Genomic DNA, 288,358 nt, shown 5'->3' with positions numbered 1-288,358 from the left:
GAGGACTCATCTCCGGCGGGACGGGCCGTCCTATTCGTGACATGGCGCCTCTAGCCACGCGGCGAGTCTGGAATTTCTTCAGTTCAACCATCGTGGTACGAGTCCCTGCTGACCGACAAATAATAATCAAGAATTGGTCGAACGACAGCGAGAAACTTGGCACTTCGGCTGACGATGGTAAGGAGAAAACCTGTCAGACTGAAATCCCCGCCGGATTAGCCGAGCGGTCTTTGGCGCTGCAGTCATGGACTGTGCGGCTGATCCCGGCGGAGGTTCGAGTCCTCCCTCGGGCACAGGTGTGTGTGTTAGTCCTTAGGATAATTTAGATTCAGTAGTGTGTAAGCTTAGGGACTGATGACCTTCGCAGTTAAGTCCAATAAGATTTCACACACATTTTAAAAGTTGTTTGAAGACGTCACTGCAGCTCGGCTTACAAAATATTTGATGAGCAAAATCCGCGACGAATGCCTGTTTGCTCGTATTTTCCTTTCACTAATCCCTGCGAAAAATTTTCTGTTAGAGGTCGCTTAGTGTTCGAATATTGGTCTCGCATTGAGCTGGGTGGCCCTCTACATTTTCCCCTAAATCACTTACGACGAATACCAAGATGGTTCCTTTAGAAGGGCATGTGGTGTCACCGCCAGACACCACACTTGCTAGGTGGTAGCCTTTAAATCGGCCGCGGTCCGTTAATATACGTCGGACCCGCGTGTCGCCACTGTCAGTGATTGCAGACCGAGCGCCGCCACACGGCAGGTCTAGAGAGACGTCCTAGCACTCGCACCAGTTGTACAGCCGACTTTGCTAGCGATGCTACACTAACAATTACGCTCTCATTTGCCGAGACGATAGTTAGCATAGCCTTCAGCTACGTCATTTGCTGCGACTTAGCAAGGCGCCATTATCAATAGATATTTAAATTATAAAACATGTGCCGTCAAGAGCGATATTCTCCAATTATGGATTAAAGTTAAGTATCCCAAGATATTCGTACTTTATTTGCTACTATTACTTCCCTTAACTGTTCCAGACCTCACGCCAGTCTGCGTGAGCTTAAAAGCGTGCATTTCGGCCTCCTCCAGCAACACGGTGTTGGCTCTTCTGCCAACACTTCAGGGCACGACAGATTTGCTTTCCCATCTTCCCTCTAATCCGAGTTCGAGCGCTGTGTCTAATCACATCGTCGTCGGGCGAATATTAGCCCTAAAACGCCTGTTTTTGCGAAAGGTTCTCCGTGTAATATACTTCAGCACTCTGGTAGCACTGTCAATACTAGTAGAACCACACCGTTCCAAATACAACAGCAGTTGTCTTCATTCCTTTCCTCTTCTCAAGCTGAGAAGTAGCGAGAATATTCGACACCCGAGTAGTGCAACACTGTCGGAAGTCTTACCCAGATCTCCCTTACCTCCACCGCCAAACGCTGCAGAAGTTCGCCAAAATCGTAGTGTAGTCTTAACCGCCCAGGCAAATTTTCGAACAGTTGGAAATGTGCTTAGCTCTTGAAGCAGCTTTGTTGTTGCTGCCGGCCGAAGTGGCCGTGTGGTTAAAGACGCTGCAGTCTGGAACCGCAAGACCGCTACGGTCGCAGGTTCGAATCCTGCCTCGGGCATGGATGTTTGTGATGTCCTTAGGTTAGTTAGGTTTAACTAGTTCTAAGTTCTATGGGACTAATGACCTCAGCGAGTCCCATAGTGCTCAGAGCCATTTGAACCATTTTGATGTTGTTGTTGTGATCTTCAGTCCTGAGACTGGTTTGATGCAGCTCTCCATGCTACTCTATCCTGTGCAAGCTTCTTCATCTCCCAGTACCTACTGCAGCCTACATCCTTCTGAATCTGCTTAGTGTATTCATCTCTTGGTCTCCCTCTACGATTTTTACCCTCCACGCTGCCCTCCAGTACTAAATTGGTGATCCCTCGATGTCTCAGAACATGTCCTACCAACCGATCCCTTCTTCTAGTCAAGTTGTGCCACAAGCTCCTCTTCTCCCCAATTCTATTCAATACCTCCTCATTAGTTATGTGATCTACCCATCTAATCTTTAGCATTCTTCTGTAGCAGCACATTTCGAAAGCTTCTATTCTCTTCTTGTCTAAACTATTTATCGTCCACGTTTCACTTCCATACATGGCTACACTCCATACAAATACTTTCAAAAATGACTTCCTGACATTTAAATCTATACTCGATGTTAACAAATTTCTCTTCTTCAGAAACGCTTTCCTTCCCATTGCCAGTCTACATTTTATATCCTCTCTACTTCGACCATCATCAGTTATTTTGCTCCCCAAATAGCAAAACTCCTTTACTACTTAAGTGTCTCATTTCCTAATCTAATTCCCTCGGCATCACCCGACTTAATTCGACTACATTCCATTATCCTCGTTTTGCTTTTGTTGATGATCATCTTATACCCTCTTTTCAAGACACTGTCCATTCCGTTCAACTGCTCTTCCAAGTCCTTTGCTGTCTCTGACAGAATTACAATGTAATCGGCGAACCTCAACGTTTTTATTTCTTCTCCATGGATTTTAATACCTACTCCGAACTTTTCTTTTGTTTTCTTTATTGCTTGCTCAATATACAGATTGAATAACATCGGGGATAGGCTACAACCCTGTCTCACTCCCTTCCCAACCACTGCTTCCCTTTCATGTCCCTCGACTCTTATAACTGCTATCTGGTTTCTGTACAAATTGTAAATAGCCTTTCGCTCCCTATATTTTACCCCTGCCACCTTCAGAATTTGAAAGAGAGTATTCCAATTAACGTTGTCAAAAGCTTTCTCTGAGTCTACAAATGCTAGAAACGTAGGTTTGCCTTTCCTTAATCTTTCTTCTAAGATAAGTCGTAAGGTCAGTATTGCCTCACGTGTTCCAACATTTCTACGGAATCCAAATTGATCTTCCCCGAGGTTGGCTTCTATCAGTTTTTCCATTCGTCTGTAAAGACCGGAATGTAGCAGAAGACTAGTGTGAGAGAGTAGCTGGGGGAAGGCCGTGGGTGGCGCGTGTTGTCAGCAGGCGTGTAGCGCGTCGTCGTGGCTGCTTATCTGGGGCCGGCAGGTAGCGCTGGAGCGGGCTTTTATTTCACTTTGCTTCCCTCAGCCTGAGATGCCAGCCCCAGATGGGACGAGCCCCTGGAATCCCCGGTAAACACGCCGGCTTATCAGCGCAGGTATCGCGCCGACCTCGACACGGCCCGCGTCTGCCCCAGGTAGGCGACCGCGGCCGCTGCTGGAAGACCGCTCAGCAGCGCCAAAGTGGCCGGACCGCTGGAGGGCTTCACTGGACGCGGTCTCTGCACCCTCGCTTTGGTCCGTCCTTATCGAGCCAGGCGTAGGTGGACCTGCCGTGCTACTTGGGGTCCGAACCGTGATGCAATTTGGCTGCCACCTTTTCGTCGTTGTACCAGCTCATCACAGTAAAGCGTGTTCCAACACTAAGGCTTGCGGCTCGGGAGCGTTGCCATGGTCACAAACAACAAAAACGGACGCTGTACTAGGGATGCGAAAACTGACCAGTTAAAACCGATACCGGTATTTCAGTTCTGAATGACCTGTCATTTTGGGTATTTGTTTGGTCTCGGTGATAGCAGAATTTTTTTTTATTTTTTACTAATAACCGAGTAAAAAAACCGAAATTTCAGTTAGCTATAGCAGTACTGCTGAAAGTTTTCGTTTTAAAATAAACCTTTTAAAAAATAAAGAGGAGTAAGATTCATTCGTAAAATTTGCATTATTTTGAAAAAAAAGAAAAAGAAAAAAAAGAAATGAAATGATCGTGTGGCATTGTTGGCCGGGAGGCCCCATGCGGGGAAGTTCGGCCGCCGTATTGCAAGTCCTTTTTAGTTGACGCCACTTCGGGGACTTGCGAGTCAATGATGATGAAAGACACACAACACCCAGTCATCACGAGACAGACCTGTCCGCAGCTCGTGGTCGTGCGGTAGCGTTCTTGCTTCCCACGCCCGGGTTCCCGGGTTCGATTCCCGGCGGGGTCAGGGATTTTCTCTGCCTCGTGATGACTGGGTGTTGTGTGCTGTCCTTAGGTTAGTTAGGTTTAAGTAGTTCTAAGTTCCAGGGGACTGATGACCATGGATGTTAAGTCCCATAGTGCTCAGAGCCATTTGAACCATTTGAACGAGACAGACCCCGCCGGGAATCTAACCCGGGACCCCGTGCGCGGCAAGCGAGAACGCTACCGCAAGACCACGAGCTGCGGACATTATTTTGAAATATCACCTTATTATGGACACTGCGAAAAGTGATCAGTGCTGTGATAACAACAATGCCAACAAAAACGAGCAACAAACACATGGCATAACAATTGGTCGAGCATTGCTGAGACAATAATGTCCTCGTTGCCGAGCGCCGTGGCTTAAGGTACGCGTGTACGAGCAGTGTGCAGGATTTGCCCTCGCTCGGTCTGTACTGTAGTTTTTCGCTGTCTTCGCAGGGCATCCGGTATACTGCAGACTGGCACTAACAAGACACTGGAAATATTTTTACGCACTGCCGTACCAATGAAATACAATACTTCATTTGTTTTGAAAGATTAAAGATTTGTTTGCCATTTCTATGGTGTATTAAAAGAGGAAGAAAATTAACAGTAATAAATTGAAAATTTAACTCCAATTAATTCGTAATATACAGCAAATATAGAAAGTCCCTGATCTGCTGCCTGTCCCAACATAATATGCCTTTATCTGCTTGTAGCCCTCGAAAACGGACAAATTAACACAGTTCTTCAACCTTAGTTTTCATCCTTTACTGCTAACTATTTGTAATGGCCACATTATGGTATGATCCCCGATCACAAAATGATTTTTAAGCAGGTTTTAATAGATTAGAATCAAAAGGAGAATACTGGTGATTTTATGCATTATTCAACCATTTATCACTGGTACAGATAACGGGGAATTTATTTATATTTACCTACTGGATTTATTATTTTGTTTCTCTGTATTTTGAAACTGAGATGGTCGAAATTTTTCAATCTTTGTTCGATTTATAAGTTTATTGCAGGAAGTAATAGGAATAAAAATCGTTTACTTCAGAAACCGATTACTTTGAGCGGTATAACTGTCACGTTAAACCTGTTGGGAAAAAACCGGTATAACCGAAAACCGGTTGTTTCCGCGATAACCACCATCTATACGCTGTACAGATGATTGGGAAGACATGGTTCAAAAATGGTTCAAATGGCTCTGAGCACTATGGAACTTAACATCTGAGGTCATCAGTCCCCTAGAACTTAGAACTACTTAAACATAACCAACCTAAGGACATCACACACATCCATGCCCGAGGCACGATTCGAACTTGCGACCGTAGCTGTCGCGCGGTTGCAGAATGTAGCGCCTAGAATCGCTCGGCCTGGACAAGAAGAGAATAGGAGCTTTCGAAATGTGGTGCTACAGGAGAATGTGAAGATTAGATGGGTAGATCACATAACTAATGAGGATGTTTTTTTTTTTTTTTTTGGTCATCAGTCTACTGACTGGTATGATGCGGCCCGCCACGAATTCCTTTCCTGTGCTAACCTCTTCAACCTCTTCATCTCAGAGTAGCACTTGCAACCTGCGTCCTCAATTATTTGCTTGACGTATTCCAATCTCTGTCTTCCTCTGCAGTTTTTGCCCTCTACAGCTCCCTCTAGTACCATGGAAGTCATTCCCTCATGTCTTAGTAGATGTCCTATCATCCTGTCCCTTCTCCTTATCAGTGTTTTCCACATATTCCTTTCCTCTCCGATTCTGCGTAGAACCTCCTCATTCCTTACCTTATCAGTCCACCTAATTTTCAACATTCGTCTATAGCACCACATCTCAAATGCTTAGATTCTCTTCTGTTCCGGTTTTCCCACAGTTCATGTTTCACTACCATACAATGCAGTACTCCAGACGTACATCCTCAGAAATTTCTTCCTCAAATTACTGAGTAGAATTGGGGAGAAGAGAAATTTGTGGCACAACTTGACTAGAAGAAGGGATCGGTTGGTAGGACATGTTCTGAGGCATCAAGGGAACACCAATTTAGTATTGGAGGGCAGCTTGGAGGGTAAAAATCGTAGAAGGAGACCAAGAGATGAATACATTAAACACATTCAGAAGGATGTAGGTTGCAGTAGGTACTGGGAGATGAAGAAGCTTGCACAGGATGGAATAGCATGGAGAGCTGCATCAAACCACTCTCCGGACTGAAGACCACAACAACAGACCTCGAAATTACTGCTGGGGGAAATTCACTCGTGCTGATTTATAAAATGAGCATTCGCTTGGCGAATGAAATGAGGTTTTAGCATGCGTACTTTTCTCCAGAATGAGATTTTCACTCTGCAGCGGAGTGTGCGCTGATATGAAACTTCCTGGCAGATTAAAACTGTGTGCCAGACTGAGACTCAAACTCGGGACCTTTGCCTTCAGCGGCCAAGTGCTCTACCAACTGAGATACACAAGCACGACTCACACCCCGTCCTCACAGCTTTACTTCTGCCAATACCTCGTCTCCTGCCTTCCAAACTTTACAGAAGCTCTCCTGCGAACCACGCAGAACTAGCACTCCTAAAAAAAGAGGATAGCCGGTCGAAGTGGCCGAGCGTATCTAGGCGCTTCAGTCTGGAACCGCGCGACCGTTACAGTCGCAGGTTCGAATCCTGCCTCGGGCATGGATGTGTGTGATGTCCTTAGGTTGGTTACGTTTAAGTAGTTCTAAGTTCTAGAGGACTGATGACCTCAGAAGTTAAGTCCCATAGTGCTCAGAGCCATTTGAACCATTTTGAAAGAAACGATATTGCGGAGACATGGCTTAGCCACAGCCTTGGGGCGGTTGACAGAATGTAATTTTCACTCTGCAGCGGAGTGTGCGCTGATATGAAACTTCCTGGCAGATTAAAACTGTTGCCGGACTGAGACTCGAAGTCGGGACTTTTGCCTTTCGCAGGCAAGTGCTCTACCAACTGAGCTACCCAAGCACGACTCACGCCCCGTCCTCACAGCCTTACTTCTGCCAGTATCTCGCCTCCTACCTTCCAAACTTCATAGAAGCTCTCCTGCGAACCATGCAGAACTAACACTCCTGTGGCTTAGCCTTGGGGATCTTTCCAGAATGAGATTTTCAGTCTGCAGCGAAGTGTGCGCTGATATGAGTCGTGCTTGGGTAGCTCAGTTGGTAGAGCACTTGCCCACGAAAGGCAAAGGTCCCTAATTCGAGTCTCGGCCATGCACACAGTTTTAATCTGCCAGGAAGTTTCATGCTTGTGTGTGTGTGTGTGTGTGTGTGTGTGTGTGTGTGTGTGTGTGTGTGTTTGGGTGAGGGAGATAATAAAACGTAGAAGGAAATTTTTGTGGAATAGTAACTTTGCTATTGCTTTTTTTTCTGAAATTGTCTATGAAAGTTGTATTAAATACACGAATGTCAAAAGAAGGTGTTATGGGCAGCCTATGAGACAGCTACAGAATAAACAGAACGTTAATTTCATTCAGGAGTCCCCGAGAGCTTTCTGCTGCAGGAGACGCGAGACGCAGCCCTGACAAGCTAGGAGCGAAGTGTCCGGGGTCTGGGGTGCTGCCGACAGCCGGCAGCGAAGCCCGGCCTGTGACGTGGAGGCCGCGCCGCCCAGCGCATTACCGCGCCATTAGCATAATTGGAGATGCACGGGTGGATAGCGGCGCCGCCATTACCATAATTCACGGACAACTCGGCGCACAGATTTACGATTCGCCGCACTACGGTCGCCGCTGGAGCTGTCGCGGCCGCTGGAGTCGGCCTCATTTTGGCTGTCCGGAGTCGAAGCGGTGCGATTCCGTCCACGAGTGTCTAAGGCGTGGGACGATGAATGTCGTTCACCTGTCAAAGACTTGAAAACGATGTTTCCTGGTTCGTTCCGAAGGGCGTAGATGTGCACTGAGTGTAGTTTAAGCTACATTTACTGCGACAAAATTAGTTATCTGTAATGTCGGAGGTAATAGTGTGTTCGGGCGCCTTTCTGGAGTATATTAAACTGGTGAAAACTGACTGGAGGGTAGTGTACGTCGAAATTCGGAGCTCCCTTCGAGATCTTACAGCAGGGCGCTGGCCTACTCGTCACTGTTAACTTGGGCCACACCGTCGACATCAAGTGTGAGACGGGGTGGCTGACTTCGGGCTTAGCAAAAGACTGTCACGAACACGTACGGATTTCACAATCTTATCACCTCGCTCTCTTCTATAGGCGTACGAGCAGTGGCAGGCGCCTCTTTTCACAGTGAATTTACACCAGAATAGCGGCCGAAGGACGACCACGGCGGACTGGAAACCCAGCTCGTGCCTTGACGTCAGTCTACCGTGAGTCAGAACACGGTGGGAGTGTGATCATTATTCCTTACTTCTTTCTGAATGAATCGAATGCTGCCCATGCATAGTACCTCACTTCTCGCCGCAGCTAGTGACAGAAAAAAAGGTTCAAATGGCTCTGAGCACTATGGGACTTAACATCTGAGGTCATCAGTCCCCTAGAACGTAGAACTACTTAAACCTAACTAGCCTAAGGACATCACATACATCCATGCCCGAGGCAGGATTCGAACCTGCGACCGTAGCGGCCACGCGGTTCCAGACTGAAGCGCCTAGAACCGCTAGGCCACACCGGCCGGCAGTGACAGAACAGTGGTCTGTAGAGAACATGTTATCTGGTAACATGAGTCATCTTTCTGTCTAATATACAGCCAGAGCCGTGTTGATCTTAAACCTCATGAATCCAACTGGGAATTAAGCAAGCAAGAAGTAGCGTAACATCGGAGGAAATTCTGCAATGCTCAGGAGACACTTTTATGATGTAGAAATAGTCTTTGGTTGTGATTACAGGTACTTTGGATCATAATTGTTATACAACGGCTTATACAACGGCCGGCCAGTGTGGCCGTGCGGGTCTAGGCGCTTCAGTCTGGAACCGCGAGACCGCCACGGTCGCAAGTTTGAATCCTGCATCGGCCATGGATGTGTGTGATGTCCTTAGGTTAGTTAGGTTTAAGTAGTTCTACGTTCTACGGGGACTGATGACCTCAGCAGTTAAGTCCCATAGTGCTCAGAGCCATTTGACCCATTTGTTGTTACACTTTAATGGTATTAACAAACCAGTTGTCGATCGCGGAACTAGCAGCATGAGCCAGTCACCCAGAACGACGTTAAAAGCTTCGTCCAATTAAACTGGGCACGATGCCTGACGCCACGCAACATGTTAACAATTTTCTTGCTATTGTCTCGTCAGCGCCTAAAATTGACGGTAAATCCCTCGGTAGACCAAAGGCTTCCCTACTATCAGCATAGAAAACACACGGCGTTAAAATAAGGTGGACCAGAACCATTGTATTTCGACTGATCTTCATGCCACAAGGGCTAAGCGAGAATCAATGGGCGAGTGAAATCTTCCAATGATATTAATAATGGAAGTAACATCAAGAGCACTGTGTAGAAGCCGAATAATATCTATCTAGATCCGCTGGTAGCTGACACACACATGGCATAATTCTTGCCGTAGAAAATGGGTTGAACGTTGATGTCGGATTCAGCCACAACATTGTCGATCTGTTGTCATAGTAACCACATTTATTATTGATCCTCCTGGAGGTGATACACATATCAGAAATAAAGATTTCTTAAAGTATAAAATTAATAGTCATAGTATCGCGTTCCATCAGTTTTTCAGACATAACCGTAACATGTGATTCAACAATATGCTATTAAATTCAAGGCTCTTGCGTTCCAGACGACATAGCTGACACAGCAAGGTCGCAGTCAAAGATAAACTCACGTGTATAGACAAGAAATGTATCGTAGATGAATTTATGTCAGCACTTAGTACAAATATGCACAGCGATTCTAAGCTCAAAGAGAACTAATGACGATAATGATTGCAAAACGTGAACAATCATTTCTGTTGTGAATTGGCAAGACAGCCAACCCACTATGAGAGGAAGCCGAAACGCACGCCTTTTAGTTCACGCAGGCCGGCGTGAGGTCTGGAACAGATCAAGGAAATGAGACTAACAAAAAAAGGACGTAGCTGTGGAATACTTAACTTTAATCCATAAACGGTGAACGTAGCTCTTGTCTGTACATTATTTACAATATCAATAGTAACTGATAATGGCGCCTTGCTAGGTCGTAGCAAATGACGTAGCTGAAGGCTATGCTAACTATCGTCTCGGCAAATGAGAGCGTAATTTGTCAGTGAACCATCGCTAGCAAAGTCGGCTGTACAACTGGGCGAGTGCTAGGAAGTCTCTCTAGACCTGCCGTGTGGCGGCGCTCGGTCTGCAATCACTGACAGTGGCGACACGCGGGTCCGACGTATACTACCGGACCGCGGCCGATTTAAAGGCTACCACCTAGCAAGTGTGGTGTCTGGCGGTGACACCACAATTTCATACTTCCTGAAAAACATCATATTCGCCACAAATTATTTCTTTTCGCTATTGCAATTGTCGAGTAGTATACTGTAGAAATCTGTGCTTCTGCACGTGCCAAACTTCAAAACTCCTACCGAATGCACAGGTCTCATCGTCGTACATAAGCCTTGTAACAACGTTATCGTTAACACAAGTCCACTGTTCTTGTACACTGTTAACATGTCAACTGGGGCAGCAAACGAGTTGATAATGATGTCAAGGCCGAAACTGAAATAGTACAAATAAATAATTTCTACTGTCAATGGCGAATCTGCGGAGTTAAAAAAGTTGTTCAAGGCTGTGAACCCCAACCGTGAGAAGTTAATCAGTCATTTTATAGTTTCCCTCGAACTTTTTTGTTGTATGAGTAACGCAATGGAAGACTCCAGATGGAATGGGCAGACTCCTGATGGGTTTAGCCAGCGACAGATTGACCTGCCAGATAAGGCTACGTCTGAACATCCTGTAGGACTTGTATGTAGGCAGGATATCTATAATGCCTTACGAAGACTTCAACATGCTGTTCTAGGCTGCTGCCGCTCCGGTGGTTGTTTCCATGCAGAGGTACTGCTTGAAACGACAGAGGCAGCAAAATACCGAGCCGATCTAACACGGCAGAATTTTCAGTACTTGCTGACGGCGGTGGACGGCTTGCGAAAGCGCTGAGGCACGCCGGCCTTCAGCCTCACAACAGCGGTTGGGCAATCGATCAAGTTTCTGCCCTCCTCTTCGAAAACAGCCACATTTTCGTATATCTTCTGCAGCTATCTGCTAGGAAAGATTAAAGGTTGATAAAACCTGATCACGGGTACACGAAACTCTTCCCACGTTGCTTTTCACAGTCATCACTAAACTACTGCTTCTGCCTAAGACGTGCGATCTGCTATCCCTTTCCATATTAGATCAAGCAACTTTCGGCACAATGAAGAAAGTTTTCATACGGCCAGTCAGCCATTGCAAAGCATGGCACGTGATTTTATCTTCTCTTACAAGTAGGTGAATTCCATGGGCAAACCAAAATCCAAAATACCTTTCGCCGATTTTATGTTTGTAATCATAATATACCGTTTTATCTCTTTTACTGTCTCACTTACAGTATAACCCCATGGCTGTACATGGAAAGAAGTCTAATTAAAGATAGCAGCGACCAGTCTCTTACGAAATGTTTCTCTGTTCTCATGAACTAGTCTTTAAGCCTTTTCGAGTGGGCAACTTCTGCATGCCCCGCCCCAGCATACCTCGTCTAATTATGAGCCTAAAAATGAGACTCGTTGCAGCTAACTTTAGCTACATTTTATTGTTTTATTGCATTTTATCGAGCTTTACCTTCTCGCATATTTCTCAGTCGAAACCGCTGAAGTAGCATGCCAGTGACAATTAAGGATGTAATAAGTAAGTGTTACCGTCAACTTATGGGATCACATATAGGGGGTAATGGGTATAAGTGCAGATATTTCTATTTGTGATTGAGCACAGCGTACTGAACAACGTCGCATCAGTATTTACTTCGTTTGCAGACTAATAATTATAGCTATTTGGAGTAGTATGTTTTCAGGTTCGTTAGTACCTCGGAGTACATGTGGCTATAGAAAGCCTTTAATGCTCATAATCCCCAGGGCAGCATGTCAGGTGTCGAAGAATGACGCATGGACGTAAAACGATTAATCTATACTGACCGCGTGGAAAACATCACTTAACAAATTATGTGACGTGTTTGCGGGAAGACCGTTCGACAGTGAGAATAACCAACACATTGATTTACGTATACATTAAGGTACCACACATAAAAACATTTGCACGTATACCCATTGAAAAGCTTGTAAGTGTGTTGCAGGATAGGATGCGCTGAGAAACAACTTAAGAAAAAAATTCGATTCTTGCGCCATTTCCCAGTTAATTAGCACTGAAGTTAACCAATCAGGCCGTGCGCCCGCAAATTCAAGTGGCCTGTCAGATTCGGTTTCAGTTTTTCTCAGCCTTTGCCTTGGATTCCAGTCTTACTACCCCGTCCCATGCCCAATTTTTGTACTGCTCTACTGTTCGGTTTTAGGAAACCAAACGAAGAACACGTTTGGCGTCTTCGTCTCTGGCTGCCCGCTTTATTTTGCGCGTGCTACGACCTGATTAGCTAACCTCAGTGCTACTCAGCAATGAATCGAGTTTTTTTGCTTAAAATTTATTTCTCAGCACAACCTACCCTGCAACACCCTTACAACCTTCTCGGACTATTTCTGGCCACGCTTTATCAATGTTTCAACGAGAGTCAGGAAGTCAAGCTTTCCATGGATCCATGGTTCCTACAGCAGTTCCGTAAATGATTAGACACCAGTCACACTTTCAAATCACAAATTCTTGTCGCGAACAGAAGATTGGACTGAAAAGTGGAAAGAAGCAATTGAAAGAGGAGGAAGACAAGAAGGAAATGAAAAAGGAAGGCTGGTGGTGCTTAAGAAAGCGAGATAAGATCCACACTAAGAGACTGTTGCATCCATTTTCTAGAACTAATAATAATTATCCTTTCGGAGGCCATAAACAATTCGGTGCCATTCTTTCGTTTTCGTCTCGTTGAGAGACTCAAAGAGCATGAGTAACCGACTATCTTCATGAGGCAGAGCCGCTTACGTGAAAATTAGTGTTTGAAATAGCTATCACCTGTGTAGTTTTTTCGCACTTCCACTACTATTTCTACAGCTTACGTCAGATTCTCAGCTTGAAGTATACGAGTAACAGCTTCCTGAGAGCTAGGATACTCTGTCTCGACTGGTTTGGGAAGCTCGACCCATTAGAAGCTTTACACGAAACTGCACTCAGAGAGCCTCTGGAACGCCTGGACCCAAATTTCTAGCCGAATACCGGCCCGCAGACAAAGGAACTGGGACAATGGGAGCATCCAGTGGCACAAAACGAGAAGTGACAGTCTGTAGCGATTCATCCCCTGTCCTCTTCGTCACCCCGGAATGGGCAAAACAATATAACAGTATACGATGTTTTTAAATCTTTACCTCCACAACCCGAGCGAGAAGAGAGGAGAGAGTGTGTCGGTTCAGGTACTCACAGAGGTCCAGTGTGGGATGTAATTATCGTATGGCAGCGAAACTTAGTGGGGTATGCTAACGCTTTAACGCGGAACCGATTTACATTGACAAAAAAAAATTCTAATTTTGGCCAGCAGACGCAAATCTCGCGCTGTAAATCAACTAGTTGAAAACTTCAGTGATCATACTAAACAAATTGTGTAAGCGGCGGTTAATAATAAAATCAACATTATGCCTTCCTCACTTGTTTAACCTTTTCTGTCCATATCCCCCTCCTAATCAATACATACAGAAGCATTTCTACACGTCTTTCTTGCGTTCACAGCACCAGATTTGCACCTGATGGCCAAAATTGGAACTTTTTTTTTTCAGAGTATATCCACGTTAACGCATTTGGATATCTACCAAGTTTCGCTGCCATACGATGATTACAGATCACGCAGGACCTCTGTGATCGGCTGCACTGTAATTATAACCACCCGGCAGCTGAAGCGCGAGCGACTGAGCAACAAATGACGAATGAAAGATTGTACTGCAAATATCACGGAACAACCTACCTGTGGCAGCGTCACCACTGTTTTATACATCACAAATACGACTATAATTGCATTTACAGGCGAGAGCGCGAAATGCAGGGTATTCCAGCCGATTTGCGTTTATTACGTGATAGTAATTGCAAGAAGAACGGATTAGAAAGATTACACGTTTACAACCTGAAGTTACAGCACTTTCGCTTGTGCTACATACATCATAGATGAAGTATTTTAGCTAATAACTGTCTCCTTCTAGCCATTTATCTAAACGACTTTATTGCCTATCCTTTTTTACAATTTGCTGCAACTGATTGGCCATAATATTTTTGAGGCTGTAACCACTTCGCCCGAATACAATTGCGGCACCTAAAATTCTCTCGTTACAGTTTAACTTTTCTGCACTAATCTGAGAAGAGTTAATTCCTGGAGATGCTATTGTCTTTATTCAGCTAGCACAGAAATTTGGAAATTTCACTTACTACGAAAATTTGCGGCGTGGCCACAAATTCTCATTTCAGTAGTATTTGACTCCCAACATGTACGTCGTTCCGTTAAGTTTCGGCTAAAAATTCTATAATTATTTCGCCTGCAAAGGAAGGCATCTCATGAAGACTGCGACTGATAATAATTATAAACAAACAAAACAGTTAGCTACGTTAAAAAAAATGGTTCAAATGGCTCTGAGCACTATGCGACTTAACATCTGAGGTCATCAGTCGCCTAGAACTTAGAACTAATTAAACCTAACTAACCTAAGGACATCACACACATCCGTGCCCGAGGCAGGATTCGAACCTGCGACCGTAGCGGTCACGCGGTTCCAAACTGAAGCGCTAGAACCGCAAGGCCACACCGGCCGGCGGTTAGCTACGTCACTCACTTATTTATACTACTAGACGCATCATTATCTTCAGGTGAAGAATTACGTAGTTACACATTTAGTACTAACATCAAGAATGTAAAAACGTAATTCTTAAATACTGGAACGTGTAGTGACGTAATAAATAAGGTAGCGGTCACGCGGTTCCAAACTGAAGCGCTAGAACCGCAAGGCCACACCGGCCGGCGGTTAGCTACGTCACTCACTTATTTATACTACTAGACGCACCATTATCTTCAGGTGAAGAATTACGTAGTTACACATTTAGTACTAACATCAAGAATGTAAAAACGTAATTCTTAAATACTGGAACGTGTAGTGACGTAATAAATAAGGTAGTGCTTGAACTGCCTAGATCAAAATCTGCTATGATGACGGAAACCTAAATGAAACAGCTAATTATTTGCAGGAAAAACGAGTATTTCATATTTTTTAACTCGTCGATGGAACTCTCACATTCTTCTTACTTTAGACACATCGTAATGATTACGACTGAAGTTTATAGAGTTAATTTCAATGTTCGATGCTTTCTAGTTGTGTTTGCTCGTGCCAACACAACAACTTCTGCAAAATGTTAGTGTGCGACCTTATGTATCGTTATCTTTTGAGGAGTTTCCTGAGACTTTTACGACAGATACGGGGCCAACAAGTATTTCAAGAACACCATCGTTCTCACGACGGTATCAGCACTTCCTAGCACTGATCGACACAGAGTCATTTCCAAATACTCCTTAAAAAAATACAGTGTAATAGCTGCTTGCGAGCATGTGTAACGATATACTACAAAATTGCCCGCGGGGTCGGAACGTATGTTCCGGTCAGTAACGACTGGGGTGGCAGCTCTCCAGCTATTTTCGCCCACATCCCCCGGCTGGTGCGTTTCGGCCTGGAGGGACGTGACGGCCCACTTTGCGCAGCTCCGTGGCTCTATATTTCCTGCGTAGAGAGCCGGCGGCAGCGCGGTGGCCGCTATGTAGAACGCCGGCCCGGCAAACCGGTCCCAACCTGGACACCGCTACCAGCCGACACGTCATGTCATGCGCTGCCAGCCACCGAATACTCACACCAACCAGATTCATGCCACCATATATATAAAATTACTTCTGTGCTACTAATTCTGTTCACAACATATACCGCGGACATTATTCACATGTGCCGCTGAATGTACCTATACATATATATCACTGTACGACACATAGTTCAAGAACTATGACGTCATAAACAAGGGGCTTCGTGAAAAAATGCCGCATCGTGCACGAAGTTTTAATACGTTTATTTTTTATTACCAAGACTCTCCTACAGTCGAGTCAGCTTAAGGAAATCCTGGCAGCGTTTTTCACAGCTTTGAACTCCGAAACGCAAACGACTGTAAGCAAAAACATTAGCCGTCTATAAAACTACGAAGAGGCGTTGCCACGAAGAAGTTTACAAAATCCTGTTGAAGGCACGCGAAGCAGACGCTTCCACCGTACAGAATCTATGTTTCTTAATTTGAATACTATACTTATACATTTGTGTATTATGCATATTTCTTTGTACGGCTGTTTCATAATTGCAAAGGTGATTTCATGAGTACATGTTAATGACACTTTTCGATATTACACTACAAACACAATTCATTTTTTTGATTTAGTTTGTAATAGAAAATTGGCGAGATGAATATCCGGGCAAATCGGGATTTGTCAGCTAGTCAGTGAAAATGCACTTAAAGGCTTCTATGTTGCATCAAAAAGGATCTACCCCTAGACCTGTAACAACACTGAAGCAGTTAATAGACAGTTTCTACAGGCGGCTGATTTCGTAATACGTGCGTTCAGAAAAGAAAATTAACAGTGCCTTATACGACGAAACACTTTGTTGGAAAGAGAAGGAAGTAAAATCTACGACTGTAAACAGTTACACGTCTCAATACCATGTACAAAAAAGTGACTCTGAGCACTATGGGACTTAACATCTGAGGTCATCAGTCCCCTATAACTTAGAACTGCTTAAACCTAACTAACCTAAGGACATCACACACATCCATGCCCGAGGCAGGATTCGAACCTGCGACCATAGAGGTCGTACGGTTCCAGACTGAAGCGCCTAGAAGCGCTCGGCCACACGGGCCGGCAATACCATGTACAAATTACTTGTTTTGAATGACATGTGCGTATCACAACATTCGCAATAATAGCGCTTACGAGCCATGTCTCGTAGAGATAAAAGCATTGGACGCGAAATAATTTGCCAGCGGGTTTAAAAAGCCAGTCCAGCAATCCTCATTTAGGTCTACGAGGTTCCCCTAGATCAGCCACTCAAATGACGGATTGGTTACTACAAGAAGGACAAGGACGACTACGTATTGAGTCCTCCTCTAATGTGGTAGAACTTTGTCTCTAATTGCCTCGAAGTCAACGGCATGTTAATGAGTATCTTTTCTTCTCTAAACGCGTCCATCAAATGGGTATCGATTGTATAATTCAGTATTACGGAAGAACGTCAATATCGCATATTCCAACATTCCAATCACTGTTTGTCGAATTTACGAGAAACATCAGGTGCAACAGACAAACGATAATCTATGTGCGGTTTCTACCATCCAGCGTGGTACACCTCGACAAATTCAGTGACAAAGGAGCCACATATAGGAATGAGATTTTCACGTTCAACCCCCCCCCCCCCCTTTCTTCATCACAGAAATCGGTTTCACAACTGCGATAAACAACCACAAGCACTTACATGAAGCAGACATTCCCAGTTTCGCTGCCTCTCAGTTATTAAACTGAGGAAACATGTTTGCGATTTATGTTGCGATTTATGCTGCCCCAGATTCGACGAGACTTTACTATTGTATTTAGTGAGGCGAGTATTACCTAATCTGCCGTCTGCTATGTTCCTTTTGGCACACTCGTCACCGTGTCCATGAGTGGGGCCGCTTTACTGCGCCTCTGGTGCTATTTTTGGCCCAAGAATTTACGACCTTCGCCCCAAAAGGATTGCCACGGAATTACTGCAACCGCCGGAGCCGAAAGAGCAATTCTCGCAGGGCTCACAAAACGGAGAAGGTTCCGGGCAACGGGGTAGTAGGGCAGCTTCACTCGTGGCAGCGTAGGGGTCAGAGACGCGAAAATAAAAGTGTGCGTATACGGTCGTGTCCTTACACACTAACAGACAGCACAACCTTTCTTTCAGATTGTGTGAGGGTGTCCGACCACTATCACGACAAAAATCACGACGATAGAGATTTCCTTATCTAGCAGTTTCCTGTAAATCGGAGCCTCCCCGCCTCTATCTTCCTCTGAGCCGGTGAAGAAGTGCAGCATCGGGTGTACCATGTAACTAGTTATTTTCCAATGTGGCTGCCAGTTGTTTTCATACGCCACTCACCGATTTCTTCTGACGCGTGGTATTTCTTCTCCTATCTATTCGTTATTTAAGGATGGAAAACGTTCTTGTTGTTATGGTCTTCAGTCCAGAGACTGGTTTGATGCAACTCTCCATGCTACTCTATCCTTTGCAAGCTTCTTCATCTCCCAGAACCTACTGCAACTTACATCTTTCTGAATCTGCTTGGTGTATTCATCCCTTGGTCTCCCTCTACGATTTTTATCCTCCACGCTGCACCCCCAATGCTAAATTGGTGATCCCTTGATGCCTCAGAACATGTCCTACCAACCGATCCCTTCTTCTAGTCTCCGGCCGGAGTGGCCGTGCGGTTCTAGGCGTTACAGTCTGGAGCCGAGCGACCGCTACGGTCGCAGGTTCCAATCCTGCCTCGGGCATGGATGTGTGTGATGTCCTTAGGTTAGTTAGGTTTAATTAGTTCTAAGTTCTTGGCGACTGATGATCTCAGAAATTAAGTCGCATAGTGCTCAGAGCCATTTGAACCAACCATTCTTCTAGTCAAGCTGTGCCACAAACTCCTCTTTTCCCCAATTCTATTCAATACTTCATCACTAGTTATGTGATCTACCCATCTAATCTTCAGCATTATTCTGTAGCACCACATTTCGAAAGCTTCTATTCTCTTCTTGTCTAAACTAGGTATCGTCCGCGTTTCACTTCCATACATGGCTACACTCCATACAAATACTTTCAAAAATGACTTCCTGACATTTAAATCTATACTCGATGTTAACAAATTTCTCTTCTTCAGAAACGCTTTCCTTCCCATTGCCAGTCTACATTTTATATCCTCTCTACTTCGACCATCATCAGTTATTTTGCTCCCCAAATAGTAAAACTCCTTTACTACTTTAAGCGTCTCATTTCCTAATCTAATGCCCTCAGCATCACCCGATTTAATTCGACTACATTCCATTATCCTCGTTTTGCTTTTGTTGATGTTCATCTTATATCCTCCTTTCAAGACACTATCCATTCCATTCAACTGCTCTTCCGAGTCCTTTGCTGTCTCTGACAGATTTACAATGTCATCGGTGAACCTCAAAGTTTTTATTTCTTCTCCATGGATTTTAATTCCTACTCCGAATTTTTCTTTTGTTTCCTTTACTGCTTGCTCAGTATACAGATCGAATAACATCAGGGAGAGGCTAGAACCTTGTCTCACTCCCTTCCCAACCACTGCTTCCCTTTCGTGCCCCTCGACTCTTATAATTGCCATCTAGTTTTTGTACAAATTGTAAATAGCCTTTCGCTCCCTGTATTTTACCCCTGCCACCTTCAGAATTTGAAAGGGCTCAAGTCAACATTGTCAAAAGCTTTCGCTAAGTCTACAAATGATAGAAATGTAGGTTTGCCTTTCCTTAATCTAGCTTCTAAGATAAGTCGTAGGGCCAGTAACGACTTTTAAATGGAGCGACGCCTAAATGTAACAACGTGTTGCTGGAAGGCGTTGTTTAAAACGTCATTATGGGTGCAACAATGGAGCGACAGCAATCATCTCCATCGATCCGACTAACGTATTTTGTACGAAAATCATATTTTTTTTGAATAAATAAATAACTATGATGTCAAGAATCAAAAGCTCTGTCATCGTTTTCTGATACCCTCGCGTGAAAGGTAATCCCGAATACCATAGTTACTTCATACAGCTAAGTGTCGTCCTAGCTCTGGTGGCAAATCATGACGATACCGCGACTGTGGAGAAACTTAGTAGGGTAGAAAGAAACAAAAAGACTCCATTCTTACAAGACCTTCAAAGAATTTACAAGTTTCTTTTTACCACAAAGCAACATGTTCCGCATTAGTAGGGACTAGTTTTTCTATACGAAGCTTGATGGCCCTCGATATGCTGCGCATAGCCGACCCGTGCGTCGCCAGGTGCGTCTGGGATGCGGCGCGTCTTCGCAGGAACTCCCTGCGCCATCCGAGGCCAGTTCCCTGGAAGCCGCCTGGCTGTCACCACCTTCCACGAAGGCCTGCCCTGTCTCGCTTGCCGCGGGCAGTAACGGAGCTGACGTCACAATATCGTCTGCTGTAGGGTCTTTGTACTCCTTACCCAGCCACACACAAGTCTAAACAGGAAGGTTGACATCCGATTTATTTTGCCTACTGATACTCTGGAGTAGAGCGATCCATATCTACGTGCTCAGGCAGGCAGAAAGTGAGGCGGAGAAGGAGAGGGAGAGATAATAATTATGGAGCAATATACGAAGGAACAGTGTATCCACAATGAATTTTGTTTCTGCAGCAGAATGTGGAATGATCTGAAAGTTCACTGTTGATGAGAACTGTGTGACGAAATGGTACTCGAACCAACCACCTTGACCTTTCGCGGGCATTTGCTAGACGACTGAGCGAACGGCAGAACTTCCAGGTTCGAATCCCCATCAGACACATTTATCATCTTCCACTGTTTTCAAACAGTCAGTCCTAATGTAATCTTTAACTAACTATAGTACTCAAGTTGTCCGGCTAATTTCTACTGTCGTGCGTTGGACGAGCCGGCAGACACGTAGACGACGGTGGTCCGCGAGCAGAGCTGTGGCCGATCCACCCGTGCAGCTGCGGCGGTCACCGTCCGGACACTACAGGACAGAAGGGAAGAGAAGGGAAGAGAAGAGAAGCGAACAGCGATCAGCGACCCGCGCCGCCAAGGACGCGACGCCCACAGAAGAGCCAGCCAGCAGCCAGCTCTGGCCCGCGTGCTCCTCTTCCTTCTTCCGTCTCACTAACGCTGTGCCACCACCTTCGGCGCAGGTGTTCGCTTTGTGATTGCATTTGTACAAGTCCGTACGCTTCGCAGCGGAGGAAACGTAGTGCTCGAGCATAATTTTCTCACATTCTTGACAACTCGTCGGTGCTACGACGGAAGAGGTACGTCGAAATGGTTTCCAGTCCTTGGAATTTATTGACACGATCGTACGCGAGATTTATGTGGGAACATTATATACAAATGACCTAGTAGATAGTGTCGGAAGTTCCATGCACCTTTTCGCGGATGATGCTGTAGTATACAGAGAAGTTGCAGCATTAGAAAATTGCAGCGAAATGCAGGAAGATATGCAGCGGATAGGCACTTGGTGCAGGGAGTGGCAACTGACCCTTAACATAGACAAATGTAATGTATTGCGAATACATAGAAAGAAAGATCCTTTATTGTATGACTATATGATAGCAGAACAAACACTGGTAGCAGTTACTTCTGTAAAATATCTGGGAGTATGCGTACGGAACGATTTGAAGTGGAATGATCATATAAAATTAATTGTTGGTAAGGCGGGTGCCAGGTTGAGATTCATTGGGAGAGTCCTTACAAAATGTTGTCCATCAACAAAGGAGGTGGCTTACAAAACACTCGTTCGACCTATACTTGAGTACTGCTCATCAGTGTGGGATCCGTACCAGGTCGGGTTGACGGAGGAGATAGAAAAGATCCAAAGAAGAACGGCGCGTTTCGTCTCTGGGTTATTTGGTAAGCGTGATAGCTTTACGGAGATGTTTAGCAAACTCAAGTGGTAGACTCTGCAAGAGAGGCGCTCTGCATCGCGGTGTAGCTTGCTGTTCAGGTTTCCAGAGGGTGCTTTTCTGCATGAGGTATCGAATATATTGCTTCCCCCTACTTATACCTCCCGAGGAGATCACGAACATAAAATTAGAGAGATTCGAGCGCGCACGGAGGCTTTCCGGCAGTCGTTCTTCCCGCGAACCATACGCGACTGGAACAGGAAAGGGAGGTAATGAAGTGGCACCTAAAATGCCCTCCGCCACATACCGTTGGGTGGCTTGCGGAGTATAAATGTAGATGTAGATGTAGACAGAATTCAGCACGATGTTCCTCAGGAGGACATCCAATGACCCTGTCAATCAATGGCAAGCGAAGTTACTGCTTGTGTTAGGGCCACATATGGACCAACGCGTTAATGACTTACTCAATTTGTGTCTCTTTTTCGCTTGAATAAATCACCCAATTGCTTGACATTGTACTTATTTGTTTCTGTGTACATGTGCATCTACCGATTCCCATCCTATTCAGATAATTCCTTCGTGGTGCGTCGTTTTTTTCTGTCTTAGAACGTATAACATACCTCTTATGCATACGTAGTCCGCCCCCGGTAGCTGAGTGGTCAGCGTTATAGACTGTCAATCCTAAGGGCTCGGGTTCGATTCCCGGCTGGGTCGGAGTTTTTCTCCGCTCAGGGACTGGGTGTTGTGTTGTCCTACTATTACCACAAGAACCCTTTCATTAGCAACCTTGAGCCAAGCACAAAATCAGTTACCTCTCTATTGTATATCGTAAATAGTTTAGCAGGCTGGACATGGAGGTCTTAGTCTTAGTTTCTAGCTTTAACGTACCCTAATCTCCTCTAGTTAAGTTAGTTTTGGTTCAAATGGCTCTGAGCACTATGGGACTCAACTGCTGAGGTCATTAGTCCCCTAGAACTTAGAACTAGTTAAACCTAACTAACCTAAGGACATCACAAACATCCATGTACGAGGCAGGATTCGAACCTGCGACCCTAGCGGTCGCTCGGCTCCAGACTGCAGCGCCTTTAACCGCACGGCCACTTCGGCCGGCTAAGTTAGTTTTTAGGATGGTAGATGTTAAAGGCATGGTGAGCGATGGCCAGCGTCTTGAGGGTCATTCCAAGACCCGGTCTGCCGCCCGCAACCAGGTGACGGGCAATATTATACCTATCTCTTCCCTATTCAGTTCACTTCCTTCCTTCTTTCTAAATATTTAATTCCGTTTTGTTTATTAATATCTCACTTGATTTTGTATTAGTTATAAGTTTTTCTAATGCTGCACAAAAAAAATCAAATGGATGTAAACAAATAGAGCCCGCCTCCACGTGGGGGGGACACGGGCAACGGTGTGAGTGGGGACGGGAGCCGGTGTGGTGTTACTTTCAGTCACTGCGGACTCCGGACCCAGTCACAGCGGCTAAGTGGCAACATACGACCCACCATAAGAAATTAGACGGTGGGTCACAAAAAATAAGCAGCCAGTGAAAAAAAAGTGTCCTAATCATCATCATTTCATCGTCAAATCGAAAGACTTGCACCCGGCGAACGGTCTACCCGACGGGAGGCCCTAGTCACACGACATTAATATTTATGTATACGTAGGCCGCTACTTCAGCTAATAATAAACCACAAAAATGATAGTGTCGTGCTGAAGTTTGCAGGCGACAGATGTGTAGATGCAGAACTTCAGGCCAAACACGGGAGGCTAAATCCCAGTGGCGCGGCTCGCCGCTTTCAGAGCGTTGCGCTAGTCTAGTTGCAGTTGGCAGGGGGCTGGGGAGTGCAGACTGGCGCCTGGGAGCCGCTAGCAGTGGGGCGCGGAATCTGGAGCGCAGCGCCCACTCCACCGGGGCACCTGTCCGGCACAAACACACTCCGCCAACCCCCGAGGCGTCTTCCACCACCGAGCCCACTACCACCCCACCGCGACGCTGCAGTGCGCGTTCCGTGGCTAGCTGACAGCCTCGACCCCAGCTACGGAAAAAATACGGAGAACGTTCTCAAAGCGTTCTGTGGCAAAAGGATCGTCGTCCTGGGAAACTGTCCTCTTCGGTGGCTGCGCGGTCAGCGCGGCAGACAACTAACCGAAGTGGCCTGGTTTCGATTCTCGACTGGGTCGGAGATTTCCTCCGCTCGGGGACTGGTGTTGTTCTTACGTACGTATCATAACTGGCCAGAAAATCGTCTTCAATGCGCTGTAGTATCGTCTTTCCATTACTGAGATGGCTGAATGGACACGATCCGAAAGACAATAAACTGAAATTAAAAATAAATAAATAAAAAAGTGCTTGGAAAATATGGCTCTTTACATGTCCCGGTGATAATTTCAGAGACTTCCATTTTGTAGCAACGACTGTACATTATCGTATTTCATTTCACTCACACAGGTGAGCCATTGTTAGCCGATAGCTGATTTAGTTGGCTGTCACCGAACAGTTCCTAATCTGTGAAAGGGAAATAAATGCTGATACACCAGATTCGTGATGCAGGGAAACGAACTTCTGCGACAGCGTAGTACAGGGGGATATGAGTGTCGTAAAATTTAATTAACAAGAATAAAAGTATTAGTTCGAGAAACTTGTTTAGATCACGCCGGGAAACATGCCAATGTCCACTCTCCACACTCAGATAAGTGCCTATTATAAGAAGCCTTTCTGGTGAAGGGTGTTGTCTTACGATATTATCCTTAGCTTACTCACAGTGTATCTTTACAGGATGGCATGACCTTTTGGTTCGTCTTAAATTTATGTGAGGCTGTTTCGCAGCGCCGTCGAATAACGAAACAGACGTTAACGTGTCTTGTTAACAGTTTGGTCGGTGTCCAATCAGCGAGCGCTTGAGGAAGACAGCTAAATGAGGTTGTTAAAATATCGTGCAGAGAAACTGAAACTCATCCGGCAAACTGAAAACTTGTAATGTACCACCTAGCAATTTCAACAACGTCCTTATTATCAGAACAATCACAATGCGTACACATTTATATTGTATATACGTTCATTTGACTTCCATATTTAATATGAAGTTACAGTCTTTCTTCTCTTGCCTATTTACACACAGAGTTGTATGTAATGGAGAAAAGGATAAGAGCTGTCAAAGGGCCAGAACTAGGCATGCTGTTGTTGTAGGTTATTGTCGTCTTCACTCCAAAGACTTGTTTGATGCAGCTCTCCACGCAAGTTTATTCTGTGCAACCAACATCGAGCTGAGCCTGTTTACTGTATTCAAGCCCTGGTCATATTCTACAAGTCAACTGAACCCTTCTTTTATTCGAGCTGTGACATAAATTTCCTTTTCCCACAGTTCGATTCATTCCTCGTTATCATAAATTCGATGTACCCATGAAGTCTTCAGCGTTCTTCTGTAGCATTCTTTCAAAAGGATGAGATGATTCACGGTTAAAATGATTATAACAGTGATTTATAATGATACAAATGTTCATAAAATACATTCTCTTGTTGTCTGAAGTGTTTAACATCAACGTTTCATCTCCACACTACGCTACGATTTAAATAAATTTATATTCACATGTAATGATAAGGTGCCTGTTTGATGTCCATCTTACATGGCATTATACAAGGTGAATCGCTTGCTCCCCCCACAGATTTATGCAACCCACAACGCCTTCAAATACTGCGCGCAATATTTTCGGGAAATTTAATGTAGTTAAATTGTGTATGGAGATATATTTGCACTAGAGCCCATAGTTTTCGAATTATTCAAGAAAAAAAATATAAAAGTGACTTTCACAGTAGTTTTTCTTGAGTAACTCGATAACTGCAGCCTCCAATAAAAACGCATCTTATTCCAAAATTTAATTTCATTAAATTTATTACTAAAAGGTCCTGTTAGTTTAGTTTTCACGTACCGAGCGAGAGAACAGGAAAATCTCATCTGTGGCTTTTCGTGTCGTTGCGGGTTGCAAACAATCTATAGGTAGGCGCAGCTGAATCACCTTATGTAATACGAAAATGGATTGCAGCAGATCACGGAGAAAGCTTTCAGTCTCCGCGGGAATACTCCACGGAAGCTACGCAATAGGCGTGACACCACGGTTACCTCGACCGGCAAAGGAAATCACGTGAAGCCGTACTCAGTTAGTACCCGGAGGGCAGTACGCGACCCACGCAGCGTCTTCCCATGTTCAACAAAAGCGGCCGCAGATACTTGCTCGCTACCGTCCCGTGACCGGGCGCACTAGCTAACGGCCTGGTTGCGAACGCTCACTCGACGAGAGGAAACGGAAAATCTGGGCCACATTAGGGATATCTCTGGTACTCACCGACAAGTAGCGGCGACGGCGGCTGGAGCGGCTGACCTCGCCTCGCTGCAACACGCCTGCTGCGCTGGACGGCCTCTGAAACGGAAACACGCGTCTTCATCACACACCAGCTACATTCCTGGGGTGTCAAAGTTCAGACACTCTAAGAAAGCAACCTTGGGTTGTTCTCCGGTGTGTGTGTGTGTGTGTGTGTGTGTGTGTGTGTGTGTGTGTTCAAAAATAGTTCAAATGGCTCTGAGCACTATGGGACTTAACTTCTGAGGTCATCAGTCCCCTAGAACTTAGAACTACTTAAACCTAACTAACCTAAGAACATCACACACATCCATGCCCGAGGCAGGATTCGAACCTGCGACCGTAGCAGCAGCGCGGTTCCAGACTGAAGCGCCTAGAACCGCTCGGCCACTCCGGCCAGCTCTGTGTGTGTGTGTGTGTGTGTGTGTGTGTGTGTGTGTGTGTTTTTTGTAACTAAGTTATTAGTTCCATCAATACCATATTCCCATGACTATTTCTCTGTACAGGTATCAAGCCGTGAATATGCATGAATGAAACCAAAGTCTAGAAAAACTCCGAGGAGAAATAGAATAGCAAATTACTTTACGATTATAGCGAATGTTATACAGTTAATATTTGTTTTCATTCTTACTCAGTTGCCACATCAGTTATGTTCATGACGTAGGTTAGAGTAAATAAAGTCCCTCTCTTACCAAGATTGCTCATTATTGTATTCGACCAAACATTTTTCACTTATTGTCGTGTTACGCATCATAAATGGTTTTTATGTTTCCAATTTTTTTGGTGTGCCCTTAAGCTATTACGTAAACACTGTCTGAGCACAAGTTTTCAGTTAACTGTGCTCCGTAATTAGTTAATTCACTTGATATAAGCTTGACTGCTGCGCGCTACACTTCACATTGCTGCTGGGTTAACTGCAGTTAACGGTCGCATGAAAATAGGGGTAATGAAGCACTCCCTATTAAACTGCCGGCCGTTGTGGCCGAGTGGTTCTAGGCGCTTCAGTCCGGAACCGCACTGCTGCTACCGTCACAGGTTTGAATCCTGCTTCGGGCATGGATGTGTGTGATGTCCTTAGGTTAGTTAGGTTTAAGTAGTTCTAAGTCTAATACCATAGTGCTCAGAGCCATTTGATTTTTTTTTTAATTAATTTGGGAGAGAGGACCAAATAGCGAGGTCATCGGTACCTTCGGATTGTGGAAGGGTGGGGAAGGAAGACGGCCCTGTCCTTTCAAAGGAACCACCCCGGCATTTGCCAGAAGCGATTTAGGGAAATCGCGGAAAACCTAAATCAGGATCACCTGGTGCGGGTTTGAACCATCATCCTCGCGAATGCGAGTCCAGTGTCTAACTACTTCGCCGCCTCTCTCCATATAGTATGCCATCCATTGCGGCACAGTAACAGCGTATAACATCATAAAATTTAAATCTCCAGACGTGCGTTTCTCACACAATGTTCTTCTGTGCAAGTAAACATTATCAACTCACCAAAGATGTCACAGCATTCCGGAGAAGCAAATATCTCAACAATGTTAAATGTGAACATTTTATGTTAGACGTTGTTGCGGCCGTCATTAAACATCAGTCGCAGCTACTAGCACTTGTGATCACATTTATGTTACTCTTCGCCTATGCAATCAAATCACATATCTTTGGGGCTTTTACTAAACAGTGTTTACAAGACGGTGCGGCATGTTTCCCAAAAATCGAACATACAACGCATAAGCGCCTAAATAATTAGCATCACTTGATGTCTACATCTACATCCATACTCCGCAAGCCACCTGACGGTGTGTGGCGGAGGGTACTTTGACTACCTCTATCGGTTCCCCATTCTATTTCAGTCTCGTATTGTTCGCGGAAAGAAAGATAGTCGGTATGCCTCTGTGTGGGCTCTAATCTCTCTGATTTTATCCTCATGGCCTCTTCGCGAGATATACGTAGGAGGGAGCAATATACTGCTTGACTCCTCGGTAAAGGTATGTTCTCGAAACTTCAACAAAAGCCAGTACCGAGCTACTGAGCGTCTCTCCTGCAGAGTCTTTCACTGGAATTTATCTGTCATCTCCCCAACGCTTTCGCGATTACTAAATGATCCTGTAACGAAGCGCGCTGCTCTCCTTTGGATCTTCTCTATCTCTTCTATCAACCCTATTTGGTAAGGATCCCAAACTGGTGAGCAATATTCAAGCAGTGGGCGAACAAGTGTACCGTAACCTACTTCCTTTGTTTTCGGTTAGCATTTCCTTAGGATTCTTCCAGTGAATCTCAGTCTGGCATCTGCTTTACCGACTATCAACTTTATATGATCATTCCTTATTAAATCACTCCTAATGCCTACTGCCAGATAATTTGTGGAATTAACTGCTTCCAGTTGCTGACCTGCTATATTGTTGCTAAATGATAAAGGATCTTTCTTTCTATGTATTCGCATCACATTACACTTGTCTGCATTGAGATTCAATTGCCATTCTCTGCACCATGCGTCAATTCGTTGCAGATCCTCCTGCATTTCAGTACAATTTTTCATTGCTCTGATATACTACAGTATCATCCGCAAAAAGCCTCAGTCAACTTCCGATGTTATCCACAAGGTATATATGGGATTAGCCTCAGAAATGCGAAGTGTAAATAAAAATAAACTGTGACTGGTTGCAGTAAACAGAAGTTTCAATTCACCTGAATTATGTTCGCATCGTTGAGCTTAATTTTTTGATGACAGTAGGAAATTTCGCTATGAAATCACAGGCTGCCACAGTATGATCACTAACCGTTGAAGAACCAAACAGCCTAAAACAATTCTATTTATCGTCCAGCCCCATAGCAAACCAGTTTGGTTTGCCACAGTGGTCTCCCAGTAGGTGAGCTACGCTGCCCTCCCAGGTGTCTTAACAGCGCCGCAAGCAGCTTCACACGTTCGGCCCGCCGCCGAAGTCGGCAACAGCTAATTTGGAGTCGTATAAACAGTGGTTTAACACGTGGCAAAGGCCGAACTACACACTTTATTATTTCTGTTACCTGGACCAAGAATTACAGCGAACGGACTGCACCCACCGAGCCCCGACAACCCTGCATTAAAACCCTGCGCGTCGGCGAAAAAAAAAAAGGCAGCTAGTGGTCGATATTTTACAGCCTATCTTTTAGGCTAAAAGCCGGCGGCGGTTTCCATTTTTTGTGAGCGCGGGTGGCGGACATGGCGGCTCGGCCGGCCATTAGCAGCAGCGTCGGCGGTGGCGCCTCTCGCGGCCGGCCGATGCATTATTCATGGCGCGGCCCGAGAAGGTCGGGCATCACGGAATGCTCGCAGCGAACGATCGACCTGTGCGTCCGTGTCGATATCTTACGGCTGTGTCGACACTCTCATTACAGTTGACGGAACACGTCGCGGCGCACGCATGAATGGGCCGGGCGGGGGACTCTACAGGAGCAGATGGGATAAACTGACGTTCCACTCCTTACCTGGCAGGCGATCGACAAAGGACTTGTTTCTCATGGAGAATACGTTTCATTGTGCGTGACTAACTTTCAAACTGTTTGCTCCTACCTCTATGCCCCCGTCGGTATTTCGTAAATAAACGTTTACTTATTATTTGCCTCTATCCGCTGTCAAATAATCGTTTAGGAATTCCGTATTTGATTTACCACTAATAGGAACTTTTGTAATGCTGAGGCCGGTGCTATTAAAGTAGATTATTCTTTCCATACATGATTCTGCCCATATTGCTTGAAAATGACAGTAAGATTTTAACTGCGGTTATTTTTGTGTTGTGGTCTTCAGCTCGAAGACTGGTTTGATGCAACCTTCCAGGCTATTCTATGTTGTGCAATCTTCTTCATCTCAGTGTAACTAACGCAACCTACATCCTTCTGAGTCTGTTTACTGTATTCATCACATCGTCTCCGTCTAAGATTTTTACCTCCCCCTCCCCTGCCCCCACGCCCACACCTTCCACCAGTACTACAATTGTGATACCTTGATATATCAGAATGTGTCCTACCAGCCAATTCTGTCTTATAGGCAGGTTGCGCTACAAATTTCCTTTTTCCCCAGTTTTATTCAATACCTCTCCGTTAGTTACGCAGTCTACCCATCTAATCTTCAGTGTTCTTCAGTAGAACCACATTTCAAAAGCTTTTGTTCTCTTCTTGTCTAAAGTGAACTGTTTATCGTCCTGTTTTCACTTCCATACATGACTACACTCCATAAAAGTATGTTCAGAGAAAACTTCCTAACATTTTAAATCCATATCCGATATTAACAAGTTTCTCTTCTTCAGAAACGCTTTTCTCACCACCTTATCTCCTCTCTACTTCGGTCATCATGAGTTACTTTGTTGCCCAAATAACAAAACTCATCTACAACTATAAGTGTCTCGTTTCCTTATCTAATTACTGCGGCGTCAGCAGATTTAATTGCGTTACATTCCAGTATACTCGTTTTGCTTTTACTGATGTTCATCTTATACCCTTCTTTGAATACAGTGTCTACTCCATTAAATTGCTCTTCCAAGTCCTTGTCACGGACGAAGTTCTACTTGAATTTCTATTCCTACTCCAAATTTTTCTTTTGTTTCCTTTACTGCCTGCTCAGTTTACAGCTTGAATAACATCGAAGATAGGCTACAACCCTGTCTCAGTTGCTTCTCAACCACTGTTTCCCTTTCATGTCCATCGACGCTAATAACTGTTATATGGTTTCTGTGCAAATTATAAATATCCTTTCGATTCCCGTATTTTACCCCTGATACCTCCAGGAGTTCATGGAGAGTACTCCAGTCAACACTGTCAAAAGCTTTGTCTAGCCAGTGCATTATACCTTCATTTTATTACATAAGTAAACCGCACTCGTAATCTTTGTGTTTCGGATATCTGAATACTTAACATTAAGGAATATTGAATTACCAAGAATACAAAGACATGACACAAATATTCCCTTCTCAATACTCGCTGTGAAACTGGTTGAGATGAACCTGAATTCACAAGCAGCGGAAACTCCTGCTGTGTCTGAAACCGATAGTCACTGACGGGGCGTGGCGTTCTTTTCCTGCCTCCCTCGGTTATGATATTTTCACACCCACTGTTCTTAAACCGTGTTACATGGTTGCAAGTGGTGTATCACTGCTTGTAAACATGATGTACAGTGCGCATTGAAACACTAACAAATTGGTCAACTTCACTGACTGTGTGACCATGGGCATATTCAAGCACGATAGCTCCTTCCTGCCGTTCTGTTACGTCTTCGCGTCGGTTCCATACAATCGACTGGCAGTAATACAGATCCGCACTGCCATGCTCACGTCAGTCGTGGAGGTTCACATGAATGCTAGCAACATTCCAAAAACAGCAGGATGGTGACTCCGGAGGATCCATACGCACTGCTGAGCTTATTTAATCTTTGACCAGTCAACATTATATTGCTCCCCCCCCCCCCCCTCTCTCTCTCTCTCTCTCTCTCTCTCTCTCTCTCTCTCTCTCTCTCTCTGTGTGTGTGTGTGTGTGAATTCCTAAGGGACCAAACTGCTTAGGTCATCGGTCTCTAGACTTACACACTACTTAAACTAACCTATGCCAAGACCAACACACACACACACCCATGCCCGAGGGAGGACTCGAACCTCCGGCGGGAGGGTCTAGTTTCTGCATTTGAACGAGACAGTACTGACACTACTCCTTTCCACAGCGTTAGAAAACAGAAGTACACCGTCGGAAAAAAATAGTGTACTTTTTAGAGGATTCCAATTCACTCCAGATTTATGGCTGCAACAGTACATAGGGAGTACAAGGAAAGATTATATTCACACATCAATAGGACAAGCGATCGACCCACGCTGAAACATCCACATTAGTACGTAGTGTAGCGTCCACATGCCGCAGTGCAGGCTCTGATTCTGTCATCCAGTCGACCGTGCAGATGGCGGGAGCCTTCCTGGGTATGTCGTGCCATGCCTGTTCGACGTGTTCACATAGTTTCGTAAAAGTTGTTGGCTGGCGGGTCGCACGAGTCACTTGTCATTCCAGCCACGTCCAGAAACACCGGAGGAAAACGAGCGTCGCAGCTTATCACACCCAAGACCATAAGGTGTGTGTGTGTTGCAGGAATGCACTCAACACGACGGCGCTCGCCACCTCTACGTCGTACGCGCAGGCGACTGTCACCTGCGTGCAGGCAGAATCTGCATTCATCGCCGAAGACCACGGCGCGCGATTTCATCTTCCAAGTGATTCTCTGACGGCTCCGGTCGGGCTTTGCACGTCGCTGCTGTGGCACGAGTGGAAGATGGGCTGCTAACAACCGGTTCGCAATAGTTCCGTGTTGGCCTGTCTGGGTTCTCGAACCCTCTTGTCCGTTCTGTGATGGCTGTACGGTCTGTCACAGCTCTCCTTACCGTACGACGATCCTGGCAAGCGTATAAGCTGTGTGGACGCCCAGAAGGTCGTCTACGGATGTGAGAATGTTCACGCGACACTGACACCAGCATTCTTGCAGAACTGACGCAGCACCGCCAACTTGTGTAGCACTTCTCTGAAAGCAACATCTCGCCAGTTTTTATTTGTTTAATCGTATGGGTAGGGCCCCCCGCCGGGCAGGTCGTTAGCCGGGTGCCAGTGTTTCAGCTTGACGCCACTTAGGCGACCTGCAGTCGATGAGGATGATAGGATGAGGGTGAGGACAGCACAACACCCAGTCCCTGGGCGCAGAAAATTCCCCGACCCAACTCCCGGTTGCCAGAGGAATGACAATCCGTCACGCTGACCATTCAGCTACCGGGGGCGGACATCTCGCCACTCCGAAGGCCACAATTTCACCCCTTTTAAATTCACTCAGTTGGCTGTAGGAAGCACGAGTACATCTCCGTGGAATGGTTGCTTGCTTGCTTCATTCGTCTGCAGCACACTGAGCCTTTTGGTTGTGAGCCTTCCCTACTAAAGAACAAACACAAATGACGACATCGCAGCTATCCCACTACGCTGTTGGACGACGATGTTGAAAGCATATATATAAAGATAGTAGCTGTTCTGGAATGAAGAGATACCACTGATGACCGTGCAGCTTCTCTAGAATAAATGATAATTAATTGAAACCCTCAGCTGCCGACAGGTGGTGTTGATATACCTCGATGGGGACAGCTGAAATTAGGACATGGCGTAAAAAAGATCTGAGGATGGTCATTACGGACTGAAACCGGTCATCGTATAAATAACTGATATTGTGATCAAAGACTGGAATAAAAACCATTTGAGTTACTGTCTTCATATATATATATATAGTTAAAGGCTACCCAGCCATTGACCTTCGTCTGTGCGAATCCGCACAGTTTGCCCGAACTCTTACGGGAGTCGTCACCTTAGTGTTGGCGAGTAATGACTGGATGGACAAATATCTATTAGGTACATTACAGTTGGGAGTGTGGGTCTCACGGGAAGGGTGCAAGCGATAAGTCCGTGCAGTCGCGCTATTCATCTGTGTCCTCGGTGGCTCAGATGGAAAGAGCGTCTGCCATGTAAGCAGGAGATTCCGGGTTCGAGGTATTGTATTGTATTGTATGTGAACCGGGGACCTAGAAACGACGGAGAGGCACCGTCCCCGCCGCAGTGGTCCACAACCCCAAGACGACTACCGCAGTCCACTTCACCCCTCCGTCGCCCCACACCGAACCCAGGGTTATTGTGCGGTTCGGCCCCCGGTGGACTCCCCAGGGAAGGTCTCACACCAGATGAGTGTAACCCCTATGTTTGCGTGGTAGAGTAATGGTAGTGTACGCGTACGTGGAGAACTTGTTTGCGCAGCAATCGCCGACGTAGTGTAACTGAGGCGGAATAAGGGGAACCAGCCCGCATTTGCCGAGGCAGATGGAAAACCGCCTAAAACCCATCCACAGACTGGCCGGTTCACCGGACCTCGACACAAATCCGCCGGGCGGATTCGTGCCGGGGACCAGGCGCTCCTTCCCACCCGGAAAGTCGTGCGTTAGACCGCACGGCCAACCGGGCACTTGTCGGCAGCTGAGGGTTTCAATTAATTATAATTGATGCTGAAACCATTATCTGTGTATCTACTATCTTTCAGGTGGCGTATACGGTCATAGTATCAAAATCGACATCGTCTTTCTAGGTGTTCTAATTTTTTTCGGCAGTTGCAGATCGAGCTGTCATTTGACACTATCTATTCTGCTAGACGGGCAGACGCATGCAAACAAATTTTCGTCGATATTAGAGCCAGCTTTGTGCCACGCAGAGAGCCGTTCACCTCGGCCCCAGTAGTGCAGCTAAACAGATAGGTCGGCTGGCAGAGAGTAAACTGCTGCTAGCCGGCCCGCGGTTCGATTCAGGCGGACGTAATGCAAACAAACACGGGTGGTGGCCGTGGCGGACAAAGGCGGCTGTAAGGCGAGCGGCTCGCCGTGGGCGCGTGCTGCGGCCGGACAGCCAGCCACGCTGCTCTCGTCTGGCCTGGCCGCTCCTGTTGTCTCCGGTTACCGGGCGACGCGGCGCGCTGCGACACTCCGTCACTCCCCATCAACACGTCCTCTCTGGCTGACCAGTCGCCGCTCTCTATTCGCTGCTTACGTAAAGCGTACACTGAGCTGACAAGCCGTGAGATAGTAATACGGACGTATACAGATGCTGGTAGTATGGCGTACACGAGGTGTACAGGAGCAGTCCATTGGCGGAGGTGTCATTCGTACTCAGGTGACTCGTGTGGAAAGGTTTCCGACGTAATTATAGCCGCACAGGCTTTGAATGCGAAATGGCAGATGGAGCAAGACGCATGGGACATTCCATTTCGAAAACTGTCAAAGATTTCGCTATTCCGGGATCCACAGTATCAAGAATGTGCCGAGAATACCAAATTTCAGACATTACCTCTCATTACGACAACGCTGCGACCGACGGCCTTCCCTTAACGACAGTGAGCAGCGGCGTTTGTGTAGAGGTGTCACTGCTGCCAACAAACCGACACTACGTGTAATTATCGCACAAAGCGATGTGACACGTACGATGGACATATCCGTTGGGGCAGTGCGGTGAAGTTTGGCGTTCTTGGGCGGAGGCACTAGACTTGTTGACAGTACGACATCGCCCGCAGTGCCTTTCCTGAGCTCGTCGACAATATCGGTTGAATCCCAGACGGCTGGAAAACCGTGCCTGGTCAGATGAGTCAAGATTTCATTTGGTACAAGCTGATGGTAGGATTTCATTGTGGCACAGGTACCACGAAGCCATGGAACCAGGATGTTCAAAAATATCCAAATGTGTGTGAAATCTTATGGGGTTCAAAAATGGTTCAAATGGCTCTGAGCACTATGGCACTTAACATCTATGGTCATCAGTCCCCTAGAACTTAGAACTACTTAAACCTAACTAACCGAAGGACATCACACAACACCCAGTCTTCCCGAGGCAGAGAAAATCCCGCCGGGCATCGAACCCGGGAACCCGGGCGCGGGAAGCGAGAACGCTACCGCACGACCACGAGCTGCGGACAAGGTCATCAGACCCTAAGCTTACACACTACTTAACCTAAATTATCCTAAGGACAAACAGACACACCCATGCCCGAGGTCGGACTCGAACCTCCGCTGGGACCAGCCGCACAGTCCATGACTGCAGCGCCTTGGACCCCTCGGCTAATCCCGCGCGGCGAAGCAGGTTGTCAATCAGGCACCGCGCGAGCTGGCAGTGGCTCAACAATGGTGTGGGCTCCGTTTGGATTGAATGGTTTGGTCCTCTGGTCCAACTGAACCGATCGTTGCCTGAAATTGGTTGTGTTCTGCTACTTGCAGACCATTTGCAGCCTTTCGTGGACTTCATGTTTCCAAACAACAATGGAAATTTTATGGATGATGATGGGCCATGTCACAGGGCCAAAAATGTTCGCGATTAGTTTGAATAAAATTCTGTACAATTCGACCGAATGATTTGGCAAATTCGAGTGAATGATTTGGCCAGCGCGGTCGCCTGAATTGAATCCCATCTAATATTTATAGGACATAATCGAGAGGCCAATTCGTGCACAAAAATCGTGCACCGGCAGCACTTTCGCAACTACGGCTCTAGTGGCAACGTGCTCTATATTTTCTGCAGGGGACTTCCAACGACTTGAGTCCATGCCACTCCGATTGCTGCACTATGCTGGACAAAAGTAGGTTCTACACGGTATTAGCAGGAATCCATGACTTTTGTGCACCAATCTGGTAGCCTTCTCAGAGAATGACTTTCAGTAATACACCTGCACGAGCCACGTTACAGCGTGTCGCGAAGGGTACTTTTTGTACCGCCTTCGTTTCCTCCTTGCCTATTCCAGTCGCAAACGGGAAGAGTGGCTGGTGCAGTACTGAATGCGAGTTTGACTGCAAAGGATGAATGAAATCGGCATTACCGTTTACCGGAGACAGCTGGTCCCTTATTCCAAGCCGGCCGAGAGGTTCTAGGCGCTACAGTCTGGAACCGCGCGACTGCTACGGTCGCAGGTTCGAATCCTGCCTCGGGCATGGATGTGTGTGATGGTTCAAATGGCTCTGAGCACTATGGGACTTAACATCTATGGTTATCAGTCCCCTAGAACTTAGAACTACTTAAACCTAACTAACCTAAGGACAGCACACAACACCCAGCCATCACGAGGCAGAGAAAATCCCTGACCCCGCCGGGAATTGAACCCGGGAACCCGGGCGTGGGAAGCGAGAACGCTACCGCACGACCACGAGATGAGGGCGACGTGTGTGATGTCCTTAGGTTAGTTACGTTTAATTAGTTCTAAGTTCTAGGGGAGTGATGACCTTAGAAGTTAAGTCCCATAGTGCTCAGAGCCATTTGAACCTTATTCCAAAATACTCGCGAGCAATTTTCGAAATTTCGTGGGTGAAGTTCGGGGTCACCTTGTATTTGTAGTTGTAGACTGTGTTTTCGCTCGCTACTACACGGGATACTAGTCGCTTATTACTTCTCCTGTGCCGGCCGCGGTGGTCTAGCGGTTCTAGACGCTCAGTCCGGAACCGCGCGACTGCTACGGTCGTAGGTTCGAATCCTGCCTCGGGCATGGATGTGTGTGATGTCTTTAGGTTAGTTAGGTTTAAGTAGTTCTAGGGGACTAATGACCACAGATGTTAAGTCCCATAGTGCTCAGAGCCATTTGAACCATTACTTCTCCTCTGTGTTCGCCGAACTGAGTAAGCAACTCTCACAAAACAGCCACGCTGCTGCCTGTTTCCGGATCGCGTCTGCTCGAAAACGTCAGAGATGCTGCGTTGGCAGCGCTGGCCTGCAGGTAGTAAACTTTTTTACCTTACTTTGGTAGCAGAATCTTCTCGATGGTTCCTAGTCGCCTGTGTATCTTACGCAATAAAAAATTCGCTTGACGGTCCCAAACTGCTTCACAATAATAGCCACGAAGTCTGTTACCGTCTGAAAATATTCAAAGTGTGCCACGTACAAACGTCGCACGAGTTATTGCCGGCGGGCAGTGGTCCAGGCTGTGCTGCCAGGCGACGGGTGTAGAGTGGCTGGAGCCCAGCACGGCAGAGCAGAGCAGCGAGGCCGTGGCGAGGTAACTGTAGCCACGGCGCGGCCGCAGCCGGCCAGAAAACGTCGCCAGACAGCCGGGCTCGGGTTACCCCGCAACGCGGCGGCACGCCGGGGAAACCGAACCACGCGCGGACTCCGCCGCCTCGCCCCACTCGGCTCTCGCAGGGAGGAGCGCGACACACGTGTGACAGCCGCCTCGTCTCGACACACGCGCATGCTTCTCCTCAACCGTGGCGCCGACTGCGTCCGCCACTGTACGTCAGGCCACGAAACCCCTTCACAGCCACTCAGCTACGGAATCTGGGTGACATGGGGAGGGCCGTTGTCGAAGGGTGGGACACAACTGACAAGGGGACGCCACGACGTTTGGAACGCGGATTTACTGCAAACTTCGTACACTCGTAGTTCTCCATGAGGACAACAAAATGTGTAAGCAGTAGCGCGTACTTCTCAAGCGTTACTGAGAAAATCGCAAGATAATTTCGGTCGTCAAATATATACCTGTGCGTGGCCACTTTTACCACGAAGCGGCGGCAGCCGAGTGGTTAGCGTTTAAGCCCCGTAGTTACTGGATCGAGTCCCGTTCGTCTGTGTTTTTTTTTCTTTCATTTTCAACACAGTCATTTTCTTTACTATTTATATGGTGGGGTCATGTTACACTCATGAGAGAAGCAAGGTTACCCAAGAGACTCATGGATTCAGCAGTAGAAGGTAAGAGGAGTCGGGGAAGACCGAGGAGAAGGTACCTGGATTCGGTTAAGAATGATTTTGAAGTAATAGGTTTAACATCAGAAGAGGCACCAATGTTAGCACTGAATAGGGAACTGTATAAGGGGGGCTATGCTCCAGACTGAACGCTGAAAGGCATAATCAGTCTTAAATGATGATGATTATTTATATTACAATTGATATAATGGGGAAAATACGTGTAATCGGATGAACTTTTATTAAATTTACAATGTTATTTGGCAGTCTACTAATTTTTATTACCACAAAAAAATGGCTCTGAGCACTATGGGACCTAACATCTGAGGTCATCAGTCCCCTAGAATTTCGAAGTACTTAAACCTAACCAACCTAAGGACATCACACACATTCATACCCGAGGCAGGATTCGAACCTGCGACGGTAGCAGTCTCGCGGTTCCCGACTGAAGCGCCTAGAACCGCTCGGCCACAACGGCCGGCTTTATTATCACAAATAATGTAATATTCGTAACTATCGACTAGTAAACGACCAAACGCATAAAGTGATACTGAAAATCTATGCTTGTCCGTGATTTGATAAATCCCTTATACCTGGAAGGAGCCCGAAACGGCTTGTTACCTCCAAGTTTTGACCGGCACAGACGGCTTTCGAAAGATGTACAATTAATCGTAGCTTTCGACATTACGAGTGCAAGTTGCAGGATGGTATGTTTCGCAAGAACATGGAAAACAAAGTTAAACGGCACCAGCTGCGTTGAATTAAATGCTACGTTTCCGCATACGCAAGGTCTTTTGACGTTTTCCCTGGAAAAACAAACCTCGTTAACATTTTCAAAATCCTCTCTTTCAGAATATAATATGGAAGCAAACCATGCATAACGTAGTATTTCCTTATGAATCGGCGCTGATAATTGGTTATGCAGTATCGAGTGTATTTTAATAGCGTCTTCCGAGATGCAATTTCTCGTTCTCTTTCGATTAAATACGAACAGTTTTGAAGACACGGACAAGCATACATTTTCAGTCTCAGTTTAAGCATTTTGTCGTTTACTAGTCGATAGTTATGAATATTATATTATTTGTGATAATAAAAATTAGTAGACTGCCAAATAACATTGTAATTTTAATAAAAGTTCATCTGATTACACGTATTTGTCCCATTATATCAATTGTAATATAAATAGCAAAGAAAATGACTGTGCTGAGAATAAAAAAAACTGACGAACGGAACTCGATCCAGCGATTTGAACGCCAACCAATTTTTTTTAAAAAAAATCACTTTGCTCTATATTCGTTGAATTTATTGAGGGTGGACGTCCGATGGCACCCGTTCAGTTTGTTCGTTGATCCGTTGGCTGGGCTACCGTGCCGACGCCACTCGGCTGCAGCCGCCTCATGGTAAAAATGGCCACGCACAGATACGTATTTGACGACCGAAATTATCTTGCGATTTTCTCAGAAATGCTTGAGAAGTACGCGCTACTGCTTACACACTTTGTTGGCCTCATGGAATACTACGAGTGTACGAAGTTTACAGTAAATCCGGGTTCCAAACGTCGTGGCGTCCCCTTGTGAGCAGCGACGTCCCCACCAGGAGCGTCCGCGCACGGCACGGAACGCAGCTGCACACTGCCGCGTGTTACCAACATGCTGGTTTTGACTTCACGAGTATACAGAAACGTGAAACGTGCTCTTAACATCTGTATCTGCGTTAGTCCTCCGCAAGCTACCTCACGTTGTGTGGCAGAGGATACTTTGTGTACCACTGCCAGTCCCCCTCCCTCTCGCCCTTTTCCTGTTCCAGTCGCTTATCGCTCGCTCTCATTTCAATAGTACATCACATTGTGATGCAGAACGTCTCCCTTGTAGAGTATGCCACTGGAGCTGACCGACCATCACCGTGACGCCTTCGCGCTTAGCTTACTAAATAACCCTGTAACGAAACTTGCTGTTCGTCTTTATATCTTCCCTGTTTCCTCTATTAAACCTGAAACTTCTTGGCAGATTAAAACTGTGTGCCCGACCGAGACTCGAACTCGGGACCTTTGCCTTTCGCGGGCAAGTGCTCTACCATCTGAGCTACGGAAGCACGACTCACGCCCGGCACTCACAGCTTTACTTCTGCCAGTATCTCGTCCCCTACCTTCCAAACTTTACAGAAGCTCTCCTGCGAAGTTCCCGAGTTCGAGTCTCGGTCGGGCACACAGTTTTAATCTGCCAGGAAGTTTCATATCAGCGCACACTCCGCTGCAGAGTGAAAATCTCATTCTATTAAACCTGTCTGGCGAGGGTCCCGGACAAAGCTACTTCCTTTCTTGATAAAACTGCATTTCCTAGGAATCTTCCAGTGAATCTCAGCCTAGCACTGCCTCACCTGCGATTAATTTTATGTGCTTGTTCCACTTCAAATCGCTCCGTTTGCATACTCCTAGATACTTTCGAACAGTCTTTTTTGTTATTCTGTTATTCTTATTTCATAGTAAAATTATTTTTTTAGTCTCATGATAGCGCCTGGCAGACGAAGCAAGAAAGTTATAACCAAGGAGACTGGCAAAATGGCTCTGAGCACTATGCGACTTAACTGCTGAGGTCATCAGTCGTCTAGAACTTAGAACTAATAAAACCTAACTAACCTAAGAACATCACACACATCCATGCCCGAGGCAGGATTCGAACCTGCGACCGTAGCGGTCACGCGGTTCCAAACTGAAGCGCCTAGAACCGCACGGCCACATTGGCCGGCAAGGAGACTAGCAGACCGAAAGAGAGCATTCCTTGCTAAAAGAAATCTAGTGTTTATTTCTATACACGTCTAGTTCCGTAAAAGCAAACTGTTGAGCCAGTATGAGGAATGAGTCAGTACATCTAATTACACCAAAAAAATAAATAAATAAAATAAAATTTGCACCAAACTTTTTTCCAGGATCTGCCCGCAGAACAGAAGGAGTGAGCAATGACTAAATTCTTCAATTTAGACTTGAAAGTACGAGGATTACTTCTAAGAGTTTTTAATTCTTGTGGCAGCTTGCTCAAAATGGATGCCCCAGAGTCGAGGAGGTGCGATCCAAATATGTACTGGATTTCCGCCTAGTATCAGCTGAGTGAAAGCTGCTAATTCTTGGGAATAAACCTATATTGTTAACAACAAACAACACGAAAAAAGTACATGTTGAGCAGTCACTGTTAGAATCCCAATAATCCTTAACTGGGGTCGATATGAGGTTTGTGAACTCACACGTCGTATTGCTCGAAATGCCCATTTATGAGCCAAAAATACCCTTCGTGAATGGCAAAAGCTATCCAAGAATATAGTGCTGTATGTCACAAGCGACTGAAAACAAGCAAAGTAGGCTAATTTTCGTGCTGAACTGTCATTTATTGTAGATACCGTTTTAGCATTGTCAACTATAGGCGTTAATTGCAGGAAAAGTTTCTGAGAAGGTTCTTTTAGTAATACACCATTGTATCAGAGTGAATCATGGATTGTGAAGAAACATAAAAGGAACGAAGTATTTAAGATGTGCTGGTATCCAAGAGTGATGAAAATTAAGAGGCGTGACAAGGTAACAAATGGGGCGGCTCTCAGCAGAATACGTGAGGAGAAGAGCACATGCAAAATAGTGACAAGAAGAAGTGACAGGACGATAGTACACGTGTTTACGACACCAGGGCATAACTTGCATGTTAGTAAAGGAAACAGTAGAGGGTTTAGAACTACAGAAGAAAACCGAAAGAACATATAATTGAGGATGGCTCAAATGGCTCTGAGCACTATGGGACTTAACTTCTGAGGTCATCAGACACGTAGAACTACTTAAACGTAACTAACCTAAGGACATCACACACATGCATGGCCGAGGCAAGATTCGAACCTGCGACCGTAGCGGTCTCGTGGTTCCAGACTGTAGCGCCTAGAACCACTCGGCCATCTCGGCCGGCAATAATTGAGGATTTTAGGTGTGAATGCTACTCTGAGACGTTGGCACTGGAGAAAAATCATGGAGAGCAGCATCGAATCAGTCTTCTGGGTGATTATTCTACACCCGACCCCTACCCCTCATAAAAAAGTTTATTTGCTCATTCACCTCGAGTTTAGCCACGCATACTTTTACGGATAAGTAGGTTGTAGGAACTTTTTCAACACGTCTTCCATCTACGCTTTATCGGCTCTCTGGAGGTTCAATACTTGGTCCAACATTCTTTGTACGCATGCATGCGACATCTTCTGTTGCCTTGTTGCAACACGATCGTTATTTCCCACGTAAATTGTGTGGTGGGTTTTCAGTGAAGAAAACGACGAAAAACTTCAAGCATCAGTATGCAACAACGAAAGTTGAGTTGTACGATTCCGAGATGTCCCGTTCGATGTAAGAATAATGGATGGTCGTGCGACCCCTGCGGATAAGATTGTTAGTGGTGGCTCACGACGGATGCGGAGAGCGGCGGTTGCCTGGAATGCAGGCGAGATCCTGGAGCGGCGTTCGTCTGGCTGCGTTTCTATTACTGCGGGAACAATCGGCGCGCCCGATACGATCTGCACGGAGCTCGTGATGGGCCCCGGACGGAACGGCGGCGGCATCCGCCCGCATACCGAGCCGGCGTCGCGGCGCTGTCCGCTCTCGCAGGGAAACCGGAGCTGCGCCTCGCAGCGTCTTAGCTACGGTATGCTCGGACTGTGGAAAATCTTCGTTGATCCATTACGGATCGTGGGACGACGGCTGGCATGAACTTCTTGATGCAATAATTTACCAACAGCCGTATGTATTGTAGAAATGTATTTTATTTTGTGAACTCCAATGTGCTACCAGTTTCGTCATTACATCGATACCATCTTCAGGCTATACACGGAAGGAGGCACAATGCAAACCGCCTCAGTCTGTGTCGCCTGGCCACCAAGAGCTGTTGCAGGACGATTTGATTCACGGATCCAGTTATATGGCTCCTTCCGTGTATAGCGATTTTACGACTATGACAAGTGGGGCCTGAAGATGGTATCGATGTAATGCCGAAACTGGTAGCACATTGAAGCAAATAAAATAAAATAAATTTCTACAATACATATCGGCTCTTGGTAAATTATTGCATCAAGAAGTATGTGGAAAATGGCCGGCGTGTACGACGGCTTCAGCCGCACGTACGCTGCTTGTGCTGTCACTGCGGAGGGTCTCCGAAAGGGCCACTTCTTGTACACCACTAGTCTTCAGTGAACAATGTTCTGAACATCGCGCCTTGGGGGAAAGATACTAACTTCTTGTTTTCCTTTCTGCACCCACACATGTCTTCATGATGCTACACCATCATCAGTACGTTTCATTATTTTCGAGAAATAATAATTAAATTTTTGAATGACAATACATACAAGTTTGAATTATTGTCGTCCTGTTCACAGAAAGTTTTTAACAAGAACATGTTTTTTAACACACGTTTTGAGCCATTGTCAGCCTTCTACAACTAATAGGCATTTCCTTATTTTACTTTCTATGTAATGAAAATCTAGGCCTACAATCACACAAACAGAAGTGAAAACAGAAGTGATTTCATGCGTTCCCCTAGGTAGTGTTATAGGCCCTTTGCTGTTCCTTATCTATATAAACGATTTGGGAGACAATATGAGCAGCCGTCTCCGGTTGTTTGCAGATGACGCTGTCGTTTATGGACTAATAAAGTCGTCAAAAGATCAAAACAAACTGTAAAACAATTTAGAAAAAATATCTGAATGGTGCGAAAAGTGGCAATTGACCCTAAATGACGAAAAGTCTGAGGTCATCCACATGAGTGCTAAAAGGAACTCGTTAAACTTCGACTACACGATAAATCAGTCTAATCTAAAAGCTGTAAATTCAACTAAATACCTAGGTATTACAATTACAAACAACGTACATTGGAAAGAACACATAGAAAATGTGGTGGGGAAGGCTAACTAAAGGCTGCGTTTTATTGGCAAGACACTTAGAAAATTTAACAGACCTACTAAGGATACCGCCTACACTACGCTTGTCCGTCCTCTTTTAGAATATTGCTGCGCGGTGTGGGATCCTTACCACATAGGACTGACGGAGTACATAGAAAAAGATCAATGAAAGGCAGCGTGTTTTGTATTATCGCGTGCTACGGTCGCAGGTTCGAATCCTGCCTCGGGCATGGATGTGTGTGATGTCCTTAGGTTAGTTAGGTTTAAGTAGTTCTAAGTTCTAGGGGACTGATGACCACAGCTGTTAATTCCCATAGTTCTCAGAGCCATTTGAACCATATTATCGCAAAACATGGGAGAGAGTGTCACAGCCCAGTTACATCCGACATCTTGCATATGTTACTCCAGCTAAGACAAGGAAAACTTCGGTTTTGTCATCTGAACTACGGAATTAGGTCGTAGCTTCCGATGTAGTCTGACATATGACTTAGACTGCCAGGCTTGATAAAGAGAGCAGCTTGCAGCACGCACAAGCACCTTCATCCGTTATGACGCCGTGTCAAGCTGCACGACCAGGGAAATTGCGGACTCTGATGTCGGGAAGAAAGAACGTACGAGAGACGGCCGTGCGGGGCGCAGGGTCACCTCGCCTCAGATATGCCGGACGCGGATGACGCTGGCAAGTTCTGCCCCCGCGCATAAAACTTTACGACGTCACGGTGAGCGCCGCTGCGCGCAGTTCTCACGCCGAGATTTGTCGCGAGACGCTCGATTTGGGGCCGTGCTTCCCACGTGGCGGCGTGGCACCGGCAGCGGCAGCGGCGTTCGTCTCTCTCTGACGGCGGCTACAACAATCACTGCTCCATAAAAACATACACCTGTTTCAGGCTCTCGCCGGTAGCTTCGGCGCGTTTCCCGAACAAGCAAGTGCAGTGGCTGAAATCCGGCAGTCCCTCTTGCGGATCTACACAGACAACTGCCTTTCTGCTTCTGTGTAGTTTGTAAGTAGGCTGTTTAGGTTTTTATGTTGGTAACGCCACATAGCGCTCTGTATGAAAATCACTGACTGTGCTGTGTGCAGTCTGTGGGTGGTTGGCATTGTTGGAATATTCGCTATTGTAGTTTTGAGGAGTTGGATGTGAACAGCGCGTAGCGTTTTGCAGTTGGAGGTGAACCTCCAGCAGAGGTGGACGTGGAGACAGAGACATGCCAGAGTTTTGAGCGGACTATCTGGACGTGTGTCTGTCAGAAAAAGAAAATTTGTTTAATTGTATGTCACAAAATTATACAATGACTTTTGAACGCTATTAAGGCAAAAACCTTCTTTGTTCTCCATCAAAATCTTCCATTTGCTAACTATGCCTATCAGTAGTTAGTGGCTTCAGTAGTTAGAATCTTTTATTTAGCTGGCAGTATTGGTGCAAGCTGTATTGCAGTAGTTCGAGTAACGAAGACTTTTGTGAGGTAAGTGATTCATGAAAGGTATAGGTTATTGTTAGTCAGGGCCATTCTTTTGTAGCGATTAATGAAAGTCAGATTGCGTTGCGCTAAAACATATTCTGTGTCAGTTTAGTGATGATCAGAATAAGTAAAGAGAGAACTGTCTGAGTACGTTCAGTTTTAATCAGCTGTCTTTGTATCAAATAACGTAGTTTACCAGCACAGTAATTCATAATTTTTCTAAGGGGGCGTTTCAAGTTTACGTCCTTAATCCATTAATTTGAATCTGTCTAATTGCATTTGAATTTAACGATTTTCTTCCAAGCGATTTATTAATTCATTCATTTCATTTCCGTGTCCAGTCAGCATTTCTAAACCGCAGCAATTTCGATGGCCGTGTTATTTGCTTCGATCGAGACCTGTTTTGTGCAACATCTTTCCAGTAGAGAGCATATCAGGGGAGGTGGCCCTTATATTGTGTTGTACCACAGTGCCAGGACACGTCTACATCAGGACGCATGTTGACCTTGGAGGAGGTAGACGCACAGCCTATGAGAGTTGAGTGGTCTCCAAAGAGGGTAGGGCAGTTCGTTTCCCGGGACTAGCTATTCCTTTACAAGATTGTCCGGCGGCAGCTTATTCTTGGTAACTACCAACCGTGCACAGGCGGGGTGACGACTCCAGCGAGCGACTAAATGTTGTAAATTGCCCTGAAGGTGACCCCATCGCGGGTTGAAACCGGTTGACGCCAAAATAAAGAATGGGATTGTGACTGCCATTTTGAATAAGTGATTATAAGTAAATTAATTGCGGTTATCTACACACAGCTATGTTATCTAAAAATATATGCAATCATGTTTCCGCGTGTATTTCACCAGTTTCCCTGTAACACCGCGTGCAGGTTACTATACATCCACGAATCCTGACTCGACTGATCAGCCCCAGACTGGTGACAAACAGTAAAATTTGTCACTTCCGTTTCTTCATTAGGTATCTGAATAGTGCATAAGTCATGAGACACAAAATGACGGGTACATAATGTCACGTTAACAAGTCCACAATGTCTGTCGTGCGGACACTGTAAGGAGGCCACATTGTTATCCAAAGCAACGCTTCACTTTCCTAAGTGTAACAAGAGAAGGAAAAGTATTTCCGGCCGATGTCATTAGTCTGACGTCCTTACTGACGAAGCTATTTGTCACACTGATTTTTCGATACAAAATTTCTGTTGATTACCCCATCATTTAAGTGTCAGGAAGTCGTTTCTGAAAGTATTTGTATGGAGTGTGGCCTTGTATGGAAGTGAAACATGGACGATAAATATTTTGGACAAGAAGAGAATAGAAGCTTTCGAAATGTGGTGCTACAGAAGAATGCTGAAGATTAGATGGGTAGATCACATAACTAATAAGGAGGTATTGAATAGAATTGGAGAGAAGAGGAGTTTGCGGCACAAATTGACAAGAAGAAGGGATCGGTTGGTAGGACATGTTCTGAGGCATCAAGGGATCACAAATTTAATATTGGAGGGAGGTGTGAAGGGTAAAAGTCGTAGAGGGAGACCAAGAGATGAATATACTAAGCAGATTCAGAAGGATGTAGGTTGCAGTAAGTACTTGGAGATGAAGAAGCTTGCACAGGATAGAGTAGCATTGAGAGCTGCATCAAACCAGTCTCAGGACTGAAGACCACAACAACAACAACAACAACAAACCCATCAGGTACGACCATTCCGGAAGCTGCCGGCGAAACCTTGTGCAGGTGACCAGCTCAGCACGCACTTTAATGTGCCCTCTGCCGAGGACAGCACACGCCGCTGGGTGAAGGTGACAGGCAGGCGTGTGGAGGGCAACGCACTCCTCACTGTAGACGCAAATGCGATACAGGGAGCGATGCTAACCAAGCTGAAGGCTCGCCGCCGCCGACTTGGCGCGTCGGACGCACCTTATACGGCGCCAGGCCAGCTCCTCTAGCAGGGGCCGCCGTCGCCGCCTTGCAACATCCCATCTTCCTGCCGTCACCTCCGCGCGAGTCACTGTTTTCGTTGCCGCACCTCTGATGCTACATGCGTCCTACGAATGGATATCCTGTGTCTCGAGGAGTGGGTAGTTTTTATAATATATAGCTCATTGTCTCCTAAACACGATCTTAAATATGAACAGGAACACATGAAAGGAGATAAGGCAACTGAAAATACACGAAATAAACCCCTCAGATATAATTAGTTATGTCCACTGAAAGCTACCGGTATATAATAACAGGGAAAAAATAAAGTGCATACTTTTTCCTGTAGCAGCTGTCAGATTCCTAACTAAGAAAAACCACGAACTGTAACAAAAACATAAACTCAGCGGTAGGGAAGGTGAACAAAGACCTAAAATTTAAATGCTGACATTTCAGAAGACTGTTATGAATGTCAGTTTAAGCAAAAAGTTCTGTAGTCACATTTATCATACTATCCACTACGCGTTTCCAACGATTTATATGAATCAGTTGGGTCTGCGTCACGTAATAAAGCATACGTGTATTGTACGCATGACTTTTGGGTAACCTATGGTACTGTCTTACGGTAGCCACAAGTTCCATTTCCTGCCTTATTTACTTCACGTTTTCAGAAATAGCTACAACCAGTCACCTTTCTGATTGTGGACTTTTTATTTTCCATATGGTAAAATAAGTACTCTACGATAAAAAAAGGCGTCTGGTTGCAATTATTTCTGAGAATCTTAATTATAAAGTCGCAGAGTTCCACATCCATAAACGATAAAAGTTTTATTTACGCGACGTACCATACACAGAAATAACAGAACATGTATTGATAGCCAATACAGTATCTGATGAAAAGTATCCAGACATCTCTAAGGCACGTGGAATTGTCCACTACGTGTCGGACTCCTCTATGTAATGTGGAATTGACCATTAAGTATTAGACATCTCTAAGTAACACGAAGTAGTGCAAAAATCGAGCGCCACTGGACGGTGGATGATTAGAAACGACTGACTTGGAGCAGTACGATGGTGGCGTTTCACTTTGGCGGATGCCTGAAGAACGTTACTTGCCCTCGCGTATAGCGGCACCTGTGAAGTATGGAGTAAGTCTTGTTGCGCTATGGGGGTGTTTTACGTAGTTAGATAAGAATACATTTTCAACATTATGTACTGCGTGTAGAAGAGGAACAGTTCGAATGTTTCAAATGACTCTGAGCTCTATGGGACTTAACATCTGAGGTCATCATTCCCCTAGAACTTAGAACTACTTATACCTAACTAACCTAAGGACATCACACATATCCATGCCCGAGGCAGGATTCGAACCTGCGACCGTAGCGGTTGCGCGATTCCAGACTGTAGCGCCTAGAACCGCTCGGCAATCCCGGCCGGCAGGAACAGTTCGGAAAGGAATACTGTATCAGCATCAGAATGCAACCTATCATAAAGCACACTGTGTGAGGCAATGGTTTGTGGACAATAACAGCCCTGAAACAGACTGACTTCCCCAGAGCCCCGACTTAACCCAATGGAGCACATTTGGGGTGAGTCAGAATGTCGGTTTCGCTTCAAACACTAGCCTCCGAAACCACCACCTCATCCGGTTTCGGTTCTCGAGGAAGAGTGCACTGCCGTTGCTTCACAAACATTCAGACACTTCACTGAATGTGTTCCCAGCAGAGCTGAAGCCGGTATAAAGGTGAATGGTGGACACGACCTCTATTAACGCCTTCTACTACACGTCCAGTGTTTTTGATCAGTGTATTTGCTGACATAATGCAGACTGATGGTGTAGGTATAAACTTCTGAAATGATCAGTTAAAAATAATAATAAATGTGGTTGCTTATAGCAACTTAGAGTTTCAGTTGAGAGCAAAATTTGTTCGAGGATTCTGTAGCAGTGCAGTTTAAATGTAAATGATACATCAGAGAAGATGCTAGTGCGAGCAAACTCTAGAGTCTGTTACAGTTCTTCTCGAATACTCATTCTTCGAATGATATTACTGGTGCGCTGCCAGGAGTGTAACAAGTCGATACAACGCGCAAGTGCTCACAGAATTTATACGGCAGTTTTTGGAAGAAAGATAATTTTCTTCCCGCGAAAACCTGTTGGGTAAGCCGGTATTCGAGGAACAGTGCGACAATTTCCCTGCGTTTCGCGTAGGGATGGAGAAAATAAGATAAGAGAGAGCTGGGCGGGTCACGAATCGTACAGGCAGTCTACCATCACTCCATACGCGGATGGAACAGGGCAGAAAATCGCTAATATTGCTACACAATACACTGTACAGTTGCTTGCGAATTACAGGTGGTAGTCCACACAGACTGTTCACCACTTTGTCACGAAGTGATTTCTATTTTTATTACTCATACATCATGCAACTGCTACCCAGTTTGCCCACGAATCAGCATTTTCTTTTTGTTAAGTCAGCGTAAAACTGCAATCATTTTCAGACAGGGTTCTGTTTCACCACTCTATCGTTCCATTATGCGAAATGATATTAATTTTGCGTATCCTACACTGAGTATTCAAGTAGGAACAGTTATCTTATACTTAACAACTGTCTACATTGATTTAATTCAGTTTTCCCCAATAAAACTATACTGGGAAAAAAAAAAAAAAAAAAAAAAAAATGGGGACGTGCTAACTAAAGAAGAAATAATGAGAGGTTGTACCACTGGCCCACTTGTTACTCAAAAGGCGACTCTGCTGTAGTGTGCATATGATGGAATTGATTCTAGACGTGGGTGTTAAACGCGTTGAAAGTCGGCCGCGGTGGCCGTGCGGTTCTGCGCGCTTCAGTCCGGAACCGCGAGACTGCTACGGTCGCAGGTTCGAACCCTGCCTCGGGCATGGATGTGTGTGATGCCCTTAGGTTAGTTAGGTTTAACTAGCTCTAAGTTATAGGGGACTGATGACCTCAGATGTTAAGTTCCATAGTGCTCTGAGCCATTTGAACCATTTGAAACGTGTTGAAGCACATACCATATATGTTTTTCTTTATTACTCCGTCTTCCTTTCTAGATAGATGATTGTAATAGCTGCGGCAATTTTTTTCTCTAGTTACTGTGGAGAAATATCGAATGCGTTACGCGATTTCTGAACACTCGACGCACTCTATATTCACACCACATATCCATGTATTGATTTATCCGCGCTCACATAATGTGATTTTCCACTACACTGATGTTGATGCGATAATACTGCCGGCACGTATCATTTATTGCTCAACATCGCTAAGGGCACTCGTGAAAGTCTTATTTCCTGCGGCACAGAGGGGAAAAAATCTATTGGCAATGTGCTTTATTATTACAAAAATAAATGTGGTGAGAATAGCAATCTCTATCTTTGTGCGTAGTGGCATATTTTATGGCGTCAGATAACTTCCTGGAAGCGGTTGGATCGCAGCCCGAAGCGACGCCTCCAGCTCCCGTATATGGAGTCCGCCGGCGCAGCTATGCAAGGCGAGTGTGACCTTGGCCGTCCGCACCCCTCACCCTCCACAAACAGGGCGCAAAAAATACCGCAGCAGGTAACAATGGCCCGCCGGCTTTTGCTCTCGAGCACACAACACAATCAACACAATATTATCTAGTTGACAATCGTATGACAAACACGTGCAACCGGCTTCTAAATACACTTCCATTGGAAGGCAAGTATTTCTTTCTGCTTCATAGAAGCTTATATGCTGCGTGTGCGATACTGGTTATCCGCATACTGAGCTGTTTGTTCTTCACAGTCCAATGCCTTTTCACTGAAAGGAGTTGTTAAGAATATGAGCATGTGCCATCTGAACAACTGCAGCTACAGGGTGGCGCACGAAATGTGTTACCAATTGTTTCTTTCACAATTTACGACGCACATTAGATATCCCGCTGGGATCTCTACAGCAGTACCAGCAGAGCTTGGAAAAACAAATGAGTTACGAAATGACGTGTAATTCACGATACTGCCGCTAGGAGACTAGTGAGTAGCAATGGTTGACAATGGAACACTAACGACACAGCAACGATCGGCAATTGTGTTAGTTTTTCATGAAACGAAAAGCCTTGTTGTGACTCAAGAGGCGTTTTCGACAACAGTTTAACACACGATGGGTCCCTTGCTAGAAGACCATCCACAGGTTGTACGATAAACTTGTACAGGAAGGAACAGTATTGGAAGCGAAGCGACTTCGGCCTAAGCCTGTTTGTTCGCCGGAGAATATTGAAGCGGTACGAGTTGCTGTACAGAGAAGTCCCTGGAAATCGTGTAGAAAGGCAGCAGTGCAACTGGGAATATCCAGACGCTCCGTTCACCGCATTCTTAATAGTGACCTCCATATGTACCCATACAAGATGACCTCTGCACAGAAGCTCACTGAAGAACACAAGCAGCAGAGACTACTGTTTGCTCAGTGGGCGGAGGATAGGAAAGAAACTCTCAACAACGTTTGATTTTCAGATGAGGCATTTTCACTTAGACGGTGTGGTTAACAAACAAAATGTACGCTTTTGGGTAACTGAAAACCCACAAGTACTTCATGAACGACAACATTATGCTCCGAGGATTACAGCGTGGGCAGCAATTTCTAGTCACGGACTTATTGGACCCTTTTTCTTTGAAGAAACTGAACAGCGAGCGTTATTTGAGCATGCTTCGCAATGTCTTCATTCCACAGTTTCTTGCTACTGCTTTGCCCTTCAACACGCAGTGGTTCTTGCAAGATGGGGCAAGGCCACATACTGCAAACACTGTGTTGGAGATTTTACACGAACATTTCAACATGCGGATCATTTCATTCAGGTTTCCAGGTCGCTCCAGTGACGGACAAAATTGACTCCCCAATAGTCCAGACCTCAATCCATGTGACTTTTTTCTTTGGGGATACCTAAAGGTAAAAAATTTTCCCGAAAGGTCCACGTGATTTAATGGAGCTCAAAAGACTTATTCTTCAAGCTTGCAGTGAAATTACGGAAGACGTGGTGTCACCGCCAGACACCACACTTGCTAGGTGGTAGCCTTTAAATCGGCCGCGGTCCGTTAGTATACGTCGGACCCGCGTGTCGCCACTATCAGTGATTGCAGACCGAGCGCCGCCAGACACCACACTTGCTAGGTGGTAGCCTTTAAATCGGCCGCGGTCCGTTAGTATACGTCGGACCCGCGTGTCGCCACTATCAGTGATTGCAGACCGAGCGCCGCCACACAGCAGGTCTAGAGAGACTTCCTAGCACTCGCCCCAGTTGTACAGCCGACTTTGCTAGCGATGGTTCACTGACAAATTACGCTCTCATTTGCCGAGACGATAGTTAGCATAGCCTTCAGCTACGTCATTTGCTACGACCTAGCAAGGCGCCATTATCATTTGCTATTTATCTTGTGATGCTTGTACCGTCAGTCCGATGTTCACCAATCATGGATTAAAGTTAAGTATTCCAGAAGCTACGTACCTTTTTCGCTAGTATAATTACTTCACCTGTTCCAGACCTCACGCCAGCCTGCGTGAGCTTAAACGCGTGCCTTTCGGCTTCCTCCTAGTGGCTTGGCTGTGTTGCCAAGTCACAACAGAAGACATGTGCCGTAGGGTAATCACTAACTTCAGTGTTCATTTGAAGGAAGTTAGGAAACGAAATGGTGGACATATTGAGCACGTGCTGAGTTAGAACAAATCTCCATGGACGGCTCTTCATTGTAGTATATGTTCCTTTCAGATTGTATTGAGAATAAAGTTTATATTCAAAAACAAAATGGTAACACATTTCGTGCGCCATCCTGTATGATGTTGCACCAAATGGGTGTATTACCAATACTGACGATTTTATGGACAAGAAACAAGGGTGATTTCACTGGAAATACAGAAAGTATACGAGAGTTCCGCCATGCGATGGATAATCATGCTATTCCTTAAAAATTAATGCCACGCCATAATACGTCATAGACAAATAATGCGAATCTTCTTATGTGCTGTGTATTAAGGTCCTAGGGGTAGCGTCTTTGATTCATAATCAAAACTCTTCGGTCCCGGGTTCGATCCCCGCCACTGCCTAAATTTTGATAAATAATCAGCATTTGCGGCCGAAGACTTCCGGCATAAGAAGTCAGCCGCATTCTGCCAACGGCCTTGTCAAAGAGGACGGAGGAGCGGATAGAGGTTCAAGGTACTCTCTTGTCCTAGGGGTGGGAAACTGCCCCTAAAGGCGGAAGAATCAGCAATGACCAACGACATGAGGATGCAGAAGGCAATGGAAACCACTGAATTAAAGACACGTAACGTATATCCACAGGACATGTGGCCTGTAAGTGAAGAAGTGTCATGATGATCTCTCCATTGGCAAAAGATTCCGGAATAGTTCCCCATTCGGATCTCTGGGAGGGGACTGCCAAGGGGGAGGTTACCATGAGAAAAGATTGAATAATCAACGAAAGGATAACGTTCTACGAGTCGGGGCGTGGAATGTCAGAAGCTTGAACGTGGTAGGGAAACTAGAAAATCTGAAAAGGGAAATGCAAAGGCTCAATCTAGATATAGTAGAGTTCAGTGAAGTGAAGTGGAAGGAAGACAAGGATTTCTGGTCAGATGAGTATCGGGTAATATCAACAGCAGCAGAAAATGGTATAACAGGTGTAGCATTCGTTATGAATAGGAAGGTAGGGCAGAGGGTGTGTTACTGTGAGCAGTTCAGTGACCGGGTTGTTCTAATCAGAATCGACAGAAGTCCAACACCGACAACGATAGTTCAGGTATACATGCCGACGTCGCAAGCTGAAGTTGAGTTCTGTAACAAGTTTCTGCTAGTAATAGCGAATACCCTGTTCAAAAATCACAAGAGGAGGAGGTATACTTGGAAAAGGCCGGGAGATACGGGAAGATTTCAATTAGATTACATCATGGTCAGACAGAGATTCCGAAATCAGATACTGGATTGCTATTACTAGCAGAAACTTGTTACAGAACTCGTCTTTCTCCTCTTTCATTCCTTGTCCCAAGCCCATATTCTCCTGTAACCTTTTCTTCTACTCCTTCCCCTACAACTGCATTCCAGTCGCCAAGGAGGAGATACAGACTCAGATCACAATATAGTAGTGATGAAGAGTAGGCTGAAGTTCAAGACATTAGTCAGGAAGAATCAATACGCAAAGAAGTGGGATACGGAAGTACTAAGGAATGACGAGATACGTTTGAAGTTCTCTAACGCTATAGATACAGCAATAAGGAATAGCGCAGTAGGCAGTACAGTTGAAGAGGAATGGACGTCTCTAAAAAGGGCCATCACAGATATTGGGAAGGAAAACATAGGTACAAAGAAGGAAGCTGCGAAGAAACTATGGATAACAGAAGAAATACTTCAGTTGATAGATGAAAGGAGGAAGTACAAACATGTTCCGGGAAAATCAGGAATACAGAAATACAAGTCGCTGAGGAATGAAATAAATAGAAAGTGCAGGGAAGCTAAGACGAAATGGCTGCAGGAAAAATCCGAAGACATCGAAAAAGATATGATTGTCGGAAGGACAGACTCAGCATACAGGAAAGTCAAAACAACCTTTGGTGACATTAAAAGCAACGGTGGTAACATTAAGAGTGCAACGGGAATTCCACTGTTAAATGCAGAGGAGAGAGGAGCTAGGTGGAAAGAATACATTGAAAGCCTCTATGAGGGTGAAGATTTGTCTGATGTGATAGAAGAAGAAACAGGAGTCGATTTAGAAGAGATAGGGGATCCAGTATTAGAATCGGAATTTAAAAGAACTTTGGAGGACTTACGGTCAAATAAGGCAGAAGGGATGGATAACATTCCATCAGAATTTCTAAAATCATTGGGGGAAGTGGCAACAAAACGACTATTCACGTTGGTGTGTAGAATATATGAGTCTAGCGATATACCATCTGACTTTCGGAAAAGCATCATCCACACAATTCCGAAGACGGCAAGAGCTGACAAGTGCGAGAATTATCGCACAATCAGCTTAACAGCTCATGCATCGAAGCTGCTTACAAGAATAATATACAGAAGAATGGAAAAGAAAATTGAGAATGCGCTAGGTGACGATCAGTTTGGCTTTAGGAAAAGTAAAGGGACGAGAGAGGCAATTCTAACGTTACGGCTAATAATGGAAGCAAGGCTAAAGAAAAATCAAGACACTTTCATAGGATTTGTCAACCTGGAAAAAGCGTTCGACAATATAAAATGGTGCAAGCTGTTCGAGATTCTGAAAAAAGTAGGGGTAAGCTATAGGGAGAGACGGGTCATATACAATACGTACAACAACCAAGGGGAAATAATAAGAGTGGACGATCAAGAACGAAGTACTCGTATTAAGAAGGGTGTAAGACAAGGCTGTAGCCTTTCGGCCCTACTCTTCAATATGTACATCGAGGAAGCAATGATGGAAATAAAAGAAAGGTTCAGGAGTGGAATTAAAATACAAGGTGAAAGGATATCAATGATACGATTCGCTGATGACATTGCTATCCTGAGTGTAAGTGAAGAAGAATTACATGATCTGCTGAACGTAATGAACAGTCTAATGAGTACTCAGTATGGTTTGAGAGTAAATCGGAGAAAGACGAAGGTAATAAGAAGTAGTAGAAATGAGAACAGCGAGAAACTTAACATCAGGATTGATGGTCACGAAGTCAATGAAGTTAAAGAATTCTGCTACCTAGGCAGTAAAATAACCAATGACGGACGGAGCTAGGAGGACATCAAAAGCAGACTCGCTATGGCAAAAAAGGCATTTCTGGCCAAGAGAAGTCTACTAATACCAAATACCGGCCTTAATTTGAGGAAGAAATTTCTGAGGATGTACGTCTGGAGTACAGCATTGTATGGTAGTGAAACATGGACTGTGGGAAAACCGGAACAGAAGAGAATCGAAGCATTTGAGATGTGGTGCTATAGACGAATGTTGAAAATTAGGTGGACTGATAAGGTAAGGAATGAGGAGGTTCTACGCAGAATCGGAGAGGAAAGGAATATGTGGAAAACACTGATAAGGATAAGGGACAGGATGATAGGACATCTACTAAGACATGAGGGAATGACTTCCATGGTACTAGAGGGAGCTGTAGAGGGCAAAAACTGCAGAGGAAGACAGAGATTGGAATACGTCAAGCGAATAATTGAGGACGTAGGTTGCAAGTGCTACTCTGAGATGAAGAGGTTGAAGAGGTTAGCACAGGAAAGGAATTCGTGGCGGGCGGCATCAAACCAGCCAGTAGACTGATGACCAAAAAAAAAAAAAAATTAAGGTTCTAGCATGCAGACAGGTAGGTTGCAAACCCCCAGCTGTCTGCCTCATGACGAACACACGGCCATCACTGGCACCGAGGCAGAAATGGCTTTCACCAGAAGACACAACAGACCTCCGCCCTGCCCTCCAGTGAGTTCTCGCTTGACACCACTGAAGTCGCAAATGGCGGTTGTTTGGGTTCAGTGGAGCTACAAAGCGTCTGGCTCGCATCTGTCCTTGAAGTAACCGATGTGTAACACTTCGTTGTGTTACTGCGGAGCTCAGATTGCTGCTGCAGAGGCAGTACGACGCGCCAAAGCCGTAAGCCTAACTCGATGGTCTTCCCCCTCGGCACTGCCACCTGGCCGTCCGGAGCCTGGTCATAACCACTGCCGCCATCAATCATATACAGTGGCTACGTTCCTGCCAAGTATTTCTGCAATATTGCAAAAGGAACAATCTGCTTCTCGTGGCACTATCAAACTGAGTTAGGTGTTGATAATGGCGTCTTTGTCGCATTAAAGTAGTTCTTGACTAAGATCAACTCTCCACGTCCAATCTCATAAGGAACTAACGCTCACGACTATTACAGCGTGTACCTAGGGCAAACCTGATTTGCATCCTTACAGTGGTGCTATTAGCGCAATTCTTACGCGAATGGCGCGACATCTGAATAGACATCATCTTTCAGGTGTGTGAAACACGGTAGCAAATTTTCGTTTATATACCTGAGCCCCCATCTTACTGTTACTCGCTCCTGTGAAAGGGAACGCGTTATGCAGATCTTGGTGTCTCTCGCGTCCATCTAGGAAAGATAACCTGAAGATGCCTAAATAAGGCGAAACGCGTCTTTGAAAAATAAAAAATAAACTAAAATTGCAACCAAGACTGTTTTTAACCAATATACGGAAGAAACTTGACTAAACAGCTGTATATTTTCAGAAGTTATTTTATTCAGACTGCCTGTTTCGGCATCTCATGAATGACATCTTCAGACCTCTATGCATTCCACGGGAGAGAGAATTAATAAATCGATGCATGAATTTAAGAACCTTCAACATCGCAGCGCGTCAGCAATCGTTGGTTAATATATTAAACAACTAGAAACCCGCCTTGATTGCGAAAAAAGCACCTGGTGTTAACCTAAGTTTCGGCGTAGATAACTACACCTTCTTCAGAACAATAAAACCCACAGGAGCGTACACCATTAAGTTAAGTAGTGGTTTTGACCTTGTACATATGTACTGTTTGTGTTTTCCTTTTATTCGTTTATAAATGTATAGCTATGGTGTTCTTTTAATCGTTGACAAAGCTCTTCTTAGGCACTTGTGGGTTTTATTGTTCTGAAGAAGGTGTAGTTATCTACGCAGAAACCTAGGTTAACACCAGGTGCTTTTTTCGCAATCGAGGCGGGTTTCTAGTTTTTTAATACGATGCATGAATAACGCGAGCCATCAATTTCTGGATTCCGTTGATTTTTTGTGGAGTGTGTATCACGAAGACTTGACAACAACTGAAATCCTAAATTTTTCGGCAGTTGGCGGGCACAGATATAGGCCACGCAACGAAATTTGGGTATTGGTGTATTTCCGGATGCCCACCCCTTGTAACGGTAAGCAGCGCTCGGCTCGGGAGGACGGTTGGCCCCCGCGCGACACCTGTGCCCCCGCCGTTGCCGGAAGCTGTCCGCGGAGGCCCATCCCGTCCGCCCACGCAGCAGCCGCGGCGCGTTGTGCAACGTGCCGCCCGCACTCTGCCTCTGCACGGTGCTGCTGCTGCTCCTCCCCCTCCCCCTCCCCCTCCTCCACAGCTGCCCTCGCGGCTCCAGCTCCGGTGCCGCAACTTCTTCCGCGATTTATGTCTAATGCACCGGCGTTATTTACATTTCTATTCGTGGAGAGTTCTACTTTAGAGAAACTTTCCACATCGTCAGACACAATAGAGTGAGCAGTGATTAAGATGCTTTAGTCCTATTCCTATGAAAAAGAAAAATGACTATCTATTAGGCGACGATCAGTTTCTCTTTCTGAACCTTTAAAGCACCAAAGAGGCAGTTCTGGCGTTGCGCTTGATAATGGACGCAAGACTTAAGAAATGCTACAATTGAAAGAAAAACAGCCCTCGGTCACTATTTTTTACGAATTAAAACCGGGTTTCAACACTGCTAGAAGTGTCTTCCTCAGAATTTAAATCAAAAAATGGTCTATATTCTACAACATGGTCACAGAATAGAATGTTATAGAATATAGACCATTCTTTGATTTAAATTCTGAGGAAGACACTCCTAGCAGTGTTGAAACCCGGTTTTAATTCCTTAAAAATAGTGACCGAGGGCTGTTTTTCTTTCAATTGTAACTATTCACGGTCTCTGAACGTGCAGCCACGTACAAAATTTTACTTAAGAAATGTTACTTATAATCCGCCTTGATTGCAAAATGTTTATTCATATGACTGGTTTCGGTTCCTCTTCAGATTTGATATTTCGGTTACACGAGTAACCCGTTCACACGCAGCAACCTTCACATGCTGCGTCACATGCATTTGATGTGGCGCAGCATGTGAAGGTTGCTGCGTGTGGACGGCTTACTCCTGTAACCTAAATATCAGATCTGAAGATGATTCTAGAGGAACCGAAACCAGTCATATGAATAAACATTTTGCAATCAAGACGGATTATAAGTAACATTGTAAAACCACTGATTGCGGCTATCCCATCAGACATTATGTCTGTGTTTGCAAAAAATAGTTCATAGGGATTTGTTGACCCGGAGAAAGCGTCAGACAATGTAAAACGGTGCTAGAAGTTCAAAATTCTGAGAACTATAGGAGTAAGCTATAGGGAAAGATGGGTAACATACAATATATACAAGAATCAAGAGCGAACAATGAGAATGAAAAACGAAGAACGAAGCACTCGGATCAAAGATAGGGACGCAGTCTTTCGCATCTATTGTTCAGTATATGTATATTAAGGAAAAAATGACGGGAATAACAGAACAATTCGTGAACAGGATAAAATTCAGGATGAAAGAATATAGGTAAGAAGATTAGTTGACGACACTGCTATTCTCAGTGATGGTGAAGATGAATTACAGGACCTGTTGGATGGGATGAACAGTAATTAGTACAGAACACTGACTGAGAGTAAACTGCAGAAAGATGAAAGAAATGAGAATTAGGTGAACTGAGATTAGCGATAAACTTAATATCTAAACTGATGAGCACGAAGTAGGCCGAGTTGAAGAATTCTGCTACCTTGGAAACAAAATAACGCATGGTGGACGAAGCGAGGACGACATAAAGGGAAAGAAGGCACCTAATACCAAACTTTGGCCTTAAATTGAGGAAGAAGTATCTGAGAATGTACGTTTGGAGGACAGCATTATATCGTTCTGAATCATGGACGGTGGGAAAACCAGAAACGTAGAGAACCGGAGAATTTGAGATTCGGTGCTATAGAAGCATTTTGAAAATTAGGTGGACTGATAAGATACGGAATGAAGTGGTTTTCCGCAGAATCGGCGAGGAAAGAAACGTGTGGAAAGAACTGAGAAGAAGGAGCACGATGACGACATCTGTTAAGGCATCAGGGAATACCTTCCATGGTATTAAACGGAACTATACAGGGGGAAAGACACAGACATTCGAGTACGGTGGTTGAAGACGTAGGAAGCAATTGCCTCTCTGACATGATGAAGTTGGCACAAGACAGTTTTTTGTGCCTTACTTCGACGCCAACACAAAGTTGTTAACAAACCCGCAAGGGATATGGCTTCAAATGTGGTTAATGTGTAGACCCACCATTTTAAGGTCATTATTCAGCTATTACATCAGTTTTGCGGCTAGATGTAGCTGATCAGACGCTGGCATCCTCACATATACGCTACTCGGATGAGTGATGACTCATCAGAAGTGATAACATCACACGTATTTTCCGCCTTGCATGGTGGGAAGTTAATAAAACGCTAAGCGGTAATTCAGTGGGTAAACTTGATGTGAGATTAAGTAAATTCACAGATCATCATCAAATGTACATGTACATCTATGGATACCGTCTTACGTTTTCCTTTCTGTAGAGGAAGACAGTGGGTTTCCATTTTGAAATAGTTGGGTTCTACAATGACATGAGCAGAAGTAGTTGGTCTACACTCGCCACAGTATCGAACTGCACAATGAAGCAGATTTATTTGAAACTCATTAACACTGATTAAGTTAATTATGAATAGATCTGAAATTGCGAAAGATTAAAAAGATATTTAATAAGATGGAGCATACTGAAACGTTGTGCTGTTCTTGGAGAAAAGGTATAGAGGGTGTAAAATATCGCTATTATTATTTTACAGATAATACTAGTGCCATTTAAATTTGTGTTCACAGATTAGGCCTCCACCCGATGATCCACATTGTTTTTACAGTATCTTTCCGACATTTAATTGCCTTTCCTAGAGTGCACGGATGAAAAATTCCATGCTAAGAGGGGTGGATCCTGTAAGGTTTAAACCACCACTTGGTACCAGCGCTGACGATAAATATCTGAGGATGTTCGCATCAGATTAACGGAAGTAGTCAAATAGATAAAGTAATAGCCGACGCATGGCGGTTTATCTGTACACTTTGAAAGCTATTAGCCCGTGGCAATGGAAACGAAGACCCGAAATACAGCATGCCCTCCACACCGCGTCCAGTGTGGCGGAGGAGGATGACACTGTGGCATGGCGGCGTCGCTGGGTCAGTATATCCTGATTTCGGAACTTAGTTTCTTCTATTTGCAAAGGCACTGATATATCAACCGAGGAGGAATGGCAACAAATACGAGCGACATAACAACAAGAAAATACATTTCCATAAACATGCAGCTACCTTATATAGAGGACAGGCAAAATGAAAGTGGCCAGGAAAATATTTATAAGACAAGGGAAACTGACGCTTGTTAATCAGTAGAACTGCTCATAGTGGATAATGGTAGGAACCGTGATTCCGATGCACCAGTCAGTCGCATGGTCTGCCTCGAGTACTTCGCTGTGTTACTACATTTGAGTGAGTGACAAGAGAAGACATGTTTAGTGAACAGTTGAGTGCAAACCAAAATGGTGCTAACGATGAAAAAGCGCGTTTTCATAGTCAAGTGTTAAGTGAAGTACAACTCGTGAAAAACATGTGCAGACCTATTTGCGCAAAAGCTTGACACTGGAAGGTTTTTTTCTTTGGCAAAACCTGCAACAAAGTCTGCAGTGCAAAAATTAAAGGAAAAAATGGTGCAAACCGGGTTGGGTAGAGAATAAAAACAGTGATCGTTCGGAAAGATTTCGAACAGTAGAAAACATTACTCGAGTCTTACTGTAGATATTTCACGGGCCGGTTTTATTCTGCGCATCCAGTTGTTTCCAGTTTTTTATCTGTTGGGTTTTAAAGTGGAAGTAAGAGATAATATTGCTGACATACATCAATACGTCAAATCTACAGCAGACTGGCTTCCTAAGATTGGTACCGTGATTACGTCGAGCACGATTTCGGACCTTCGCCGCATTACTGTCGCTATAGACGAGAGCCTCAGAAATACGTACAGGGAGCGCATTTTAATGGGTAGACATTTTGCGTTACGCAACTAGTATGGTAAGGCGTATTTTTCCAAATGGCCTGCACCCACTGGCGATCAGAAAGCAAATCGGCATTGTGCAAGCGCGGAGACTTGGACGCGCGGGCAAGCGAGAAACACGGCGCTGCGCTGCTCGGCGGCCCGATATGGCGGCAGGCGCGGCGGCGGCGTGGCCAGCCGGCCTTGGCGCGGCCGGCCGTGGGAGTCTCGGGGCGCTGCGGCCGCGGCCGGAGCTGCTGGGGCTGCTGCTGCGGCTGACTCACGGCCGGGGCTCCCGCCGCGGGCTAGCTGCTGCCTGCCTCCGCCTACGTGCCGGCACGCTAGGACTAGGTGCACCTACTTTGTCCCGCCTCCTCTCCTCTCCTCCACACGAAGCACCTAGGCTGCATCAGAGCCGCCACGTCTTTCCTCTAAATAAAGTAGTACAAGATAGCGAATAGCAGGAAGACATGAGAGATTCGATGATCGGTGGAGGGACCGGCATAGAGAAGAGAAGAAATCTATTAGTTATGTACAATGAGGAGACAACAATCATGAGATAGCGACATGCACACACACAGATGGCGCTAGTATCGAGTATACTAGCTATAAAAGAACAGTGTTTTCGCGGAGCTGTCATTTGAACTGAGACGATTCATGTGAAAACATCTTCGACGTGATTACGGCTGCACGACGGGAAGCAACAAACCTTAAACGTGGAATGGTAGTTGGAACTACAAGCATGGGGCATTCCATTTCGCCGGCCGGGGTGCCGAGCGGTTCTAGGCGCTACAGTCTGGAACCGCGCGACCGGTACGTCGCAGGTTCGAATCCTGTCTCGGGCATGGACGTGTGTGATGTCCTTAGGTTAGTTAGGTTTAAGTAGTTCTAAGTTCTAGGGGACTGATGACCTCAGAAGTTAAGTCCCATAGTGCTCAGAGCCATTTGAAGCCATTACCGCACGACATTTTCTTATACATTCTGTACCCACCGTACACCAAAAGTTTATAATTATTAAGGAAATAAATAAAAACAAACATTGTAGTGGTGTTTGGGTCCGATTCTCCGTACGCTCATACTGATATAAATTTTTACGTGGTTCCCATGGTAATATACTGGGTGATCAAAAAGTCAGTATAAATTTGAAAACTGAATAAATCACGGAACAATGTAGATAGAGAGGTACAAGTTCACACACATGCTTGGAATGACATGGGGTTTTATTAGAACCAAAAAATACAAAAGTTCAAAAAATGTCCGACAGATGGCGCTTCATCTGATCAGAATAGCAGTAATTAGCATAACAAAGTAAGACAAAGCAAAGGAAATGCTAAATATGTCCACCATCATTCCTCAACAATAGCTGTAGTCGAGGAATAATGTTGTGAACAGCACTGTAAAGCACCTCCGGAGTCATGGTGAGGCATTGGCGTGGGATGTTGTGTTTCAGGATCCCTACAGATGTCGGGCGATCACGATACACTTGCGACTTCAGATAACCCCAAAGCCAATAATCGCACGGACTGAGGAATGGGGACCTGGGAGGCCAAGCATGACGAAAGTGGCGGCTGAGCACACGATCATCACCAAACGACGCGCGCAAGAGATCTTTCACGCTTGTAGCAATACTTTTTTTTGTTCTAATAAAACCCCATGTCATTCCAAGCATGTGTGTCAATTTTTACCTTTCTATCTACATTATTCCGTGGTTTATTAAGTTTTCAAATTTATGCTGACTTTTTGATCACCCGGTACAATGAGGTGACAACAGTCATGAGATAGCGACATGCACACATACAGGTGGCGCTAGTATCGAGTATACTAGCTATAAAACAACAGTGCTTTGGCGGAGCTGTCATTTGAAAAATGGTTCAAATGGCTCTGAGCACTATGGGACTCAACTTCTGAGGTCATCAGTCCCCTAGAATTTAGAACTAGTTAAACCTAACTAACCTAAGGACATCACACACATCAATGCTCGAGGCAGGATTCGAACCTGCGACCGTAGCGGTCTCGCGGTTCCAGACTAAAGCGCCTAGAACCGCACGGCCACTTCGGCCGGCTGTCATTTGAACTCAGACGAATCATGTGAAAACATCTTCGACGTGATTATGGCTGCACGACAGGGAGTAACAAACCTTAAACGCGGAATGGTAGTTGGAACTAGACGCATGGGACATTCCATTTCAGAAATATTTGCGGAATTCAGAGTTCCGAGATACACAGTGTCAAGAGCCTAGTGACCGATGACGTTCAGTTAACGAACAAAACCAGGTGCTTTTGTATAGAGTAATCAATGCCAACACACAAGCAACACAGAGTGAAATGCCCGCAGAAATCAATGTGGGGCGTACGACGAATGTATCCGTTAAGATAGTGTGGCGAAATGTGGCGTTAATGGGCTACGGCAGCAGCCGACCGACGCTAGTGCCTTTGCTGACAGCACATCTCCTGCAGCGCTTCTCCTGGGCTCCTGACCATATCGGTTGGACCCTAGACGACTGGAAAACCGTGGCCTGGTCAGACGAATCCCGATTCCAGATGCTAAGAGCTGACTGTAGGGTTCGAGTGTAAGGCAGACCCTACGAGTTCTAGATGCTGGTAGCGCCGTAATGGTGTGGAACCGATCGTTGACTGTAAATGATTGTTACTTGGAGACCATCTGCACCCATTCACAGACTTCATATTCCCAAACGACCATAGAATTTTGACGGATGACAATACGGCATGTCACCGAGCCACTGTTTGCGACTGGTTTGAAGAACATTCTGGACAGTTCGAGAGGATGATTTGGCCAGCCATGGAACACTTACGGGACATTATACTAGAACAAATAAGTCCTTGGTCACAAATCTTAAGTCAAAATTGACCAAGTTTCGACGCTACTATGAGCTTAGATTTTTTTAGAATGTGCCTTGTAAGTACTGCATCTCTTCCCAGTCAGTACACACTTTAGTTTATTAGTGTCTTATATACCTATTATGTTTTAGAGTAGTTAGTTTAATTCTGAAGACAACGCTCACAGTAGCGTCAATTTTACTTAATATTTGTGACCGAGGGCTTATTTGTTCTAATATAATTCTGACACGGTCACTGAACCTCAGCAGCTGTGTTCAAAGTTTTACTTACGGGAGATAATCGAGAGATCAGTTTCTGCAAGAAGTCCTGCACCGGTAACACTTTTGCTATTGTGGACGGCTCAGTATTTCCAACGACTTGTTGAGTCCATGCCACGTCGAGCTACTGTACCAAGCCGGGAAAAAGACGGTTCGATGCGATATTAGGAGGCATCCCATGACTTTTGTCACCTCAGTGTAAGTCTACAGGTTTCCGTGGCTGTTGTCGTTGACGGTAAAATCTCATGAGTCGTTAAGTCGCCTCACATTGCACTTCAAAGTTCTTCGCTGCTCGATGTTTCTGTCCCACTACCGGAAGCTTCTTAAACACGAGCCCTAAGGCCCTGTTTTCCAATTATAACTTGATTATAGAATTGAAGCCATGATGTACAAACCGCTGTGATCATATGATCTATCCACTTACTGTTGCGAAAAGGAACGCAAAAAATAATACCAGAATTTGCTTCGAGAACTCCGGAACGTAGTTACAAGTACAGATATCTTAGGCAAATAAATATCTGGCTTTTCCATGTTACGACTGACCACTTATGTTTTCTGATTTTATTTTTTTATTTTATATTTTTTTTAACATTTGCCAAAGCGGCAGCATGCAAAGGGGCGGCTATTTTTGTGTACCATTTATGCTCTCATCTTTTTCTTTTTTATTTAACGAGATCGATGGTATTAGACGGCCTCTGTAAAGAGAGATGGTACTCATCATTCAATGAGAAGTTCTGGATGACAGAGTGAAGCCATATATCACGTAATGTCCAGGGCAAGAGTGTAAAAACAAAGGTCCACATCCACCAAGGAATGGGAGTTTTCCAATTAACGAAGATAGCGGCTAATGGGCCGTCGATGTACTGCTTCACGTGAACACTGAAGATGAGAGTGTGGTAAAGAAGTATCATACGCAACAATACGCAACGGAGCAAGCAGATTTAGGTTTTCTATTATTTTCCTTAATAATTTCGAGCGAAGTCTCAAATACTTTCTCTCGAACGTCCAAGCCCAATCAGTTCTTACGCTATCGTTTAATCTAGTTAGGGCGCTAAGTGGAGGCTTCGTCCTCGAAGGAGAGACAGAAGACTACGAGGATAGTGTGCGTAGTCTACTTTAAGTACGCTCATATATGACGTTTGCGGTCCAAAGTTGCGACGATGTCACGGTAAGTTCTTTCTGCAGGCAGCTACCGTGGAGCGTTTAGCTGTCTGTGACTTTAGAAAATCATCTTAAAAACAATAAAAAAATAAAAGAAATGAAACTCATATGTGGTATGGACGTCGGCGGAGCCTGTAAGCAAGTCAAACTGTTCTTAGTTTCAATTGGAACTGTAGTTCGTTAATTATTTTTAAGGTGCTAACAATTTCCAGTTCTTAAGACGATTTCATGCTTATCACGTAAACGTCAATGAAATACTTTCGTTTTCTTTGATTAGCAAAATACTTCACGTGGCAAAGAAATTTTCCATAGGTTAGCATGGCATTGCGTTCAGTATGTATAAGCTTCGGAAAGCGGTGTTGCATTCCTTTTTTTAAATTTTGTCAACTCTGAACTCGCAACAAAGTCTATGTCCCACCAAAAGATAATGTTATGTAATTCATGTTCGTTACTGAAAATTATAAGATCTCGAAGCACGTCGAATATCTGTTCGTAATCGTAATTGGAAACGTAGTTACGGTTTTTAGAAATTGGCAAAAACTTTGTGTCCGGAACAGTTTGGCGCTTGGGAACTGTCACGGTCGAAACGCCGGAACAGCTCCCATTGGAGTTTTGCTGTCGGGAACAGTCCCTCCCGGTCGCTGTCAAATGGTAATTTAAATACGACGATAGTATACTTTGTCGAGTTTACCTTTAGGAAGTAACTAAAGGATATTGTTGATCTGCAGAGTGTCATAACTCCGACCGGCGTGGCAAAGAGTACAGTAATCCCTACAAATACTAAAATGTACACTTTCACGGCCGGAAATGTCATGTCCATTATAATTATCAGGGCTGTCACGCCGTGGTCGGTTGATGAATTCTGTGTCTGCGGAGAACATCTTCAAGGGGGTCTGTAGCTCGATGGAAGGTCCAACACACTCACTGGCTCGCTACTGAGCCAGTGGGTGTGTTGGACCTTCCATCGAGCTACAGACCCCCTTGAAAATATCCTCCGCAGACGGGGACGATACGTTGGGAATTGACACAGAATTCATCAACCGACCACGGCATAACAGCCCGGATAATTATACTGGACAATCCCTAAACAGATAAGACATACATGAACTATTTCGAAGAGACGCGGAGGAAACTACTTTAGTGACTTATCTAGCCTCAGATCGGACGTACTGGTCTCGCAGTTGCTCGTGTTTCGCCCGCAATAGCACGGAAAGGCCATGGGAAACAAACAAGTTGAGGAGACCGCGCCGCGGTAGAGCTTATTATTTAAATGTGCCCAGCCGTATGAAAAACACAACCGTCCGCGGCTTGAGCCTCTTATCGAGCGGCTGCATCAGAAAACTTTACGGCGCACTTCCACCGCAAACGGCTGTCCGACAGATAAGCGGCGGCGTACTTCAACAGACAAAGCCGCCGGGGTGCCGAGCCGCGACGCCGGTGATAACCTGCTCTCCAGCGTCCACTTCCCGTATGTGTGACAAAATGGAAGGGAAGGGAAGCGAAGTGGGCTACACTCTGACGTGACACGGCGGGCAGCGACTCCCGCTGTGCGCCGAGAAAACGACCAGGCAGACAGTCCTCGACCCGTTTCGGAGTTTAATGAGAAATTCCGGGACGCATTCTTGCGCCATCATGCTGGGCTTTTCCACCCTCTGGGCCTCACCTCGTGTCCGACCTAGCAGGGAGTGTGTGGGGCCGCGTTCCTATAAGGGGTTATCCATTCCAACTTGTGGAAGCTCTGCGAGGTACTACGTATACACTTAAGCATTTCCTCCCTCTTCCTCTCCCCCCCCCCCCCGTTCTCTCTCTCTCTCTCTCTCTCTCTCTCTCTCTCTCTCTCTCACACACACACACACACACACACACACACACACACACACACACATTCAAATCTCAGGTCTCCAGTCTTTGTGCCAGTTCTTTATTGTAGCAGTGACGTCCGCTTAACCTTGAACTTTACGTGTCTGGATTGTTTCGATGCAGACCTTAAGCGGTCGATTTTTGCAAGGTGTGGGAGTTTGCTTCGTTCTGTAGCACGAAATGAAGAGGCATATCCAGACACTCTGGGATGGTAATGCCACTGAAACAGAGGATGACACGCGTAAACCTAATACTAAACACCTTTTTCCAAAGCTGTTTCACAGAGGAAGACCGCACTGCAGTTCCTTCTCTAAATCCTCGCACGAACGAAACAATGGATGACATCGAAATAAGTGTCCAAGGAATAGAAAAGCAACTGAAATCACTCAACAGAGGAAAGTCCACTGGAACTGACGGGAGAGAAAGAAATTGCCCCCCTTCTAACAGCCGTGTGCCGCAAGTCCCTAGAGGAACGGAAGGTTCCAAATAATTGGAAAAGAGCACAGGTAGTTCCAGTTTTCAAGAAGGGTCGTCGAGCAGATGCGCAAAACTATAGGCCTATATCTCTGACATCGATCTGTTGTAGATTTTTAGAACATGTTTTTTGCTCTCATATCATGTCATTTCAGGAAACCCAGAATCTACTCTGTAGGAACCAACGTGGATTCCGGAAACAGCGATCGTGTGAGACCCAACCCGCTTTATTTGTTCATGAGACCCAGAAAATAATGGATACAGGCTCCCATGAAGATGCCATTTTCTTTGACTTCCGGAAGGCGTTCGATACCGTTCTGCACTGTCGCCTGATAAAGTAAGAGCCTACGGAATATCAGATCAGCTCGATTGAAGAGTTTTTAGCAAACAGAACACAGCATGTTGTTCTCAATGGAGAGACGTCTACAGACGTTAAAGTAACCTCTGGCGTGCCACAGGGGAGTGTTATGGGACCATTGCTTTTCACAATATATGTAAATGACCTAGTAGATAGTGTCGGAAGTTCCATGCGGCTTATCGCGGATCATGCTGTAGTATACAGAGAAGGTGCAGTATTAGAAAATTGCAGCGAAATGCAGGAAGATCTGCAGCGGATAAGCACTTGGTGCAGAGGGAGTGGCAACTGACCCTTAACATAGACATATGTAATGTATTGCGAATACATAGAAAGAAGGATCCTGTATTGTATGATTATTTGATAGCGGAACGAACACTGGTAGCAGTTACTTCTGTAAAATATCTGGGAGTATGAGTACGGAACGATTTGAAGTAGAATGATCATATAAAAGTAATTGTTGGTAAGGCGGGTGCCAGGTTGAGATTCACTGGGAGAGTCCTTAGAAAATGTAGTCCATCAACAAAGGAGGTGGCTTACAAAACACTCGTTCGACCTATACTTGAGTATTGCTCATCAGTAACGCTATCACGGTTACCAAATTACCCTGTAACGAAACGCGCCGCTCTATCTCCTCCGTCGACCCGACCTGGTAAAGTGCCCTCCGCCACACACCGTTGGATGGCTTGCGGAGTAAATGTAGATGTAGATGTAGATGTAGAAGAGGCAAACGCGGCACCGACATTTTAATGAGTCATCAGGTTTGATACTCATCGCCACACGGCCCTCTCCCGTGCCAACTTCTTCATCTCACAAGGAAACATCACCAACTTGACTTCATATTTTAAACAGAAAAAAGTAAACTTGTAAGATATCAGCCCCAGCAATCGAACCCGCGCGACTGAGACACAATGCTGATAGTAAGCAGTTACGGCCTTCTGAAAGTACAGCTTTTAAACTTTTGAGCGCATCGTATTATTTGTCATTGCTCCTCCCCTCTGTAGCCGCCTAACGCCCGAGCACGAAGTGATCTACATCTACATCCATACTCCGCCAGGGTACCTTGAGTACCTCTATCGGTTCTCTCTTCTATTCCAGTCTCGTATTGTTCATGGTCTCTTCGCGAGACATACGTAGGAGGAAGCAATATACTGCTTGACTCCTCGGTGAAGGTATGTTCTCGAAACTTCAACAAAAGCCCGTACCGAGCACCCGAGCGTCTCTCTTGCAGAGTCTTCCACTGGAGTTTATGTATCATCTCCGTAACGCTTTCGCGATTACTAAATTATCCTGTAACGAAGTGCTCTGCTCTCCGTTGGATCTTCTCTATCTCTTCTATCAACCCTATTTGGTACGGATCCCACACCGGTGAGCAGTATTCAAAGCAGTGGGCGAACAAGTGTACTTTAACCTATTTACTTTGTTTTCGGACTGGATTTCCTTAGGATTCTTCCAATGAATCTCAGTCTGGCATCTGCTTTACCGACGATTAATTTTATATAGTCATTCCTTTTTAAATCACTCCTAATGACTAATCCCAAATATTTTATGGAATTACCTGCTTCCAGTTGCTGACCAGCTTTAGAGGAAAGTGCCAACCAAAGCCCTCTTATTCGCGATTGTTGAAAACGAGGGAAGATGAGGCCGAAAGCGGACACATGTGCCCAACGTGTTTTGAAATTTGATTCGAGAACACATGCTATTCTACCCTAGAAATAGTAATATGAGAACATATTGTGTCAACCCCGCGCACATATACTACGTTTAATATTATTTTAACAATTTTCTTATGTTAATATTCTGCAGCTATATATGTGCCTTAAAATCAAAATGAATAAACCTAAGCAACCGAAGAATTATTACGAAATCAAGGTAATGATTTTTTATTTACAACTTAATCATCCCAATCGCGCTGAAGAATAGCGCATCTCCTGCTGCACATGTGCTTCACTTTAACTGTAACAGCTTTAAAATTCTAAGAAAATAACATTCAACTTGGTTGATTATTAAATAGGGCTGCACTGCTGACACATTAAATCGTTTCAGTCATTAGCATTGCGTTTGTGAATCGCAACATAAAAATGTCTGACACGAGTGACAGGTTAGAAACCGCGCTCTATGACAGAATGTCAAAACAGTAATTCATAAACCTCTTACTCACTCCAGCAAAGTATTTCTAGCTCGACCATTAGGAGACAGCACTGGCGGAGTGACTGACAACCGGAGCGCGAAAAAATTTACAAGCTGTACTTCCAGGGGGCTATAACTGCGTTTTAAAGACGATTACGGCCTTAATTTTTGTGCTGGGGGTGATATTTTGCTTTTTAAAATACGTTTCCGTGTCAGACAGCAATTACACACAACGTCTTCTGCAATTTTTTAGGTATATTCCAGTCTGCCTTCCCTTACAATTTTTACACTCCACAGCTTCCTCTAAAAGCACGGAAATTATTCCTCGGTCTCTTAACAAAGTCGCTTCATCTAGCAACGTTTTTTACGTAGTGCTTGTCTCGCAAGTTCTACATAGAATCTTTTCAGTTATCATTTCACCAAATTTTCAACATTCTTCTACAGCACCACATCTCAGACGCTTCGTTTCTCTTCTTTTCCGGCTTTCTCGCAGTCCATGATTTACTATCATACAATACTATCCTCCAAACGTACATTCCCAGCATTTCTACCTGAAATTAAGTGCCATGTTTGATACTAATAGTCTTCCTGTGACGAGGAATGCACTCTTTGCCTGTAATAATCCTCTTGTATCCTCTACGCTTCGTCCGTGTTATTTTGCTTCCAAGATAGCAGAATTCCTACTCTCCATCTAGTTCGTGGTATCTTGCTTTGAAGTTGTTTATTTCTAAATTCATTTCTGCTACTTTATTACTTTAACCATTTTTTTTAGTTTATTCTCAATTCATATTCTGGGCTCATTAGACTGTTTATACCGTTCAACAAGTCCAGTACTTCTACCTTACTTTCACTGGGCATAGCAATGTTATCAGCAAATATCATCACTTATACCATTTCACCATAAATTTTATTGCATTTCTGAAGCGTTCGACGCTCGTGTTCGGGATGTATGTGATTCAGATCCCAAGTCTGTACTCTTCTTTTCTATAGTGTTCGTTGCCTAATTTGTGTTCTTTAGCACGTGGGGGGGGGGGGGGGGGGCAGTCTCCTTCCCCTTGGGGTTTTATCTGCTCTGCGACTTTGTCTCGCTTGTTTTTGGAATGGGGGACTGATGACCTTAGCTGTTTAGTCCCTCCTTAAACATCCCAACAACCACCACCCAAGCGGACCATCCAAAATTAGATACTGCCTTTTTTTCTCTGCTCCTAAATCACGTGAGGTGAAAGGAAGGTGGGTCATTAAACAGGGTACCGCCTTTCCGTTTTCCATACTTCTTAGCTGCTGATTATCTCCGCGGCACCTCTAACCTACCTTGAGTAAGACGTCATTAGTTGTATCGTCTTGGGCGGAATAGACGCGTGTGGGATTTCTCTCGATCTGTTTCTTATCCTCGTTGGGTGAAGAGTCAGAGCGCCTGACCGTGTTACGAAGGCAACGGGATCGGGGCTCAGCGCCGCCAACGGTGTTACCTGCGTTCTAATACAAGAATGGGTTACATTCGTCCTTGCGAGGATAACTGAGGAGCTGGGTCCGTTTGCAGAGTCAACATTAACGAGAAAGATAACAGGGTGCTACGGCGTGCCTGCCCAGTATTGTCATCGCACGAAGACTCAGGCACAGAATGTGACACGACATAATTTGGCGAGAGCGCCTAGGAGGTAGTCTCATTAGCTAGTACCGGGCTGGTTCCCAAGCGCAGTCCACATACTTTACTAACTTCGTATGAGCGGAAGTTTGATTTAACAGGACTCGATCGTTACTTTTTAGCAGCGCACTTCCTCTGTCGAACCGTTACTGGTACGCTCAAGGGAATGTCGTTCACGATCGTTTTATGTGCAGGCATCAGAGTTACTACTGGACTATGTGACACCATACAACGGTGTACACAGGTAAAGCACGGAACATGATCGCCAGTTACACACCGAATACACCAACTACGCTATTGTAACACGAGCAACTCAGAAATTCGTTTTCTGCCTCATCTTTCACTGAAAGCACAGAAGCACAAATCAGGTAAGTTCGTAGCACGTGGTGGTAGAGCACATCTTAAGAACATTTTCAGATGAAATACTTACGTCACGTTATTCATTAAAATTTTCAAATAATCGTTTTGCAAGACGAGGAATGTACTCAACAACAGCTTATGAAACCGAACAGACAGTGGCATGCGCGTTTGAGGCGGGATTTTTAAAAATACACTTCACTTAATAAGAATGAGCGCCGTAAAGGAGGCGAAATAAAATAGTGGAACATTCCTAGAAGCAGCGAAGTGCAAAAATTCACAGCAGTACAGACAGCGGAGCAAAATATACTCGTAAAAGAATGGTCGCAAGGATAAGGAATGGTCTTCAAAAACAAAATAAGAGAAGAAAGAGGCGAGGGAGGAATAAAAAGTAAAACAAAGCGCCAACTGAGTGGCTGAGTGAACTGAGAACAGAGCACAATTGGTTTACGGAAGAAATCTTTTAGCAGCCAGCGCCAACGTAACGACGATGCGCAGCTGCGTTTGAAGCGACTGTACCAGATTATCCATAAAAACAGCAGCAATGCCCTGATGAGATCACTTTTATGGCGCCACAATAACAATAAGATTTTGTTTTTAAAAAATCTAATTTAAAAATTCAATTATCGATTACAATCAATTTTTATGGGGCGCTGATCGTTTCTGGCCATGACCGGCCGGGCGGCCTGAGCGCGCTGTGTTCACCTCGGGCCAGCCACAAGCGGGGAATGAGCACTAAGCATAATTCAACGGTTTTTATACAGCGAGGACGTAACTGTACACGAGCTGCAAGGACACACCACGTTTTGCAGTATTCGAAAGTCATTCGTTTTGCTCAAGACCAGATTACAGAAATCGTAATCGTCGCATTTCGCAGCAATATTATTTAGATACCGTTTGCCGACAATGTGCTCACATATTTAGAAACGTCTTTCAAACTGAGTATCGGTTGAAACTTCCTGGCAGATTAAAACTGTGTGCCGGACAGAGACTCGAACTCGGGACCTTTGCCTTTCGCGGGCAAGTGCTCAACAATCTGAGCTACCCAAGCACGATTCACGCCCTGTCCTCACAGCTTTACTTCTGCCAGTACCTCGTCTCCTACCTTCCAAACTTAACAGAAGCTCTCCTGCAAACCTTGCAGAACTGCACTCCTGAAAGAAAGGTTATTGTAGAGACATGGCTTAGTCACAGCCTAGGGCATGTTTCCAGAATGAGAACTGTTCTGCGAGGTTTGCAGAAGAGCTTCTGTTAATTTTGAAAGGTAGGTAACGAGGTACTGGCAGAAGTAAAGCTCTGATGACGGGGCGTGAGTCGTGCTTGGGTAGCTCAGGTGGTAGAACACTTGCCCGCGAAGGGCAAAGGTCCCGAGTTCGAGTCTCGGTCCGGCACACAGCTTTAATGGTTCAAATGGCTCTGAGCACTATGGGACTTAACTTCTGAGGTCATCAGTCCCCTAGAACTTAGAACTACTTAAACCTAACTAACCTAAGGACATCACACACACCCAAGCCCGAGGCAGGATTTGAACCACCACGGCCGGCTACACACAGTTTTAATCTGCCAGGAAGTTACATATCAGCACACACTCCACTGCAGAGTGAAAATCTCATTCTGAGTATCGGTTGATCAGACTCTTCAGTGTAGTACAAACTCAGACACAGAATTTCACTATGCAGTGAACTATAGTATGTTACGAAGCATTCTGATATACCACGCAAAACTGCATGGGGATTCGTCTCTGGGCCTTTCCTTTCTGCCGACAGTGTCCTACCAACTTCTTTTTACTGAAATCTGCAACCAGCCAGCAGATCTCCCACACAGTTCATAGTTCTTCACATCCTCTATGGAAAGCTCGTCTGTCTAATACCCCTAGAAGACAGGACAGCACATTACTTACCCTATAAGATTTAGGATAGCATGTGTAAGATTTGGAAAATTAAAATAGTGCACCAGGAAATTGAAGTTTCCAGTACGGTCACGACACTGCTTAGAGCGTTGCCCACTAAAAGTAAGGACTGTTTATTTGACTTCTCTCTGACGCCGGCATGGTTGAGTTCGAGTGCAAGTGAGTAGACTATTGAGTCTTTGTGATCTTTCAACAAATCTCCCTATCACTCGCGGAAAGCTATGTAGCCAACTACACTAAACCTACATCTTTATTACTACAGCATTTGGGAAATACACTTTAAAAAAATTAAAGAAAAAGAATAGTAATAAAACTGTTGAACCTCATATGCCTACAAACTGTACTTTTTACCGTTTTCTAATGTCTATGACGGAAGAAAATCGTTAAATTTGGACCAGATCCGTAGAGGAGTACTGTCGCATAGGACCATGGGGATCAAAAACGCTAAACTGACACCAGAGACGAACCACCACCAAGGTTGTCAGAGATCTTCCCTTAACGAGAAACCTCCGGAGAAGTGCTTCGCAATATCGATCCACACTGTTGAGGTAAAGGAAAATCGTTCAGCAACGGGATTCGTGCCTGCTATCACTGAACTGACAGCCACGATACTAATATGCGTTACTAGGCTTGAATGCGGAGGCGGGTGCAGGTGAGGTGGCGAAACTGTTGTGCTTTTCTGCCTTAGGAGCACGGGGAAAATAGTCACGTAGTAGCACGACTGCCTTAGTGTCCTGTCTTTCAGTTCTTACCAGGCAAGTGCAGGGATCAATTAGCAAGAACGGAAGCAGTTGCACTTAAGAACGGAACTGACTTTTCCATAGTGTTGCTAAGCTCAAGCTAACCTGCCCATGAGCTGAGAAAAGACATGTTCAGTTTCTGTTACAAACAAATAGCCTCTTTTTGACTCAGTATGCCTTTTGTATTTCATTTTATAAGACGTAATTAAGAGACAACAAATCGTTCTCAAGATAAAGGAATCGGCTGAAAATAGATAATTATTACAGCTTTGAAGCTTCTTAGAATCACTTGCATTTCAGCACAGCGACAGTGAGACCTCCACATAATTTTCCGTTTTTGTGGCATTATCTATTAGTCACGGCTTTTTGAAAAAATTACGCAACACTGACGCACAACTCGCTCTCACCAACACCCGCGAGGGCACGACTACAAAGTGGCTGATTGTCCGGTATGACGAGGCCCCTTACAGGCAATGACGGACCGTAATAAGACTGACATTTCGGAGACCTTCGTACGAAGAGAGCACCTTTTTGCTTAACGTTCTCTTCGGCTTGCATAATGTGACTGTCGCAGAGTACTAGAACGAGTGTATGAGGCTTCGCAGAACATCTTACGAGGGGAATTCAATTTCGACGAAGTGCGACAACGTATGTAGAAGCATGCATACATACCAGCGACGTTCTATCACAGTAATAATCATGACGTTGCCCACTAGCTTAAACTTCCTGTTGGTATTTTCAGTAGAGTATTCAGCAGAAGAGAGAGGAAAGTTATTAAGTGATAAACCACAGTGCGTTCCAGTGGGTGCCGCTGTAGAAGACTCTGCAAGACTGTAGTACCTGTGACGGTAAAAAGATTGCTTGAGGAGGATAATACGGGTTTAAACAGAGGCGAAAGACTTCTTTCACGGTACGGCGTATCCACAAAAACGAAACTTTCACTTGGATTACGCAGGGGAAGCGCGTTTGAAAGAGTCCTGCCGGTGTTGCACAAGTCAAAGCAGAGTGTGCAATTGCCAGAGTCGTGCGACGACTCTCCGTTTAGAGGAAAGTCGGAGAGAAAATGAAATACAATGTAATGTTTGAACTTTCGTCTTATATCTCGACTCATAAACTGTTTAGAACTGGTTCTTCTGTATCTCTTACGTATACAGTAGGACTACTGAGATATGGGGATTTTAAAAGAATCATAGTTACACGTTTTAATGGTAATAATGCTAAGGCCAGAAAGTCCGAGCGGCTGGCGGCCTTTGTGTGTGCCGCCACTGTACGACTTATCGCTATGTACTGACAGACGTTTTCCATTTGCTCTCACGAGACCGCCTGCGGATCAGAGGCCGTACCGTACGTACGAGTGTCTAGGAGGTGGGTGGGGGTGGGTGGGGGTGGTGGTTAGTGTTTAACGTCCCGTCGACAACGAGGTCATTAGAGACGGAGCGCAAGCTCGGGTTAGGGAAGGATTGGGAAGGAAATCGGCCGTGCCCTTTCAAATGAACCATCCCGGCATTTGCCTGATACGATTTAGGGAAATCACTTTGTGTCTAGGAGGTGATTCAGCTGCCCCTACCTATGGGTTTTATGCAACCTGCAACGCTTTAGAAAACTAACATCTAGATTTTCGTATTCTTTCGCACTACACGCAAAAATTGTTAGCCCTACATAAAAGTATGAACAGAAACCTTTGTAGGAGATTTAAAGTAGTTAATTTTTTCACTGGAATATGTTTTCGCTGGAGGCTGCGGTTTTTCGAGTTATTCAATAAAAATACATCTAAAGGTAAATTTTGTAGGTTTCTCCCGAATAATTAGAGAACTACAACCTCTATCAAAGACATTACCCAGTAACTAATTTAGCTTAATTAAATTTCCTACAAAAAGGTCCTGTTCATTTTTTCTGTGGCGCTAACAGTTTGTATGTAGCGAGCAAGAAAATATGAAAATCTTGCACGTCGTTTTGAAGACGTTGTAGGTTACATATAACCCATAGGTATCGTCAGCTGACTCACTCTGTATTATATATATATATATATATATATATATATATATATATACTTCATTTTTTCGAGAGATGTACCCCGGTTGTAAGATGAAGGATTTAGCATTCGAGTACTCGTTCTAACATTATCAGTGTGTTGTTCTAGTTCGAGTCTTCTATTGATGGGACAGTATAAAATCAACAGCGTTCTACAACAGTTTGTTCTAAAAGACCGAATTATGATGAAGAGTTCAACTGATATCCGCAAGTAACTTTAACAGAAACAGGACACGGCTCCCGAAGAACGAGAGGTTCAAACACAAGTGACAGTGGTGTCGTTAAATTGTAACACTGCGATGGTCATCGGTACAACTGCGAGTAGGTGAGATTGCGACAGTATGTGGCAAGAAATTACGTGTGGGAATGTAGCTAGGTATCCAGCCGTTGGCGAACGCGGGAAACGCGGAGGCTGTGCCAAGAGTACCCGCGGGCGCTGGTGAACACTTGCGTAAGCACGCCTCTGCCGCCATACGCCATACGCAGCCGTAGTAGGACACTGCTGGCGCCTTCTCCACCCTCCAGAAGATGCGAGGCCTCCACCTCCCTGCCCGCCCCCCCTCCTAGCAAACCCTCTCCCCTTCCCACCCTTCCAACCATCTACTACGATGCACTTGTTACTCCAGAGGCATTACCGCCAAGTAATCAATGGCACGCTTTTGTTGAGTGTAAGCGAACAAGAATCTGACGGCGGATGTAGAGAGTCAGATATGTGCCACACTTTAATGAAAGAACACTTGTGGTTGAAGATGGTGTTAATTTGTGATTGGCTGGTAACTGTGTAGGTTTGCTTGTAGTGACATGGGCGCTGCGGCAGCGACAGCCACTTGCTGCATTGGGGCGCGCAGGGGAGGGGCCAGGTGGCCACAAGGCGCTGCTCTGTTCGGCTATCAGGGCCACACGCCCGGCCCGGCCCGGCCTGATAGCGGCCCATTGTTAGCCGCCCGCCACAGCCTCCCATTGTCTGCCGCCCTCGCCTTAGACGTCCCGTCTGCGTCCTGCCACAGTCTGGACTGGGGCGCTCAGCTCGACTCGTACGGTCATGCTCAACAGGTATATTAATAAAGGAAATAAACCGAGTTTACCATCGTGGCGGATGTACGTGGATAAAGCCGTCTAGTTCGCTTATACCGCAGTTTCGGTTACTGCCAAAATCAGATCGAACCTTGGAGCATGTAACCCAATGTTCAGTGGCACTTGCAATAAAACCCGTGCCCAAACGCTAGCGCCCATCTCCAGTTACTATAAATTTAAATAGTGAGCATCTCTTCTCACAACGATTCAGTACCAGAGTCTCACTGACAATACGAACAAAAATTTTATATTCCGTAGGGCCTGCAGCGTAATACGAGGATCGTTCAATACGTAATGCAGTACATGCTTTCGCCTGCCAGTTTCGGATGAAAACACGTTGAATTCGCCGTCGGATATCGTGAAATATTCCCGCCTCAGCCCCTATAGTTTCGGAAAGTTCCGATACGTTGTGGCGCTATATGTAACCTTCAAAATGGTGTCTGTGACGTAGGAGAGTCCCAAGGAGATACCTGTCACTGAATTTCTTTGGCGGTAAACCAGAGCGTCGCAGATATTCGCACGCGCTTGCAGAATATCTGCGGAGACCTGACCGAACAAAAACGTGGTGAGTCGTTTGGCGTTGGTGTGTCATCATCGCAACAAGGTCGCACAAACCTCTCCGATCTCCCGCGTCCCGGTCGAGAGCATACAATATGCCTCCTGCAACTTTGGAACGTGCGGACACTCATTCGAGGTGATCGACGGATTGTAAACAAAGATTTCGCTGCGCAACTGGCCTCACACAATCCTGCGCACCCGAGAGCAGCTCATAGAACTTTATTGGACTGTTCTTCTTCATCCACCCTACAGCCCGGATCTCGCACCTTTCGACTGCCACCTGTTTGGCCCAGTGAATGATGCACTCTGCGGGAAGCAGTATGTAGTTGGTGAGGTGGTTATTGATGCAGCAAAACGTTCTCTCCGACGTTGACCAGTAGAGTGATAACATGCGAGCATAAAGGCCCTTCTAGGAAGATTATGTTGAAAAATAGAATTTTGTAGCTAAAAGAGTGGCGAATGATATGGTGAATTGGAATCATGAATGAAACCAACCTGCTGTCAGAAAATAATGTGTTGCATTACTTACTGAAAGCCCCTCGTAAAACAATCTTCAGTGGCAGTCGCAATGAAATCTGTCCTGCCGAGGTGGCCGAGCGGTTCTAGGCGCTACAGTCTGACACCGTTGAACACCTCAATGACGCCACAGATCCCAAACGACGACAACGAAGGCTTCACAGACGGTGATGAGTCCGTGGTGATATCTGAAATTCCACATATGCTCTGGAAATAACGACTGCCTGGTATCTAATGGCATTACCTTGTGGCTTCTGCCGTTCGCCTTGTAGTTCTAATTTTCGTACGACGGTGTAGATATCGTTTCTGGGAATATTGTCACGAAACGAAATTACCGTGTGCGGCATCGTGTAGCGATTGTGCAGCAATATGGCGCGAGGACATAAAGGCCACTTCAACGCCAGTGATGAAATCTCTCGTAAACCCGTCCATTTAACAGCGTTTAAAAACCATTAGCACCTTGTTTATTCTCCTTTCAGAGCAGCATGTCGTCACTTATGATGTAGCGACTGATGGTATCATCAACTGCATTTAGGCGTATGTTAAAAGTGTTGTGTCAGTGGACCTAGGTTTCACTATCTACATCTGTTCTCCACAAGCGACCTTATGGAGAGTGACGGAGGGTACTTGTGCTATCACTATCATTCCCCCCTCTCTTGTTTCAATCGTGCCTAATGCGCGGAAAAAACTGCAGTGAGTAAGCCTCCGTCCAAGCCCGAATTGGTCCGATTTTTTGTTCGCGGTCATTTCCCAAGTTGTCTGTAGGAGGAAGCAGTATGTTGCCCCACTCCTCTTGGAACGTACGTACACGGAATTTTAACAGTGAACCTCTCAACTTACAGTTGGTAAGGACGCTGTCGTACTATATTTGATCCGCTAAGGTGATAACGTTACCTGTTAGCTACCGAATTTAGGAATTTTGTCTTTCAAGGCGAGCACTGATTATTTGCCCACAGCTGTTATTAAATTACAGTATTTGCTCTAGCCTCTGTCATTCCTTTCCAGTGGCGGTAAACATGTCTGAACTGGGCGGTCGTGGGGAGTAGGCGAGACTGTACAGGTAACTTCACGAACTATTAGTCACTATCTTCATACCGGACACAGTTGCGGCTCGTGTGTGTTACGCATTTCCTTTGTGTGTAAAGGAACTTCTTTCATACACGCCTCTGACTGCATAGAAGTGCGAACAACGCCAGTCCATAGCAGTGGGGACTGCTGCAGTACAGGCATAAGACTCACCTCAGTAACTTTTGTGCCGCGCGGGATTAGCCGAGCGGTCAGCGGCGCTGCAGTCATGGTTGTGCGGCTGGTCCCGGCGGAGGTTCGAGTACTCCCTCGGGCATGGGTGTGTGTGTTTGTCCTTAGGATAATTTACGTTAAGTAGTGTGTAAGCTTAGGGACTGATAACCTTAGCAGTTAAGTCCCATACGATTTCACACACATTTGAACATTTTTTTAGTAACTTTTGCTACGGAAATGTTTGTCGGTTGTTCTGACACGTTTTTCCATCGATAAAAATTATGACTGGTCTGTTTATACGAAACCATAAATAACAACGAAATTCGTTTGGAACTTCGTAATGATCAGTTTTCGAAAAAAAAAATAGTACAGGGTTATTACAAATGATTGAAGCGATTTCACAGCTCTACAATAACTTTATTATTCTGATATTTTCACAATGCTTTGCACACACATACAAAAACTCAAAAAGTTTTTTTAGGCGTTCACAAATGTTCGATATGTGCCCCTTTAGTCATTCGGCAGACATCAAGCCGATAATCAAGTTCCTCCCACACTCGGCGCAGCATGTCCCAATCAATGAGTTCGAAAGCATCTTTGATGCTAGCTCGCAGTTCTGGCACGTTTCTTGGTAGAGGAGGTTTAAACACTGAATCTTTCATATAACGCCACAGAAAGAAATCGCATGGGGTTAAGTCGGGAGAGCGTGGAGGCCATGACATGAATTGCTGATCACGATCTCCACCACGACCGATCCATCGGTTTTCCAATCTCCTGTTTAAGAAATGCCGAACATCATGATGGAAGTGCGGTGATGAAGTCGGCGCTGTCGGTCTCCAGTTGTGGCATGAGCCAATTTTCCAGCATGTCCAGATACACGTGTCCTGTAACGTTTTTTTCGCAGAAGATAGAGGGGCCGTAAACTTTAAACCGTGAGACTGCACAAAACACGTTAACTTTTGGTGAATTGCGAACTTGCTGCGCGAATGCGTGAGGATTCTCTACCGCCCAGATTCGCACATTGTGTCTGTTCACTTCACCATTAAGAAAAATGTTGCTTCATCACTGAAAACAAGTTTCGCACTGAACGCATCCTCTTCCATGAGCTGTTGCAACCGCGCCGAAAATTCAAAGCGTTTGACTTTATCATCGGGTGTCAGGGCTTGTAGCAATTGCAAACGGTAAGGCTTCTGCTTTAGCCTTTTCCGTAAGATTTTCCAAACCGTCGGCTGTGGTACGTTTAGCTCCCTGCTTGCTTTATTCGTCGACTTCTGCGGGCTACGCGTGAAACTTCAACCGTTTCTTCGCTCACAGCAGGCCGACCCGTTGATTTCCCCTTACACAGGCATCCAGAAGCTTTAAACTGCGCATACCATTGCCGAATGGAGTTAGCAGTTGGTGGATCTTTGTTGAACTTCGTCCTGAAGTGTCGTTGCACTGTTATGACTGACTGATGTGAGTGCATTTCAAGCACGACATACGCTTTCTCGGCTCCTGTCGCCATTTTGTGTCACTGCGCTCTCGAGCGCTCTGGCGGCAGAAACCTGACGTGCGGCTTCAGCCGAACAAAACTTTATGAGTTTTTCTACATATCTGTAGTGTGTCGTGACCGGTATGTCAATGAATGGAGCTACAGTGAATTTATGAAATCGCTTCAATCATTTGTAATAGCCCTGTACTTAAGTTATTACGTAACAGAACATTTACGCAACATTATTTCAGTATATATATTAAAATACCTAAAATCGTGTGTTAAAATTCGTGTAATTTAAGAATTTCTGTATTTCCGGGAAGCGTTTGACAGGGTGCTCCACTGCAGGCTGTTAACGAAGTTGCGAGCATATGGAATACGTCCACAGGTAAGTGAGTGGCTCGAATACTTCTTAAGTTATACAACTTAGTAAGTTGTCCTCGACGGCGAGTGTCCATCAGAGGGAAGGGTAACGTCAGGAGTGCCCCAGGGCCACTGTTGTACATAAATGATTTGGCCGACAAGGTGGGCAGCAATGTGCCGTTGTTTGGTTCAAAATGGCTCTGAGCACTATGGGACTTAACTACTGTGGTCATTAGTCCCCTAGAACTTAGAACTACTTAAACCTAACTAACCTAAGGACATCACACACATCCATGCCCGAGGCAGGGTTCGAACCTGCGACCGTAGCAGTCGCGCGGTTCCGGACTGCGCGCCTAGAACCGCTAGACCACCGCGGCCGGCCCGCCGTTGTTTGTTGATGACACTGTGGTGTACGGTAAGGTGTGCAAGTTGAGTGACTGTAGGAAGATACAATACGACAGACAAAATTTGTAGTTGGTGTGGTGAATGGTAGCTAGATCTAAATGTAGAAAAAATGTTTTAATGCGGATGACTAGGAGAAAGACTCTCGTAATGTTCGGATACAGCATTACTGGTGTCCTGCTTGACACAGTCAAGTCCTTTAAATATCTGGGTGTAGCGTTGTAAAGCGATATGAAATGGAACGAGCGTGTAAGGATTCTGACAGCGAAGGCGAATGGTCGACTTCGGTTTATTGGGAGAATTTTAGAAAGAGCAGTTCATCTGTAAAGAACACCGCATATAGGGCGCTCGTACGACCTATTCTTGAGTACTGCTGAAGTGTTTGGGATCCGTACTAGGACGGATTAAAGGAGGGCATCGAAACAATTCCGAGGCGGGCTGCTAGATATGTTAGCGGTAGATTCAAACAACACGAACGAGTCACGGAACTCAAATAGGAATCCCTGGAGAGAAGGCGACATTCTTTTTAAGGAACACTACTGAGAGAATTTAGAGAACCGACATTTGAAGCTGATAGCCGAGTGATTCTACTGCCGACATCAAACAAAACTTTCGCGTAAGGACCATGAAGTTAACATACCAGAAATTAGGTTTCATACGAAGGCATACAGTCATATTTTTCACCGAGCGAGGTGGCGCAGTGGTTAGCACACTGGACTCGACTTCGGGAGGACGACGGTTCAATCCCGTCTCCGGCCATCCTGATTTAGGTTTTCCGTGATTTCCCTAAATCGTTTCAGGCGAATGCCGAGATGGTTACTTTGAAAGGGCACGGCCGATTTCCTTCCCAATCCTTCCCTAACCCCGAGCTTGCGCACCGTCTCTAATGACCTCGTTGTCGACGGGACGTTAAACACTAACCACCACCACCACCATCATATATTTCTCTCTCTCTGTTTGCGAGTGCAACAGGAGAGGAATTGACTAGTAGTGGTACAGGGTACCCTCTGCCATGCGCCGTGCAGTGGCTTGCGAAGTATCTCAAAAAATGGTTCAAATGCCTCTGAGCACTATGGGACTTAACATCTATGGTCATCAGTTCCCGAGAACTTAGAACTACCTAAACCTAACTAACCTAAGGACAGCACACAACACCCAGCCATCACGAGGCAGAGAAAATCCCTGACCCCGCCGGGAATCGAACCCGGGAACCCGGGCGTGGGAAGCGAGAACGCTACCGAACGACCACGAGATGCGGGCTGCGAAGTATCTGTATAGATGTAGATGTATTGCGAGAACGTACTACAAATATCGACCCAAATATGAAACTATTTCTTATGCTACAATAAGAATTGTTGTGACTTGGCAAGACAGCCAAGCCACTAGGAGGTGAAGCCGAGAGGCACGCGTTTAAGCTCACGCAGGCTGGCGTGAGGTCTGGAACAGTTAAAGGATTTGAGTCTAGCAAATAAAGTACGTAGCTGTTGGAATACTTAACTTTAATCCATAATTGGTGAACATCGGTCTGACGGTACATGCATCACAAGATAAATAGCAATTGATACTGGCGCCTTGCTAGGTCGTAGCAAATGACGTAGCTGAAGGCTATGCTAACTATCGTCTCGGCAAATGAGAGCGTAATTTGTCAGTGAACCATCGCTAGCAAAGTCGGCTGTACAACTGGGGCGAGTGTTAGGAAGTCTCTCTAGACCTGCCGTGTGGCGGCGCTCGGTCTGCAATCACTGACAGTGGCGACACGCGGGTCCGACGTATACTACCGGACCGCGGCCGATTTAAAGGCTACCACCTAGCAAGTGTGGTGTCTGGCGGTGACACCACAAGAATACTGCAAGGATCTGGTATCGAACATCGAATCAAACATGAAATTATATCTTGTTCTATACGTATCGGAAGCAATTTATTAATTTTATGAAAATTTATGATTAGCTGTAAAGTACCGTCTCAGAATTTGCAGATACGTAATTTCTTACTATTTCTTAACTTCTAATTCCGTTTATCCGCATCATGATCGTAGTTCCTAGCTTAGCTCTTGAAAATACATTTCAGTTTTCGACCGAACTTAGTAAACACGCTCACATAGAGTTTATTAAGTTAAGAAAAACCTGTACAAAAAGAAACATTAAGGGCTATATTTCGACATTTGTAGAAATGCTTGAGAAACTGCAATCGTGCGTTCTGAAACTTTCACTGCTTTCCAACAACTGTTTTTAGGAGATCGAAGTTTCTCGCGACGACATCCTTCAGTAAAACATTCTCGTTTACTTGCCGCGTGAAATGTGTGTAAAATCTCGAGCTTCAGATGAAATCCTCCATCGTCTTCGTCAGGAAGACGCGGCTGCTGGTACTGTGTCCATTTATAGGCCATAGACGGCGCACGTCATCATTACGTCATGCGCCACTGCTCTCGTAGGATCGTAAACAGTTCTGCGCGTGGAGAGTTTGTTTCAACGCACCTCTACGATTATAGCCGCTGTGCCGGTTAAAACCAGTCTCGTAATATTCTAATTTTTCCTGCTTATTTATTAACAGAAACCCAGTACGCAGAAGCGTGGGACAAGATTTTAGTTTCATCAAACATAATTCTGTGTTTTACGGACTGTGCTCGACAACTGCTGATTTCGCAAAAAATGGCTCTGAGCACTGTGGGACTTAACTTCTAACGTCATCGGTCCCCTAGAACTTAGAACTACTTGAACCTAACTAAGGACATCACAGACATCCATGCCCGAGGCAGGATTCGACCCTGCGACCGTAGCGGTTGCGCGGTTCCAGACTGTAGCGCCTAGAACCGCTCGGCCGGCTGCTGATTTCTCAAGTTCACGATATTTAATGTTCGGTCGATAAAGGAACGGATAGACTGGCCCATGTAGTTGCTTCCGCACTGACAAGAAATCTTTTGAATTCTAGGGACGCAGACGGAGACTGTCCTTAACCGGACGCAGGACAAGACTCATGTTCCGAAAATCTAAGAAGATAAAGGAGATGCTGATCGAAGTTTAATCCAGATTTGACGAGGCAAGTCAAGAATGTTTTAAACAAAGTTTTTAACGGTGAAAATCGCCGACTCGGTGAGCACAAAACAAAAGCAGCCAATGTGTTGGTACTAAACCGTTAGCACCGGCTGTATAACGTGAGTCTTGTGTTCAAACACATCGTTTCAGTGACTAGCGAATCCAAGTAATTCCTCACAATCGCAGCACACACAGAAAAGCAGACACGAAAGATTCACTTTACAGTTACCCGCTAAGCTTTTCCGAGCATTTCTTCACAGCCGCAACCATCATTCGGACACGCGTGACTACCTCACCATTGCAGATGATTCGGCTGGTTGTGCACTGCGGAAATTGCGCAGAGTCCCGTGAAATGCGATGTCACGCAGTGGCGATTGATTAAGTCGCGCGAGGAAATAGGCGCCCTATGCGCTGCTTCGAAACGACATCGACAGCGAATAATATGCAAGAAAGTGCAGACACGCATATCTGTCATTACAGCAACAGCGCGGCTCAAGATGTGCGGCTTTTGCTGTAACTAAAAGGGGCGAATGCAGCCGAGGGCGGCGCCGTAACGTGGCATAGCAAGCTGCAGCGTTTCGCACAGCTTTGATCACTCAGCAGCGTCGTTCTCTGGCGTGGTGTCTATCAAATGAAACAGAAACAACAGCATGGCCCCGGTCATAAAATAGTTGGTACATACGGAGATATCTCCTCTGTAGGAATCAACATGGACCCCGCGAATATTGCATGAACTCTAGCTCGCTCTGTTTGTTGACGTGGACACTTGCGCCCATATTGACGGCGTGTTCCGTTACTTTCGAAAGGCGTTAGGTACAGTCGCATAGTCAGCTAATGAACAAAGTACGAGTGAACGGAATATCAGACCGGCTTTGTAATTAGCTTGAAGAGCTCCTAGCGAACAAAGCAGAGCATACCATTCTTAACGGAGATAAAACTTCAGACGTAAAATTAACTCACAGCTTTACATCCGCCAGTACCTCGTCTCCTACCTTCCGCTGTAGAGTGAAATTCTCATTCTGGAAATATAAGACCTGTATTTAGAAGGTGTTTTGAATACTAACGGTTTTTTGACACCCTATGAGGCACGGTAGTGCGTAGTGTTTTTGGTGTTTCCATTATTTTTGTTCACGCCCTATAGGTATGTATGTATGTTCAACATTTCCTCCTAAATTATTCGATATATCACTTGCTATCTGGAAGGTAGCACTGTGCGCGTAAGGACCGCCTACCTATGAAATGGACAGGAAGAAAAGCGCAACGCACAGCGTGCAAATATCCAGACTACTCTGGTTCATCCAGTGTTTCAGAATGAAAGCACTTAGCGACATGCTACGGACTTTATACACAATTTCAAACCTTTATTAAGCTTTTCCTCGCTACAAGCTCCACGAAATGATGAAAGGAAAAACATTTACCGCTTACTACGTTTTCGACGTTTTTTTCGATGTTCATACAGTAAAACGCATCACGGATGACGCTTTGATCTATTACTTCTTACCACAAATTCTATTCACAGCAGATTTCGCAGACAGTATACACATATACCACACAATGTGCCTACAAAATTATATCACTGTATGAGATACGAGGTCACGAACACTGAGATGCGTGAAAAAATACATTTTCTGAAAACGTAGCGCGAAATACCAGACTGTAGTCACCCAGCGCTCGACACTTAGCCGCTTCAACGAACTTTAAACATAATTCCAAACTTTCCGTAAACTTTTTCTCACTTACATGCTTAACGTCAAATGTTTAAGACATTAACTCATTTGTAAAGCAGTAAGAAGTTTTAAGTTGTTTTATACAGAGGAGTTCGAGTATGAAGGCGGTTTATTCGCTATTTAGTATCTGGAAAGTAGCACTGTGGGATTAGGAACCACCTACATGTCACATGGGTAGAAATGAAAAGGGAGCGGTGGTATTGAAGCAACTCAGAAGCACCTCGAGCAATTTTAGCCACATTTGTTAGGTACGTGAATTATTATATGCGTATCGCACTACCACTAGGGATAAGGGGGGTAGATGAGAAGTGGTGGAGTAAAAATGTTCGGTATCGACGGTTGGTATTTAGTTAACTTTGAATACTTTTAAAAGAATGGTGTGCAATTTTTCTTTCATTTCTTATGTTCAGTGTGTCAAGCAGATTGCGAAAATGATACGTTGCAGCGAGCCAGTAAATTTGGTAACGTGTTTCGTGGCCTAAGATCAAGCCACACAGATGAACATCACATTAATTTAACATCTTCTCTTAAGTTATATGGCGTAAAACATCAGTGCCAGATATATGTATGTGCGCTAAGTATATGAGTATGTCACATACGGATATGTTCAACATCTCCTGTTAAGCACCCGATCAATTTCAACCGAACTTGCTACACGCTTTACTTACTATCTGCAAAGATATACTGTGTAGGTAAAAACTAGCAGCGTCCCATCGGGGTGGGGGTGATAACAGGATCATAGACAGATAGAGGGAGGGATGAACTAGTAAATTATTGGAATAAATAAATGTCCGAGCAACATCGAGTTTCTCAGCTAAGGATAGAAACAAATAATTAATAAACTCCAGAATGAGATTTTCACTCTGCAGCGGAGTGTGCGCTGATATGAAACTTCCTGGCAGATTAAAACTGTGTGCCCGACCGAGATTCGAACTCGGGACCTTTGCCTTTCGCGGGCAAGTGCTCTACCATCTGAGCTAACGAAGCACAACTCACGCCCGGTACTCACAGCTTTACTTCTGCCAGTATCTCGTCTCCTACCTTCCAAACTTTACAGAAGCTCTTCTGCGAACCTTGCAGAACTAGCACTCCTGAAAGAAAGGATACAGCGGAGACATGGCTTAGCCACATCCTTTCTTTCAGGAGTGCTAGTTCTGCAAGGTTCACAGAAGAGCTTCTGTAAAGTTTGGAAGGTAGGAGACGAGATACTGGCAGAAGTAAAGCTGTGAGTACCGGGCGTGAGTCGTGCTTCGGTAGCTCAGATGGTAGAGCACTTGCCCGCGAAAGGCAAAGGTCCCGAGTTCGAGTCTCGGTCGGGCACACAGTTTTAATCTGCCAGGAAGTTTCAACTAATAAACTACTTATCTTAATAATAGTAATGTGAACCAAAGCCTGCAGTAGCACCTAGAGCGCAGGTCATGTAAAAACTGCAACTAATAAATAAATAAATAAACAATAAAAATCCACTGTAGAGAGACTTCATGAGGAATAACTCTGGTTGTGGAAAAAGGAACAACCTCTCCAAATCGAGCAGCTGAAGCTATCGCCGGCGTGTACTGTCCAACGAAGCTAATAGTTTCAGAGCCGTGATGGTCTGCGGCTGCAACTACCGCAACGCAGCCCCCTCGACTGCGCCAGCTCCCGGTTCAAACTTATCGCGGCCGTTGGATGTTTGCGGAACGCACGAGGCTGGCCTATCACGGCGCGTATGCGTTCCAACTGTTCGCCGGCAACTCTCGTCGGCAGAATCTCCCACTACAGATAGTAATTACGCGACACCTCATAGCTCGTTTTACATGTCGCTGGAACGACTAAACATTCGATTGGACCTATTTACCGCCGGCTTTGCCTGACGTACAAACTGGTGTAAAAGAATGTAGGTGTGAAGAGAGTAAACATTTAAAACCTACTTGAACGCAACCCAACACCTGTCAAAGCATATCGAACCCGCTAAACCTCTGCCGATCATCCTGTAAGACTGCTGTGGCACCATGATAAACGCTGGCTTCATCCTGACAGATTTTGCACCAGCTTTCAAACTTGTTCAAGCCACGACCAAATCTATGCTGAGTTCTGATTAAAATCAGGGCAGCGTCCTCCACCGCAAATAATGTCTGCGCACATTGTGACAGCCCTGACAATAAATAAGTAAATAAACGTATACTGAAAAATATTGCTATAGTCTGGATATTGTCCGCAAAGACTACATGACAGTGAGTTGTTCCAAGTATTTTCTTCCTTTATTGGTACATTCCTTCGACGTATTCACTAAGACATAAGGAAATTAATTCACACATCATTTTTCCATGTCACATTGCTTTCATGCAATGATTACAAAATGTTTCACAGAGATATTTACACTCAAATTACTTCGTTCTTTTGACAGATACGGCTAATCTTAAAAATCATCTTGGAATAAAACAATTTTGAATCACACGCAGGGAATGAACGAAAGGTTTTTTCTACGAATGACTGGAAACGTTCGAGGCTTCTGCTTCGTCTCTGATATCAGTAACACTGACAAATCGTGTAAAATTTGGTTAAAATAAGACTTTCAACCTGTACGCAGTTCCAACATTTTGTTGGTAAAGGACCAGCAACTTAAGATTCGATAATTACTTGTTAAAAACTTGTGTCACAGTTGTGTGTATTTTATAATGGTGACTAGTTTCGAACGTTGCCGTTCATTTTTATATCAAACCTGCTCTGGAGTGCTTATCGAAGAAAAATCTCACCGACGTATTAATATAACACAATCTTACAACAGATATGGCGGTAATCATAGTACAGTGAGAAACTTTGAACAGGTGCAGCAGTACTGACTGCATGTACTACAAACAAATTCACAACAGGTGTCGCTAGTCTCCTGTAGGAAACCATTTCTTTTCGCACCATTAACTGAAGGATTTTTAAAATTAACGTAGGTTAATTCTTACAAAGAAGAAAACAGCAACCAACCACTATTAATACTGCTATTTATTTAGGTAAATAGCGCCGTTACCGGTTTCGAACTGGCAAGTTCATCATCAGACGGCTGTTCACATGATTTTCAATATACACTTTACATTATCGTCCGTTTTCGATTTTTATTATTCCACTGTGGCGAAGTATTTTTGGTATGTTGTTGCCCTACGGTAGAAATTAAAGTTAGAAGCGCCCTACGTGAAAATAACTAACCTCCAAACGATGAAATACAGCGTAAACTATAACCATAACCATTTAACCTCACATATTTATTTACGCTGTATTTCATCGTTCGGAGGTTAGTTATTTTCACATAGGGCGCTTCTAACACTGTTTTCTACCGTAGGGCAAAAACACACCAAAAATACTTCGGCACAATGGACTAATAAAAATCGAAAACGGACGATAATGTAAAGTGTATCTTGAAAATCATGTGAACAGCCGTCTTATGATGGACTTGCCAGTTCGAAACCGGTAACGGCGCTATTTACCCAAATAAATAGCAGTATTAATAGTGGTTGGTTGCTGTTTTCTTCTTTGTTAGAATTAACCTACATTAATTGTACACAGTCACGGTCTCACCATGTCAGTTTTAGACAAAATAGCATTTTTAAAATTATGTATTTGCTGGCAGTTTTCGTCAAGTAACTGCTACCTGTGAAGCAATACCCATCTTTCCCAGCTATCTTCAGCCAATTTGGTGTGTGTGTGTGTGTGTGTGTGTGTGTGTACGTTCGAAACGAGTATGCATGAAAACATCGTAGTCATGAAACTAAGCAACATACTTGCCCAGATAGATAAAATGTACCTGATACATGGCAGCTCTTAGTTGGATGGCTGTAACTTCAGTATCACATAATCTAATTTCAGAATTGACCTGCACTGTTAACGCTCGTTTATAATTTACACAGAACTGAAAGACACAGTCAAGTCGAGACATCGGTGAGTGTGTCAGAATAAAATCGAGAATAATTACAAGAAGAGAACAGAAGCTTTCGAAATGTGGTGCTACAGAAGAATGTTGAAGATTAGATGGGTAGATGACATAACTAATGACAAGGTATTGAATAGAATTGGGGAGAAGAGGAGTTTGTGGCACAACTTGACTAGAAGAAGGGATCGGTTGGTAGGACATGTCCTGAGGCATCAAGGGATCACCAATTTAGTACTGGAGGGCAGCGTGGAGGGTAACAATCGTAGAGGGAGCCCAAGATATGTGTACACTAAGCAGATTCAGAAGGATGTAGGCTGCAGTAGGTAGTGGAAGATGAAGAAGCTTGCACAGGATAGAGTAGCATGGAGAGCTGCATCAAACCAGTCTCAGGACTGAAGACCACCACAACAACAACAACAACAACAACAACAACAACAACAACTTGCTGTCATTAGTGCATCACGTATCGCAGAAGCAGGCGCGGAGTTTTACCTATCCATAAGTTGCTACAAAATTAGACTTTCCAAATACTGACATGCAGAGCGGAGGTAGTGTGCGACAGAGATAACAGAGCACAGAGGCCAGTGTGGCTTATCGCGAGCTGCAGGCATCTGGCAGCAGAGGAGCAGCTGTAGAGGCGAAGCGCCCGTTCGCCGCTGCTGCTGCTGCTGCTGCCGCTGCTGCTCCGTGGGCGAAGAAAGGAAAGGCGTGTGACGTCACTGCCAGGGCGCGCGCGGCGCGCTGCGGCGGGAAACGAGGTTACGGTACACGAGTAGAGTGGATTCGCCGTTGGCTGCGGCACCTGCGCCTGCGCGCCAGCTCCTTCCTGCATATCCCCGACTCGCTAGAGTCGCCAAAATTCCTAAACGTAGTCGTCCTAGTAGCAACACTCGGAAAACCTCGCCCAGCTCTACAAAGGGCGTCGCGTATTTTCCTGTCCACTGTGCGCATCGAGCGATTTTTTTCTTTTTTTAATGGGAGGCTCGTGGGACGGTGAGAGTGAAATGTATTGTCAACAAGTGGTCCGTTCTCCTCGAAAAGCACCGGATTTGTCCCTAGATTTGACTTTCTCGTGCAACGAATGAACATTAATAAAGAGTCACGTAGAAGTCAGTTTTGTTTCATTCTTTGCAGCGGCTCAGAAAATGAGGGTACGTGACATTGACGGTGGTAGTTAGTGGACGTGCTATAGCCGATTGCCAGATCGAGCTACCAATCCTAATTCCCTGTATTGTTTTCGATGTGATGTTTCACTATCATCAGGCAATACTGACCCTACAACTTATCTTAGAAGCTAGCTTAAGAAAAGGCAAACCTACGTTTCTAGCATTTGTAGACTTAGAGAAAGATTTTGAAAATGTTGACTGGAATACTCTCTTTCAAATTCTTAAGGCGGCAGGGGTAAAATACAGAAACCGAAAGGATATTTACATTTTGTACAGAAACCAGATGGCAGTTATAAGAGTCGAGGGGCATGAAAGGGAAGCAGTGGTTGGGAAGGGAGTGAGACAGGGTTGTAGCCTCTCGCCGATGTTATTCAATCTGCATATTGAGCAAGCAAAGGAAACAAAGGATAAAATTCAGAGTAGGTATTAAAATCCATGGAGAAGAAATAAACACTTTAAGGTTCGCCGATGACATTGTAATTCTGTCAGAGACAGCAAAGGACTTGGAAGAGTAGTTGAACGGAAGGGGCAGTGTCTTGAAAGGAGGATATAAGATGAACATCAACAAAAGCAAAACAAGGATAATGGAATGTAGTCGAGTTAACGCGGGTGGTGCTGAGGGAATTAGATTAGGAAATGAGACACTTAAAGTAGTAAAGGAGTTTTGTTATTTAGGGAGTAAAATAACTGATGATGGTCAAAGCAGAGAGGATATAAAATGTAGACTGGCAATGGCAAGGAAAGCGTTTCTGAAGAAGAGAAATTTGTAACATCGAGTATAGATTTAAGTGTCAGGAAGTCGTTTCTGAAAGTATTTGTATGGAGTGTAGCCATGTGTGGAAGTGAAACATGGACGATAAATAGTTTAGACAAGGAGAGAATAGAAGCTTTCGAAATGTGGTGCTACAGAAGAATGCTTAAGATTAGATGGGTAGATCACATAACTAATGATGAAGTATTGTATAGAATTGGGGAGAAGAGGAGTTTGTGGCACAACTTGACAAAAAGAAGGGGCTGGTTAGTAGGACATGTTCTGAGGCATCAAGGGATCACAAATTTAGTATTGGAGGGCAGCATGGAGGGTAAAAATCGTAGAGGGAGACCAAGAGATGAATACACTAAGCAGATTCAGAAGGATGTACGCTGCAGTACGTACTGGAAGATGAAGCAGCTTGCACAGGACAGGGTAGCATGGAGAGCTGCATCAAACCAGTCTCAGGACTGAAGACCACAACAACGGTATGTACCCTCTATTTTTTCTTAATAGGACCTACTGTTGTGCATGTAGCTGTTCGTATTCTGCATTGCAGCTGATTTTTTGTCGTTTCCACGTTGTCGAGGCTCCGTGAAACTGTACTCGCCTTGAGAAGCTGTATCTTTTCCGCCATCAGTGTCTCGTAAATAGTGATACACTGTGTGTTTGTGAGTACAATATCTTGGCGTCCTCACAACGTGGAAACCACAAAACTGTATATGACAAACTATCCTAAATGTAAGCTGTACTGCAGACGACAGAGAAGCACACGAACAACGGTAAGTAATTTTAAGAAAAAATAGAGGAAATATACTGATGATGGTCAATCATTACTGGAACATGTACGGTTGGAAATGGTAGAAAATTGTTTGCTCAAAATAAAATCCGTTTCCAAATCTGTTTGCGGTTGGGATTCAATACCTTGATGTCTGCCTTGAAGATAGCTTGCTCTTCAGACTTCGGGGACGCAGCAATGCGTGTCAGGTAAGTGTGGCAATACTGCGTGATTACGCCGTGCACAGCATCCCCATTTGAAGATTATTTGTCCTACACCATTGCAACGTATTAGGACGTTGCTTCTTTTCCGGCAAAGTAGCTAAAAGTGAAGTAGTGGTTAAAACAATAAACTGGTGTTCTGACGAAGCAGGTTGGGGGAGGGGAAGGCATCAATTTTCTCTCCCCTCATCCTGATTTCCGTCGTTTCTTTAAATTACCTCGGTTGAAGTTTGGTTATTTCGTTAAAATTATCAATGCTTCTTCATTCTCAACCCGCTTACAAATGAGCTAGTGTTCCATATATAACGACGGGACATTAAATTCTAACCTCCTGCTTCTCTCTCTGATCGTCTGTAATGTTAGAAATAACCTTTTACAATAGTGATGGACGTTAGATTGCGATGCTTCTCCTGAAGTTCGCGAACTTCCCTGGATATTGTCCCTGCCTACAGCAGTTCTATCCCACTTTAAATTTATCTTGCTCGGTGTCCTATTGTGCAACAGTTGACAGTTTTTGATGACGAAACGCCATTTCGACATCAGTTTCAGTAATTACCTTTTTTTTCCATCACCGCCTCATAAAGTGGCTGCACACGAGACGGCGAACCGACGACTTTGGTCGTCGCATACAGCACCGACAAAGATGGTCTGGGAAGTCGTGGATAAACTGCGTGGAAAAACAGAAGCCCATAATGCGGCAGGACACTCCCTCATCTCTAACTGTTTAAATAAGTATTATAATATACTCTTTACGTCTAGTACGTATTTTACCAATACTGAACACACTACTCGAGTGTAGGATCGAAAAAACGCGAAAAATGATGCGAAGCAAACAACACTCCGTAATGAATGTACAGGATGTTCTCTAGCACTACAGAGATTATGATACATCTGTAGACGTTATGCAGCCAAACAGGAATAAAACGACAGATGGGCTCCGTCATATGACCAACTCTTGTCACTGACCTTTCAGACATGTTCCCCTGGTACGTTACTGGACCCATTCAGGCAATAGCCGACGGCTGAGTTCTACCTCCTCTCTAATTATTTCGCTGTCTCCTTTCTTTTTCGAAATATTCGCCTCGTGAGGCATTTAGTCAAACCTGTGACGCTTACTGACGAAGAAGAAAACAGCGGTTAGCTTGGCAGGCAAGCTGAGTAATGAAATGCTGCCGACACCAATTGACCGTACCCAAACACGACTTAATTTGACTACTTTGTATGTTCCTTGCACAAATGCCACTGCGTCGTCAGAGCGGTTTTGAGCACTGCTAAAGTACGCGTCTATAATAGTCTCCTGACATCACCACCCCGCGCGTCGATGTGTCCGTGATTTGTGTCGTCTGGAGGGGGGCAGACAAGGAAACATTTTTACGTGGGGCGAGAGAAAGGCAGCAGCAGCAGCAGCAGCAGCACACCTGTCAGCGGGCGGCTTTTCTTAGCGCGAATATTTCCTCTTTTTTTGTCCGCCTCTGCACGGTTTGAGGTCCCGCCGACAGCGCGCTCATCGGAGCCGGACCGTGAAGGCTGCGCGCGATTCGTCGGCCGCCGGCCGCGGAACATCGGTAATTTGGCAGCCGGCTGGCCGCGGGGAACGCTTGGGTACGCCGGGCGGCGACGGTGGGTGGGAAGAAGGGCCACTTCTCTCTTATGTGGGCGCCTACAACTCATCACTTAAATTATACGCCAGTGTCGCGTAATTACGTGACATAAGAGACGACTTCCCTCATAAGCGCGCTACAAGTAGATCGGGCCTATGTCTTCCGCATATGGAGTGACGAAATCACATCGGAAGTATTTCGAAGTCGTCCTCGGATAGTTCCCGTTATATATCAAAAGTGGTCTACAAAATAACACATATTTTCCATCAGTATATCGTTCTATTATTATCTAAAATGACCGGAATCTGAGAGTGTCTGAGAGGAAAAGTGGTACTCCCACTTTTAAGGCCTATAGAAAAGGAATTTAAGGTACAAATAACTAAACTGCCTGTAGTAAACGTAATTATAATATTTCATTTTACATTTCATCAAATGAAGCACGAATTATTGTAAAGCTGGAATTTACATTCAGCGAAGCCTTTCATTTCTCGGAAGTGGGAAAAGTTAAGTTACACCACTTTGCTCTTAGTGGCTCATATTAAAACACCTTTTAACCATTTCCATATAATAAAATTTGTCGTCAGTCCCATAAATCGTGTGTCATGTTTTTTGTTTAATTATATAGTATTTCTAAATCCGTTAGAACGTGCTCATCAAATTTCTTTTAAATTTTAGTACAAATCGACAGTATATGAGCTTGCCTTTATTATATGACAGAAAAATTGATAGCGTTTCCGTTAAGGCTGGTAACTCCGAAACTAAAAGAAATATTGAGAACATCGTTTGTACCATATATAGAAAAATGTAGTTCTTTAATACTGTAAGGACAGTATTATACTTCTTTTCACACTTCTGAATATGTCTGTCATCGCCCGAAACCGGTCGTTTTGAGATAATAAAACAGCGAGGGCAGAAAGAAAATAAAGCGCATTTTCTAGTTTCTCTTGAGTTGCTGTACTATGTCGGGAAAATTATTCCTTGTGGTTCGTGTCTGTTGAAGCAAGAAATTAGTAGAAGAAAAGTTTGAACAGACACATGCATCAGTTTCTTATTCACACAAATAATCTGAGTAACTAGTAGCATTATGGATAAGAGTCGCGATAAAATGATTAAGTCGTACGAAGACTGCCAGGTTTTTGAAGTCACATTTTCGATGTCCTTCCGGCAACGCTACAACCCTCTGAAAATTTCCACCGTGGAAATTCGGCGGAAACAGCTGTTAAAATCCACACTGCATGACTTCTCAATATGTTCGAGCATTAAATCGTGGAAAATTTATTTAGTGTCTTGAATAGTCGATGTCCTTTAAGTTCAACGTGTAGCCTATTAATGTTTAAAGGCAAACTCAACCGTTGATTCTCGTCCGAGATTTTCATTGACGCTGTTGGTTAACAAACGAATCGACCCAGGGAACACCTTTGGCGATTCTGTTGCCCTTATACAATGGAAATCATAGCAAAAAAGCGATTTCTTGCAACGTTTCTAGCTGGAGAAAGACCAATATGTGCCAATATTTTACTCGGGTGCCACCCAATTTTAAAATAACCGTGAATGTTTTATAGACAACTCCCGCTAATTATGTTGTTCTTGTACACAATAACAAAAGCACGAAGTGCTTTACTTTCAAATGCGCAAGCTTGTCACAGTTCTGCATATTATTACTCAGAGCAAAACGAAAAACAAAATGAGATTAGATTACCGATGGTGGAAAGTTTTAGCGGGAAAATTATTGCCGTTTCGTGTAGAATTTCGCAATGAGCATATCGGACACAATTTTGGCGCTACTTCGCCTTTTGGAGTAAGTGAATTCGTTAAAAAGCTTGTAGTTTCTGTAAATTTCCTAACTCAAAACAGCTGGTGCAGAGTAAAGTACTGCATGACTTTTGCTGCGAAGTCTAGGATAAACAGTGCTTCAAGTCGCGCATATACATGTAATGCTTCACAAGGCAAGCTCCCTGAGTTATCTGCCGTAATATAATCTCGCGTGACGGGAAGAAACTGCTGTTCGGGTCTTGTAGCGAGTGATGTCGAAAGCATGTAGAGTGGCGCGCAGGCAGGCGGCTGTGTTTGTCGACCGAGCGGCGCTGCGCGTGGGTCGCACAAGCGACCAACCACGAGCCACCAGCTGAGCGCCGGACAAAGAACCGAACGAAGCGGCGCGTGCGCGCCGGAGACTTCAATGCGCGGTTGGGACAGCGCCCGGGCCCTCGCAGGTAGCGAAAACAACCTGGCGCAGCCCCCGCGCTCTCTACCGACCCAACCTGTGGCGGTACACCTGAGCCCTCTGGCAGCCTCAAAATGCAAGTGAGTCGAGGGGAAAGAGAAGAAAAGGCTCAGTTAATTCATCCACTTTAACTACCCTGATTCCTGTCGCCATTGTGCGTGTTTCCAGAGAAATATATTCGCTCAGGAAATTTAATCGCTGTAGAAGGAAATTTTGTAGAAATAAAGAAAGTCAAATTAAAAGAAAAAGTGTCTAACTGACTTCTGTTTTTCATCCTGTGGATCTGCACGTCTTCTTTGGATGGGTATTGGGAGCCATTAAGTCCTTCCCTAAATCTGCAACAGTAAACGGCTAACAGCTTCCAATTTTCCGTTACACTACTTTCCTTTTATACGTATACTTAGTCTTAAATGTGCTGTCAGTTGTTTTGGATGCTGCATACTCAATAACGTGACGGAACACCGACCAGAGTAGCCGTTAGTTTAATGACACTTTTTTCACCCGTTTCACTGGAAAATTACGTATTCCACTGATCATTTTACACTGAACAGATTTAAATTTTAAACAACAGTTCTAAATCAGCTATGAAACTGTTTTATCTTATTTCAATACAATGTTGCACTGATTTGTCCCTCTTACCATTTAGAATTAAGTTTCCTCTGTAAGGGGAGGGGGTCCAGGACATAAAAACACGGAAAAAGTGATAGTTAACTGCTGCCACATAGCATCTTGTCCACACTACTTAAATATCAAACCCTATTATTGTTTAGAGACAGTTAACTTTCGTACATGCTTACAAATTTCACACAGAACGGCAGCTGGGAAAACTAAGAAAATAATTTTCTCTCACCACATATATTTATCTGAACAAGACTGCCAAAATTATGTATCTTATTTAAAGAAAGGAGCAGTCTGTCATACCTCTTCTTTTTTTTTTATCGGAAGACCTTTATAACACGGCAGAATGCCTCATGTGTAGGCCCACAGGAGGAAGAACTTCAAGGGTGCACTTTGTAACAGAAGTGTAGTTCAGACCAAACCTGTCCAGCGCAGAAAAATCTGAAGGGTCTGGGAATCTGTACGTCTTTGTACACGAATATGCTGCATATTGATGCAACCAGAATGCTGTGATCCAAAACATAGCACTGATCGATGAAGGTAATCGTTGCTGACCACAGTTACAACATGGACCCGAAGAAACAATGAGATAAAAAGCTTGCTTCTTGGTTCACTATCGTTTATCTTAATTGTTCCGCACATTATTCGACACCTATTTCGTCGCTACGGTATTCTTAAGCCGGTTAATAATGGGCACTGATGAGCAGTTATCATTAACGGCAATAGTGTGATGTAGCACTTGAAGCCTTAGTCAGATGATCTTAATTTCCTAAAAACTTCAGCAGTTACGATCAGAATAGCATTAGGGCATAGCGAGGGTTTAGTGCGATCAGCGGTATCATCGTTTAGAGCGTTTAATTTTTTTTTCCTTTTAAGCGACCAGTGCGTCACAATGTTCAACAATCTTAAGTGTGAAATTCTATGCAGAATGAATACGGGGTAAAGTGTAACTATATAGGTTAAACAGCGGTAGCCTTACGGTGATTTGTTCGGCGATTCTACGAATAATTGTGAGCTGAGTTTTTATGTAAGTTAACTATAGTATTCCGCAAAAAGAACTATGTATAAATTAAATCGCCGTTTCTGGTATACTCAGTATCAGCTCTTTCTATCTGCCGTTTTATTTACTTGAGAAACATTTCTGTACCTACATAACAATGCAGTCAACACGAATACCTAAGTAAAAATATACAATGCTGCTGCCTCGTCAGATTATACGCTCTCCTTTTATTGTGTGTCGCACGACGCAAGCAAACTGTATACTCTCTCTCTTCTTCTGATCTCTTAATACCCTGGACTACACAGAGCAAAGCCGTAAGTGCACCAGCTAGCCGGGTATTTATGTTGGCTAGAAGCATTTTCTACCATCAAGAACATGGTGCCGTTAGCGCAGCCTTGTACCCAACTGCATTCCGCCGCAGGTCCGACCTCCGACATTAAAACAAGCACTGACGACGGGGCCTTTGCTGAGAGCAGCCGGTATTACACATACTCGAATAATGACTGAAATTCTTAACTGCTTCTCAGCTAAATTATGATTTGTGACATCACATAAATAATAATAATAATTTAGAATTCTTGTTCGCTGAGAATCTTTTTTCTTCGCTGCAGGGACATATTTTCGCAATAAACTTAGTAGTTAATGTCTTTGGCATTACGGAAGTTTTCATTATTAATATCCTTTGACAATTTTGAATTTTTTTTTCCATTTAGTTGGATCGCAACAACCTTCTTAGCGGAAAACTACACGTTGTGAGCAGTCTATAGTCAAACTTAATTATGTTGAGAATAATTTTTATGTGGTGAGATAGTGTACACGCTGTACACATTACCGCACGACATTTTCTTAAAACATTCTGTACCCACCGTATCCTTAAAGTTTACAATGATTAAGGAAGTAAATAAAAACAAACATTTTAGTGGTGTTTGGGTCCTATTTCCCATACTCTCACACTGATATAAATTTTTACGTGGTTCCCATGATAACATAGTTATGTTGGCTACTCGGAAATTGTATTCTTGTGGCCATACCATCGATCTGCGCCAGTATTTATTGAAGTAACTGATGAATTCACAGTGCCATTCCTAGCTACAATGTGGGTTGTTGGCTGTACTGTTATCTCAAACAGTATGACATTCCTGGAGAAGAAGCTATTGAACGAACCAGCGTGGTTTCAAGAAACGTTCATAGAAAACACGACTCCTTGCAACATGGTATCTTGTGTATCGTAGATGCAGCTAAACATGCAGATTCAGTGTAATATTTCTGAAAGTTGTTGAATACACTATATCGTTAACTGATAACCAAGATACGGTTATACGGGCACCTTCTAACACGTTTAATTGGCCTAAATAAGTTTTGTCTGTTAGACACAAGATAACTGTACATTCTGGCCCTTATTACTCCTAGAACACTAAAGGCAGGAAAATTTTACATTGTTACTAAACCATCTTAAATTTCACCACATATTTTATTCAAAGGATGTTATAATTTGTAGTTTATGCACTGGTTAATTACAGTTCTAAGGGCTGCACTGTAACATCACGTACAAAATGTCCTATTTTACACCCTGTATTGACAATACCAGATTGGCGGGTACCGCAAATTAGTACGAACTGCAACCGTAAATTTTACGAGGGTTTGGTAATCTAGGGTTAGGGATTAACACTCAGAAAAGCCGGGACTACACAGTACGCAGCCGTGTATATGCAACAGAATCGAAAGTATTCTCACCGTAAGCCCTCGAAGACAGCTCAACTTAATCGCTGATATTCTCAGTTTATATCAACTATTTTTCAGTTAGTAACAAGCAGCACTGCAGTACTGTTGGGTGCCTATGGCTGCTTTGCACTGAAGATAAATAGAAAAACCAATGCTCACAAGAAAAAGGAGTGTATGGTATTCGATTACAATAAGTGTTAAATTCATGGAACCCGATGCAGAGTTCAGATGTCTTAAGCTAATACAGCGATTCGATATAAAATGTACTGAGCACACGGCATAGATAGTCGGGACTCGTCTCCCAACTACTTCTCCTATTCCATCTTCTTCAGCTCTCATAACAGCAGACCAGTTCCTCTACAAGTTGTTGATAAGCTTCTGCCCCCTTTATTTGTTGCCGATTACAAACGAATGTATTCAGTCAACATTACCAAAGGCCTTTTCTACATCTACAATTCCCATAAACGTGGCTCTGTCCGGATAAGGTTCTATAATGCGCACGGAGACGTACATCTCGTAATTTTTCCTTTCACTCCATACACGAATGGGATAGGACAGGCGGTGCGTAATAATTTTACTTACTAGCCTCTAATATGCACTGTACACTGGATTGCGGAGTGTATATGAAGGTGCAAAATTCATTTTAGTTGGCAGACTCGAGAGAAGGTAGGGTTGCACCTGATTGTGTGTCCTGAAGTTGAAGCGAAGACGGCGAAACGTGTTCTGGTTAAAGAAAGAAAATATTTTTGACCGACGGGTCATATTTGTTCACCGTTCACCGTAGTTGCAGCGATAAACATGTTTATGCGGCACGTGCCGGCGCCGAAGTGGGTATGACAGAATGGGAGGGCAGAGGAGGCGGTGGGTAGCGGCTTCCGCGGGGGAGGAGCTGACGTGTAGTGTAGTGTAGTGCAGTGCTGGCTGGCAGTGTGGCGCGGCGCGGCGGGAACCGTGCCAGGCACAGGCAACACCAACACTGCCTTCACTTCTTCCAGCTCCAACTGGTCCTTGTATGTGGAAACCACATGTTCCTTCTGTCGTATTGTAAAACAATATTGTTACACTGCCTCCAGGCCGAGACTTCGCTGTGTTTGTATGAGTATTCATCTGGAGCTGATGTTTTCTTTATGAAATCTCACAATTTCTGTCCGCGTTTGTTTTAACGAGAGGTACATTTTTTAAAGATTCTACCTTGAGCAAAACAACTTTATCTTTTTTTTCTGTGTCGCCGTCTGTTGTCGTACAGCTGATATTTCAATACAGCGGTAATGACGGAAACTGACGTCCACATCGACGACGTCATGTACTGTTAAGATAAGTATTTTTGATAAACGCTTTTTTTAATATCATGACAGTTCCAAAATGGTTCAAATGGCTCTGAGCAATATGTGACTTAACATCTGAGGTCATCAGTCCCTTAGAACTAATTAAACCTAACTAACCTAAGGACATCACACACACCCATGCCCAAGGCAGGATTCGAACCTGCGACCGTGGCGGTCGCGTGGTTCCAGACTGAAGCGCCTAGAACTGCTCGGCCACACCGGCCGGTCATAACAGTTCCAACTTAACTGTGTTCTCAAGTAATATATACTTCTTGCCTGACTGGACAATAAAAGGAAATCCACTGATGAAGACGTAACATCACCGAGTCACGAAAGAAGAGGGGAAAAATGGGCAGATACGGTACCGGTATTGTATTTTGCTCAAAGGGAAGTTCTTGAGAACATTATTTCAGGGGTATTTTCTGAGAAGCAGGACAGTGACAAGCACTTGTGTGTGCCAGATAAGAGAAATGCTTATGCCGAGTGTTTGACGGGCAATCACCATACGTATACTTCGTGGCGAACTGTAGAGAAATGAGCAGTATAGAGTGTACATTTAAAGGAAAGAATGCACGATAAGCTACAACAATTCTTGTCAACGCATACTGCAGATTTTCTTAATGAAACGAGAAGACCCTCGTATCTTATTTCGTCTGATCGTACTAAATTAATTTAATAACTACAGATGCAACTTCTATTTAAATTATTTTCTGACTGGAGGCTGAACAGCTATTAGACTAGTGCTGTTATGATTTTGTACAGAAATTACGCATGAGTCACGTTATAGCACCGGGCGTGTGTCTGTGTGTTTAAATTCTCTGCTCTTAAGAAGAGTTCAAAATTCGAAGTCTAAGCAAAGCTCGGTGCGGCAGTTCTCTTCCGGTCAGGCAACCTGCACCTTCGTTTAAGAGGTGAGCAGTGTTCTGCCCCCTCAGCCCAGTACTTCCGATTAGCCTTACAACTCTTGTCTGACGAACAATTATCGGCATTAATACATCTTTTTTATTATACGATCGCAATAATACGCAACACGCTGGTGTGCACTGTGTGAATCAAGATAGTCCGATCTAGTCGGGTGCAAGAGAAATATCTTGAACTGCAATATGAACAAGAATACCGAAAGTGTATAGGAGCTGCTCTTGTCTACGTGACGCAATCAGAACAACAAAACAGAGCGACAGAAAAGGTGGTGGGGATCAGCGAAAGCGTTGTTCCCGGCCGTCGGCTGGCGAGCAGCAGTATCGGAATGCCGCCTGCTGTTTGCTTACCTGAGCGCCGGCGCGGCTAGTGCGACGCCAGCAACATTGGCCACGTTTGAAGTTCAGTACAGCTTCACCGAGAGGTTGGGGAGCCCGTCCTGAAAGGTGTAGGGGGGCAGTAATGTGTATTTCTGAAGCGAGCGAACCGTCTGGGACTGATAAAAGCGGTGAACAGCTGGCTCGCTTCGACGAAAGTACTCCACCGCTACAGTCAAGTCACTTTCACACGAGACGTTTGAGGCAAACCTCTCACACAAACACGAGTGTTACGGTATGTTTAATGTCAGATGGCAGCACGGAGTGGCTAGTATCGGACGGTGTGCAGTTCCTTTGTCGCACGTGGCGCGTGTCCTGACGCAGACGCAAACGCAGCACGCACCGCCCGCACGCACACAGCCGCCGCTCGCATGCCCCGGCCGTGAGCTCGGCGCAGACTGCCGGCGCAGGTAAGACCGGACACCGGGCGGGCCACTCAAGGTGCGCCAGCGCCTCGGGCGGCTCAGGTAAATACGCCGGAGCAGGGGGGGAACTGGAGGCAGCGCGCGCCGGCCGGCCAGTGCCGCTCGCTCCCGCCCCTGCGCCGCTGTACGCCCCGTTTGTTTACATCTGACCGCCCAACTGCGCACGCCGAGCGAGCCGGACAGTCGGCGGGCGAGGAAGGAAGCTCGGCGATTTGCGGCACGTCGACGACGGGATCGTCAGTGAGGGACCACGAGCTGGGATTGGGAAAGAATATGCGAGGAAATCGCCCGCGCCCTTTCACCGGTACCGTCCCGGCATTTGTCTTAAAATCAAATGGTTCAAATGGCTCTGAGCACTATGGGACTTAACATCTGAGGTCATCAGCCCCCTAGAACTTAGAACTACTTAAACCTAACTAACTTAAGGACATCACTCACATCCATGCACGAGGCAGGATTCGAACCTGCGACCGTAGCGGTGGCCCGGTTCCAGACTGAAGCGCCTAGAACCGCTCGGTCTCTACGGCTGGCATTTGTTTTAAAGAATATTCACAATAGACAGAAGGCAATGTCACAGCCCACTGCAGGTGTGTTCACATTAGATGCAACGTAGCGTCATTTCACTTAGCCCGAATGACAGCCTTCGCTTGTAGACAGTGAAAATCAAACTAAGGGCGCCATTTCCAAAATATTAATTGTAAGCTAAACAAATAACGAACAGAACAAAATTCAAGGATTCTGCGAATGACGGACCATTAGCAGAGAAACTCTAAGGGTTCACTGGTGTAAGGTAATACTGTTCTTGGAACTACAGTGTATGCAACTTACGGTTATGAGCACCATTACATTGAGATGCAGCGCTAATAAAAATAGCGAATAACGCTAACGATGGCTCGCAGACTAGTGCAAATACAAGATATTTACGTCTTAAACGAACTTTATTGACTTATAACGAATTGCAAGGAATGTGGAGAGTCAAAAAGCAAATCCCATAGTATTATGCAATCATAATGCTGATCCGCAGACTGTCATACAACCACAGAACAACCCTCATGTAACGCTCATTTCTAACTAACTGATCTAAGTAATTGGTCTTACAATAGCCCACGCCTGTACTAAGTCACCAGATGAGAATGTGAGGCGATGGATAATGTCACCAATCAGGAAGAACAGTCGATAATATTCCGTCAGACCTCAGGGAGCATGCCGGCCGATGTGGCCGAGCGGTTCTAGGCGCTTCAGTCTGGATCCGGGCGACCTCTACGGTCGCAGGATCGAATCCTGCCTCGGGCATGGATGTGTGTGATGTCCTTAGGTTAGTTAGGTTTAAGTAGTTCTAAGTTCTAGGGGACTGATGACCTCAGATGTTAAGTCCCATAGTGCTCAGAGCCATTTGAACCATTTGAACCCCAGGGAGCATGCAAATTTGAGTCACCTAATTCCTTTGATGGGGGTTGATTCACATGCTGATGGGACACGGATCTTGTCTAAATTATCTCCATAGATTCAATATAAGAAGCAACGACAGATGCGCTTGTGGAGAAATAACAACACTTGAACATGTAGTGATAGAATGTCTCGAACGAAAGTACTAATTAAGTTCTAATTGATGAAGGAACGCACTGCTTACGAGGGGTGCAGAGGTGTACACGGCCGTGTTTGCTTGTGTATGTTTATTTTGGAACGAGGACTTGTGGTCGAAAGCTTATGTGTTTATCAGCCTTTTTGTCGCGTCTGTGAGCGACTCAACATCTCTCCTTGGTGAGTAGCAATCAATCCTTGTCATAATATTGTCATTATTCCGCTCTGGATTTTTTATTATTTTATTCTTTTTAAGTAGTTAACTAGTAATGGGTCTCGGGACTGTACAGTTATCTATTCTGAAAGAAGGAAACAATTTTATTAATGTACCACGGTAACAACAATAATAATAACTGCAAACACGGCCCGTTGCTCTTTCCAGGGTGCAGGTCGTATGTAGAAAAATGGTTCTGAGCACTATGGGACTTAATATCTGAGGTCGTCAGTCCCCTAGAACTTAGAACTACTTAAACCTAACTAACCTAAGGACATCACACGCATCCATGCCCGAGGCAGGATTCGAACCTGCGACCGTAGCAGTCACACGGCTCCAGACTGAGCGCCTAGAACCGCGAGACCACCGCGGCCGGCCATATGTAGAAGCAGCAACTATTAAATAAATACGTAAATAAAGACAGGATAAGAAAGACCACTTCCCAGTCACGTGTGAGGTAGCTGAAAGCCTACGGTGTTATGGGTGTATCGTGCGCTGTGAGTGCAGCCGTATAACTGGAACAGTACTAGACATAAAAGAGCCCATAAGACGGCCACTGCTTACATTGACTTGGATCCTGAAGAACGGTTTGACTGCATCCTGAAGCGACGCAGATACGGCCTAACAGGACTAGAAGAGCTGGACCCAAGAGACAAGCGACTGAAGAACAAGAAGAAGATGCTGCTGTTGATGATGATGATAAATGACGAGAAGAATGTTGTCTACGATACGATGCAGCCTTAGCTCTGAGGGCTTTCAACAGAATAGCACTATGGTGGGGGGACTGAGCACGGAAAGAAATATGGCGTAAGATGATAAAGGTGAAGATACATAAGGAAAACAGAATTACTGACTCAATAACTGTTTTATTTATATTCATCCCCCATGACGCCGTACTTTATAGTAGAAACATTCCTACCGAAGGAGTGATGACACTGAGACGGTTGGAAATAAAAACGCGGTAAGCGGAGCGCGGCGCGGCCGTAAGTGGGCCAGCGGTAGCTGGGAGGGGTGCAGAGGTGTGCAGCGCCGGAAGGCGGCCCCTAATTGCCGGAAGTGCCGCTTGCAGCCCGCTGAGGCACGCAGCCGGCAGCCGGTAGCAGGACAGGCAGGGGCCGCCCTGTCAGGATGTCGCGTGGCCAGGGCTAGGGGAGTAACAGCAGCAGCGCCAGCTCACGCTCCTTACTAACATCACATGGTACCGCCACCAATCACTACGAAAACCTCTACTTTTTTATGACTCCCGTCTCGGACAACTAGGCGCCACGTGACAATTTCGATTCTCTCTCCACTCCATTAGAACTACTGACGGCCTTGGGAGAGCCAGTCCTGACAATACTCTACCATCTAGTGAGCAAGATGTATGAGACAGGTGAAATACCCTCAGACTTCAAGAAGAATATAATAATTCCAATCCCAAAGAAAGCAAGTGTGAACATTACCGAACTATCAGTTTAATTAGTGACAGCTGCAAAATACCAACACGAATTCTTTACATACGAATGGAAAAACTGGTAGAAGCTGACCTCGGGGAGGATCAGTTTGAATTCCGTAGAAATATGGGAACACGTGAGGCAATACTGACCTTACGACTTATCTTAGGCAAACCTACGTTTCTAGCATTTGTAGACTTAGAGAAAGCTTTTGACAATGTTGACTGGAACACTATCTTTCAATTTCTAAAGGTGGTAGGGGTAAAATACAGGGAGCGAAAGGCTATTTACAATTTGTACAGAAACCAGATGGCAGTTAAAAGAGTCGAGAGGCATGAAAGGGAAGCAGTGGTTAGAAACGGAGTGAGACAGAGCTGTAGCCTATCCCCGATGTTATTCAATCTGTATATTGAGCAAGCAGTAAAGGAAACAAAAGAAAAATTCGGAGTAGGTATTAAAATCCATGGAGACGAAAACAAAACTTTGAGGTTCCCCGATGACAATGTAATTCTGTCAGAGACTGCAAAGGACTTGGAAGGGCAGTTGAACGGAATGCACAGTGTCTTGAAAGGAGGATATAAGATGAACATCAACAAAAGCAAAACAAGGATAATGGAATGTAGTCGAATTAAGTCGGGTGATGCTGAGGGAATTGGATTATGAAATGAGTCACTTAAAGTAGTAAAGGAGTTTTGCTATTTGGGGAGAAACATAACTGATGATGGTCGAAGTAGAGAAGATATAAAATGTAGACTGGCAATGGCAAGGAAAGCGTTTCTGAAGAAGAGAAATTTGTTAACATCGAGTATAGATTTAAGTGTCAGCATTCGTTTCTGAAAGTATTTGTATGGAGTGTAGCCATGTATGGCAGTGGAACATGCACTATAAATAGTTTAGACAAGAAGAGAATAGAAGCTTTCGAAATGTGGTGCTACAGAAGAATGCTGAAGATTAGATGGGTAGATAACATAACTAATGATGAAGTATTGAATACAATTGGGGAGAAGAGGAGTTTGTGGCACAACTTGACAAAAAGAAGGGACTGGTTAGTAGGACATGTTCTGAGGCATCAAGCATTTAGCATTGGAGGGCAGCGTGGAGGGCAAAAATCGTAGAGGGAGACCAAGAGATGAATACACTGATTCAGAAGGATGTAGGTTGTAGTAAGTACTGGGAGATGAATAATCTTGCACAGGATAGGGTAGCATGTAGAGCTGCATCAAACCAGTCTCAGGACTGAAGACCACAACAACAACAACTCTTTCGTTCTTTTCTTTTCCTGCAATATTTGTTCCTCTTCTCTCCGTGTCTTTTTATTTCCTTTCTTCGGACAATATTCAAACTTGCTCTCTTACTCCACCTACCTTGGAATTATTTTAAATTTGTTGCTGCTTCTTCTGCTTTTATGTTGCGTATTCATAAACTTTTTAAAAAAATATATTTTCTAAGTGATGCTGCACAGCTTCAATATATTTAAAGAATGATGTCGCGGTACCACCAAAAGCTGCTGTAAAGTGTGTTCCTTCGCAGACAAACCGACAACGTGTTTCAGTCAAGCGACCCTCTTCAACCAAAGCAGCGTAACATTACATTAAATTAAAGGAAGCTTCTTTGCCGTCAGATACATAACGGTTTTCAGTTGCAGCATGTCACATGTACAAGCCTATATATATATATATATATATATATATATATATATATATATATATATATATATATATATATATATATGCTTAATATATTTTCTCATATTTATATGCATATATTATTTTATACATTTTCCAAATGTATCCTGTAACTGAAAACAATAACACATTGACGCCAATCTACGTTTCTCCTATGTGACATAATATTATTGCGTGAGTTGAAGATGACCATTTGACAATAAACCAAAGCAGATTGAAGAAGGTACCTTGCAACAGAGACCGAAGCGTCGGTAGTTTGATATACCGAGTGATCAAAAAGTCAGGATAAATTTGAAAACTTAATAAACCACGGAATAATGTAGATAGAGAGGTAAAAATTGACACACATGCTTGGAGTGACATGGGGTTTTATTAGAACAAACAAAAAAAAAAGTTCACAAAATGTCCGACAGATGGCGCTGGACAGCAAAACGTCAGTGACTGCGCGTGACAATCGTGTATAAAAGGAGCTGTAATGAGAGAGAGAATCAGATGCGCCAGCAGTCGCAGCATGTTGACGTTACCTGAAAAGGCGCTTTTAGTGAAGCTGTATTATCAGAATGGGGAATCTGCTAGTTCAGCGTTACGATCCTATCACCATAGGAAGGGGATTCGAACGGGTAAAGGTCCGTTGACAAATGCAGCTATGGCGAGAATGACTCCGAAGTTCCCAACTACGGGTTGTTTAGACGACAGACCCCGCAGTGGCCGACCGAGCACAAAGCGTAATGCTGCGGAGACAGTTCAGAAAGAAATGGAGACTGTAGTGGGTTCGTCTATGCACGGGAAACTCAGCGCTCGTGCAGTCGCACGTCGCACCGGCATTCCATACACTACTGTTTGGTTGGCACTTAGGTGTACCCTCCGATGCTATCCGTACAAAATCCGTCGGCATCATGAACTGTTACCTGGCGATTTAGTGAAGCGGAGGGCATTTGCGGTGTTGGCGTTTCAAAAGAAGGCGGAAGATCACGACTGGATGAGTAACGTGTTGTGGACCGACGAAGCTCATTTCGCGCTCCGAGGGTCTGCCAACGCCCACGCCTACAGAATTTGGGCTACCGAAAATCCTGTAACTGTCGTGGAAACTCCATTGCACGACGAGAAAGTCACGGTATGGGTTGGATTTACCACATCTACCGTTGTCGGGCCTTTTTTCTTCGAGGAACTGCGTGATTCTGGTTTTGTAACTGCTACCGTGAGGGGTGAGAGGTACGCCGATACGTTACAGAATCGCATCATCCCCAGCCCGGCTGATAAACACCTGCTGGAACGTACGATGTTTATGCAGGATGGCGCTCCACCCCATATTGCTAGACGCGTGAAAGATATCTTGCGCACGTCCTTTGGTGATGATCGTGTGCTCAGCCGCCACTTTCGTCATGCTTGGCCTCCCAGGTCCCCAGACCTCAGTCCGTGTTATTATTGGCTTTGGGCTTACCTGAAGTCTCAAGTGTATCGTGATCGACTGACATCTCTAGGGATGCTGAAAGACAAGATTCGACGTGAATGCCTCACCATAACTCTGGACATGCTTTTACAGTGCTGTTCACAACAGTATCCCTCGACTACAGCTATTGTTGAGTAATGATGGTGGACATATTTAGCATTTCCTGTAAAGAACATCATCTTTGCTTTGTCTTACTTTGTTATGCTAATTATTGCTATTCTGATCAGATGAAGCGCCATCTGTCGGACATTCTTTGAACTTTTGTATTTTTTTGGTTCTAATAAAACTCCGTGTCATTCCAAGCATGTGTGTCAATTTGTACCTCTCTATCTACATTATTCAGTGATTTAATCAGTTTTCAAATTTATACTGACTTTTTGATCACCCAGTATATTGACAATGCGGTCACAAACACAGAAAATTTTTATTGAAAATATTATATGTTACACCAGCTTTTGGTGGTTCCATGGTGCCGTTCTTTAGATAAATTTTATTTAGCTTCTCGGATCAATTTGCTCTTAATTTCTTTTTCCTAGATATACTTGAAGATTTGGCTCGTCCGTCCATTGTCATTATCCTGTAGAAATGTCCAAAAACATATGATTACTTGTTACTGTTTGTCACTTTTTTCTATATTTTGATATATTTCATCGTTCTTTCTTAATATGCTGGGCACTGCGCACTAGCGTAGTGGTATTCTGCTTACACTACCGCATTTTGATTTATTTTCGAACTACTTGATATGTACTTCTCATTGTAAATATTTGTGTTATTCAGTATTTCCTTTCTGTTTTGTATATCCTTTCATTTATGTGAAGCCATTTTCTTCTATTAACTCTTCTACATGCTTCACCTTTGTGACTCTCTGTTTGAGCAATGGCTTCACGGAAAAAGTTTGGTGCATTCTTTATGTTAGCTATAAATTTCGTTTTTCTGTAGAGAATCTCAAACGTGCTCAATTGGCTATCTGATCCATTGTATCCGCACATGAAAACTTATTATTGCTATCAATTACGGTGTTACTTATCGTCATCAGACACGAAAAGTTTTTCAGTCGCTATATATGTGTGGATACACATTTGACGTTTCATCCCGCACGCCATTAAGTCAAAACACAAACTAGACAACACAATTCAATATACAGAATTTAGACATTGTTCATAAGATCCGAAGGGTCAATAACATCATGATGCAAACGCGTCCAAATTAGAACGGCATCACTGCTACGAGTCTGATTCGTGTCTATTACTACACAAGATTTACCAAAATGGTGATAAACTTTCTAGTATGGTTCTTCACATGCAAAATTTAACCTGGGCTCTAACAATGGTGCATCTCATCGTTGACATACACAAATCATCCCCAGAAGTGAAAGACAATAACAGGATAATCATTGAGATCGAGCGCGGATTGAAACTTCGATCTCTGGCTTCTGGTCTGACACGGACCCATCGGAAATGTTAATTATCATAACGCAACCTGTAGAGAAATTCGGTTGTATGGATATGTAAAGTAAATTTTACTATAAAAAGAACAATCTAGAAACGTTTGAAATCTTTAGTTAAAAGGGCAGCTTGACTGGCTTCGAATTTGGAAAATTCTTTTACAGACGTTTTATTACGCACTTGTCTGATACAACCTAACGTAGTTAGTTTTATGCTTCTTATGAGATGTTGACGTAACATCTACGTAGAATGTGTTCCTGGATGACGAAATTGTCATGGGTGAAAATCGCTCGTTTGTACTATATAGTGTGTGTCTGCTACTTTTTTTTTTTTTTAAGTGCACTCCTCTACAAAAGTGATACCTGTACACACGGAGGGATTAGTTATACAACTCTGTGATGTTCACATACAACGATTTCTTCATTCAGGAGCGTGCTACACGTTACTGATACATAAACGAAACATCTAAAGTGGCTAATTACTTTAAGTTTTAATAGCTCTACAATGGCTAATTCCTTTAAGTCTCCGTAGCTCTACAATGTATCTGCCGTACAGTTGCTAACGGACTACACGTCTTCATCAGACAGGCTTGTAAAAATCTATGGGGACTTATTTGTGAGATCGAAACCGTTACCATGTATGTTTGAAGAAATCTATAACACAAATTTGCAGGTGGTTACTGGCTAAAAATTAAATTTTTTTCACAATGTTCGAAATGATCTATTTCTATGGACGCAAAAGCACTATCAAGTCCTGGACATTGGCGTCGTTTCGAAGAACTCCAAATAGGGACTAGGAGTTTCACAAGCTGCCGTGAGAACGAGAATTCCTCTGACAACAAGAATTCTCCAGTTAATGCAATATGACGCTCCAGCTAGTTCTTCCACATTCTTTGAGATGTTCTGACCGACCGCCAGAATAGTTGGTAAAATGTACACGTATTTTCGTAAAATCGTATTCATCACAGTCTACGATCAGGTACACACATATACTTTCCTCAGTTCTTGAGAAACTTCTTGTGAATACTCACGCCAACACCTGTGGATGGTAATGGCACGCCGAAACCAATTACGTGAACATTTTATGAAAATGAACGATCCTGATTTAATAAAAAGTAATTGTAGTAGTAATGCCAAGCACTGATCTAATGTCAAACGGTGTCACTGTTGTCTGCAACTCACCCAGTAAGCTACAGAGCCAGATTGAAATATGCAACAAACGTAAGGTATATGCAACGTTTGCAGAATACGAATTCTATAGTTGTGTTAACAACGTAAAGCACAATAAATAGCAGTCTGTGGCACATGGAGCATGGAAACGTGCTGTGGAAAGCAAAAGCGTTTGCACCTGGGGCTCTACCGAAAGTGTGCCTTGCGTGCGACCCGGCTGACCCAACGACACCGCCAGGTACGATTGTAGTGCGCCTGGGAACATCGTGATTGGACCATGAAACAATGGAAACCTGTCGTTTGGTCAGCTATATCACGTTTCCTGTTACATCATGTCGCTTGTCGTTTCATGTCAAAATACGACCAGATGCGTCCCTTCCAAGCTGATTTTTGTCCCAGCAGACATAGATTGTTTGTATAAGAGGAAAAAATCGTTACGCAGCTACCAAATATTTATTTTCATACTGATTTTAGAGCATTACCATTACATTTTAAAAGCGTCTTTGAAAATTGGCACATTGTTATCCAATTAAAGAAAAAATTTAAAAATATAGGAAGATAAAATACTTAGGAGTATACAGTGACAGCTCAAAATTATCGGGCACAAATTTTAACTTGTCACTACACAGGCATTGCATTGAAAGTTCAGCGAATGTGAACCGTTTCCACATGTATTATTTCACATTATTGTATCTCCATTTATTTTATTCCCATAGAACATATGAATGGGATGTCGTTCAAGAATTTATCTGACCATAACAAAGGAAGTACTTTTAAGAGAAAGTGCATATGAAGGGCAGATGAGCATCAGAAAGACAAATTTTTGAAAATGGATCGCAGAGAGGAAAAGATTGAATTCAGACACACAATCTTCACCATGACAAGCGTCCAACGCATAAAGCTATTCTGTGTCTCCAAAAGCATAACGGCGATTTTTTGTCGATCTCTTAGCCTAAGTTTTATGTGAGCTGTAGATGAGAACAGAGATTGGAATACATCTGCAAATAATTGAGGACGTAGGTTGCAAGCGCTACTCTGGGATGAAAAGGTTGGCATAGGAGAGGAATTCGTGACGCGCCACGTCAAACCAGTCGCAGAAGGATATCACAAAAAAATTCCTGTCCAGTTTCGTTTTTCCCACCCTGTATTTCTGTCCTCCAAGGGCTAAGAAGCGAATTTGAAGCTCATCCACTGTTTGACATATGTCAGATACTCGTTCTAAATCTAACAGAAGGACGTACAGAATCTGTGAGCGCCTATAATCGCGCCTCTTTCAGATGGACTCATCTGTCAATTTCGAACGTTGCTCGTTTCCCAAATATCTGAATGGTGAAAACTCCTATTCAACTTGCGGCACTCCCATGGCGTCTTGCACGTCGCACTTAGAATTTGATTTATGTCTTTCGAATGCGCCCTAGAAGAAAAGGAAGACCTCTGTTCGCAATGGAACAATACGAGAGTTGCGAAAATCTTACAAGCTTGTCAATTTAACGTCACTGCATGAGGCTTTCCCCATATTGTCTGGAAGAGAAAGAAGGATAATATAGTTAAGAAAGTAACATAATAGAGGTATCAGTATTAAGCCACTGGTGCTGTAAATGAACTGTTGAACTGAAAACTGCCGTGGGGCCTATAATTATGTGGGAACGATGTTAACGAAACGTTACGAGAAAACATACTTCTCGCCACGGAAGATAATTCCCTCTTCTTATTCATGCGTAATGTTCTGACAACACAGGAGTCATTAGCGAGAGAAAAAGTTCCCCTCACATGGAGTCGCTAGCGACGTTGCTTAATCTACATCTATACTTCAATTGCCACCTTACGGTGTGTGACGGAGAGCACTTCCTGCGCCACTGTCATTGCCCCCTCCTTCCCCCCCTTCCCCTCCCCCTTTCCGGTTACAGCACCGCGTGGTGTGCGAAAAGAACTACTGCTGGTAACCTTCTATGTCCTAGAATCTCTCCAAATTTTAACTTCATGGACTTTTCGTGAGGTTTTTTTTTTGTGCCATCAGTCTTTGACTGATTTGATATGGCCCGCCACAAATTCTTTCCTGTGCCATCCTTTTCATCTCAGAGTAACATTTGCAACTAGTAAAAAACTTCTTCAATTACGTCTACAGTTATACGTCTTCAATTATTTGCTAAATGAATTCAAATGTCTCTCTTCTTCCACACTTTTTACCTTCTGTGGCTCCCTCTAGTACCATGGAAGTCATTCCCTGATGTCTTAACAGACCATCCTGTCACTATAGCTCGCGCAAGATACGGTGGTCGATGCACAATGATCAGTTTTCGCCCAAAGCGCTGGGCGTGTTCATTCGTGTGTTCAGAAGGGCAGCCCGATAATTGCTTTTCATTTTTCGGCCGGTCAGCATTGTCAGAATCGAGAAGCGCACCCTACAGTCTTTCTCAGACGATTTTACAGAAACTAATCGGTAAAAGAATTTCAGTTTTGCTTTACTTATAGCTCCATATGTCAAGTCCATGATGATGTGCCCATCATTTCGTTGATGGTCATAGTTATTGTGATATTTACGAAAAATCCAGACACTTCGCGAAATTCGGAATTGTGTGTGATGAAAAATTGACATCGCTACGATTTTGCGTTTGGTGCATATTACATAATATGTTGTTGCGTATGAAATTTAGCTAATTTTTTTTAGACTTCGCTAGAGGTATCCATCTGTCACCAATGTCTAGAAAAAAGATCTGATGTAGCATACTCATTTGCGATCACGTCGCGCCAGCTATAAAGCCAGAGTGAAATATCAACATTTCTCATATTTTATAATTGGTTTCAGATATTGAAATGAAATTTTGGCAAACGATAGCACGCAAAGAGGAGAGTATTCTACGATAGCGTTATTACGTAAAACTTCATTATCTAACATGCTGTTTCAATAACTACAGAGTTTTTCGGTGAAAGAATTAATTTTTAAGGGTCATCGATTACTGGTGTAATGAGAAATGCTACGGGTTTGGAACAACAAGTGTGAAGACATTACACTTTTTTCTGTACCGAGGGTGTGCTTTTTCATATACTGACTTTACTATTCCTCAGTCCCCCACTTAATAAATTTAATAAACCACTGTTTCAGAATTCTCTCGCAATTGTGCCTGCATAACGTTTTGGTGAGGTGACGCAGTGTGGACTCTGCAGTGTTTTGTCAAAAGAAGCAAATCTTGACATGGCAACCAGAGAAATGTGCAGGTTTTCCTCAAAATTCGCTACTCATGACGCTTCTCTGAAAGTTTCAAATGGTTTAACAAGCCAGGTGAAAATATATCGCTGCATTTTCGACAGAATTGTTTTAGAAACTAACGAAAGCAGAGGTGACAGTAGATATTTTTGAACTGTCGGCATGCAAGTGTGGGCGTGGAGGGGCCCCACTTAATATTTACCAAAAAAAAAGAGAAGTGGATGTAGGCTTCAGTTTAGAGTGGCACTTTCCCTCCAGCACTCGGCGTTTCCCCTACAGCACTATGAGCGACCCCCCCTCCCCCCCCCCCCACCACTGCCGATCTCCCACATCGGTGTCATCTGTTAAAACATGGGAAACACATTTGTCTGAATTCAGTTGCACAAAGCCAAACATTGTCAGAAACTGTACAAATTTTTTATTCCAAAAACGTGTTGATTATTACTAACAGTAAAGATCTCTTAAATTTAAGAGAACAGACTGTACTCTTGTCACGAGCGTTGTAGTATACAGTTTAATGTTGCATTCTGAATAACTTTTGCATTGATGATCATACCTGTTTCTCTAATCACGAGTTCAACTTCACATTACCACACAGACAAAGTACCTGTTAATATAACTGTACATTACCATGTAACAAAAACAGATTAGGCACTTTCAACATATTGCATATTACTCGTCTTTCCCTGTAGCTTACCTCTCTACTTTTCCCAGAATTTCTACAATCTTGTACCATTTGACACTGTCGAGCGCTTATCTTCAGGTCGATAAATCCTATGAAATTGCCTTGATTTTTCTTCGGTCTTGTTTCCATCAACAACCGCTACGTCAGAACTGCCTGTCTGATGCCTTTTACCCTTCCTCACTGATTCTCATCTAACAGAACCTCAATTTTCTTTTCCATTTTTCTGTATATTACTTTTGTCAGCAACTTGGATGCATGGGCTATGAAGCTGATCGTGCGATAATTCTCGATTCTTGCTGTTTGCGGGATTGTGTGGATGATATTTTTCCGAAAGTCGCATGGTATATCTCCAGTTTCATACATTCTACAAGCCAACATGAATAGTCGTTTTGTTGCCAATTCTAATACTGGATCCCCTCTTCCCTATCGTCTCCTGTATGTTCTTCTAGGATATCATCGGGCAAGTCCTCCTCCCTCCCCCCCCCCTCTCCCTCGCAGAGGCTTTGAATGTATTCATTCCACCTATCTGCTCTATCCGCCTAACAGAGGAATTTCCATTGCAGTCTTACTGCTACCGCGATTATGTATGAGAAAAGAATGTACAATTAAGCACACCGTACCGTATGGCCCCTACCTCATAACATCTGCCACTGGAGTTGCGCTTACTTTAAAACGAATCAATGACGAAACTCTTCTTTGGATCTTCAATATTTATTCTATCGATAATCCCTTGTAAGGGTCCCACATTGAGGAGCAATACTCACGTATCGGTCTAGCAAGGATTTTGTACGCTACCTCCTTCGTGGTTGGACAAAGCTTCCTTAAGATTCTTCCAACGAATGTCAGCCTGGCATCTGCATTCACTACGGCAAGTTTTATGCATCCGTTCCACTTTAAACCACTCTCAGTAATATAATCGATGTGACTGTTTTGTCGCGTCCCAGCACCGTTCTGTAGTGCAACAGGAACGTTGACGACAATCTGAGGGTTGTTGGGGTGTCCACCTTTGTTGTCGGAGTTGAGAGGGAGAAAGCTCTCCGAGGTAGAACTGGGTGGTTATTGGTTGCAGTGGTAATCTTTTAGGATTAATGGCAGGAAGGGTATGCTGAAGAGTTCAGTATTTATTTAAGTAGTTCATTTATTATCTTTTTGATAAGTTACAAAAGAGGTGCCACTTTCTAACCCCTTCTTTAATACATGTCAGACTCGATTTATTCTTATCAACAGGCCACTCGCCTAAGCTTACAAGAGACAATTTTATTCCGTAAATTGTTCTTGTTAATTACGAAACTACAAATGATATCTATTCCTTGAGACAAAGACAAATCGTCTATGTTCAAAGCTATTCCCCAGAATAGATAATGATTAGTTATCTTGCAGGTGATGTGCGTGTCACCAGATCTGATCACCGACTTCTCGCTGAGAATATTACTTTGCACACTTCTGCTGCTGCTGCCTGCCGTAGCTACACAATGGCTCCTCTCTCAGAATCTTTTGCTTATATACCGTTCTAAGGCGAGGCTGACCTTCTACAATAGGCGTTCGGGATATTTCTATCAGCTGGCTCCTTCGACACAAAAACTCTTTAATGTTTGATTTCTCTTATACGTTTCCACTCGATTTCACCACTTACGTATAGCCGGCCGCGGTGGTCTCGCGGTTCTAGGCGCGCAGTCCGGAACCGCGCGACTGCTACGGTCGCAGGTTCGAATCCTGCCTCGGGCATGGATGTGTGTGATGTCCTTAGGTTAGTTAGGTTTAAGTAGTTCTAAGTTCTAGGGGACTGATGACCACAGCTGTTAAGTCCCATAGTGCTCAGAGCCATTTTGAACTTACGTATACTGGAAAGCTTCCCTTAGCATCAGGGCTTGTGCCTCTTAGTGCAGTCTCCTTTCATTTGATCTGACAAGTATTGCTTACTAAATTTTTTTCTTGGGACTGGACAGTTGTCAGCGGTTACCCGACAATCGTGTAACCAAACAGTAAAAAAATGGCTCTGAGCACTATGCGACTTAACTTCTGAGATCATCAATCCCCTAGAACTTAGAACTACTTAAACCTAACTAACCTAAGGACATCACACACATCTATGCCCGAGGTACGATTCGAACCTGCGACCGTAGCGGTCGCGCGGTTCCAGACTGTAGCGCCTAGAAACGCTCGGCCTCCCCAGCCGGCAATGAAACAGTAACGGGTCTTCCTGTTTACTTATGCGTAACACGATACATTTGTTAATATGGAGGATCAGATGCCAGTCCTTGTGGCAAGCATCGGTCCCCTACAGTGTTAATGCATTCCTCTGCAGTTTTCTAAAGTAACGACTTTTCTACGTACAACTACATCATCCGCGAACATCCTCATGGGGCTACCTACATTAGGCAATATACCATTCCTACGTGTTGTGAACAGTAATAGACCTACAGGACTCCATTGGTCTACAACGGAAGTTATTCTAACGCCAGAAGATACAAAATAGCCGATAGCATCATTTTTCTGGCAGTTTATACAACTTTCAGACTTCGCATATATGAAGACGTCAAGTTGAGAAAAAGTTCGTATTCCAATTTAAGCTTATTCGAGAGCTTCGTTATTTTATATAAATAAATTTGCCTCAGTGTTGACAATATTGAAGGCTGAGACCCTCGCAACTCGAAAATAACATTCAGAATGAATCTTTCACCCTACAATAAATTGTGCGGTGTTTTGAAACTAGCTGGCAGATTAAAACGGTGTACCGCACCAGCTTTCGGATCCGGAACCTTGCCTTTCACGTAAAATGTTACTAATTACTGAGGTACGAGGCGTGACACACAACCTGCTGTCATAGTTACTTTTTTTTTGTAGTAGTACCTCTCCCCTCTTTCCAAACTTCACTGAAGTTTACCTGCATTTCTTCTGTGACCTGCACTCCTAAAAGGAAGGATATTGCGGAGTAATGGCTTAGCTACAGTCTACGGGATTGTTTCCATCCGGTTTATGCGCAATAAGCAGCGTTTATGTGTACGGACCTGCAAGTTTTAGAATTCGAGTCTCAGCCCGGCTCACAGTTATAAACTGCCCTCAAGTTTCAAAAGAGCGCAAAGTTTGGTGCAGAGTGAAAGATTCATTCTGATGCTGTGTTCTGTTTGCCAAGACGTCAATCTTTAACATTTTCAATGTAGGTGACATAATTTACCGCACATGGAGGATCTTTGGCGTGAACTATCAGCTCTGTGTTGGCAATTGTAGAGTAGACGGTGGAAGGCAGTGCAGCGGCGGTCCAGACGGCGAGCACCTCACAGAGGCTGCCGCAGGCGGTGCGTGGCGGTGGGAGGCTGACCCCACCCCCGCCCTGCCACCCGCGGAGTGAAAGTTGCCTGTGGCCTGACTACGCCGTTGCTGCGCTGCTGCCTATTTTTTGTCGTCCGTCATCTACTCAAGTTCTCAAGTTTTTATTCCATGATTTAATACTTCAGTCTCTCTTTATTACCTTACATTACACTGCATGTAAATAAAGTAACTTTGTATTTTACCGCTGTTGTTGTTGTTGTTGTTGTTGTTGTGGTCTTCAGTCCAGAGACTGGTTTGATGCAGCTCTCCATGCTACTCTATCCTGTGCAAGCTTCTTCATTCTCCCAGTACTTACTGCAACCTACATCCTTCCGAATCTGTTTAGTGTATTCATTCATCTCTTGGTCTCCCTCTATGATTTTTACCCTCCACGCTGCCATCCAATACTAAATTGGTGATCCCTCAATGTCTCAGAACATGTCCTACCAACCGATCCCTTCTTCTAGTCAAATTGTGCCACAAGCTCCTCTTCTCCCCAATTCTATTCAATACCTCCTCATTAGTTATACGATTTACCCATCTAAACTTCATCATTCTTCTGTAACACCACATGTTGAAAGCTTCTGTTCTCTTCTTGTCTAAACTATTTATCGTCGTCCACTTTTCATTTCCATATAAATACTTTCAGAAACGACTTCCTGACATTTAAATCTATACTCGATGATAACAAATTTTTCTTCTTCAGAAACGCTATCTTTGCCATTGCCATTCTACATTTTACATCCTCTATTTACCGCTATTGGAAGTCAAATATTCGCGTTTATTGTGTCTGCCCAAGCGGGTCTCATGACACTACGGTCAGTTCCAGTACAGCACTCGTAGCAGTCGCATCGCGCTCGCGAAGTGGGGTCGAGGCAATGCCAGATAAATTTTACATTCTGACGATAATTTATGGATTTGTAGTTTTAGCTTGACGATGTCTACTATGGACAAACGATAGATGCTGTTATTCTGAAGAAGGTTGGGTTATCCGGACTGAAACCTAGTGTGGTGTGCGTACTATAAGACCTTCGGTACACACACCATCAGATTCTTTGACTTGTCGCTCTAGCGAAGTAGGCGAGTGTCAGCAATATGTCTCGTGGTCTTATCGTGGCGTGTTTATCTTCTGCCGTTAGGTCAGACGATAGAAATGCCACTTGCACGCTTAGAGTAGCAGATTGACGGTGACCAACTTTAAACAGAACTTGATTAATTTTCACACACATTTATTAAAATAATAAAAAGCATAGAAATTACTTAACTTGATTCTGGATGCTGTTTACAATTGACAATCTGAAGTTCCTTTGGTCTTGGTACGTTAATCTTGTTCTCACATATCTCTGATACCTGACAAAATGTCTATTCATTTATCTTCATGGCTACGTACAGGAATATGATAATCTCATTAGGCGCAGACTGAAACTTGACTATAGACTAATGCAGACTGACTAATCGGAGGTCTGTACACTCGTTATAATACCTCGCGCGTTCAGGTATCATTGCGCGAGTGTGATCCGCGAGGAGAAAAGGTTCTACGTTAGCAGCAATCTCATTGGCTGCGTTACATATTAATACGCGGATCGGCGGAAGTAGAATTTGGTCCGTCTTTATGGCAGCTCCATCTCGTAGAGCGGAGACGGACGAGCGCTGCGAATGCGCTGTTGTGCTTAGCGGGGCGCGCTCTAGTGGGAAAGTTGTGTACGCGATGACTACGCGGAACTATGTACACAACACCTAGGTAAATTTCTAGGTAAACGGTGCAACTGAGGCTGTTCATTGTTAAAATAAAAACACAAGACTCAAGTCTCCTACCCCTCATTGCCTTCGTCTCTCCTTTGGTTTACTCTCACTGTAATTTGTGCGTTCAATAAACAGGTCCTGTAATCCTTCTCCGCATTCACTGACGACAGCAGCGTCATCAGCTCCCGGATACAGATATTTTTTTTTTTTTTAATGCGCACTTGCTAGCGTCCTGCAACAGGATTGGCCAGCAGCTGTGGCCGCGTGGCACCGCGTCGCGCGGTCTGCCTGGGACGTCACCTGCTCAGAGCTGGCCAAATATTTGCGTCGGGACGTCCATTACCGCTCGGTCTGTGTCAACTCGACGGCTGCGTGACTTCACTGGACAGGCGCGCCGCCGTCGGTACCTGTCCGTCCCTCCACCTGTTGCTGCCCGGCCGCGAGCCACACTCGTACACCGAGGGAGTCCCAGTGACTCTCTTCTATCAGCCGTTACTTTGCGATTAGCGTTCCGTCCAGAGTGAGCTGCTCAGACACTGATCACAAGGGCGGGACGCTGAAGTAACTTGATCCTCACGGAGGGAAACTTTACCCCCCCGCCTACTGTCTTCACCGTTCTATCATTCTATCATCCACTCAGACCTCCGGCGTTAGACGTGCAGCCCGTCATGATACAGTATTTCAGTTTTTGAAAATAAATAACCGTTGTTCGGACCCCTGGCTGAACTGTCGGCTGGGGAAGCCTTCTCAGAGATGTGAGGAAGGTAAGAACATACATCCTCTGTGGTGTTCAAGCCAGTCCTTGGGCTAAAATAACTGGGAAAAAAACATCTGCAACTGCACATGTATGCTTGCTAAGCCTCCGTCTGAGTTAAATATGGTTCAAATGGCTCTGAGCACTGTGGGCTTAACATCTGAGTTCATCAGTCCCCTAGAACTTAGAACTACTTAAACCTAACTAACCTAAGGACATCACACACATCCATGCCCGAGGCAGGATTCGAACCTGCGACCGTAGCGGTCGCGCGGTTCCAGACTGAAGCGCCTAGAACCGCTCGGCCACACCGGCCGGCTTGAGTTCAATACTCTCTAATTTTATAAGGGGCGAGGACGTTGCTGCAGCATATATGCAACCACGCGCGAGTGCGAAGCGAGTGTGTAAGAGCTGACATGTACACAAAAATCAGTACGATCATAGAACGGAAACTTTTTGATAATTCCTTATAAATTCTTCGGCTTTTCACCACATGCGTGCAGGACGAAGTAATTCGTCGATTGACTCTTGCAGAAAAGTACACTTTCGAAATTTTAACGGAAAATCTCACCATTATGAAGAATGCCCCTCTTGTGCGGGTCTGCCATTGGAGTTCGATTAGCATCGCCGACGCTTTCATGTTTGCTAAACGAAACCGTCACGAAACGCGATGTTCTTCCTTGGACATTCTTTTCTTTGCTCTATTAATGCTACCTGGTAGTCTAGACTGAGAAGCATTTCTCAAGTATCGGTGCACAGAGAGCTTTGTAAGCTGCCTGGGTGAACTAAATTTCCTAAAGACTCTTCCACTAAATCTCACTTCGGTACCTGCCCGTCCGACTGCTAGTTTTATCCGACCCTTCCACTTTCAGTTGCTCCACACGCATATCCACGAATATTTAATGGATGAGATTATTTACGTGGTTGTTCAGCAACGGGCCTTTCCGACAATTTATGCGCAGTGGGTTACGTTAACGAATTTCTCATCTGCGAAGTGCATATAAAGAAAGAGAAAGTATACAAGGTTAGAATCCATATTCCGTTCACTCTGAAATCGTCTGAGACGGAACAGGTCTGAATTGGACGAGGATGTGGTAGGGAAGAACTATTCCGGATTTCGTAGGAACTGATCTCGGGAAACCACGAAACACCTCAAATTGTGTGCGTGGGAAGGGATTTGAGCGCCGGCCGCGGTGGCCGTGCGGTTCTAGGCGCTGCAGTTCGGAACCGCGGGACTGCTACGGTCGCAGGTCCGAATCTTGCCTCGGGCATGGCTGTGTGTGATGTCCTTAGGTTAGTTAGGTTTAAGTAGTTCTAAGTTCTAGTGGACTGATGAACTCAGATGTTAAGTCCCATAGTGCTCAGAGCCATTTGAAGGGATTTGAGCCTTCACTTCCCTTGAGTAAAAGCCCGGGGCTACATTTACCTGTTTAAAACCATACAGTACAGATAGCAGGACATTAAGACGTCGTCGACGTAGTAACCATCAAAGACGGAACAAAATGTAGAATGGAAAAAAGGGAGGAGAATGAACTCTACTGTGGGCTTAATTGACGAAAAATCTCAGCGTACTCTTCCACTGATGCCGAGCAACCACGGAAGACCTCAGGAAAATGACTTTTCCAGTTGTGCAGGGGAAGTAAATAACTCAAAAGTTCCTTAAGCGTCTGCTTATACTAACATTAAAAGAAATTTAAGTACCCAACTGTAATTTGCAGTTTTGCATATTTAGCTCTAATAAATTAGTGTTACGATATCTTCTGGTTTTGTTGGTCTTTTTTGTTCTTTATGTGGTTCGTTTTTTTTTTTTTTTAAGTGGTGTGTATATTCCACGTTAACGTTTCCTCTGCCAACTTGTGTTCGGAGTGAAAGACAGAAACACATCATTTATTTTAATTATTAATGTCATATTCATAAGCAACTACATGAAAAGTATATTTCCCGCCCTTTCCAACGCGGTTTGGGACATACAGGTTTATTCGTAAGTACGCGCATGCTTTCAGAACACCACTGTACAGAAAGCACAAAGCATACAGAAACGAGACATACATCAGTAGACAGTTCTAAACAATACAGGAACGCATGTGATGCACATACGTCAGTACGTGCGTGTAGTTCAGTGACGCAAATTGTCTGGGAAGACGCGACAGTCCTGCTTTCCAAATATATTCATTTGGTTGCCTTTATGCAGGCGTGAACTTATTCGATGTGGTAGTAGGAAGCGATTTGGGGCGGATGATTAATAATGAAACTTAAGAGACAGCACACTCTGCAGGTGTAACCCGTAATTACAAGAATTCTGCAAGTATTAGCAGGGTTCGGTTTCTCCATTTACGTAGCAATAACATGCAGCAAATGCCAGCTGGATCTTTGATGACCTATCATGGAACACATTCGTCCCAATGCTAGAGAAAGGATAAAATAAAACACAGTTTTATTTCACTTCATCAATCATGGCAAAGCACTTTCTTTTTCACTTTCAAAAGGTTATTATTAACTGTCTGAAAATTTGGCAAAGAATACTGGTTTTTGACAACGATCTTAGTATTAAACCTGCAAGTTGTTTTATAGAAATGCATTACGTTCTCGCGCGAGCTGTCTTAGTGGTAAGACACTGGCTTCGCATTTGGGAAACGGAGCTTCTAATCCTAGTTCTGCAATCCCGATTTAGATTTTCCTCGGTTTCCGTAAATCGCTTAAGGCAAATTGTATCTTTTTAAGTAACAATGACGATTTCTTTCCCCAGTGTGGGGATCTTGAGGGAGAAAACTGATCGATAAGCTCCCGTCAACTTGCCCGTGAAATGTAGACAATGAAGAGAACAGCGTGGAAAGTATTGGCTGAGTAGCAACTACTGTCCCGAGCAGCGGGGCCAAATGAATTTAAACTGCTGGTTTATTTCTGTCCCTAGCGCAGTACTTGAGTGTTTAACTTCCTCTGCAAAGACTCATAGGAAGAGAACTAGTGCTGTGAGGTCAAGCGTGCTTGGGGACCACCGAAACGGGCCACCTCTTCCCGTCCATGCGTCCAGAAACTTTTCAAACATAAATTGGGAGATCTTGAGACCAGTGACGTTGTGTTCCATCCAGCGAGGTCAGCTGGGAGGTTCTCCAGTTCTGGCACTGAAAACTCGTGTAACAGTCCAGGTAGACATCAGCGCTGACTGTAAATGTGCTGCAAAAGAATGGACCAGAGACGCAGTTGTCCCTGGACAACATCTTGTAGAAAAGTTACTCCGGGATGATCCGGAGAAAGAGATTTAGAAAAGAAGAGGAAATGAATACGAATATGGAGTGGCCAAATATATGTACATGCAGCACAGAGCATCGAATGTGCTTCTCGTGGGAACTCGCAGTTAATTACTAAAAAAAATACCATTCCACACTAGAATATCGTGAAGTTGCTTCAATTTGTTATTAATGGAAGTATGAGGTATAATTAAGCATACCTATATCCACCTAACAAAAGCTATTCCGGCAGTGAGAAAATTACATGCAGCGTTGCACATTTTTGCTGCTGGGTGCAGTTCAAGCGCTGTGACTCATCTCTTGCGACCAGAGAAGCCGAATGTTCATGGATAAACAATCTGAAGCTCTTGATTTCTTGTTTTGTAGCTGGTAGAGTATCGTAGCGAATGTTGTTTTTATTTTACTATACATTAAAATACATTAACAAAATGGTTCAAATGGCTCTGAGGACTATGGGACTTTTCTGTGGTCATCAGTCCCCTAGAAACTAAGTGCACATCCATACCCGAGGCAGGATTCGAACCTGCAACCGTAGCGGTCGCGCGGTTCCAAACTGTAGCGCCTAGAACCGCTCGGCCACTCCGGCCGGCAATACATTAACAATAGAGTAATTTTAGTGTATAGTTCGCTTTTGTGTAAATGTATGTGTGAGCGAGAGTAGGGGCAGAACAGATCCGATCGCAGTTTAGTATTTTACCTCTTTGTATAGTCTTGAATATTTTCATCATATTCGTCGCAAAATACTTCAGTAAGCCGCTGATGGTCGTAATCGTGCCACGACCACCGTATTCGTAAATATAACTGTGGAGCTATTGCTGAGCGTTTATTATTATAGTTTTGCTGGTACAGATAAGATTAGGACAGCCTGGATCTTTAATTGGAGATGGTGAAATCCATAATGTTGTTATTACAGCACACGCATTTCCTTATAGTGCTCCCGATTGTGAAGGATTCTGTGTGTGACGAGACCTAAGCTTTAAGATCCTGCTGTCATCTGTGTCGCGAGGCGGCTTTCATATTGCTGTAAGCCGCGCTCATTGTTTCCCACGGGTTTTGCGTCGCGACACAAATCAGCTTTGTTCTGTGAACAGCGTACACACAGCGGTTAAGAGAGAACAGAACGCGACGTCTGCGCTCCCTCCTCTAGCAGAAGGTCATCCAGTCGACGAGACGGATACAGCTGCTCCGCCGTCGAAACTATTCAACAACTACCTCAAGTGCCCTCTCGACTTGCGTACCCGTCGACTGTGCAAACTTTAATGACCGTTGAAAGCGGCTCTCCATCAAGTTTTCCGATGACTGGACATGTTTTACTCTTGTTACACGGTTACACGACTCCCTGCCTGTTCTCCTCTCTCTCCCCCCTTCCCCACCCTCCCTCGGCCCATTCTCAGTCCTGCTCGAGAATATTATTGCTCGCAGCGCGTTGCCACTAAGCCTTGTCTGCAATACCTGCAGCAATTTTTATGTAGTTGCGGAGCAGCAAGGAGTGTTCTACAAATCAGAACGATCGCTCCTCCCCAGTGAAGAACTGTATCACACCTCAGTTGAGGATATACTACAACTCCGCCCGAACAGGCCATGAAGGCCCAACGGTACCGACCGGCCGCCGTGTCACCCTCAGACCGCAAGCGTCACTGGGTGCGGATATGGAGGGGCATGTGGTCAGCACACCACTCTACCGGCCGTTTGTCTGTTTACGAGACGGAGTTGAAGTTATAGGAAGTGGTAAATAAAGATCACAACCTGTGGTGCTCAAACCCACATGCCGCCAGTTTTGCCAGGCGATTTTCTGCAGCCGGTCCATGACCCACTGCTTATTGTCCACCATCCGTTGACGAAAATAACGCCTGGTTTCGGCTGTAGTGAATTAGTACGGAGAGACTGCGGAGTAGAATTACCTTGCGGTAACGCTTCGTTGGGCAAAATCACCTCCGGGATCAACCGTGCTGCACTGTGTCGCTCCGCTTTCGTGCGTCACGAGGGAATGCAGTTAGTGGAGATTGAGAAGGCAGCGGTAAGCAACGGCAAAAAATGCTCTTTCCACGCTGGGAAAGACGAATACTGTGAATCCTGCAAATAGCTCTAAGCACTATGGGACGTAACAGCTGAGGTCATCAGTCCCCTAAACTTAGAACTACTTAAACCTAACTAACCTAAGGACATCGCACACATCCATTCCCGAGGTAGGATTCGAACCTGCGACCGTAGCAGCCGCGAGGTTCCGCACTGAAGCGCCTAGAACCGCTCGGTCACCATGACCGCCACTGTGAATCCCTTGCCTGTGACTAGTTATGTTCTCCAGATGTAATTGTTTCTTTTATGTGTTCCTGTAGCGAAAGCTTTTCTCACTTATCATCACCATTACGCCTGTAACATTACAACTTTGTTATCTCTACTTCACTCGCAAGGATGAGCCTGAACATAAAGAAAAATTATCCACTTTGTGCACAAATGCGTGAAGAGACGCATTAGCGTTCTACAGCACTAGAGGCGATAAATGACTGAAACAGTAAAATTTGTAAAAAATCTACGACTAATCGTTCGGAACGATCTACAACAGTGTTAGGTTTGTTTATAAAAAAATAAATATTCTGCTACCAGTCACGATTTTTCTTTATTTTACTATTCGCACGACACGTTTCGAGAAATAATTCCCATTTTCATGAGCGTTTTTTGTGTGTATTCAGCGATTTCTTTTGATGTTGTTACTGTGTCTGAGTCTGCTTCATTTTGTTGACGTTTACTGTAATACATAAGAAACACCCGATTTTTTAGTTGGGCGCCATTCTTTTCTCACAGAATATGGAATCAGTGGGTTCAGAAGGGTAATACGGGACGCCGTGCTCGATCCCGACGGCCTCGTATCACTAGCAGTCGAGATGACAGGCATCTTATCCGCATGGCTGTAACGGATCGTGCAGCCACGTCTCGATCCCTGAGTCAACAGATGCGGACGTTTGCAACACAACAACCATCTGCACGAGCAGCTCGACGGCGTTTGCAGCAGCATAGACTATCAGCTCGGAGACCATGGCTGCGGTTACCCTTGACGCTGCATCACAGACAGGAGCGCCTGCGATGGTGTACTCAACGACGAACCTGGGTGCACGAATCGCAAAACGTCATTTTTTCGGATGATTTACAGCATCATGATGGTCGCATCCGTGTTTGGCGACATCGTGGTGAACGCACATTGGAAGCGTGTATTCGTCATCTCCATATTGGCGTATCACCCGGCGTGATGGTATGGGGTGCAATTGGTTACACGTCTCGGTCACCTCTTGTTCGCATCGACGGCACTTTGAGCAGTGGACGTTACATTTCAGATGTGTTACGACGCGTGGCTCTACCCTTCATTCGATCATTGCGAAACCCTACATTTCAGCAGGATAATGCACGACCACAAGTTCCAGGTCCTGTACGGGCCTTTCTGGATACACAAAATGTTTGACTGCTGTCGTGGCCAACACATTCTCCAGATCTCTCACCAATTCAAAACGTCTGGTCAATGGTACCCGAGCAAATGGTTCGTCACAATACGCCAGTGACTACTCTCGATGAACTGTGGTATCGTGTTGAAGCTGCATGGGCAGGTGTACCTGTACACGCCACCCAAGCTCTGTTTGACTCAATGCCCAGGCGTATCAAGACCGTTATTACGGCCAGAGGTGGTTGTTCTGGGTAATGATTTCTTAGGATCTATGCACCCAAATTGAGTGGAAATGTAATGACATGTCAGTTCTAGTATAATATATTTGTCCAATGAATACCCGTTTATCATTTGCATTCTTCTTGGTGTAGCAATTTTAATGGCCAGTAGTGTAATACTACGGCACACTCCCTCCCACGCACCATTCGCGGATGGAATAGTGAAGAGGAGAGATGACGGTTATGTTAGAAGTACCAGCCGGCACAGTTCCCGAGAGGTGGCTTGCGTGGAACAGATGTATGTACACGTGCCCTACGATTGCCACTTTTCGATTCCCTGGGCAGCTTCTTCACAAGGAGCGCAGCCTGTGAGCAGGAAGAGAGACAGATCGCGAGACTTATACGTACCGGGCCGGAGACGGCGGCGGCGGGGCGGTCGCCCCAGGGCACCTGTCCGGAGCACTGACGAAGCTGCAGGCCCCAGGCCGGCAGAGCGCGGCCGCGGCCGCTCCCACACCCCCACCTTGCCGCTCTCAGCGCAGGATTAATGGTCAGCTGCGAGCCCGCCGGCTGTTCCGATACGGCGCACGCGGCCCAGCTCCGGCTCCCATACTTTTTGTCCGCCGTCGGCCGCCGACGGCGTGCCCTGGCGCGCCGCTGGCCTACTCGCCTTCATCACGTCCTTACAAGCTCACACAACTGTCCGCTCCGCTATGCATTCCGTCGGTATTTCTACTTACGAGGTACGTACAGGTATAAAACCACGCACTATCCGCTACTAATCGAAACAGATCAACCGAGTCGTATATGCCATCACCGATGGACAGTCAAAGTTGTAATTATCACGTCGAAAAATAGTTACGTAATTAAGTTTTTGTTTGTTTTCAGGTTGTCGTTGTGGTCTTCATTCGAGAGACTGGTTTGATGCAGCTCTCCATGCTACTCTATCCTGTACAAGCTTCTCATCTTACTGCAACGTACATCCTTCTGAATCTGCTTAGTGTATTCATCTCTTGGTCTCCCTCTACGATTTTTACCCTCCACACTGCCCTCCAATGCTAAATTTGTGATCCCTTGATGCCTCAGAACATGTCCTACCAACCAGTCCCCTCTTCTAGTCAAGTTATGTCACAAATTTCTCTTCTCTGCAATTCTATTCAATACCTCCTCATTAGTTATGTGATCTACCCATCTAATCTTCAGCATTCTTCTGTAGCACCACACTTCGAAAGCTTCTATTCTCTTCTTGTCCAAACTATTTATCGTCCATGTTTCACTTCCATACATGGCTATACTCCATACAAATGCTTTCAGAAACCACTTCCTGACACTTAACTCTATACTCGATGTTAGCAAATTCCTCCTCTTCAGAAACGCTTTCCTTGCCATTGCCAGTCTACATTTTATATCCTCTCTACTTCAGCCATCATCAGTTATTTTGCTCCCCAAATAGCAAAACTTCTTTACTACTTTAAGTGTCTCATTTCCTAATCTAATTCCCTCACCATCACCCGACTTAATTCGACTACATTCCATTATCCTCGTTTTGCTTTTGTTGATGTTCATCTTATACCCTCCTTTCAAGACACTGTCCATTCCGTTCAACTGCTCTTCCAAGTCCTTTGCTGTCTCTGACAGAATTACAATGTCATCGGCGAACATCGAAGTTTTTATTTCTTCTCCATGGATTTTAATACCTACTCCGAATATTTCTTTTGTTTCCCGTACTGCTTGCTCAATATATAGATTGAATAACATCGGGTAGAGGTTACAATCATGTCTCACTCCCTTCCCAACTACTGCTTCCATTTCATGCCCCTCGACTCTTGTAACTGCCATCTGGTTTCTGTACAAATTGTAAATAGCCTTTCGCTCCCTGTATTTTACCCCTGCCAGCTTTAGAATTTGAAAGGGAGTATTCCAGTCAACACTGCTTAAAGCTTTCTCTAAGTCTACAAATGCTAGAAACGTAGGTTTGCCTTTCCTTAATCTTTCTTCTGAGATAAGTCGTAAGGTCAGTATTGCCTCACGTGTTCCAACATTTCTACGGAATCCAAACTGATCTTCCCCGAGGTCAGTTTTCAGGTACAGGTCTGTAATTCCGGTATATACATAATCTTTTCCTGGGCACTAATGTGCGCTCTTCAGGTGGGCATTGTGTCCACCTGTGCTAGTACCTGGTGAAATAGGGTGTTCTTCAACCTGGAACTGATGCGCCAGTCCTCCCCTAATCCTCCTAAATGGGTTGCGTTCGGAGCCTTTACGATTAGCTTACGGGTAGGATAATTTCGCCGTGACGGTCGGTGTCCCAAGCATCCCTTTCAAAAAGAGTTCTGCGAGAAGGCAGCGCCTTACGCAAGCGACGTAGGCAGCAGCACGAAATGATCTGCGAGATGGCTGTTCTGCTCCTCATTCTGATTGCCTGGAAGCCCTGTAGGTTAAGTAATTTCGTGGAGCAAATGAGAGAGCCGGTCGGCAGCCTTCGTGAGGAGTAGAAGACGTGAGCCCCGCAGGCACGCGTTGTGTGTTTCTGAAATCGGACGTAGCTGATTCTCCGTGATCGAACAAGTTAATTAGTGCACTGCGCAAGACAGAGGGAATCAGAAGTGCGTTCCTTGTCGCGGGTGTGAAATTCTGATCAAGCACTTTCGTGTTTACATCGGTGAGTGTTGCGGATGAGTGATTCTTGTCGGGCAGTAAGGCGGACGAGGGTCCCACCGCTGTCCGGGACATCTTCGCTGGTTCCCAGAATGAGATTTTCACTCTGTAGCAGAGTGTGACATGAAACATCCTGGCAGATTAAAACTTTGTGCCGGACCGAGACTCGAGCTCGGGACCTTTGCATTTGCCGGGTAAGAGCTCTACCAACTGAGCTACCCAGTACGGCAGAAGTAAAGCTGTGAGGATGGGTCGTGAGTAGTGCTTGGGTAGCTCAACTGGTTCAGATGGTTCTGAGGACTATGGGACTTAACTTCTGAGGTCATCAGTCCCCTAGAACTTAGAACTACTTAAACCTAACTAACCTAAGGACATCACACACATCCATGCCCGAGGCAGGATTCGAACCTGCGACCGTAGCGGTCGCGCGGTTCCAGACTGAAGCGCCTAGAACCGCTCGGCCACACCGGCTGGCAGCTCAGCGGCAGAGGCGGAACAAAGAGTCATTGACTTGTCCAATTCGTGAAGCTCTCTCTCATGAATAAATCATCCTAATTTTCTAATTTTTCTGATATTCTAATCATTTGTTTTTACATGTACATCACTTCTACTGAATTCCCCCCCCCTTTTTTTTGTTTTTTTTTTAGTGAATTACGCAAGCTAAAGATTGTTGAAAGCTGAAAGTGGCTGGTTACCGTATCCGAGTAATAAGTCGTCTCTTTCTCAATGATCGTAGTCGCACTCCAACAGAAACGGTACTACAGCTCTCTCCAAGCCGAAGGTTGGTTTGAATACCACAGTGCTTTATTAGGCACGGTCCTATTGGAGGAGATAAGACGTTGACTTGCTAACTAAACTGTGTAACATAACTAGTTCATATCGATTCACTAATCTGTAGCAGATCAATTAATTCGTTTCTTAAATTAAAGCGTTGGAGCGTGAAGGCTCTTCTGAAGTTGCGTGGCAATTGTGGGATGTTTCCAGGGCATGTTCATCGAAGACTTGCAGCCGCAGTGCTGCCACAGCCCCCAAGTACCCAATCGAGATGTAGCAATTATCTGTTCAGGATGGAGACGGCAAGTATCCTGCCACTCCGTTCCCATAAAACACTAGAAATTTAGCATCTTCTCAACAGCATTTTCTGTTCAGCCAATCTTGTGTACTGTCTCACCTTCTAGACACTACAGAAAAATATTTGAACTCGATACCAGCACTAAAAATTGTCTATGCGTATTTGTACACCATAGCAGGGGAACGTTTGCAGTGTTCCCCTCTATTTTCACGCTTCTCGGCACATTTACATCCGTGACATTTACTACAGGCTTGCTGCCATCCCCACCCAAGCGTGGAACTTGCCGTTCTTATAAATCGTTTCCTGCGAGTCGTCCTTTGTCCACTATCATTCGCTTCCTGGCTGTCCTCCGGTGCTGATTGTGCTTTTTGAAGATGCCAGTGTCGCTTTTTGCTAATAGCATGAGGTGTTAGTTTCATATTTCAGAGTCCGTAATCTGAACAGCTCTCAGTTATCTTGGATTCGGAGTTCATTATTGTTTACGTGAAAACGACATGAATCAAAATCACATAATTTTCTTTCTGTTTTTAAAGATGAATTTGAATAAACGTCTGATATTGTATTACAGATTCCCATTTATGAGCCACACTTCACAGAATTTCGCACTGAATCACCATACATAATCCGGACTATACTAAGCAGTTGTTTGAGTGTAATGGTGTTACCGTTGAGCACAGTGGCCATATTACTAATGGAATGTTGCATAACCTGCAACGTTGTTTATTGGACTAATGAGTGGGTAGCGCTCGCAGGTTTTTTTCTGAACTGAAATCGGTACTCATGCAGATTAGTTTGAAATGACTCACTTTGCCTTTATAGTTATAAAAAATGGCTCTGAGCGCTATGGGACTTAACATCTGAGGTCATCAGTCCCCTAGAACTTAGAACTACTTAAACCTAACTAACCTAAGGACACCAAACACATCCATGCCCGAGGCAGGATTCGAACCTGCGACCGTAGCGGTCGAGCGGTTCCAGACTGAAGCGCCTAGAACCGCTCGGCCACACTGGCCGGCTTTATAGTTATAGGATGACCTACAGTTAGTGTGAACTCCAAATCACAGAGAAAGTCGGAATCAACATGAATTCCGAAAACAGCGATCGTATGAGACCCAACTCGCTTTATTTGTTCATGAGACCCAGAAAATATTAGATACAGGCTCCCAGGTAGACGCCATTTTCCTTCTGGAAGGCATTCGATACAGTTCCGGACTGTCGTCTGATAAACAAAGTAAGAGCCTACGGAATATCAGACCAGCTGTGTGTTTTTAGCAAACAGAACACAGCTTGTTGTTCTCAATGGAGAGACGTCTACAGACGTTAAAGTACCCTCTGGCCTGCCACAGGGGAGTGTTATGGGTCCATTGCTTTTCACAATATATATAAATGACGCAGTAGATAGTGTCGCAAGTTCCATACGGCTTTTCGTGGATGATGCTGTAGTATACAGAGAAGTTGCAGCATTAGAAAATTGCAGCGAAATGCAGGAAGATCTGCAGCGGATAGGCACTTGGTGCAGGGAGTGGCAACTGACCCTTAACATAGACAAATGTAATGTATTGCGAATACATAGAAAGAAGGATCATTTATTGTATGATTATATGATAGCGGAACAAACACTGGTAGCAGTTACTTCTGTAAAATATCTGGGAGTATGCGTGCGGAACGATTTGAAGTGGAATGATCATATAAAATTAATTGTTGGTAAGGCGGGTGCCAGGTTGAGATTCATTGGGAGAGTCCTTAGAAAACGTAGTCCATCAACAAAGGAGGTGGCTTACAAAACACTCGTTCGACCTATACTTGAGTATTGCTCATCAATGTGGGATCCGTACCAGGTCGGGTTGACAGAGGAGATAGAGAAGATCCAAAGAAGAGTGGCGCGTTTCGTCACAGGGTTATTTGGTAAGCGTGATAGCGTTACGGAGATGTTTAGTCAACTCAAGTGGCAGACTCTGCAAGAGAGGCGCTCTGCATCGCGGTGTAGCTTGCTGTCCAGGTTTCGAGAGGGTGCGTTTCTGGATGAGGTGTCGAATATATTGCTGCCCCCTACTTATGCCTCCCGAGGAGATCACGAATTTAAAATTAGAGAGATTCGAGCGCGCACGGAGGCTTTCCGGCAGTCGTTCTTCCCGCGAACCATACGCGACTGGAACGGGAAAGGGAGGTAATGACAGTGGCACGTAAAGTGCCCTCCGCCACACACCGTTGGGTGGCTTGCGGAGTATAAATGTAGATGTAGATGTAGAATCCTTCACGTGAAGAAACATTGTCAGAGTTGAAAAAACCGATAAGTGGCAGATATAAACTGGTCATCTGTCGACTTGCAGTCCGACAGTTTAGCACTGAGCAACCACAAGGCACAGGGTAACCCAGTATTGTGGGGAGTGCTGCTGCTTTCATCTAATACTTTCCCCTCTTTGGGGAAGTGTGAGGGGGAGTTTGTAGCCTTTTGGCTTTTACTCCCCTGTTTACATGTGTGTGTGATTTTTCTATATATTTTTGGTGTCTGTGATATGTGATGAATTGTTGTGAGTGTGTCTGGAACTTGTCTGAAGTAGGCGAGATGATTGGTGATATATGGGAAGGCACTGGGTTAGGGATTGGGTATTGGGATTTTCTCTTCGACTTAATCGTCGAAGATCGTCATAGGGCGCTTGTGTTTATCGCGGGACATGTCATACCGACCTAGGGAGTGGATGAGTGCATTTCCGGATCTGGAAGTACCTTCATAGAAGGCCCTTGCCAGATCCTGGAAACGCTCTCTCAGGAGTGGGATTTCGGCTGCGGCGTGTAGGTCGTCTGTGGGGAATCCGAGAGGTAGATGCAGTGCCCTTCTGAGGGCGCGGTTTTGCAGCCTCTGGAGTTTGTCCAGGTGCTGCTTTGCCGCGTATCCCCAGACAGGGCACGCATACTCCATTACTGGCCGGATCAGGGCCTGGTATACATTTACTGCTACTGGGCAGGGAAGGGAGCTGGCTGTGTTCAGGATAGGGTATAGGATGGACATTCTGGCGCAGACCTTCCTGTGGACCTCGTCTATGTGGGGTTTCCACGTAAGACGAGAGTCCAAGGTTACGCCAAGGTACTTGGCGGTTCTGCGCCAGGGGAGCTGGGTTCCATTTAGGTGGGGTGGAGGGGGGGACGTTGAGGAGGTTCGCGCCTTCCGAGCCTGCGGGTAATCAGCATTGCCTGCGTCTTCTCCGAATTGATGGTGATGCGCCAGCGACGGGTCCAGGTTTCTGTGTCGTCTAAAACCCTTTGTAGCCTACGAATGACCAGGTCCTTGTTCGCATTTCTCGTGTAGAAGGCTGTGTCGTCTGCGTACTGCGCGTTGTGCACCAGGGGGGCCGTTGGAGTGTCCGCAGTGTACAAGCTGTACAATACGGGCCCCAGGACCGATCCCTGTGGCACCCCGGCACGAATACGCCTTCTGGTGGAGGTGGCAGTTTCTAGTTTGACAGAGAAAGTCCTATTCGTGAGGTAGCTCTTGATTAGCTGAACTATGCTCCCTGGAAACCCTTGTGAGTACAACTTGTAGAGTAGCCCTCTATGCCATACTGAATCAAAGGCTTTGGCTACGTCTAGTAGCACTATCCCGCAGTAGCCTCTGTGGTTGAAGCCCTCTGTGGCTGCTTCAACCATTCTCATGACCTGTTGTGGGGCAGAGTGATTCTGCCGGAATCCAAATTGGAAATCCGGCAGAATTTGCTCTCTGGTAATATGTTCTTGTATGGGTTTTAGCAGGAGGCGCTCATAGATCTTGCTGAGTGTTGGCAAGAGGCTGATCGGCCTGTAGTGCTGCGGGAATAGAGGGTCTTTTCCTGGTTTGTGTATCGCGACCACTTCCGCGTGTTTCCAGCAAGCTGGGAACTCGCGGGAACGAGTAATCTCGTTGAGGACGTTCGAGAGGTGTGCGATCGCTGTGGGTGGGAGGTTTTTGACCAACTGGTTGGTGACGCTGTCGTGCCCTGGCGCCTCTTTTGTAGGGAGGGACCTGATTACTCTTGCCACGTCCTCGGGGGCAAAAAGTATGGGTTCGTCCTCTGGGTCCTCCTCAGCATTGAGGAAGACAGCCAGTTGACGACTGACTACCTCTTCATGCTCTTCATCCTGGGGTTCTGCCGTTTGAAACTGCTTCTCGAAGGAGTCGGCGAGGGCGTTGGCCTTCTCAGCATTGCTGTAGACCAGTCCCCGCTCGCCGTGCAGTGGCGGCATCCTAGCGCGTCTTTTTGTGAATTGTTTGGTTGCTTGCCAAAGTGTATGATCGTCTACTTTGAGAGCTGTGAGGCGGTTTTGCCATTGCTGGTTTCTGTGCTCATTGAGCGCTACCTTCAGTTCTCTCTGTAGACGATTGAGCAGCCTCCTGGTGGCCTGATTTCTGGTGATCTTCCACTCTTTTGCCACTCTGTTCTTGTGACGGATTTGAGCTAGCAAGTGTTCCGGGAGCTGTATTTGCGGTGGAGGGCCATCCCTTTGTGGTGGGGTGGCCTCTTCGGCTGCCTGCAAGATGGTGCCTGTCAAGTCTAGTAGCGCTTGATCTACTGTTTCGGCAGTAGGTGGCGGAGCGCGAGCGATATCAGAGGCGACAGTTTCTTGGTATCGCTCCCAGTCTGTGCGTTTGTAAGACGTCTGGTACCGTGGGAGTGCTACCCATTCTCCCACATCGACTTCTAGAATCACTGGGTTGTGGTCGGAGGACATTCTGTTGATTGTCCTTGCGGTCACAAATCCTGCGATCCTCCTAGTGAGAGCTATGTCTAACACATCAGGCCTGCTTCCGTTTTTCGGAAAATGTGTGGGCTCGACTGGACCCCATGTATCGAAGTGGTGGGTGCGCGCTAGTTGTTGGCGCCTGCTCTGGAGGTTACTCTAGAATTCCAGTCAGGGTGTTTGGCATTGAAGTCTCCCCGTATTACGAGTTTGCCTTCAATTTGCCCTAGAGCAGCTATGTCTCCCTCATCTATCTGGTCATGTGGGGGTCGGTAGACTGCAACAATTATTAGGGGTCCAGTGGCAGTGGTTACTTCCACCGCCACTGGTTCAAATGGCTCTGAGCACTATGGGACTCAACTGCCGTGGTCATAAGTCCCCGAGAACTTAGAACTATTTAAATCTAACTAACCTAAGGACATCACACACATCCATGCCCGAGGCAGGATTCGAACCTGCGACCGCAGCGGTCGTGCGGTTCCAGACTGTAGCGCCTTTAACCGCTCGGCCACCACCGCCACTGCTTCGATTTTATTGGTAGCTGGTAAGAATACCTGGTGGTGGGGGATCCCTCTTCTTTATGTATATGGCCACCCCTCCGCCTTGGGTTGGCCTGTCTTTGCGATAGCTAACATAGTTGGGGACTGTCGCTTTTATTGTGGGGAGTGCGGTGAGAGCCAGCTTTATTTACTAGCGTGAGCGGTGGCTGGCGGTTCGCCGAACAAGAAGAACAAAGAGTGGAGCGGCTGTTGGCGAGCGCCGCCACAAATCAGATCACCCTCAGCTCGGGCCGGGCCACGTCTCGACGCTCGTGCGCTCGGGCGCAGCGCTTCGCCGGCGCATCGCTGATTTACGTCAGAGCTGCGGGCTGCCGCTGCGGATCCAAGGACAGCCCGTCGGCGGCGACTCGCGACGGACAATCGGCGGCCGCAACACGCACTCATTTCCGACCTCCGTTTAAGGGGAATATTGGTACAAAGTGCGCGTGTCCCCGCGCTGCCGGCGGTCCCTCGTTCGAGGCCCATTAGGCCCGCTCACGTCGCGCGGCTACAAAGGAGCAGCCGAGCCGGACACCGACCAGCCGCGGGCCGCCTGCGCCTCCGATGCAAATGCCGCCCCCACCCCCACCCCCTGCCGCATAAGGCAGCAATTACTGCCCCGCTCTGCAGCGTCACCGTCCCGTTCTCACTGGGCTGCCGCACCACGCCGCGGCCATCGGCGCACTGCACTGCTAGAGGCCGTAGTTTTCGAATTATTCGAGAAAAAATCCAGGCGTGACGTCCAAACGCATTTTTCCTTAATAACTCGAATACCGTGACCTCCAGCGAAAACATATCTGAGTAAAAAAAAATTGACTACATTAAATTTCCTACAAAAAGGTCCTGTTCATTTTTTTCTGTTGGACTAATAATTGGCAGGTAGCTAGCGAGAGAGTCTTGTGCGTGGTATTTGAAGACGTCGCGGGCTGCATAAAACCCAGCAACAGGGGTAACTGAATCACCATACATAATCAGGACTATACTAAAGCCGTCGGCACACGGACCGTGCTGTCGAACGTTAACGTTGAGGTTGCCAAGTTCAACGTACTGCTAAACGCTCAGGAACGATGCGACTTGTGCATACGGTACGTGGGGCCCAACGTGGTATACGCGATCGCAACGCACTCCAGCGGCAGTTGAGGGATGTTTCTAGCTCGTAAATCACACTGTTTACTCAAAGGGCGCGCGTAAAATTCCCACGTTAGCTCTATTAAAACGCACATTTCCTCCATCGTCCTCGAAAAGGAAAGTACCATGTCCAATCAATAAGGACACAGGCTTATAAAAGTTCCATTACAAACAGTGCGGTACAAATTTGGAATACCTCTCCGCATAAGATAAACATTATTTCATCATGAAAAAAAAAAATGGTTCAAATGACTCTGAGCACTATGGGACTTAACATCTGTGGTCATCAGTCCCCTAGAACTTAGAACTACTTAAACCTAAGGACAACACACACATCCATGCGCGAGGCAGGATTCGAACCTGCGACCGGAGCGGTCACGCGGTTCCAGACTGAAGCGCCTAGAACCGCACGGCCACACCGGCCGGCTTTCATCACCAACTTGCGAGTGAGCCTGAGTTGTCACATTCTCCAGACTAGGGTTTAACGCCCCTTTTACGTCGATGTCATCAGAGGTGGAGCACAAGCTCAGACTGCGGAACGATCTTCGTCTTCTTCCGTGCTTTATTTTGCATGTCTCACACGGTGGCACTCTCAAGTCTTGTTATACCATCCTGAACGTCATTACAGGGTGAAGTGCCATCGTTTCCAGGTCGAAGACCACGAATTTGACGGGCGTCCACGGCCTCTTTTCGGTTCTTTTGTGTCCACTCCAGTTTCTCGACGTTTCGGCAGGCTCAGAGCGCATGGCATGCCTGCACCAACGTAGCCGCTTCTCTCGAACTTATTATTTCACTTTTATCCATGACTCAGGTAATAAAATCAAACGCCTGCAGCCATCGTTCTGATGTTATTTTGTTACACTACAGCCGGCCGCGGTGGTCTAGCGGTTCTGGCGCTGCAGTCCGGAACCGCGGGACTGCTACGGTCGCAGGTTCGAATCCTGCCTCGGGCATGGGTGTGTGTGATGTCCTTAGGTTAGTTAGGTTTAAGTAGTTCTAAGTTCTAGGGGACTTATGACCTAAGATGTTGAGTCCCATAGTGCTCAGAGCCATTTGAACCATTTTGTTACACTACTGGCCATTAAAATTGCTAACCACGAAGGTGACGTGCTACGGAGGCGAAATTTAACCGACAGGAAGAAGATGCTGTGATATGCAAATGATTAGCTTTGCAGTGCATTCACACAAGGTTGGCGCCAGTGGCAACACCTAAAACGTGCTGACATGAGGAAAGTTTCCAACCGATTTCTCGTACACAAACAGCGGTCTTGACAGGCGTTGCCATGGTGAAACGTTGTTGTGATGCCTCGTGTAAGGAGGAGAAATGCGTACAATCACGTTTCCGACTTTGATAAAGGTCGCAAACGTATAAGTACGTGGAATCACGCAACATTCCGCCAGTGCGGACGGTATTATCTTCGTGATACATTATCCGTGTTAAAATGGACCGTTTACCAATTGCGGAAAAGGCCGATATCGTGTTGATGTATGGCCATTGTGATCAAAACGCCCACCGGGCGTGTGCTCTGTATGCTGCTCGGTATCCTGGATGACATCATCCAAGTGTTTTGCGCTGATACGAACGGCAAACGCGCGCCCCAGACAGCCACACGATGTGCTCCGCCGCCTAGGCCTCGGGGCGGTATTAGCATTGAATCCCCGCGCTGCCCCAACATGGCGCACGGGGCGTCGCAGGCCGTCCTCCGTCGTGAGCAGGAGCTATTGCACGGTCGCCAGCCGCACGCCTTTCCCGTAACGCGTGCGACAGGTTGCAGCTAGCGCGACGCGCCACCTGCTCTAGGACGTTTCTTCACCGTGCGACGTAACTTTTCCCCTTCTAAGCCTCCTCCACGTTCCACTTCCAAAGCGCGCAGTAACACTCGTATTGAAACCTCTCATCCAGTCTAAATAGTGGGCCATACGTTAGAGGAACTTACAGGCAATAACCCCGTTGTTACTCGCTCAAAGCTCACGGAGTTTTCGCTGACGATACTTCATAGTTCTTAATACACAATCTCTCCGGCGCTGAATAGGATTACGGAGAAGCTGCTAATCCAATTAACTGGCTCCGAGCACTATGGGACTTAACGTCATTCCCCTAGAACTTAGAACTACTTAAACCTAACTAACCTAAGGACATGACACACATCCATGCCCGAGGCAGGATTCGAACTTGCGACCGTAGCGGTCGCGCGGATCCAGACTGTAGTGCCTAGAACCGCTCGGTCACACTGTCGGCTGCTAACCCAAGAGCAAGCGAGTCTCAAGTGCTACTTCGAAAGAATTCGTAAAAGTCTTTACTGGTTAAGCTCGTCCATACCAAACGAAATATCTGCATATACGTTTCAAATACACCTTTTAGGTGTATCTTGAATATTTGTCAAGTAAATAGATCTTGATGCTCCGCAAATTTGTCGCGCCAGGACGACAGCTTGCGTTACACCGTCTATCTTCCTAAAAGAGCACGTGGCATTCCGTGGTTCGCGCACTGCCGTCATGAGGTGTTGTGTCTGCGTCTTTTTTTTTTTTTTTTTTTTCTTAGCCTAACAGCGAAACTCACGCTGCGCACACATCCGTGAGAGTCATACGCAATATATAAACCTCCTCACACTCGTGTGGTCGTATGAACACATTCGCTGGACGCATAAGTACATTTCTAGATGGGCACGTGTGTGTTGGTGGGGAGTGGGCAGCGGAGGACACTAGAAGGATAGCGCAACTGCTAAGCGACACTCGCCAAAGCGAATCGACACAGCCCGAAAAAAATTACACTCGGAGCCCACGATTCACGCCGTATACAGTTGCGGCCAAGTTTTAAGAGGTTTCCTCTGGTTGTACAGCAAGTGACGGATTTGTCCCTCTAAATTTCTCGAAACATTGGAACTTATTTCGAGAAATTTAGGATACAAATAATAGCTTTTTCTAACGAACACTTTTTTATATACATTTAGAATATGCCTCGTATCTCCCACAATTCCCAACAATGACCTTTCGGTCATGTAAAAAATACAGTCGTTACGAGAAGCTTTCGTTGGTAGCTTTAGTTCCCTAAAAAGCCACTTTTCACGTAATCTTCGTTCAGCACTTAGCAATTTTCACAACGTTCCAGTAGATTCTTCAATCCATTTGTATAAAAGTTCAACTACGTTTCTTCGATGCACACCTTGTACACGATCGGTAATATCCGAGATTTTCTGCGACAGTCGCGTAAATGGGGAAATTCGGCAAACAGATCAACGCTATTTCCGATCGCAGTTTTTAGACCACTTTCTGCCCGATTTCATCGGTCTGAATGCTGGACCTGCTGGACCTTTCCTACACTCGTTACCACAGTTCCTTAAACTAGGCACAAATTCTGATACATCTGAACAGTCGTAGATTCTTTTGCAGATAGAAATCAAGTCGAAAGCTCTTCGCATTAGGTGGGCCAACGATTTTCGCAGCTACTATTTTCTGTTTGCACCCACAGCCAAACGACTACTGAACAAAACTATGATTTGTGTATGTTTGTAAACACTGCATTTGTTCAACATTGTTTGAGCTATCAAAATTTAAACGTAAATAGACGGTGCTTAATTTTCAAATCCATCTCATAACTGGTCACTCCACCCCTTTTTGTTCACCCCCAGCAAAAACGGAGAAACAGCAGAAGCACAAGCAGAAGGATATTACCTCGGGAGGTCCCTCCGCACACCTGATGGTGTGAAACGGTATGCAGTTTTCCAAGCACAGGCATGGGAGTCGTCGGATAAATGTTCACAGAAACTGGTGGTAGATAGGTACCTCATGGGAAATGACCGAATGTTCAAACGTCTGTGCAGTTATGATGAACTGAGTGACGTAGAAGCAGAAGGATATTACCTGGGAAACCCTCGGGAAGTCCCTCCGCACACCTGATGATGTGAAACGGTATGCCGTTTTCCAACTACAGGTATGGGAGTCGTCGGATAAATGTTCACAGAAAATGGTGGTAGATAGGTACCTCAAGGGAAATGACCGAATGTTCAAACGTTTGTGCGGTTATGATGCACTGGGAGACGTAGAATGTGTACAACAGCAGTCGCAATCGAGCTGAAAAATATTTTATACAGTACTAAAATCGTCGTTTTGGTTCCGCCTTCCAAACGGAAACTCTCAGAAGTACACAGTCCGTCCAAATAGTTCTGAGACTGGATTTATTCTGACGTGGAAGTGACGTCACTGCAGTAACATTTTGAACTAAGGACTGTGAACAACGACGTGCATTCGGTAAGTCAGTTGAGAGCAGGGAGCGTTACGCAGTGGAGGTGCGGGTGCAGTTTTCCAACGTCGTTGTGTCACAAATCGCATTGGAGCAATATCTCTAAACTAAGTGTTCGAGATACTCTCCAGAATTTTTGAAGGAAAGAAAAGTGTATGCAAAGTTCGCTCCGCACACTGACTCTCGAATAAAAACAACGATGCGTGAACGTCTGCCGCGAAATGATAAAATGCGAAACGCGGAAAATTATTCCTACCCGAAAAAAAAACAAAAAAAAACACTGGTGACGAGGTTGTGTTATCAGTAAGAACCTACCATAAAACGACAAAATTCAGAACTTCAAAAAATGATTCTAATGGCTCTGAGCACTATGGGACTTAACTTCTGAGGTCATCAGTCACTTACAAATACTTAAACCTAACTAACCTAAGCACATCACACACATACGTGCCCGAGGCAGGACTCGAACCTGCGACCGTAGCGGTCGCGCGGTTCCAGACTGTAGCGACTAGAACCGCTCGGCCGCCCTGCCGGAGCAGAAATTCACATGAAGGGCCACCGTTTTGAAAATTTGAGCGACATGTAACCCATATGACGCGAAAATTGAACAACATCCCAATGTTTTAACGGTTGTGCGTTGTGCTCGTGTGTGTGGTGGGAGCTATATAGAACATCTAAGGCATTAAAACAGTAATCTTAAGTTTTCTGTATTTTTTATTAATCCAGAGTCGGAACTTTTTGGACTGACAGGCTAATAGTTTATTTTACGCGACGTTCAGCTATTTTTTCTTCGTGAAGCGCAATCCATCACCCAGAACGGAGCGGTTTGGGATTTAACCGAAGCATTTGGGTAGGTGCTGGCGATCGGTAAGTTTAAAGAAGGAGCATTTCGGATAAAGTTTACCATTTGTACTGTCTGCACTGCATACTGCACACGAGGGCCAGAAGAACAGAAGGTGTCGCGAAGTGTAATGAGCCTACTGTTGAAACAGAAAAGGCGCAACTGTAATGGCGCGAAACGCCGTTAGCCACGCACTGTACAACGGCTTTCGCGGTTCATATGTAGATGCAGTTCAGCAGTTAAACACAATGGAGCATTCGTCGTGTAGACACAACAAGTGTGATCAGCTTAGCGCGCGCTACATTCACGAACGAGACAATAGCGTGCGCCGGCTGTGGCGTCGCGCGGGGCCGCGTTGCACCTGACGTCACACGGTGAGCGGCCGTTCGGCGGTGGCGCGATGAGGGCTGAGCAGCCAGCCCAAGTGTGCCTCTCCCTGAGACAGCGCCCGCACCGAATGGAGCGTAAGACTCAGGAATTGAGAGAGTGAGAGAGGGGGTGTGTGGGGGAGAGGGGGGAGATGGGGGAGAACGTTGTTGGCGCTTCCGTCGACGAGGAGGTCAGTAGAAACGTAATACACTACTGGCCATTAAATTGCTACACCACGAAGATGACGTGCTACAGACTCGAAATTTAACCGACAGGAAAAAGATGCTGTGACATGCAAATGATTAGCTTTTCAGAGCATTCACACATGGTTGGCGCCGGTGGCGACACCTACAACGTGCTGACACGAGGAAAGTTTCCAACCAATTTCTCATACACAAACAGCAGTTGACCGGCGTTGCCTGGTGAAACGTTGTTGTGATGCCTCGTGTAAGGAGGAGAAATGCGTACCATCACGTTTCCGACTTTGATAAAAGTCGGATTGTAGCCTATCGCGATTGCGGTTTATCGTATCGCGACACTGCTGCTCGCGTTGGTCGAGATACAATGACTATTAGCAGAATATGGAATCGGTGGGTTCAGGAGGGTAATACGGAACGCCGTGCTGGATCCCAACGGCCTCGCATCACTAGCAGTCGAGATGGCAGGCATCTTATGCGCATGGCTGTAACGGATCGTGCAGCCACGTCTCGATTCCTGAGTCAACAGATGGGGACGTTTGCAAGACAACAACCATCTGCACGAACAGTTCGACGACGTTTGCAGCAGCATGGACTATCAGCTCGGAGACCATGGCTGCGGTTACCCTTGACGCTGCATCACAAACAGGAGCGCCTGCGATGGTGTACTCAACGACGAACCTGGGTGCACGAATGCCAAAACGTCATTTTTTCGGATGAATTCAGGTTCTGTTTACAGCGTCATGATAGTCGCATTCGTGTTTCGCGATATCGCGGTGAACGCACATTGGAAGCGTGTATTCGGCATCGCCATACTGGCGTATCACCCATCGTCATGCTATGGGGTGCCATTGTTTACACGTCTCGGTCACCTCTTGTTCGCATTGACGGCACTTTGAACAGTGGACGTTACATTTCAGATGTGTTACGATCCGCGGCTCTACCCGTAATTCGATCCCTGCGAAACCCTACATTTCAGCAAGATAATGCACAACCGCATGTTGCAGGTCCTGCACGGGCCTTTCTGGATACAGAAGATGTTCCACTGCTGCCCTGGTCAGCACATTCTCCAGATCTCTCACCAACTGAAAACGTCTGGTCAATGGTGGCCGAGCGACTGGCTCGTCACAATACGCCAGTCACTACTCTTGATGAACTGTTGTATCGTGTTGAAGCTGCATGGGCAGCTTTACCTGTACACGCCATGCAAGCTCTCTTTGACTCAATGCCCAGGCGTATCAAGGCCGTTATTACGGCCAGAGGTGCTTGTTCTGGGTACTGATTTCTCAGGATATATGCACCCAAATTACGTGAAAATGTAATCACATGTCAGTTCTAGTATAATATATTTTTTCCAATGAATACCCTTTTATCATCTGCATTTCTTCTTGGTGTAGCAATTTTAATGGCCAGTAGTGTACGATCTCGGACTGAACAGGATTTCGAGAATCGAAGGAGCACTTTGAAAGACGGGAGACCTAAAGCATGATGATGAAACTCGACCCCTTCCGAATAGTGCGATTGCATCATGGGTACCCTTGCGATAGCACGTGCTACCTAATACGCTCCAAAACGCTGCGCATAAAAATGGGATTTTTCTGAGGCTCGCACCTGGGCTATCGACCATTTGTATATGTAACAGAAGGCTTGTCTTACTGTAACCATCCTTCAGCACACTGTCAAAGTTTGAATATTACGCACTTCCTCCAGCTTACAAAAATGGTTTTGCACAGCATCCCCATCTCGAACAATGTTGGAAATTTTCTGAATACCTTTATCCGTTTCCGACGTGCAGAGGTTCGGAGTTACCCTACTTTCCTACTTGTACACGTAAAAGACGGACGTAGTATCCGGTGTGAGGGGAAAAGATGGTTTATAAAGTGAGGTAGCTCGGAGAAATATGTGTAAAGTGTCTCCTTTATCATCTGGAAATCCCATGTTATAGTACTAAGGCATACGCATTCTTTCTTTTTTTTCATGTATAAACTGGCCTGGGGTGTGGAATTAGTTTTAGGTTATTTCAATTTCACGAAAGTAAACTCTCAAAATTTTACTAACACATAAAATTCTTTTCATATGAGCAGCGGAAAAATGATCCTATCGGAGCGGAAAAAAAAGATGAATATTCGCCTGTTTGTTAAAAGGTTGCCGACCGCGGTGGCCGAACGGTTCTAGGCGCTTCAGTCCGGAACCGCGCTGCTGCTACGGTCGCAAGTTCGAATCCTGCCTCGGGCATGGCTGTGTGTGATGTCCTTAGGTTAGTTAGGTTTAAGTAGTTCTAAGACTAGGAGACTGATGACCTCAGATGTTAAGTCCCCTAGTGCTTAGAGCCATCTGAATCTTTTTTATGGGTTTTAGTTCAAAAGGACCTGATTATGAGTATATCTGCGTGTTTGTCAAGTACTTTCTCACGTATACCGTCGATTGCAGTTCGATTCGCGAATTTCTTTATAGATTATTAAACCCAAGTAAAATTTACGCCGGCCGAAGTGGCCGAGCGGTTCTAGGCGCTACAGTCTGGAACCGCGTGACCGCTACGGTCGCAGATTCGAATCCTGCCTCGGGCATGGATGTGTGTGATGTCATTAGGTTAGTTAGGTTTAAGTAGTTCTAAGCTCTAGGGGACTGATGACCTCAGATGTTAAGTCCCATAGTGCTCAGAGCCATTTGAACCATTTTTTTTTTAATTTACGACTGCAGTAGGGAATAAAACAGAACATTTTGTTCCTGATTTTGTATGTAACATACCACTGGGGATCTAATAATTGTAATCAACTAATGTATCACCTATAAATTATGATTTACTTTTAACAAATCTGGGGTAGTACGATTTACGAAGGTTTGGTTCCTAGTAACATAATCCCCCCTTTAGCGTTCTAGGGTTAAAGAGTTCATACTCATTTTAATACATTCAAAACTAGGCACAATTTTTGCATTCTTGGACGTTAGCTGCTATTTATTCTTATAAATGACCTTTTGGCCTTGTCTTGTTTCTATGCTCTTCATGTACCTATCATGTTTCTCTTTCCCGGCCTTTTCCTTTATGTGCGTATCTTAACTTACAGTTACTACATGTTCCATTACATTTAGCACAAAACACAATTCCTATTCACTTTTAGCTACCACTTCTGCATCATTAATGTATCGTATTGTGCTATTTTTTAAAATAACGATAGCATTTCTGTAATTCCCTCTTCAACAAACAAACATACGTAAGAGGTGACAGTGAAACTGCCTTACAACTTTCCGGGGTTTGACTTCTAATACAAATCTGTCTGTGCAGAGAATAATAATTTTTTTTTGAAGAAAAAGAGTGGTTTTCAGCCCCCCTCCCTAAAAAAGGTAAAACATTTTATTTCATCCCACACTGTAAAACGTCTTATACTTATAGCGCCACATTAATTTCCCAAATATGATCTGGTTTACGTTTTGAATGAGCTTCTCCATTTCATATACATTACGCACAATGGTTTCACTAAGTATTTATACACGTAACCACTTGCAGTAAACAGAAGACGATCGCTTTCTTTGATCAAATCTGAGGCGATGCGGTAGATCTGATCAAATAAATTTGACGAAAGACAACATTCGACAAAAGTTCCGACTAACATTACGTCAAATGTATACGACAAAGCAACTTTGTCAATTTTGACAGTGCAATACCGGCCTTACAAGTCTTTCAATTAACTGAAGTAGCTCCAATAGCACGGTTTCGACTGAGGTTTTCGGGGGAATGTCAAAAGTAGAATTCCCTTCCCAAATAATCCCAACTGCGGATCCCTCTGCCTCATTGCCAGCCTATTGGGACATTTGGCTCAAAAGAGCAAAGTTTTTTTCTTCAACATTTCGCCCAGCTGAGTAGATATAAAATACAAAAAATGAAAATAAATGTCAAGTCACACTTTGTAGTACTTTGCGTTCAATAAATTAAAAAAAACACATTAATAATAATAATAATAATAATAATAATAATAATAATAATAATGGTTTTACAACATCTGAAAGGCAGCTTGCGGTAACATGTATTTGAGAACAGCCTTCTTCTGTCAGATGTGACTCTGAGGCCTTTTCTATTCAAGAGCAATGTCGGGAATTTGTCTTGTTATGTGATATTATACTTAGCTTTTCCTGCTCCAAAGACACTATACCCAGTGACCACAATCTGAACATTTCAAAATTTTGTCACCTGATATGGACGTGGCGTTATAAATGTGGCATGTGCTCTACGAAAATTAAAACGACTGCGTTATATTTGTGTTGTACGTCTTGCGCCGTCGGTAAGACGAGCTCCGCTATACGCTAGCTTGCTACTGGTCTTGTTGCATACGCAGTTTACCAGAGTTTAAAAACGACGCACTTACGGCAGGACTTTCTGACGAGCTGAAAGAAAACTGCACTGTCTGCCGAACCGGAGTACTCTGCTGCGGCTGACAGCATTTGACGTAAGCAAGTAATTGTAGCTGTTCTCCACGTCTTAGCTAACCAAAGACCGTAGATGCATGTGATAGAGCACGGCATAGCTCAGATGATGGTAATGCGTCACCATGTCATATGGGAGACAGACAGTGCGAAGACAGTACGGGTTAGCCAACGACGATCTTTTAACCTGATGACGTTCACATTGACCTTAAATTGACGTTTCCTTCGCGATACACGCATAATATTTTTTTCAATTGTTGTATGGAAGCAGTTATTGATAATTATGTGTGAAATAGACTAATTTGTAGCGTTTCTCGAGGTCTACGTTAGACTGGGAGAGTTTCGTTGAGAGTTGGAGAGGATAACGAAAGTGAATATGAAATCGAATGTTATCATGAAGTCTTGATTGTGGTCGTAGACTGATGTGGAATGCAGCCCGGCGTCTACACTATCTTGGGAAGAAAGTAAAAAGTTTATTTGTCGCGAGTGATGAAACCGAGCTTAAAAGACTAAATGCTAGAAATGTGCAAGCTAAAGATTACTGTAGGTTCACGACGCATTGTAGTATTTAATTTGCAGTGCCTTTATATCTACTTCCCCCAGGAACGACGTATATTTCACCTACTATGTGATTTCCTTACACTCTAACCGGTAGGATTTCGAAGGGGTTGTCACACAGAAATTAGTGATAATTGATTTTTCTCGACAGGAATATCTGATTAGCACCTCAGTAACACGCCCACTATGATAACAGATTATTTCCAACACAAAAGTTGTCCACGGCTCGTGGTCGTGCGGTAGCGTTCTCGCTTCCCACGCCCGGGTTCCCGGGTTCGATTCCCGGCGGGGTCAGGAATTTTCTCTGCCTCGTGATGACTGGGTGTTGTGTGCTGTCCTTAGGTTAGTTAGGTTTAAGTAGTTCTAAGTTCTAGGGGACTGATGACCATAGATGTTAAGCCCCATAGTGCTCAGAGCCATTTTTGAACAAAAGTTGCAGAAAAATACTACGTGAAACTCACTGCAAAAATGATATACTTTTAGAACCAGGTGTCTATGATGTAATTTGGTGTACATGTTACTCACTTGTACTCAGACGGAATTGATGACTTTCTGACAACATAAAAGGACCGGTTAAACGATTTCGGAAGAACAGATCAAAGCTAGCGCAACCACGCAACCCCCCCCCCCCCCCCCCCACACACACACACACACACACACACACACACACACACACACACACACACACAGTACAGGGTATTCATTCACAGACAGAAAATGGGATCTTAAAACACGCCACCGTTTAAATAAACAACAGTAAGAAGATTTGATGAAAGATCAAAAATGTATCATTAGCATCCAAAGTCAGGAAACGCAGTACTCACGAAACGCTACTTTTTTTTACCTGTCCTGAAACAATATAACTCAAGAGTTAGCGAATAAGCACTGCATAAAAAATTTCTATGTAAGTGCAATGACGCTAGCAGTATGTGGAAAGGTTATCTCATAACACATGTGTCTTTACATTTATCGTCAGATTTTCGTAGCAGCTATTTTTAGAAGCATTGCTATGCACGAATAATTTGCCGCACCGTCATGCAGGAAGAAAGAGGTTAATGCGCAGTCGACAAGAAGCGAATACACGTCTGTATTACAGAATGGATAACCCGCGGCACGGGTTGGAAAAATGTTCCAGGGGCATAAAAATTTGTTTTTTTTTGTATTTCGTACGGTTATTGACCACAATTAAAAATTTAAAATTCTGTCATAATCTACTGATTAAGAGTTATAATATTATGTTAAATGTTTGACAGAAGTACTACAGTTAGAAACTACGTGCGTACTTTGAGACGGCGTGACTCATGGCGCGGAAATTATCCAGACTACATTCATCCAATATTTGGGAATGAGAGCACTTAACGGCTTCCAACAAACTTTACACATTATTTCAAACTTTCACAAAATTTCCTCTCCTTGATACCCCCTTCCCTGCTCCACAAAATGAGATGAAAACAGTTTATCGCTTAATATCCGTTGTTAATGCAGTGAAACTTCAGCATTTCAGCATACATTAGGCATGGCGTTTTAATTCATCACTTCTTTAGTTCTAAATCTATTTACAACACATTTTGCAGACAGTATCCACATATAGAACTCCATGTACCTACAAAATTGCATCATTGTACGACGCTTAGAAAATTGGTTATGACTTTACCGAAGAAAACATTCTGGCATCGCCTCCAGCTAATAGGGGAACGCATCGAAAACTAAATCACACAGCTGACAGGGGAATAAGAGACTCAGTCTTAACGAAAAACAGTCCAGTGCCTTAGAAAGTACACCTCGTCGCTCGGTCGCTTCGTCAGAATTTGAAAGGATTGTAAGTAATAATTGTCTCTTACATAGATTCAAAGGTATAGAAGAGTACCAAAGGCGCGTCAAGACGCTTTTTACTCATTGTACAGAGACACGAAACTGAAGGAGATAACAAAATGGTTGGCTCTGAGCACTATGGGACTTAACTTCTGAGGTCATCAGTCCCCTAGAACTTAGAACTACTTAAACCTAACTAACCTAATGACATCACACACCCCCATGCCCGAGGCAGGATTCGAACCTGCGACCTTAGCGGTCGCGCGGTTCCAGACGGTAGCGCCAAGGAGATAACAATACAAAGCCTGTATTGCAAGGTATTACAATACGAGTGTGTTGTATAATAGTTTCTACTATTAAAGTTATTTAAAATACGTCTCTGAACTACTAAAAATTGCTAATTTATTACAACATTTGCATTTCGTTATAATGATTAAAACATCGTTTGCGGTAGCACGTTGTTTATGTTCTCTTGGCTAAGCAAACACTAGTGGCGCTATATTTTGTCATATTTCACGTCAAGAACCGTGTTCTGCTACAAAACAACGTGGAATTGCGCCAAAAACATCATCACTAAACACGGGAATACCTAGAAAACCTGTAAGCAGCCCGCACGCACTGATGTAAGCGAAAATCAGACAAAAATGCTACCACTGTCGATGTTTTAATCAATAAAACGAAACGAGCGTGGTAAAATAAGCAGGAATTTTTTTAATAGTTGCAATGACGGATTTTAAATGATTTTAATATCTGTAAAGCAACTACGGACTCTACGGCGACGCAAATGAAGAATTTAATAGATTCGTAGTTTGTCCATAACAAAGAGGTATTTTAGAATCGCTACACCAGTGACACTATCAATAAGATAACCGACGAGGGCCCGATAAAATGAATCGTGGTTTAATTATCAAAGTATAGGGAATATGGGAGTTTTGGCCGGGGATATTCTTGTGGCGAACAGGTTCAAACGTGTGCTAAAGATTTGAAAATACGAGAACAGAGTGCGGAAAATAGGGATTTTGATGCGAGACGTGAATGTAACTACGTAGAAGAAACGATTGCCGTAACATTCGTTTGCAACGGACAATCTAACTATCAGCTCACAACATAACATAAACCTCGGCTACTTTACATTTAAGTCTGTCCCCAACACCCCCCTCTTATATATATATATATATATATATATATATATATATATATATATATATATATATATATATATATATATGACACTGGACGAGGAAGATAGTATCGCGATCTTCAATACACTTGCAATGCAATAAGGTTCTAGAAAACAGTGGTAGCGATGCGTTTTTGCGGTGTTAATACATTGTGGTCAAAACTGTAGAAGGATTTGAAACAAGCGTTTTATAATGGGCGAAATAAAACTACATTAAGGGGGGTAGGACGTTAAATGGGCCGACTTGGAACAGGAGAGTCACCACAGGACATTATAATATATACTGTCTATACTTTTACAAATAAATTCATAAAACTTTGTCACCATGACCAGGAAGGATCGAGGACTCGCACTCATCGCAGTGGAAGTTCGAAAACGTAGCAAAACACATTTTTTTACATGTGAAATTTCATCATTTTTTCACTTATTACTGGCTGCACTTGTTGCTTAGGTACACTTTCCTAAGTAAGAGAGATTCTTCGATGAATTTTTCATAGCATAAAAACAGTAGTTACAGGTGTATAAAACTCTAGAATTTTCCAAATCTATTAAAAAACTGTGGAAAAATTGAGGTAATTAACTATAAAACTTGAGTTTTTTCTAAACATGAAGTTTAAAATGTAACAGTTCATTCATTTTTTTCACAAATTAAATAACTTCTGGAGTTTCATACACCTGTAACTATGGTTTGTAAGCCGTGCAAAAGTCATCGAAGAATCTCTCTAATGCAGTCAGTAGTAAGTGAAAAAATGATGAAATTTCACCTGTAAAAAAAAAAAGTGTTCTGTTACGTTTTTGAGCTTCCACTGCTATGAGCATTGTAAGTAGGCTGTTTAGGTTTTTATGTTGGTAACGACATGTAGCGCTCTATATGAAAATCAGTGACTGCTGTGTGAAGGCTGTGGTTGGTTTGCATTGTTGGAGTAATATTCGCTATTGTAGTGTTGGGCAGTTTAAATTTGTAATGTTGGATATCATGGACTTTATATATATATATAATGACTTTTGAACACTATTAAGGTAAATACATTGTTTGTTCTCTATCAAAATCTTTCAGATCAGTAGTTAGTGCCTTCAGTAGATTGAATCTTTTATTTAGCTGGCAGTAGTGGCGCTCGCTGTATTGCAGTAGTTCGAGTATCGAAGATTTTTGTGAGGTAAGTGATTTGTGAAACGTATAGATTAATGTTAGTCAGGTCCATTCTCTTGCAGGGATTATTGAAAGTCAGATTGCGTTGCGCTAAAAATATTGGCTGTGAGTTTAGTGTTGATCAGAATAAGTAAAGAGCGAAAAGTCTCAATACGTTCAGTTCTGCTCAGCTGTTTGGAAATCAAATAATGTAAGAGGTTTATCAGCACAGCAATTCATTAAGTTTTCTAAGGGGACGTTCAGTATGAATCCTGAATCCTTCCTGGTCATGCTGTTAAAGTTTTATGAATTTATTTGTAAAAGTATAGACAGTGGAAATTAAAATGTCCTGTGATGCCTCTCCTGCTCCAAGTCGGCCCATTTGACGTCATACCCCCCTTAATTACATTCTACTTATGACTAACACATTCGTTGGGCCGAATGCGGCGACATCTTTTTTTAAGGACGCTTAAACTTGTTGTTCCGTGTCTCAGAAATATACCGCTTTAGCAAAGCTGCTTGGCGGTAGCGGCAGCTACTTGAGCGGACTGGCATGCAGACCTCGCGGTGGCTCACCTGTGCCCGCGAGACGACCGCGGAGCGCGATTGGTGATTCCGGGCGCACCGGAGGACCAGCAGCGGGCAGCGGCGCGGGGCTGAGTGTTTGCGCAGCTGAGGAAACACCGCGCCGAGTGGCGACCGCTGAGCGCGCCAGCGCCGGCCGGCCGCTGACCGCGCCGGAGGAATGCGCGGTGCTCAGTGGTTTCGGCACGGCCGCCTGCCTAGGGCAGCAACCGAAACCTCCACTGTCTAGCTGAAGCTAACAGGCACTGCGGAAGGCCGCAAGGAGGAAACTGCGGCGAAAACAGACTACACCCAAATAACGCATCAGCAGAGCGGAGAAAAGTACCACTCTTGCCATCATAATGACGACAGTTCGCCGAGAAAGATGGTCTACAAGCTTCTGCATCTACACTACTGGTCATTAAAATTGCTACACGACGAAGATGACGTGCTACAGTCGCGAAATTTAACCGACAGGAAGAAGATGCTGCAAGACCCTGGCAGGGGGTTCATCGAACAATTTTCATACTACTTCTCTACCATTCCACTCTCGAATGGCGCGTGGGAAAAAGGAACACCTAAATCTTTCCGATCGAGCACTGATTTCTCTTATTTTATTATGATGATCATTTCTCCCTACGTAGGTGGGTGTCAACAAAATATTTTCGCATTTGGAAGAGAAAGTTGGTGAATCAAATTTCGTAAATAGATCCCGCCGCAAAGAAAACCGTCTTTGTTTCAGGTGACTGCCACCCCAACTTGCGTATCAAATCAGTGACACTCTTATCCCTATTACGTGATAGCACGAAACGAGCTGCCCTTCCTTGCACTTTTTCGACGTCCTCCGTCAATCCTACCTGGTATGGATCCCACACAGCGCAGCAATAATCCAGCAGAGGACGGACAAGTGTAATGTAGGCTGTCCCTTTAGTGGGTTTGTACCATCTTCTAAGCGTTCTGCCAACAAAGTACAGTCTTTGTTTCGCCTTCCCCGCAATATTAGCTATGTTATCCTTCCAATTGAAGTTGCTCTTAATTGTAATTCCTAGGTATTTAGTCGATTTGACAGCCCTTAGATTTGTGCGACTTATCGTATACCAAGAATTTATCGGATTTCTTTTAGTACTCAAGTGGATGACCTCGCACTTTTCTTTGTTTAGTGCCAATTGCCACTTTTCGCACCATACAGAAATTCTCTCTAGATCATTTTGTAATTGGAATTGATCGTGTGATGATTTTACTAGATGGAAAATAACAGCGTAATCTTCAAACAATCTAAGGAGGGTGCTCAGATTATCACCTAGATCATTTATGTAAATCAGGAATAGCAGAGGGCCTAAGTCACTACCTCGAGGAACGCCACATATTACTTCTGTTCTACTCGATCATTTACCGTCTATCACTACGAACTCTGACCTCTTTGAGAGGAAATGACGAATCCAGTCACACAACTGAGACGATACTCCATATGCATGGAATTTCATTGGCTCTGAGCACTATGGGACTTAAATTCTGAGGTCATCAGTCCCCTAGAACTTAGAACTACTTAAACCTAACTAACCTAAGGACATCACACACATCCATGCCCGAGGCAGGATACGAACCTGCGACCGTGGCGGTCGCGCAGTTCCAGACTGTAGCGCCTAGAACCGCTCGGCCACCCTGGCCCGCATTCAATTTCATTAATAGTCGCTTGTGAGAAACGGTATCAAAGCCTTCTGGAAATCGAGGAATATGGAATCGATCTGAGATCCCTTGTAGACAGCACTCATTACTTGACTTGTGCTGCACAAGAACGATATTTTCTGAATCCGTGTTAGTTATGTATCAATAGGTCATTTTCTTCTTCGTGATTCATAATGTTCGAGTACAGTATATGCTTCAAAATCCTACTGCAAATTGAGGTCAGTGATGTGGGTCTGTAATTCAATGGGTTACTCCTATTTCCTTTCTTGAATATTGGTGTGACCTGTGCTACTTTCCATTCTTTAGGAACAAACCTTTCGTCAAGTGAGCGGTTGTATATGATTGCTAAGAAAGGCGCTATTGTGTTCCGTATGCTCTGAAAGGAACCTGATTGGTTGTTCGTGTAAGATTGTAAACAAGCGAGCGACTTCCCAAACATAAACTGAATCGGTTCATCGCTTCTGAAGCCTTCCCCTTGTTAGAACGGTATGTAGGAGGCGAGGGAGGGGAGAGTTCAGATGGTGGATTGATGTGCCGGACGACAGCGCTTATAGCGACATTCAGAAGGAAGCGATGCACCGAGGCAAATGGAGTCCCAGAGATACGCTAACCGAGCGGTCTAAGGCGCTGCAGTCATGGAATGTGCGGCTGGTCCCGGCGGAGCTTCGAGTCCTCCCTCGGGCATGGGTGTGTGTGTTTGTCCTTAAGATAATTTAGGTTAAGTAGTGTGTAAGCTTAGGGACTGATCACCTTAGCAGTTAAGTCCCATAAGATTTCACACACATTCTACATCTACATCCATAGTCCGCAAACCACCTGACGGTGTGTGGCGGAGGGTACCTTGAGTACCTCTATCGGTTCTCCCTTCTATTTTAGTCTCGTATTGTTCGTGGAAAGAAAGATTGTCGGTATGCCTCTGTGTGGGCTCTAATCTCTCTGATTTAATCCCCATGGTCTCTTCGCGAGATACACGTAGGAGGGAGCAATATACTGCTTGACTCCTCGGTGAAGGTATGTTCTCGAAACTTCAACAAAAGCCCGTACCGAGCTACTGAGCGTCTCTCCTGCAGAGTCTTTCACTGGAATTTATCTGTCGTCTCCCCAACGCTTTCGTGATTACTAAATGATTCTGTAACGAAGCGCGCTGCTCTCCGTTGGATCTTCTCTATCTCTTCTATCAACCCTATCTGGTACGGGTCCCACACTGCTGAGAAGTATTCAAGCAATGGGCGAACTCATTTGAACATTTTTGATACGCTAACATGGTAGGGAACTGATTACGGTGCTGAAATGATGTTTCAAATGCGAACAGCCGTCTGACGATAAACCTGTAGGTCGAACGCAGTGATGTCGCTGTTTGTTCTAGTACATAGCAATTCTGACAATCTACATCTACATCTATACTCCGCAGTCCACCATACGGTACGGAGGGTACCTCGTACCACAACTAGCATCTTCTCTCCCTGTTCCACTCCCAAACAGAACGAGGGAAAAATGACTGCCTATATGCCTCTGTACGAGCCCTAATCTCTCTTATCTTTGTGGTCTTTCCGTGAAATGTAAGTTGGCGGCAGGAAAATTGTACTGCAGTCAGCCTCAAATGCTGGTTCTCTAAATTTCCTCAGTAGCGATTCACGAAAAGAACGCCTCCTTTCCTCTAGAGACTCCCACCCGAGTTCCTGAAGTATTTCCGTAACACTCGCGGGATGATCAAACCTACCAGTAACAAATCTAGCAGCCCGCCTCTGAGCTGCTTCCATGTCCTCCCTCAATCCGACCTGATAGGGATCCCAAACGCTCGAGCAGTACTCAAGAATAGGTCGTATTAGCGTTTTATAAGCGGTCTCCTTTACAGATGAACCACATCTTCCCAAAATTCTACCAATGAACCGAAGACGACTATCCGCCTTCCCCACAACTGCCAATACATACTTGTCCTACTTCATATCGCTCTGCAATGTTACTCCCAAATATTTAATCGACGTGACTGTGTCAAGCGCTACACTTCTAATGGAGTATTCAAACATTACAGGATTTTTTTCCTATTCATCTGCATTAATTTACATTTATCTATATTTAGAGTTAGCTGCCATTCTTTACACCAATCACAAATCCTGTCCAAGTCATCTTGTATCCTCCTACAGTCACTCAACGACGACACCTTCCCATACACCACAGCATCATCAGCAAACGGCCGCACATTGCTGTCCACCCTATCCAAAAGATCATTTATGTACATAGAAAACAACAGCGGACCTACCACACTTCCCTGGGGCACGCCAGATGATACCCACACCTCCGATGAACACTCACCATCGAGGACAACGTACTGGGTTCTATTACTCAGGAAGTCTTCTAGCCACTCACATATTTGGGAACCGACCCCATATGCTCGTACCTTAGTTAGGAGTCTGGGTCACCGACTCAAACGCTTTCCGGAAGTCAAGGAACATGGAAAAAGGTTGGTGCTCATTTTATCTTTTGTAAGAGTTAACCAATACGCTGTTTCTTCTGTTTGTCATTTTGACGTTCAGCTTCCACAACTCTGAGTTCGTCACACTGACAGCGCACGAGGCAGAGGGAGGGAAGAGGAACCAGCGGCGACCTTAGTGAAGCGGGCGGCGGGCAGGCGCCCTCCCCCGTGGCCGGCATTCCCCCGCAGAGCCCCCGCAGAGCCGCCGCAGGGCCGGCGGGCGGCTGGCGGGAACCGGTTGGTGAATCTCGCGCCGGTCTTACTTCACCTCACCAGCGGCAGCGGGCGGCTCACGAAACGCCGTCCCTCACCTCACAGCTTTCAGGAACACGCTGCGGACAACGCCGCGCACGACGTCGTCACTAGAGATGGGTAGTTCGCGAACGAACGGGTGCAAAGGAACGGTTCACCAAGATGAACGAAAGGACCGAGGAACGAATTCCAAGGAACGATCGGTTCATAGTTCACTTCGGCCGCGGCGGTCTACTTATAGTTCCCGGGAACGAGGAACGATCGGTTCATAGTTCACTACGGTCACGGCGGTCACTTCGGCAGTTCTCGTTCCAGCCTCGGTCGCGTGCTCGTCTCAGTCTCGGTCTCCCTCGGCCGCATTCGTCGTTCTTCGCATGACCATCTGTCTCAGTTCCACTGCCGACTGCTCCTAGTTGTTCAGTATCTAGTTGTTCGTTTCGTTCACTGCGCTCGCCCATTTTACATGTGTTTCAAACTGTTCTTGACTTGGTTCTAGCTATTCAGCGTCCACGACCGTTAATCAAAAAGTATTTTATAGTTACGTAAATTACATAAAAATTACGTTGTATGTAATAGGTACGTCTTTTCAGGTAACAAAAGAGCATATCAGCTCACTTCATTATATCGATGAACAGCAGTAGACATACTTATAACAAGGCAAGTTTTTTTGTTTTTCATATATTTTTTGGTTTCATCGACTTGATTTAGCAACTAACTTTCAACAATTTGCTTAATTTTTAGTGTAAGAAAATTTATATAACACGATTTTCGTGTATCTTTCATATACAAAACATTACATTTAGGAAGGCTCTAATTATTTATTGAGTTTGGTTGCTTCCATTTTGCATTACCTGCTAGTTTGGTTTCTTCGAAAAATAAAATGGGTTGTGGGTCATTTTGGCTCAGTAGGAAAAGCGGTGCCTCTCCATTTGAAAAGACATAGATTGCCATAAAATCGTATTTACTTATTATCTCAAACATTTGTTCAGAAGGAGCTTTCAAACCAAAAACTTTATTACTGTGAACTTAATTATTATTATTATTGCTGCATTAACTTTAATAATGCAACATAACAAACTAATTTTTACTAAGCGTGTGACGCAAATATGATGAAAAACCACATTTTATTTTATCCTTCCATAAAGTCTCTACTTCGCCTACGAACTCAGAGACAACGTGAAGTATATATAGAGTGTGAACGATTATTGTTTACAACGTAGCATAGCTATGTAATGGAAGTCGAAACGAAGAATTTTATACAAGACACTTGTGGTCTATTAAGTTGGGAAACAGCCACCAACAGGTTTACCAAGACTACATGAGCGTCAGTTGAGATTTTCATGTTCTCTTCTCCAGCTCTCTACACATCGTCATCGATTGTTTCGCAATTGTTGCTTGCATTAGCTTGTTATTTCTTCACTGCCTAATTATTACATGTCTGTTTGTTGTATCTGCTCGTAACGGGCAACACATCGTCCGTAATTGGCGAGCAGTCTGTACTCGGGGCCGGTTTTCCGTGCGCCACATTATATTATTTCCGTGCGATCAGCCACACTTCTAAAAGTGTGTAAGAATTCTGTAATGAATAAAAATTCTATACTCCAGGGGGGAGGAAAGTGCCCCCTCTTGGTGCCCTCCATCCTTCAGTCACATACACTACTAGTTTTCAGGTTTTCATAAGAACCATATACCAAGCAGAAATGAACGGTGAACGAGTAAAAATGAACGGTTCCCGAAAAAGAACGATCAGCCGTGAACTAGTTCCCAAGGATGAACGAGTTTGCCCATCTCTAGTCGTTACACTGAAACCGGCATCTCCGCCAGCTGACACATCTGCAGGAGACTTCTGGAATGCTCTTCAGTTTATCCAAATCGTAATATTTTCGGTCAAGTTTTCTTTATTCCAGTGGCGAAATCTTGTGCAGCGTTCGGTTGTATGTTAAAGGAAGTAATATTTCGTTACACAGGTAAAGTTGTTTTAAGAACAGAATTAATTTGGGAACATGAATCTCGGGAAAAATTACTTCAACTGTACTAGTACGTGTCTAATACTAATACAATAAGTCGTTCAGCAGTTAAAATCATTGTTTCGTCTTAGATATAAATGAGGAAAGCAGTAACTGTCGGCCCTACTTCGCCCAGTGTGCTGTGACAGAAACTCTGTGCTTTTCCTCCTGTCACCTGACAAACGTGTTAATTTCGAACCTTAACAACCGCAGTGATAGGGGCGCGCGCACGGTCTAAACAGACAACCTGTGCACATTACAGTAAAACAGCCATGAGCGCTGCTATCGATGTAACATTTAGTAATTAGCGTCTGCACTTTCAAAAACCAGTGAACTGTGAATGGTATGGTCAACTTTTCATATCAATATATACTGAAATTTCTACTAGATCTATTCAGCTATTAAGTACTGTAAGGAATACTGCTTATTTGCATGTGAGCGAGTTGTTATTTCGTAGTGGCAATGGCTGTGGTGATTGGTGCCAGAGACAAAGACGTTGACATGGCAGGATGCGGACTAGCTTTCAATAGAAGCGACGATGTTAATTGCGGAGCCATATGCCATATTCATCAGTTGCTGTTTATATAGAAGTCGAGAAAGCATTAACGTGTACCGACTCGGTGAGAGCTCTACATACGAGGCCAGCCCAAGGCAAAACCGTAAACCACTTGGCACACCGTACACTGAGAAGTCTAATTACATCAAAGGAGTGGTGTAAGCTGATTCTTCGGCAGTGGATACCGGGGTATGTTGGCATTAGGAGCAACGAACGTGCAGGTCAACTGATGAAACCGGTGCCCCGCTACTTCCCACCGACATGACATGGCGCGACATACAGTGATTTTCACAGTACACCCGCCAGCCAAGCAAAAACAGATGGAGATTGTTAGTTGACATGGACATAAAGGCACACAGTATTCGGGGTTCCAGCAATCATGAGAAAATAAATTATTACTATTAAGAAACTAAGAGTACGTCAGATGAATAGTAATAAAATGAGACACATGTTAAAGTAAACACCCTTTCCAAGATGTCAAAAAAAAAAAAAAAAAAAAGGTTCAAATGGCTCTGAGCACTATGGGACTTAACATCTGTGGTCATCAGTCCCCTAGAACTTAGAACTACTTAAACCTAACTAACCTAAGGACATCACACACATCCATGCCCGAGGCAGGATTCGAACCTGCGACCGTAGCTCCAATTTGTCATTTCGTCTCATTGACAAGGACATTGTACCTATACTAGACAACTATAAGAAAGGAATCTGATAAATATAATAATGCAAAAACAATATTTTCAATATTAATGACTACTTTTCTCTTAGGGTAGCTCTTAAAAGATAGATCCGTCGCGAAACATATTTGCCATTGGCATTTCATCTCTGTTTGTAAACGAGAGTTTTAAAATTGGTGAAGCTTTTAACAGTTTCTCAGTATAATGAAATGATATGAAATGAGGGTACGGCACCGTTGGCCGGGAGGCGCCTATCGGGGAATTTAGGCCGCCAAGTGCAAGTCTTATTTCAATCGACGCCACATTGGGCGACTTGCTCGCCGGTGATGAGGATGAAATGATGATGAGGACAACACAACAGCCAGTCCCCGAGTGGAGAAAATCTCCAGCCCAGCCGGGAATCGAACCCGGGCCCGTTTGCACGGGAGGCGAGCACGTTACCACCCAGCTAAGCAGGCAGACTTCTGAGTATATATAGTGTGCAACTGGTGTAAGTACCGATATTTTTATATGTGTTATCTTAAAATGTACGCACATCAATCTGTTGGTTCTTTTTTCTCTGCATCAAACAGTCTTCCCACAAACACGTCACACTTTACGACCTTTACTTAGCTGCACCGCTAAGTGGACTATGCCTGTCAGTATAGACTAGCTGCTTTGCGTCCACGCATCCATACTGCAAGACGTGACTTGCTGCCCAAGTGAAAATAAACATTAATGACTTCCTGGTTCCCCATGTACTTGGAGGTACTAACCACCCTAAAAGGGCACGATTTGTAATAGATACAATTGTTAGTTTGCAAATGACTTACATACTGATGTAATGTTAAAACTTCCTGGCAGATTAAAACTGTGTGCCCGACCGAGACTCGAACTCGGGACCTTTGCCTTTCGCGGGCAAGTGCTCTCCCAACTGAGCTACCGAAGCACGACTCACGGCCGGTACTCACAGCTTTACTTCTGCCAGTACCTCGTCTCCTACCTTCCAAACTTTACAGAAGCTCTCCTGCGAAACTTGCAGAACTAGCACTCCTGAAAGAAAGGATATTGCGGAGACATGGCTTAGCCACAGCCTGGGGGATGTTTCCAGAATGAGATTTTCACTCTGCAGCGGAGTGTGCGCTGATATGAAACTTCCTGGCAGATTAAAACTGTGTGCCCGACCGAGACTCGAACTCGGGACCTTTGCCTTTCGCGGGCAAGTGCTCTACCAACTGAGCTACCGAAGCACAGCGCCCTCAGTCACCAATAAAAATATTTGGACTTACACGCATTGGTAAAAAAAAAAAATGTATCTACTGTTTAAAAGTACGTAACTTGCAAACTAATTGACGGAGTTGTCTCATTTTTGGTGAAAGTGTAGCTTAAAGTCCAACTTAAAGATATCACTGTAGGTGTTTGAAATGATCACCATTAACATCCACACACAAACGATGCCGCCGAACTGCAGCACGAACTACTGACTGCAACGTGTTCAGTTGGATATTTGCATATGAATGTTGATGGATTCTCGAAGTTCATCCAATGTGCGTGGCTTTTGTCGATAAACAACGTCCTTTAGTGTTCCCCACATGTAAAAGTACAGAGGAGTTAGGTCTGGGGAAAGTGGTGGATACTCCACAGCACCTCTACGGCCTATCCATCTTCCTGGTAGATTTTCGTCAAGATACGCCCTAACACGATTTTGGCAGTGGGCTGCGGCACCATCTTGTTGAAGGTAAACTCTTCCGTCTCCATACAAGTCTTGGATGGCAGGTAAAATGGATGTCTGAAGCTCATCGAATGTAAACGTTGCGCCAGCTATGTCTACTCGAGTACTAGGTGCAAATAAGAACAAAACACTGACTATTTGGCGACTGTCATCTGCCAAAACAAAACAACGCAATACAACGCTTGTGTGGCGATTGCCGGAACTACAAACTATTACTCTACCAAAGATGAGACAACTCTGTCAATTAGTTTGCCAGTTATGGACTTTTAAACAGTGGATATACTTTTTTGGACCCCTCTATATATACAAAATGTGCTTCATGGGCTTTGCCTGAAAGCCAGAAAATGAAAAGGCGGTTGACGGAATTCATTTGGTTTCGCAGCCGCCTGCCTTCAGCAGATGCGGCAGCAGTGGCGGACCTCGACGTGTGGCTCCCTCGAGCTGGCAGCTGTCGACTCCCCGGGGACGGCGCCCTCTTCCGCCGCCGCTGCTGCTCTGGTCTGCTCTGCTCCGAGTCCCTAATTTGTAGTCATAACACGGCGGCCGGCGCGCCGCCACTGCACGCCACGACAGGTGCACCAGCGCCACACCGCGGCTTTCCGAGTCGTAGAAGGAGGGGGAGGGGTGGAGGCCAGGGAAGTGGGGGAGGGGGAGGGGTGGAGGCCAGGGAAGTGGGGGAGGGGGAGGCGCAATTAAAGCGGCTGTAAATCCCGGCAGTAACAATGCGCAGCCGCCAGACATCAGCGCGCGGCCGGCCGTATTCTCGGGACGGAGCAGCCAGCGCCTGCCACGCACCAGTAACTCGAAAACACGACCGGTCCACGGCAATAAACGCACACGTGGCTATCTGGACATTGCACGCCGCCTTGTGCGGCAATTTTTTTTTATTTTTTATTTTTTTTATTTACTCGTCAACTTCCGTAGGACCAAATTGAGGAGCAAATCTCCAAGGTCATGGAACGTGTCAGTGCATGAACTACAACATAAACGTAATAACAGATAAAAATAAATGTTCATGAACCTTAAAAAAGTCAGTCCATAAGTTTAAGTAAGCGCTACCATCAACACGATAAAAATCAGACTAATTTTTCAAGGAACTCCTCGACAGAAGGAGTGACCCGTGAGGAAACTCTTCAGTTTCGATTTGAAAGCGCGTGGATTACTGCTAAGATTTTTGAATTCGAGTGTCAGCTTATTGAAAATGGATGCAGCAGTATGCTGCACACCTTCTTGCACAAGAGTTAAGGAAGTCCGATCCAAATGCAGGTTTGATTTCTGCCGAGTATTAACAGAGTGGAAGTTGCTTATTCTTGAGAATAACCTAATATTGGTAACGAGAAACGACAGTAAGGAATATACGTATTGAGAAGCCAATGTCAAAAAACACAGACTCGTGTACAGAGGTCGACAAGAGGTTCGTGAACTAACACCACTTATTGCCCGAACCGCCCGTTTCTGAGCCAAAAATATCCTTTGAGAAAAAAATGTTCAAATGTGTGTGAAATCTGATGGGACTTAACTGCTAAGGTCATCATACCCTAAGCTTACACACTACTTAACCTAAATTATCCGAAGGACAGATACACACATCCAAGCCCGAGGGAGGACTCGAACCTCCGCCGGGAACAGCCGCACAGTCCACGACTGTAGCGCCCCTGACCGCTCGGCTAATCCCGCGCGGCTATCCTTTTAGAATGGGAAGAGTTACCCCAAAATATAATATCATACGACAATAGCGAATGAAAATAAGCAAAGTAGACTAATTTTCGTGTCGAACGATCACCCACTTTTCATACCGTTCGAATAGCAAAAATGGTAGTATTAAGTCTTTGAACAAGATCCTGAACGTGGGCTTTCCACGACATCTATCTATCTATGTGAACACCTAGAAATTTGAACTGTTCAGTTTCACCCGTTCTGTGAAATTAAAATGTCGGGTTTTGTTGAATTGTGTGTTAGCAACTGTAAAAACTGAGTCTTACTGTGATTTAGCGTTAGTTTATTTTCTACAAGCCATGAACTGAGGTCATGTACTGCACTGTTTGAAATCGACAAGCCATGAACTGAGGTCATGTACTGCACTGTTTGAAATCGAGCCAATATTGCGAAATAAAAAAAGAAAGAAAAATAAAAAGATTCCGTGCCGGTATACCATTCGAGAAAGACGAATTGGACCGCAAAACGATTTTAAAATTTCGATTTTCTTCAACATCTTCATTTAATATGCGCAATAATTTGCAAACATACACAGTATGGGCATATATCAACAAACTAGCAAATAGGTATGTTATCACAATGTTGACGATGATGTTGATGAGGAGAAACATGAAGAATATTAGGGTTACAGGGATAATTATTTTCTAGATATCAGAAGATGGCTATGTGAAAACTACAAGAGACAAATAAAATAAACACATATCAGTGGATAGAGCATCTTCGACAGTTTTTAACTCACACTACAGGTGTTAGTGGGGGCAACATTTGTCATCCAGCAAAGGTGAACACGTCTATGAAATTCACTGAAACCCCTGACACGAATTGGTCGGAAAGGTGAGACAGCCCTGCTTTGGAAACCTGTTCATTGGGTTGTGTATCTTCAGGCGTGAACTGCTGCGATGTCACAATACGGAGCAGATAATTTGCTTATATGTTGTGACAGGCATTCCTCTAGTGCAATTACGGCTAGGCGCATATTACGGAAGGAAATTTAGAGACATTTGGTGAGCTACAAACCGGTTTGGGTCCCGTGTTCGATTCCCGGCCAGGTTGGGGATTTTCTCTGCCCGGGAACTGCGTGTTTGTGATGTCCGCATCATTTCATCATCATCATCTCCATCATTCGTGACAGTGGCTAGATTGGACTGTGTAAAAAAAATAGGACTGTGTAAAAACTGGGACTTTGTATGGGCGCTGATGCCCGCGTAGCTTAGCGTCCCACAAACCAAACATCATCATCAAACCGGTTTGTGTAAAATCGACGTCATCTGGCACTACAGTGCTGCTGGTGGAGCGTCTATCTTGAAGTTATAAACAACGCTCTGTGTTCCATAAGTAGCAAATACTTCACATCAGTGAAATAGATTCTGTTCGCTGGTAGGAAATAGCATAACTAACACGAGATAAGTGCACGGACAGATATTCATTTATTCGTCATAATTGCGGCTGAGCTTTGTAACTGTGGATTCAATTACACGAAGAAGTACAGCTACAAGTCACTTTTTGTGTAGCTTTATCTATGCTAGAACTCGTTTCGGGCTTTCACCTACTTCGCATAGCACTTGTGTATGTTTATTAATACAACGTTCAAAATACAGTCGGTAAAAACGCTGTGTAGATGAAAATATGCGTGTATTATGGAAGTTAGGTGAGTGCCAAAAACGCGTCTTGACATAAATCTACATTAAAAGTTTCTTAAAAGACATCATAGTCGCCGCTGACCATTTAAAATATTTATTGTTACTATTGCATTTTCAGGTAATACTGCATAGTCACATTCTGTCAGAAGATAAAACTATCTGACATGAGTACATGTCGTCGTCAAAATACAGCCTTTTGACTGTCAGAGTCCCATAAGATCCGATGAGTATGACACTTATTACATCGTAATATGTTGTTTAATATATACTGAACTGTCGATGTCACGTACAACACAACTGTTGTCAGTGTACCTCAACTTCTATGTGTGATAGATTATCAGAACGATGATGACATCGACAGTTCAGTATATATTTAACAACATTTTACGATGTAATAAGTGTCATACTCATCGGATCTTATGGGACTCTCACAGTCAAAAGGCTGTATTTTGACGACGGCATGTACTCATGTCAGATAGTTTTATTTTCTGACAGAATGTGATCATAAGGCCGAAATTGCAATAGTAACAATAAACATCTTAAACAGTCAACGGCGACTATGATGTCTTTTAAGAAATATTATATGACTGTGAATCCCAATCATGAGAAGTTAATTACATAAAAAGTGGCTGGTTGCTGTATTTCATTAGGAAAAACACGTCGATAATTGCCTTCTGCACTGCGCTAAATGTAGAACTGATCCTTAGTCTTGCCGTACGACCACATTGTGTAGGGTGAATTGCAGGGCGGTAGCTTCTGAGACAGGAGGACAACCAGACCCGGATCGAACCCGCGCGGAGCGTTAATGATCGTGGGCTGGTACGCCGGACTTACCTACCTCTCGTGGCCATAGCTTCAGGAAGGATTAAATAACAAAGACGTAGCCAAACCCTGAAAAAGCAGACCCCGCCGCGCGGGATTAGCCGAGCGGTCTGAGGCGCTGCAGTCATGGGCTGTGCGACTGGTCCCGGCGGAGGTTCGAGTCCTCCCTCGGGCATGGGTGTGTGTGTTTGTCCTTAGGATAATTTAGGTTAAGTAGTGTGTAAGCTTAGGTACTGATGACCCTAGCAGTTAAGTCCCATAAGATTTCACATACATTTTTTTTTTTTTTTTTGTAAACCCCGTACGAGACGGGATAAACGCCACGGAAAAGGAGAAGAAGTCATCGTGTACGAGCTTTGTAGAGCTTTTGCAGGGAAGAACATTTGCCTCCACACGTGAGCGCTGTTAGCGACCAAGTTTCCAGACAAACTACAACAGAACATCGGAACGGAACAGGGGGCGCAGCTGTAGGGGGGACAGTGTCCTTAGAGCAGGTTAGTTGCTGAGGCAGTGGCGTAGGACGTGGGGGGATCCTGGCTACCACAATGCGGCACACATTCGTTCTCTCTCTCCCCACACGGGAGACAATTAAAAGAGCTCGTTAATTTCGGCCCTACTGTGTGTGAGCCGCGCTGCCGGCCGGCGGACGGAAGCTGGTGCGCCGCGCGGCTCGCTGCCGCCGGTGTCTTCTGCCGAGAACAATGGCCGCGCCGGGCCGGCCGGGCCACGCCGGGGCAAAAACGGCGCGGACAAAGGCGCGCGCGTGCGTCTGCGTCGCCGACTCCGTCTGGAGTCTGCGGCGCATGCGTGCTGCGACGCCGCACCTGTGCCCGGCTCCACACACTCCGGGCTCCCGCTGTAACGAGCTCACACCGTACCTCACTCGCTTGCCCATTGACTGCGCACGCCCGTCTCTGCCGCGTCAACGTTTCCGACCAACAGCTATTTTGCGTGAGGGAGGCCAACGGCAGAGCCTTCGTCTTTACGTTCTATGCGGAGCATGTGTACAGGGTGTTACAAAAAGGTACGGCCAAACTTTCAGGAAATACTCCTCACACACAAAGAAAGAAAATATGTTACGTGGACATGTGTCCGGAAACGCTTACTTTCCATGTTAGAGCTCATTTTATTACTTCTCTTCAAATCACATTAATCATGGAATGGAAACACACAGCAACAGAATGTACTAGCGTGACTTCAAACACTTTGTTACAGGAAATGTTCAAAATGTCCTCCGTTAGCGAGGATACGTGCATCCACCCTCCGTCGCATGAGTCCCTGATGCGCTGATGCAGCCCTGGAGAATGGCGTATTGTATCATAGCCGTCCACAATACGAGCACGAAGAGTCAATACATTTGGTACCGGGGTTGTGTAGACAAGAGCTTTCAAATGCCCCCATAAATGAAAGTCAAGAGGGTTGAGGTCAGGAGAGCGTGGAGGCCATGGAATTGGTGCGCCTCTACCAATCCATCGGTCACCGAATCTGTTGTTGAGAAGTGTACGAACACTTCGACTGAAATGTGCAGGAGCTCCATCGTGCATGAACCACATGTTGTGTCGTACTTGTAAAGGCACATGTTCTAGCAGCACAGGTAGTGTGTCCCGTATCAAATCATGATAACGTGCTCCATTGAGCGTAGGTGGAAGAACATGGGGCCCAATCAAGACATCACCAACAATGCCTGCCCAAACGTTCACAGAAAATCTGTGTTGATGACGTGATTGCACAATTGCGTGCGGATTCTCGTCCGCCCACACATGTTGATTGTGAAAATTTACAATTTGATCACGTTGGAATGAAGCCTCATCCGTAATGAGAACATTTGCACTCAAATGAGGATTGACACATTGTTGGACGAACCATTCGCTGAAGTGTACCCGTGGAGGCCAATCAGCTGCTGATAGTGCCTGCACACGCTGTACATGGTACGGAAATAACTGGTTCTCCCGTAGCACTCTCCATACAGTGACGTGGTCAACGTTACCTTGTACAGCAGCAACTTCTCTGACGCTGCCATTAGGGTTATCGTCAACTGCACGAAGAACTGCCTCGTCCATTGCAGGTGTCCTCGTCGTTCTAGGTCTTCCCCAGTCGCGAGTCATAGGCTGGAATGTTCCGTGCTCCCTAAGACGCCGATCAATTGCTTCGAACGTCTTCCTGTCGGGACACCTTCGTTCTGGAAACCTGTCTCGATACAAACGTACCGCGCACGGCTATTGCCCCTTGCTAATCCATACATCAAATGGGCATCTGCCAACTCCGCATTTGTAAACATTGCACTGACTGCAAAACCACGTTCGTGATGAACACTAACCTGTTGATGCTACGTACTGATGTGCTTGATGTTAGTACTCTAGAGCAATGAGTCGCATGCCAACACAAGCGCCGAAGTCAACATTACCTTCCTTCAATTGGGCCAACTGGCGGTGAATCGAGGAAGTACAGTACATACTGACGAAACTAAAATGAGCTGTAACATGGAAATTAAGCGTTTCCGGACACATGCCCACATAACATCTTTTCTTTATTTGTGTGTGAGGAATCTTTCCTGAAAGTTTGGCCGTACCTTTTTGATACACCCTGTATACAGGGTGGTCCATAGATAGTGACCGGGCCAAATCTCACGAAATAAGCGTCAAACGAAAAAGCTACAAAGAACGAAACTCGTCTAGCTTGAAGTGGGAAACCAGATGGCGCTATGGTTGGCCCGCTAGATGGCGCTGTCATAGGTCAAACGGATATCAACTGGATTTTTTTAAAAATAGGAACCCCCACTTTTATTACATATTCATGTATTACGTAAATAAATACGAATATTATAGTTGGACCACTTTTTTCGCTCTGTGATAGATGGCGCTGTAATAGTCACAAACGTATAAGTACGTGGTAACATTGCGCCAGTGCGGACGGTATTTGCTACATGATACATTACCCGTGTAAAATGGACCGTTTACCAATTGCGTAAAAAGGTCGATATCGTGTTGATGTATGGCTATTGTGGTCAAAATGCCCAACGGGCGCGTGCTATGTATGCTGCTCGGTATCCTGGACATCATCCAAGTGTCCGGACCGTCCGCCGGATAGTTACGTTATTTAAGGAAACAGGAAGTGTTCAGCCATATGTGAAACGCCAACCACGACCTGCAACAAATGATGATGCCCAAGTAGCTGTTTTAGCTCCAGTCACGGCTAATCTGCACATCAGTACCAGCCAAACTGCGCGAGAATCGGGAATCTCAAAAACGTCGGTGTTGACAATGCTACATCAACATTGATTGCACCAGGAATTGCATGGCGACGACTTTGAACGTCGTGTACAGTTCTGCCACTGGGTACAAGAGAAATTACAGGACGATGACAGATTTTTTGCACGCGTTCTATTTAGCGACGAAGCGTCATTCACCAACAGCGGTAACGTAAACCGGCATAATATGTACTATTGGGCAACGGAAAATCCACGATGGCTGCGACAAGTGGTACATCAGCGACCTTGACGGGTTAATGTATGGTGCGGCATTATCGGAGAAAGGATAATTAGCCCCCATTTTATCGATGGCAGTCTAAATGGTGCAATGTATGCTGATTTCCTACGTAATGTTCTACCTATGTTACTACAAGATGTTTCACTGCATGACAGAATGGCGATGTACTTCCAACATGATGAATGTCCGGCACATAGATCGGGTGCGACTGAAGCAGTATTGAATAGCATATTTCATGACAGGTGGACTGGTCGTCGAAGCACCGTACCATGGCCCGCACGTTCACCGGATCTGACATCCCCGGATTTCTTTCTGTGGGGAAAGTTGAAGGATATTTGCTATCGTGATCCACCGACAACGCCTGACAACATGCTTCAGCGCATTGTCAGTGCATGTGCGAACATTACGGAAGGCGAACTACTCGCTGTTGAGAAGAATGTCGTTACACGTGTTGCCAAATGCATTGAGGTTGACGGACATCATTTTGAGCAATTATTGCATTAATGTGGTAGTTACAGGTTATCACGCTGTAACAGCATGCGTTCTCAGAAATGATACGTTCACAAAGGTACATGTATCACATTGCAACAACCAAAATAAAATGTTCAAACGTACATTCGTTCTGTATTTTAATTTTTAAAAACCTATCTGTTACCAACTGTTCGTCTAAATTTGTGAGCCATATGTTTGTGGCTATTACAGCGCCATCTATCAGAAAGCGAAAAAAGTGGTCCAACTAAAACATTAATATTTCTTTACGTACTACACGAACGTGTAATAAAAAATGGGGGGGGTCCTATTTTTAAAAAACGCGGGTGATTTCCGTTTGACCTACCGCAGCGCCATCTAGCGGGCCAACCACAGCGTCATCTGGATTCCGACTTCAAGCTAGACAAGTTTCGTTCGTCGTAGTTGTTTCATTTAACGCTTATTTCGTGAGATATTTGACCCGGCCACGATCACTGGACCACCCTGTATACTAAAGCGCCAAAGAAACTCATATAGTCATGCGATTCAAACACAGAGATACGTTAACAGGTAGAATAGGGGGTTGCGGTCAGCAACGCCTTTAGCACACCAAGTGTCTGACGCTGTTATTAGATCGGTTACTGCTGCTACAATGCCAGGTTATCAAGATTTAAGTGAGGTTGAGCGTGGTGTCACAGTCGGCGCACGAGCTACGGGACACAGCATCTCCGAGGTAACGATGGAGTGAGGATTTTCCCGTACGACCATTTCACGAGTTTACCGTGAATATCAGGAATCCGGCAAAACATCAAATCTCCGACATCGCTGCGACAAGAAAAATATCTTGCAAGAAAGGGGCCAACGACGACTGAAGAGAATGGAACAACGTGACAGAAGTACAACCCTTCTGCAAATTGCTGCAGATTTCAGTGCTGGGCCATCAACAAGTGTCAGCTTGCGAGCCATTCAACGAAACGTCATCGACAAGGGCTTCCGGAGTCGAAAGCCCATTGTGCAGCTTTGGCTGCACGACACAAAGCATTACGCGTCGCCCGCGCCCGTCAAGACCGATACTGGACTGTTGATGACTGGAAACATGATGCCTGGTCGGACGAGTCCCGTTTCAAATTGTATCGAGCGGATGTACGTGTACGGGTATGGAGATAACCTCATGAATCCATGGACCCTGCATGTCAGCAGGGGACTGTTCAAGCTGGTGGAGGCTCTGTAGTGGTGTGGGGCGTGTGCGGTTGGAGTGATATGGGACCCCTGATACGTCTACATACGACTCTGAGAGGTGACACGTACGTAAGCATCCTGTCTGATCACCTGCGTCCATTCATGTCCATTGTGCATTCCGACGGACTTGGGCAATTCCAGGTGGATAGGGCGACACCCTAAACGTCCACAATTGGTACATAATGGCTCCAGGAACAGTCTTCTGAGTTTAAACACCTCTGCTGGCCACCGAACTCCCCATACACGAACATTATTGAGCATATCTGGGATGCTTTTGCAACGTGCTGTTCGGAAGAGAAAGTCATCCCTTCGTACTCTTACGGACTTATGGACAGCCCTGCAGGATTCATGGTGTCACTTCCCTCCAACACTACTTCAGACATTAGTCGAGTCGATGCCACATCGTGTTGCGACACTTATCGCGTCCGCGGGCCCTACTCGATATTAGGCAGGTGTACCACTTTCTTTGGCTCTTCAGCTTGGTTTTAAGAACTGAAGGACCTGTTGTATTAGTGTCAAACTTGTCTAGCAGTAGAGTTAGCCCAGTCTCTCCAAAATTCTCGATACTAATACGACGATTATCATTTTTGCATTTGGCCAGCTGAATCGGTAACAAACACTTTGAAACGGTGCATTGACAGTTCTTTCATTCTGCAAACGTCAGAGTTATACTTCTTCGGTAAATTCGTTTTTGTCATGCGCCACTTCAACAGGATTAGGAAACAAAATACGTTCGGCAGAAAGCTTTCCCCAATAATAAGATAATATTCGGTTTCTACACAAAATAAACGTTTGTGTTTTACGACTTTTGCATGATCCAGTGAAAATACCGAAACCATATCTAGATAACAAGTAAAATGCGTTGGAAAACGTTGGTTTCAGGGAAAACTCTTGTACTGTGTTAGATACCAACATTCTGTCCTCTCAAAATCTTAGTCAAACTCCTAGTTTTGGATTTGAGGACTACCATACTTCCTACCTTTCAACTCATCGCAATATCTCTGCAAGGATCTTGAAGTTTGTTTGCTACATATTTTTGTGTAGTCATTTGCCTCAACAGTCTTCCTTTTTCACAACTAGGGTCCAAATATTCTTGTGGTTAGCACACTGGACTCGCATTCGGGAGGACAACGGTTCAATCCCGCGTCTGACCATCCTGATTTAGGTTTTCCGTGATTTCCCTAAATTGCTACAGGAAAATGCTGGGATGGTTCCTTTCAAAGGGCACGGCCGACTTCCTTCCCCATCCTTCCCTGATCCGATGAGACCGATGACCTCGCTGTTTGGTCTCTTCCCCCCAAAACAACCCAACCCAACCCAAATATTCTTTCGTACTTTAACTTGGGAAAATTTAGACACTTTTGAGATTATGTAGAAACCCGCTAAACATTTACGCAAGAATGCCTCAGCGGAGAACTAAGCGTTGACTTTCTTTTTCAGACAAATCGCCTCGTTGTCTGAGAGGTTTGGCGGAGACGGACTTTAAGACTGCGCAGTGTTAAGATGATGGCGGGCTGTGCGGCTGAGGGGGAGACGGCGTCGCGGCGTTGCTCGTTTTGGGCTGCGCGCTGCCCGCCGCTGCGCTCGTAAAGGCCTGCGGTGCTGAGGGTAGGCGCGGGGGAGGGGGGGGGGGGGCGAGGCTGCGTGGCGTTTTTACTGCCGCCGCCGCCGCCGCTGCAGAGCCCGCGCTATCGGCCGGCCAGCGCCGCGCTCGGCCGGTCCCAACTTTATTACGAGCCGCCAGACACACTCCAATCTGCGCACACGTGCCACGGCCGCGCAGCCTCGCTCCTGCCGAGACAGCCGGTGGTAGCCGAGTCCCGCCGGCTACGGCAAACACGTGCTTCTCTCGCAGCTCGCAGGACATCGAAATGCGTACCTGCTCATCAGTTTCGATACTACGAGGGTCACTCCAAAAGAAATGCACAGTATTTTTGTAAAAATACAGTATTCATTCTACATGTGTGAAAGCTTTACACTGTGTAGATACATCCTTCCCGCTTGTTTTCAAACTGAGTTCAACGGTGTGCGGACATTTTCCACGCCGGACATTTGCCACGATTTTACCTGCTCCGAAGGGCTGGGCCCCTTCCTCCCAAATCCTCCACCTCCTCCTCCTCATCGCTTACTGAGCCTTTCCGCTGGTTTGCTTAACATAGAACCAGAATCTCTTTGGATTTTCCGCCACATTTCTAGAAAGAGTATCGTTGTGGGAACTAGTAAATGCATCTCGCCTTGAAATCCGCCTCAGTAAAACTTCGCCAATCTTGGACATTTTGCGTTCGTCTAAATTATACTCGCCTTTTTCGGTGCTCCTGCAGCAGCTTTCTGTCGTGTTTTGTGTACCATGTGGGATCAATCCGTCTCTTATTTTATTTGGTATGAACCTCTCGAGTGCTGTTGATACTATTTCTTTCAACTTACGCCACATATGGTCTTCACTTACATAGTTTGGAAGGATTGGAGACTCTCTCTTAGAAAGACGTCAATCGAATTTTTAGTTGCTTTTATAAATAGATATATTTCGCTTTTAGTTTTGATGAATTTCTTTGTTACAGAATTGAGCCTCGCTACGACTGTGTGTTCACTAATCCTTGTACCCGTCGAGATGCTCAGGATTATTTGTGGCTAAGAGGTCGAGTGTGCGAGTGTGTTTTCGTAACCATTTACAATTTGAATGGCTTCGTGAACTAATTGTTCAAAATAATTTTAAAAAATGCATTTAGAACTATTACGGAAGTTGTTTTCTATCTACAATAGGGTCTGAAAATGTATTTTTGTCAACATACTGAAGGTAGATTGAAGACACTGCCAACTATAATTGTATGATTAGGGTACCTATTCGTGATGAGACTCAAGTTTTCTTTGAACTGTTCAGAAACTGTTTCATCGGAGACCAGGGGTCGGTAAAAGGAGCCAGTTATTAATTTACTCCGGTTGTCGAATATAACGTCTGCCGATACTAAGTCACAGGAACTGTCTGCTTCAATGTCGCTTGTGAGCTGGAACACACATTACATTATTTTTCCGTAAGTTGTGCTTCTTCTTTCTGTTGTAGTGCAGATCATTACAATTACGGCTTTTCCCTCCAAAACCAAGGATGCTTTCTCTGTGACCCTGTAAATACCAGAGCTAAACACTGTAAAACAACAACGTACGTTACAAGTATAGCAGTCTGTATTACTTCATTTCCTTATTTCTAACGTTTTAAAATTGTACGTCGACTTTAGATGACATGTCAATCATAGATGTTCTTATCTCTATTTAGTGAACGTACTTTCAGTCATGTTTTGAATATTTTCCCGCTACACTTTATTAACTAATGTTTCGCCGCGAGGGAATCGCATTTTAGATAGCAAATTAATATGGAGTATGTCGTTCTTCTTTTCAAACATTCACATACCCATTTCTTCTTTCCTTATTGTCTTTTGGGCATGCAATTGTAGTAATTAAAGTAGGCACAAATGCAGTGATCAAAAAGAAATGATTAGCGTACATTCGCATTCTCTTTACATCGTTCCTTTCTTGTTGCTCCCATGGCGATGGACTGTTTCTATCGCAATCAGTAAGCGTGAAAGGAAGCTACCGTACAGACAGAGGGCTCTATATTTATACTTGGCAGAACTAATTACATACTGACATAATCGTCGATATTGCTTTCGTTTCCCAAAAGTTATAAATATTTCGATTTCGGAAAAGAAGCTCTGTATTTCACCAAGATGTCAGAGAAGAAGGTCCCTTAAGTACTGGTTGTATCGAGTAAGACGTGGACACGTCGGTTAAAAAAGCGGGCAGAAGTAGTACAAGGAAGGGCGTCCCTTACCTGAAGGATCGCTACCTGGCGAAGGGGCAAGGGTGGCAAATGTCCGGTGTGGCAAATGTCCGGCGTGGCCAATGTCCGGCATTCGAGTTCAACCTGTTCGCGTGAGTGGCGCCGTCACAGCATGTCTTCAAGATGGCTGCTACACTTGACGTTCGTCAGGCGATCACCATAGCCCGCACCATCCGCTCCTTCCGCCTCCATGACTTCTACCTCACCATTTATGGCCGTCCTATCCACCTACCCTCAAATACCTTGGCCTCACACTCGACCGCCACCTCACCTGGACTCCCCATCTCCTTACCATCCAACACAAAGCTCACAACTGCCTCTGCCTCCTGAAACTCCTGTCCGGCCGGACGTGGGGTCTGCATCCTTCCACCATCCTTCACACCTACAAATCCTTGATCCGCCCCATCCTCTGTTATGCCAGCGTAGCTTGGATTTCCGCCCCTCCCTGGTTATATAAAGCCCTCCAAATCCTCGAACGCCATGCGCTCCGCCTCGCCTTCCGCATCCGCCTTCCGTCCCCCACGCGCATCCTCTACGACCTCATCGCTTCCCCCACCTTCTCCTTTTCCTTGAACACATCCGCACACTATATATTGTCCGCCGCCTTGATCCCCCTCACCCCCTGGTGTCTCCCTTCCTCTCGACTCCCAACCAGTTGGCACGCCTCTACTGTTGTGTCCCACCCTCTCTCCATCTCCACACCCTTCATCTCCTTTCCCAACGAACTTCCACCATCTACCCCTCCCGGGTGATGAACTTTGCCCTGGCATCTACCCTTCCTACCAACTCGAACCCCATCTTCCTGCCTCCTCCTCAGGGCTCCCTATCCTCCCCCTCCCTCCTCCTGAGCGGCTTCCCCCTCCTACGCCCCCTCCCTCTCTTGTGCTCCCTTCAGTGTCTCTGCACTCCCTCCTGCCCTGTCTTCCCTCTTCATCTCCCACCACACGTGTCTCCTGCCTCTTAGTGTACGCGCTGACGCCCCTACTCTCTTCATCCCGCCGCTTCCCCTGCTGCCCCATGCTCACCCCTCCTTTTCCATACTCTCTGATCATTCCCTCGGCAGGTCCCACCTGGCAGTTTTATTCTTCGTCGTGTGTGCTCCAAGTGGGTTTTAAGTGTGTTGTTCCAGAGTGTTTTTAATACTGTGGCCGACTTTTAACCTGTGCATGCGCATTCAGTGTCTTTTCTGTGTTTTAAGAATCGCTAACTGTGATTTGTTTTTAATTTTCTGGTGACTTTTTTAACAGTCTCCCATGAACGTCTCCATGTCAGTGTATTTTTACCTCCATTTTCTCCCCTTACTCTGTTTTATGTTCCCCTTTTTTATCGCCTTATGTATGTATCATTTTATTCTTGTTTTAGTTGTCGTGTCACTCGGCTGCAGAGCGGCGGCAAGTGCCGCTGACAGCCCTCCCCGGCCCATATGGGGCAGGGGAATGAAATCACAATAACGAAGAAAAAAATTGTTGGTCAGAAGCAACGTGCTGTCATAGAATTCCTGTGTTGTGAAAACGAGACAGTGGGAAACATCCACAAAAGGTTGAAAAAGGTGTATGGAGATGCTGCTGTCGATCACAGTACGGTTAATCGGTGGGCAAGCAGGTTACACGATGAAAGCGGGCATGGCAATATTGAGGATTGTCCTCGCAGTGGCAAGCCTTGTACACCTCGTACTGCACACACTCCAGACAATGTGCAGAGACTTAACGAATTGGTGACTGCTGACAGACCATCACAGTGAACGAATTGTCCCGCTACGTTGGGATAGGGGAAGGAAGTGTTTGCAGAATACTGAAAGTGTTGGCGTTAAAAAAGGTTTGTACCAAGTGGGTTCCCAGGATGTTGACAGTGGCTCACAAAGAAACAAGAAAATTGGTATGCAGCGAACTTTTGGAACAGTACGAGAATGGTGGAGATGAATTTCTTGAAATAATTGTGACAGGTGATGAACCATTGCTCTATCATTTTTGCCCAGAGACGAAGAGGCAATCAGTGTAGTGGCATCATGCAAATTCACCCAAGAAAAAAAATTCAAAACCACACCTTCTGCTGGAAAAGTTATGGCTACGGTGTTTTTCGATTCCGAAGGACTCTTGCTTGTGGACATCATGCCAAGTGGAACCACCATAAACTCTGATGCATATGTGACGACACTGATGAAACTTCAAGCTCGACTGAGTCGTGTTCGACCACATCGGCAAAAGCAGGATGTTTTGCTGTTCCAAGACAATGCACGGCCACATATCAGTCAAAAAACCATGGAAGCGATCACAAAACTCGGATGGACAACACTGAAACACCCGCCTTACAGTCCTGGCTCCATGTGGCTATCATCTCTTTGGGAAACTAAAAGACTTTCTTCGTGGAACAAGATTTTTAAGATGATGACTCCCTTGTGCACGCTGCCAAACAGTAGCTCCAACAGGTTGGTCCAGAATTTTACCGTGCGGGTGTACAGGCGCTCGTTCCTAAGATGGCGTAAGGTAGTTGAGAGAGATGGAAATTATGTGGAGAAATGAAAATATTGTTCCTAAAGGATGTATCTACAAACTGTAAAACTTTCAAACATGTAGAATAAAAGATGGATTTAAAAAATATAGTGTGCATTTCTTTTGGAGTGACCCTCGTATATCTACATATCTACAGATACACTCTGCAAGTCGCCATACGGTGCGTGGCGGAGGATACTCTGTTCCACTCGCACACAGAACGAGGGAAAACAACTATACACCTCTGTTTGAGAACTGATTTCTCGTTTCCATCTTCGTGGTCTCTAAACGAAATGCATATTGGTGGCAGTCAGCTTCAAATGCCGGTTCTCTAAACTTTCTTAATTGTGTTCTTCGAAATGAGTGTCTTCTTCCTTTGAGGGTTTCCCACTTGAACTCCCGAACCATATCCGTAACACTTGCATACTGATCGAATCTACCAGTAACAAATCTAGCAGGTCGCCTCTGAACTGCTTCGATGTCTTCTTTCAATTCGGCCTGCTGCGGATCCCAAATACTTCGCACTAGCGTCCTATATGCGGTCTCCCTTACAGATTAACTACAGATCACTGAAATTCTCCTAATAAACTGAAGTCTTCCATTCACCTTCCCCACCACAAACCTCACATACTCGTTCCATTTCGTATCGCTTCGCAACGTTACACCCTGATATTTAAACGACGTGACTGTGACAAGCAGAACACTACTAATGCTGTATCGGAACATTACTGGTTTATTTCTCCTATTCATCCATATTAGCTTACATTTTTCTACATTAAGAGCTAGCTGCCATTCATCACACTAACTATAAGTTTTGTCTGGGTCATCTTGTATCAAGCTACAGTCACTTATCTTCGACACCTTCCTGTACACCACAGTATCGCCAGTGAACAACCTCAGATTGCTGTCCGTCCTGTCTCCCAGATCATTTATGTATACAGGAACGGTCCTATCACACTTCCGAGGGCACTCCTGATGTTACTACTGTCTCCGATGAACTCTCGCCATCGAGGAGAACATACTGGGTTCTATTACTTAAGAAGTCATCGAGCCAGTCACGTATCTGGAAGAAGTATAGGAACACGTGAGGCAACACTGACCTTCCAGTTTCTCTTAGAGGGTAGGTTATGGAAAGGGAAACGTATGTTTACAGCGTTTGTAGACTTAGAGAGAGCTTTTGGCAATGTTGACTCTTTGAAATTCTGAAAGTAGAAAGGGTAAAATAAAAGGAGCGGAAGGCTATTTACAATTTGTACAGAAACCAGACGACAGTTACAAGAGTCGAGGAGCATGAAACGGAAGCAGTGGCTCAGAAGGGAGTGAGACAGGGTTGTAGCTGGTTGGTTGATTTGGGGGAGGGGACCAAACAGCTAGCAAACAGCTAGGTCATCGGACCCATCGGATTAGGGAAGGAAGTCGGCTGCGCCCTTTCAAAAGGGACCATCACGGTCTTTGCCTGCAAGAATTTAGAGAAATCACAGAAAACCTGAATCAGGATGGCCGGACGCGGGTCTGAACCGTCGTCCTCCCAAATAGGGTTGTGGCTCATCCTCCATGTTAATGTATCCGTAAATTGAACGAGTAGTAAAGGAAACTAAAGAAAAAATTGGAGTAGGAAGTAAAGTCCAGGAAGAAGAAATAAAAACTTTGAGGTTTGCTGATGACGTAATTCTTCAGAGACAGCAAAGGACTTTGAAGATCAGTTAACCGGAATTGACAGTGTCTTGAAGGGAGGATATAAGATGAACATCAACAAAAGCAAAACGAGGATAATGGAATGTAGTCAAATTAAATCAGGTGATGCTGAGGGAATCAGATTAGAAAATGAGACACTTAAAGTAGCAGATGAGTTTTACTATTTGGGAAGTCAAATAACTGATGATGGTCGAATTAGAGACGATATAAAATGTACACTGGGAATGGCAAGAGAGGCGTTTCTGAAGAAGAGAAATTTGCTAACACCGAATATAGTTTTAAGTCTTTTCTGAAGGTAATTGTGTGGAGTGTAGGCATGTATAGAAATGGAACACGGCCGATAAACAGTTCAGACAAGAAGAGAATGGAAGCTTCTGAAATGTGTTGTTACAGAAGAATGCTGAAGATTAGATGGGTATATCACCCAACTAATGAGGAGGTACTGAATAAAATTGGTGAGAAAAAAAAAATTGTGGCACAATCAGACTACAAGAAGAGATCGATTGATTGGACACATTCTGAGACATCAAGGGATCAGCATTTCGTACTGGAGGGAAATGTGGGGCGTAAAAATCGTAGAGGGAGAACAAGAGATGAATACAGTAAGCAGATTCAGGACGATGAAGGTTGCAGTAGTTATTCTGAGAGGAAGAGGCTTGCACAGGGTAGACTAGCACGGAGAGATGCATTAAACCAATCTTTGGACTAAAGACTACAGTATCATCAACAACAACACGCTCATCATCTCGGAGCCTGGCGCTCGAGAGGTAAAGCGAGTGCTTGAAACCGACAGGTCGTAGGGATCACATTCCGGTCGGACCATAGAAACGTTCAGCTGCTTTTAATCTAGCCTTCAGATCGCAATGATGTGAAGAGCCGCCGGGAAAAATACGTGCTTCGGATTCCACGTTAAAGTGTTCGCCTCCTTTCTCCGCTCAGATAACTGCGTAGACTACGGAAGCGCAAGTTGCCGAACTGGCGTCCAGTTGACGGACTCGCACTCGTCCATTGAGCCACATGCAAATATCATTATTGTCTCCTAGAGCTGCATCTATCAGACCAAGCTGTGATAATCACAGCAGAACCATAGAAGCAAGTCCAACGACAGGAGCGTGGCTGACGATTTCGCCATCGCCAGAACGTTTAACCTCACCCATTCAGACGTCCCACCTCGGAGCAACTGCCATTCAGTGTGCATTGAAGGGATGACTCGAGTATACTCAAGGACTTATTTGGTCTTTTTTCAGCTTCTAAGCTGCCTTTCAGAGTAACACTTTGCATGAAGTCACTCCCTAACAAGACCTTTTACCAGTCATTTCCGGCCCGTCACTGACGCAATTTCGTGCGCCTTCGTCAGGTTTCTATACTTTGTAAACTGCTGATGTAATAGGTCTGACCCGTGTCCATCTCTGGTGGAGGTTAATTAATTTCTCAGGGCTAATTGATAATTTCCACTGATTTTGCCTATATGGCCAGTTGAAATAATTGAGTAAAAATATAGTCACCAGATTAACCCTTCGGTGGGCGCCCCTTTCATGCTTCCATGAGTGGATGCGTTGCGGCTTTTGCACCGCAATTAGTTTTACACTTTTAACCTAAGGAAAAATAATCATCCCATCAGTAATAGATAGGTAAAATGCGTCAATTTCTTTATCCGTAATTTCAGCACTTGCTTTTGGACCTGGCGAAACTTTTAGGATGTTCTTGGCCTTGGTTTTAGAAGAAGAAGGAAGCGGCTCACTTATCGTAATAGTTTCATCTTTCCCTAAGTAAAATCGGTAATCCTCTGGTTCTTGTCTCCCCTCTTCAACCAGGTGATCACCTGTTTCCTCTGTTGATTGTTCGGAGTCACTGCTGTGGTTTTCTTCTCCAATAACGTCCTCTTCCGACTCACATTCACATGAATCTTACAATTCTTGTAATTCTTCTTCTGACATTTCTCGCAATACTTTTTCATAGTCTTCAGGACGCACAACTAGACGGTGCCTGTCAAATGCCTTCTTTTTCTCCAATTCCACGTTTTTGTGAGATCTAATGAAACACATGTTCTTGTAAAAGTAATATATTGTAGCAAATCAATATCCAAGACTGTAAAATGTAATGAAAATTGCATATAGGAACTCTGATTCGATTCGAATATTCATTATATACTAATATAAAAGAAAGATTGCCTTGAAGCGAAAGAAAAACACAAGTATAGAAAATACCTACATCACAAGGCGCGTAGCAGCAAACACACCGCAAACGCAACACTCACGTTTCAAACAACAATAGCGACCAAACTGATGAAAGGATGAATCGTGCGAATGTAGCAAGTGGTGACATCCGTTGAGAACAAGAAATCCGTATCTAGACGTGGACGTAATTGTATCGCTATCTGTGATACTAACAGAAAACTAAATCTTGCGGCTATCTGCCGCAAGCGCGCCCACCGAAGGGTTAATATTACTCAACGACTTCTCCGAAAGAGTAACCGCGTACATTAATGTACTTAGGATGAAGTCGCGCATTGCCCGACACTTCTTGGAACATAAAGTATCGGAAATGCAACAATAAACTTCTCTGTGATGCACAACGCCTCTCCTTAGCGTCTGTTAGTGGAGCTTGTTGAGCGTCTTCGTAACGATCTCGCGCTCTCTAAGTGATTTCGAAAGTCTAGACGAAACGCGCCGATCTTGTCTATTAATGCAGCCTGATAAAGACCCCTGATTGTGAGCAGTATTCAAGAACGAGTGTTTTGCAAGCTACTTCTTTCGTGGGTGAATTACATTTCCTTGAGATTCTTTCAATGACTCTCACCGTGGCATCTTATTCTTGTTTTATATCATCTATTCAGTCCCAGGTGTTCTACGATTGCTACTGTTTTCTGTGATTTATCGCTCACATCGTAATCGAACAGTAATGGTTATCTTCGCATATTCACACGCGATACGCCGCATTTCTCTACGTTCATATTCAAGAGTACCACTCGCTCATCTTCCGCAGGTCTTCGAGCATTTCGATAACCTTCTGCCGTTCCAGTCTCCTTATAGACAACAGTATCGCCCGCCAAGAGCCTCACGGACATGTCCGAAAGAAGAGAGACCACGCATTCATATAATTGATGTGCCTAGCTGGGTGTTGGATCCACCTTCTTCAGTCTGGATGCACAAATACATCCGACCTCCGATGGGAATCTCAGAGCAGCGGACGGGAGTACAATGGACAGGGGATGGGGATAGATGGCGCTCGGTGGAAGAGTCGTTCGGCCGTGAAGCGTGGCGATATAGTCCGCGCAATTCTGATATCACTGTGTCCCGGATGACGCAGTGGTTAACGCCCCTGCCTAGTAAGCAGGAGGTCCCGAGTTCGAATGCAATCGTGTTGAAAGATGCAATCGCCATTCCCGAATTGCTCTTCAACAGTTGGAACCAAGAACGAGCTTAAAACATCAATGTAGGCCTGTGCTGTGATAGTGCCACGCGAAACAACAAGGGGTGCAAGCCCCCTCCATGAAAAACACCGCCACACCATAACACCACCGCCGGCCATGGTGGCCGAGCGGTTCTAGGCGCTACAGTCTGAAACCGCGCGACCGCTACGATCGCAGGTTCGAATCCTGCCTCGGGCACGGATGTGTGTGATGTCCTTAGGTTAGTTAAGTTTAAGTAGTTCTAAGTTCTAGGGGACTGATGACCTCAGATCTTAAGTCCCATATTGCTCAGAGCCTTTTGAACCATTTAAACCCTTTGAACCATAACACCACCGCCTCCGAATTATATTGTTGGCATTACACACGCTGGCAGACGACGTTTACCGGCCATTCCCCACACCCACAGTCTGCTATTGGATCGTCACATTGTGTACTGTGATTCGTAACTCCACATAACGTTTTTCCGCTGTTCAATCGTCCAATGTTTACACTCCTTACACCAAGCGAGGCGTCGTTTGGTATTTACTGGCGTGATGTGTGGCTTATGAGCAGCCGCTCGACCAAGAAATCCAAGTTTTCTCACCTCCCGCCTACCTGTCATAGTATTTGCAGTGGATCCTGATGCTGTTTGGAATTCCTGTGTGATGGTATGAATAGATGTATGCCTATTACACTTTACGACCCCGTTCAACTGTCGGCGGTCTCTGTCAGTCAACAGACTATGTCGCCCTGTACGCTTTTGTGCTGTACGTGTCCCTTCACGCTTCCACTTCACTACCACATCAGGAACAGTGGACCTAGGGATCTTTAACAATGTGAAAATCTCGCGTACAAAAGTATGATACAAGTGACACCCAATCACCTGACCATGTTCGGAGTCCCTGAGTGCCGCGGAGCGCCCCACTCTGCTCTCTCACAATGCCTAATGACTACTGAGGCCGCTGATATGGAATACCTGGCAGTAGGTGGCAGCACAATGCACTTAATGTGAAAAACGTATGTTTTGTGGATGTCCAGATACTTTTGATCACATAGTGTATGTTTGTGCCAAGAATTTTGAACTCATGTTCAGTGTCCGAAAGATTGTGGGAAAATAACTCATATAACACAGCTGCACACTGACGAAATCGCTAGTGTTATTTAGTAGCTGTTAGAAAACGTAAACGTATTTGTAATGAAAAAAAAAAAAAACATTTCTGAAAGTACGTCTTATTAAAGTCAGATTACGCTATCTGATGTAGAATGTAAACTGCATTTTTGTTTTATGCCGTGATTTGTTTCTACTAGTTAGTTATTTGTTCCACTGAAAGGTTTCAGTTAGCTAATATTTCAATGTTATAAGAAGTACGATTTAATTATTTCGCATTTTTACACCGGACTACCACACAGGTTTAAACATCCAGATTTCCGTTTCTAAAACTAAAAAGGAGGTAGAGCAACCACTAGATTTTCGTATAGCGTTACAACATTGTCTACTCTACAAGTTGGAACTGTTTTTCGTTGCTAATCCACGGCAGTTGTTTCCTTGAGTGGCAGCTTTTCGTTTCACTGTGTGAGATATTGTAAGACGAGTCAGACTGCAAGAATGTAACAGAGTTCATGATTTTAAAAAAGCGTTTTTCCAGTGTATGCACGAAGTACTGCCTGTTATGCGTCTATCATCTGACAAGATTACGCGGTTCTCAAACTTAAGACACTTTGACGGAATATTACTACAGCTGTAGCTGTGACGCAAGCGCCCTGCTCTTGATTTCTGCATGCTGCAGCTGCTTGTGGTTGGTTAGCAAAGTGACGTGACTAATGCTGCCACCTGCTCGCCACGTGCGGAAACTACTGATTAGTACAGACGCAGTGTTACGGCGATGACCTAATCCCCTCATCTCCTCCGCAGAATCTACGCACTGACATGACCTCAACTTTCTGGCAGTTTGGAGGTACCGTGGATTGTACATCCATTTGACAACTCTGCGGTCGCACAAACTCCAGAGATATTAAAAATGTGAGATTAGCTGAGAATAATGAAGGGGATTCAGGTTTGAATTTCTGGAGAATTGTGTGCCGCCGAGGTGTTGTCGGGGACAGTGAAAGGCCCATTGCGCCCTAAGAGTCTTTTCTCGCCCCTTAATATGTTGCTCGTTCTCTTGGAACAGTGGAAAATACTTTGGCTCTTCGTTTTGTTGTTGTAGTTAGTACAAATAAAGGCTATTGAGTGCTGGATTCTTCTCAGAGATTTTAAATGTAATGCGAAGAATGATTTAACATCCCACCGACGAAGATGGGATTAGAGATGTTACAAGCTTCATTTGGGGAGCGAAATCGGCCGTATTAGCGCTGGGCAATGGCTATAAACTAATAAAGACAGCTCCATGCCAACAAAACTGCCAAAGCATTGATCATGCATGCAGCCGTAGTATCAGGCAGTTATTTGGAATGTCTCACATTATAGACAGAACTAGGAAAGACTGACTTCGCCAAGTAGAGACGACTGGGCATCACTAGCGAGTATATGAAGATTATTAGGATACTTTCCCTACAGTGAAATCCTGTCCTTGTTTAAGACGCCAAACGTCCTGCTGGGAGCTGGTGTGACCAATCATCGGGTGATTTAGAAAAGTTGTAAAAACGACGTAACTAGTGGATCCGTCTGGAGTAGGAGTGTTTATGTTGAATAAACGTGTTCTCTCAAAACGCTGGTTTTATTCTTTCGGTGCAAAGCTGGGAACAGGGAACCTTTCAGAGTACATCTCTCCCGCTTTCGAATGTGTAGTGCGAATTTTCATTTTTAGGGTTCCGTACCTCAGTCAGTAAAAACGGAACTTTGTTGCTGCCCATCTGATTGTCCGACTGTTAGGAGCAATTTTCTCTCGAGAACGGGTAGACGCATGAAGTTGAAATTCAAATCACATCGTAAAACCTACGGTCCCTCGGCGATATAAAAAAGTGAAGCTTCTAAGTTAATAAAATCAAAAGGTACGACCATGTGGCGTCGGTAGTTACGATGCCACAACGTAGGTGCACGGACTCGTAAGTTGGCACTACGCGAGAAGACTAACTACGCCGACCACAGCGCCCTCTGGCCGACGCTGTGGAGCTCAGCGAGTGCCGTCTTGATTTCTCTCCATTTCATCAAGAGCAGACGGCCTGGAAATATCGCTTCTACTAGCGAGTGGGCTAGCTTGCTATTGAGACTTTGTATTAGTACGTTCAGATAAAGTTTGGACAGCAACGAGTATTTGTTAGTTTTGAGATTATACAGAACACTCATCCTAACTTCACAGGATTAGACATGGACTACGGCTTCACACCTACGTGCTCATCCTAACCAAAGTTATGTAAGCATTTGATATGGCTCTGAGCACTATGGGACTTAACATCTGTGGTCATCAGTCCCCTAGAACTTAGAACTACTTAAACCTAACTAACCTAAGGACATCACACACATCCATGCCCGAGGTAGGATTCGAACCTGCGACCGTAGCAGTCCCGCGGTTACTAACTGAGCGCCTAGAACCGCTAGACCACCGCAGCCGGCATTTGATATTTACTTGTGTTTTTGGCTCTATTAAAAGTTACATGCAGTACCGAATACCGAAGTGCTTCACCTCTCCTGCTCCTACTCGCTTCCTTCACTCTCGGCCTATATTACAGAAGCAGTTCACAGGAGCAGACCAACGCACCGCCTATCCAGGCGGGATACAAAAAGCCATTTCACATATTTTGACAGTCACAAACTCACTCATCAAAACGTATACGGTGTTTCCTGGTGACCTATAATCATGAAATTTGAAGCGAGGCAAAGTTTCACAGTACAATTAAAGGAAAAAAATCCAAAAATTGTTAATTTGTAATTAAATCACACGAAAAATATTTCTTTTGTCATCTGTTATCCGACGTCAAATTTGAAACTAACACATTTTCGAAACCCTTGTAATCCCTGAGACCGATATCTTGCCAGTACACATGTCGATTCCCGGAGTGGATGAACTGTCTATACACGTAATTACGTTCCTACGGAACGCTCAGTGCGCGAGTCCTTGACGCACCTGGCCAATTTTTTGAGGTTTAGACTTCCACAAATTATTATGTCGCTGACGTAAAAGAGACACTTGCAGGGATGCTGCACTGCCATTTTCACGGTATATCAAAGACAGACTAGGAAGATTCGAGGTTTATGCCAGATTGCATTTTCAGTGTACTGGGACGTAAGTCGCGATGAGACGACACTGGGGCGATTCGACGACAATTTAGGCGGTTATATTTGTCGTGCACCTTCTGGGATGTCAGTCTGAGAGGGAGATATTAATAATTTAGTGGCAAGAAGTCTAGCCGCAATCAAGGAGGAGGAGTAGTGTTATTACAGTTGACAAAACGAGTGCAAGTTTTTCGCTAAGGAGGCTGACGAAGTGAGTGTGGCGAGGTTGCCGAGAGTTGCGGATGTTAACACTAGCTACACGCAAGTTTTTGCGGAAGCGATTGTACGGGATCTCTTACGAAAGACCACTGCTAAACATACGACGGTTATTCGGAAAGCAGGGACGATCAGTCGCTAAATGGCAACCACGGTGAGAATCGGATGAAGGTTGGCACAAAAATGGTTCAAATGGCTCTGAGCACTATGCGACTTAACATCTGAGGTCATCAGTCCCCTAGAACTTAGAACTACTTAAACCTAACTAACCTAAGGACATCACACACATCCATGCCCAAGGCAGGATTCGAACCTGCTACCGCAGCAGTCTCGTGGTTCCGGACTGAAGCGCCTAGAACCGCACGGCCACCGCGGCCGGTGAAGGTTGGCACAGGTATGTGGACAGTGCTTCTAGTATATCTACATCTACATCTACATCCATACTCCGCAAGCCACCTGACGGTGTGTGGCGGAGAGTACTTTGACTACCTCTATCTGTTCTCCCTTCTATTCAAGTCTCGTATTGTTCGTGGAAAGAAAGATTGTCGGTATGCGTCTGTGTGGGATCTGATCTCTCTGATTTTATCCTCATGGTCTCTTCGCGAGATATACGCAGGAGGAAGCAATATACTGCTTGACTCCTCGGTGAAATGTATGTTCTCGAAACTTCAACAAAAGCCCGTACGGAGCTACTGAGCGTCTCTCCAGCAGAGTCTTCCACTGGAGTAACGCTTTCCCGATTACTAATTGATCCTGTAACGAAGCGCGCTGCTCTCCGTTGGATCTTCTCTATTTCCTCTATCAACCCTATCTGGTAGGGATCCCACACCGGTGAGCAGTATTGAAGCAGTGGGCGAACAATTGTACTGTAACCTACTTCCTTTGTTTTGGGATTGCATTTCCTTAGGATTCTTCCAATGAATCTCAGTCTGGCATCTGCTTTACCGACGATCAACTTTATATGATCATTCCATTTTAAATCACTCCTAATGCCTACTGCCAGATAATTTATGGAATTAACTGCTTCCAGTTGCTGACCTGCTATATTGTAGCTAAATGATAAAGGATCTTTCTTTCTATGTATTCGCAGCACATTACACTTGTCTACATTGAGATTCAATTGCCATTCCCTGCACCATGCGTCAATTCGTTACAGATCCTCCTGCATTTCAGTACAATTTTCCATTGTTACAGTCTCTCGATATACTACAGCATCATTCGCAAAAAGCCTCAGTGAACTTCCGATGTTATCCACAAGGTCATTTATGTATATTGTGAATAGCAATGGTCCTACGACTCACCCCTGTGGCACACCTGAAATCACTCTTACTTCGGAAGACTTCTTTCCATTGAGAATGACATGCTGCGTTCTGTTATCTAGGAACTCTTCAATCACACAGTTGGTCTGATACTCCATATGCTCTTACTTTCTTCATTAAACGACTTGCGGAAGTCAAGAAACACGGCATCTACCTGGGAACCCGTGTCTATAGCCCTCTGAGTCTCGTGGACAAATAGCGCGAGCTGGGTTTCACACGATCGTCTTTGTCGAAACCCATGCTGATTCCTACAGAGTAGATTTCTAGTCTCCAGAAAAGTCCTTATACTCGAATATAATACGTTTTCCAAAATTCTACAACTGATCGACGTTAAAGATGTAGGTGTATAGTTCTGCACATCTGTTCGACGTCCCTTCTTGAAAACGGGGATGACCTGTGCCCTTTTCCAATCCTTTGGATAGCGTCAGTCACTCTTCTCAGTTCCAAGTACACAATGAGCCTGTAAAGATGCCTATAAAATAGTGTTTCCCACAAAGTGTGCGCCTACCGAGAGATTTAGCTTGAATTCGTGGAACCCCGAATAAAGCAAGTGTCATGCATTTCCTTCTTCGTGACAGTTCCCCGTCGCACACTTCAGGGGCAACGAGGACGTTCCTGCAGCGTTTTCGATAGGAAGTGTTTGATCATCCACCATACAGCCCGTATTTTCATCTAACCTCGGATGAACCGCTGGCTATAAACACTATACTTCGGCAAAGACAACGAGACGGAGTCCAGAGTAGAAAATTGTTTGAAAGGACAGGAGGCTGCCTCCTACGGTGACTCAATTGGAAAGTTGGTACAACGCTACTACAGATGTCCAAGTCGGGGCGGCGATTATGTAGAGAAGTAGACGGAAGATGTAGCTAACTGTTGCAAATAAAAGTTTTGACTTTCACTGTCGTTTCATTTGGCAACCGATCGTTCCTTACTTTCCGAGTAGCCCTCATAATACCGCACAGAGATAAGGCAAAGAGCTATTAAAAAAACAAACAAACAAACGAGCAAACCGGACTGAAGTTTCTACCGGGTAGAATCAACACCGATTCAAAGGAAGGCCTCGGCACTTGTTGGTGACGTCACGTCAGCTAGGCACAGCGAACGCCAGGTCTGTTGCAGGCAAAAACGCCTGGGCGGGCTTATCACTATGAACCTCTTATGTTTGGACAAAATGTTTGGCATTGTTTTGGATTCTGCAGTTTTATTTAGATGAAAGATTTTCTTACTATCGCAAAGCTACAAATGAAGATCATAGTTCTGTATTACTGAATCCTGTCGAAACAAACGTAGATCAATATGAGAAGATGCTTTGCCCCATTGGAAGCTTCGGAAATTTTACATTCAAGTAACTATATTTGCTTGATCCATTTTGCTATCGAAACTTACCCCAACCCCCATACAATTAACTCGTTTCTTTTATTTATTCATTTATTTTCGTTTGACATCTTCACTGGAAATGTGAACTAATTTACATGTGTAAATGTCCAACTGTTGCCAGTCATTAGATTACAGTCGTTTTCAACTAAAGGAATTCTAAACAGGAAACAAAATAGCTTCATACATCGAAAATACTGCTGAGCTTAAACTTTTTTAAACATGCACATTAGAAAAGATAAATATTCGCCTCTTGCAACGGAAAAGAGAAACTTTGTAAGATAAAAAAAATTATTTGATGAAACAAGTATCCCTCTTTTGCCTCTTCTTCTGTCCCCCACCCCCTCCCCCAACGTGTACAATCGCAAGATATTTCATTAACATTCAGTGCTCCTCATCCCATGGTCGACCAAGATATCTAAAGAAGAGCACCAGTATGTACATAGTTTCTTGTAAAAGCAAATCAGTACAAACGTAACTTCCTCAGATTTACAAATAAGGTAAAGAAGCACGAATTCTGTTGCTGCTGGACCATGAAGTTGTTTTTGTATGTCAATCCTAAAAACAGGTGGAAATTTAAGTTCAGGGGTACACTATTTGTTGACAAGTGTAATGAATTGCACCATTCATTGATGGGAGACACCACCATTATGAGTATGCCTGCAACAGACGTGGCGTTCGCCGTGCCTAGCTGACGTGACGTCACGAACAAGCGCCGAGGCCTTCCTTTGAGTCGGTGTTGGTAGAATCGTGGGAAAGGTGGAGGGTACCTTCGAAATAGGAACACCGCGCTATGAGACGCCGCGGTGGCAGGTGATTCAAAAATACGCCAGTAGCGAAGATAGGCAGACGGCGCCGAGTTTCGCTAAAAGGCACAAGGAGTCCCCTTTGTGGGGACAGATAAGGCAGCGCCGGCTGCAAACAGCGGCGACAGCGGTCCGTCTGTGCGAATCGGGCGCAGCCGCGGCCGCCGCCGCCTCAGCCTTGCTCCCGCGGCCCACCTGGACTCCAGTGAGGAGGCCGCTTTGTGCAGTCTGCCGCTGGGCGGGCGTCGCCTGATAGCGGGCTCGCGGCCGCGGAGGCGCACGTCACACGGGACGAGACAGCTCCGCGCTACTGACAAGGCGTCTCCCATTTTCTGCAGGCTTATAGCGTCTGAGGCAACGGCCTTGCCGCAATGGATACACCGGTTCCCGTCACATCACCGAAGTAAGCGTTGTCGGGCGTGGCCGGCACTTGGATGGGTGACCATCCCGGGCGCCATGTGCAGTTGCCATTTTTCGGGGTGCATTCAGCCTCGTGCTGCCGACTGAGGAGCTACTCGACCGAATAGTAGCGGCTCCGGTCAAAGAAGAACGTCATAACGACCGGGAGAGCGGTTTGCTGACCACACGCCTCTCCTATCCCCATGATGAGACGGCGGTCGGACGGTCCTGATGGGCCACTTGTGGCCTGATGACGGAGTGCTATAGCGTCTGAAGCTCAGTTGTCCCGATACCAGTTTCCTAAAGCAGTACGATGCACTCTCCAAAAAATAATCGGAACAATCAACTTTGATTTTCGAGCGCTGCTAAGAACAGAAAATTTCAGAATCGTCCGTAGCTGCATGTGCAGCGTTATCATCTTGAAATCGCAAGCTTGCTAGTTCGATTCTCGTTAAATGATGTCTTTTTTTTAAATTTTTATTTCAGTTCTGCATTCATAATCAAGTGCAAATGTCAAGTAACAAACACTGAACGATGTTTCTCTAATAAAAATAATATCTTTTGTTTTTAATTACTAGTCGCATTAAATTCCAAAATGTCTTGTTGTTACATAATAACTTGTGTAGCTCAATAATACACTACTGACCATTAACATTGCCACACCAAGAAGGAATGCAGATCATAAACCGGTATTCAATGGACAAAGATATTATACTAGAGCTGACATGTGATTACATTTTCACACAATTTGGGTGCATAGATCCTGAGAAACCAGTTCCCAGAACAACCACCTCTGGCCGTAATAACAGCCTTGATACGCCTGGGCATTGAGTCAAACAGAGCTTGGATGGCGTCTACAGGTACAGCTGGCCATGCAGCATCAACACGATACCACAGTTCATCAAGAGTAGCGACTAGCTGATAGTCCATGCTGCTGCAAACGTCGTCGAACTGTTCGTGCAGATGGTTGTTGTCTTGCAAAGGTCTCCATCTGCTGACTCAGGGATCGAGACGTGGCTGCACGATCCGTTACAGCCATGCGGATAAGATGCCCGTCATCTCGACCTAGTGATACGAGGCCGTTGGGACCCTGTACGGCGTTCCGTATTACCCTCCTGAACCCACCGATTCCATATTCTGCTAACAGTCATTGGATATCGACAAACGCGAGCAGCAATGTCGCGATACGATAAACCGCAATCGCGATAGGCCACAATCCGACCTTAATCAAAGTCGGAAACGTGATGGTACACATTTCTCCTCATTACACGAGGCATCACAACAACGTTTCACCAGGCAACGCTGGTCAACTGCTGTTTGTGTATGAGAAATCGGTTGGAAACTTTCCTAATGTCAGCACGTTGTAGGTGTCGCCACCGGCGCCAACCTTGTGTGAATGCTCTGACAAGCTAATCATTTGCATATCACAGCATCTTCTTCCTGTCGGTTACATTTCGCGTCTGGAACACGTCATCTTCGTGGTGTAGGAATTTTAATGGCCAGTAGTGTACGACTTGTGAAATCTTCTCTGGTTATCAGCCAAGTGGGCGTCGTCGTCTCGTCGCAACCTTTCAAAGGATTGTGTATCGGCCGGCCGATATGGCCGAAGAAGGAAATTTGTACGTAACATTTACTGAAAGTCGCTAAATGATATCTTTATAAAAACACTGGGTCGGCATGTGTGGCTGTGCGGTTCTAGGCGCTTCAGTCCCGAACCGCGCGACCGCTACGGTCGCAGGTTCGAATCCTGCCTCGGGCACGGATGTGTGTGATGTCCTTAGGTTAGTTAGTCTTAAGTAGTTATAAGTTCTAGGGGACTGATGACCTCAGATGTAAGTCCCATAGTGCTCAGAGCCATTTGAACCATTTTTTTGATTGTGTATCCCCCACGTTCAGGCGAAGATGATGGACACGCGGTCCATTGAAACGTTGCGCCAAGACGACGACACCATGCAGTTGATAACCAGAGAAGATTTCACAGCTGAAATACGCCAGAAAGCCTGCAATCACCAATAACACTTTCTGTAATATTATGTTTGTATTTATTCGTAATCTCCAGAAATAAAAAGTATATTTTTTCTGTCTGATGTTTCGCATTATCGTACAAATTTTAATTTATTATGATTAATTGCACTTTAATATGATTAGTAATTAAAAATAAAGATTTTTTTTACTAAATAACAGTGATATAATATTATAAATACCATTTATACTTGAGAGTAAATATAGAATTCTAATAAAAATAAAAAAATGCACCTAGTGAATATCGAACCACTAGCCTAGCAACTGCAATACTTCTCTTCTTTTGTAATGACTCCGTCAAATTACACGAAATGTTTCGTACTTAACAATGCTCGAAAATCTTCAAATTCGAATTTTTCCCCGAGAGTTCTTGAGAAGTGTATCTTAGTGCTTCAGGAAACTTGTCGGGTACTGACCTTCAGATACATTAAGTGGCACGAAAATCGGAAACGGCCAGTGTGTAACGTCCCCTCGTAATTGTGACATCTGGCGTATCATTAACAAACTAATTATACGTAATTGCTTCTGGCAATAGAATCTCACCATCTGAGAGCCTTAACGAAGATAGTCTACGATTGTGTAATACGTCTTCTTTCCGCCGTGTAATTAGGAATAATTTATCCATTTAAACGGAAACGCTAACGACTGTATGCGAGCCCTCGCGGGTGATTAGCGGGATGTATATTAATGCAACATCGATTAACGCTTACTAGGCTCGTAATTATGCTCCATTCCAATTACGACGTTCTTAAGTTGTCATCGTCCAGGTAAGAAGGTACGTAAGGGAGCCGGCGAGCGAATGTTTATCTCAGAATATGGGAATACAGTTGAAATATGTCTGTGTCATGTACTCTCATCCTCTCTCACGTCCTTCCGTCACGTACATAAGTTTTCCGTTTGTTGGTTTCTTTTTCTTCTTACACTTGAGCATATTGACCACTGGCTTGCTAAGATCTTTGATGCGACAGAGCCGCGTTGTGGGCAAGTAATCTTCGGGGCATGCTCTCACTGTATGGAGACTTCCTGGGTCTGACAATATCGGGCAATGAGCAGAGTTGCCTGTTCAGCTTGTTGCTTCCATTGGTTTTTGTTCCTTCCAAAATTTATTCAGTCGAACAGCCACCTATTTATATCGGCAAACTTAGTAACAATCTTGTCCATTACGTAAAATAGAAAAAATAAATCTTCTAGAGCCTACATACCCTCCTATGTATGTTCGCTGATAAAGAACAGTATAAAATATACTCATTTTATGTTCTTTTGGAGAATAAGTTATATAAGTATTTCTTCGTCATGCTGACAGAATAGGCGGTCAGGATTTCAGGCACTGTTTTGTAAAAATCATCATTTGTACTAGCTTTCTTTTTTGCTCTCTGATTCGGATGATTGGATTTTTCTTGCGAGAGTATGGCTTGTTATACTCTCACTATTTAGCCTGCAGTATAAATATAATGAACGTGCATTTACTAATTTTATATATTTTTTAATTATATGCTCCCATTGCCTCCAGCTATTTAAAAGATAAGGTATTGCATCCTCATTGTGTGCATGTGGTACAAATGAGAGAACATCACAAGAGACAAGTACGTAATTCAGTTAAGATTAGCACAAGCGACATGACACAGTGTTTTGAAGTTTCTTACCTTTGCAGTGGATGGTCGGCGGCGCTGCTGCAGACATCACGTCCGGTTTCTCAGCCGGGTTCCATACTCCAGAAACATCGTTCCCAGGCGGTAAGCCGATGAGTTTGCACGTATCTTCAAGGCGTAAACTTGGTCTGGAACACTACACTGCCTTGTGGAGCGAATTCGTCTCCATCAGAAACACTTTGAAGGAGAGGCCAAACTGTGTCCTATGCAGAGAGTCGCCTCTTCTCAAGACTGTCCACTAGACAGACATTCTCCCCCACTACACTGGCCCGTGGAACAATTCTCATGTGGGCAGTAACGTCACTGTCAGTTTCGCGACAGTATCCTCCCTCTGCAAGAGACTGTCATTCCCCCCTACTCATTCTCTCGAGGACTTTCTTGACCTACTCATGATAGCACGTTCTGTGGGGGGCCTCATATTCACAACACTCCGCCTTTTTGTCCTGTTTTCTAGTTGTTCTCCCTCACTGCTTAATTCTCCAACATGAAACAAGAAATCTCATGTATTAGTAGAAAGGGAGGGGGGAGAGGAGCGGTACATCTGGGAAGAAAAGAAGCGACGGGAGCCGCGAGTGTGAAAGGGACGGGTGTTGGGAAGAATGAGGCTCCTGTGAAAAGCAGTCAGCAGGCTTACTTCAGTTAGAGCTTACACCGCCCGTAGACTGGTCCTAAAAGCTTATCTTTACTTCACATTACTGTGTGCGCCACCTAAGTATTCTGCTACGCACAAGATATTATCAATCCTTAATGCTTCCACATACATTTTACTTGTACAATTCCGATGAAAATCTAATGGTGTTACTTTACACGAAATACTTTCAGTTTAAACGTGTCGAGAATAACAGTGTAAATATATATGATGTGTATTATAATGGAATAACATCGAGAAGATGAGTCATCCGAAAACCCAACAGTAAGATGTTTGTGAAGGAGATCTGGATAGGAGACTTCTAGCGAGGTCATAACTGAGTGTAGAAATGTGAGACATACAAGGATTTGAACAACTGTTGACACTGCCGACTTGGAACCTTGCCTTCTCAAAGTCAGTTATCTACACCGAGCGTCATATTGAGGGGCAAATGAACTGATATGTAGGTTTCCCATTTCAAGGAGAAGACATATTATTGTGATATGAGCAATAAATCTCACCAATGATGGTAAAAAAATTGAACTATAATATTAAGAGTGGAAAGGACAAGTACCTGTTGTTGAAATAAACTGTTTCCAGAGGTTATTCGTACACAAAACTGTGTAATGCGTGCTACAGAAAGGGCTTTGGGCAATCTGCCTCTCTGTAAGTCGTTTTCTTGCAGATTCCACTCAGCACTTTGTGGCCTGACCCTGAAATTGCACTCCGAGATAATACTGTTAATTCTAAGGAATAGTAGCGTGGATTCAGTGAGGTGGCATATCTTTCCTCTTACGAGTTTTCTTTCAGTCCTTTGAAGAAGATTATGGGCACCATCATGATTGGCGGCGTATATCTGCCAAAGACAAATATCTTACGCCACCTTGGCTCACAAAACGAAGCTGACGCTTCAGCCGTTCCCGAAATCACAACTGACGTAAACAATGCAGGGCTTAGCTGGCGGACAACGCTTTGTAATAAGAAGATACCGGACCGACTCATATCGAAAATACACTACTGGCCATTAAAATTGGTACACCAAGAAGAAATACATATGCTAAACGGGTATTCATTGAACAAACATATTATACTAGAACTGACATGTGATTACATTTTCACGCAATTTGGGTGCATTGATCCCGAGAAATCAGTACCCAGAAAAACCACCACTGGCCGTAATAACGGCCTTGATACGCCTGGGCATTGAGTCAAACAGAGCTTGGATAGCGTGTACAGGTACAGCTGCCCATGCAGCTTCAACACGATACAACAGTTCACCAAGAGTAGTGATTGGCGTATTGTGACGAGCCAGTTGCTCGGCCACCATTGACCAGACGTTTTCAGTTGGTGAGAGATCTGGAGAATGTGCTGGCCAGGGCGGCAATCGAACATTTTCTGTATCCAGGAAGGCCCGTAGAGAACCTGCAACATGCGGCCGTGCATTATGCTGCTGAAATGTAGGGTTTCGCAGGGATCGAATGAAGGCTAGAGCCACGGGTCGTAACACATCTGAAATGTATCGTCCACAGTTCAAAGTGCCGTCAATGCGAACAAGAGGTGGCCGAGACGTGTAACCAATGGCACCCCATACCATCACGCCGGGTGATACGCCAGTATGGCGATGACGAATACACGCTTCCAATGTGCGTTCACCGCGATGTCGCCAATCACGGAAGCGACCATCATGATGCTGTAAACAAAACCTGGATTCATCCGAAAAAATGACTTTTTGCGATTCGTGCACCCAGGTTCGTCGTTGAGTACACCATAGCAGGCGCTCCTGTCTGTGATGAAGCGCAAGGGTAACCGCAATCATGGTCTCCGAGCTGAGAGTCCATGCTGCTGCAAACGTCGTCGAACTGTTCGTGCAGATGGTTGTTGTCTGCAAACGTCCCCATCTGTTGCCTCACGGATAGAAACGTGGCTGCAGGATCCGTTACACCCATGCGGATAAGATGCGTGGCATCTCGACTGCTAGTGATACGAGGCCGTTGGGATCCAGCACGGCGTTCCGTATTACCCTCCTGAACCCACCGAATCCATATTCTGCTAACAGTCATTGTATCTCGACCAACGCGAGCAGCAGTGTCGCGATACGATAAACCTCAATCGCGATAGGCAACACTCTGACGTTTATCAAAGTCGGAAACGTGATGGTACGAATTTCTCCTCCTTACACGATGCATCACAACAAAGTTTCATCAGGCAACGCCGGTCAACTGCTGTTTGTGTATGAGAAATCGGTTGGAAACTTTCCTCATATCAGCACGGTGCAGGTGTTGCCATCGGCGCCAACCTTGTGTGAATGCTCTGGAAAGCTAATCGTTTGCATATCACAGCATGTTCTTCCTGTCGGTTAAATTTCGCGTCTGTAGCACGTCATCTTCGTGGTGTAGCAATTTTAATGGCCAGTAGTGTACGAGGACTGTTTCTTTTTTCAAGGTCCTATCGGTCGGAAAATGGAAACCTCAGCGAAAATGGAAAATGCTGTACTTCCAACATTTAGCTACACCTTCCAACTACGGATCCACATACTCGCCGCTCCGACTTATACACTTCTCGTAGCGTGGTACCAACTTTCCAATACCCTCGTCATCGAAGGCAGTCGCCTGAGCTTTCCACAAATGCTCTGTGGCGGGGTACAGCTGGCTGTGTGTGCGAAATATCTGTCCTCACAGCCGAGGTTTCAAGTGAGCAAAGAGATGATAAGTCATTGGGAGCCAAGCCCGAGTCGTACGATGGGTGATTAAACACTTCTCATCCAAAACGCTGCAGGAGCGCCTTTCTTGCAGTTGCAGTGTGCGACCGAGCATTGCCACGAAGAAAGACAATGCCTAATGAAACATTGCTCTCCGCTTGTTCTAAATTGTCTTTCGTAGACGATTTTCTCGAATCGTTGAACGTGATCATCAGCTGCCCCTCGGTTCCTTCCCTGGCCATCTGCATCGTTAACGCTTGTACGCCCTGCTTCAAAGCTCCTACACAATTGCCGCACTCTGTTGTCACTCGTGACAGTTATGTGGACTGCATGGAAATGAGGCGGAACCCCTCAGCAAAATGGGTTTTGCGACAACTCGCTTAATAGTTTGTCATGTCATGTTACGTGCACAGCTGGTAACGCTCTTGTCTTTATGCTACCTTTGCACTTGGATAGGTAGGAATGGATTGTGTTTGCACTTTTACTTAATGTTGTTTAGTTATTACTACCTAGAAAGTCATTACGTATTATAACAATTCGTTTGATATATTTCTCTTTTAAATTTCCGAAGACGGAGATAATTCCGAAACGCGTCATGCGTACTTCTTGATATCGCCATTGAGGACTGGGACAGTCTGGACCAACAGTGCCTTGATAAACTTGTCGAATACAGGCATGCATGAATGCAAGAGGACGTGCTACTGGGTATTAGAGGTACCGGTGTGTACAGCAATCTGGACCACCACCTCTAAAGATCTCGCTGTATGGTGGTACAACATGCAATGTGTGGTTTTCATGAACAATAAGAAGGGTGGAAAAGATGTTGATATCTATTCCAGTTTTCTGTACAGGTTCCGGAACCGTCGGAACCTGTACAGAAAATTGGAATAGATATCAACATCTTTTCCGGCCTTCTTATTTTTCATGAAAACCACACATTGCATGTTATACCACCATACAGCCATACCTTCAGAGATAGTCGCCTGGACGGATGTATCACGTTTCCTCTTACACCAGTTCGGTAGCAGCGTCCGGATTCGCTGGCACCGAAAACGTGCACCGCGTTATGGACGGAAGCCGACGAGGGAGGGGGGGAGTCAGTATTATGCTACGAGGGACCTTTTGTGCTTCCATTGGAGTCGCCGTGAATGCTATGAACCAGCTGAACGCGAATGCAAGCTAACCTCCATAGCGACGACATCTCCCAGCAGGACAGCTGTCTGTGTCACAAGGTCACAAACCTGCTGCAGGAGCGTGACAGCGAACTCTCGCTGATTTGTCTGCTACGAAATTCACCTGATTTGTACCCGGCAGAACATATCTAGTACGCTATCGGATCGCAGGACCGCGCCCACAAATCAGCTGATCGTAGTTTACGGGAACTGTACGACCAATGAGTAGATACCCAGTCTCACATACCTCCGGAGACGCACAATGTACTTGTCGAATCCACGCCACGCAGAATAGCTGCTGTACTGCCTTCCAAAGCTGTACCAAAACGCTATTAAGCAGATGATCATAACAATTTCGATCACCTGTCTGTAATAGGCCCTGGATAATGAAGGACACCAGTACAGCGAAAGGATCACCACCGCTACATTGCTCGCGGTATAACGCGGTAGCTTACCCAACCGACGCTGGCTGCAAAAACCTGGGCGATTCACAGAATGTTCTTATTTGGATTGTTCTAATAATTCTACTCGATCAGATACGTATCCTGTGTCGCAATACTACCACGATTTTCTTCGAAACCGGGAGCTTGTTGAGCTAACCATTTTTACAGTGGTGGGTTCGAGAGGTCCCCGTTCAGCGTGTCCATGTGGCTGGCAGGGCCACCGGCGGGACCCCGCTGGATGCAGAGCGGGAGGCTGGCGGAATGTGGTGCCAGGCTGGGGCCCGAGCCGCGGCTTATCGCGGCCTTAAACCCGCGTCCTTTGTGTTCACAGCCGAGATAAGGCGGGCCCCCACAACTGCGCAGCGCGCCAAACACCGCTGTTCCCGCCTGGTCTGTGCCACATTCCCTCCCTCACTTTGCACCGTACGTCACCCAGTCCTATGTGCACCAAAATTTCTTTTAGCGTCGTTCCGTCTCGAAGGTCCAGACGAAATGTGATCTCTCACGTTTTCCCGTCCTGATTAGGTGACGGTGTACTTTCGGGTTGCTGTTTCCATTTTGTGTACCTAGGGATTGGTCACAGTGATATGTCTGCGTAAGCAGAAGAAACTAACGATCAAAGTCCGCAAACAATTTATTGGACTGTTCAATTAACCAAAACAAATTCTCCAAGCATAACACCAACACGAAACAGTGATCTGTCTTCGAATCACAACTACATACAAGAATAATATAGAAAACAACTGAAATACTTTCCTACTAGTCTCCGGCAGAGACTTCTCCGATATACCAAGCCTAATCCAGAGATCAGCGAGAGAGCGCCCGCCTATATAGCGCTTCGGCGGATGAGTACCTCGGAAGTATTTTCCATCACGTGGTTTGATGTGTGAAAATAGTTCCGGGATCTGCAGCGACCTCTTCCTTATGTTTATGTGGGCCAGTAGTGGCCCCTGGTGGCCGCTGGTGTCTTTACTGTGTTGTTATTGTTGTTGTTGTGGCCGTTCATCAATATTGCCTGTCGGTTGTGTAGTGCTTCGGTGTGCCTGCGAAGCGGGTAATCCACGGCTGGAGGCTGTCAGTTTGGTTGCTGATACTCTAGGCGTCGTGATGTCTAGTGGAGAAGGCCACAGCACACAGCATAAAACTAACGCACACTGACCTCCACACCTCGATCCATCAACATCCGGCACAAAGAAATTCGTTGCTAAGGATGGATAATGACTCTGGTCCACAGGGCGCCGAAGAATTACACCTACGAATAGTGTTCTGAAGTAATGGGTACTCAGATCGTCAGACTGAGTGGGCGACGCAGTCAAAATCAAGAAAGACCTGAGACAGGGGTGGAACTGAGGCAGGGAAGGAGAGGCCAGTAATCGAAACGTGTCAGGTGATGGCCCACTATCCCTAAAGACATGAATCGTGATATCTGGTGTAAACTGCTACAGAGAGAAAGACTTCTCTGTAATGTTAAAGACGATCTAGGTCTCCGAAAGGCGGATGTGAAGTGCGTTCCATGTGAATGTGGCGTGTCTCGTGTGCGGAAGACTAGCACACTAGCTGAGGAGTGATTCAAGGAATGTCAGGGACAGATCCGACCAAATCAGCCGAGCAAACCACTTGTCGCCGAGCACTGACTCGAACACAGTTATCAAAATATGACGACTGTAGTATCGTAGTGCAAACCTCATGTTTCTAGAACAGCGTAATTAAGGACTCTATCGAAATAGATATGTCGGAAAACATAATAAACAGGGACGGAGGTTTCAATTTAAACAAAACATTGAGTCCGACACTCAATTTATCTCCAGCCATCCCATCCACGAGAACCGAGATAAACTGAATGTGCGTTCACGAAATATCGTCGCGGACTCTGGAAAACAGAAGAGTACCAAAGAGCACAGTAGGCATCAGCGATAGAACTCACTATCTATCCACCTATCCGTTGCGCCTTGTCCCGCGGCTGCGCAGGGTCGGCCATGGTTAATCGGATTTGGCATGTTAAGTTTAAGGGGTGGCCGGATGCCCTTCCTGCCGCCACCCCGTACCCCCCAGGACGGAATTAGTGTACTCCAACTGTATGTGTCTACTGGAATCCATGAAATAGTGTGAATGTGTTCAGATGTCTGCGAGCTGTGTAACTGAGGCGGAACGTGGGGATCAGCCCGGTATTCACCTAGATGGATGTGGAAAGCCGCCTAAAAACCACATCCAGGCTGGCCGGCACACCGGCTCTCGTCGTCAATCCGCCGGGCGGATTCCATCCTGGGCCGGCACGCCTACCCGAGTCCAGAAAGAAGCGCGTCAACGCTCTCGGCTACCCTGGCGGGTAGCGATAGAACTCACTATCAGGTCTAAATAGCGAAGTGAGTCCAACAACAGTTCACAATCTAGTTGGAAGCAGCGAATATACATAACAGCACAACTCGCAGATCTGGAGAAGAATGGGTCAGTCGCGTACAAAATGGAAACAATAACTCGGCTGAATACTCGTAACTGCACCGTTAATCGAACAGAAATGTTCGCGAAAGTGAGTCATTTTCTTACCGTGCCACTGCGCCCACATGCATGTCAACACGGGTGGGATTTTAGTTGAATCTTACATCTCAGTTAACCTCTCAAGTCAAGACTCGCTTTCTGAACGTGGTAAGCCGTGAGTTACCAAGGCACGTGGGTTTAGGGTAGAAGGTTCGTCTTGATTTCACCGTGTGCCTAATCTTCATCGGATCAACCATACTGACGAGACTTTCTCAAGAGGGAATCGTATATGACGAGACGATAAGAGGAGCGAAGGTTTTCGGCGGTGGGATGTGTCCGTCGCCGGATGTGTGCTGCTGTAACTACCTTCTCGACCAAGCAACAGTTTAATGGGGAAGATAATGTGGGAATCCAAGAAATCTGAAGAAATTAATAACCATGTCTACAAATATTCTCATTGCACGCTTCTCCAGGACACATACTTTTTTGAGCTTTACTGCACTGGCGCAGAATACTATGCCATAGGACAGCACTGAGTCAAAGTATGCAAAATATACTAGCAATTTCGTCTTAGATTTCTAAGTACACATCAGGGTTTTTGGCCGACTTATTCTCAGTTTACGCCCAAGAACTTTACACATGGAGTCTTATTCAATGTGTCCCACTGATGTCTTCTGGTACCTGTAAGTCATTTTTATTTGTTTGGAATTGCTTGAGACTTTGAATATGGTTGTGGCTGAATCCTTTGCCGGCACACCTATACCAACAGTATACTTTACAGTATTTGAAAATTCTCCCAGAGCCCCGGGGTCAATAAGAACTGAGGAACGAGCAGTGAGGCTTGAGAGACTTCGTCCCCTACTACGGTGTTATTCCTTTGTTATCAGTCGTTAATGCGACGCTTTGTGAGAAGTGTTTGAGAGATGGAATAGGGCTGATGAGGACTCAGGATAGAAAGCCGGAGAGCCCTCTGGGCCGTATCCGCGTGGCCGGATAGCGGAGCAGCGCGGGGTTGCTGGGTGTTCCGGAATGTTAATGCGGGCCGTGGGAGCGCCGTGCCGGGGGCTGCGGCCATTACACGCCGATAGGCGCCGCGCACAGGTAGGCCTGCCGCCGCCTCAAATGCAGGCTAAGCGAGCTCTCTAAACGAGGACCCCTGCGCCTTCCAGCGCTTTCTGATTGCTCTCCTCCAAACTCCGTCCCAACAAACGCACCATTCCAGAGTGGCACGTTTACTCTTATACGTCCTGTATTCCCGAAACACTCCTCGCACTGTTCGCGAACGAACTAACGTTGTCCAGTTTCGCTTTTCATTAGTAGTACAATATACACTACTGGCTATTAAAATGCTTCACCGAGAAGGAATGCAGATGATAAACGGGAACTCGTAAGACAAATATATTCTACTAGAGCTGACATGTGATTACGTTTTCACGCAATTTGGGTGCATAGATCCTGAGAATTAGTACCCAGAACAACCACCACTGGCCGTAATAACGGCCTTGATATGCCTGGGCATTGAGTCAGAGCTTGGATGGCGTGTACAACTACAGCTGCCCATGCAGCTTCAACACGATACCAAAGTTCATCAAGAGTAGTGACTGGCGTATTGTGACGAGCCAGTTGCTCGGCCACCATTGACCAGACGTTTTCAATTGGAGAGAGATCTGAAGAATGTGCTGGCCAGGGCAGCAGTCGAACATTTGCTGTATCCAGAAAGGCCCGTACGGGACCTGCAACATGCAGTCGTGCATTATCCTGCTGAAATGTAGAGTTTCGCAGGGACCGAATGAAGGATAGAGCCACGGGTCGTAACACATCTGAAATGTAACGTCCACTGTTCAAAGTACCGTCAATGCGAACAAGAGGTGGCCAGGACGTGTAGCCAATAGCACCCCATACCATCACGCCGGCTGATACGCCAGTATGGCAGTGACGAATACACGCTTCCAATGTGCGTTCACCGCGATGTCGCCTAACACCGATGCGTCCACCATGATGATGCAAACAGAACCTGGATTCATCCGAAAAAATGACCACTTGCCATTCGTGCACCCAGGTTCGTCGTTGAGTACACCATCGCAGGCGCTCCTGTCCGCGATGCAGCGTCAAGGGTAACCGCAGCCATGGTCTCCGAGCTGGTAGTCCATGCTGCTGCAAACGTCGTCGAACTGTTCGTGAAGATGGTTGTTGTCTCGCAAACGTTCCCATCTGTTGACTCAGGGATCGAGACGTGGCTGCACGATCCGTTACAGCCATGAGGATAAGATGCCTGTCATCTCGACTGCTAGTGATACGAGGTCGTCGGGATCCAGCACGGCGTTCCGTATTACCCTCCTGAACCCACCGATTCCATTTTCTGCTAACAGTCATTGGATCTCGACCAGCGCGAGCAGCAATGTCGTGATACTATAAACCACAATCGCGATAGGCTACAATCCGACCTTTATCAAAGTCAGAAACGTGATGGTACGCGCTTCTCCTCCTTACACCAGGCATCACAACAACGTTTCACCAGGCATCGCCGGTCAACTGCTGTTTGTGTACGAGAAATCGGTTGCAAACTTTCCTCATGTCAGCACGTTGTAGGTGTCACCACCGGCGCCAACTTTGTGTGAATGCTCTGAAAAGCTAATCATTTGCATATCACAGCATCTTCTTCCTGTCCGTTAAATTTCTCGTCTGTAGCACGTCATCTTTGCGGTGTAGCAATTTTAATGGCCAGTAGTGTAGGTTGAAAGGTGTCCGTCCTAAGCGCAGTTTCTCTTTTTGTAAAGTGTTTGTTTCACCTTTCATCGCCTGGGCACACTCTGTAGCATAAATGGGAATTATCGCTGGCGCCAAAGGACTCAGGATTTTGACATACGTAGGTTAGGGCGCGGAAATATATGTGGCTCAAGGCACCAAGTCACCTTTTGGCGGGAACCCAGTCCGATTTTTTGGTGGCTAAGAGTGACGAAATGCTACAAGCTCTTCATATATAAGTGCTCGAGTAACTTCTCTGGATTCCCGCTCACTACATGGCTAATCTCTTACATTATTTTCATGAATGTCGGCTCCAAGGAAGTACCCTTACAGGCAACGGCATCCATCGGCGGCGCACCATCAATCAAGACGCGAGGTCAGAACAGTATTCTGAGCTAGGTGACATTTCCGCACAAAAATAGACAGCTCGCAAGGTCAGAAATGTTTCTGAAGCCAACACAGGGAACTTTTTACCCTTGACATAATAAAATCGAGGTTTCGTAGAGAGGACCCTATACCTGCCTCGTATTCTTGACCGTAACGTAAGTTAAAGGAGTCAAGAAACTGAAATTCGTGTCGCCCAGACACTGCTTTTCTGTGTGATCCTGCTGCTGGTGGTCTACTGTTTTAGTCCTTCGGAGTACTGAGGCGACTAATCCAGCCGCTTCTGACAAGAGAGGGCGTGTTCAAGTTCATCATGCAAACCGAACACAAGCCTACTTCGTAATATTAGCACACACAGGCTACCACCACTAGAGACTGCAGCCGCGTTCAGAGCCGAAGTCGGAGTCGTATCTTGACCCTATGAAATACTCAAATGGTACTGTCCGAACTCAGCTAAGGATCCGAACATGGCGTAGTGTGCCTTTTTTACGCAGAACGGATAAAAGTCTGCAACGTAGATGACAAATTTCTCACTTTTTCTTCCCTTCCATGTACGATGTGTCTGTTTAGCTGTGGGAGAATGAATATGTGGAGTCTCGCGCCCGCATTCCTGACGTCATAACTGTACTTTGAAGTAATAAAAAACAGAAGAAAGGCAGAGGAAAATATCACATGTCAAGAGCTATACGTATAGAGGTAAGCGTGTCAGCTGATCCGCTAACCGCAGCTGCCGCTACAGCGGCCCACAGCCCTCATTGATGATACTATGAGACAGGCGAGAAGTCCAGACGTCTCGAGTAGCAGTACGAGGCGTGGCTACTTACGTAACTGGCCCGTGTCATAGAGAGCGACGCTTAGTAGGCCAAGAAGAGCGGGAAAACCATTCACAAGAGAGAGTTCTAAGATAAAATTACTACACAGTGCAGAGAGAAAATTAATTACGACACTGCTACAAAACAGGGATGAAATGTTACGAAAGAGTTATTGACATTCAGAAGGTATCCATAAGCTAAGGGAATTTTGCAGTAAAGGAAAGACTATTAGAGCTTCTATTTTGTAAGGCTTAGCGAATACCGCTAGTACACCAAAGACGCGAGTTACATACCACTGCGAGTGAAGGTATTACCTAAAGTGAAGCAACAAAAATTACATCAACTCTGTTGGTCTTTTAGGGATTCGCTGCAGGATATGAAAACCAGTAACACTGTCAGACAGAATGTATGGAACCTCTGTGATGCTGGAGTGCTACAGAATATAAGCGATGAATGAAAAGCACGTGGGACACATGTACTCGGCGGAAGAACAGCAGACATATCGTGTGATATAACAATGGAACAACAAATAGCTCGAGGTAGATCAATAATAAAGCTGTTGTCGACCCAAGGGTAGTTTTAACGGCATATTGCTTCACGAAGCATGGTCCTGTAGGAGATGGTACGTCCTAGACTCCATCTGACCTCTGAAGTGGCTTACTCAGGGGGATCTAGTGATTAACGTGGACACAGAACCATACGGAATTTTTCACAAACACAGACGGTTGCCAGAGGCGGAAAATGCGATAAATGACACAAAGAAATTCCTAGGACCAACTAGGCCTTTATCCCAGGCTTCATGGCCAACAAATATCCTCTGAACCACCTACCCAATCACATCAATAATACAATGAATATTTCTCAAACAATGACAACCACAACTACTCCCGTGACGTGCAGGTCAAGCGAAAGCGGTCAGTTACTGAAATACCACAACTTTTTTAACACAAATAATGAGGATTTTCACCTTTTTGTATGCTGCCCCTTTCTATGAAAAGTAGCTTAAACTACGTAGATAATTTGCAGTGTCTTGAACAGATGCAAATAACTTTCATTTTAGTTACTCTTTCTTGACTCTTCTGCGTAACGTAACAGTTGGCAGGTAAATCGTAAAAGCAGTGAACGGGGAAAGCCTGCTTAAATGGAGCCATCATAGTCCCAACAGGAATGAATGGGTGATTAAAAGGCTGATAGAGTTACAACGTACAAAATTATAAACATAAGCTACACTCAAACAAAGTGACAGGAACATTATATTTTGTCTACATGTTACTCTTAATAATTACGGTACAAAGCATAATATGGACACGACACAACTCACACGCACACACACACACACACACACACAGGCAGGCGGTGCAGAGCTGGCTACGGCTGCAGACTTACCACAACTGCGCATCCACCAACTTCAAACGAGCTGTAGCTTCCTCTACATCCCGCTAAGCACTACATGAGATGGCGTAACACCTGTACACAGTTATAACTTTCCGTTTTCAGCTGTAAATAGTGTCGTTTATAGAGTTTATTTTGCTGCAGTGTTGTCCAGGAAGTTCTCGGATGCCCTACCACCAATACAGAGAGATAATTTGTTATATGGGAAGAGAAATGAATGGGACCTACTGAGTGAATAACTACACATGAAAATGTTCATGTAACTCTTTGACTTCTTAAGTAATTTTCGTGAAATGAAAGTCGTTTTGGAATGATTCTTCCACTCCTCGGTGAGTGACATCTCCTGACGGTTCACCATTGTCAACCGCGTCAGTACTGGGATACGCACCTCGCTCGGGCAATTTTTCTACCAGCTGCAATGATAAAAATCAATAAAAACAGTCTCTATCGCGTTGTCAGATTTTTTATTTGTTAGCAACCGGTTTCGGCCCTTTCCTCGGCTATTACGGCTGCTGGTGACGGCAGAAGAAGCGAGATCTGTAGAAGTACGGCTGTCACTGCAATGCCTGCCCGCTCGAGGGTAGGGTTTGAGGTACTGGTTGATGTGAGATGGGACTTGATGGTTCAGGTGCTTAGAGTTCTGTCCCCGAAAGGCAAGGTGCGTATTCGAGTAACGCTCCGGTGGACAGATTAGGCCGTCAGGAAGTTACAAATAGTACAAAAATGGTTCAAATGGCTCTGAGCACTATGGGACTTAACATCTATGGTCATCAATCCCCTAGAACTTAGAACTACTTAAACCTAACTAACCTAAGGACATCACACACATCCATGCCCGAGGCAGGATTCGAATCTGCGACCGTAGCGGTCACGCGGTTCCAGACTGAAGCGCCTAGAACCGCACGGCCACCCGGCCGGCTTACAGACAGTAGTATGGGATTCTGACAAGACGCATCGAGGACGGAAATCCACGTCCAGAGGCGTGTTGATGGGAGTGCAACCAGCCAGCTGAGTCAGTGCGAATTCGGTGATTCAGAAACATAATAAATAAAGACGATGCTCTGTTCACGATATGCTGTTCGGCTTGTTTAAAAAACCAATATTCGAGACAGGCTGAAAAACGAGGGTACTGTCTCCACCATGTAGGAGAGACTAGCGAACGAATATTCGCGAGCTAAACAGCAAAGGGAAGAATATCATTATTTCCTGTTTAACCATAATTACATATTTTACCGGCACCTAAAGTTACAGTTGTGTCACTAATTATTTTTCCTGGCTGTTTCTGTTCCTCCTTAACTAATGACGAATGTTCACCTCCTCCATTAACAACTGAATTCCCTGCACACTAATTCTACCTTTTCTTCTTCCATTTGGAGTCCAGTGCATTATACTCAACACTACTGAACTCTTACTCTTTGCATAATTTTGACGTGTTGATATGGCTATTGTACGTGCACGTATCCGCTGAATAAATCCAGTAACTGAATTCTGAACAGTTATTGCGTCTTTGATAACATGGGGTACCTTTTTTCCTTTTTTAAACTCTTCATGCTATTAATGTTAGCTTCTACAAAAGTCCATCTGTCCTGTTAGTAGTTTTTTTTTTTTTTTTTTTTAATTTAGCTCGCAGTTCACTATCTAAATTTCTTAAACATATGCAGTAATGCACCTAAACATTATTTTAAACATTCTTGTCTTTCTGTTAATTGTCTTTTGCTGATCTCAGAAAATTCCTTTTTACAAAACATATTCATCTTTCACCGGCCGCGGTGGTCTCGCGGTTCTAGGCGCGCAGTCCGGCACCGTGTAACTGCTACGATCGCAGGTTCGAATCCTGCCTCGGGCATGGATGTGTGTGATGTCCTTAGGTTAGTTAGGTTTAAGTAGTTCTAAGTTCTAGGGGACTGATGACCACAGCTGTTAAGTCCCATAGTGCTCAGAGCCATTTTTTTATTCATCTTTTCTGAATATATTCCGTACCTAATTCATTTTCCTTGTTTCTCAACATTTGTAATTTTCATATCCAGAAACCTATATTAATCAGTAGTTGCTATTGCTCGCATCCCTTCTTCCAATAGTCAGTTTGTATTCCACCGCCGGCCGCTGAGGTCGAGCGGTTCTAGGCGCTTCAGTCCGTAACCACGCGGCTGCTACGGTCGCAGGTTCGAATCAAATGGTTCAAATGGCTCTAAGCACTGTGGGACTTAACATCTGAGGTCATCAGTCCCCTAAACTTAGAACTACTTGAACCTAACTAATCTAAGGACATCACACACATCCATGCCCGAGGCAGGATTCGAACCTGCGACCGTAGCAGCAGCGTGGTTCCGGACTGAAGCGTCTAGAACCGCTCGGCCAGGTTCGATCCTGCCTCGGGCATGGATGTGTGTGATGTTCTTAGGTTAGTTAGGTTCAAGTAGTTCTAAGTCTAGGGGACTGATGACCTCAGATTTTAAGTCCCACAGTGCTTAGAGCCATTTGAACCATTTGTATTCCAACAATGGTCACATATTTCGTTTTACTGATATTTACTTGTAGACTCTAATATTTACAGTCTTGGGTCAATCTTCTGGTCATACCTCGTAAATCCTCTTGTAATACTGGGTTAAAATCAGTTGTTGGTCTGCAAATTGTAATGAATACACTGTATTATCATTTAATGTGGTATCCACATTCCTACATTTTTTGTCCCAAAGCTGAAGAGTTTCTCCTGCTTGTATTTCATACGTCGTTGTTGTAACCTTCAGTGCGAAGGATGGTTCCGGCAGCACTCCACGTTAGTCCGTAGTGCGCAAACTTCTTCATATCCAAATAACTACTGCAGCATACACCGATTCAGTCTGTTTATTTTAGTCAAGCTTGGGTCTCTCTCTACAATTTTTACTGATCCCCCTCCCACATACACACAGTTCCTTCCACTACCAAACTGAAATTCCTTCACGCATCAGGATGTGCTCTATCAGGCGATCTTTTAATCTAATTCCGCAATAGATTTCTTTTCTCTATCCAGTACCTTCTCGTTCATTATCTGATCTAGCCATATTATCTTGAGCATTCCCTTGTAACTTGTCATCTTGTTTGAACTATTTATTGTCCACATGTCGCTTCCGTACAAGGCTATACTCATATATCATCAGACAAGACTTCCTATTTTAAATGTATATTCCGTGTTAACAAATTCCTGTCTTCCAGAAAAGCTTTCCTTGCTAGTGAACATTTTATGTGTTCTGTACTTAGGCCGTCGTCACTTGTTTCTCCACAGAAAGAGTCCACTGCTTTCAGGGTCTCATTTCGTACTCCAGTACCCTCGGCACGCGTAATTTAATTGGATTATACTCCATTACCTTCGTTTTACTTTTGTCGCTGTTGATCTGGTAACTTCTTTTCAGCCAAATACGGATCTCGTTTACCAGTTTTTCCAAGTCCTTCGTCGACTCTTACAGAATTAGAATGTAACACGGAAACGTCGAAAGTTTTAATTACATCTCTCTGATCTTTAGTTCCCACTCTAAATTTCTCCTTGGTTTCCTTTACTGCTCACTGAATGTTCAGACTGAATAACAAGGGCGTTTGGCTATAAACCTGTCTCGGCCTTTTCTGAACCACTCCTTCCGTTCCACATTTTTCGATTGCGGACTGGTTCCTGTACAAGTTGTAGGGAACGTTTTGCTCCCTATATTATACAGGCTGCCCCTCCTAAGAGTGATCAGGCGTATTTTCTCTAGTGTTTCAGCAGATTTTGCAGTTTCATTTTTGCGTTGTGTAGCTGAAGTGAGCAAACAAACAGCGCTCATAACGTCTTTCGTGCGACGCGGAACGTCGACGGAAAGCGTCCGTTTGTTTCCCGTCAGTAACAATACGATTTTTAAAGCAGCGGAATTTAACGTGCTCGTTCCTTAGAAAAGTCCCAGATTAGTCTAGTGCCAAGTTCGTTTCACCGATGTGTATTGAAAGGGACAGTGAAACACGAAGTATAAGCACCAGTCCGACAGCGGCTCAGTAGCGCTGCATGCTTGACACTGTACCACACAAGCGGCTCGTAGTGAAATTGCGTGCTTATGGAATACCGTCTCAGTTATGTGACTGGATTTGTGATTTCCTGTCAGAGAGGTCACAGTTCGTAGTAGTTGACGGAAAGTCATCGAGTAAAGGAGAAGTGATTTCTGGCGTTCCCCAAGGTGGTGCTATAGACCCTTTGCTGTTCTTTATCTACATAAACGATATGGGAGACAATGTGAGCAGCCGTCTTAGGTTGTTTGCAGATAACGGTGTCATTTATCGACTAATAAAGTCATCAGAAGATCAAAACAAACTGCAAAACGATTTAGAAAAGATATCTCAATGGTGCGAAAAGTGGCAGTTGACCCTAAATAACGAAAAGTGTGAGGTCATCAACATGAGTGTTAAAAGGAACTCGTTAAACTTAGGTTACACGATAAGTCGGTCTAATCTAAAAGCCGTTAATTCAAGTAAATACCTAGGTATTACAATTACGAACAACATAAATTGGAAGGAACACACAGAAAATGTTGTGGGGACCAGGCAAATACCGGGATGGTTCCTCTGAAAGGGCACGGCCGACTTCCTTCCCCATCCTTCCCTAATCCGATGAGACCGATGACCACGCTGTCTGGTCTCCTTCCCCAACCAACCAACCAACCAACCACTGTTGTGGGGAAGGCTAACCAAAGAGTGCGGTTTATTGGCAGGACACTTCGAAAATGTAACAGACCTACTAAGGAGACTGCCTACACTACGCTTGTCTGTCCTCTTTTAGAATACTGCTGCGCGGTGTGGGATCCTTACCAGGTAGGAGGACTGACGGAGTACATCGAAAAAGTTCAAAGAAAGGCAGCACGTTTTGTATTATCGCGAAATATGGGAGAGCAAGCAGTAAAGGAAACAAAAGAAAAGTTCGGAGTAGGTATTAAAATCCATGGAGAAGAAATAAAAACTCTGAGGTTCGCCGATGACATTGTAATTCTGTCAGAGAGAGCAAAGGACTTGGAAGAGCAGTTGAACGGAATGGACAGTGTCTTGAAAGGAGGGTATAAGATGAACATCAACAAAAGCAAACCGAGGATAATGGAATGTAGTCGAATTAAGTCGGATGATGCTGAAGGAATTAGATTAGGAAATGAGACACTTAAAGTAGTAAAGGAGTTTTGCTATTTGGGGAGCAAAATAACTGATGACAGTCGAAGTAGAGAGGATATAAAATGTTGACTGGCAATGGCAAGGAAAGCGTTTCTGAAGAAGAGAAATTTGTTAACATCGAGTATAGATTTAAATGTCAGGAACTCGTTTCTGAAAGTATTTGTATGGAGTGTAGCCATATATGGAAGTGAAACGTGGACGACAAATAGTTTAGACAAGAAGAGAATAGAAGCTTTCGAAATGTGGTGCTACAGAAGAATGCTGAAGATTAGATCGGTAGATCACATAACTGTTGAGGAGGTATTGAATAGAATTGGGGTGAAGAGGAGCTTGTAGCACAACTTGACTAGAAGAAGGGACCGGTTGGTAGGACAAGTTCTGAGACATCGAGGGACCACCAATTTAGTATTGGAGGGCAGCGTGGAGGGTAAAAATCGAAGAGGGAGACCAAGAGATAAATGCACTAAGCAGATTCAGAAGGATGTAGGCTGCAGTAGGTACTGGGAGATGAAGAAGCTTGCACAGGATAGAGTAGCATGGAGAGCTGTATCAAACCAGTCTCAGGACTGAAGACCACAACAACAACATGGGAGAGAGTGTCACAGAAATGATGCAGGATTTCGGCTGGAAATCATTAAAAGAAAGGCGTTTTTCGTTGCGACGGAATCTTCTCACGAAATTCCAATCACCAACTTTCTCCTCCGAATGCGAAAATATTTTGTCGACACCGACCTACATAGGAAGGAACGATCACCACTATAAAATAAGGGAAATCAAAGCTCGTACGGAAAGATATAGGTGTTCGTTCTTATCGCTCGCTATAGGAGACTGGAATAATAGAGAATTGTGATGATGGATCGATGAACCCTCTGCCAGGCACTTGAATGTGATTTGCGGAGTATCCATGCAGATGTAGATGTAGATGCTCGGCGGTAGCAGTGAGAGCGGGCCGAGCCAGTGTTGTGGCTGCCGGAATACTGGTTATTCTTCCTATTTTCCTGTGTCTCTTACAGCAGATAGTTAAAACAAACATCGCGCTAGACTAATTTGGGACCATTCGATCAAACATTGGAAAAGCTAAACTGAAAACATGTTCTGAGGCAACAGAGAAAATATGCCTAACGACTCTTTAGAAGAGAGACCCTGTTTAATGCGAGCGAAGTGCGCCACCATTGAGATAACCCTTCCGTAACTCGAAATCCAAATGGGAGGCATAAAGATCGGCAACATGTCACCCTTAGCTCGCACTCTGCAGTAACTAGTGGCATGTTTGTGTGTGCGTGGAGTCCCAAGAATGGGGCGCCAGGACGCGGACGGCGCGGCCCGCACACCGGAGTGGCGAGAGCGCAGGAAGCGGCTCCGGATTCCTGGACTCGCCGCGTTTTTCCGCGCCTCTGGCCTGCAGCCTGCGGATCGGCGCTATTAGCCGGGCTCGCTCCCCTGACTGCCGCGGCGGACCGGCGGCCGGTTACAGCGGACGCTTCGCTAGGCGCCGCGGCCAGCCTGCCTACCGGATGGAGTGCCTAGCGCACAACCAGCCAGTGTCCAGTAGCCGATAACGGCCAAATATCACTATGTGGCAGCTACAACTTATTCTTCTCGGAGGCATAAATTTTATGACACGCACAGGTATTTACAATTTTTTGAAATCTTTTTTTTTTATCCATTGCGTGGGTCCGAAAACGATACAAATCCACCTCATTTTTAAATCTACATCTACATTTATACGCCGCAAGCCACCCAACGGTGTGTGGCGGAGAGCACTTTACGTGCCACTATCATTACCTCCATTTTCTATTCCAGTCGCGTATGGTTCGCGGGAAGAACGACTGCCGGAAAGCCTCCGTGCGCGCTCGTATCTCTCTAATTTTACATTCGTGATCTCCTCGGGAGGCATAAGTAGGGGGAAGCAATATATTCGATACCTCATCCAGAAACGCACCCTCTCGAAACCTGTACAGCAAGCTACACCGCGATGCGGAGCGCCTCTCTTGCAGAGTCTGTCACTTGAGTTTGCTAAACATCTCCGTAACGCTATCACGCTTACCAAATATCCCTGTGGCGAAACGCGCCGCTCTTCTTTGGATCTTCTCTATCTCCTCCGTCAACCCGATCTGGTACGGATCCCACACTGATGAGCAATACACAAGTATAGGTCGAACGAGTGTTTTGTAAGCCACTACATTTTCTAAGGACTCTCCCAATGAATCTCAATCTGGTACCCGCCTTACCAACAATTAATTTTATATGATCATTCCACTTCAAATCGTTCCGCACGCCTACTCCCAGATATTTTACAGAAGTAACTGCTACCAGTGTTTGTGCCGCTATCATATAATCATACAATAAAGGATCCTTCTTTCTATGTATTCGCAATACATTACATTTGTCTATGTTAAGGGTCAGTTGCCACTCCCTGCACCAAGTGCCTATCCGCTGCAGCTCTTCCTGCATTTCGCTGCAACTTTCTAATGCTGCAACTTACCTGTATACTACAGCATCATCCGCGAAAAGCCGCATGGAACTTCCGATAATGGCCTCATTTACAAAATAACTTTTTCTATTACCAATCACGATTTCTTAAAATTTATTTCATGCACGATGCGTGTAGAGAAATGATTCCCATATTCAAGTGCTTTTCTCATGTGCCACGCCATTTACACGACGTGTGTGAGGTGCTGCGTAGTTATTTTACCTTTACTGCAATACATAAACATGTGCGATTTTGTAATTAAAGATCGATCTTTGCACAGAGTTAATAGCGAAAGTACAGAGAAGTTTTACTTGCGATTTTTTTGTAGTCCTTTATGCAGGAACACATATGGCCAGCACCACTCACACGATTTACAGCGCACAGTATCCGTTGAAATCAGTAAACGTAAGGGAAAACACACACACATACACACAACAGTCACAAAAATATTTTTACATATAGGCCACAGAGATAACGCTATAGATCGTCCGCAGAGTACGATATACTGATCTATAACCGTTAACTCTATATAAAGGTTTATCGTGCACTATAAATTTGCGCTCGTTTATACAGGGTGACCCAAAAGTTCATTTACATTCGTAAATTCACTAATTCACGGAATAATGTAAGTACAGAGGTAAAACTTGTCACACATGCCTGACATGACATGATGTTTTATTGAAACCAAAAGCGAGTGCAAAAACCGGCCAACAGATGGCACTGGACAGCAACACGTCAGTGACGCCGCATGAGAACACCCAAACTGCGAATCTGAGCTACCGATAACCGTGGAGAGTGGCCGTGCGGTTCTAGGCGCTACAGTCTGGAGCCGAGCGACCGCTACGGTCGCAGGTTCGAATCCTGCCTTGGGCATGGATGTGTGTGATGTCCTTAGGTTAGTTACGTTTAATTAGTTCTAAGTTCTAGGCGACTGATGACCACAGAAGTTAAGTCGCATAGTGCTCAGAGCCATTTGAACCATTTGATAACCGTGGAACTGTCGTGGATCCCACTGCGTGACGAGAAACTCACGGTCTGGTATGGATTTGCCACATCAGCAGTGATAGGACCCGCTTTTTTTGAGGAAATGCGAGATGCTGCTTTTCAGACCGTCAGCGTGACGGTTCCGATGCACGCCGATATGTTGCAGAATGGCATCACTCCTAGCCTGGCTGATAAACTCCTGCTGGAAGATACGACTTTTAAGCAGGATGGCGTTTCACGACTCTCTACCGACGCCATTCCGTGAAGTATTGAGCCTTCAAATGTTAACGGACTTTTACGTCACCTTGTATATTACTGTAAAGAAAACAAGAAAACAAAATAACCCGATATTACACAAGTCACGCATAAATGGGATAATACATGGTGAGTCAAATGATAGAGAAATTTATTGAGATAACTTATACGCCATCGGTAGTGTGATTTTTGTAGCAAATCACCTCAAGTTTGATTGAAGTAGTGCACAGTTGAAATGACGACTTTCGCTGATGTGGACTGTGCCCGCTGTCTGTTTTGGTTTCATGAAACAAACTCTGCAACAACTGTTCGGCGTAAATTTCGCACCGAATACGCTGAAGAACCTCCAAGCAGGCCTGCAATTTACTCTTGGCGCAAGAACTTTATTGAGATGGGCTGTTCACAGTGATATGATATCTCACCACATCATCTGCGTGTTACTGGTGTTGTGTATCTGGATCTGCTTGAAAGCTTTTTAATTCCACAGATCGATGAAGACGACCGAGATGGGATGGTTTACTACCAGCAAGATGGTGCACCACCTCATTTCCTCGCGGAAATTCGAGGTTTCCTCAACAATTGCTTCCCGAGTCGGTAGATTGGCCGTGAAAGGCCAATCGCGTAGCCACCTCGCTCCCCAGGCTTGACACCACTCGATTTCTTTCTCTGCGGTTTTATTGCAGACCGTATGTCTGTTCCTCCCCTGCCAAACAGTTTAACCGACCTGAAAAATCGAATCTACACTGCCGCTGCACAAGTTACGCCCGATTTTCTCCAACGAGTGTGGAATGTTTGACGCATCACCAAAGGTAGTCACATCAAACCAAAATAAAAACTGACACTTTTATGTGAGACTTGGTGTTGTTTGCTAAAAAATGACACATCTACCGATTCTGTAAGGGGGATCTTTCCCTAAACGCGTCGTGCATAAAACAAACAAAAATAAAATCGTGGTTGGCAGCAGAAGAAAGTTATTTTGTAAATAAACCCTTTGTCTTTATAGTCGCAGGCTTTGGGCCATTTATAACGGATCAAATGAAGGAAGTATTATTACACAGTTAACTGGCATGAAGTAAGTAATGTTTTCTGCTTCAGCTACATTTTACCAATCAGTTAACATCATTTGGACAGCTTTCTTTCATCACCAGATACCTTAATATCCTTTCACCAAAATGTCAATATCGTACTTTTCACGACTTTAAGATCAGTTTTCAGCAATGCAACATTTATGATCTAAAACAAATTCCTCAGTCTACACTTAGTACAATTTTATATTTCTGTCGATGATCTGCAATATTTATCTTTTGCCTCAAATTTTGGCTTCCATGACTATTCTGAGCTAATAATTGATAGACAAAACATATGATTTCATAAACATTAAGACAAGACTGTCTTCCCAAGTAGACAGTTCGATTGGGTCATACCTATATGTATGACTGATTCAGCTCATGGATATACTACTAAATGCTACGTGAATTCTCATATTTGTGTCCCCCTTTTGATAAAAAGCATTATGCAGTGACTCAATACAGTTACTTATAAGGAAGGTTGACGTAGTTATATTGTAATGATACGTGATTTTCTGACTCAGTTCGCAAGAGAAAGGTAGATATATAGAGCGAGAGAGAGAGAGAGAGAGAGAGAGAGAGAGAGAGAGAGAGCCAGAACATTTTACTCATTTCTGGTCGGTTACGGAAAAAGTAAGTCAAATCAGCAAGAAAGTACCAGTCATAGATTAATGTAAATCGCGTCTAAATATGCGTTAAGCATCAAAGTTCCTCAGTTCAAGTAAACAACACAAAATGGTTCGCAGGCTGGTTGTAATGTCAATGAATACGGAAGAAGTGGAAGTTACAAACGTGCTCATATCCGACATTTTTGTTTCAGGGCTCCAAAGAAACTATACAATTGACCATAGGGTCAATAAATTTCGAAAAATACGAACGGCATATCATTCGAGGGTCACCTGTCCATATATTTTAACTTGCTGGATCTGAGATTTGACCAGTCAACTGTGGCAATTTCGACCGCTAACTTTTTTTGCTTTGGGCGCATTATCACATTTACATGTGGTTCTGTCAACCGATGCGCACTGTTAGTGGACGCACCAGTAAGCAAAAAACAAAAATGCACGTCATTTTTGCTTCATCTTAACATGGTGGTTAGCAGATTCACTGTTGGAAACAAAAGCTGGACTGTATTTTTAGTATTCAGACTACGCACTTAGGAGCTCGCTTGTGGATGCGCAGTTGCTGCTGCAGGGGCTGTTGCGTTATACGGACCTGAATCCAAAGGCCACGCCGGTGAGGAATCCACTGCCCGCGTGCTGCAGCGCCTTACCTGTAAGAGAGAGCAAATGTTGAACCAACCCAACAGATTACAGCAGAAGGTTGTAAAGATAGCAAGACCAAGAACAAGTGCAACTAAAGGGAAAAAATCTTGTTTTCATAATTTGTGCGTATGGGCAGCTCACTTTCTGTTCAGCAGATCATAAAATAATTAAACAGTAAAACGAATGAACGACGACGCCATTCAATTATTGCCTCGTCACCGAAAATACACTCCCACAGTTCCAGTTTCACACACGGCGCCCTTTCCAGTTGTGTTCATATCTGTAGAAACTTGCTGTTCGGAATGGTAAGATCCCTCGATGATTAAGAAAAGTTCATTAGAAAAAAGATTTTTTCGATATTTTAATTTTGTAGAGTCCTACTTCATTTTTTCATATCATTGCCATCAAATTGCAACGGAATATTATCGGAGAAGGGGGAAAACGTATGGCAGAAGAAAAAAACTAGTGTGAAAATTGAGCAATAGATGGCGCTGCATGTGTCAGAATACGTAAATGAAAACACCTGTCATGAGCACGACGCATTAAAGTTGGTATAAACACGACGGGTACACGGCTTTTCCTCCTTTCGCGTCTGCGAAGTTCGCCATGACTGTCTCAAAGCAGGATCGCTCTCTGTTTGTAAAGCTGTATTGCAAGAATGATAACTGTTCCGGACACTGAAGGATTTGAAAAAAGGCGTTGGTCCGATGACTGCCGTGGGTCGGAGAAAATGATTCCGAAATTCTAAAAGACGGGTTCTTTTGGGTTACAGCCTGGAAGAGGGAGGAACGGAATTAATTCGACGTCAGTGGAAGCAGTGGCCACAGCAGTGCAGGAGACGAGTGGTGGTGTGCAAACGTGTACTGCACGGAGAATTGCCCGAACATTGGACATACCCCTGAGCACGGTGCGTAAAATCCTGCGAAACATCCTTCTTTGCTATCCATTCAAAATTCCCTATGAGTTGCTTTCTGTTGACCTGCCAGCAGAAGATACCTTTGCCTTAGAATTTCTTGCTGGCATGGAAGTGGACAATGATTGGCAATGGAAGATTTTGTGGACAGACGAAGCTCACTTCCATCTTACAGGATATGTCAATATACAGAATTGTCGAATATGGGCAACGGAAAATCCACACGCAAATCAGCCAGTACCACTTCATCCTGAAAAGGCCACTGTGTGGTGCGGGTTTACGGCATCATTTATCACAGGGCTATATTTTTTCGAAGGTACTACCGGTCCTGTTACCTGTACCATCACTGGTAAGCGCTATGTCTCTTTTGCTCACCCACGTAATTCCAGCTCTCCAGCAGCGTGGACGGGGTCATTTTGATGCAATATGGCGCACCTCTGCACATTGCAAATACAGTTAAGCAGCTGCTGAAGCGCCATTTCCGAAATTCCAGAATTATCAGCCGCCATTTCGCTATAGCCTGGCCGTCCCGATCACCTGATCTTAATCCGTGTGACTCCATGCTGTGGGGCTATCTGACAGACGTTGTGTTCAGTGCTCCGACTGCAAATTTAGCTGCACTGAAGACACGCGTAGCGCAACACACTCTGAACGTGACCCCGGAAACATTTCTATCAGATGTGGAACATGCTGTTTCTCGATTTCAACTTGTTGCAGAAAACGGTGGACAGCATATTGAACATGTTTTGCGCCAGTCACACGGAAATTAATAATCCGAGTTGATTTTGATTGTTCCTTTTTATGAGGTTTTTGGCCCCAGGACAAATGAAAACCGATGTGAGTGATGCTTCTTATGCGGTTTTTGGCCTCAGGACAATTAAAAACCGGTTTTTCCCATCTGATGTGATATGACCTTGCCGTGGTGGATGGGCTTACGTAACTAATATGCATACTGAGTAGTACAGTTTGTTTAACTTCAAAAGTACACCTTAGGCATTGTTGTATGATTTGTTAGTCATTTGTAGTCGACCACTATTAAATTATGATGCTTACAGTGCCATCGGTTGCTACATTTTGTAACAATTTATTTTTCTTCTGCCATGCGTTTTCCCCATTCTCCGATAATATTCCGTTGCAATTTGACGTCATTCTGACCTGTGGTGTTATTTGCACAGCCGTTTGAAAGTTTAACTTTAATTATAATCACGCTGTATATGCTCCGATACACAAATGAATAGTATCTCAGCGCATCTATATCATGCATGAAAGGAGAAATCATGCAGCAGGTTTGTCGTTGCATGTGAATGTTTGTGAGGAGGCCGCGTTATGCCTCTTGTACAAAAGAGGTACGTCGACCAGCTGGTGCGTAACTTGACAGGAGCGGATTGCGGTCCACCAGCGACTGCGGCCATTGTTCCACAAGCTGGTTGCTTGGTCGGCGTCGCACATCCGTTAAGTGAATATCGGAGCGATGGGTTATGGAGCTCCGTGTGACCGTATTCAACGCCATTGAGGATCTCGACGTCACCACTCAACTAGGGCTCGGCAGGACAGACAAATCGGTTGCCCAGACGTGGAAGCTCGGACAACCGCGTCGCGTATGTTGAGCCAGAGTACAGGTTAGTTTGCAGCAAGATAAGTATCCAGGTACACTGTCAGCTCGGTGTTGACCGTTGTGCCTTGTTCTGACGCGACAATGGAGAGAGGTGCGTTAAGCGACGTCGACGGTTGCAGTTGTGTGAGACAGGAAGAGTGTTGAGAATGAACGTTGCCAGATGGCATTCCTCGTCGTGATGTGGGCCCAGCATTTGACGTGATGATATATAGTGGCGCTCAGTACACAACAACATCACCCGTGGTTCACCAGCCAGTATTTCGGACAGCATCCCACACATTTATGATATTTTAAAGCGAGAGGCAATTCCATGTTGGAAGGTCTCCGTGACGTTATGGTGTAACAACATAACGTAAGATCCCACGTTGCTCGTGGGATACAGGTATAAAGAGTGTGTTTTAACTATTGCCAACGCCATCACGTTTTTCCACATCCGTCATCCATTGACGGCATATGCTGTACAATCTCAAAACTAGTGCTGGTAGGAGAAAAACGATTCGGTTCTAGAAAGCGGCAAGTGATGTGACAAGACCAGACTCAGCATTCATGTAGACATAATGAGCAATAAATATGTAGTGCACTGAAAACGTCTGCCGAGAGGCTGATAAGGCAGCACTCGGCAGACGCTATGATTGACGAAGCGTAGAGTTGAAGCAGCATGGAACTACACAGCCGTATCTAGAAGCTAGATACAGATATACTTTAAACTGCTGTGGGCTACGAAACGCAACCTCTGCGGTAGGCAGGTGTGGCGTCCTACACTGGTTGCAGGCAGGACCCCTAAGAGCAAGGAGTGGGTGTATTCCGTTTATGGTGGTCGTAAGAGCAGCATACTTTCTCCGAAAGGGACTTGTTGGTAATACATGAGCTTAACATCAGTGAGGCTTCAGTTGAGTACCGCAACAACTTTGGGGAAACATAAATGTAGATGCGACTCCACTGGCTGACCACTGCGCCATCTCTGTCGGTTAACTGTATCTACACTCCACCAGTCACTTTATAGAGTGTGGCGGAGAGCACGTGGTGTATCACGGCACTTCCCTCCCCTCTTGTTGTCGCCAAAGATGCGCGGCATGAACGATTGCTGGTAATCCCGTCTCTAATTTTACCTTCGCGTTCTTTTCGCGAGATATAAAATTGTTCAAATGGCTCTGAGCACTAGGGAACTTAACAGCTGAGGTCATCAGTCCCCTAGAACTTAGAACTACTTAAACCTAACTAACCTAAGGACATCACACACATCCGTGCCCGAGGCAGGATTCGAAACTGCGACCGTAGCGGTCGCGCGGTTCCTGACTGAAGCGCCTAGAACCGTTCGGCCACACCGGCCGGAGCGCGAGATATACATTGGCTGGATCTTCTAGAAATGGACGCTCTAGGCTTTCAACAATAAACCACAACGCTTCTGTTGTAAATCTGACACTGCGGTTGTATGAGGAACTCCGTGACGCTTTGGCGCGTCCTAAACGAACTCGTGACGAGATGCACTGCTCTCCTCCATTGCCTGAATCCATTCTAACTGGTAAGAGATCCAGGCTGAAGACCAGTACTCAAGTATCTGTCGAACGAGGCTTCTGCAAGTTATCTCCTTCGCAGATGGACTACACTTTCTTCGACATTCTCCCAGGGAACCTCAGTCTGGTTGGTTGGCTGGTTTGTGGGATTAAAGGGACCAGACTGCTACGGTCATCGGTCCCTGAACCTCAGTCTGGCATCTACCTTTGATTTGATCGTTTAAATCACTCCGTACGCACACTCCCAACGGATGAGACTGCTGCGAATGGATGTTGAGCGATCGTGTTATGAACGTGTTTAGTTTCAGTGTTGCTTTACTTGAATCGGCACGACGGTTCTAGGTAAAATATGGAAAATACGAATGTCGACGATTGGACGGGTATTTGAACCCCCGAATTCCAGTGCCCGAACACTGCGCCAAGGAGCTCGCTAAACTAGGTGACGGCGAGACGTTGGAGCTCTGGAACAACTCATATTGCCCAACTCGCTAACGTCAGCACTGGCTTCGGCGAACAAGCAGATAGTCCCACTGTTCCCGGACGTGTGACGGGCTTTTATGTGACCGTTTAGGATTGGATACTGCAACACATTCGTTTCGTGAGAGGGCAGAAGTCTGGCGAAGCGATTGGCGAGCGTTCTGGGAAAGCGGCGATAGCGCGGCGGTCGGAAGTTGCCGCGCTCTTATCTCGCGTCCCCCCAGTCGCCTAGCGGGCTGCCCGCGACGCCTGTCCTAGGCGCCTCATTACGACAGGCGGGGATGCTCGCCGCATCGGCCGCCACTCATTTGTACTCGCTGCGCTGCATCCGCCCCTCCCTGCCTGACATAATTCATGAGCGGAACAAGCGCATGTAAATAGAATCATTTTTTGCCGTTCGGCCGCCACCTGAATGCGGCTGCCGGGCCCGAGTATGGAGCGTGGAGAACGCGCCCTGCAGTGAGGTCGACCAGCGCCTCCTAATGAGAACACGACAGAACGGGCTGCGCCGCTTTGGATGCCCGCCGTTTGCCTCGCTACACACAGATCGCCGTGGATTTCCGTCTAGTCCAGACGCTCACCGTGGCCGTGGGGGTCTAACGCGTAGAGGAATAGGCTCCAGTCTGTTGGTTTCTGACTCCTAGTTTGGATAGCCGCTAGTTGCCCCGCTACGCCCTGGTCAGCGTGGATTTCCATCTAGTTCGGACGTCCACCGCGGCCGTGGCGGTCTAACAGCCAGAGAACTAGGCTACGGTCCTGGGGGGTCCTGAGTCCAAACGCCCCAGAACGGTGTGGATATCCGTCTGGTCCATACGTTCACCATGGCCATGGCTGCGTATCGGGCAGAGGACTAGACTCCAGTCCTGAGGGTCTTGAGTCCAACCCTGGGTTGAGATCTGGGATTATTCATTATACACTACTGGCCATTAAAATTGCTACACCAAGATGAAATGTAGATGATAAACGGGTATTCATTGGACAAAGATATTATACTAGAACTGACAAGTGATTACATTTCCACGCAATTTGGGTGCATAGATCCTGAGAAATCAGTACCCAGAACAACCACGTCTGGCCATAATAACAGCCTGAGCATTGAGTCAAACAGAGCTTGAATGGCGCGTACAGGTACAGCTGCCATTGCAGCTTCAACTCGATAACCACAGTTCACCAAGAGTAGTGACTGGCGTAATGTGACGAGCCAGTTGCTCTGCCACCATGGACCACACGTTTTTAATTGGTGAGAGATCTGGAGAATGTGTTGGCCAGGGCAGCAGCCGAACATTTACTCTATCCAGAAAGGTTCGTACAGGACCTGCAACATGCGGTCGTGCATTATCCTGCTGAAATGTGGGGTTTCGCAGAAGTCGAATGAAGGGTAGAGCCAAGGGTCGTAACACATCTGAAATGTAACGTCCATTGTTCAAAGTGCCGTCAATGCGAACAAGACGTGACCGAGACGTGTAACCAGTGGCACACCATACCATCACGCCGGGTGATACGGCAGTATGGCGATGACGAATACACGCTTCCAATGTGCGTTCACCGCGATGTCGCCAAACACGGATGCGACCATCACGATGCTGTAAACAGAACCTCGATTCATCCGTAAAGATGACGTTTTGCCATTCGTGAACCCAGTTTCGTCGTCGAGAGCACCATCGCAGGCGCTCCTGTCTGTGATGCAGCGTCAAGGGCTACCGCAGCCATGGTCTCCGAGCTGTTAGTCCATGCTGCTGGAAACGTCGTCGAACTGTTCGTGCAGATGGTTGTTGTCTTGCAAACGTCCCCATCTGTTGACTCAGGCATCGAGACGTGGCTGCACGATCCGTTACAACCATGCGGATAACATGCTTACCATCTCGACTGCTAGTGATACGAGGCCGTTGGGATCCAGCACAGCGTTCCGTATTACCCTCCTGAACCCACCGATTCCATATTCTGCTAACAGTCATTGGATCTCGACCAACGGGAGCAGCAATGTCGCGATACGATAGACCGCAGTCGCAATAGGCTACAATCCGACCTTTATCAAAGTCGGAAACGTGATGGTACGAATTTCTCCTCCTCATACGAGGCATCACGGCAACGTTTCACCAGGCAACGCCGGTCAACTGCTGTTTGTGTATGAGACATCGGTTGGAAACTTTCCTCATGTCAGCACGTTGTAGGTGTCGCCACCGGCGCCAACCTTGTGTGAATGCTCTGAAAAGCTAATCATTTGCATATCACAGCATCTTCTTCCTGTCGGTTAAATTTCGCGTCTGTAGCACATCATCTTCGTGGTGTTGCAATTTTAATGGCCAGCAGTGTGTTTACATGAAGGCTCTCCCTTGCATTGTTACATCACTTGCTGGTTTCTAGAAATAAATCTTTTTCTCCACTGAATAATCCGTCAGCTGCACCTGTTCACCAAATGTAATTTCTTAGAACAATGTCTTTTCTCAATCTAGACCCGCATCGTGGAAGAAAATAGAAACTTACTACATGCAACACTGTCTTTTGTAAAAAAGGGTAAAGCTCTCATCATCCTGAAAATTCGTTTCGAAACTACAGAGCTTTGGTACGCACGGTCCTGTTGGAGATGGTAAGCATATGACTTCTTCCGACCTTTGAACAGACTCACCCTGCCAGTTACAGGGAACCTACAGTTCAGCCTATACACCGAACCACGCTGCGACTCGACATTTTCCACGCTCCCAAACATTTCCAGAATGAAGCAAGTTATAAGTGACAAATAAATATGCTAGCATCGAACCCGAGACATCTGGATGCATACTCATGCACTTAAGCACCGAATTCCAAGCTTCTTCTTTGGTACACGTGATTTCCTCTGCAGATCGAAGAACATTGTATTTACCTTTTGTCTTTAAGTAATTCATTCCGAATGCGTTTTGAAAGATCTGAGTCCTTGATCGGATCACTCAGTTATTCTGATCAAAACTCTCGCTCCCTGGAAACAGTCGCTGCTTCCGCTGTGTTCACCTTGTTCGGGCTGAGACACATGCGCGACTCGTCCTCTCGGAGACGTTGCGCGAGTACAACGTCCGTGTGCGGGATACGTGCCCTTGCTGAATGTCTGGGCTAGAACACATCTACATCTACATTCACACTCCGCAAGCCACCCAACGGTGTGTGGCGGAGGGCACTTTACGTGCCACTGTCATTACCTCCCTTTTCTGTTCCAGTCGCGTATGGTTCGCGGGAAGAACGACTGCCGGAAAGCCTCCGTGCGCGCTCGAATCTCTCTAATTTTACATTCGTGATCTCCTCGGGAGGTATAGGTAGGGGGAAGCAATATATTCGATACCTCATCCAGAAACGCACCCTCTCGAAACCTGGACAGCAAGCTACACCGCGATGCAGAGCGCCTCTCTTGCAGAGTCTGTCACTTGGCTTTGCTAAACATCTCCGTAACGCTATCACGCTTACCAAATAACCCTGTGACGAAACGCGCCGCTCTTCTTTGGATCTTCTCTATCTCCTCTGTCAACCCGATCTGGTACGGATCCCACATTGATTAGCAATACACAAGTATAGGTCGAAGGAGTGTTTTGTAAGCCACTACATTTTGTAAGTACTCTCCCAATGAATCTCAACCTGGTACCCGCCTTACCAACAATTAATTTTGTATGATCATTCCACTTCAAATCGTTCCGCACGCATACTCCTAGATATTTTACAGAAGTAACTCTACCAGTGTTTGTTCCGCTGTCATATAATCATACAATAAAGGATCCTTCTTTCTATGTATTCGCAATACATTACATTTGTCTATGTTAAGGGTCAGTTGCCACTCCCTGCACCAAGTGCCTATCCGCTGCAGATCTTCCTGCATTTCGCTACAATTTTCTAATGCTGCAACTTCTCTGTATACTACAGCATCATCCGCGAAAAGCCGCATGGAACTTCCAACACTATCTACTACGTCATTTATATATATTGTGAAAAGCAATGGTCCCATAACACTCCCCTGTGGCACGCCAGAAGTTACTTTAACGTCTGTAGACGTCCTTCCATTGAGAACAACATGCTGTGTTCTGTTTGCTAAAAACTCTTCAATCCAGCCACACATGTTGATTCCTACAGAGTAGATTCTGAGTTTCCAGAAATGACATCCGACCGTTGAACTGACTCACCCTTCCAGTTATAGGGGAACCTACAGTTCAGCGTGTACACTGAAGCACGCTGTCACTCGACATTTTCCAAGTTACCAAACTTGTCACTATTCTGGCGGTTGCCGCTTACGATGTACACAGTACAAAAGCAAGGTGTTTATCAGAGTCTTCCATATCACTGGCACTGCAAATTCCTATCAGCTTCGCTTCCACGTTTGCACTGGTACAAATGTACCGTATAGTATGAAGAATCTATCTTTATCTCCAAGCTTGACCCCAAAATATCTTCACTTTCTTTTTAATTTTGCAGACTGAGAGATGTCCTCCCAACCCGTTTTCGGCTTGTCCTCCCGCCTACTTCAGGCAGTTCTGTAGTTAAGCGCTTGAACTGTGACTGGGCGCATCGGGTTGGGAACACAGGAGGCCACAGCTGGTAACTGGCCGCCTCTCAGATTGCCACAGCCCTCCTCGGACTTGCGCAAAATACGACGTCTGCTAGCTGCGGACTTCTTAAGGGAACATCGAGTGAGACGGTGAGCTGTTCAAGACGCTGGAACAGCACGCCGTCGGGCCCGAGATAGTACCCACATCAAATTTTAGATTTTTAGTGGTTTTCCTCACTCTATTAAGGCACAATACAATCCAAGATTGCCCTCCGTTTGTAATGACATCGTCGTGGGAGGACGTTATCTTATTAATGGTCGCTGTTCTTGTTGTTGCGTTTCCGAAGGAAATTTTGGTCTGTGTCGGTAACCCCATTCCCTCTGCAGACATTTTTGTATGCATTGTATGTGTCGTTTTATCTATGCTAAATGAAAAATTTTCTTCGTCTATATAATGCTGATTTTCTCTTGTGCAGGGCAGTACTCAGAAGTTTAAGGTGCAGCGATAGATAAATATAGCTATACGTTTTAAAAAATATTTAAATCAAATCACTAGCGGTTTCGAATTTCTCACAAATCCATCTTCAGATGGCTCTTACAGACTTTCTTCCTTTGCTAAAGCGTGAAATTAATTTAAAGTTCGATAAGAAAATCTGTTCGCCGTGCAGTAGATTGTCATATTAATATTTATCTGTATTAGTTAACATTTTCTTTTCGATCTTTAAATTAATTTCATCGCTCTAGCAAAGGTGTATTTTACTGTGCCCATGTACTCTACACAGCGTCTTAACACCTTTACTACTTTAGCGTGTTTCAAAATAATGTTTTTGTTACTTACGTGAAGCTGGGCCACTTTTGTAAATGTTGAGCTGTCAGAAAACACAGGTTAATGTGTATTCTAGCAGTTCTCCAAGAATTTAAGAGCACTCACATAGCATACGAGCCAAAATGGGTAAATTTTAAATGTGTTACAGAAAAACACGATGACTGTGTCGCTGAGAAATGTACACCACCTACGTCCTTGCCAGATTTAATGTGCTATTAACCGAAGACTATTTCATATATGCTTGTGCGAAGCATAAAAAAAAATTCGAGTGCTTGCTCACTCCGTTAAGTAGGATAGGCGGTTATCTGGTGCAAGTACAAGTGTTTCGGAGAACGCCGTTCAGTGCATATTGCTGAGCACGGTGCCCTGCTGCAGACAACCTCCACATGTCTCTATGTTGGTCCAAAGTCGTCGCAAAACCACTTGGGTTTCCGTGGGACCTGTTGTAGTAATCCAAGGCACCAAGATAGTTGTGGACTACGCAAACATTATTACGGACCATCTGATCCCGTCATACACTGGCGGAAAAAAATCCGAACACCATAACTGAGTTCTGCGAGATAAAAGTAAGTTGGCAGGCATGCTTATAAATCTGAAAGAGCCAGTCGCATTAAGTGTGGCACTAGTAGCGCCACTATGATTATGCAAAACATGTTTGCTTTAAATACATGCTGTAACGGCCGTGAGGGTTAGTTACCTTTAAGATTGGACGTGGTGAGTTGATATTATTCAAGAATGCCTTTAAGGCGCCAAAGACGACATTATCAACAATTCACTGAGTTTGAACGGGGTCGTGTATAGGGCTACAAGAAGCTGGATGTTTCATCTGTGATACTGCAGAAAGACTTGTCAGGATTGCAGCCACTTTACATGGCTACTGGCAGCGGTGGTCCCGGGAATAAAGGTTCCAAGAAGACCGGACTCCGGATGGTCACGTGGCACTACCGAGAGGGAAGACCATCGTGTTCGGCGTATGGCTCTGGCGCATCGTACTGCATCCGTAGCACCAGTTTCAGCAGCAGTTGGCACCACAGTCACGAACTGATACTAAAATGTAGACTTTCACGGCCGGAAATGTCGTGTCCAATATGATTATCCGGGCTGTTTTGCCGTGGTCGGTTGATGAATTCTGTATCAATTCCCAATGTTTCGTCCCCGTCTGCGGAGGACATCTTCAAGGGGGTCTGTAGGTCGAAGGAGGGTCCAACACACCCAATGGCTCGCTACTGACTGCCGCTTGCGAGGAGACGCAAGTACTAGCGGCCACAAGCGGATATTACGAAAGGCTCTACAGGGAGGCAATGGAAATCGCCAAACACCCTAATAATTTCAATCTAAAGGAGGAGGGCATGAAATTAAACGTTATATGGATGCCGGTGTTGAAGAAGATGTCTACCAGCCGTCCACTACTGGGTGATGGCAACGGCGATCGACGGCAGCGGACAGCGGCCAATTGCACTGACGTTTTCAAAGCACGTGACGTCACGCCTCGGCGCGGGAGCGCGCGGACACGGAATTTAACGGCAGTCAGTAGCGTGCCAGTGGGTGTGTTGGACCTTCCATCGAGCTACAGACCCCGTTGAAGATGTCCTCCGCAGACGGGGACGAAACGTTGGGAATTGACACAGAATTCATCAGTCGACCACGGCATAACAGCCCGGATAATTATAATGGACATGGCGAACTGTTATAAATTGGATACTTCAAGAACAGCTCCGAGCCAGATGCCCGGTAGCGTGCATTCCAGTGGCCGCAAACCACAGCCATTTGCGACTTCGGTATTGTCAAAGGAGAGCATATTGGAGAGCTGATAAAAGCTGTTCCTGCCTCGGCGCCAATGACGGTAGGGTGTTGGTTAGAAGGAGTCCAGCTCATGGACTTCAAACAACTTTACAATGTTACATATAATCCGTCTTGATTGCAAAATTTTTATTCATATGACCGGTTTCGGTTCACATAAAACGCTGCATGGGAAAGTTGCTGGATTTGGACGGGTTACTCCTGTAACCGAAATATCAGATCTGAAGATGGTTCTAGATGAACCGAAACAGGCCATATGAATAAAAATTTTGCAGTGAAGACGGATTATAAGTAACATTGTAAAATCACTGATTGCTGCTATCCTATCAGACATTATGTCTGTTTTTGCAAAAACTTTTCAAACAACCTGTTTGCGTGGTAGACACGGGTGCCTGGTGTTTCAGTCTGGGGTGCGACATTGCACAACAGGAGCACTTCAGTGGTTACCCCATGTACCCTCACTACAAATGCGTACGTCGGTCTGGTGATTCGAGCTGTTAGGCTCCCATTCTTGAACGCTACTCGAGAGTACCTTTTCTCACATGATAATCCTCGATGACTTACTGCTGCCTACCATGTTCTGCAGCCATGGCCTGCTCGAATACCAGATCTTCCTCCACCGAGCACGGAAGCGACATCGTCGGACGACAACTACAGCATCAACTACAACCAGCATTAACCTCCATGTATTGACAACCGAGAGCAACAGGTATGGGACTCCATCCCACAAACTGACATTCTGCATCTGTACGACACGGTGCATGCACGTCTGCATGCTTGCATTTGACATTACGAGGGTTACATCGGCTATCAATATTGTCACGTAGAAGAAGGTGTAATGACCTGAATGAAGAACACTAACTTAACGAAGGTTTATTCAGCACTTGCACATACAAGAGCGCGGAGCGAACTGCCTCCGGTCAGAACACATACAGTATATATACAGCTACAGAACATTCCAGTGCAATGATTCTTCACATTTGTGGCTACTTCTATAATGTACTCGAACCGAATATAGAAATTAAAACTGTACAGTCCAGGTGAATTTTGAACTCAGAACCCTCCATGCAGCAGTTTAATATCATAACCACTACACCACGGTGCTACTTAGCTTCTTCTGGGACAATATGCGATACTTCACATCTCCAGACTTTTCTCACGCTTACATTAATTTGTGATCTTACCTAGACAAATGTATTCCCGAAAGTTTATTACTCTACATTAATTATTTCTTGGTGTAGGGATTTTTTCTGTCATTGTACTTGATGTCCTTCCCAACGGTGACAACACCTTCCACCACGATAGCTGTTCGTGCCACGAGGCCAGAAAGGCGCTACAGTGGTTTGGGAAGCGTGATGGTGAACTCTCGTTGATGTCTTGGCCACCATATTCTCCTGACGTGCACCCGTGGAACACGACTGGGACGCTACCGGGCGCCAGCTCTACACCCACTGTAACATCATAGATTAAGGGTCGACCTGCGGCAGCAATCGCACAACTTGCGTACGGGCCGCTAGACGCCGCCGCGAGCGCTAAGAGTGCATTGCGATCGCAGGCGCGCGTGTTGCGTACGGTCCGCGAGGTGACGCCACGAGCGCAACCGTATATAAGTGCCGACGGAGTTCGGCCAGGCTCATTTTGTTGGCATCTCATTTTTGCCTATTGTCTTATTTGCTTAGTTGCTTAGCTCTTATTCGTTTATGGCTCATGTTATTGTGCTCTCTTTCAGCCATTCTGATTGTTTTCATTTACTCCCAATTGAGAAGTGCTCATTTTGGCATTTCACTTTTGCATATTTCTCATTTTGCTAATAATAAGCTCCTTAGTTTTTTACAGTTGATTTGACTAACATAGTCCCATGTACTGTTTTTTCATTTCAGCCTGTATATATTTTGATGTTCTTTAAATACTATAATAATTATCGGAAGCATTTCTTCCCTTAGAATTGTGTAAAATATTCTCGATGTAGAATTTGTTCTGTGACACAGGTGTAAGGTTTTGAATATAAATTATATACGAAACTGTGCTTTAAAAGGAATTTATTTTTTTCGGTTTGTGCTACATCAGACGACAATTTTGTGATATGAGGGAGAAATTTGAGGGACGAACCCATGGAAATATTCTCAAGTGATCGCCTTTAAATATAAAAATTTGTGTGACACTGAAAGACGTGACACTGTAGGCACCGAAAATATATATTGATAAAATTATACGTCACACCACGAACAGGTAGCCCGTAATTTACGTGTCATCTGTGCGTTGATATTTGATGCCACATACCTTGAGAAATCTACCAATAACTTGTCGAATCCGTGCCAATCAGAATCGTTGCTACATTGCGTTCGAAAGACGCACCAACAAGATATAAGGCTGGCAGTAATAATGTTATAACTCATAAGTGTGTGTGTGTGTGTGTGTGTGTGTGTGTGTGTGTGTATGTGTGTGGGCTTGCATCAAAAATGTCGTGGACGGAACAACGAGAGTCTTTTACACGGAATTCTTCTGGCGAGGAGTTAAAGTGGTGCGCGTGCCCTGGAGGGAGGGCAGCGGCCTTGGTGGGTGCAGAGAGGACGTTGCTAGGCAACGTACGTGACTGCGCCGGCGGCGGCGGGCAGCGAGGCAGGCCGGGCCACGGAGCGCCAGATAACATCGCGGGCCCCGGCCGCCCGTAACCTGACTCCCTCCCTCCGCTAATTGGATTCCTCGGGCTACCTCGCCTGTGTGATACGCTTTTGTTGGCCCCACCGCCCTTGTGTACCGGCTGTTAACGTATCTAATTATTGGCAATATCGCTGATACTTAGTAAAGAGAATGCATCAAAATCTTCTTTTTCTTCTTCTTCTGCTTGGTAGACCACAGTCTGCTCCGTTCAAACAGGAATTTCTCGGTCATATCGCATCTCTTTCACATAGGGCCGCATTTACGCGCAGGCTATCTCGGCTGTAGCCTAAAGGCCTGCACCGTGCAGGCGCCAACATAGCCAAAGCTTGAAATAAAAACAATATCTTCGTTTAATACTGTGCTGCAAAGCACATAACACTGAAAGGGCATTACGTACAAGAAAAAAAACCTTTGTCCTAAATAACAAAACTAAGGCATTAACAGGTACTGGTAAAGCCCGAAACACTGTTTACAGCAGAAACGCTATAGCAAAATTTTGAAATCTTGAAAAACTGGAAAAATTTAAAAGAACAGTTCTAAGCGAATTACTGGGAAAAAAAGCAATAGTGGTGCTGAATAGAAATTAAGATCAAGGGCGCAGGTCTCTTTCAAAGTGTAAAAGCTAATTAATCGAATGAGGAAAAGAAGACTTCAGTCTTATGGACACACATGCCAAATGGATAACTGGAAAAATTTGAAAGAACAGTCCTAATCGAATTACTGGGAATAAAATAGTAGTGCTGAATACAAATTAAGATCATGCACGCAGGTCTCTTTGAAAGTGGAAAAGCTAATTAATCGAATGAGGAAAAGAAGACTACAGTTTTATGCACACACATGCCAAATGGATAGCAACACACTACCCAAGCAAATCTTCTAATTACTAAGCAGCTACAAATCCAAATCCACGTGGTTCACTGATAAAAATAATGAAAACACTAGTCTTAGAGCCGGCCGCGGTGGTCTCGCGGTTCTAGGCGCGCAGTCCGGAACCGTGCGACTGCTACAGTCGCAGGTTCGAATCCTGCCTCGGGCATGGATGTGTGTGATGTCCTTAGGTTAGTTAGGTTTAAGTAGTTCTAAGTTCTAGGGGACTAATGACCACAGCAGTCGAGTCCCATAGTGCTCAGAGCCATTTGAACCATTTGAACTAGTCTTAGAACCGACTTAATAGATAACAAAATGCTTTTTAGAGAAGCAACACAAAAGGCAGAATTTCAGGAAAGAAAGAGGTCAGCAAATGGAAGGAAGCGCACGTAGGAAGAATACGTTATCGAGGAGTGTAGGCAGTCTGGGAATAATGAAACTTAAAGGCAAAGAAGCACAGCTAAAGTTAATTTACAAAACTCTCCAAACCGGTTATTCGTAAAAAAATAAATACATAAATAAATAATAAATATTTTACAGATATAAAACGAGACCCACTGAAGATGAAAGATGACGCTTTGGGTAACGAATAGAAAAAGAAATACATTATGTTTTATAGATAGTGGAATAGTACAAAACCTAAATAGAATTCGTAAACACGGAAGGAACGACAACAGGAGCTTTCAACCATAGCACGATTATTAACTGAAAGTTTTTATTCGTCCTCTTTCAACCTTAATACGCTTTCGAAAAATCTCCTCGGTTTACTGCTTGCTCTCCGATACATTGTTTGGCACGAAGCTTAGTCGATCTCAAGAGAAGTGTAACTGTTGACACAGGTAAAGTGAAAGGACACTAGCTGGTGCCCCTGGCGTTTCGAGCTCCTGCACGCTTAGCACGGTGTGCGGGTTGCCGCACCGACTGGAAGCAGGCGCCTCTGAGGACGTGCCTGCAGTCTGCTGTCTGCTGCGTGGCAACCGGTGCGGCCGCGAGGAATCCCGACTGGCAGGCTTCACGCTACACTAGCGTGTGGGGGCACCAGCCTTTGTCCGCCACAGCGCCCTGTACATAATTTAAGGCCAGGAGGACAATTCGAAATTAAGAAGAACCGATTAATCACTGATAAGCCGAAACCATATCACCCGTAGCTCACCATCAGATAATACCAACTGGTCGCGTCCCGCGTGTGGTATCATTCTAGCAACGATGCGATCCAAAATTGGAGAAATACGCTGACATAAGCTACTTCGACAAAGGTCTTGGGACGAGCGTTGCGGAAAGTACGATGCTCGTCGCATGCTTCTATCGTGAGCACTGGTGGCAGGTGGTTGATGGACGGTGAAAGCACGAGTAGGTGACAAGGTGTTCGACATCCACACCTCATCATAAAACATAGAGATTGGAGCTTGCGCGCTATATAGAGCAAGATAGACAGCCATCTGTGGCAGATCTTACGACAAAGTAAAGTGCTGGTGCAGACACAAATGTTTCGGAATACACTGTTCAGCGCACGTTACCGAATGTGGGGTCCACATCACAGAATCCTCACATATTCCCATGTTGACCCAGAAGCAACGCCAATTACGACTGCGGTGGGCAGTGGGTCATCGAGATTGCACCATGTATCCATGGAATCGTGTCACTTGTCGTTTCTTGTTCTCGCTTCCCACGCCCGGGTTCCCGGGTTCGATTCCCGGCGGGGTCAGGGATTTTCTCTGCCTCGTGATGACTGGGTGTTGTGTGCTGTCCTTAGGTCTGTTAGGTGTAAGTAGTTCTAAGTTCTAGGGGACTGATGACCATAGATGTTAAGTCCCATAGTGCTCAGAGCCATTTGAACCATTTTTTGTCGTTTCTTGTTATAATGAGTTAAAGGTCGTGTCATCCAGGTGAAAGACTGTTCGAAAAGTGCTCCGCGCCACGGATGAAGGCCAGTGGGGGTAGTATTATGCTATGGGGACATTCACCTGGGCTTCCATGGCAGCCGGCCGCTGTGACCGAGGGGTTATAGGAGCTTCAGTCCGGAACCGCGCTGCTGCTACGGTCGCAAGTTCGAATCCTGCCTCGGGCATGGATGTGTTTGATGTCCTTAGGTCAGTTCGGTCTAAGTAGTTCTAAGTCTAGGGGACTGGTGACCTCAGATGTTAAGTCCCATAGTGCTTAGAGCCATCTGAACCATTTGAATTCCATGGACCTGGGACGGTAATCGGCGACACCATGACAGTTATAGACCATCAACGTTATTGCGGAGCACCTGCACCCCTACATGCTTAATGTCTTCCCCGATGCAGTGGTACCTGCCACGTGGATAACTGTCCTGTCACAGTGTCATAGAGCCGGCCGGGGTGGCCGAGCGGTTCTAGGCGCTACAGTCTGGAACCGCGCGACCGCTACGGTCGCAGGTTCGAATCCTGCCTCGGGCATGGATGTGTATGATGTCCTTAGGTTAGTTAGGTTTAAGTAGTTCTAAGTTATAGGGGACTGATGACCTCAGATGTTAAGTCCAGTAGTGCTCAGAGCCATTTGAAGAGCCTGTTTGAACAGTGTTATAATCATGCTACAATAAGAAGCATGATATGAATACGTGCTGATATCTTTTGACAGCAAGTTCGTTTTATCTGCACACGAAGGAGCATATTTCTGCCACTATCAGCCGCCAGTATGGGGTCCTCAAAACACCGGCCAATGATTTACGATAACTGTTTGACCCGTGTGTGGACATCTGGTGCCATTCACTTCCGGAAACCTAATAAGCCTTGTGGAGTTTATGCCACTCAGAATCGCTGCTGTTTCGCATTCCAGAGATGAACCATCACGCTCTTAAGTAGATGGTCATAAAATTTGTCTCGTCAGTGTAGATTAGCACGGCTCGTTCCTTACTGCTGTCTCAAGTTCACTTCATATCGTATACGCTATCATGAACGAGGGTTGCAAATATTCCCCACTTTCAGGTTGGTGCTGAATAACATGAGCGGCATTCAATAAGTAATGCAATACATTTTTTTCTCGGCTAGTGTCAGTTGAAAAATGCAGAATCTATTGTGGGTCATCGTGAAATATTCCTGATTCAGCCCCCGTAGTTTCATCAATTTCTGATAGGTGACAGCGCCATACGTAGCCTTCAAAATGGCGTTTGTAACGGAGATGCATTTCAGACATAGAGCTGTCATTGAGTTTCTTTTGGCGGAAAACCACATCTTCGCAGATAAGCACAGGCGCTTGAGGAGTGTCTAAGGACACCTGGAAGTTAACAAAAGCACGGTGAGTCGTTGGGCGAGACGTCTGTCGTCATTGCAACAAGATCGCGCAAACCTGTCCGATCACCCACGTGTCGGCCGGCCTCACACAGCTATGTTTCTTGCAGTGTTGGAACGTGCGGTCACTGTCATTCGGGGTGATCTACGGATCAAAATCAAACGCCCCGCTGCTCAAATGGACGTCTCTGCTGATGGTGTTCACAGAATCGTCTACCACTCAAATGTGCTTGCCCATTGGATACGTCGCTGCCTAACTGGAGAGCTTTAAGAGCATTGAAGGACCACCTATGCGTAATTGCTTGTGCTGATCGTGAATTTTTTTATCGAACATTGTCACAGGCGATGAAACATATGTTCATCACTGCAACCGGAAACAAAACGGCAATCCACGGAGTAGTCTCACACCACACCTCCTCTGAAGAAATATCAAAGCAGCGCCCTCAGCCGGTAAAGTCATGGCGATGGTTTCCTGGGACTCTGACGGAGTTATCCAGTTTTGTGTCCTCCGTCACGGTGCAACGATCAACTCAGAAGTGTATTGTGCTACCCTCAGGAAAATGAAGAAACGATATCAGCGTGTCCGTGCCAAAAAATGCAATCGAACTTCTTCTCCATGACCACACAATGTCTCACCAGAGAGGAGCTCATAAAATTTTATTGGGCTGTTCTTCCTCATCCTCCCTACATCCAAGCGGATCTCGCACCTTCCATCTGTTTGACCCAATGAAGGATGTACTTCGCAGGAAGCAGTACATACATGATAGGAGGTTTTTGATGCAGCAAGACGTTGCTGGCTCCTATATCGATCAGTGGAGTGGTATCATGTAGGCATACACGCCCTCCCAGTAACGTAGCGTAAGACCGTCGAACTGAACGAAGATTATGCTTAAAAATATTGTTTTGTACTCAAAAGATTGGGGAATAATATGGGTATTGCAATCATGAATAAAAGTAACCTGCTTTCAGAAAAAAAAATTGTTGCATTTCTCATTGAACGGGGCTCGTAATTCGTCTCCTGTATTGACGATACCACTGATGATGAGCAAGTGCAGCAGATATTAGTTAGGCAAACAAGCAGAGTGGTGTGTTGAAGGAAAGCAGCCACACAATAGAAGGTCCACTCTCGATAAAGATAGTAGGTTGGCAGCAGAAGTAAGGTGCCGGGCTTTGCCATTATTCAGTGTCCCATTGCTGGTTGTAAGAGACACCCCAAGCCTTACGGCGCTAACGTGCTTTGGCGAAATCAGTATGGCAGACAGTCTATTTCGCTTTTCTTGTTAAAGAATAAAGGCGCTGAATTGTTTCAAGTGCGCGACGGTCTTTAGCGCGTGTGTGATCAAGGAACTTACTAACGTGGGGCGATTTAGTAGCAGAGTAGTGCTAGGGAGTCGGTCACGGGCTGACGTAACACGACACGGTACTGCTGGTTGAGCGACGATTTCGTTGCAACAGCCGTTGCGAAAGCAGACGAATGTTCGTGGTGTTGACGAAAGAGCGTTTTCTGGGCACGGAAAGCCGCGGCCATTTATCGCAGAGCGGGCACCGCCTCCTCTATCTCGGCGGTCTTCCGCAAACAGAAGGGCAGGGTCGCCGCGAGAACACAGACTTCTAGCGAAACTGAGAAATTTTAGTAACTGAGACCAGAAATTTTCTGGCAGATCAAAACTGTGTGCCAGACCGAGACTCGAACTCACGGCCTTTGCCTTTCGCGGGCAGGTCCTCTACCAACAGAGCTACCCAAGTCCTCACAGCTCCACTTCTGCCACTACCTCGTCTCCTACCTTCCAAACTTCGCAGAACTTCTCCTGCGAACCTTGCAGAACGAGCACTCCTGAAAGAAAGGATATTGCGGAGACATGGCTTAGCCACAGCCTGGGGGATGTTTCCAGAATGAGATTTTCACTCTGCAGAGGAGTGCAAGAGCACTTGCCCGCGAAAGGCAAAGGTCCCTAGTTCGAGTCTCGGTCGGGCACACAGTTTTAATCTGCCAGGAAGTTTCATATGAGCGCACACTCCGCTGCAGAGTGAAAATCTCATTCTCAAAACTGAGACCAGAACGAAACCCACTGTATAAGCTCACCGGAGAGAACGTTAGTGACCCCATTAAAACTGCGCACTGTTTACTCTGGAGCGCTTTAGCGGATGTGGCGCTTATACCATGTGACCCTCCCGCCATGAAATAAGTCATGGTAGTGAGCGCTATGTGGAACTGGTACTACACTCCTGGAAATTGAAATAAGAACACCGTGAATTCATTGTCCCAGGAAGGGGAAACTTTATTGACACATTCCTGGGGTCAGATACATCACATGATCACACTGACAGAACCATAGGCACATAGACACAGGCAACAGAGCATGCACAATGTCGGCACTAGTACAGTGTATATCCACCTTTCGCAGCAATGCAGGCTGCTATTCTCCCATGGAGACGATCGTAGAGATGCTGGATGTAGTCCTGTGGAACGGCTTGCCATGCCATTTCCACCTGGCGCCTCAGTTGGACCAGCGTTCGTGCTGGACGTGCAGACCGCGTGAGACGACGCTTCATCCAGTCCCAAACATGCTCAATGGGGGACAGATTCGGAGATCTTGCTGGCCAGGGTAGTTGACTTACACCTTCTAGAGCACGTTGGGTGGCACGGGATACATGCGGACGTGCATTGTCCTGTTGGAACAGCAAGTTCCCTTGCCGGTCTAGGAATGGTAGAACGATGGGTTCGATGACGGTTTGGATGTACCGTGCACTATTCAGTGGCCCCTCGACGATCACCAGTGGTGTACGGCCAGTGTAGGAGATCGCTCCCCACACCATGATGCCGGGTGTTGGCCCTGTGTGCCTCGGTCGTATGCAGTCCTGATTGTGGCGCTCACCTGCACGGCGCCAAACACGCATACGACCATCATTGGCACCAAGGCAGAAGCGACTCTCATCGCTGAAGACGACACGTCTCCATTCGTCCCTCCATTCACGCCTGTCGCGACACCACTGGAAGCGGGCTGCACGATGTTGGGGCGTGAGCGGAAGACGGCCTAACGGTGTGCGGGACCGTAGCCCAGCTTCATGGAGACGGTTGCGAATGGTCCTCGCCGATACCCCAGGAGCAACAGTGTCCCTAATTTGCAGGGAAGTGGCGGTGCGGTCCCCTACGGCACTGCGTAGGATCCTACGGTCTTGGCGTGCATCCGTGCGTCGCTGCGGTCCGGTTCCAGGTCGACGGGCACATGCACCTTCCGCCGACCACTGGCGACAACATCGATGTCCTGTGGAGACCTCACGCCCCACGTGTTGAGCAATTCGGCGGTACGTCCACCCGGCCTCCCGCATGCCCACTATACGCCCTCGCTCAAAGTCCGTCAACTGCACATACGGTTCACGTCCACGCTGTCGCGGCATGCTAGCAGTGTTAAAGACTGCGATGGAGCTCCGTATGCCACGGCAAACTGGCTGACACTGACGGCGGCGGTGCACAAATGCTGCGCAGCTAGCGCCATTCGACGGCCAACACCGCGGTTCCTGGTGTGTCCGCTGTGCCGTGCGTGTGATCATTGCTTGTACAGCCCTCTCGCAGTGTCCGGAGCAAGTATGGTGGGTCTGACACACCGGTGTCAATGTGTTCTTTTTTCCATTTCCAGGAGTGTATTTGACCCTCTAAAGATGAAATAAGTCTTGGCAGTGAGGCGGTGTGCGTGTGTCAGTCATCTGTATGGAATCGGCGCAGTAAGATGGATTCATGTGGAGACGTGACGGAATGGCGAAAAGGAGATACTGTGCTCGTGACCACATAAGGAATATAGTCGCCCGATTTGTTGGTGTGTTAACGCGGACACACAACGTATCTGCAAGGAATGGTATACAACTCGCAACAACTTAACACGCCGTGCGGACAGTGCACTGAAAAAGATTCTAACTGTCTGAGACCGGAGGCAAGTGTGGCTGGAGACTTGTCAGTGACAGCCGGTTTCAAACCCGGCAGGTACTGCTCTTGTCGGTGAATGCAGATTCATCTCAACCTGTTTGCGAGCGAACACTGCGATGGGAACTGTGCGCAACGCGCATTTTCAATAGCGTACCTCTCAAAGAATACATTGAAAGCCTCTATGAGGGTGAAGATTTGTCTGATGTGATAGGAGAAGAAACAGGAGTCGATTTAGAAGAGATAGGGGATCCAGTATTAGAATTGGAATTTAAAAGAGCTTTCGAGGACTTACGGTCATATAAAGCAGAAGGGATAGATAACATTCCATCAGAATTTCTAAAATCATTGGGGGAAGTGGCAACAAAACGACTATTCACGTTGGTGTGGAGAATATATGAGTCTGGCGATATACCATCTGACTTTTGGAAAAGCATCATCCACACAATTCCGAAGACGGCAAGAGCTGACAAGTGCGAGAATTATCGCACAATCAGCTTAACAGCTCATGCATCGAAGTTGTTTACAAGAATAATATACAGAAGAATGGAAAAGAAAATTGAGAATGCGCTAGGTGACGATCAGTTTGGCTTTAGGAAAAGTAAAGAGACGAGAGAGGCAATTCTGACGTTACGGCTAATAATGGAAGCAAGGCTAAAGAAAAATCAAGACACTTTCATAGGATTTGTCGACCCGGAAAAAGCGTTCAACAATATAAAATGGTGCAAGCTGTTCGAGATTCTGAAAAAAGTAGGGGTAAGCTATAGGGAGAGACGGGTCATATACAACATGTACAACAACCAAGAGGGAATAATAAGAATGACGATCAAGAACGAAGTGCTCGTATTAAGAAGGGTGTAAGACAAGGCTGTAGCCTTCCGCCCCTACTCCTCAATCTGTACATCGAGGAAGCAATGCCGGCCGCGGTGGTCTAGCAGTTCTAGGCGCGCAGTCCGGAACCGCGCGACTGCTACGGTCGCAGGTTCGAATCCTGCCTCGGGCATGGATGTGTGTGATGTCCTTAGGTTAGTTAGGTTTAAGTAGTTCTAAGTTCTAGGGGACTGATGACCACAGATGTTAAGTCCCATAGTGCTCAGAGCCATTTTTTGAGGAAGCAATGATGGAAATAAAAGAAAGGTTCAGGAGTGGAATTAAAATACAAGGTGAAAGGATATCAATGATACGATTCGCTGATGACATTGCTATCCTGAGTGAAAGTGAAGAAGAATTAAATGATCTGCTGAACGGAATGAACAATCTAATGAGTACACAGTACGGTTTGAGAGTAAATCGGAGAAAGACGAAGGTAATAAGAAGTAGTAGAAATGAGAACAGCGAGAAACTTAACATCAGGATTGATGGTCACGAAGTCAATGATGTTAAGGAATTCTGCTACCTAGGCAGTAAAATAACCAATGACGGACGGAGCAAGGAGGACATCAAAAGCAGACTCGCTATGGCAAAAAAGGCATTTCTGGCCAAGAGAAGTCTATTAATATCAAATACCGGCCTTAATTTGAGGATGAAATTTCTGAGGATGTACGTCTGGAGTACAGCATTGTATGGTAGTGAAACATGGACTGTGGGAAAACCGGAACAGAAGAAAATCGAAGCATTTGAGATGTGGTGCTATAGACGAATGTTGAAAATTAGGTGGACTGATAAGGTAAGGAATGAGGAGGTTCTACGCAGAATCGGAGAGGAAAGGAATATGTGGAAAACACTGATAAGAAGAAGGGACAGGATGATAGGACCCGCTAAGACATGAGGGAATGACTTCCATGGTACTAGAGGGAGCTGTAGAGGGCAAAAACTGTAGAGGAAGACAGAGATTGGAATACGTCAAGCAAATAATTGAGGACGTAGGTTGCAAGTGCTACTCTGAGATGAAGAGGTTAGCACAGGAAAGGAATTCGTGGCGGGCCGCATCAAACCAGTCAGTAGACTGATGACCAAAAAAAAAAAAAAAAACCTCTCAAAAGACGATTGCTCAGAGCGATACATAAAGCTGCACTCCAGTGGGCTAAACAACGCAGACTGTAGTCGCATAGTATGGTCCATCCAGTCACTAATTGTCTCTTTTCGAATGGTACAAGGTGTCCTGTGCACAGACAACGTAATGAGGTATTTAACTCTGTGTGATGAGTGTATGGTTCAGACCGGACACAGTTCAATCAAGTTACTTTTATGTATCGTGACTTGGACCCACTCATTCAGTTTACCGTGAACATGAACCAACCAGAATGATTATTAAATCATTATGGGTGGTTAACTATTGCCCTTTCTGCTACATCATTGTATGACTTATCTTGTACCACTGCCATTTACCGATGTGACAGCAGCCGTGTTCACAGGACTGCACGCATTTCGTTCCTGATTTGACTAATATTTAGGTGCCGTTTCCGCCACAGCTGGTTCGCCAAATTGCCCGATCTTATTGCTCCCATAGTAAATGTTTCGGACTGTTTAGAACAGTAAGCGAAATGTAAGGTATCCTAGTTGAATGATGTAGAAGGATACATAATGAGTTAGATAGAATTCCTGTTTGGTTTTATAAATGACAGCTTTCTCTAAATGCAGCGAAATGTATGTTATTGCAGATGACCAGGAAAAACAATCCTGTAGTGTTCAAATACAGTATTAGTAAACTGTTGCTTGACACAGCCACATAGTTTAAGTATCTAGGAGTAACGTTGCAAAACGATATGAAATGGAACGAGCACTTAAGAGCAGTAGTAGGGAAGCCGAATGGTCGATTGCGGTTTATTGGGACAGTTTCAGGAAAGTGTATCTCGTCCACAAACAAGACCGCATATAGAGCTCTTGTGCGACCCATTATTGAGTACTGAAAAAGTGTCTGGGATTCCCACCAGGTCGGATTAAAGGAAATACTCGAAGTAACTCAGAGGCGCGATGCTAGATAATTTGTTGCGCGTAGGTCTGATCAAAACGTGTTACAGAGATGTTCCGTGAACTCAAGTGGGAATCACTGAAAGAAAGTAGACGTTCTTTTCCCGAAACACTATTAAGAAAATTTAGAGAAAGGGCATTTGAAGTTGACTGCCACCAACGCACGTTTTGAGTAAGAACCGCAAAGATACAACAGAAATAAAGGCTCTTACGGAGACATATAGACAGATGTTTTCTTTTTTTCCCTCGCTGCGTTTGCGAGTGGTATAGAAAAGGAAATGACAAGTCTCCGCGACATACAATACGGTGAACTGTAGCACATTTGTGCATATGTATAAAGGGCAGTCAAATGAAAACGAGACAGATGGGAAAACAGTACATAAATTCTTTATGATTTCATAAATAGTCGCCATAACAGTTATTACATTTGTCCCAATGTGATACAAGACGGTCAGCGCCTTCATTGAAAAAATGTCTGCGGTTGCCTACGGAACCGTGATATAACTGGTAAGCTACATAAATTAGTATGTTACGACCCCGCAACGGACTAAATATAGGAAGGACCCGATAAGTTGGCCGCCAGCAGCTAAAGAACTGAGCGTTGGAAGTTAGCACCATTGGGAATAATTCGAGTCGACTGTTCTGTTTCAAACTGCTACCATCGTCAGCAACTCCAACGTTGTTACGCTGTAATTGCGTGACGAAATATTCAACGGATGAATAACTGATTAATAAGTCATAGCACTTTACTAAACGTTTTGGATATAATTTATCTTCTACTCGTTGTGTTGTATTATAACAGCCTAAATTTATTGTCCTATTCCTTCTACTAACATGTACCGTATTTCAAGATAATCATCTCTATAATGCGCATTCACGAATCCATGTTACTTGTTAATCAAAATTTATACCTACACACTGATCGGTACGAGTCACGCACCTTCGTGAGTTGTCAGTACTGGAAGACAAACCGTGCAACATTTCTCCTCTCACTCCCTCTAACAGTTTAACGCAGCTCACGGCCAAATACACCAACGTCCGCTAAAATCAAGCACATCTTAAAAATATTACTTTCTCTGTAAGTATTTCCGTTTGTTACTGGGCAGGAAAACTAAACTTTTAAGAAGCTCTTACCGTTAGTTGACGTTTTAGGTTTCGACTGTTAGTTGCTAGATCCATCCATACATATCACAAAAAAAGGATGGATGTATGTTCCACATCTTCTCCTAAACTACTGGACCGATTTCAGACAAACGTGAACACATATCACATACTGTCTGGAAAGAATCGTTGTGGGGGGTAAGAACGACCTATCTATCAGAGGGGTGGGAGTGATGGTGAAAAAACAGTGTTGTCCACGACTGGCGAATACTTATTATTTATTCAACGGCTGTTTTGAGAATAAGAGCATTTAGTGACTTATAACAAACATTACACATAATTCCAAATCATTACTAATCTCTTTTACCGCTGACAACCACCACAAAATGATGAAAGGAAAACTTTTTATGGCTTACTACATTTTCGCTCATGCAATAAAACAAATTTATTACTTCTTTGCTATTAACTCTTTGGCAACACATTTCGCAGACAGTAGACAATTGTCCCACTGGATGTACTGGCAAAATTAAGTCATTGTACGAAAAATAGTATGAACCCGTGGTCTAGGGGTAGCGTCTTTGATTCACAATCAAAACGCCTTCGGTCCCGGGTTCGATCCCCGTCACTGCCTAAATTTTGATAAATAATCAGCATTGGCGGCCGAAGACTTCCGGCATAAGAAGTCAGCCTCATTCTGCCAACGGCCTTGTCAAAGAGGGCGGAGGAGCGGATAGAGGTTCAAGGTACTCTCTTGTCCTAGGGGTGGGAAACTGCCCCTAAAGGCGGAAGAATCAGCAATGATCAACGACATGAGGATGCAGAAGGCAATGGAAACCACTGAATTAAAGACACGTAACGTATATCCACAGGACATGTGGCCTGTAAGTGAAGAAGTGTCATGATGATCTCTCCATTGGCAAAAGATTCCGGAATAGTCCCCCATTCGGATCTCCGGGAGGGGACTGCCAAGGGGGAGGTTACCATGAGAAAAAGATTGAATAATCAACGAAAGGATAACGTTCTACGAGTCGGGGCGTGGAATGTCAGAAGCTTGAACGTGGTAGGGAAACTAGAAAATCTGAAAAGGGAAATGCAAAGGCTCAATCTAGATATAGTAGGGGTCAGTGAAGTGAAGTGGAAGGAAGACAAGGATTTCTGGTCAGATGAGTATCGGGTAATATCAACAGCAGCAGAAAACGGTATAACAGATGTAGGATTCGTTATGAATAGGAAGGTAGGGCAGAGGGTGTGTTGCTGTGAACAGTTCAGTGACCGGGTTGTTCTAATCAGAATCGACAGCAGACCAACACCGACAACGATAGTTCAGGTATACATGCCGACGTCGCAAGCTGAAGATGAACAGATAGAGAAAGTGTATGAGGATATTGAAAGAGTAATGATGTAAAGGGGGACGAAAATCTAATAGTCATGGGCGACTGGAATGCAGTTGTAGGGGAAGGAGTAGAAGAAAAGGTTACAGGAGAATATGGGCTTGGGACAAGGAATGAAAGAGGTGAAAGACTAATTGAGTTCTGTAACAAGTTTCAGCTAGTAATAGCGAATACCCTATTCAAGAATCACAAGAGGAGGAGGTATACTTGGAAAAGGCCGGGAGATACGGGAAGATTTCAGTTAGATTACATCATGGTCAGACAGAGATTCCGAAACCAGATACTGGATTGTAAGGCGTACCCAGGAGCAGATATAGACTCAGATCACAATATAGTAGTGATGAAGAGTAGGCTGAAGTTCAAGACATTAGTCAGGAAGAATCAAAACGCAAAGAAGTGGGATACGGAAGTACTAAGGAATGACGAGATACGTTTGAAGTTCTCTAACGCTATAGATACAGCAATAAGGAATAGCGCAGTAGGCAGTACAGTTGAAGAGGAATGGACATCTCTAAAAAGGGCCATCACAGAAGTTGGGAAGGAAAACATAGGTACAAAGAAGGTAGCTGCGAAGAAACCATGGGTAACAGAAGAAATACTTCAGTTGATTGATGAAAGGAGGAAGTACAAACATGTTCCGGGAAAATCGGGAATACAGAAATACAAGTCGCTGAGGAATGAAATAAATAGGAAGTGCAGGGAAGCTAACACGAAATGGCTGCAGGAAAAATGTGAAGACATCGAAAAAGATATGGTTGTCGGAAGGACAGACTCAGCATACAGGAAAGTCAAAACAACCTTTGGTGACATTAAAAGCAACGGTGGTAACATTAAGAGTGCAACGGGAATTCCACAGTTAAATGCAGAGGAGAGAGCAGATAGGTGGAAAGAATACAGTGAAAGCCTCTATGAGGGTGAAGATTTGTCTGAGGTGATAGAAGAAGAAACAGGAGTCGATTTAGAAGAGATAGGGGATCCAGTATTAGAATCGGAATTTAAAAGAGCTTTGGAGGACTTACGATCAAATAAGGCAGAAGGGATAGATAACATTCCATCAGAATTTCTAAAATCATTGGAGTAAGTGGCAACAAAATGACTATTCACGTTGGTGTGGAGAATATATGAGTCTGGCGATATACCATCTGACTTTCGGAAAAGCATCATCCACACAATTCCGAAGACGGCAAGAGCTGACAAGTGCGAGAATTATCGCACAATCAGCTTAACAGCTCATGCGTCGAAGCTGCTTACAAGAATAATACACAGAAGAATGGAAAAGAAAATTGAGAATGCGCTAGGTGACGATCAGTTTGGCTTTAGGAAAAGTAAAGGGACCAGAGAGGCAATTCTGACGTTACGGCTAATAATGGAAGCAAGGCTAAAGAAAAATCAAGACACTTTCATAGGATTTGTCGACCTGGAAAAAGCGTTCGACAATATAAAATGGTGCAAGTTGTTCGAGATTCTGAAAAAAGTAGGGGTAAGCTATAGGGAGAGACGGGTCATATACAATATGTACAACAACCAAGAGGGAATAATAAGAGTGGACGATCAAGAACGAAGTGCTCGTATTAAGAAGGGTGTAAGACAAGGCTGTAGCCTTTCGCCCCTACTCTTCAATCTGTACATCAAGGAAGCAATGATGGAAATAAAAGAAAGGTTCAGGAGCGGAATTAAAATACAAGGTGAAAGGATATCAATGATACGATTCGCTGATGACATTGCTATCCTGAGTGTAAGTGAAGAAGAATTAAATGATCTGCTGAACGGAATGAACAGTCTAATGAATACACAGTATGGTTTGAGAGTAAATCGGAGAAAGACGAAGGTAATGAGAAGTAGTAGAATGAGAACAGCGATATTGATGGTCACGAAGTCAATGAAGTTAAGGAATTCTGCTACCTAGGCAGTAAAATAACCAATGACGGACGGAGCAAGGAGGACATCAAAAGCAGACTCGCTATGGCAAAAAAGGCATTTCTGGCCAAGAGAAGTCTACTAATATCAAATACCGGCCTTAATTTGAGGAAGAAATTTCTGAGGATGTACGTCTGGAGTACAGCATTGTATGGTAGTGAAACATGGACTATGGGAAAACCGGAACAGAAGAGAATCGGAGCATTTGAGATGTGGTGCTATAGACGAATGTTGAAAATTAGTTGGACTGATAAGGTAATGAATGAGGAGGTTCTACGCAGAATCGGAGAGGAAAGGAATATGTGGAAAACACTGATAAGAAGAAGGGACAGGATGATAGGACCTGCTAAGACATGAGGGAATGACTTCCATGGTACTAGAGGGAGCTGTAGAGGGCAAAAACTGTAGAGGAAGACAGAGATTGGAATACGTCAAGCAAATAATTGAGGACGTAGGTTGCAAGTGCTACTCTGAGATGAAGAGGTTAGCACAGGAAAGGAATTCGTGGCCGGCTGCATCAAACCAGTCAGTAGACTGATGACAAAAAAAAAAGAAAAAAAAAACGAAAAATAGTACAGCAGATACGACGTCATAAGTAGCGAACTGTGTGAAAATGATACTACAGGACAAATTCCCTATAAATTCAGGAGAAATATATATATATATATATATATATATATATATATATATATATATATAGGTATGAAATATTTTTAAATTAGGTAAAAAGCTCGTCCTAAACCCCTGGAACGACTTCAGTCAAATTTGGTACACATATTAGTTACGATCTGGAATAGGATACTGTGTGGATAAGTACCACCAGCCTCCTATTGGGTGGACCTGATAACGTTGAAAGACAAGGGGGAAAGGAGGAGATGGGAAGATGGGGAGAGGCAATGAGGATATGGACACCGATAGGGGGAGGGGGAGGTGGACTAGGAGATGCGGGAGAGAGATGGGAAAGGGGGAGATTGGAATAAATACATACCTAGGCTACGCGGAGAACTCCGCTAATATTATAAAGTACGGCTCAGAACTTAGGGCAGCACGAATATTTAGTTTGGCCCGCCTAGGCCACTGGTCTAAATATGGAGTGACTTAAAAGATATGTACACTACTGGCCATTAAAATCTCTACACCACGAAGATGACGTGCTACAGACGCGAAATTTAACCGACAGAAGAAGATGCTGTGATAAGCAAATGATTAGCTTTTCTGAGCATTCACACAAGGTTGGCGCCGCTGGCGACACATACGACGTGCTTGCATGAGGCAAGTTTCCAACCGATTTCTCATACACAAACAGCAGTTGACCGGCGTCGTCCGGTGAAACGTTGTTGTGATGCCTCGTGTTAGGAGGAGAAATGCGTACCATCACGTTTCCGACTTTGATAAAGGTCGGATTGTATACTATCGCGATTGCGGTTTATCATATCGCGACATTGCTGTTCGCGTTGCTCGAGATCCAATGACTGTTAGCAGAATATGGAATCGGTGGGTTCTGGAGGGTAATACGGAACGTCGTGCTGCATCCCAACGGACTCGTATCACTAGCAGTCGAGATGACAGGCATCTTATCCGTATGGCTGTAACGGATCGTGCAACCACGTCTCGATCCCTCAGTCAACAGATGGGGACGTTTGCAAGACAACCATCTGCACGAACAGTTCGACGACGTTTGCAGCAGCATGGACTATTAGACCATGGCTGCGGTCACCCTTGACGCTGGCTGCATCACAGACAGGAGCGCCTGCGATGGTGCTCTCGACGATGAAACTGGGTTCACGAATGGCAAAACGTCATCTTTTCGGATGACTCCAGGTTCTGTTCACAGCAAGATGATGGTCGCATCCGTGTCTGGCGACATCGCGGTGAACGCACATTGGAAGCGTGTATTGGTCATAGCCATACTGGCGTATCACCCGGCGTGATGGTATGGGGTGTCATCGGTTACACGTCTCGGTCACGTCTTGTTCGCATTGACGGCACTTTGAACAATGGACGTTATATTTCAGATGTGTTACGACCCGTGGCTCTACCCTTCATTCGATCCCTGCGAACCCCTACATTTCAGCAGGATAATGCACGACCGCATGTTGCAGGTCCTGAACGGGCCTTTCTGGATACAGAAAATGTTCGACTGCTGCCCTGGCCAGCACATTCTCCAGATCTCTCACCAATTGAAAACATCTGGTCAATGGTGGCCGGGCAACTGGCTCGTCACAATACGCCAGTCAGTACTCTTGAACTGTGGTACCGTGTTGAAGCTGTAATGGCAGCTGTACCTGTACACGCTATCCAAGCTCTGTTTGACCCAATGCCCATGCGTATCACGGCCGTTGTTACGGCCAGAGGTGGTTGTTCTGGGTACTGAGTTCGCAGGATCTATGCACCGAAATTGCGTGAAAATGTAATCACATGTCAGTTCTAGTATAACATATTTGTCCAATGAATACCCGTTTATCATCTGCATTTCTTCTTGGTGTAGCAATTTTAATGGCCAGTAGTGTACTATTTCTGCTCGGTAAATAACTGTCAGTCTGTGATATAATACGGAAACTATGTTTTGAATACGTTGTAGTCGCTAGTCGTATGAGGGTGGTATCTACCTCCAGTGGCATGTATTAAGGTTTGTCGGGGCACGGATACCCTCCTTTACGTTCGGATAAGAGCAGTGACACGAGACAGTATTTCCAAGTCAGATTCACTCGCGCTGCCACCTGTGGAGTACAGCAGGAACGACGGCGCCTCCAGTGCCGCCTGGCGGCCGACGGTGGAACGCGGCGGGTTGACGGACGCCCAAGGTGAGCGGGTGGTGGGCCGCCTGGTGACGTGAGGAATGCCGCCCCGCTACACGCCAGCGCCGGCCGCGCGAGAGCTTCTGCCCGGCGAGCCGCTATGCGGGGGCCATCTCCTCCAGATTCTCTCCGCTCTGCGCATACATTTGAGCTGCCTGGTCCACCAGTCGCCCGTCCCAGCAACGACCTCCCTGTCACACGGACTGCGTGTGCTCAGCGTCATCGCTGACATGGTAGCGGCTCAACACAAGGTAGCCAGCGGTCAACAGCGAGCAAGTCCATATCGGCCCACAGGCAATGAAAGCTCCGTATTGCGACAGACAGTTAAAAGGAGACGGAATAAAGAGCAGTACACACGAAACGTTACGATCCAGTGCTCCGAGGCCCACGAGAAACCGTGCGTGCGTCAAAGCACGTGTGACACTGCATGTCTTACGAGAGCTACTAGCCGTCTCCAGCTGGAAGGGAGTAACTATTTCAGACGAGTTTAATAATTCTTAACTGTCCGTTTAATGGCGTGCAAGCTCTCGACGACAAAATTAAGACCTTTAGTGGGTATCTTTTCACTGAAGTTTTGATTTCCCATGGGCGCTGCACGAAGCCGAGCCTTCGCGAAGTACAGCGGACAAGACAACTACTGTGACGTCAAAAGTTCTTTGTGTGGACTCTGTTCCTCGTGGGATCCGCCGTTGTCCTTGTATGATGTGTCTACAAGTCGTTGGTCCCAGCCTGGGTTCTCGGATGGCCACTACAGTTTGTACTGTCTCCATTCTCTCTCCATCCCCCTCCCCCCCACCCCCGAAAAAAGTCATATAAACGATTAAGGAGGCAATCTTGAAACTCCCGATTCTTTAAAGGACCGAAATCCCATGTATAAAACAGCTTCAAACTTCTGGTAACTTTGCAAATGACTTAACGTGTTAAATATCCGACATTAAACATCTAAGCAACAAGAAGATTTGTACGTAAAATTTATTGAAAGTCGCTAAATGATCTCTTTATAAAAACACTGGGTCAGTATACGATTTGCACTTAGTTTTAAGCAAAAGCTAGTTTTTCACACATTATGTTTGTGATGTCACGTCCTCTTAACCTTGCGGCGTATGATGAAATAATTTTGGAAGTCCATTCAACGCTATATGGATGGACAATGTCTGGTTCAAATGGTTCTAAGCACTATGGGACTTAACATCTGAGGTCATCAATCCCCTAGAACTTAGAACCACTTAAACCTAAGGAAGCTAAGGACGTCACACACATCCATGCCCGAGGCAGGATTCCAACCTGCGACCGTAGCGGTCGCGCGGTTCCAGCCTGTAGCGCCCAGAACCGCTCGGCCATATCGGCCGGCTCAGTGTCTGGAAAAACAGTTAGTAGTGAGGGACAAATAAAATGTCGTTCCTGATTCGGCAGGTTTACTGTGCTAACAGCGAATATTTTACTAAGGGTTCAAAAATGGCTCTGAGCACTATGGGACTTAGCTTCTGAGGTCATCAGTCCCTTAGAACTTAGAACTACTTAAACCTAACTAACCTACGGACATCACACACACCCAAGCCCGAGGCAGGATTCGAACCTGCGACCGTAACGATCGCGCGGTTCCAGCCTGAAGCGCCTAGAACCGCTCGGCCACACCGGTAGCTAGAAGGTACCGCTGACGAGACTGCCCACACTTCGCTTGTCCGTCCTCTCTTGGAGTACTGCTGTGCAGCATTACCAGATATGACTGACGAAAGGTGTCCAGAAGTTTCAGAGTAGGGCAGCTCGTTTTACATTATCGCGAAAAAGGATATGATAAGCGAGTTGGGATGGCAGTCATTAAAACATAGCTATTTTTCGTTGCAGGGAGAACTTTTCGCGAACATTTTGTTGTCGCGAACCTAAATAGGGAAAAATGACTACCGTAATGAAATAAGAGAAATCAGAACTCGCACGGGAAGATTTAGGCATTCATTTCCCCCGCCTGAAGTTCGGCAGTGGAACAGTCGAGAAATAGCCTGCGAGTGGTTCTAACAACATATCTGCCAAACACTTACGTGTGAATTGCAGAGCAATAATGCAGAGGTAGACAACTTCCACTGCCACAGGTGCTACAATTTCAATAGCGAGCAAAGCAACGTCTTTTTAAACATAGACAAATGAAAAGTAATATAAGCAACCAACAGACTCGAATGTGGTTCTAATATATCGTCAAAGACAAATCACAACAGCAAGTGACATTGTTAAATATCTCGTTTTAACCGTCTGGGCGGTATTGATGGAACAATATGAGATTTTTATACTGCGAATTGCAAAACAACTTTGTAATTCGATGAAACGCATCTGAGGCAGGTATTCGCATCCGCCCATACACAGTAAACATGTTAGAGGTCGGAGAGAGAGCGCAATTAGAGCAGTTTAATGTGTCATGTGACCGGGACGTTTCACAGATGGGACAGTGGAGTGCAGCGGGGGTCAGGCCTGCAGCACAGAGCACGGTGCACGCCAAGTCGGCCCGCTGGTGGGGGAAGGAGGAGAGGGGGGGGAGGGGGCGGACACCTCGCGGTAGGGGGGGCATCGCTCAAACGCACCGCTCGCGCTACTTACGAGCTGGTGAGTCTGCGAACAGGTTTATCAGTATGACCAATAATTTAAAAATTATGGATGTTCAAAGTCAAACGCTTAACACGATTCTTAATGAGGCTTTTTATCTTCGTTTGCCTCTTCTGCCAAAAATTTAATGCCATTGTATTAATCACACGTACCTACATTGAAGGGCGAAAAGGAAATGGAACACCAGCCTAATACCGTGTAGGGCCCCCGCGAGCTCGCAGAAGTGCCGCAACACGACGTAACATGGACTCGACTAATGTCTGAATAGTGCTGCAGGGGACAACATGAAACCTGCACGGCTGTCCATAAATCTGTAAGAGTACGAGGGGATGGAGATCTCTTCTGAACAGCACGTTGCAGGGCATCCCAGATATGCTCAATAATGGTTCTCTGGGAAGTTTGGTGGCCAGCGGGAGTCTTTAAACTCAGAAGAGTGTTCCTTAAGTCACTCTGTAGCAATTCTGGACGTGTGTATCGCATTGTCCTGCTGGAATAGCCTAATTCCGTGGGAATACGCAATGGACATGAATGGATGCAGGTGATGAGACAGGGTGCTTACGTACGTGTCACCTGTCAGAGTCGTATCTAGAACTATCACGAGTCCCATATCACTCCAACTGTACACGCCCCACACCATTACAGAGCCTCCAACAACTTGAACAGTCCCCTGCTGACATGCAGGATCCATTGATTCAAGAGGTTGTCTCCATACCCGTACAAGTCCAACCGCTCGATACAATTTGGAAAGAGACTCGTCCGACCACGCAACATGTTTCCAGTCAACAACAGTCCACTGTCGGTGTTGTTGGGCCCAGGCGAGCTTTCTGTAGTGCAGTCATCATGGGTATACGAGAGGCCCTTTGCCTCCGAAAACCCATATCGATGATGTTCCGTTGTATGGTTCGCACGCTGACACTTGTTGATGGCTCAGCATTGAAATCTGCACCAATTTACGGAAAGGCTACACTTGTGTCACATCTAATTATTCTCATCAGTCGTCGCTGATCATGTTGTTTATTGCAGGATCTTTTTTCGACCTCAGTGATGTCGGAGATTTGATGTTTTGATCTAATAACTGCGCCAGACACTTGTTGTTGAATACAGGCGTTGCCGATCGCAATGTCCCGTATTCTGGCTGTTTACGTATCTCTGTATTTGAATACGCATGCCTATGCCAGATTCTTTGGCGGTTCAGTGTAGTACGAACAACTTATGATGCAACTGTAGTGTACGCACACTGCAGTGCTGCTGTATATAATACACCACTGGCCATTAAAATTGCTACGCCACGAAGATGACATGCTACAGACGCGAAATTTAACTGACAGGAAGAAGATGCTGTGATATGCAAATCATTAGCTTTTCAGAGCATTCACACAAGGTTGGCGCCAGTGGCGACACCTACAACGTTTTGGCATGAGGAAAGTTTCCAACCGATTTCCCATACACGGACAGCAGTTGACCGGCGTTGCCTGGTGAAACGTTGTTGTCATGCCTCATGTAAGGAGGAGAAATGCGTACCATCACGTTTCCGACTTTGATAAAGGTCGGTTTGTAGCCTATCGCGATTGCGGTTTATCGTATCGCGACATTGCTGCTCGCGTTGCTCGAGATCCAATGACTGTTAGCAGAATATCGAATCGGTGGGTTCAGGAGGGTAATACGGAACGCCGTGCTAGATCCCGACGGCCTCGTATCACTAGCAGTCGAGATGACAGGTATCTTATCCGCCTGGCTGTAAGGATCGTGCAACCACGTCTCGATCCCTCATTCAACAGATGGGGACGTTTGCAAGGCAACAACCATCTGCACGAACAGTTCGACGACGTTTGCAGCAGCCTGGACTATCAGTTCGGAGACCACGACTGCGGTTACCCTTGACGCTGCATCACAGGCAGGAGCGCCTGCGATAGTGTACTCAACGACGAACCTGGGTGCACGTATCGCAAGTCGTCATTTTTTCGGATGAATCCAGGTTCTGTTTACAGCATCATGATGATCGCATCCGTGTTTGGCGACATCGCGGTGAACGCACATTGGAAGCGTGTATTCGTCATCACCATACTGGCGTATCACCCGGCGTGATGGTATGGTGTGCCACTGGTTACACGTCTCGGTCACCTCTTGTTGAGATTGACGGCACTTTGAACAGTGGACGTTACATTTCAGATGTGTTACGACCCGTGGCTCTACCCTTCATTCGATACCTGCGAAACCCTACATTTCAGCAGGATAATGCACGACCGCATGTTGCAGATCCTGTACGGGCCTTTCTGGATACAGAAAATGTTCGACTGCTGCCCTGGCCAGCACATTCTCCAGATCTCTCACCAACTGAAAACGTCTGGTCAATGGTGGCCGAGCAACTGGCTCGTCACAATACGCCAGTCACTACTCTTGAACTGTGGTACCGTGTTGAAGCTGTATGGGCAGCTGTACCTGTACACACCATCCAAGCTCTGTTTGACCCAATGCCCAGGCGTATCAAGGCCGTTATTACGGCGAGAGGTGGTTCTTCTGGGTACTGATTTCTGAGGATCTATGTACCCAAATTGCGTGAAAATGTAATCACATGTCAGTTCTAGTATAATATATTTGTCCAATGAATACCCGTTTATCATCTGCATTTCTTCTTGGTGTAGCAATTTTAATGGCCAGTAGTGTAAGAAGACAGCATTGAGAACGCTCAAAGCGTGCGGGTCGCGAGGTGTCAGTCGGCTGAGACTGCCAGTACTTCGGAAAGACGCGAGAAAACTGCCCAGTGCACACAACAAGAACGCTTTTTTCCCCGAGATGTAGCAGTGCACGTATCTGCAGCTGCGCCCCTTCAGTACACCCCGTCTCGGTGCAACCATGGGCTTCCTCCTGCAATGCTGTATTGAGACCGGACTGCGGTTACGTCTGGTCGGGTGTACTACACTCTGGAAGAATCACCTACCGGGGGTTACAACCTGTCGATGACAGCTGCCACCGACGACTATTGCAGATTCTGACAATGAATAATCGCGACCAGTGCAAAGTATCGCTCGCCATTTCATTGCTAGACATCAGCCGTGACCGACAATCTCGCTTGTGATCGCGAGCAGTCTACTTGCAGCAAGGAACAGAAGACAATCAAAAATAATTAAACTTTAAACCCACACCACTCGAAGCACGCATAAAGTTCACAAAGGGCGATTAGTTCTGACATAGAATGGCACACACTGGTCGCGCAGTGCGACGAGGTCTTCAGAAACCACACACTTGCACTTGCCTCCAGGACAGCGGTCAGGCAACTGTAAGACATTTCTCGTGTGGCAGATGTTTACGAAGTGTGGGACAGTTTCCCTTATGCGCCTGCCATATTGTCACAGCGGAACGATTGAGGTACCTGCTTTACTGTCCCCGTATGTGCATCTTCTCGTTCACTTGGAGTGCCTCTCAGATGATCTGTACCTTCAACTGAATGCAGCATCCCATCAATCCCACGCTTTGTGAGAATGGTCTGAAGAACATTCCACTGAGCTGAGACTGCATGAAGGTCCAAACTCCCCCTGCCGCCTCTCATCCTATATAGGACATTAATATCCATACAATATTAGTGGGTTTTCAAGATCACGTTGTAAAATAAATCAAATTTTGGCAAAATTCCAAGTGACTTTCATCAGAATGTGTGATAATACTGGGGGAATGTAACTTTAAGGGCTTGTATACTGTCTTCAGTAATGCCCCTATAAGTGCTTAAAAGGAGCATAAATAAATTCTTTATAAAATTTGGTGTCACAAGACGCACTACAAGGCTTAAAAGTGATATTGCTCTAATGTTATTGTGCGCACTAATGAAGAGCACTTTCCAGCACTGGTAGAACCGCTGCTACATCATTTTACAACATGATATGGTCTACAATCTAGCGTAATGGTACGGAAATTGACTCCAGCTGCAAAAGTTCACGAACTTACATCAGGAAATTAATAGTTGCGCAGGCGGACATAGTTCAAACAAATGGCTAACGACGAACAAATGAATGGTTACATATTACTGGGGTACTAGTAAGACGTCCCACAATCGTTAGCTTAATGTTGAGAAGAGCAGAAGAGGGGAGAAATAATAGGGACGACGACGTGTACAACTTGTAAATGAATTTTTGATAAACGTTTAGTGCAGCAGATGACAGGGGGTTAAAAGTTGAGAAAGAAGCATAACAACAGATGAGAATGAGTGGCAGAAAATCGTATAAGTCACTGAAGCTAAGTGAAAGAGCTACAGAAAAAAATGGACGCAAAGAAAGCAAAATTAATAGGATTGGGATGAAATAAAAGAGTAAAGACAATACTGAACGGAGAAATATCAAAATATGAAAAAAGTCTTAAATACAGAGGAAGTAGGACAGGAGGTGATTAGAAGAGCAGCACAAAAACTAAACCCAGCAGTAATGGCGAAAGAGGCATTTTACAAGAATAGAAGAGTTTTTCGCAGCAGTGTGGACAAAGATTTAAGGAAATGAGTTATAAAGCGTTTCATACGGAGTGTCCTCGTGTATACTGTTGAAATGTGAGCAGTGAGGAAGAAGGATGGAGCGAAGCTGGAGGCTTTTGAGATGTGGACGTGATGGAAGACGGAAAGGAATAAGTTTGTTGGATACAATGAAAAATGAGCTGGTACTGAGGAGGGAGAGAGCAGAGACAATTACTGGGGGTAATTAACAAAGGTGAAGAATGGCACAGGGGCTTATATAGCAAAGAGGAGGTAAGGGAGGAAGAGATTTCGGATCATAGATGATGTGCTGGTCGGCAGCACATTAAGAAGTAACCGATGATGGGCCAGAAATGGAGACGCAAAGAAGCATTTCTTTTTTTGCTTCCATCGACCACCTGACTTGTTTGATGCGGCCTGCCAAGATTTCCTCTCCTTTTCATCACAGAGCAGCTCTTACACGTAATGTTCTCAGTTATTTGTTAGATGTATTCCAGTCTCTGCCTTCTCCTAAAGTTTTTGCCGTGTGTGTTTCCCTCTAGTTTCATGGAAGTCATCCCTGATTCCCACATGTCTCATCTCCCTTCTTGTTGTCAGTGTTTTCTACATATTGCTTCTTGCATATTAAGAAGCTTCACATTTCTTACCTTATCAGTTCACCTAAGTTTCAAGTACCGTCTACGGTTCATCTCTAATGCTTCTATTCTGTTTGTTACGTTGCCATTTGTTACGTTATATATTTTATTTTTTTAATTTATCAGGGGAGTTTTTCTTTTGTTAGAGCATGATTCTTTTTCTCAAGGATATTATCTTTTCTTAACACTTTTACTTACGTGCATAAGTAAATATGAAACGGGTTCTTGAAGGGCCGCTGTTATTCATGTACCAACTTTAGATTTTGAACGTGGTAACTAAAATATAGTTGCCGTTAACTGAATTGAATGTATGTTAATTTCTATTTATTGACTGCACAGCAAGGCTCGAAAGAATTTCGATTGTTGCTGTGGAGCGGCCAAGATAAAACTTACCGAACTCATGGAATCTGTATAATTTAAAAAATGAACTTTAACGTAAATTAATAATCTGTTGCAATTTAAAATGGTTCTTACAATGAAATCTCTCGCATTTACAATTACTGTTAACGCTTTGAGAAATAAATTAATACTTCGGCGCGTAATGGCCGACCAGAGGCTGCATCGGAAGGTGAGCTTCCCGCAGCGCAAATTACTGAAAAAATGAAACTTCCTGGCAGATTAAAACTGTGTGCCGGAGCGCGATTCGAACTCGGGACCTTTGCCTTTCGCGGGCAAGTGCTCTACCAACTGAGCTACCCAAGCACGACTCACGCCCCCTCCTCACAGCTTTACTTCTGCCAGTACCTCGTCTCCTACCTTCCAAACTCCGCTGCAGAGTGAAAATATCATACTGAAAAAATGCTTATTAAAAATAATTAGCCGCTGCGACCATTTGAGGTGACAACTATTACAAAAAAATTCATTTTGTGATAACAATAATTAGTTTATTTTAGCAGAATACCGAATAACTTATATAAAATATGTGTAGCCGCTCAATGGCTGCCTTCCGTATAGCGAAACAAAACAGTGTGAGTACCATAAAGTACGTCCTTCCTCCTCGGCCGTACAGTCGCGTCTTTTTTCGATCCTTTTTTTATTTTCATAGACATGTTTTAAATAAAGATGCTACTCTTAAATTATCGCTGCGTATCAGTTGTTTCAAGAACATTAACTGTATTTTTTATACTAATTATATTCATAAAATACGTTAACTATGGTTTACAACAGATAAAAATGTCAATATTTATGTGACGTACCGTCACATGTTCTGTTCCGGTTTTCCATAGTTTATGATTCACACCCATACAACGCTGTGCAGCAGAAATTTCTTGCCAAAACTGAGGTCTCTACTTGACAATAAAAATGTTCAAACGGCTCTGAGCACTATAGGACTTAACTTCTAAGGTCATCAGTCCCCTACAACGTAGAACTACTTAAACCAAACTAACCTAAGGACATCACACACATCCATGCCCGAGGCAGGATTCGAACCTGCGACTGTAGCGGTCGCGCGGTTCCAGGCTGAAGCGCCTAGAACCGCTCGGCCACTCCGGCCGGCACTTGATAATAGTCGACTTATTTTAGCAAGGAATTCCCTCTTTTGCTGTGCTAGTCTGCTTCTTGTTTCGTACGTCATGTGTGATTTTGAATTCCAATGTAGGTAAATTCTTTATCTTTCTGCTGTCGTAGTCCCCAGTTCTGATGTTAAGTCTGTTACTAGTTCAATTCTGCTACTCATGATATTTGTTTGTCTTCCGTTTACTGTCGTTAATGCACACTCTGTGCTCATTAGACTGTTCATTCCATTTAGCACGTTCACTTTCCCATAGGGCAATAAAGTCATCGGCGAATGTTCTCCATGCGCGACTGCTACGGTCGCAGGTTCGAATCCTGCCTCGGGCATGGATGTGTGTGATGTCCTTAGGTTAGTTAGGTTTAAGTTGTTCTAAGTTCTAGGGGACTGATGACCACAGATGTTAAGTCCCATAGTGCTCAGAGCCATTTGAACCATTTTTTTTTTTGTTCTCCATGATATCCTTTCACCCTGAATTTTAATCCCACTTTTGAATTTTTACTTCCATCATTGGTTTTCTTAGATGTACAGACTGAACAGTGGAGGGAGAAATACTACATTCCTGTCCTGCACTTCTTTCATTGTCTTCCACCTGCTAATGTAGCAGAAAGCTGATTACGCTGAGTAGATGATCAGAGGTGAGGAAATCAGCACAATATAGGAAGACTTGGACAGCGACGCTACAGGAAACACGCTAGCCGGCAGAGCTAGGATACAGAAAAGCGTTGCGGGGTGGATGAGGCTGTTGACCGCTGCATAGCAGGGATGGAAGGCTGCCAGCGGCATAGCTACTGGCTGCTGGGCTAACGGGCGAGGAATGCGACGCCTAAGGAAACCGGCGGCAAGTAACGCCAGCGCGGCGTTGCCATATCGCCCGCAAATGCAGCCCCGCACTGAGCAAATGCCATCGGCGTTCGTCATGTCCGGCTGCAGCAGTGCAGCTTCTTCTTGCGCTGCACCGAGCTGCGCGCCTTCCATGAAGCAACAAACCTGCCTGCCGTTACGTAAAGCGCCTTTCCCGAGAGGCCTGGCGAACTGGAGATCCGACTTCTTTGGTGGAGGGGGCACTCGCCGCTGGCGGACCACCTAGTTCCAGAAATGGCCGCCAGAGGGGGACGCTTGCAGGACTACTCCAGAGCCGCACATCAGCATGCGCGGGAACTACGCCCGTCTTGTAGCGCGAGATGACGCGGAAGAGATAGGCTCCTGCTAATTGTGTGTTGGAAGTTGCTGCCTCCTTATCTGATGGAACTGGTCCGGCATACTCAACTAGCATAGTGTGTGTCAGCATCTGTGCGACAGACTAATTAGAACATGAAACAGTAAACATGGATTCTGAAAACATTCACTGTGCAAAATCCAACTCGATATCTTCTCACACATTATTCTCTTAGAATCATGGATGTTCGGGGTGAGACATCTAATGTTTTCACCTCAAATTGTATTTTTACTCGTTAAAGACATTTACCTACTCTTTTCAAGTAGACTTTGGCCCTAACTATTATTTACGACGGTACGTAATTCAACACCAATGCCTATCATTATTCCACACCTGCCGTACCAGATCGTTTTCATCCTGTACCTTGGTGGCACGTACGCTTAACGCAAACTTTCTCCAACTCCCTCTCCGTTTTAGCCATATGACTATGGAAGAAACTGCCCTGTAACCTACATCTAATCCAAAACCTCTCTGCATCCAAAAGAAGATTAAAACTCTATCCGTTGTCATCAGCGTAGTTTCCCTCTCGGCGTATCCCAGCTGTTTCTTCTGTCCAACAAAGAACTTGTTTCTCTATCGCATTGTAAGTTAACCATGTTCTTCTTGCCGCTTTCTGGTTGGGTACTTTCATCTCATCTGCTAATCTGAGCCTAATATATGTCGCACTTCTTCAGAGCTGTCAATTTTTTCCCCCACACGTGATTTCTTCTGTACTGATGCATACATTACGGTTAAACGTCATTACTCACATTGTGCTCGGATGTGAATTGCATGACACAATATTAATAAGACTAACATTCCTTTCATTCCATATATTCGTTACTACATTATTATTATTATTATTATTATTATTATTAATCCGACCATTGTTACTAACATTTTATATAGATGTTGTAACGTTGGTTCACTAAGGATCCCTGATTAGGTGTAAGATAAGACCTGAAGGCCCTCATGCTTAATAAATAAACTGTGACCACGAAACAAAGAATTATCCGTTTTACTCGCTCGTTAAACAACGATTTATGGACATTAACATAGTTTTTTAAACAGAAGTATGGTATTATTTTCCTCCAGAATACCAGATCTGTACGAGACAAATGTAATGATATAACTCTTCGTTTTGGCCATAAATTACGTCGTTAAAACAATGAACGTTGGGATTTTTGTGGTGATGCTGTGGCTGTTTGAATGGAGGGCCACCTGGGGAGTTTACTGCACTGATTGTACAGCCTTGCGTGAACGCAGTATATCGCTTGCCTCGGTGGCTTTAGTATGCGTGGAGAGTGGCGCTCCATTCAAACGGCCGCACCAACAGCACAAAAATCCCAACGTTCAGTGTGTTTTAAGGACTCAATTTATCGCCAAATCTAAGTCTTGTGTCATTAAATTCGTCTCAGACAGATCTTCTATTCTTGTTTCCACTCAAAAAACAATATTAATGTCTGTAAGTAGTTAGTTAATGACGTTTTGAACAGACATTAATCTTTGTTGAAGAGAGATTGGCAATATCTTTAACGAGTCAAACGTTATTTGAGGTGAGAAAGTTTGTCGCCTCGGCTTATATAGTTTCTCAGTATTTCAGGACCATCGAAAAATTTTCGATGAATTTACACACAGGCACATGCTGATACTAAAGAATATCTATCCGCACGATGTATCCAGCCCATGCCCATGAATAGATCGCAGCCATCCTAATAAGTGGATCGCAGCAAGTACCCTGGACAGCCATGTTTTATGGTTAACTAACATAGTTTTTAAATGTTTTTCATCCTTATTTTGTAGGAATTCATGTTTACTTTCCGCCATTCACCATGTCGCCCCCACCGCTCCTCTTTCCACGTTTTACACCCTTAGCTCGAATTCTGGGTATGCTCTTTTCTAATGGCATATTACATGGTAGTGACTTAGCGGACAGTATTAACTGCAATCTTAGACGTGTTGTTTATCACGCAGCTATAGGGGTACAATCGCTATCAGGCAAAAATTGTAACTTTTTTGTACGGATCTTGACAAAACGGCGGTCTGGAAAAGACAGACAGCTAGCTATTAACACAGAGACTTCACTGCACTTAAAAAGCGATAGCCTTTCATTATGCGATTAATGAGTCACAAGTGCGTCAGTTATGTCATGAAAACATCTGAGAGTAATATTGCGAGAAGGCCTCAAATGTGACGATCTCATAAGCTCAGTTGCAGGTAACTCAAGCAGCGGGTTTCGATTTGTTGGTAGAGTAATTGGATACAGCAGTTTTTCTACTGGAGACATGGCTCAGAAAACACTTGTTCGGTGAACAGTGAAGTTTTGGTCTAATACAATGAGTCCGGACGTTCAAGACTTCTTTGGCTCGAGAGAGAGTGCTATAGAAAAACTGCAAAACTTCAGCTAACGTACGCCGTAATAAATCCGATAAACATTTGTGATGAACATACGAGCGCCTAAAAAATCTACCAATGAGAATGTTTCTGTTAGCTGTTCAATACACGCTTTTTTCTTTGCTATAGATTAGACTGTGACTGCAGAAAAAAAGCGCAGTGTATGGGTCTGGCTTTATTCGGAACTTGTTATCCAAGTATGTTTCAGCATATTTCATAGTTTGTTTTTAAACTTGCATCCTGATGATAGCAGTCTCCTAAGAGTCCAGTTTTCCTAGGATGTCCGCAACGCATATTCCACAGACGTTATTGTCGATCGACGCTCAACCTTTGTAATGCAAACATATACGAACAGCCTTGGACGTCAATTTGTTTTCTCGCTTCATTTGCAAAAACAGAATATACCCACACTGAGGTAGTAATGTAGAGTTGTCTACGTCTAGATTCATACTCTGCACACTACTGTGAAGTGCATGGCAGAGGGGTAGTACCACATAATTATTAGAGTTCAACCCGTCGTATTCGCGTACGGAGAGCGGGAGGACTTACTGGCTAAACGCCAATGTGTGAGCTGTAATTACCTTTCGCGGTCCCTACTGGAGCGTTACGTAGTAGATTCCTAGTTTCTTCAGCTAATACTGATTTTTGAAACTTCTTAATTAGCCTTTGGCAGGATAGTTGATGTCAACGTACGAGCGTCTTCTAACTCAGCTTTTTCAGGATTGTGTAACGCTCTTCCGAGATTGTGAAACATATATCTTATACGCCGGACATGTCACACTTATTGAAATAATACGAATGAGTTATTTGAAAGACGTCTTCGACGGGCGTTGTAACTTCTATGTAAGTCGGAATCACGCCGTGTTTCGCGACAGACAGCAATGGGTTCTGACATATAACTCAACAAGTATTTGTTCCCAGTCATATTTTGATATTGCTTGTTTCTGATTTTGACCAGTGCTGTCTTCTATAAGAATCTGAGACACAAAAAACGCTCTGGGTTATTGAGAAGGCATTAAATTATATCTCGGCTTAGCAGATGTAGGGAAATTATGAACTGTACTATTGAGTTTTGTGGTTTGTATCACCAAATTTTTCTGTACTGTAATATTGGACGGAGAGCGTAATTGCAATGTGCAAGAAGGCATCAGCATCTCTCCACGTCCTACAAAAAGATAAAAAGGTATTCCCTCTTGATCTGGAAAAGAAACATGTACAAACTCCAGTTACTGATTAAAGCGCTGTTATCTTGCGAGGCCTTTCTCCTCTCTGAGGAAATCTCACAGCGCCTGAAACTCTTTGTGAATGCCTGCGCTCGTTACACGGGGTGGGGAAAACAAGTGGCCCGGATGAGTGGATACTATTGGACGTGAATCTGTGGGAGCATTAACGGGGGAGGAAAAGACCTACAGTTACTTCCAACAGGATGTAGCAACTGTCCATACAGCCGGCCAAACCTTGGAGCACATTTACACAGTCTTCACGCCTGGAGATCAGGCTGGCCGCGGCCCTAGCTAGTCACCCAGGTCACCTGATTTGTCAGTATGCGATCATTTTGTGTGGGGAGCCCTCGAGTATGAGGTGTAGCGCAGCAACTCTCACAGCCTTCAAGAACTGCAGCAGAACGTTTCGGATGAGACTGCAGCAATTCCAGCAGTCCAGTCTCGATCCACCTCCGGCAATTTGGTGACCAGGGCCCAAAAGTACCAAAAAATGAAAGATGGTCAGTTTCAACATCTACTATAGTCAGGTTCGTCCTGTATGTCGTTTCCTCTGCTGTGTTTCTTTGTACCCTGGAACTCTGTACTTCGGACCACATTTACTTGTCCCATTCTGTGTATGTGATGTTCGACTACTTGATCGTATTTCACTATCATCTGCACAGCTGTCCTGGCTGCGTACAGACAAGATGAGAGTTTTCCATACCATCTGTCTTCTCTAATATCTTATCAACGTAAACTCTCCTTCAAATCTCTCCTCGACCTTCATGCTCTTATCTGATCAACATGGTAGAAACACTCTTTCCCATAAGACCAAAATTCTTTCCGTTCCCCTCCATCGTTCATCCACCTTCTCGAAGTCCTTCTCAGTAACAGGAACCAGACTCTGCAGTAGCCTCCTGCATTATATTAGAGAACTGAATAACATTTCCAGCTTCCGAAGACAGTTAATGACATATCTATTGAAGCATGAATAAGAAATTCCATTGTCCCTGCACGTCCTCGTTACCCTTGCGCATCCTTCTTTGCAAACAGATCTTGTTCTTTTCGGAGTATTCTTAGCTGGTGCAGTCTTCTTAAATTACATTGTCCCAGAACTCCCTATATCAGAAAATATCTATTTTCTACATCTATAATTTATTTTTAAATTTGCCTCTATCGTTATTGTTATTACTGTCATTATTATTATTACCATTATTATTATTACTGTTGTCACCATTAGCGGTGGCAGGTGAATTAGTACAGTAGAGCATTATTTTAGTAGATCCTAGTCAATATTATTTACTCACACTGCCTCTTCAGACACTCAAATGATTTTAATACTTTTTGTCACATTAAAATTGTTATGTCTTAGCAAAGTGTTATGTAAAAAAGGTACTGTATGTGTGAAACCCTGGCCCGATGTAAGAGAGAGTCTGATGGCCTTTATCATATCAGGTTAAATAAATACGAGGGTTGGAACTTTAATAGTGGCAACTATTTATTTTCAGCTCGTACAAAATAGATACGTGTTTCAAAGTTTTACTGACCTTCAAAGCAGTCACCAGCATTGTGTATAACCCGTTGCCAGCGATGTGGAAGTCGTAGGATACTCTTAGCAGTGCCAGTTGTGTTGACAGTTCGAGCGGTGCGGTCTATTACCCGACGAATTTGTAGCAGTTCTGAAGCGAAGGTCGTGATATGTTTCCTTCAGTTTAGAAAGGTAGTTGAACTTACGTGGGGTTAAGTCAGGGGAGTGCAATAGGTGGTATAGCACTTAGCAGCCCCATCAGTCAAACAAATCAGTAACAGCTTCCACTGTACGTGCTTGATCATTGTCCTGCAAAATGATGGTCAGTTTCTGCAGAAAGTGTCATCACTTCTGTCTCTAAGCTGGTCGTAGGTTGTGTTCAAAAAATGAACAGCATAGAGACAGAAGTATCCTACGACTTCCACATCGCTGGCAACGGGTTATACACAACGCTGGTGACTACTTTGAAGCTCAGTAAAACTTTGAAACACGTATCTATTTTGTGCCAGCTGTAAATAAATAGCTGCCACTATTAAAGTTCCAACCCTCGTATACTGTCTGACATGGGTTCAAATGGCTCTGAGCACTATGGGACTTAACATCTGAGGTCATCAGTCTCCTAGAACTTAGAACTACTTAAACTTAACTAACCTAAGCACATCACACACGTCCATGCCCGAGGCAGGATTCGAACCTGCGACCGTAGCGGTCGCGCGGCTCCAGACTGAAGCGCCTAGAACCGCTCGGCCACACCGGCCGACTTCGCACTTAACTGTTCCACGTTCCTCGCCTCCTCAATTAAAAGACATGTAAATTTCGTTCCATTGTAATTTCTCAACAGTGCAACACTGTTGGGAAATCAAACTGCCATTAAAGGCATTAATTATTTACAGCGTAGCAATACATCTCCGACGTCCGCAGCTCGTGGTCTTGCGGTAGCGTTCTCACTTCCCGCGCACGGGGACCCGGGTTCGATTCCCGGCGGGGTCAGGGATTTTCCCTGCCTCGAGATGACTGGGTGTTGTTGTGTCGTCTTCATCATCATCATTCAACCCCATTACGGTCGGAGGAAGGCAATGGCAAACCACCTCCGCTAGGACCTTGCCTAGTATGGCGGTGCGGGTCTTCCGCATCGTCCCCTACGCTCCTCGGAGTATGGGACCTCATCATCAATACATCTCCGTACAACTAACATTAGCAGTCGCAGAGTTCCAAGTTCAAGCGCCTAGAACCGCTCGGCCACAACGGCCAGCCTGTCTTTCTTTTCCTATGTGAAGCAAGCGTCTTTCGGGGAGCTGCTTGTCGTTTATTTTATTCTGGCTTACCCAGCGTTTTCTGGCGTCTCTCGCACCATTCTACGAAGGTTCTTAGCAGGTGGAACTTGGCTTAACGTAAATGCCAGAGTAAAGTTTGCTGACACCTAGCAGGCTTACACTGCTAATGTTGGCAGCACGATGACCTTTCAAAAGCACCACCCGCAGTGCGCAGCATGCGCGCCACAAAGACAATGCACTGCTGACTTTGACCTTACTCGAGTTTGCAGCGGTTAAGCAACTTAAGCACAAAGCAAAGAGAGCTTACGGAAGCATAGCGGTGCTTGTAGGACGTCTCCATAGTTCTAAAGATTCAAATTTTTTTAAATTTTTTCGGTTGATCCATCGTGCCTACAATTAAACAGAAGATACCAGTGTAGCTATGAGCAAAATATTTAATTTTTGTTTAAATATAAATTTGACGTATACTTATTTCACGTATACTTATTTCACGCTACCTAAAGACATATGATTTCATTTCAGTCTAATCACTGTCCTCAAAAAGATCATGTTTGACTTAGTAAATAATCGACAAAGGCGTTACGAATTTCTACTGAAACAGTAAACCCCATTACCACGTCTCAAGTGTACGTGAGCTGTAACAAAAATCCACTCTCATCTTCCGCGTTCTTACAGAGACACAAAAAAACTACCGCAATAAACATTAGATGGTAAAAAAGAACGGATGCAGTGCCTAGCTGTCTAATGACATTGACAATCACTTTGATGATTTCGATGAACATGATGACGAAAATGAGAACCGTGCGAAATGAACTGCAACGATAATCATGAAAAGCGAGTGCATTGAAGTACGGTTGGAAGTTCTGTCAATAGGATTGATAGACTTGTTCATCATCACTGAAACTTCAGAAAAGGATGTGAAGGTACCCAAGCGCATGGAGTACAAATCAGATGACTCTTGAGATTTATTGGCATCGCTGCTGGAGCTTCATTCTATGAGTGGTGCCCGACCCTTAATCCTAAACCTTAAACCTTAAGCAGAACGGAAATAGTGTGCTATATTTCTCTATATTAAGGAATGCGACCTACATAAACTAGATCTTCCATTGACTGAGTGTGTTCTTTCTTTGCAAGCTGCACACCTTCCTCTAAATATCCACTCTCTTACTCTCTACGCCATTTCTATTCACTGTGTTCTTGGTAGTATCTTGAATTACGATATGAAACAGGTTCTCTTCAAAAAGCCTGATTTATAATTTACATCAAACGGCGACTTTTCAGTGTTGCCCTACTCATCTCTTTTCATGGTTATCGATCAGAAAAGCAGTCATACATGTCGGATAGCATCGAACCGTTAGTGATTCTTCGCCTTTCGCTCGCGTGTGAAGCGCAGGGACAATGACTTAATAAATGTCTCTGGTCGCCCTGTCACTAGTCTAATCTTGACTTGCTGTCCCTTCGGGGACGATAAATAGGCGACTGTAGTATATTAATTTTCTAGATCGTTCACTTAATAAGGATTTTTGAAAATTTTGTGGCTAGCCTTTCGCGAAATATTGGTGTGTATCTTGAATCGTCTTTCGGCTGAGATTTCTCAGCATCTCCGCAACGCTTTTCCGTAAATCAAACAAACTTGTGACCAATCGTGCTGTCGTCTTTTGTATACGTTCACTATCCCGTGTAAATCTTATTTGATATTTGAGAATCATTCTAGTATGCGTAGCACAAATGTCTTGTAATCAATCTCCTCTATAAATTGACCGTATTTTCTCAGTATCTTACCAACGAACCGAAGTCTGCTACGCCTGAGCCATCGAGATTCTTCATTTAATCCCCCCTATGTAATCTACTGACAAGCCGTCTAGTTTCTTCACAGTTTGCAGTAACCTTAATGCTTTCTCGTAATTCTGTATACTAGTGTGAAGACGTACTTGTTACAACTCCTATGAAAACTTTTTCGCGAACGTTATATTTGTTAGCCAGTACTGTTGCTGCACTCCCTTGTTCCAACAAGACAGCGCTATCTGCCAATCTCTCTGACTGGATGAATTAAGCCCTCTGTGAAGCAGTTTTCATTGTTATTGTAATGTAGTTAGTTTGTACCGAAGTGAAGAAAGCAAACTTCTTAAAGAAAGAGGTACAAAAGAGTACTTCATTCAATGCCTCCTCTCGTCCTTAAATTACAGGCTACTGTGCAAGGGGACGCGCGTGGTTCGTCTTCTCGGCATAACAGAAGCGTTCGGCGGGCAAGTATATACAAACTCTGGCAGGGGCGGGCCGTCCTGCGGCTGCGTTAACAAAACGGGTGGATGCGTACAGACAGGGAACTTCTGTGCTGACAAGGGAAGCTATAATGGATCTACTACACTCAAAATAGAGTAAAGTTGAAACATTCGGTAATATTTTTGGAACATTCTGTAATATTTATGCACTTCCAAGAACATATTAGTGATTCGCATCGCCTTCAAGGCAGGTATCTTGCCTACTTGAGGTATTTCTGATCCTTATTTGCAACTACAATGAATGCGTATTTACTTTACCATATTCGTCCCGTCTTATTCGTTTAAAAACCACCAGTGGTTGCATTATCGTCTGATTTCTGCTTACATCAGGAAGACTTTTCTAGAGACACATTCGGCAGGTATTCCTGCGGGTGGCTTATTTGCGTTTTCACTATACGTTTGATGACGAAAAACACAACTAAATATTGCACGCTTATGTTTATTGACGTTTTAAAGACTAAACGTACGTTTTGAAATATCTTAAGTAATCATACAGCGACTACGAACGCCACGGCTACACAAATAAAGAATCCAAGTTCGTTTATTCATGGGTGAAGTACTATTTTTAAAGCCACACATGTTTTGTAGAGGTGAGTTTACAGTCGTTTACGTGCTGTGCTTAGAAAATCATACTGTTTTAATGTAGTTATTAACTATTCAACTGTGCCAACAATGTAACAGTAGACTCTTCTAAAAGGTATATTTCAACGTGACTAAGAAAGTGTGCTTAATCGTTGTACTTATTGACGAGGAATAACACAATAACAGCGCTCAAGTCACTTGTTAGATAGCCAATACTATGTAGTTTTCCATCTAACCCTGACCTAGCGCGTGATGACTGGGTGTTGTGTGATGTCCTTAGGTTAGTTAGGTTTAAGTAGTTCTAAGTTCTAGGGGACTGATGACCATAGATGTTAAGTCCCATAGTGCTCAGAGCCATTTGAACCAACCTGACCTAGCGAAATATTTTGCGCAGTTTGGAGGGAAGGAAACGATGCACATTGTTTAGTCAAAAATCTCTGGATCTAAGGCAGCATGATTGGGCCAGAAGTTGAACCTTCACCAAAGACAATTTCATATTTGTTTTACACTACTGCGGGTATCAGCGAACGGCCACACTTCAAAATCTTAAGTTGCGTGAGACGGTTCACCTGTAACTCTGCTACGAAACAACAGACTTCCCAGCGCAACAAAAGGGGTGCTTGCAGTACGTACAAGCGCTTCTTGCCCGAGAGGATGAAAAACCCTAAGACACTGCCTTTCCATGTGTATCGAAACTTCACAATTTAGTTGCTTTAATGTTTCAAAACGGCACGTCCTAACACACAAAATAAGTTTATTCAAAATAACAGTGGACGCAGAAGCCTTCGAAGCTCATTTCCTGAGTAACCGTCCGCGTGCTTAGCTGAGTGGTAACGTGTTCGCCTACCAAGCAGCGGGCCCGGGTTTGATTCCCAGCCGGGGTGAAGATTTTCTTCTCTCGTGGATTGGGTATTGTGTTGTCCTCATCATCATCATCACCGACACGCAAGTCACCCAATGTGACGTCACCTGTAGGCCACTGTGGGCGATCGGTTCTAAGCGGTTCAGACCGGAACCGCGCTGCTGCTACGGTCGCAGGTTCGAATCCTGCTTCGGGCATGGATGTGTGTAATGTCCTTAGGTTAGTTGGGTTTAACTAGTTCTCGGTCTAGGTGACTGATGACCTCAGATGTTAAGTCCCATAGTGCTTAGATTCATTTGAACCATTTTTTATTTATTTATTTATATATATATTTTTTTTGAGGTCGCCTGGAATAAGACTTGCAACTCGGCGGCCGAACTTCCCGGATAGGGCCTCCCGGCCATCAATGCCACCCGATCATTTCAATTTTATGAGTAAGTACTTGTTTTGGCTGTACGACGTTGCGCAGTCGAGCGAACACTACGTCTGTCTTCTCCCGCTATAATCACTTGGAACCGTTGATAGTTTGCGCGACGCTAAGTATGGCCCTCTTGAACCCGTGCGGAACGATAAACCGCTCTCTCTGTAGGCTACGATCTAGTCTTCTTCTTAAAACGAGGCAGAATACGATCTTCTCACAGACAAACAACATTCAAATGTTATTTCTCAATGATAAATTCATTATGTAAACTTTCATTATATAGAGAATACAGCTGCCATCATCCCTGCCTTCATACTGCGATTGTACTGAGATGCTAATGATTTCCATATCCAAGCTTATAACACGTTTATTGCATTCCGTTTCCTTGTTTTGCAATTTTAATGGCCAGTAGTGCACAAGCTATTGCCGTTCTATGCAGGTGGATACAGGTAGAGCAGCAGACAGCGTGGGATGCGGTTGCCCCTCAAGATCTCGGGCAGAAGTATTCAAAGACTTCAGAAGCCACGAACGTGCACGTTACACAGCCTGGCACAGGATATGGAGTATACCACAGAAACAGCCATTTATCATTCATGATACTATACTGTCGGAAGTAACCATTACGAGAATCTTTTCAATCAAGCGCAAATAGTATTTTATATTGTGGAGTGATAGTAACTTGTGAGAGTGGAGCGTTCGTGAGAGCGACTGGACGCGAGTGTGGTGCGACACATACAGGTAAGTTATGAGTGCTTACGTTCCAGGATTACGGTGACGTTATCATTTCCTTTAGGTCCAATTCAAAGTACTAATCAGTGTGCAGCATGTGTATTGAGGTTATAAAATTGAACACCAATTTTCCTGGAGGCTAGACTGCCTGCCGTCGCCCGCCTTGTATCATCCTCTACCCAAATCACTAATAGCACTTTGCTTTTGGTACGATCTACAGAGGGTTTGCTTCGCTACGTGTGAATGATTGTTGATCAACTGGAGCAGACAGTTGCCTAAGTACTTACAAATACATCGCCAGAGTTCCTCTACAAAGTACTCCGTGGATTCTCAAAATTCTCCATTCACAATGACTGGAGAAGGCGATGCTGCTTATTTCCCCAGTGTTTCAATATTGCAGTATATCGCTTCATAGAAAAAATGAATTTTGCGGTATGAAAACCAGGTAGCAATTAAGAAATAGACAGGATGCAGAGGAACATACTGATAATAACGTCAGAGCAGGATGGTAGACACCGAATTAATCAAAATTTTCCATATAACCATTTGTCGGACAAATGACAGCCAATCAGCGGAGAGGTCTCGAACATTGGCGTCCATGAAGAAGTTGTCGCAACAACTTTGAGACTGTGACACTCATTAGGCACATGTTTGGAATTTTCGAGAGGGTGTGCCAGTCATTTCTTCGACGATGTCAATTTCGTAGCGTTGTTGGATGGAAAAAATTTCAAGTATTTTCTTTAAAAAGAAGTCCTCTGAGAAAAAAGTGTATAAATTTTAATTTCAGTTTTCTTTTTTACATTTGTCTCAGATAGCACTTTACATCTACCGTACTTGGTTGAATAACAGGTAATTCATGGGTTATTTACATTAGCAAGAATTAAAGTACGTGGCTTTCAGACGCGCCAGGTTAGCCGAGCGCGCAGTGCGGCTCTCGCAGCCGAGCGAAGCAGACGTGCGGTGTGTGCTCTCCGCTGTCAGAGGGGGCCCGCGCGCCTTGTTTACTTTTTTCGGCCGACACTAACGTGACGCCGTAGCGCTACAAGACCATGGCAAACCAATACAGAAGATCAACCTTGAAATTCACATTTCGGAACGACTTTACCCGACCAAAGGCGCTCGAAGTCGAACGCTTTTTAAAAGAGGAAGCCAAGATCCCGGCTGCCGACATCGTCGGCATTCACTTTTCGATCGTCAGTAGCACGGTCTATGTAAAGCTCATAAACGAAATTACATGCGACAAGGTGCTTCGTGAGATGAAACAAGAACTCCGCTTCTGCCACGCAGATGGCAATGTTGGCAACGTCGAGGTCGGCCATGCCGCAATGGGACTGCGGACTATCCGCATATTCGAACTTCCATTTGAACTCCCGGCGGCAGAAGTTGTAGCGGCGCTCCGCCCCTACGGCACGGTACACGAACACGTGGCTGAAAAATGGACCCAGTTTAAGACGTATCCAGTACTCAATGGAGTACGCCAAGTGCGCATAGATCTCCAACGACACGTGCCATCCTATCTACAGACAGGAGGATGCCGGGCCATAGTTATTTATGACGGCCAGCCGAAGACGTGTTCCGGATGCGGCAAAGAAGGACACCTTCGTTCCGAGTGCCTCCAGCGTCGGATCACACAACTCCCACCGAAGGACGTTGCGCCACCAGCGGCGAAGACTGTTCTACCCGTGACTTACGCGGCGGCGCTCACGACGTTCTCCACACAACAGACACGGCCGACCGCTTCAGCGGTACAAGAATCACTTTCCACGGACAAAAACCTGGATGATCCGCCGACCTGGCCAGTGGTGGAAAATAGTACTACGACTCTGGAGCTACCGAACGCGACAGACATTGACGCCGGCAAGATGGCAATTGATTCCCTTATTGTAACGACCGAAGCGTTTGTTCCGGCGGAGCGTGAGTCAGTGCCGTGTTCTGACAATGAAGGCCATGTACGGAAACAGCGATCACCGAAACGCCGAAAGCGCCGTCGTCGGACCGTGTCGGAACACAGCGGTTCGCATTCGGCCGGGGAAGAACAACTAACCACTCAAGAAGCCAGCCGCGAAGCTGAGGCTGTTTCCACTGACTCCAACCTTGCAGAACAGACAGAAAAACATGCAGCTTTCGAACATCAGCCCATTGACAGAAACAGTGAGCAGCGGGAAGGTACCAGTGCAGGCAGCGAAGTCGCCCGGTCCCTTACTACCAAACATTCCGAGGCTATGGAACATGAACAGACATCCGCGCCCGCTTCGTGGGCCGAGGACGTCGAGACACAAGATCCCGACCCGCGGCCAGCTGAGGCGCCGCCGGATCATGCAGCATAAGCAGCACAAGGAGGACCGCGTTTGGCGGGGGGTGACATCACTTCCGATGTTCGCTTCTCTCCAACTTCAACATGGATAACCTCGCCCAAACAACGCGTTGCCAGGCTTACCGCCTGGCGACAATGAATATCAACATGATCAGTTCTCCTGTCAAGATCCAACTTTTGATAGAAACCATACGAGCCATGGGAGTTGACTTTGCTTTCCTACAAGAAGTGAAAACGACTGCACTCCCGCACTTTTACGGTTACGCCACACATGTGACGCCCGGAAGCCCTGCAGACACCGGAGTGGCAATATTAGTGCGTGAAGGTATTGAAGTTACCGACGTCACGTTTCTTCCCTCCGCGAGAGGAATAGCATTTACGGCACTCAACACCCGATTCATTAATGTTTACGCGCCGTCGGGTACCACAAGACGTCACGACCGCGCCAGATTCTACTCCACAGATGTCGCTCCCCTTTTCCTTGGACGATACGAGCACAGCGTCTTCGCCGGCGATTTTAATTGCGTACTTCACCCCAAGGACCAAATCCCACATTACATGCCTTGTCCGGAACTGGGTGCGATGATCCAAGAACTTCACTTGTGCGACACGTGGGAAAAAGTCCACGGTAACCGCTCTGGCCACACTCATCTTACCAGTCATTCGGCCAGCCGACTTGACCGCATATATGTGTCACAAGATCTCACACACGGTGTGGTGGACGCCGAATTATGGCCTCAAGCCTATTCCGATCACAGTGCCTATATCTGCACTATACACCTACGCCCCCAACAAGTCTGGCGCAGCAATGGCTTTTGGAAGCTCAACATAACTCATCTCCAGGACCTGGACTGCCGTCGGCAAGTTGCAGCAACGTGGACTGACTGTGAACGCCGCCACCCACGATACACCTCGACCCTGGAGTGGTGGCTCCTCTGTGCCAAACCAGCAATCCGTAGGACACTTATGCGTTATGGCAAGGACGTGACTGCGTGGCATCGACAGACCCTCGATTTTTACTACGCGGCACTCAGGGACCTCGACGCCTTACCCTCTTCCCCGGAGAGACAACATGACCAAAGCAGAATCAAGGCTCACATACTATCATTGACGAAGCGTCGACTAGAAGGTGCAGTAGTCCGCTCGCGACGGCACGACCGAACGGTTGCAGAGGAACCCACTATGCACCACGTTGTGGCGGATAAGCGCCGACAACGTCAACATTTAATCACACAACTCAGGACACACGACGGTCGCTTATGTACGACCCAAGCAACCATAGTAAAGGCGGTGGAGGATCATTTTCGTCATCTTTACAAGGAAAGAACCGTCATTGACGAGGCCACTACTGAAGTGTTACAGCAGATAACCCGTACTATCGACGAGGCTACCGTGAATGCACTAACAGAGGAAATCTCACTCGAAGAAGTCGAAGACGCCGTGGACAAAGGTGCGGCCAATAAATCTCCTGGACCTGATGGATTGCCCATCGAATTCTACCGGACTTTCCGTGACATCATGATGCCTCGCTGGGTTATAATGTTCCGCGAACTTATGTCTCCAGACTGTGTTGTGCCGCCAGCGTTTGTAGAAGGTCTCCTCATACCAGTACACAAGCCAGGTGGAGGGCTATCGATTAACGACTATCGGCCGCTTACAATGTTGAACGCCGATTACAAGATTTTCACCAGGATTATGGTGAGCCGTATTAAGACGACTTTGCCGATGATCCTCGCTCCAGAACAGACGTCGCAGGGGGGAGAAGCCAACATACACATGGCCACCGGTGACTGCAGGGACTTAATAGCGATCGCTTCTGCGTGCCGTCTGAGAGCGGCGATCGTCTCCGTCGATTTCCACCGCGCCTTTGATAGAGTGCACCACAACTTCCTCCTACGAGTGATGGACTGTATGGGATTCCCCCCGGGCCTCATCGACACCCTACGGCGTCTTTGGACCGCAGCCAGCTCACACGTTCAGGTCAATGGAAGGACGGCAGGACCAGTACCCATTAAGAGGTCTCTACGACAGGGTTGTCCCCTTTCTACCTACCTTTATGCAATCGCACTCGAGCCACTCCTTGGGGGCCTTAACCACCGCCTATCTGGTATCACGCTGCGGGACGTCACCTTTCGCTATAGGACATACGCTGACGACCTGCTACTGCTGGTTCGTTCCAATGACGAAGTTCAAAGCGTACTAACCTGGATTGAGCGATACGGACAGGCCGCAGGCAGTCTTCTGAACATCAACAAGTCGGCGGCGTTGGACATTGGGCGTGGTCTCGGACCGGAAGCCCTCGCTCCCCTCCCACCAGTTTCTGATCTGCGATATTTGGGAATCACGTTCAAGAAAGATGTACGTAAAACAGCTGCAGCAAACTACCGACGGTTATTACAGATCATACGCGCAATGGTGCGACAGAACCTACTCCGGGACTTGAATCTGCTACAACGTGTTGAATACCTGAACCTCTACGTGGCATCAAAACTCAACCACGTGGCACAGGTCCTCCCACTACCGCTGCAGATAGGTCGCCGGCTTCAGGCGGCCTTCAGTTACTACGTTTCCGCAGGTCATATCTTTAAAGTACGATATGACACTCTTACCCTCCCAGTGCACAAAGGAGGGCTGGGATTGGTCAACGTCAGGGCGAGAGCAGCTGCTCTTTACATGAGCAACATGAGGAAACGATGGAAAAGTCAATATGCCTCTCTCACGGGTCGTTTACTGCAGGTTCTGATGCCAGCCTCTAACGTCCCGCCGGTGTCGGTTGCGCACGTCGCACCACAGCTCTCCCATGTGTCGACCTTCATTCTTGATTACAGCTATGTCAACTCGAACCTCTCCGCCACACGTCCACCAAAGGCGAAAGATTTTTATACCAACCTTCTGCGGGCTGTTCACCATAACGTGGTGGAAAACAAGTACCCTACGGTTCACTGGCCAAGAGTGTGGAAAACGATACACCACCACTTTCTGTCATCCACGGTGCGTTCGAAGTGGTATCAGATCGCCAACAAAAAATATGCCACACGCCAGCGACTTCACACTATTGGACTGGCAGACTCCCCTTATTGCCCAGATTGTCACCTTTTGGATACCGATGAACATCGTTTTACTTGCGCATCATCGTCCGGAGTTTGGCGACTAACACAGAAGATATTGGCTTGTTACCTCCGGGTCACACCTGATATGATTGACCCGCAGACCCTACTCTGTCCCGATGAAACTTACTTTCCGGCTGCAAAATATCATGCGCTTACATGGTTCAAAGGACTTACCGTCGCCTACATCTTTAGCGACGGAGAGAAAGAGCAGCTTGATTACTGGTGGTTCCTACAAAATGCTCACAACGCCCTCGAACGCACACCGAAATACCGTACGCTCTTCGCAAATTATTTACGCAGCGTTTTCGTTAACCCCCCACTCAGCTGGGGAGTGCCAGGCTGTGGTTAATGTGCTGTGCCGCATCACACTAACGGCTCTGCCTTGCCAGCCATGACCAAAGGAAGAGACAAGCTGCTGCAAGGATACTGTTTTCCTTGAGGCACTAGCGAAGCAGAATGCCTCCGTTGCAGATGCCCTTCAAAGGCGCTATTGGAGATTTCAGATAACGATGCCAAGGCTCCAAGTGGAACCAGTTACATTATTGAAGAACCTTTTAGTTAGAATTACAACAGTGGTTTATATTTTATTTTTTTGATTACTCTTTTATGCCACCTTTGTTGTTGTAACACTTACTTGTAACACTTAGTTACTAGAATTCTCATTTGTACACGCTCCCTAAATGTAATCATATAAAAAAAAAGTGGCAACGGATAGCCCTAACCTTGATTCCCATACTTCCCCTGGTCTATAGGCAGCTCTCTGGGGTGGGTTTACTCAGGAGCTAACGCCTGAAGTGGATCAAATTTTTTTGTTATAGGATGACAAGTGGCGGTGGCACTTAGGTTGTTTTATTTTTTTTATTTATTTATTTTTTTAGTTCCATTTTCCTACGGGGCTTCTTAAGGGAAGAAAGTGGTTCAACAAGGGGGTAAAAAAAAAGAAAAAATGGGGTAGAAATCAAAAACTTAAAAAAACAAAAAAATAAAAAAAATAAAAAAATACAAAAATAAAAAAAAATAAAAGAAAAACAAAAAAAGATGGTAGAGCAGTTGCCCGCGAAAGGCAAAGGTCCCGAGTTCGAGTCTCGGTCGGGCACACAAAAAAAAAAAAAAGAAAAAAAAAACAAAAAAAACGAAAACAAAAAAAATAAAAAAAATAAAAAAGGGGTAAAAAAAAGAAAAAAAAAAGAAAAAAAAAATAAAGCGCGCTAACGCGCTGCTTCCTGGACTCGGGTAGGTGCGCCGGAACAAGATCGAATCCGCCCGGCGGATTAACGACGAGGGCCGGTGTGCCGACCAGCCTGGGTGTGGTTTTTAGGCGGTTTTCCACATTCCCCTAGATGAAAACCGTGCTGTTCCCCACGTCACGCCGCAGTTCCACGGCTCGCAAACATCTGAACACTTTCGCACTATTCCATGGATTACACTAGTCGCAGATAGTTGGGGTACACTAATTCTTTCCCGGAGGGTACGGGGTGGCGGCAGGAAGGGCATCCCGCCACCCCTTCCACTAACATTGCCACATCCGATTAACCATGCCGACCCTGCGTATCCGCGGGAAAAAACGACACAAGCAAAAGAAAGAAAGTACGTGGCTCCCAGGTTAATAATAACACTGCACCTAACAATAGCATATGACGTCTATCTTACTGGAGAGCTATTTAAGTAGTATGGCTTCTTATCCTAACAAAATAATGGGCCTTAGGTACTTTTAGCGAAGTTCATTTAACAGTCAAGATTTACCCTGTAAACATAATAGAAAATTCGCGTCTAGCTTAACCAGGCATGGAAATGAATGTAAAGTTTGCCTAGGTTTGAGGATTCAGGTGCAAACAATTATCAGAGTAACTAGGCTGTTTAGCACAACAGGAATTAGCTGGCACAAGCTGTTTTAAACGCACACACCTCCGCGCGCTCGTCGCTGACTGGTTGTCGTTTTACGGTCGCATGTCCACAGCGGTGCATTTCCGACCACTCGTATGTCGAGATTTTTTCTCGATTACGCGTCCCCTAGCCAGATCAGACTTCATTATCGTCCGTTTTTCTCCACTCTTTAACTCAATTCTCAACAGAGCATAAACTCACAATTTTGACGGGTAGTCTGTTACCAAACCCGTTAACTACGCTCAGTCTACGTCTTGCGGCCATAGAAAAGGTGCGTGTAAATTTCATGGGAATATTTAAGCAAACTAGCAGCAGCTACGATCTTCGGCGGCATTGGCCAAGATGAGATTCGACCATGGACACGGCAAGTGCGCGAGGTACGGAACCGCAAAGTGTGGTGTGGTAATCCTCCGTTAACAAGGGCGGCTGACACGCAACCGCCTTGTGCGACGCGGGATGCATAGGCCCCAGGCGCCAGTCGTGTGGCTAGCAAGCTGGAGACACAACAGACAGCCAATTTCATAGTAAACTCTTTCCTAACGAGTGCACGCCTTCAGTAGGGTCTTTCCGGATGTTTCTTCAACAGGGAGCTATCAAAGCCGATGATAATGGTGTACTGTCTGAACATGGAATACATCAACTTTTCACAAAGGAAGATTTTATAAGAGCTATTTTCTCACGCATACAGAATGATAGTAACATTAAAAATAGCGATAATTTACCTTAGTTTCACCTTGGTATTTTAAGAAAACCGCGAAAGTTTTATCTGCTGTTACCGCCCTTCGGATTTTCCTTCTGGTTTTTTTCGACAAGCTGCACTTGTTTAGTCGCTCTGGCAAGTGGTCGTCGGGTATCGGCTGGTGCCCTTTCCATCAGGTGACTGATGCTAGGATCGAGACTAATAACACTTTCTCACATTTTTTTCAGAGACTGCTTATGAAACTTTTCATTTTCTCTTACGCGTACTATTTAGAAGTGACAGTAAATGTAAACGCGAGAAAGTTTAAAAATGGACAACTTAGAAAATGCGTTTAGTTTTCATGAACATAAGCCTCGACAAGACGAGACTGTCGCAACCTATCAAAGATTTGTCAAAAGACATGTCTAAACTCCACAGTCACTAGTAATGTACATTTCAAACGAATGCGGAGAAACGCTACAAGTTGCAAATACAAAAGAACAACTGATTGATGGCTACCAAATGTAGATGACATCGATATTAAAATTAAACGGTGTTTATGTCATGGAAGGTCCTAACGAGATACTTTTATTCCTTTATGAACATTAAGGCTATAAAGAAAAATTGATTAATATACGGAGTGAGTCAGCTAACCCGTTCACCTCATACATTTTATGAACCGCTTAAGATATCGTAGTTCTGTTTTTTCTCCGATGGAGTTTGAGAAACTCATCACTAATGGACGTATAGTCTCTCATTAAATACAGTGATATCGGAATCAACTTCGCTTTTTCAGATGGAATAAAAGGGATTTTTGCTGACAAGACTATCGACTGTGACCCTAAAATCGAGACACTAATAGATAATAGTGTAACTCACAGGGAAAGTTATCATCGTATCGGTCTTCTTCAAGGCCTAAGGATCGTATGTTGTTGACATCTGTTGTAACTCTTCACTATATCTGAGTGTTCGTTCTAAGTGATTCGGCGAAGAACAGTATGAAGGATTATGGCGTGCAAGCTACCTCATATCCTCCCACAGAAAACCTAATCTACAAAACACCAGCATACATTTCTGTCGGGGGATAAAGGTTGCACAGAGAACAGAAGAGAGCTTTGCCAGTGGACTTTGAATCTGGCGGGCGCCATCATGCTTTGCAAGAGGACGTACTTACGCGCTGAGACGGATGACCCACGTTGGGAGAGCCGTTCTGAATACACTGGCGCACCTGCTTCACACTCACCTGCAAAGAAAGAGGAGCCACGCGTTAGCGAAAAGGTCTTTCGTGTACAGACGTAACAACTCAGAAAGTGAATTACAGCGAACACGAAACGTCGGACAAGTCGGTAATTGCATCTCGCTTGTCCCGAGAAGATGTCACACAAAAATTACGAAAAACACAGGACATTTTCAAAATTCAGGAGAATATTGCCCAGTACTGTTTTCAACATATATCTGCATGACATCGACCGTAACTAGATCATATTCACTCATGTAGATAGTGTAACATAAAACGATAAAAATTTGTATTTTTTTACTACGTTTAGACGACGCTTTAGAACCTAAATGATAAGGATGACGGTAGCACTTAAACAACTTACGTAACGAAAATGATCTTGCAATTTCTAAACCTGAAACAAATCTAAATGCCATTCTTTCACAAAGATCCTGTCCGAAGTAACATTGTTCTAAATGCCATAGTATTGGAGCAAGTTTCATTATTGAACTGTTTAGGGCGACAACTTCGCAGTTTCGACATGGTACTGATAAAGGTCTTGAAATAAAGCTGAAAATGAAACTTCCTCGTAGATTAAAACTGTGTACCGGACCGAGACTCGAACTCGGGACCTTTGCCTTTCGCGGGCAAGGTTCGCAGGAGAGCTTCTATGAAGTTTGGAAAGTAGGAGACTAGGTACTGGCGGAAGCAGAGCAGTGAGGACGGGGCGTGAGTCGTGCTTGGGTAGCTCAGATGGTAGAGCACTTGCCCGCGAAAGGCAAAGATCCCGAGTTCGAGTCTCGGTCCGGCACACAGTTTAAATCTGCCAAGAAGTTTCATATCAGCGCACACTCCGCTGCGGAGTGAAAAAATCTCATTCTGGAAAGCTGAAAACGTTTGACAATAATGTGGCATTATCCATATTAAGTGCAGAAACGAAACCCTGAAAGATACGAGGATAAAGTGCTACAGAAGTATGGTCCTTCCAATGCTTTTATGTAGCAGCAAAAGTTGGTGACAAAAAAGAAATTACATCGAATAAGGAGAGCTGAAATGAAATTTCTAAAAAGAAAAAGAGGTCACCTTAGGCCGGAACTTAAAACAAATGAAGCAATGTGGCAAGAACTAGAGGTGGAGTGAACTGGGAAAAAAGTAGACAACTGTCACAGTAACTAGCGTGAAAACATACGGAGGACAGATATTTAAAAAAAGGTCTTCCAAGAGCAACTTCAGTTCATAAACAATGTCGGAAGAGAAAAACTGGAAGATTAATTAAGATGTGGAAGAAATTTGTAAAGACGGAACCGGCTTATAGGCCCAATCAATGAAGAGAAGAGAAATAAGAAGAAATCTGTAGTATTCGCAAAAAGAATAGAACATAAAGTCTTAGCGTCTTGACAATGATTTCACTGGAGGTTTGCGGAAATCTGGAGAAGGAAGTTGGCTGTGTCCATGTTAGAGAGGAATTATCCACGCATTCGTCGTAAGCGATTTAGGGAAATCATACAAGACTCACATGGATATCCCGACGGGGGCCTGAACCGCCGTCTTCCCACAACTATCAAAAGAGCAGATTACTCTATATTTTCTGCATAATTTTTAGAACTAGTAAGGCCTAATCCTCGGGCGTCCTCGAAAATGTTTTGAATGCAGCTAAAGTGACGGTGAGATGTCACGTTTCTTCGCAAAGCACTTTTACTGTGCTCTTACATTTCGAATCGTACACTGACGCACTTCGCGGGGCTTTCTTTCTGGAAGCACATCTCGGTTAGTAGTGAGAACAGACGGGATGAACGTGAAGAACAAAGAGTGGACGTATGTGTACACGTGTGGAGCGCTGCGCGCTGTTATCTGGGGGGTAGGCGCGCAGCGGTCGTTGGACTGTCCGCGTCCGTGCGTCCGTGTCCCAGGCGAGGCGCCAGATAGCCGCTATCGGGCGCGTGTTTTTCTGGCGTGCAGGCGCCGCTGCGCCTGCCGACACGGCAGCGTCTACAAACACCGTGGAGCTCCGTCGGCCGCCAGCACACACACACACCGTCGTGCTATAAAGGTCGGAAGTGAGAGCTCTGAACGTACCAACGTCGACGACCTCACATGTGCTAAAGACTCTGGTGCACAGGCCATCAACACTGTCGAGCAACGTGAACCTCGCCGTAGAACTGCAACACCTACGATCAGTGTTCCGAAGCAATGGGTTCTCAGATCGATAAATCGAGCGGCCCTTCCTGTCAAAATCAACATCGACTGAGGAAGAGGTCGAGACTGACAAAGAGAAAGGGAAGCAAAAACTCACTCATCGGCCGTATGGCCAAATCTCC

This window comes from Schistocerca piceifrons, chromosome 4 (genome assembly GCF_021461385.2).
Source record: "Schistocerca piceifrons isolate TAMUIC-IGC-003096 chromosome 4, iqSchPice1.1, whole genome shotgun sequence".
In the NCBI taxonomy this organism is placed as follows: domain Eukaryota; kingdom Metazoa; phylum Arthropoda; class Insecta; order Orthoptera; family Acrididae; genus Schistocerca; species Schistocerca piceifrons.
Note: the sequence above shows the minus strand (reverse complement) of the source record.